The sequence below is a fragment of the Tachypleus tridentatus genome, chromosome 10, assembly GCF_004210375.1.
Source record: "Tachypleus tridentatus isolate NWPU-2018 chromosome 10, ASM421037v1, whole genome shotgun sequence".
Lineage (NCBI taxonomy): Eukaryota > Metazoa > Arthropoda > Merostomata > Xiphosura > Limulidae > Tachypleus > Tachypleus tridentatus.
In genome coordinates this window covers 119,513,559-119,801,916 of record NC_134834.1, presented here as the reverse complement: position 1 = coordinate 119,801,916, position 288,358 = coordinate 119,513,559, and the positions used below count along the sequence as shown (strand labels likewise).

Here is a 288,358-nt window from a genome sequence, read left to right as displayed (position 1 = left end):
TTAATATTAAATGGTTTACATGAAGTATTAACTGGTTTATGAGAAGTATCAGTACTGGTTTAATATTAAATAGTTTACATGAAGTATTAACTGGTTTATGTGAGGTATCAGTACTGATTTAATATTAAATGGTTTACATGAAGTATTAACTGGTTTATGAGAAGTATCAGTACTGGTTTAATATTAAATAGTTTACATGAAGTATTAACTGGTTTATGAGAAGTATCAGTACTGGTTTAATATTAAATGGTTTACGTGAAGTATTAACTGGTTTATGAGAAGTATCAGTACTGGTTTAATATTAAATAGTTTACATGAAGTATTAACTGGTTTATGTGAAGTATCAGTACTGGTTTAATATTAAATAGTTTACATGAAGTATTAACTGGTTTATGAGAAGTATCAGTACTGGTTTAATATTAAATGGTTTACATGAAGTATTAACTGGTTTATGTGAAGTATCAGTACTGGTTTAATATTAAATGGTTTACATGAAGTATTAACTGGTTTATGAGAAGTATCAGTACTGGTTTAATATTAAATGGTTTACATGAAGTATTAACTGGTTTATGAGAAGTATCAGTACTGGTTTAATATTAAATAGTTTACGTGAAGTATTAACTGGTTTATGAGAAGTATCAGTACTGGTTTAATATTAAATGGTTTACGTGAAGTATTAACTGGTTTATGAGAAGTATCAGTACTGGTTTAATATTAAATGGTTTACGTGAAGTATTAACTGGTTTATGAGAAGTATCAGTACTGGTTTAATATTAAATGGTTTACATGAAGTATTAACTGGTTTATGAGAAGTATCAGTACTGGTTTAATATTAAATAGTTTACATGAAGTATTAACTGGTTTATGTGAAGTATCAGTACTGGTTTAATATTAAATGGTTTACGTGAAGTATTAACTGGTTTATGAGAAGTATCAGTACTGGTTTAATATTAAATGGTTTACATGAAGTATTAACTGGTTTATGAGAAGTATCAGTACTGGTTTAATATTAAATGGTTTATGTGAAGTATTAACTGGTTTATGAGAAGTATCAGTACTGGTTTAATATTAAATGGTTTTGTGAAGTATTAACTGGTTTATGTGAAGTATCAGTACTGGTTTAATATTAAATGGTTTATGTGAAGTATTAACTGGTTTATGTGAAGTATCAGTACTGGTTTAATATTAAATAGTTTATGTGAAGTATTAACTGGTTTATGTGAAGTATCAGTACTGGTTTAATATTAAGTAGTTTACATGAAGTATTAACTGGTTTATGAGAAGTATCAGTACTGGTTTAATATTAAAGGGTTCTTGTGAAGTATTAACTGGTTTATGAGAAGTATCAGTACTGGTTTAATATTAAATAGTTTACATGAAGTATTAACTGGTTTATGTGAAGTATCAGTACTGGTTTAATATTAAATAGTTTACATGAAGTATTAACTGGTTTATGAGAAGTATCAGTACTGGTTTAATATTAAATGGTTTACGTGAAGTATTAACTGGTTTATGAGAAGTATCAGTACTGGTTTAATATTAAATGGTTTACGTGAAGTATTAACTGGTTTATGAGAAGTATCAGTACTGGTTTAATATTAAATGGTTTACGTGAAGTGTTAACTGGTTTATGAGAAGTATCAGTACTGGTTTAATATTAAATGGTTCTTGTGAAGTATTAACTGGTTTATGAGAAGTATCAGTACTGGTTTAATATTAAATGGTTTACGTGAAGTATTAACTGGTTTATGAGAAGTATCAGTACTGGTTTAATATTAAATAGTTTACATGAAGTATTAACTGGTTTATGAGAAGTATCAGTACTGGTTTAATATTAAATAGTTTACATGAAGTATTAACTGGTTTATGAGAAGTATCAGTACTGGTTTAATATTAAATAGTTTACATGAAGTATTAACTGGTTTATGAGAAGTATCAGTACTGGTTTAATATTAAATGGTTTACGTGAAGTATTAACTGGTTTATGAGAAGTATCAGTACTGGTTTAATATTAAATGGTTTACGTGAAGTATTAACTGGTTTAATATTAAATGGTTTACGTGAAGTATTAACTGGTTTATGAGAAGTATCAGTACTGGTTTAATATTAAATGGTTTACGTGAAGTATTAACTGGTTTATGAGAAGTATCAGTACTGGTTTAATATTAAATAGTTTACGTGAAGTATTAAATGGTTTATGAGAAGTATCAGTACTGGTTTAATATTAAATAGTTTACGTGAAGTATTAACTGGTTTATGTGAAGTATCAGTACTGGTTTAATATTAAATAGTTTACATGAAGTATTAACTGGTTTATGAGAAGTATCAGTACTGGTTTAATATTAAATAGTTTACATGAAGTATTAACTGGTTTATGAGAAGTATCAGTACTGGTTTAATATTAAATGGTTTACGTGAAGTATTAACTGGTTTATGAGAAGTATCAGTACTGGTTTAATATTAAATAGTTTACATGAAGTTTTAACTGGTTTATGAGAAGTATCAGTACTGGTTTAATATTAAATGGTTTACATGAAGTATTAACTGGTTTATGAGAAGTATCAGTACTGGTTTAATATTAAATGGTTTACGTGAAGTATTAACTGGTTTATGAGAAGTATCAGTACTGGTTTAATATTAAATAGTTTACATGAAGTTTTAACTGGTTTATGAGAAGTATCAGTACTGGTTTAATATTAAATAGTTTACATGAAGTTTTAACTGGTTTATGAGAAGTATCAGTACTGGTTTAATATTAAATAGTTTACGTGAAGTATTAACTGGTTTATGAGAAGTATCAGTACTGGTTTAATATTAAGTAGTTTACGTGAAGTATTAACTGGTTTATGAGAAGTATCAGTACTGGTTTAATATTAAATAGTTTACATGAAGTATTAACTGGTTTATGAGAAGTATCAGTACTGGTTTAATATTAAATAGTTTACATGAAGTTTTAACTGGTTTATGAGAAGTATCAGTACTGGTTTAATATTAAATAGTTTACATGAAGTTTTAACTGGTTTATGAGAAGTATCAGTACTGGTTTAATATTAAATAGTTTACATGAAGTTTTAACTGGTTTAAGAGAAGTATCAGTACTGGTTTAATATTAAATAGTTTACATGAAGTTTTAACTGGTTTATGAGAAGTATCAGTACTGGTTTAATATTAAATGGTTTACATGAAGTATTAACTGGTTTATGAGAAGTATCAGTACTGGTTTAATATTAAATAGTTTACGTGAAGTATTAACTGGTTTATGAGAAGTATCAGTACTGGTTTAATATTAAATAGTTTACATGAAGTATTAACTGGTTTATGAGAAGTATCAGTACTGGTTTAATATTAAATAGTTTACATGAAGTTTTAACTGGTTTATGAGAAGTATCAGTACTGGTTTAATATTAAATAGTTTACATGAAGTTTTAACTGGTTAATGAGAAGTATCAGTACTGGTTTAATATTAAATAGTTTACATGAAGTATTAACTGGTTTATGTGAAGTATCAGTACTGGTTTAATATTAAATAGTTTACATGAAGTTTTAACTGGTTTATGAGAAGTATCAGTACTGGTTTAATATTAAATGGTTTACATGAAGTATTAACTGGTTTATGAGAAGTATCAGTACTGGTTTAATATTAAATGGTTTACGTGAAGTATTAACTGGTTTATGAGAAGTATCAGTACTGGTTTAATATTAAATAGTTTACATGAAGTTTTAACTGGTTTATGTGAAGTATCAGTACTGGTTTAATATTAAATAGTTTACATGAAGTTTTAACTTGTTTATGAGAAGTATCAGTACTGGTTTAATATTAAATAGTTTACGTGAAGTATTAACTGGTTTATGAGAAGTATCAGTACTGGTTTAATATTAAATGGTTTACGTGAAGTATTAACTGGTTTATGAGAAGTATCAGTACTGGTTTAATATTAAATAGTTTACATGAAGTTTTAACTGGTTTATGAGAAGTATCAGTACTGGTTTAATATTAAATGGTTTACATGAAGTATTAACTGGTTTATGAGAAGTATCAGTACTGGTTTAATATTAAATGGTTTACGTGAAGTATTAACTGGTTTATGAGAAGTATCAGTACTGGTTTAATATTAAATAGTTTACATGAAGTTTTAACTGGTTTATGAGAAGTATCAGTACTGGTTTAATATTAAATGGTTTATGTGAAGTATTAACTGGTTTATGAGAAGTATCAGTACTGGTTTAATATTAAATAGTTTATGTGAAGTATTAACTGGTTTATGAGAAGTATCAGTACTGGTTTAATATTAAATGGTTTATGTGAAGTATTAACTGGTTTATGAGAAGTATCAGTACTGGTTTAATATTAAATGGTTTATGTGAAGTATTAACTGGTTTATGTGAAGTATCAGTACTGGTTTAATATTAAATGGTTTATCTGAAGTATTAACTGGTTTATGTGAAGTATCAGTACTGGTTTAATATTAAATAGTTTATGTGAAGTATTAACTGGTTTATGTGAAGTATCAGTACTGGTTTAATATTAAATGGTTTACGTGAAGTATTAACTGGTTTATGAGAAGTATCAGTACTGGTTTAATATTAAATGGTTTACATGAAGTATTAACTGGTTTATGTGAAGTATCAGTACTGGTTTAATATTAAATGGTTTACATGAAGTATTAACTGGTTTATGAGAAGTATCAGTACTGGTTTAATATTAAATGGTTTACATGAAGTATTAACTGGTTTATGAGAAGTATCAGTACTGGTTTAATATTAAGTAGTTTACGTGAAGTATTAACTGGTTTATGAGAAGTATCAGTACTGGTTTAATATTAAATGGTTTACGTGAAGTATTAACTGGTTTATGAGAAGTATCAGTACTGGTTTAATATTAAATGGTTTACATGAAGTATTAACTGGTTTATGAGAAGTATCAGTACTGGTTTAATATTAAATGGTTTACATGAAGTATTAACTGGTTTATGAGAAGTATCAGTACTGGTTTAATATTAAATAGTTTACATGAAGTATTAACTGGTTTATGTGAAGTATCAGTACTGGTTTAATATTAAATGGTTTACGTGAAGTATTAACTGGTTTATGAGAAGTATCAGTACTGGTTTAATATTAAATGGTTTACATGAAGTATTAACTGGTTTATGAGAAGTATCAGTACTGGTTTAATATTAAATGGTTTATGTGAAGTATTAACTGGTTTATGAGAAGTATCAGTACTGGTTTAATATTAAATGGTTTATGTGAAGTATTAACTGGTTTATGTGAAGTATCAGTACTGGTTTAATATTAAATGGTTTATGTGAAGTATTAACTGGTTTATGTGAAGTATCAGTACTGGTTTAATATTAAATAGTTTATGTGAAGTATTAACTGGTTTATGTGAAGTATCAGTACTGGTTTAATATTAAGTAGTTTACATGAAGTATTAACTGGTTTATGAGAAGTATCAGTACTGGTTTAATATTAAATGGTTTTTGTGAAGTATTAACTGGTTTATGAGAAGTATCAGTACTGGTTTAATATTAAATAGTTTACATGAAGTATTAACTGGTTTATGTGAAGTATCAGTACTGGTTTAATATTAAATAGTTTACATGAAGTATTAACTGGTTTATGAGAAGTATCAGTACTGGTTTAATATTAAATGGTTTACATGAAGTATTAACTGGTTTATGAGAAGTATCAGTACTGGTTTAATATTAAATGGTTTACATGAAGTATTAACTGGTTTATGAGAAGTATCAGTACTGGTTTAATATTAAATGGTTTACGTGAAGTATTAACTGGTTTATGAGAAGTATCAGTACTGGTTTAATATTAAATGGTTTTGTGAAGTATTAACTGGTTTATGAGAAGTATCAGTACTGGTTTAATATTAAATGGTTTACATGAAGTATTAACTGGTTTATGAGAAGTATCAGTACTGGTTTAATATTAAATAGTTTACATGAAGTATTAACTGGTTTATGAGAAGTATCAGTACTGGTTTAATATTAAATAGTTTACATGAAGTATTAACTGGTTTATGAGAAGTATCAGTACTGGTTTAATATTAAATAGTTTACATGAAGTATTAACTGGTTTATGAGAAGTATCAGTACTGGTTTAATATTAAATGGTTTACGTGAAGTATTAACTGGTTTATGAGAAGTATCAGTACTGGTTTAATATTAAATGGTTTACATGAAGTATTAACTGGTTTAATATTAAATGGTTTACATGAAGTATTAACTGGTTTATGAGAAGTATCAGTACTGGTTTAATATTAAATGGTTTACATGAAGTATTAACTGGTTTATGAGAAGTATCAGTACTGGTTTAATATTAAATAGTTTACATGAAGTATTAACTGGTTTATGAGAAGTATCAGTACTGGTTTAATATTAAATAGTTTACATGAAGTATTAACTGGTTTATGTGAAGTATCAGTACTGGTTTAATATTAAATAGTTTACATGAAGTATTAACTGGTTTATGAGAAGTATCAGTACTGGTTTAATATTAAATAGTTTACATGAAGTATTAACTGGTTTATGAGAAGTATCAGTACTGGTTTAATATTAAATGGTTTACGTGAAGTATTAACTGGTTTATGAGAAGTATCAGTACTGGTTTAATATTAAATAGTTTACATGAAGTTTTAACTGGTTTATGAGAAGTATCAGTACTGGTTTAATATTAAATGGTTTACATGAAGTATTAACTGGTTTATGAGAAGTATCAGTACTGGTTTAATATTAAATGGTTTACATGAAGTATTAACTGGTTTATGAGAAGTATCAGTACTGGTTTAATATTAAATAGTTTACATGAAGTATTAACTGGTTTATGAGAAGTATCAGTACTGGTTTAATATTAAATAGTTTACATGAAGTATTAACTGGTTTATGAGAAGTATCAGTACTGGTTTAATATTAAATAGTTTACGTGAAGTATTAACTGGTTTATGAGAAGTATCAGTACTGGTTTAATATTAAATAGTTTACGTGAAGTATTAACTGGTTTATGAGAAGTATCAGTACTGGTTTAATATTAAATAGTTTACATGAAGTATTAACTGGTTTATGAGAAGTATCAGTACTGGTTTAATATTAAATAGTTTACATGAAGTATTAACTGGTTTATGAGAAGTATCAGTACTGGTTTAATATTAAATAGTTTACATGAAGTATTAACTGGTTTATGAGAAGTATCAGTACTGGTTTAATATTAAATAGTTTACATGAAGTATTAACTGGTTTATGAGAAGTATCAGTACTGGTTTAATATTAAATAGTTTACATGAAGTATTAACTGGTTTATGAGAAGTATCAGTACTGGTTTAATATTAAATGGTTTACATGAAGTATTAACTGGTTTATGAGAAGTATCAGTACTGGTTTAATATTAAATAGTTTACGTGAAGTATTAACTGGTTTATGAGAAGTATCAGTACTGGTTTAATATTAAATAGTTTACATGAAGTATTAACTGGTTTATGAGAAGTATCAGTACTGGTTTAATATTAAATAGTTTACATGAAGTATTAACTGGTTTATGAGAAGTATCAGTACTGGTTTAATATTAAATAGTTTACATGAAGTATTAACTGGTTTATGAGAAGTATCAGTACTGGTTTAATATTAAATAGTTTACATGAAGTATTAACTGGTTTATGTGAAGTATCAGTACTGGTTTAATATTAAATAGTTTACATGAAGTTTTAACTGGTTTATGTGAAGTATCAGTACTGGTTTAATATTAAATGGTTTACATGAAGTATTAACTGGTTTATGAGAAGTATCAGTACTGGTTTAATATTAAATGGTTTACGTGAAGTATTAACTGGTTTATGAGAAGTATCAGTACTGGTTTAATATTAAATAGTTTACATGAAGTATTAACTGGTTTATGTGAAGTATCAGTACTGGTTTAATATTAAATAGTTTACATGAAGTATTAACTGGTTTATGAGAAGTATCAGTACTGGTTTAATATTAAATAGTTTACGTGAAGTATTAACTGGTTTATGAGAAGTATCAGTACTGGTTTAATATTAAATAGTTTACATGAAGTATTAACTGGTTTATGAGAAGTATCAGTACTGGTTTAATATTAAATAGTTTACATGAAGTATTAACTGGTTTATGAGAAGTATCAGTACTGGTTTAATATTAAATGGTTTACGTGAAGTATTAACTGGTTTATGAGAAGTATCAGTACTGGTTTAATATTAAATGGTTTACGTGAAGTATTAACTGGTTTATGAGAAGTATCAGTACTGGTTTAATATTAAATAGTTTACATGAAGTATTAACTGGTTTATGAGAAGTATCAGTACTGGTTTAATATTAAATGGTTTATGTGAAGTATTAACTGGTTTATGAGAAGTATCAGTACTGGTTTAATATTAAATAGTTTATGTGAAGTATTAACTGGTTTATGAGAAGTATCAGTACTGGTTTAATATTAAATGGTTTATGTGAAGTATTAACTGGTTTATGAGAAGTATCAGTACTGGTTTAATATTAAATGGTTTATGTGAAGTATTAACTGGTTTATGTGAAGTATCAGTACTGGTTTAATATTAAATGGTTTATCTGAAGTATTAACTGGTTTATGTGAAGTATCAGTACTGGTTTAATATTAAATAGTTTATGTGAAGTATTAACTGGTTTATGTGAAGTATCAGTACTGGTTTAATATTAAATGGTTTATGTGAAGTATTAACTGGTTTATGAGAAGTATCAGTACTGGTTTAATATTAAATGGTTTACATGAAGTATTAACTGGTTTATGAGAAGTATCAGTACTGGTTTAATATTAAATGGTTTACATGAAGTATTAACTGGTTTATGAGAAGTATCAGTACTGGTTTAATATTAAATGGTTTACATGAAGTATTAACTGGTTTATGTAAAGTATTACTACTGGTTTAATATTTAGTTATTTGGTTCATAGCAAGCAGCTCAGCAGCTTCTATGGGCCAGGATTCCATGTCCAGTAACACTACCACCCCTTCACCTACATCATCATCCTCTTCACCCAGTCCTGGAACACCCTGTTCTTCATCTTCAACATCAATCTCACCCCATCACTGCCCCAGCCAACAGTCTCGGCTGCTGGGCTTTCCACGTCACAAGCAGTACCAGCACAAGGAAGGATGGCAAACAGCCACCAGAAGGAAAAGAGACACTCTCTCTCAGCTCTCTCCTTTTCTCAGAATTCTCCACAGAGTACAGCTTCATATCGACATTCTATGGAAGTTCTCATTGGTTCAACAACAGACAGTACATTTGGTTCTGACTCTCAAAACAAAGGTCCTGGACCTCAGACTCCCGTCTCAAATGTGCTTGTTCCTCCAACTGTACCAACTCAGGTGAAACTTCAGTAATGTATTTCATACCATTACTTTGATCTGTCTGCATGTTATAATATAACAAAGAAATTCATTACTGCAATATCACTTAGATCTGCATGTTATAATATAACAAAGAAATTAATTACTGTAATATCACTTAGATCTGCATGTTATAATATAACAAAGAAATTCATTACTGTAATATCACTTAGATCTGCATGTTAAAATATAACAAAGAAATTCATTACTGTAATATCACTTAATCTGCATGTTATAATATAACAAAGAAATTCATTACTGTAATATCACTTAGATCTGCATGTTATAATATAACAAAGAAATTCATTACTGTAATTAGAAGTGATAACATTTTTATTATAAAAAATTATTCCAGAAAACTGTTGCAACTGAAAGAACAACATTATAATTTTATGTGTTAATGAATCAGTTAAACTACAGAGAAAAATTTTACTTGACTAGTGTTGTTAAATTACAGAGAAAACTAATACTTGACTATATTAAACTACAGAGAAGTCTATTACTTGACTAGTGTTGTGAAACTCCAGAGAAAAGTATTATTTAATTAGCATTGTTAAACTTCATAGTAAACTATTATTTAATTAGCAGTTAAACTTCACAGTTAACTATTATTTAATTAGCAGTTAAACTACACAGTAAACTATTATTTAATTAGCATTGTTAAACTACACAGTAAACTATTATTTAATTAGCATTGTTAAACTACACAGTGAACTATTATTTAATTAGCATTGTTAAACTACACAGTGAACTATTATTTAATTAGCAGTTAAACTACACAGTAAACTATTATTTAATTAGCAGTTAAACTACACAGTAAACTGTTATTTAATTAGCAGTTAAACTACACTGGAAACTATAATTAGGGTTGTTAAACTACACAGTGAACTATTATTTAATTAGAGTTGTTAAACTACGGAGCAAACTGTTATTTAATTAGTGTTGTTAAATTACATTAGGTATTTTATACAAGAACAGTAGAAAATCTTGAGGTAATACAATGTCATACATTAATAATACTGTGTAATACACTAATAATACAGTGTGATACAAAGTAATACATTAATGTGTAGTGATGAATTGTTTAACCTTTATCTTTTGCAGTGTTTTGATAGAAGCCTTTGTTATGCACTGGACAAGTGACAACATATAATTAGCCTGTGTTATGCATGTGTTACATTAATGGACTAGTTGTTTGTGGTTGTAAAGTGAACACACATTAATTGATTTATTCTTCGTACAACAGTTTAACCAAGACCGTGGTATATGTTGTACATTTATTTTATCTGTAGTGGGCAGAGTCTACTGGTGCTAGAATTGTTAGACATCACAGTGGACGCAGAGAAAGAAATACTGGTAATTCAACTCCCCAGAAAGAGACTAGTGAAACAGAATCGGGAAGCAGTAATGGGATACCTACTTCATCCAGTCATGGTCCTAGCAATACCCATGTTCCTGTTCCCATCTTGTGAGTAGTGTCTTGTGTTTAACTCAAAATGCTTATTATCTTAGCTGCTGTTTGGTTATGGTGATAGAGAGAACCTTTGGTATTACTCTTGTGGGTTTACACACATCAGAGAAACAACTTATAAGAACATTGTATTTATTCTTGTAACATTATATTAGTAAGTTGATGGTTAAAGACTTTATCTTTTAGTTATGTTGCTGTTTACAACTATAAGCCACACAAGGAAGATGAGTTAGAGTTGAAAAAAGGAGAGTTGTACACTGTTTGTGAAAAGTGCCAAGATGGGTGGTTTAAAGGAACATCCTTACGCACAGGACGCAGTGGAGTGTTTCCCGGGAACTACGTCCAGCTTCCAAAGTAAGAAATGTTTTATTTGAATTCATTTTTCTTTATATTTGAGTCCGTTTTGCTGTGTGACTTGTTATTTAGAGCTTCAGAAATTAAGAATGAAAAACGTGATTTGCTGTTTCATAAAAAAATATTTTGAGAAACTGTCAGTTTGTATAAACAATTCTTCATTTTACGTTACATATATCAAAATTGTAGATAACCCATGAAAAACAAATTCAAGTTAAAACTTCTTTTTACAATGCACACCTAATGAGATTTTATTTAATCCTATCTGCATGGGCATCCTTTACTATGCACATCATGAGATACTTAGTGACTTGCATTCAAAATATGATTAAACTACATTTTGTTTATGTTATACCAATTACTATGGCACATGTTATTAAGAAACAAGTTTTTTAGTTCTTGACTTTATAAGATAACATGGAAAAAGATACTGAGTTTTCTCCAGTGTGAGAAATGTGACATTTTTCCTCCAGGTGTTCTCTCTTCTCTAGTTTATCCACCACCTCTCCAGTAAGTACACAGTTTAACATAAATAATATTGTTATCACTCAGACAAAGCATAACTTGTATAGCTTTTAGTTATGTTTGGTTATAGAGCCATCAAATTGAAAATCCAACTTTCTTGCCACACTTACCTGTCACATCTTCTCTTTAAGAATTTGTCAATAGTTCTCTCTTATTTTTAGAAAGCCAAGGTTTTCATCTATCAAATGATGTATTATATTACATTGTTTTATGAACAATAAATTGTCATTTTCTCTTGTAGTATAAGCTTTATTCATACAGGAAACATGATGACTAGCTTTAATGAATTTGTAATGGCTCTTGTCACATAGTTACAAAGCCAAAAAAATATGTGGTCATTTTATTAGCCCTATAAAACAAATAGGGCTAAGTGTCCTAGAGAATTGACAACAAAAACGTAAGTACTTTATTTCTTGTTTTTCATATGTATTATTTATTTATTACTACAAAAGTAACAAAAATGTAACAATAGGAATTGTTTTAGGTTAGTGAAAATTAGATTAGGTAAAATAAATAATAATAACAATATAATATAAATGTTTCACAGCTATACAGGCTAACAAGTCAGTGTAGTTTAGTATACAGGTTGGCAGGTCAGTGTAGTTTAATATGCAGGCTGGCAGGTCAGTGTAGTTTAGTATGCAGACTGGCAGGTCAGTGTAGTTTATGGCTAATGTGTTTTGATACCTTACAAGAGGTTCACATTCCCTAACTGATTTACAACTTATAACAGTGTTAATAGTAGTTAGACACAGTTCAGAGGGCAATAAAATGTAATTATAATTAGATGTACACTGTTACAAGTTTAAAGTTACTTAGGATGAATGAATGTAGTTTCAAGTTACAATTTGAAGTCATTCTAGAATGAAAAAAATATGATTTATTTTGGTGGTTATGAGGTAGGTCAAATTGACCAACCTTGTATAGAATTAGGGTAGAGAAAACAGATAAAGTATATAATTTTACTGAAAACAAACAGTTGAAATGTACTGAGGAGGTTTATAGAAATTAAATTTCAAATTCTTGAAATGAAGAAAGGTATTTCTAATTTCAATATGAAAATTGTTTTGTACTCAGAGTGCTCATGAAAAAGCTTTGATCTATTCTTAGATAAAACTTTTTTATTGTATTAAAAATACTTCAATATAAAACTAATTTTTTGTGTGTGAAAGATTTCTAATGTTTATTGAAAGTCTGCCAAATTTTGTGCAGATATACACACCATTTTGAAAGTTAGTGTCAAAATTATAATGACTTTAAATGAGTACAAAGTGGTTATTTGGTTGGTCAATTCAACCCAGCCTGTATTGAGAGAGTTAAATAAACTAAGAAATCCAAACTGAAGATATATAGAAGAACCAGTAATAAAACAGTATAATTTCAATATCGTACATTTCCTCAGTTCACCTGGATGGTTATTCGTGTTTGGTGCTGCCCTCTATGTGCCATGTGACTCCCTCTGTTCAATTTAACCAAACTTTCAGTTCTTGTAAGGCAGTTGTCAAGTGTAGACATTTCTCTGTTGTGTTCTCATCATATTTTAATTCACTCCATTTATTCTCTGGTAGTTTGCCTAAGTAACTTACCTTTGTTGGTTTCTTTCTCACTTCCAACTTCTCCATAGTTTAAGATCAGTTCAAAAGTTTGTGTTTTATAACTTCTGATATCTTTCCCCAACTTTGAGTGCTATTACAGAGGCTTTGTGTCTGGGGGTCCTGACTCGGGATGTTTTGGGTTTCTTCTGCATCATCCAGACTTTTCATGACGAAGAGCAATTTGATAGTCTTTTCTTTTTTCTTAACTACACCATGCTTCTCCTCTGACATGTTACTTCTGTTCTTAGAAAACATTCTCTGTGATATGTTACTTCTGTTGTTAGAAAACATTCTCTGTGATATGGTATTTCTGTTGTTAGAAAACATTCTCTGTGATATGTTACTTCTGTTATTAGGAAGCATTCTCTGTGATATGTTACTTCTATTGTGAGAAAACATTCTCTGTGGGGTATTACTTCTATGTTTAGAACACACTCTATGTGGGGTATTACTTCTGCTGTTAGAAAACATTCTCTGTGGTGTATTACTTCTATTTTTAGAAAACATTCTCTGTGGTGTATTACTTCTATGTTTAGAACACACTCTATGTGGAGTATTACTTCTATTTTTAGAAAACATTCTCTGTGGTGTATTACTTCTATTTTTAGAAAACATTCTCTGTGGTGTATTACTTCTATTTTTAGAAAACATTCTTTGTGGTGTATTGCTTCTAATTTTAGAAAACATTCTTTGTGGTGTATTGCTTCTAATTTTAGAAAATATTCTTTGTGGTGTATTACTTCTATTTTTTGAAAATATTTTCTGTGGTATATTACTTCTATTTTTAGAAAATATTCTTTGTGGTGTATTACTTCTATTTTTTGAAAATATTTTCTGTGGTATATTATTTCTATTTTTAGAAAATATTCTCTGTGGTATATTATTTCTATTTTTAGAAAATATTCTCTGTATAAAACATTTTCTGTGGTGTATTACTTCTATTTTCTGTGGTGTATTACTTCTATTTTTAGAAAACATTTTTTGTGGTGTATTATTTACTTCTGTTAATATAAAACATTTTCTGTGGTGTATTATTTACTTCTGTTGATATAAAACATTTTCTGTGGTGCATTATTTACTTCTGTTGATATAAAACATTTTCTGTGGTGTATTATTTGCTTCTGTTGATACAAAACATTTTCTGTGGTGTATTATTTACATTTTCTACAAAACATTTTCTGTTGATACAAAACATTTTCTGTGGTGTATTATGTTTACTTCTGTTGATATAAAACATTTTCTGTGGTGTATTATTTGCTTCTGTTGATACAAAACATTTTCTGTGGTGTATTATTTGCTTCTGTTGATACAAAACATTTTCTGTGGTGTATTATTTACTTCTGTTGATACAAAACATTTTCTGTGGTGTATTATTTACTCCTGTTGATACAAAACATTTTCTGTGGTGTATTATTTGCTTCTGTTGATACAAAACATTTTTTGTGGTGTATTATTTACTTCTGTTGATAGAAAACATTTTCTGTGGTGTATTACTTCTATTTTTAGAAAATATTCTTTGTGGTGTGTTACTTCTATTTTTTGAAAATACTTCCTGTGGTATATTACTTCTATTTTTAGAAAACATTCTCTGTGGTGTATTACTTCTATTTTTAGAAAATATTCTTTGTGGTGTATTACTTCTATTTTTTGAAAATATTTTCTGTGGTATATTACTTCTATTTTTAGAAAATATTCTTTGTGGTGTATTACTTCTATTTTTTGAAAATATTTTCTGTGGTGTATTACTTCTATTTTTTGAAAATATTTTCTGTGGTATATTCTTTCTATTTTTAGAAAATATTCTCTGTGGTGTATTACTTCTATTTTTAGAAAACATTTTCTGTGGTGTATTATTTACTTCTGTTGATATAAAACATTTTCTGTGGTGTATTATTTGCTTCTGTTGATACAAAACATTTTCTGTGGTGCATTATTTACTTCTGTTGATATAAAACATTTTCTGTGGTGTATTATTTACTTCTGTTGATACAAAACATTTTCTGTGGTGTATTATTTACTCCTGTTGATACAAAACATTTTCTGTGGTGCATTATTTACTTCTGTTGATACAAAACATTTTCTGTGGTGTATTATTTGCTTCTGTTGATAAAAAACATTTTCTGTGGTGTATTATTTGCTTCTGTTGATACAAAACATTTTCTGTGGTGTATTATTTACTTCTGTTGATATAAAACATTTTCTGTGGTGTATTATTTGCTTCTGTTGATACAAAACATTTTCTGTGGTGTATTATTTACTTCTGTTGATACAAAACATTTTCTGTGGTGTATTATTTACTCCTGTTGATACAAAACATTTTCTGTGGTGTATTATTTACTCCTGTTGACACAAAACATTTTCTGTGGTGTATTATTTGCTTCTGTTGATACAAAACATTTTCTGTGGTGTATTATTTACTCCTGTTGATACAAAACATTTTCTGTGGTGTATTATTTGCTTCTGTTGATACAAAACATTTTCTGTGGTGTATTATTTACTCTTGTTGATACAAAACATTTTCTGTGGTGTATTATTTACTCTTGTTGATACAAAACATTTTCTGTGGTGTATTATTTACTCTTGTTGATACAAAACATTTTCTGTGGTGTATTATTTACTCCTGTTGATACAAAACATTTTCTGTGGTGTATTATTTACTTCTGTTGATACAAAACATTTTCTGTGGTGTATTATTTACTCCTGTTGATACAAAACATTTTCTGTGGTGTATTATTTACTCCTGTTGATACAAAACATTTTCTGTGGTGTATTACTTCTATTTTTTGAAAACATTTTCTGTGGTATATTACTTCTATTTTTAGAAAATATTCTTTGTGGTGTATTACTTCTATTTTTTGAAAATATTTTCTGTGGTATATTATTTCTATTTTTAGAAAATATTCTCTGTGGTGTATTACTTCTATTTTTAGAAAACATTTTCTGTGGTGTATTATTTACTTCTGTTGATATAAAACATTTTCTGTGGTGCATTATTTACTTCTGTTGATATAAAACATTTTCTGTGGTGTATTATTTACTCTGTTGATACAAAACATTTTCTGTGGTGTATTATTTCTTCTGTTGATACAAAACATTTTCTGTGGTGTATTATTTACTTCTGTTGATACAAAACATTTTCTGTGGTGTATTATTTACTTCTGTTGATACAAAACATTTTCTGTGGTGTATTATTTACTTCTGTTGATACAAAACATTTTCTGTGGTGTATTATTTACTTCTGTTGATACAAAACATTTTCTGTGGTGTATTATTTACTTCTGTTGATACAAAACATTTTCTGTGGTGTATTATTTACTTCTGTTGATACAAAACATTTTCTGTGGTGTATTATTTACTCTTGTTGATACAAAACATTTTCTGTGGTGTATTATTTTCTGTTGATACAAAACATTTTCTGTGGTGTATTATTTACTCCTGTTGATACAAAACATTTTCTGTGGTGTATTATTTACTTCTGTTGATACAAAACATTTTCTGTGGTGTATTATTTACTTCTGTTGATATAAAACATTTTCTGTGGTGTATTATTTACTTCTGTTGATACAAAACATTTTCTGTGGTGTATTACTTCTATTTTTTTTATTTTCTGTGGTATATTACTTCTATTTTTAGAAAACTTCTGTTGTATACTATTTTTTTGAAAACATTTTCTGTGGTATGTATTTTATTTAGAAAATATTCTCTGTTGTATTACAAAACATTTTCTGTGGTGTATTATTTACTTCTGTTGATATAAAACATTTTCTGTGGTGCATTATTTACTGTTGATAAAACATTTTCTGTGGTGTATTATTTGCTTCTGTTGATACAAAACATTTTCTGTGGTGTATTATTTACTTCTGTTGATACAAAACATTTTCTGTGGTGTATTATTTACTTCTGTTGATACAAAACATTTTCTGTGGTGTATTATTTACTTCTGTTGATACAAAACATTTTCTGTGGTGTATTATTTACTCTTGTTGATACAAAACATTTTCTGTGGTGTATTATTTACTCCTGTTGATACAAAACATTTTCTGTGGTGTATTATTTACTTCTGTTGATACAAAACATTTTCTGTGGTGTATTATTTACTTCTGTTAATAGAAAACATTTTCTGTTGTATACAAAACATTTTCTGTGTTACTTCTATTTTTTGAAAATACTTCCTGTGGTATATTACTTCTATTTTTAGAAAACATTTTCTGTGGTATATTACTTCTATTTTTAGAAAATATTCTTTGTGGTGTATTACTTCTATTTTTTGAAAATATTTTCTGTGGTATATTATTTCTATTTTTAGAAAATATTCTCTGTGGTGTATTACTTCTATTTTTAGAAAACATTTTCTGTGGTGTATTATTTACTTCTGTTGATATAAAACATTTTCTGTGGTGCATTATTTACTTCTGTTGATATAAAACATTTTCTGTGGTGTATTATTTACTTCTGTTGATACAAAACATTTTCTGTGGTGTATTATTTACTTCTGTTGATACAAAACATTTTCTGTGGTGTATTATTTACTTCTGTTGATACAAAACATTTTCTGTGGTGTATTATTTGCTTCTGTTGATACAAAACATTTTCTGTGGTGTATTATTTGCTTCTGTTGATACAAAACATTTTCTGTGGTGTATTATTTACTTCTGTTGATACAAAACATTTTCTGTGGTGTATTATTTACTTCTGTTGATACAAAACATTTTCTGTGGTGTATTATTTACTCCTGTTGATACAAAACATTTTCTGTGGTGTATTATTTGCTTCTGTTGATACAAAACATTTTCTGTGGTGTATTATTTACTTCTGTTGATACAAAACATTTTCTGTGGTGTATTATTTACTTCTGTTGATAGAAAACATTTTTGTGGTGTATTATTATTTTGCTTCTTTGATACAAAACATTTTCTGTGGGTATTATTACTTCTATTTTTAGAAAACATTCTCTGTGGTGTATTACTTCTATTTTTAGAAAATATTCTTTGTGGTGTATTACTTCTATTTTTTGAAAATATTTTCTGTGGTATATTCTTTCTATTTTTAGAAAATATTCTCTGTGGTGTATTACTTCTATTTTTAGAAAACATTTTCTGTGGTGTATTATTTGCTTCTGTTGATACAAAACATTTTCTGTGGTGCATTATTTACTTCTGTTGATATAAAACATTTTCTGTGGTGTATTATTTACTTCTGTTGATACAAAACATTTTCTGTGGTGTATTATTTGCTTCTGTTGATACAAAACATTTTCTGTGGTGTATTATTTACTTCTGTTGATACAAAACATTTTCTGTGGTGTATTATTTACTTCTGTTGATACAAAACATTTTCTGTGGTGTATTATTTGCTTCTGTTGATACAAAACATTTTCTGTGGTGTATTATTTGCTTCTGTTGATACAAAACATTTTCTGTGGTGTATTATTTACTTCTGTTGATATAAAACATTTTCTGTGGTGTATTATTTACTCCTGTTGATACAAAACATTTTCTGTGGTGTATTATTTGCTCCTGTTGATACAAAACATTTTCTGTGGTGTATTATTTACTTCTGTTGATACAAAACATTTTCTGTGGTGTATTATTTACTCCTGTTGATACAAAACATTTTCTGTGGTGTATTATTTGCTTCTGTTGATACAAAACATTTTCTGTGGTGTATTATTTGCTTCTGTTGATACAAAACATTTTCTGTGGTGTATTATTTACTCCTGTTGATACAAAACATTTTCTGTGGTGTATTATTTACTCCTGTTGATACAAAACATTTTCTGTGGTGTATTATTTACTCCTGTTGATACAAAACATTTTCTGTGGTGTATTATTTGCTTCTGTTGATACAAAACATTTTCTGTGGTGTATTATATACTTCTGTTGATACAAAACATTTTCTGTGGTGTATTATTGCTGTGATAGAAAACAATGTTACCATGATTTTAGTTGTGGTAGATAATGTTATGTGAATGTTATGGATAGTAGTTTATATTACAAGAATTTTTATTTCAAAAGAGACTTGTGTATTTATATGCTGTTTTCCATTTTGTGTTTTCATAAATTACTTTGTTAATGTTCAACTACAAGTCGCAGTATTATGTTAAAATATGAGTCCAAATATCAAGGAATTCACTGAATAATTTTGCTCTTTTTTTCTGACTTTGGAAAACATTTCTTGTTATCATTAAACACTAGGTTGTGACATCGAAACATGGCACAAAAATAAAGCAGCAAACAGAAAGGATTGTAAATGTGTTAACTAGTCAGTGTTTGTTTTTTATACAATTCATATTATTTGGTATGTGGTCAGTTTTATAAGTATCCTCTATTGTGGTTTACTTCATGATATTAACATCTGAAATCAGAAAAGTATTAAGTGAATATATTTTTGATTCTATCCTTGGGATCTGCTTTTAGGTTGTTACAAAACTTCAGAAAATCCTTTACATTTCTTGATAAGCATTTAAACAGGAGAGAATGAGGTGTTTCATCTGTATAATTCTTTGTTATAGAACTTCAGAAAATCCTTTACATTTCTTGATAAACATTTAAACAAGAGAGAATGAGGTGTTTCATCTGTATAATTCTTTGTTACAGAACTTCAGAAAATCCTTTACATTTCTTGATAAACATTTAAACAGGAGAGAATGAGGTGTTTCATCTGTATAATTCTTTGTTACAGAACTTCAGAAAATCCTTTACATTTCTTGATAAACATTTAAACAGGAGAGAATGAGGTATTTCATCTGTATAATTCTTTGTTACAGAACTTCAGAAAATCCTTTACATTTCTTGATAAACATTTAAACAGGAGAGAATGAGGTGTTTCATCTGTAAAATTCTTTGTTACAGAACTTCAGAAAATCCTTTACATTTCTTGATAAACATTTAAACAGGAGAGAATGAGGTGTTTCATCTGTATAATTCTTTGTTACAGAACTTCATCTCTTCAACCACATTTCCCTCAGGGAGTGCCACCTGCTGGCAGCATGAAGTTACCTGCGTCCAAGATTGTCTCAGTGTCATCTCCTCCCATGCCAGTGAGCACTATGACAGCTCAAGCTATGCAGAGTCAGTCTTTTTGTTCATCTGGAAATGGCTCAAAACCTTCTGGTTCATATCTTAACAACCCTCGCTCTAAACATACAGAAAGTCGCTGTGGAATATTGGTAGGACTGCGGGAGTGGACTCAGAGTCTAGCAGGAATAGCACCACCTCCTCAACATCTTCCCAGGCCTCAGCCTTCATCTAGGAACGGCATATCTGCTGTACAAAAGGTACACTGAACAATTTGTTTCTTAAAGCTTTTCACTTATTTCTGTAATGTCATTTACAGAAATTAACAACTCTTAAATCTGAAGATTTAAACATGGAGTTTGATAATCATTTAATGTTTTTCAGCCAGTATTGTAAGTTTATGATTTATAATAAAGTAAAAACTACAAAGTGACATACGTGTAGACTTGTATACAGGGTGTTCGGAAAGTCACTGTGCAGTTTTCTAATCATATTTTATTCGGTCTATTTCAAGCCAGCAAATGATAGCAGTGTTTAGAAACAAAATAAGAAGGATCCAAGCCTGTATTGATGCCAACGGTGGTCACTTTCAACATTGTTTATAACATTCATATTTACCTCCTGTATTCTATATTGAAACATGTCTGTTAATAAATATGTAAGTGCACAGTGACTTTCCAAACACACTGTATATTACATTTACAAAATATTACTGTAGCTGTTCACATGAAACCTAGATTTCACTCATTTGTATTCTACTGACATTTACCCCACAAAGGCAAGTTTCAATTAAAGATTTAAGCTAATCTTATATGTTATATCTTTTCCTATCTTATATCTTATCTCGTACAGATAATTTATTTGTCTTTCATCTGTTTCATTGCAAAACAACTTGCAGTACAGCTCTTTGTGCATCTTTATTTATGCTACTTGGTTAAGCTAATATTAAATGTGTATGAATGCTCTTTAGTTAGGATGATTTAATAACATTTTCCATATAGTTTAGCTATTATAAATCAACCATTTTTTATTTGAATGACAAGAAATGATCCACATTTACTGTTAGGTTGAGCTGCAGTAATAGTTTTAGAATGTTAAGTTGTGTGACATTTTGTGTAGGCATGCTGAAGTATTTTGGTGAAAATCAAATATTTTTTTTAAATAACTTTGCACAGGTGGTTTATATTTACACCAAATCTGACACCTAATCGTAGGTGGTAAAGATCTACCAGTATATCAGATTTTAAAAAATCTAAGAAATAAATATGTTTTTCTGTCAAGTAAAGTTTTTCAACTTTTGGTGTGAAGAAAATAAAAATAGAAAAAAATTAATCAAAATTGGAGATTTTTTAATTTATTAATGGTATATGGAGTAAAGGTCTTGTGAAAATACCTGAGTACCACAGCCTGAGCTATAGGAAAATACCTGAGTACCACAGCCTGAGCTGTAGGAATATCATTGGATTTTCACTTTTGTTAATAACCATGTTTCCTGTAGGTTGTTTTGACTGCTTGACACACTACAGTGTGTTTTGATAGTGTGTACTTTATCTCACTATGTTCCAGTGTGTTTTGATAGTGTGTATTTTATCTCACTATGTTCCAGTGTGTTTTGATAGTGTGTACTTTATCTCACTATGTTCCAGTGTGTTTTGATAGTGTGTACTTTATCTCGCTATGTTCCAGTGTGTTTTGATAGTGTGTACTTTATCTCGCTATGTTCCAGTGTGTTTTGATAGTGTGTACTTTATCTCCCTATGTTCCAGTGTGTTTTGATAGTGTGTACTTTATCTCGCTATGTTCCAGTGTGTTTTGATAGTGTGTACTTTATCTCGCTATGTTCCAGTGTGTTTTGATAGTGTGTACTTTATCTCACTATGTTCCAGTGTGTTTTGATAGTGTGTACTTTATCTCACTATGTTCCAGTGTGTTTTGATAGTGTGTACTTTATCTCACTATGTTCCAGTGTGTTTTGATAGTGTGTACTTTATCTCACTATGTTCCAGTGTGTTTTGATAGTGTGTACTTTATCTCACTATGTTCCAGTGTGTTTTGATAGTGTGTACTTTATCTTGCTATGTTCCAGTGTGTTTTGATAGTGTGTACTTTATCTCACTATGTTCCAGTGTGTTTTGATAGTGTGTACTTTATATCACTATGTTCCAGTGTGTTTTGATAGTGTGTACTTTATCTCACTATGTTCCAGTGTGTTTTGATAGTGTGTACTTTATCTCGCTATGTTCCAGTGTGTTTTGATAGTGTGTACTTTATCTCACTATGTTCCAGTGTGTTTTGATAGTGTGTACTTTATCTCACTATGTTCCAGTGTGTTTTGATAGTGTGTACTTTATCTCACTATGTTCCAGTGTGTTTTGATAGTGTGTACTTTATCTCGCTATGTTCCAGTGTGTTTTGATAGTGTGTACTTTATCTCGCTATGTTCCAGTGTGTTTTGATAGTGTGTACTTTATCTCACTATGTTCCAGTGTGTTTTGATAGTGTGTACTTTATCTCGCTGTGTTCCATTTTTACTGGTATCCTCCATAGACCTTTTATAAACTACACTCAGTAGTTTCAAAATAAGTTTTAGTTAGTATGTTGGCTCCTATGAGAACAAAATTCACCATATGACTTCATTTGTTTTAAGTTACAAGTATACAGGGTAATTACTTCAACAAATTGAAAAATAAATACATCAAGGGGACCCCTTAAAATGAATTAGTTTCATAATTTATTGCCTTTATGTAACAAAACAAAATAAGGAGATATGGATGGATTATGTTAAAAGCACTTGACTCAAGACAGACTTTTGATGTAATAGTTATAAATTAAACTTATAAAGAAAAAAAAATGTGAACTGCAGTACACATCCATGTTTCATATTTATGATTTTGTTAGCTTTGGAATCCGTTAAATAGCAATTACGTAGTCATTTGTATTTTACAGATTTTAACAAAAAGAGTAATAAACAGTAAATATGTAGAAGGACCACAGTTTTGTAGGTGTGTTTTACATGTTTATATCTTCAACAGGAAGTTTAAATATTTCTACTCCCCAAATACAGTTATAGTAAGAAGGAAAAAAGTTATTTTGAGTTGTTGTTTGGGTACTTTTTTAAGTTATCCAAAAGATAAAATGTATAATATAACAATTTTTACACCCCAACATGTTGAATGTGGTTTTATTTTGTAGGTTATGAGAGAGAGATCACACAGAATTTAAAAACTTTACCTCATTTAACCCACTTGCTGGGTAGACCAACACGTCATAACGTGTTAAGAGTTACATTCAAAACTAATTAAAATATTTATTATCATTGTATACAAATAATTCTAGCATCAAAGTGTAGTTAATAAACCAAATGTTATTATACAAGCTCTAAGTTATTATAAAAAAATACAGTAATTCTTTATTCTCTTCTAGTATGAGAATTGTGATAATTAATCTCTAGGTATCCTCTTCTATAATTTATCTACCATCCCTTTGAGAAGTAAACAACTTAACAAAAATTAATATTTATAATATAAATATTACCTAGCCAAAGTGCAATTATCACAGCCAAACCCACTTGTTACAAATTACCAATAGTTCTTTCTGATGTTTAATAATATATTTTTATAACCAATAGGAGTACAGAATTTTAATCTGTTAAATGTTGTGTTATATTACATTGTTTTCAGTACTAAGTATTGTCTGTTTGTTTTGGTAGTTTGTCTTGCAGTGTTCACATCAACAAACTTTACATTTTTAAAGATTAATATGATAGTTATAGAACATTATTTGTTTTATAGATGTTGTTATTTTATATTCTTAAGTGTATTATTTAATTAAATAAAACTTTAATATGCTAGAATTATATTAGCACATATAAAAAAAACAAAGTAGGTTTAACTTACATTGACAGTTGATAGTAAAATAGACACTGGTGAGCATTATAGATATTGTTTTTAATGTATTCTTAGTTTATTATTATAAATGTAACTAAAATGTAAAAATTATAAACATGTTAAATAAGATGATTAATAATAATAATAATTCTTTGTGAGGTATGCTTTCAAGCAGTTCATGTATTGTATAATTTAATAGGGTCACATAGTCCGAGTAACTTACAACTTGTGTAGTAGGGTTCCTAGTTATATAAAGTATATAATTAAGTACAAACAGATGTAGTGTTAGAAATTTGATCTATTTAGGATAAACAGTTGTAGTTCCTTATTACAATGTGCATTCATTGTTGAAAAAAAAGGTAGTTTGGATTAAAGTTATTTATTGTAGTTATGATGTGAAACTTACTGAATACATACAGAATTAGATTAGAGAAAATGATATTTCTTTAGGATGTTTTGCAGATTCTATAAGTGACAATTTGACAATTTTCAGCTGAAGAAATGTATTTTTAATATTAACAAAAATCACTTTGCATTTGGAGCAATCAACACTGACTCCATGTATTCATCGAGAAATTTTATGTAATAATACTTAATTAAAAAATATTATTTTATATATATATAAAAGATTTGTAATGTTTACTTAATGCTTGACAGCTTTTATGGATATACACAAAACATATCAAAGTTATAGTCTGGAAAGTGGTTGTTACTTTGAAGTCACAAGGTTGATGTAATCCAGCAAGTCTGAAGTAAAAGGGTTAAAAACATAGAAGTACTGGTGTAGAAACGAGTAAGGTGCTTGTAGAAGGATTTTGTGGAAATGTCTGTAAAATAAAAGATTATGAAGTGTACTCTTTGTTTTGTGACCTTTAACGACTTTTTCATATGTATTTTTGAAACCAAAATCAAATCTTTGATGGAAGTTATGTTACCACTCCCATAAGTGTGGATGTGTGAGCAAGACATTTTGAAAATGGCTGAAAGGATTCAGACAGAAGTTAGTATACATTTCTTTTATTATCCAGCTTAGAAGGGACTAGTTGTTTGGAGAGTCAAGGTCACAAAAAATTCTCCTCTCTTATCATTGGGACCAGTTTTTCACACTGTTTTTGCTTGAAAACTCTAATGATTGGATTTTTATGAAACTCAAGTGGACATATTTAGAATATTATTTCTTATTGTTCTGCTAAAAACGGTCCATGTCCATTGATTATGATGACCATATGGACACAGTTTCATATTTTTTAAGAGTCAAATATTATTGCATGGCAGAGGTATGCATTCTGTCAAGTGCCCCCTCAGTTTTTCTAACTTGTAGTGTTTATGAAAGTGATTGTCATAGTTTTTGTATTTGAAAGAAAATTAGCTCAAACTAATGTATGTTTTTTTTTACAAAAAATCATTTTTCTGTTGTCAGTTACTGCACATATTTGATAAGAATATAAATTACTTAAAACTGCACAGGTTCCAAATGTCACTCTCACAGAAATCTTATAAAATGTAAACAGTTTTCATTTATAATTTCAGATCAAGACCAGCAACGGCAATGCACCAAAGGCACTGGTTGGAGCCCCAAGGCATACGGAATGGGATGTTGCGGCTGCTCCGATGGCAGCATCTTATCCAGTTTCATCCACAGGCCGCACACAAAGCTTACCGACCAGTGGAAGCATCACCCTTTCGTGGTATAATACAAACCAAAACAATGGTCACCAGAGGTCTACCCCTCTAGTCAGTCTAAGTGCTGCAACTGCTGTTACACCCCCTAATGTGTGTATAGGTGTTCCAGCAGGGGAGAGCAGTGATGGTGCTTCTACAGGAAATACAAGATCTGAGAAGGTGATACTATAGGGACTTGACGATGTAGCCATTTCTTTCTGTGGGGCACAGAAATATTAATTTTTTTTGTCTCCATAAGTGATAGTTGTAAAACTCTATCCTCAGATTGTAGCTGAAACAACGGCCTTTTAGAATTGGTGGTGTCAAAAACTGGCCATTTGTTTTTAATTTAAAACTTTCTGTCCTTTCAAGCTAACAAATTCATAAACATATCCTCTAAAAAGTGTGATAATTTTATTTTGTACACATTATTTCACATGTGACTGTCAGTCTTTCTTTTGTAGAAGTATAACTTGAATCTATCTGAAGACCGTGTTTCTTGTTTGCTGTTCTTAAAAGTAACAAATAAACTGTATTGATTTCCATATCTGTTTATTTCATTTAATTAGTTACTTTGGAAGTTTGTTTTAACTGTGGAAAAATGTTCAAGTTCTACACTTGTGTCCAGGTGAGAATGTAGAATTCTGGTGTTTCTGTGTTCAGGTTCTACACTTGTGTCCAGGTGAGAATGTAGAATTCTGGTGTTTCTGTGTTCAGGTTCTATACTTGTGTTCATGTGAGAATGTAGAATTCTGGTGTTTCTGTGTTCAGGTTCTGTACTTGTGTTCATGTGAGAATGTAGAATTCTGGTGTTTCTGTGTTCAGGTTCTATACTTGTGTCCATGTGAGAATGTAGAATTCTGGTGTTTCTGTGTGTATTTGTAAATATTTGAACTGCCCTTGGAAGTGTTAGGAATAAATGTGGTAAGTTTATATTCCTTAGGTTGTTGGGTCAACATAAAGATGTTGATACTGGTGTTTTTGTGTGTATTTAGTAAGGTTATGTTTCTTTGGTACCATAAGTGTCTCAGTGCTCATGTTTTTAAGTTTTGTTTTGTTTTTTTCTGAAAATAGTGATCAGACACAGTTCTTGTGTCACAGAGGTTAAGCTGACCTCTTTACGAGGTTATTTATTAAATCAAACTAAAGAAAGTTTATTTGTTAACCCGAGTTTTGAACAAATTCGGTTCCACTTTGCATACAGATTGGATGAACCTCCAAGGCTTAAAAGGAGACTAAACTAATTTCATTGTTTTTGTTCTTTTTACCAGATTTACTTGAAGGTGTTCTTAATGTACATTCAACATAATTTTTTAAAATAATTTCATGATATTATTAAAGTAAGTTATTTGCTTTTTTCTCTCCCCTTTTCTTCTCAGGAATTTTTCTGTTTTTCTTGGTCAATGTCACTTGTAAGTATTTTTTATCCTGTCTATTTTGATCAAATACAAGCTAGTTGTTGGAACTTCATTAAAGAAAACAAAATTTTTCTTTGGTCTCTGCATACACTTACCTTCTTCATTTGGTTTTACAAACATTTAAAAAGTTAATGAATAATATGCTGCATTGTTTTGAACTCTCAGAAATATGTTCACAAACAGAATCTGTGTCGATACCCTGTTATGATTAAGATGGAGAGCTAAATGCTGCTTTTCAGTACAACACTAAACTGGTGTTTATGAATTGTCTATTTAGAATACATTGTTACGTAGTGTTGGACTCCTGTTTATTTTTTATTTCTAATTCATAATGGTGTTTTGCTGGAATCATTGTAGAAAATTAAACATGATTTATTATGTAAGTTACTTGGACATAACAGGTCCAGTGTGTCTGCTGGACATTGGATTACCATGAAAATAAAACATCCAAACAGCATACTTTCACTGTACTCTACTCTGGCATATCTATAAATTATAAAACATCCAAACAGCATACTTTCACTGTACTCTACTCTGGCATATCATTATAAAACATCCAAACAGCATACTTTCACTGTACTCTACTCTGGCATATCATTATAAAACATCCAAACAGCATACTTTCACTGTACTCTACTCTGGCATATCATTATAAAACATCCAAACAGCATACTTTCACTGTACTCTACTCTGGCATATCTGTAAGTTATAAAACATCCAACAGCATACTTTCACTGTACTCTACTCTGGCATATCTGTAAATTATAAAACATCCAAACAGCATACTTTCACTGTACTCTACTCTGGCATATCTGTAAATTATAAAACATCCAAACAGCATACTTTCACTGTACTCTACTCTGGCATATCTGTAAATTATAAAACATCCAAACAGCATACTTTCACTGTACTCTACTCTGGCATATCTGTAAGTTATAAAACATCCAAACAGCATACTTTCACTGTACTCTACTCTGGCATATCTGTAAATTATAAAACATCCAAACAGCATACTTTCACTGTACTCTACTCTGGCATATCTGTAAATTATAAAACATCCAAACAGCATACTTCCACTGTACTCTACTCTGGCATATCATTATAAAACATCCAAACAGCATACTTTCACTGTGCTCTGCTCTGGCGTATCTGTAAATTATAAAACATCCAAACAGCATACTTTCACTGTACTCTACTCTGGCATATCTGTAAATTATAAAACATCCAAACAGCATACTTTCACTGTACTCTGCTCTGGCATATCTGTAAATTATAAAACATCCAAACAGCATACTTTCACTGTACTCTACTCTGGCATATCTGTAAATTATAAAACATCCAAACAGCATACTTTCACTGTACTCTACTCTGGCATATCTGTAAATTATAAAACATCCAAACAGCATACTTTCACTGTACTCTACTCTGGCATATCTGTAAATTATAAAACATCCAAGCAGCGTACTTTCACTGTACTCTACTCTGGCATATCTGTAAATTATAAAACATCTAAACAGCATACTTTCACTGTACTCTACTCTGGCATATCTGTAAATTATAAAACATCTAAACAGCATACTTTCACTGTACTCTACTCTGGCATATCTGTAAATTATAAAACATCCAAACAGCATACTTTCACTGCTGCTCTACTCTGTATATCTGTAAATTATAAAACATCCAAACAGCATACTTTCACTATACTCTACTCTGGCATATCTGTAAATTATAAAACATCCAAACAGCGTACTTTCACTGTACTCTACTCTGGCATATCTGTAAATTATAAAACATCTAAACAGCATACTTTCACTGTACTCTACTCTGGCATATCATTATAAAACATCCAAACAGCATACTTTCACTGTACTCTACTCTGGCATATCATTATAAAACATCCAAACAGCATACTTTCACTGTACTCTACTCTGGCATATCGTTATAAAACATCCAAACAGCATACTTTCACTGTACTCTACTCTGGCATATCTGTAAGTTATAAAACATCCAACAGCATACTTTCACTGTACTTTACTCTGGCATATCTGTAAATTATAAAACATCCAAACAGCATACTTTCACTGTACTCTACTCTGGCATATCTGTAAATTATAAAACATCCAAACAGCATACTTTCACTGTACTCTACTCTGGCATATCTGTAAATTATAAAACATCCAAACAGCATACTTTCATTGTACTCTACTCTGGCATATCTGTAAATTATAAAACATCCAAACAGCATACTTTCACTGTACTCTACTCTGGCATATCTGTAAATTATAAAACATCCAAGCAGCATACTTTCACTGTACTCTACTCTGGCATATCTGTAAATTATAAAACATCCAAACAGCATACTTTCACTGTACTCTACTCTGGCATATCTGTAAATTATAAAACATCCAAACAGCATACTTTCACTGTACTCTACTCTGGCATATCTGTAAATTTTGCCACAATATTTTATATATTTGTTAATAATATTAATGAACTTTCTCAATGATGATTCTAAGTGTTTGACAGGTTTAACCATTCAGTTCAGAAGTTTGAATAAATACACCGGTACCATGTAAATTTTTATGTAATTAACTTATCCTTGGTAAAGTCTGGTAAACAAGACTTGCCTATACAAGTGTTTGCAACATTATTTATATATCTTTTTTTCTTTCACTTGATTTTACACAAGTGACACTAATGAATGTTACCTGGATAACAAAGTGATTTTTCTTTGTGTGTAGCAGAAAGAGAAAAAAGAACGTGAGAAAGTGAGCTTGGTAAAGAGACTGACCAGTAAACGAAAGTCCAAGTCTCCACCTCCATCAAACTACTGTGACAACCCCACCTTTGTGGACACACCGCTGACCACCACTGGAGCCACTCAGATTCAGGCTATGCATGTCAGGTAGGTAGATTTAAGTCCAAGTCTCCACTTCCATCAAACTACCGTGACAACCCCACCTTTGTGGACACATCACTGACCACCACTAAAGCCACTCAGATTCAGGCTATGCATGTCAGGTAGGTAGATTTATTTCACTTCTCTGTATAGCCTAATGTTGGACATTAGGAAGGATACCTGACAGCTTACTGTATTATTCTGTCAGATGTAGTGTACTACATAACATGCTTGGTACTTTAATTCATTATTCTATCAGATGAAGACATAATGTGTATATAACTTGTTTCATAAAGTACAAGAGCAGACTTTGCTTTCTAATGTCTATACTTTTTCTACAGTTTTATATAACTTGTTTCATGAATTACAACAGTAGACCTCTGTATCTAATGTCTATACTTTTTCTACAGTTTTATATAACTTGTTTCATGAATTACAACAGTAGACCTCTGTATCTAATGTCTATACTTTTTCTACAGTTTTATATAACTTGTTTCATGAATTACACCAGTCGACCTCTGTATCTAATGTCTATACTTTTTCTACAGTTTTATATAACTTGTTTCATGAATTACACCAGTAGACCTGTGTATCTAATGTCGATACGTTTTCTACAGTTTTATATAACTTGTTTCATGAATTACACCAGTAGACCTCTGTATCTAATGTCTAGACTTTTTATACAGTTTTATATAACTTGTTTCATGAATTACACCAGTAGACCTCTGTATCTGATGTCTATACTTTTTCTACAGTTTTATATAACTTGTTTCATGAATTACACCAGTCGACCTCTGTATCTGATGTCGACTTTTTATACAGTTTTATATAACTTGTTTCATGAATTACACCAGTCGACCTCTGTATCTAATGTCTATACTTTTTATACAGTTTTATATAACTTGTTTCATGAATTACACCAGTAGACCTCTGTATCTAATGTCTGTACTTTTTCTACAGTTTTATATAACTTGTTTCATGAATTACACCAGTAGACCTCTGTATCTAATGTCTAGACTTTTTCTACAGTTTTATATAACTTGTTTCATGAATTACAACAGTAGACCTCTGTATCTAATGTCTGTGCGTTTTCTACAGTTTTATATAACTTGTTTCATGAATTACACCAGTAGACCTCTGTATCTAATGTCTATACTTTTTATACAGTTTTATATAACTTGTTTCATGAATTACACCAGTAGACCTCTGTATCTAATGTCTATACGTTTTTTACAGTTTTATATACCTTGTTAATGAATTACACCAGTAGACCTCTGTATCTAATGTCTATACTTTTTATACAGTTTTATATACCTTGTTAATGAATTACACCAGTAGACCTCTGTATCTAATGTCTAGACTTTTTCTACAGTTTTATACAACTTGTTTCATGAATTACACCAGTAGACCTCTGTATCTAATGTCTATACTTTTTATACAGTTTTATATACCTTGTTAATGAATTACACCAGTAGACCTCTGTATCTAATGTCTAGACTTTTTCTACAGTTTTATACAACTTGTTTCATGAATTACACCAGTAGACCTCTGTATCTAATGTCTATACTTTTTCTACAGTTTTATATAACTTGTTTCATGAATTACACCAGTAGACCTCTGTATCTAATGTCTAGACGTTTTCTACAGTTTTATATAACTTGTTTCATGAATTACACCAGTAGACCTCTGTATCTAATGTCTAGACTTTTTCTACAGTTTTATATAACTTGTTTCATGAATTACACCAGTAGACCTCTGTATCTAATGTCTATACTTTTTCCACAGTTTTATATAACTTGTTTCATGACTTACACCAGTAGACTTCTGTCTCTAATGTCTAGACTTTTTCTACAATTTTGTATAACTTGTTTCATGAAGTACAACAGTAGACCTCTGTATCTAATGTCTATACTTTTTCTACAGTTTTATATAACTTGTTTCATGAATTACACCAGTAGACCTCTGTATCTAATGTCTTGACTTTTTCGGCTGCAGGATGATCAATCATGAAGTGACATAAAATTCCTTCTTCCACGTCAAAATATCTGAGGACACATGAAGGAGGATCCCAGTCCCTGGACATTCTGGAGTGAATGAGAGTGATCCCAGTCCCTGGACTTTCTGGAGTGAATGAAGGGGATTCCAGTCATTGGACATTTTGGGGTGAATGAGGGTGATCCCAGCCCCTGGACATTCTGGGGTGAATGAGGGTGATCCCAGCCCCTGGACATTCTGGAGTGAATGAAGGGGGATTCCAGTCCCTGAACATTCTGGAGTGAATGAAGGGGGATCCCAGTTTCTGATCATTCTGCAGTTAATGAGGGTGATCCCAGTCCCTGATCATTCTGGAGTGAATGAAGAGGTATCCCAGTCCCTGATCATTCTATAGTGAATGAAGGAGGATCCCAGTTTCTGATCATTCTGGAGCGAATGAAGGGGGATCCCAGTCCTTGGACATTCTGCAGTGAATGAAGGGGGATTCCAGTCCTTGGACATTCTGGACTGACTGAAAGGGGATCCCAGTCCCTGGGCATTTTAGAGTGGAATGAAAGGGGATCCCAGTCCCAGGGCATTCTGGAGTGAATGAAAGGGGATCCCAGTCCCTGGACATTTTGGAGTGAATCCTACTTTCCTGTTTTCTTGACATCTGAAACCTACATAAAGGGAAATTTTAAACACAGTTTCTAATTAGCCCTTAAAATCAGTAACTTTATATCAACAAGCTGCATGTTACCTTTATGTAAAGAAAACTACTTTTTTCATATTAAAACAGTTCTGAGACACTAAAGAAGTTGAAAGATTTCATGGTTGGGGATCTGAGATATTGAGCTTACGATCTTTCATGCTAGAAATTTAGTTAATATTTCTGTTGTTGTATTTCCAGATCAGGGTCATGTCCAAGCAAGGCTCTTGGTGGTCATCAAGTGTCACATAAGAAGAGCAACTCTCTTGATGTGAATAATGCTGACCATGCAAAACCATCATCACGTCCCAGACAACCAGCTCCACTAGTCCGTGAAAGGTTGGTTCTTCCTAAACCTTAAGTTTCTGAGGGCATTAATACAATGTCAAGTGTAATGAGGTTGTTTGATTAGTTTGAATTAAAAGTAGCAGTTAGTATAATGTTAGTAAAACCTACTGTGTCCGTATTTACAAGTAATCATATCTGCTGTACATTTCTGTCTAGTTTTACATCATGTGAATCATACATTTATACCTGTTGTTACATCAGGTTTACTGTATATCTCAACCTGTTCTTACATCAAGTATATTGTACATTTCTTTCTAGTCTTACTGTATATTACAGTTTGATTACAAACAGAAGTAAACAAAGTTTCTGTTTGTAAAATAAAAGTTTCTGAGTTGGTGTGTTGGATCATCAGTGGTTTCTATAAGATGATAACAGAAGAAAACAGTTTCTGTTTGTAATATAAAACTTTGTGAGTTGGTGTGTTGGATCATCAGTAGTTTCTATAAGATGATAACAGAAGTAAAGTTTCTGTTTGTAATATAAAAGTTTCTGAGTTGGTGTGTTGGATCATCAGTAGTTTCTATAAGATGATAACAGAAGAAAACAGTTTCTGTTTGTAATATAAAACTTTGTGAGTTGGTGTGTTGGATCATCAGTAGTTTCTATAAGATGATAACAGAAGAAAACAGTTTCTGTTTGTAATATAAAACTTTGTGAGTTGGTGTGTTGGATCATCAGTAGTTTCTATAAGATGATAACAGAAGAAAACAGTTTCTGTTTGTAATATAAAACTTTGTGAGTTGGTGTGTTAGATCATCAGTAGTTTCTATAAGATGATAACAGAAGTAAAGTTTCTGTTTGTAATATAAAACTTTCTGAGTAGGTGTGTTGGATCATCAGTAGTTTCTATAAGATGATAACAGAAGTAAACAGTTTCTGTTTGTAATATAAAAGTTTCTGAGTTGGTGTGTTGGATCATCAGTAGTTTCTATAAGATGATAACAGAAGTAAAGTTTCTGTTTGTAATATAAAAGTTTCTGAGTTGGTGTGTTGGATCATCAGTAGTTTCTATAAGATGATAACAGAAGAAAACAGTTTCTGTTTGTAATATAAAAGTTTCTGAGTTGGTGTGTTGGATCATCAGTAGTTTCTATAAGATGATAACAGAAGTAAAGTTTCTGTTTGTAAAATAAAAGTTTCTGAGTTGGTGTGTTGGATCATCAGTAGTTTCTATAAGATGATAACAGAAGTAAAGTTTCTGTTTGTAAAATAAAAGTTTCTGAGTTGGTGTGTTGGATCATCGGTAGTTTCTATAAGATGATAACAGAAGAAAACAGTTTCTGTTTGTAAAGTAAAACTTTCTGAGTTGGTGTGTTGGATCATCAGTAGTTTCTATAAGATGATAACAGAAGAAAACAGTTTCTGTTTGTAGTATAAAAGTTTCTGAGTTGGTGTGTTGGATCATCAGTAGTTTCTATAAGATGATAACAGAAGAAAACAGTTTCTGTTTGTAATATAAAAGTTTCTGAGTTGGTGTGTTAGATCATCAGTAGTTTCTATAAGATGATAACAGAAGTAAAGTTTCTGTTTGTAATATAAAAGTTTCTGAGTAGATGTGTTGGATCATCGGTAGTTTCTATAAGATGATAACAGAAGTAAAGTTTCTGTTTGTAGTATAAAAGTTTCTCAGTTGGTGTGTTGGATCATCAGTAGTTTCTATAAGATGATAACAGAAGAAAACAGTTTCTGTTTGTAATATAAAAGTTTCTGAGTAGATGTGTTGGATCATCGGTAGTTTCTATAAGATGATAACAGAAGTAAAGTTTCTGTTTGTAGTATAAAAGTTTCTGAGTTGGTGTGTTGGATCATCAGTAGTTTCTATAAGATGATAACAGAAGAAAACAGTTTCTGTTTGTAATATAAAACTTTGTGAGTTGGTGTGTTGGATCATTGGTAGTTTCTATAAGATGATAACAGAAGAAAACAGTTTCTGTTTGTAATATAAAAGTTTCTGAGTTGGTGTGTTGGATCATCAGTAGTTTCTATAAGATGATAACAGAAGAAAACAGTTTCTGTTTGTAATATAAAAGTTTCTGAGTTGGTGTGTTGGATCATCAGTAGTTTCTATAAGATGATAACAGAAGAAAACAGTTTCTGTTTGTAATATAAAAGTTTCTGAGTTGGTGTGTTGGATCATCAGTAGTTTCTATAAGATGATAACAGAAGAAAACAGTTTCTGTTTGTAAAATAAACGTTTCTGAGTTGGTGTGTTGGATCATCAGTAGTTTCTATAAGATAATAACAGAAGAAAACAGTTTCTGTTTGTAAAATAAAAGTTTCTGAGTTGGTGTGTTGGATCATCAGTAGTTTCTATAAGATAATAACAGAAGAAAACAGTTTCTGTTTGTAATATAAAAGTTTCTGAGTTGGTGTGTTGGATCATCAGTAGTTTCTATAAGATGATAACAGAAGAAAACAGTTTCTGTTTGTAATATAAAAGTTTCTGAGTTGGTGTGTTGGATCATCAGTAGTTTCTATAAGATGATAACAGAAGAAAACAGTTTCTGTTTGTAATATAAAAGTTTCTGAGTTGGTGTGTTGGATCATCAGTAGTTTCTATAAGATGATAACAGAAGAAAACAGTTTCTGTTTGTAATATAAAAGTTTCTGAGTTGGTGTGTTGGATCATCAGTAGTTTCTATAAGATGATAACAGAAGTAAAGTTTCTGTTTGTAATATAAAAGTTTCTGAGTTGGTGTGTTGGATCATCAGTAGTTTCTATAAGATGATAACAGAAGAAAACAGTTTCTGTTTGTAATATAAAAGTTTCTGAGTTGGTGTGTTGGATCATCAGTAGTTTCTATAAGATGATAACAGAAGAAAACAGTTTCTGTTTGTAATATAAAAGTTTCTGAGTTGGTGTGTTGGATCATCAGTAGTTTCTATAAGATAATAACAGAAGAAAACAGTTTCTGTTTGTAATATAAAAGTTTCTGAGTTGGTGTGTTGGATCATCAGTAGTTTCTATAAGATGATAACAGAAGAAAACAGTTTCTGTTTGTAATATAAAAGTTTCTGAGTTGGTGTGTTGGATCATCAGTAGTTTCTATAAGATGATAACAGAAGAAAACAGTTTCTGTTTGTAATATAAAAGTTTCTGAGTTGGTGTGTTGGATCATCAGTAGTTTCTATAAGATGATAACAGAAGTAAAGTTTCTGTTTGTAATATAAAAGTTTCTGAGTTGGTGTGTTGGATCATCAGTAGTTTCTATAAGATGATAACAGAAGAAAACAGTTTCTGTTTGTAATATAAAAGTTTCTGAGTTGGTGTGTTGGATCATCAGTAGTTTCTATAAGATGATAACAGAAGAAAACAGTTTCTGTTTGTAATATAAAAGTTTCTGAGTTGGTGTGTTGGATCATCAGTAGTTTCTATAAGATGATAACAGAAGAAAACAGTTTCTGTTTGTAATATAAAAGTTTCTGAGTTGGTGTGTTGGATCATCAGTAGTTTCTATAAGATGATAACAGAAGAAAACAGTTTCTGTTTGTAATATAAAAGTTTCTGAGTTGGTGTGTTGGATCATCAGTAGTTTCTATAAGATGATAACAGAAGAAAACAGTTTCTGTTTGTAATATAAAAGTTTCTGAGTTGGTGTGTTGGATCATCAGTAGTTTCTATAAGATGATAACAGAAGAAAACAGTTTCTGTTTGTAATATAAAAGTTTCTGAGTTGGTGTGTTGGATCATCAGTAGTTTCTATAAGATGATAACAGAAGAAAACAGTTTCTGTTTGTAATATAAAAGTTTCTGAGTTGGTGTGTTGGATCATCAGTAGTTTCTATAAGATGATAACAGAAGAAAACAGTTTCTGTTTGTAATATAAAAGTTTCTGAGTTGGTGTGTTGGATCATCAGTAGTTTCTATAAGATGATAACAGAAGTAAAGTTTCTGTTTGTAATATAAAAGTTTCTGAGTTGGTGTGTTGGATCATCAGTAGTTTCTATAAGATGATAACAGAAGAAAACAGTTTCTGTTTGTAATATAAAAGTTTCTGAGTTGGTGTGTTGGATAATCAGTAGTTTCTATAAGATGATAACAGAAGTAAAGTTTCTGTTTGTAATATAAAAGTTTCTGAGTTGGTTTGTTGGATCATCAGTAGTTTCTATAAGATGATAACAGAAGAAAACAGTTTCTGTTTGTAATATAAAAGTTTCTGAGTTGGTGTGTTGGATCATCAGTAGTTTCTATAAGATGATAACAGAAGAAAACAGTTTCTGTTTGTAATATAAAACTTTGTGAGTTGGTGTGTTGGATCATCAGTAGTTTCTATAAGATGATAACAGAAGTAAAGTTTCTGTTTGTAATATAAAAGTTTCTGAGTTGGTGTGTTGGATCATCAGTAGTTTCTATAAGATGATAACAGAAGAAAACAGTTTCTGTTTGTAATATAAAACTTTGTGAGTTGGTGTGTTGGATCATCAGTAGTTTCTATAAGATGATAACAGAAGTAAAGTTTCTGTTTGTAATATAAAAGTTTCTGAGTTGGTGTGTTGGATCATCAGTAGTTTCTATAAGATGATAACAGAAGAAAACAGTTTCTGTTTGTAATATAAAACTTTCTGAGTTGGTGTGTTGGATCATCAGTAGTTTCTATAAGATGATAACAGAAGAAAACAGTTTCTATTTGTAATATAAAAGTTTCTGAGTTGGTGTGTTGGATCATCAGTAGTTTCTATAAGATGATAACAGAAGTGAAGTTTCTGTTTGTAGTATAAAACTTTGTGAGTTGGTGTGTTGGATCATCAGTAGTTTCTATAAGATGATAACAGAAGTGAAGTTTCTGTTTGTAGTATAAAACTTTGTGAGTTGGTGTGTTGGATCATCACTGGTTATCTTCAGTGGTGTTATTATGTGGTGTTAATAATGATAAGTTTTAGTTATGTTATCAGTATAAAGTTGTTTCTAAGTACTCTGAGAAGGCTTAGGACGAAAAATATGGATTTACACAATTTTTTCTGGATGTGTAAAAAGTTATTTCTTAAAGTTTTATTAATGTTTTTTTTATTATATAAGTTTCCAACTAGAATGTAATGGCTGAGTATGTTAAAATGGTTTTCAGTATACAGGTTAGTAAATTACAACCACATTCGATATAAAATCTCTGTGGAGCAGTTATTAACAGCAGTACGTTTTTTATATAAAATATTCATATAATAAAATCAGGGATTTAGAATTCTGGAAAACAAAGGAACTAGGATCATCGAGAAAGATATGTGAACATGTTATATTCCATCCATGGTAAATAAAGTGTGGGTTCTTTAGAGAATCAACAAACATAGTAGAAGTCATTGGTAGAATTTTCTGTATTCTTCAGCAACAGTGTACAATATAAATTAAGAAAGATTATGTGTACAACTCTCTTCCATAACATATTTGTTCATCTGTCACACACCTCAGGCATTTAATGAAATGGATATTTCTATGGAGACATGGTGTTCAGGCCTCTTGCTGCAACATTAGATCTCTGTTTAACTGGGCTGTGGAAAATTCATCCTCTTACATACTGTAACTGTGCTTCAGGGTTATCTTTTGTTGTGTGGTTGTCAAACAGTGCATGACTGGATATAGTAACATACTGAGGCTTTGGAATTGTTTTAATGGAACTTAATTTAAAATTTCTCAATAACATTTACCTACCAGCTAAATATCTGGTTTTGTAAAGACTATGTATTTTGATGTGAATACCTTGTTTAGAGTTTGTGAGATGATGGTTATCAATTTTTGAGGAATAAATTTGGTTACTAGTGCTGATAGACCCGTATTTCAAAACTTGTAAAACTACTAAAACCTAAAAGTAATTTTCTTTCCCAGATTTCGCTGCATCGTGCCTTACCCACCCAATAGTGAGTTAGAACTCGAACTGAAAGTAGGAGATATAGTGTATGTCCACAAGAAACGAGAGGACGGCTGGTATAAAGGAACTCTTCAGAGAACGGGTAAAACGGGACTTTTTCCTGGCAGCTTTGTAGAGAGTTTCTGACCTCTGTTATTCATTGCTCCAGTGGACTTCAGGTTTATGTTTCACAGACAAAACTATAGATTTTGTTTTCCTTTTTCACCAGCAGAAAGGTGTAATAGCAACCAAGAACCCTCAGTGAGGAACATTGTAATTAAGCACTATTTATGCTTGAATGTTATGTATGTATTTAATATGGGATGGAAAGTTATTTTAAACCTCTAAAGTTTGCGCATTTCACTCAAATAGTAGGTTAGTATGAATTTTGAAATTCATAAAAGATAAGACTGGTCTTAAAAATTGTTTGTTTCTACAGTTTGTCAGAATACTTTTATTGCATCTACTGTTTGTCAGGATACTTTTATTGCATCTACTGTTTGTCAGGATACTTCTGTTGCTTCTACTGTTTGTCAGGATACTTCTGTTTTTGTGCAACTTAGAATTTTGTTGTGACTGATACAAACCTTAATATTATTAGTGATACAGTACTGTTACTGTTCAAACAGTACCCCTAATGACATCCCTTTCTGTTAATTGGCTAATAACAGATAGTTTGCCATGGCTACTTTTCTGTAAACCAATATTAAAATGGAGGTAAAATACTTCTTAGAACAAGTTCATGATGGAAAATAAGTGACTAATTTATCTGCTTGTTAACCTTTCAGGAGTGACTGGTATGCATCATCTATTGCCCAAAGATGCACACAAGTTTATTTAACAAGTATAGTGTAGTGTGGAAGTGTATTTTAAACAGATGGTTACCATTCATGTCTTGTGTTACGTATTACGATTTTGAGAAACTGGAAATTTTAATTGGAATTTAGAAGTTAATTAAATGTCAGTATGTATCAAATTTATCATATTTGTCGACAAGATTGATACACAGTTTTCTTTCTAAAAACAAATATATTTTAATATAAAAAATATATATATATAATTTATAATAACTGTTATCACAAATAATTATTTATATACAAAAATATTACAAACTCGCAAACAATATTAAGTCCTCTGTCTGGTCTGGAACTTAATATTTTATGAAAGATCCACGTTCACGACAAGCAAATTACTTTTATGTCGATACACAGATGTACTTCACTTGACGGGAATGCTCGCTAGCTCTATTCTTGTTTACCCTAATGTGATTTACAAGCTTACTTTTCATAGAAGAAGATAGATGTGTAATGTCCTCAGAGAAATACTAACATCCAAAGTTAATGCTCCAAAGTTGAACAATTCTCAGTGTTTGAAATCTGTAAACACTCCTGGTCAAATTCTGTAGTTTTCCTATTAATAAATGTTAAACACAATTATAGCTTCCGAGGCTTATAGTATACTAACTGTAGCTAACCAAAAATATTCTTTACTGTCTCTTGGCTCGTCGATTTATAAACCTTTAGGCAAGGTTCTAAAAAGTTCAATGGGCAACAGTACTGGCAATTACATTGTTGATTCTTACTCTCAAGAATCTTCTGCAAATTTAGAAGACAGGTGGGACTTGCACAATACACATTTAACAATATAAGTTACATGCATTAAACTGAAACAAACATAGATATTAAAATAAATCTTTAACAGTAAATCTCTTACATTTTTCATTTAACAAGTGGAGTGAGGTATGGAAGTGTGTTTTAAACAGTTGGTTACCATTCATGTAGTTAATGTGTCTTGTTGTATATTTAACAAGTACAGTGAGGTATGGAAGTGTGTTTTAAACAGTTGGTTACCATTCATGTAGTTAAAGTGTCTTGTTGTATATTTAACAAGTGGAGTGAGGTATGGAAGTGTGTTTTAAACAGTTGGTTACCATTCACGTAGTTAGTGTCTTGTTGTATATTTAACAAGTACAGTGAGGTATGGAAGTGTGTTTTAAACAGTTGGTTACCATTCACGTAGTTAAAGTGTCTTGTTGTATATTTAAAAATTACAGTGAGGTATGGAAGTGTGTTTTAAACAGTTGGTTACTATTCATGTAGTTAAAGTGTCTTGTTGTATATTTAACAAGTACAGTGGGGTATGGAAGTGTGTTTTAAACAGTTGGTTACCATTCATGTAGTTAAAGTGTCTTGTTGTATATTTAACAAGTACAGTGGGGTATGGAAGTGTGTTTTAAACAGTTGGTTACCATTCATGTAGTTAAAGTGTCTTGTATATTTAACAAGTACAGTGGGGTATGGAAGTGTGTTTTAAACAGTTGGTTACTATTCATGTAGTTAAAGTGTCTTGTTGTATATTTAACAAGTACAGTGGGGTATGGAAGTGTGTTTTAAACAGTTGGTTACCATTCATGCAGTTAAAGTGTCTTGTTGTATATTTAACAAGTACAGTGGGGTATGGAAGTGTGTTTTAAACAGTTGGTTACCATTCATGTAGTTAAAGTGTCTTGTATATTTAACAAGTACAGTGGGGTATGGAAGTGTGTTTTAAACAGTTGGTTACTATTCATGTAGTTAAAGTGTCTTGTTGTATATTTAACAAGTACAGTGGGGTATGGAAGTGTGTTTTAAACAGTTGGTTACTATTCATGTGGTTAAAGTGTCTTGTTGTATATTTAACAAGTACAGTGGGTATGGAAGTGTGTTTTAAACAGTTGGTCACCATCCATGTAGTTAAAGTGTCTTGTTGTATATTTAACAAGTACAGTGGGGTATGGAAGTGTGTTTTAAACAGTTGGTTACTATTCATGTGGTTAAAGTGTCTTGTTGTATATTTAACAAGTACAGTGGGGTATGGAAGTGTGTTTTAAACAGTTGGTTACTATTCATGTAGTTAAAGTGTCTTGTTGTGTATTTAACAAGTACAGTGGGGTATGGAAGTGTGTTTTAAACAGTTGGTTACTATTCATGTGGTTAAAGTGTCTTGTTGTGTATTTAACAAGTACAGTGGGGTATGGAAGTGTGTTTTAAACAGCTGGTTATATTGTTGCTTGCATGCATGGCTGGTAAGTAGAAGTATACATGTTTGTAACATTCTTTAACCCTGTCCATTTACAGTTCTTTGAGACTGGTCTGAATGGTTGAACCATTTAGAAAATAGTGTCATATAATATTTTAGGCCACAGATTTCCAATCTTAAGGAATTATATTTCTCTATTATGGGTTTTTTAGTTTTATAAATGATTTTGATCCAGCATGGTAAATAAGGTTAATTAATTATTTATTTGTTTTAATTTCATAGTTTTAAAATCAGTTGAATGTTTAAATAATGCATTTCACACATTTTACAAATAGTGTTTTATTTTATATATATACTGTTATTGAAAGTAAACCATAAAAGGGTATAGAGGAGATAAAATTTGTCACTACAGTTTTATGCATGGTAATGGGACACATGAATTTGTTTACACAGTAGTTTTGGGTAAATAAAAGATTATTGAAAAAAATGAAATATTTTAAAATTTTGAAATAAAAGGAACGACTTAATTTATTATTAAACAGAAACTGTACTAAATATATATATATATATATACAAAGCAGTTTTATGGTTCGTAATATGATGAATGCAGAACTGTGTTCTAGTATAATGATAATAAATTAAACACAGATTAACACACATGTGATTCCCTTGTTATGAGTTATGGATTTTAATTTACTTTTAACTTTTCATTCACTCTAAATACCTGGTTTCGTTTCACAAATATACAAACTGTTGAGTGCTTTTTGTTTGTTAGTGTTACATTTAAAATGTATTTAAACATTGCTTGTGGAGTTTAATGGACCATGAAGTGTTTTTGTGAACAAGCGTGAACGTTGTCCTTTTCTATAAGATTTAGCTAGGATCCAGGAGTGTTTTTATAATTGTGTTCATTCCGCAAGGTTCTTTTTATAAAGATCACTAGAAGTTACCATAACTTTTCTATAAAAGTCTTGTAAGAAAAAACTCTGTAATCTATGCTGTCTATGGTCATAGATGTATAGCTCACACATGATCATCTGATATCCAGTCTTTCTGCTGATATAACACTGCATAGATGTATAGCTGACACATGATCATCTGATATCCAGTATTTCTGCTGATATAACACTGCATAGATGTATAGCTGACACATAATCATCTGATATCCAGTATTTCTGCTGGTATAACACTGCATAGATGTATAGCTGACACATGATCATCTGATATCCAGTATTTCTGCTGATATAACACTGCATAGATGTATAGCTGACACATGATCATCTGATATCCAGTATTTCTGCTGGTATAACACTGCATAGATCTATAGCTGACACATGATCATCTGATATCCAGTATTTCTGCTGGTATAACACTGCATAGATCTATAGCTGACACATGATCATCTGATATCCAGTCTTTCTGCTGGTATAACACTGCATAGATGTATAGCTGACACATGATCATCTGATATCCAGTCTTTCTGTTGATATAACACTGCAAGGAAAGGACAGTTGTGAAGAAATTGTAGTCATGTGTTGGAATTAGCGATTAAGTTGAAACTGTGAGGCTGTTATACCACTTTTACGTCCTACAACTGTCAGTATACGACTTTTGTACAACTCGTTTTACAGAGTTCCATTCACCATGGTGTTTTTTATGTTTGATGTCAGTTGTCAGCTGTTCGATTTAACATACACTGCTAATTTAGTTCCTGGCATGGGATAGTACCAGATATACCAAAAACACAATGGACGTAACTTTTTATTTTTCACATCAACACCACCTTACACTCTGACATGTCAGAATCTGACATCATAACTTCACAGACATATTTGAGTACAAATAGTTTTGTAACACACCAAATTTTGTACAGATGTATGAAAATTTGGAATAATATTCAACATTCCTGCTTCCATGGTCATTTGGTTAAGTGCTGTTTGTTCTATGTCTGTAAAAAGCTAATGATATATGTTTGCCTGCCAAGTAAGATATTCTAGTGATCTAGAAATTGGTTTAGGCTTACCAGCATTTAATATTGGATTTTGTTTTATAGGTAAAGTAAGCAAGTGATGTACATATTTACATAAATTATTCAGAGCAAGTAATGGCCTTCATAACATTACTAAAACTACTTTATACATAAATAAAATAATTATGTTAATGTTTTATTATTATGATCACTTATCTATGAATGTTGGTAAGCCTAAATCACTTAAAAATATAAAAAAGACTAAATACAAGTTTAACCTCTATTCAGAGTGTGTCAGTAAAACTTTAATTTTGTGAGTTAAGTTTAAATTTTTTGCTTTTTAGATGCATAATTAAAAAACAGTAGCATTTCCCAGTATCTTTTGGTTTGTTCCATCCTTAAACGTTATTGTTTTATTCTTGGTTGTTTTCCCAGAGGGACACTGCTTGAATTGAATATCTTTATTGTGGGTTATCTTGTATTTCTCTGCACTTGTGCTTCTGAAAGTGAGTAGTGTGGCTCCCTCAGAGGGCAGCATCATTATGTTGGTTTGTATACACAGAACATAGATTTATTGAAGGTTGATTGGGTTGTGTCTGAATTAATTTTTCTCCACAAGGTTTTAAATGTGGAGAAATATGATGCTTTTCCACATACTCTAAATAATGCAAGATCAACAAGTACCCTTTGTCATCACAGAGTAGCTGTTTGGTATCTCTGTATGTCACACACTGGTTTGTAATCTAGAGAATGTAAGGTCAACAAGTACCCTTTGTCATCACAGGGTAGCTGTTTGGTATCTCTGTATGTCACACACTGGTTTGTAATCTAGAGAATGTAAGGTCAACAAGTACCCTTTGTCATCACAGGGTAGCTGTTTGGTATCTCTGTATGTCACACACTGGTTTGTAATCTAGAGAATGTAAGGTCAACAAGTACCCTTTGTCATCACAGAGTAGCTGTTTGGTATCTCTGTATGTCACACACTGGTTTGTAATCTAGAGAATGTAAGGTCGACAAGTACCCTTTGTCATCACAAGGTAGTTGTTTGGTATTTCCGTATGTAACACTCTGATATGTAATCTAGAGAATGTAAGGTCAACAAGTACCCTTTGTCATCACAGGGTAGCTGTTTAGTTTCTCCATATGTGACAGACTACTATGTAATCTAGAGAATGTAAGGTCGACAAGTACCCTTTGTCATCACAAGGTAGTTGTTTGGTATTTCCGTATGTAACACTCTGATATGTAATCTAGAGAATGTAAGGTCAACAAGTACCCTTTGTCATCACAGGGTAGCTGTTTAGTTTCTCCATATGTGACAGACTACTATGTAATCTAGAGAATGTAAGGTCAACAAGTACCCTTTGTCATCACAGGGTAGCTGTTTAGTTTCTCCATATGTGACAGACTACTATGTAATCTAGAGAATGTAAGGTCAACAAGTACCCTTTGTCATCACAGGGTAGCTGTTTAGTATCTCCATATGTGACAGACTACTATGTAATCTAGAGAATGTAAGGTCAACAAGTACCCTTTGTCATCACAGGGTAGCTGTTTGGTATCTCCATATGTGACAGACTACTATGTAATCTAGAGAATGTAAGGTCAACAAGTACCCTTTGTCATCACAGGGTAGCTGTTTGGTATTTCCGTATGTAACACTCTGATATGTAATCTAAAGAATGTAAGATCTACAAGTACCCTTTGTCATTACAGGGTAACTGTTTGGTCCCTCAGTATGTAATGGACTGATATGTGTTATTATGAATGTTATATCTAGTTGTAAAGAGAGTGAGTGTTAATAAGTATCTGCTAGGAACTGAGATATGAAGCTAACCTTCACATTTTAATACCAAAACACTGATAACATATACTAGTTTACGTAAAATCATTTCTGTCCTTGTCCGTATAAAGTTTTTTCCTATTACGTGTAACCAAAGAGACTGGATGTTTTATAAAAACTGAGTTACTAGTGTTTCTCTTGGGTTACGTATGTTTTTCTAACCATGTTCAAGATATGAACAATTGGGTTTTTAAATTTAATTCGTAGAAGAGTGATGGTGTGGTTTATTTATTGTTTGTGAAGTGACACAAGAAATTTACACTGATATAAAGTGTCATTGTGAGACTTTAAGTGGATAAGGAAGCTTTCAGCTGAATCAGAAACCTCTTTAGTACAAGATGTTTATATGAAAGTCTCTGAACCTTTTATTTTGTACAAGAAACAAGTGATGGGTAATTTTTCTGTACCCTATATAATATCTATCAATGTTGTATCGTTGTGATATGATAGAACACTTAACATAGCGTGTTTGTTCAGTGAATTATTATAACCTTTCTAACAATACCTTGTACCTGAAGCTGGTCTACTTAGCAATAAGTTGCTATGGTGACAAACATTTGTCTAGCTCCATCAGTGAACAATGAGTAAAGAATTCTGGCTCTAGTCATACAGAGCTAAATATAAAACAAAAATCAGATCACAGAAATAATAAGATGAGGTTACACACGTCAACATTATGGTGATGTCACATCTTTACAAAATCTGAACATGTGCAGTTTTATAAGCACTGTTGGTTTTTTATTTCATAAATAAAACTGTGTTTGTATAATGCAGTAAAGTACTTTTGTTTAAACTGTAAGTGGATAGTTTTTTGTTGTTGTTTTTTTAAATAAGTACAAGATTTTGATATATTCAAGTAAATAAATATTGACAGCTAAAACAAACCCTGTGCATTAAGAATACATTTCATAATATTAAAACAAAGGTTGAATGGAAACTGTTCTCAGTAGCCATAGACTTCAAATTACCATGAAGTAAGGTTTCTTAATGAGCTGAGAAACACTGTGGAAGGAACAGATACGAAATTTCTTACCTTCACTGATCAGGTCGAGACTAGGTGAACAAAGTGTAGCCACCTCTCTCTAATAGCTCATTTAATTAATGAAGCCATGTGTTATCTCACTAGATATTTATAATATGAGATTATGCAAATTGTTGAAAGTTAACTAAACTTGCTAGAAGAGTGAACCACTTCCTCACTAGACATACCCAGATATACCCTTTCTTACCCGTTCATTAATCCCTGTGGGATTGCTGTAAATATCAGTTTCTATGTATATAATGTTGTGAATTTTTTTCTACTAATCTTGTGCATAGGAATGTAATAATACTACATGGTTTTGTTAATAGATGTAGTACTTTTCAAAAATTATAATGTCACTTCTAACTCGGAGAGTAACTTTGTCTTGTAGGATTTGTTTGCTCTGTACTGTTTGTGGTTATGTGAATAAATTATTTGCCGAGACAGAATACTTCATTTTTCTTTTAATGTCTTAAACACATTACGTGGGAAACCATAGAGTCAAAACTTGTATAGTTTAAATGTTGATGTTTTTACATTGGTATTTGTAGCATGTTTAAGATGTGCACCAGACTTAAAATCCAAAAGGAACATGTACTAGATATATTCATGTTTTAAAGTGTAAACAGGAGAATAGGAAAACACCTATTATTTATATATAACAGGATAAAACAATCTGAACAGGAATAATTATTGATCCCAATATTTGTGATTTCTTGGTTTTAACATCCTTTCAAGATCCAAGGGCTGTCTTTACAATTTGTTAAATGTAGAAAGTGAATTCAATCTTGAAACTTGCAGCGAGGGTGGTTTTGAACATAGATGAGAACTCAAATATGTTACATTTTTTTACTAATTAAATAGATTGTTAAACCTGTTAATGAGAAACATCTCTACACCCTCGTTTTGAATAAAAAATATTCCCTGTACCCAAATGTGAAAGCAGTTCACCATCACTGTATAATCTTCAAGGACAATTGTATGGAAAATCAAGTTAGAAGTGATTTGACGTTGGTAATAGTAAGGACTTGACTTAAAAACACAGATGAAGTTAATGTGAAATAAAAAATTTGGTGACCCATTAACATGAGTTATATGTCTTGCTTCCATCTCTAGGTGTGACCTAGTAATCAGTTTAACTGCTATTCGTAACATCCAAGATGTGCGACGTGCTACTAAACATAGTCACTTTTACAAGTGGTGAGTAAAACAGTCAGTCCCAATATATAATGGAACGAGGCAGGCAAACCTGTTGTGGCCATAACAGTTGTTACTAGTTAGTTATGGACAGCTGAACCATACAGGAGGTCCATAACTCAGTTGTTCCTAGTTAGTTATGGACAGTTGAACCATACAGGAGGTCCATAACAGTCGTTCCTAGTTAGTTATGGACAGCTGAACCATACAGGAGGTCCATAACACAGTTGTTCCTAGTTAGTTATGGACAGCTGAACCATACAGGAGGTCCATAACACAGTTGTTCCTAGTTAGTTATGGACGGTTGAACCATACAGGAGGTCCATAACACAGTTGTTCCTAGTTAGTTATGGACAGCTGAACCATACAGGAGGTCCATAACACAGTTGTTCCTAGTTAGTTATGGACAGCCGAACCATACAGGAGGTCCATAACACAGTTGTTCCTAGTTAGTTATGGACAGCTGAACCATACAGGAGGTCCATAACTTGTACAGCTACAAATTTATTTTTCATTTATATCCAAATTCCATATGTAGCCCTCTAACAAAAATTGGTGTTTTTAAAACTTTTTAGAAGCAGAAAGAGACAATGTTGTACCAGAATGTAAATTTGTTTTAAAATGTTACCAGATATTAATGTAACATAATATGCCTTTTTTTTTTTTTTTTTTGTACAGGTTCATGTTTTAAATGTTACCAGACATTAATGTAACAGAATACATTTCTTCAGTCATGAGACAAAGATTAAGAACTTTATTCTGACTTAACTACAGTGTGTTCGGTTACTGTGCAGTTTTGTAATCGTATACATATATAAGCGCACAGTGACTTTCCGAACACTCTGTATAAGATAATGAACAAAAAGATTAAATCCAAACAACATAAACAACAATATAGTGTGGGAAATTTCTGTATTATGCCATTTTACCAATGTCTGCATAAAATGTTTCCTTTGGTGTTGTGATTTAAAACAATAGTTTAAATCTTATAACAGTAAAAAAATATTCAAATATGAAGTGTTCTAAAAATCACAGAATTACTCCACGTCCATTGGAACTTAAAACCACAACACTGTATTTACATAAAATGAGATTCTTTATTAAAAACTTGTGTGTTCTTACTTGGTTAGTTTCATGCATTATTTTTCTTCACAGCTAGTTTAACTCTTAGATACTAGCTATATTTGCTTCTACCCTAATAATCTTAACTTTGTGTTGACATTTTAACCTATAAACTTTCACGTAAAGATATGCTAGACCTTAAGGACTTCCTCATTTCTTGGACTACTTCCGATTTGAGTTTTTCTAATATTTCACTGAACACAATGTTCTGTTTCAAAGAGTTCTGTGTTAGAGTTTTGTGTTCTTGTGCCTGGAAGTAACGTTGTACCAACTGCATCATCAGTTGCTAAGAGGAAGATACAAGTACATGAAACATCAGTTACTGACACATGATATTCCTTTAAAAAAGATGACAGCCACATTTACCTTATTTGATCAACGTTTGTACAACACAACCTTTTATTTTCAGCCGTAACAAAAATTACACTTGCAGAAGAAAAAAGGTCATAAATTGTAAGAGTTGGAAACACTAAAATCAGATGAACAGAATAACTTTTAAACAGAAGTCACTACACCATTAAAACGTGTAAAGAAATGTTAAACATTTTGTGTGTCTTTAGTACATCTGTAAGTAGAAACCATACCTTGTATTCATCATTAACTGACTGGGAGTTCCTGTCCACTTCACTCTGACCATAACAACATAACTAAGGAAATAATGACATTATGTACAGCTCTGAAAATTAAAGTTTTTATAGAATGAAAATATTAGTTCTATCACATTGAAACTTGTATTATATATAAGATAGTTAAAGTACAAAGAGTACAGTGCCAATAAAAACTAGTATTTTAACAGTAAAGTACCAGATGGGTGTACATACATCCCACTAGGTTTCTTACATTTCACACAACTGTTAATAAATACATCCTCAGTACACAAGAATGAACTTGGAAGATTTTAACACATGAAAACAAATATTTAACATCTTTAGAAAGATGTCTCAGCATTAGCAGCGATTCATAAAGTATAACCTTGTAACCATCAGTGATGTCGAGAAACCCACTTGTTGAGAAATTTATATGCAAAAACGGCTCATTTGGGTTGAGAAAATATTTTACATAGAAGAGCGAACAACGTTTCGACCTTCTTCGGTCATCGTCAGGTTCACAAAGAAAGAGGTAACTGACCGGAAGCTGACCACTAATTTTGTAAAGGTAAAACTTTCAAAAATTTTTTAATACATACACAAACATTATCCAAAATTTACAGAAAAAAACTACTTAAAGCCATGTTGAACACAAAATACAAAGAACTACATGACTTACGAAAACAAAAATTGAACCTAGACCATCAACTGGCATGCTGCATTAAACCAGAGATTTACGGACTTATACAACGAAACATACACCAAATCAATACTAAGAACGACAGAGACAAAAAGATCTGCCACAACAAAAAAAACTAGAAAAACTAAGATGCAAACAACAGAAAAGACACCAAAACGACAAACCGTTGACTAACCTCATAATTAACAGATCCTACCGACAATTAAACACAGACGAGATACATCTACTTAACAAAGGACTCAACTTCGCAATAGCACCCAGGTACATTCCAACCATAGAAATCAAAACATATTTAGAAGACCTAGCCAGGAGACTTGTGATACTTTCTACAGAGAAGAAAAACAAGGAAACAACCAACAGAAAGAAGACAACTTAGATAATTTTATTGACATCCAACAGCCAAACTTCCCAGGAAAAATTACAAATTTATATTTTCCAGAAACACCTAAAACCAAAATCTTAAACGATTTTTTCAAATTTTCTCACAAAACCATCAACATAATTTCACAAAACAGAAAACTAAAAAACAACCTTACAAAAAGAGACATTAATTCCATTAAAAACCTAAAACAATACAAAAACATAAAAATTCTAAAAGCAGATAAAGGTAACGCTATAGTCATAATGAACACGAATGAATACATCCAAAAAATCCTATCAGACACTAAAAAATTTAAACCAATACACACAAATCCAACAAAGACACACGAGACGCAACTGAACAAATTACTACTACAAATGAAAAAAGCCAACACAATTTCACAAACACTTTATTCCTACCTACGTAAAACCGACTCACGCACACCGCAAATATACGGCATCCCCAAACCTCATAAACCAGATTGTCCATTATGACCAATAATGTCCACATATGAATCGTTTAATTACAATCTTGGTAAATACGTAGCATGGGCATTCTCCAAAGATGCAACATTAGCCAGCTCATTCATCAAAGACTCTTTTAATTTCAAGTCTAATCTTAATCAACTTAATCATAAAGCCTTAATGGCTAGTTTCGATGTTATATCCCTCTTTACAGAAGTTCCAACCGCTGAAGCCTGCAAGATAGCCTTAGAACTCTGTATCCGAGACCCTAACCCAACTATAGACATTCCCAGTAACCAGTTAGCAACTCTCATAGAATTCACCACGATGAAGACAAACTTCATGTTCAACAACCAAAGCTATATACAAACAAATGGCCTAAGCATGGGCAACCCAGTATCACCAGTTCTAGCCAATATTTTTATGACACAAGTTGAAACACAAGCAATTAACACAGCATTACATCCACCACTATACTGGTACAGATATGTAGATGACACGGTTGCGGGATTCAAATCTACAGAACACATACTTAATTTTTTCAATCTCATTAACTCTATACACCCCAACATTAACTTCACATGTGAACAGGAAGAAAGCAATCAAATATCATTTCTTAACCTCAAAATTACAAGAACCGACACACAATTCAAAACAGAAATCCACCGAAAAATCACCCATACTGGACGATACATTCCTTGGGACTCAGCACATGAAACAAAACAAAAACTCAACATACTAAGAAACCAAATAAACACAGCCATAAAACTATGCTCACCAGATAAAATTAACGATGAATTAGACAAAATAAAACAATACTTCATCAACATCAATAAGTTTCCTCCACAAACCGTAGAAAACATTATACGCACACACCTAGACAGAAAGCAAAATCAACCAACTAAAGTAAATATATCTCACGAATCAAAAACCACGAAACCATATACTGCTGTATACCATATATTCCTGACATCAGCAAACAAATAACCAACATTTGGCAAAAATTAGTAACAAAATATGACATTCCAGTTAATACCAAATTTATTCAAAAACCAGGCACAAAACTGAGGTCTATACTATGTAAAAACTACACTGACAAACGTGTGTGTGTTTGTGTGTTTTTTTTATAGCAAAGCCACATCGGGCTATCTGCTCAGCACACCGAGGGGAATCGAACCCCTGATTTTAGCGTTGTAAATCCGGAGACATACCGCTGTACTAGCGGGGGGTCACTGACAAACACCACACCAACATTAGTTACAAAATACAATGTGATAACTGCCACGACTTCTATATTGGAGAAACAAGTAGAAAAATGGAAACCAGATTCAGAGAACATAAAAAGTCACCTTCACACGTTTTCGAACACTGCAAGTCAAATAAACACAACATAACCATAGAAAACACTCAAATATTAAATAAAGAAACAAACATAAACAAACGCAAATTTAAAGAAGCCTTACTTATACAACAACTTAAACCCAGAATAAACCAATATAAAGGAACGCCTTTATACCTATATTAATATATATATATATATATACATAAAATAAAATTATATATTCAAACATCTAATACCGCCCTCTACATTCCGACACTCAGTTACACAACCCCTTTCAAACAAGTGGTCAGCTTCTGGTCAGTTACCTCTTTCTTTGTGAACCTGACGATGACCAAAGAAGGTCGAAACGTTGTTCGCTCTTCTATGTAAAATATTTTCTCAACCCAAACGAGCCGTTTTTGCACATAAATATAACCTTGTAATGTTGCAATAAGTTTCTAACATTTGATAACATCTTGTACTTTCTTTTACTCATAATGACCTAAGAAAAAAAAATGAACTTAATAATAAAATCATATTTTTTAGAAGAGTTAACTGCAATAAACATTATTTTGGTAAAATTCTCACAGTGTGTATTTTATGAATGTTACTGATAAACTGAAGATGAAATGAAAGCATAGTTACCAACTGTTTATGACTCACCTACAAGTATAAAACATCAAGGTTCGTTAACTTAATAGTTACTACTAATATTTCAGACGGAACTCATCACAGGATCATAAAATAAAATGTAAAATGTTTTTACTTTCTGTAAGGATGTATTTTTACAATAAACTAAGTAACTTCTAAAATTTATAAACAAGAAGAAAGTTTGATACAGTGGCGGCGCCAGGGGGGGGGGTGGCTTGAGCCCCCCAATATTGTTACCTACATATATTAATAAAATATGGAAAACACAATCGTCATTGTTGCTAAACAATTAACATCAAAGAGACATAGATCTATAGAACTCAACGTCTTCATTAAGACGGAAGTATGTGTCATGCGTCCTATAACAACGTACTGAATGTACTGAAACTCACGCGTTGTATTGCTGCTCCCTGTGTAATACTATTCTATCTTGAGCTTTGACGAAGATTAAACAACCACGTTACAACAGATCATCGGGGATTTTACTTGATAAACCAAAGGTTTCACAGGTATTTATCCATTAATTTCATTTATCTTTCATTGAAAAGTAAAACATAGCATGCATGTATAAGTGTACTGTGTATAGGTCAAAACTATGAAGCATTTCGCCAGTGTTGTGTTCTCTGTGAGATCACTTTGCAATGTTTATCAGCCATCCAAAACTGTACTGATGATTGTGTCATACAGTTAAAATTGTGACTTACAATCCAATTAATGTTATACTTATGATTAGATAATAACCTTACGTGTTAACTGACCAAATAATATTTCTAACCAATTCTAGAATGAATTTTGAAATTGTTATTGGACTATTTAGAAGTGCCTAATATAATGTAATATAGTAGTTACATTATTGTAACAGGTGCTTGTCACAAATATACGCATATTTTCATAAACAGATTATTTCTAATTTGTAATAATGAATTATCAATCAGAGTATGAGTTTCCAATGAAAACTACATTGAAAACGCAGTTCAAAATAGCACACCTTTCTGAAATGTACCTTGGTATTTACATTATTATAATTTACTGTCTATACTTCATATTGATGGCATTTTGGGAAGCCCCTCCACAGTTTACCTCAGCCCCCCTCCTCCAAAGAAAATATCCTGGCGCCGCCACTGGTTTGACAGTTTGTTGATAAGCTCAAATATACACAATAGGCTTTCTTTGTCCTGCCCTCATCAGACACTAGAGGACAAGAAACACACATCTGAATTAAATATGGCCAAGCGTGTTAAGGCGTGCGACTCGTAATCTGAAGGTCGCGGGTTCGCATCCCCGTCGCGCCAAACATGCTCGCCCTTTCAGCCGTGTGGGCGTTATAATGTGCGATCAATCCCACTTTTCTTTGATAAAAGAGTAACTCAAGAGCTGTCGGTGGGTGGTGATGACTAGCTGCCTTCCCTCTAGTCTTACACTGCTAAATTAGGGACGGCTAACACAGATAGTCCTCGAGTAGCTTTGTGCGAAATTAAAAACAAACAAACTGAACTGAATAAAATAAATTAACCTATCTTCAGAAAAATAACAATATTATATACTATAGTTTAATTTGTTCATAACAAGTCTCACTCATTTTTGTAAATAAAAATAACAATATTATATAATATAGTTTAATCTGTTCATAACAAGTCTCACTCATTTCTGTAGATAAAAATAACAATATTATATAATATAGTTTAATCTGTTCATAACAAGTCTCACTCATTTCTGTAGATAAAAATAACAATATTATATAATAGTTTAATTTGTTCATAACAAGTCTCACTCATTTCTGTAGATAAAAATAACAATATTATATAATATAGTTTAATCTGTTCATAACAAGTCTCACTCATTTCTGTAGATAAAAATAACAATATTATATAATAGTTTAATCTGTTCATAACAAGTCTCACTCATTTCTGTAGATAAAAATAACAATATTATATAATAGTTTAATTTGTTCATAACAAGTCTCACTCATTTCTGTAGATAAAAATAACAATATTATATAATATAGTTTAATTTGTTCATAACAAGTCTCACTCATTTCTGTAGATAAAAATTCCAACAATTACAGAAATTTTCATATTCGTAAGAGCAATCAGTTTATTAAAAAAAAGTTATTTTATTACAAATTTAAAAAACTAAACTTTTCATGAGATCAATAGATAAATGCATTATTAAGTACTGATCTTAAATTAGCTGATGGTCACTGAATAATTATTTTTTTGTGAAACTTACATTTATTTCATCATTCTGCCTACGTAAACAATTAATGACATGTTTCCAGGCCTTCACCAAGGCCTGAGAAGATGGAAGCAGGTTTAACGGAGGGGGCACATAACTTCTGTGATCAAAAAAATTTAACCATAAGGTAGATCTTGCAAACTTCCACTCCATGTCAGAATTATTCTGTAAAAAAAAGTTAATCCATTTTAGTCATCTTGCAAACTTCCACTCCATGTCAGAATTATTCTGTAAAAAAAGGTTAATCCATTTTAGTCATCTTGCAAACTTCCACTCCATGTCAGAATTATTCTGTAAAAAAAGGTTAATCCATTTTAGTCATCTTGCAAACTTCCACTCCATGTCAGAATTATTCTGTAAAAAAAGGTTAATCCATTTTAGTCATCTTGCAAACTTCCACTCTATGTCAGAATTATTCTGTAAAAAAAAGTTAATCCATTTTAGTCATCTTGCAAACTTCCACTCCATGTCAGAATTATTCTGTAAAAAAAGGTTAATCCATTTTAGTCATCTTGCAAACTTCCACTCCATGTCAGAATTATTCTGTAAAAAAAGGTTAATCCATTTTAGTCATCTTGCAAACTTCCACTCCATGTCAGAATTATTCTGTAAAAAAAAGTTAATCCATTTTAGTCATCTTGCAAACTTCCACTCCATGTCAGAATTATTCTGTAAAAAAAGGTTAATCCATTTTAGTCATCTTGCAAACTTCCACTCCATGTCAGAATTATTCTGTAAAAAAAAGTTAATCCATTTTAGTCATCTTGCAAACTTCCACTTCATGTCAGAATTATTCTGTAAAAAAAAGTTAATCCATTTTAGTCACCAAATCTAAAAACTCTTACAAACAAAAAAATTATATTTTGTAGGATATGTTTCGTTTTTTTTAGAGAAGTAATTGAAATTGATATATAATATGGAATTAGGCCTGTAATCCGATATTAAATATACTAAACTGTGTGATCTGTAGAACTTTCTGTCAAAAATAATGTTTATCATTAAAGAGTCAGGACTACACATATTATATACATTCAAAACCAAAAGCATCTTTAACACTTTTAGATAGTATTACAAACAACAGGTTTTATTTTATTAAAATAATCGCACTTTGGATACCAATATTGTAAGATGGTCTTTCTTTTGGTGGATATTTTGAATTATTTCGTGAAAATAACATGAAATCAAGCCTACATGATAATGTCACATTTTCTCTAAAATACGTTTAAGGATCATGTTTGCTTTTAGTCTGTTGTAGGCTTAAGTTATGAATGGTGTTTCAATGGAAATACTTCGCTCATGCACACATAAGCAAACATAAATTAAAACACTGAAAACACAGCTTACGATGTTTATATAAATATATTCATAACTAGTAAGCATCATATTTGACCTCAAAGTATCTTTTAGATGTTTATACCAAATTACTATTACGTTATTTAATGTTATCTAAACGTCAATGCATTTGTAGATATTTGTACTGATGTACTGTTATACAGGGTGTTCGGGAAGTCACTGTGCACTTGTATATTTATTAACAGACAAAACTGCACAGTGAGTTTCCGAACACCCTGTATTAACCAACATCACTGTTAATAAAAAAACACTGACTCAGTAATATTGGAAACCTAGTATCACATTTCATATGAAATAACTATATAAACTTTTATATAAGTGAGCTTCAACCAATTACACTACCTGAATTCTCTGGAAGCTATTAGCCATCATGGCTATAAGCATATTTAATAGGATGATCACAATAATCACGTGGTACAAGCTCCACAGAATGTAGCCAACTCCTTCCGTGAAACTGTGGTTCGATGACGTGTGATTCCCAGAAATCACTATATCAGCTTCTGTACTTTCAGAATCTCCAAATATTGCCCAAAACATTGTTTTCAAAGTTTTCTTGATGCTGTGAAGTAGGTATGTTCTTACGTTTTAACTTACAGATTCTATTATGAGAATCGTCCATATTTTTATTACATCTTGTCCATTTATATTTTGCTACAGATATGATGAATAAATATAACTTTACGGTAACAAGTTGTGTACTTAAAGAAAACATTAGAAATACATTTTAATATACTAAAAAAGTTAAATGTCAGTCAGAACTGAACAAATTAAGATGACGTCATTGTACACTGTGTCCACACAACAGCTACTACTAAATAACAACAAATTATTGGCAGTTATTTAGATGAAAAAGTGTTTATTTTGCAATGTTACAATTTCAAACAATTTGACAGCTGGGACACTCGAAGGTTATCAAATCTTCCTTGGCCCTACACAAAACAGTTGGCCTATACAATGGGGAGTGAAATTTCAATTACTGTCGTGAATTGAAATGTTACAGAAAGGTACTGGAAGTGACCTTAAAAGTGAGAGAAGAAATCAGCGAGGCAGATCCAGTGGCGAGAAGATCTTAAGAGAAATTGTCGACAAAGGGACCTTAATAGAGCCCAATCAGAAAATCTTGAGAGTAGATTTGATTTTAAACGTTTAACTAAGGAGCACACGATGGCTGACGGTTCAGTAGCAAGCAGAGAAAAAAATATGGATGACAGCACCAAACCAGCAGGTAAAATTTATTATCCTTCAGGATGGCCCCCCAGTGGCTCAGCGGTATGTCTGCGGACTTACACGCTAAAATTCGGGTTTCGATACCAGTGGTGGGCAGAGCACAGATAGCCCATTGTGTAGCTTTGTGCCTAATTCAAAACAACAACCTTCAGGATGACAAGAGATCTATACATCTATGCCTTCAGTTAGATGTGTATGTGGGATGGGGGGTACTTTCACTGGTGGCGTCTATAATTGCCACCCAGTGTATAGTTAGGTTTAACTGACGATTGGTGAAGAGGGCTGGATGATGTAGAACTCGTGTTTTGTGTTTGAAATCAACGGGTTGTTTGGGTGGAAGAGGAGATCTAATATAAGACGAATCGTCTTCGTCACTGTTCGAGTGGCGACGTTAGAAAGATAACTGATTACAATTGGATTCATCTATTGGCAGTGATTGAGATTCGGCTGAGATATCTACGAAAACGGCAGTGGACGAATTGGATGATGGGCAATAAGTGTGAGGAGACAGAAGAGCGACAATACTGGAGGTGATTGGCAACTTCGTGCTATCTTTAGAAGACTGAGTAGACAGCAAGGCATATGTAGCTTTCCTTCTCTTTTAAGGTTTTATTAGAGCAGACTTAGTGGTTGTAATAATGTCATCAGGTCATTGTGGAGACATCTCATGTGATACTCGGAGGTGGCTGAGTCTGTGCTTACATGTACAAAAGTGGAAGGGTAGAGCAAGCTGGTTGATGATAGGAACCAGAGTTACGAAGGTTTGCAGTGCAGTAAACTTGACCTAGAAGTGGTACAGATGACAAGAGGTGCGTGGGTAAGGATATGGTGGTAACTATCTGGATAATATAAGGATATGGTGGTAACTATCTGGATAATATAGGATGGTTTTCTTCAATTTCTTAAACTAATTCATTGGAGTTTGATTTTAGGGAATGTTCTATTGTTTTCGGATAATATGGGATGGTTTTCTTGAATTTCTTAAACTAATTCATTGGAGTTTGGCTCTAGGAAATGTTCTATTGTTTTCAGATAAAAAGGGATGGTTTTCTTGAATTTCTTAAACTAATTCAATGGAGTTTGGTTTTAGGGAATGTTCTATTGTTTTCGGATAATATGGGATGGGTTTCTTGAATTTCTTAAACAAATTCATTGGAGATTGGTTTCAGTGAATATTCTATTGTTTTCGGATAATATGGGATGGTTTTTTTCAATTTCTTAAACTTATTCATTGAAGTTTGGTTTCAGGGAATGTTATATTGTTTCGGATAATATGGGATGGTTTTCCTGAATTTCTTAAACTAATTCATTGGAGTTTGGTTTTAGGGAATGTTCTATTGTTTTGGATAATATGATATAGTTTTCTTGAATTTCTTAAACTAAATCATTGAAGTTTGGTTTCAGGGAATATTCTATTGTTTTCGGATAATATGGGATAGTTTTCTTGAATTTCTTAAACTAATTCATTGGAGTTTGGTTTTAGGGAATGTTCTATTGTTTTCGGATAATATGGGATGGTTTTCTTGAATTTCTTAAACTAATTCATTGGAGTTTGGCTTTAGGAAATGTTCTATTGTTTTCAGATAAAAAGGGATGGTTTTCTTGAATTTCTTAAACTTATTCATTGAAGTTTGGTTTCAGGGAATGTTATATTGTTTGGGATAATATTGGATGGTTTTCTTGAATTTCTTAAACTAATTCATTGGAGTTTGGTTTTAGGGAATGTTCTATTGTTTTCTGATAATATGGGATAGTTTTCCTGAATTTCTTAAACTAATTCATTGGAGTTTGGCTTTAGGAAATGTTCTATTGTTTTCAGATAAAAAGGGATGGTTTTCTTGAATTTCTTAAACTAATTCATTGGAGTTTGGTTTCAGGGAATATTCTGTTGTTTTCGGATAATATGGGATGGTTTTTTTTTTCAATTTCTTATACTTATTCATTGAAGTTTGGTTTCAGGGAATGTTATATTGTTTCGGATAATATCGGATGGTTTTCTTGAATTTCTTAAACTAATTCATTGGAGATTGGTTTCAGGGAATATTCTATTGTTTTCGGATAATATGGGATGGTTTTTTTCAATTTCTTAAACTTATTCATTGAAGTTTGGTTTTAGGGAATGTTCTATTGTTTTCGGATAATATGGGATGGTTTTCTTGAATTTCTTAAACTAATTCATTGGAGTTTGGCTTTAGGAAATGTTCTATTGTTTTCAGATAAAAAGGGATGGTTTTCTTGAATTTCTTAAACTTATTCATTGAAGTTTGGTTTCAGGGAATGTTATATTGTTTGGGATAATATCGGATGGTTTTCTTGAATTTCTTAAACTAATTCATTGGAGTTTGGTTTTAGGGAATGTTCTATTGTTTTCTGATAATATGGGATAGTTTTCCTGAATTTCTTAAACTAATTCATTGGAGTTTGGCTTTAGGAAATGTTCTATTGTTTTCAGATAAAAAGGGATGGTTTTCTTGAATTTCTTAAACTAATTCATTGAAGTTTGGTTTCAGGGAATGTTATATTGTTTGGGATAATATCGGATGGTTTTCTTGAATTTCTTAAACTAATTCATTGGAGATTGGTTTCAGGAAATATTCTATTGTTTTCGGATAATATGGGATGGTTTTTTTCAATTTCTTAAACTTATTCATTGAAGTTTGGTTTCAGGGAATGTTATATTGTTTCGGATAATATGGGATGGTTTTCCTGAATTTCTTAAACTAATTCATTGGAGTTTGGTTTTAGGGAATGTTCTATTGTTTTCGGATAATATGGGATGGTTTTCTTGAATTTCTTAAACTAATTCATTGGAGATTGGTTTCAGGGAATATTCTATTGTTTTCGGATAATATGGGATGATTTTTTTCAATTTCTTAAACTTATTCATTGAAGTTTGGTTTCAGGGAATGTTATATTGTTTCGGATAATATGGGATGGTTTTCCTGAATTTCTTAAACTAATTCATTGGAGTTTGGTTTTAGGGAATGTCCTATTGTTTTGAGATAATATGGGATAGTTTTCCTAAATTTCTTAAACTAATTCATTGGAGTTTGGGTCTAGGGAATGTTCTATTGTTTTCGGATAATATGGGATAGTTTTGCTAAATTTCTTAAACTAATTCATTGGAGTTTGGTTTCAGGGAATATTCTATTGTTTTAAGATAATATGGGATAGTTTTCTTGAATTTCTTAAACTAATTCATTGGAGATTGGTTTCAGGGAATATTCTATTGTTTTCGGATAATATGGGATGATTTTTTTCAATTTCTTAAACTTATTCATTGAAGTTTGGTTTCAGGAAATGTTATATTGTTTCGGATAATATGGGATGGTTTTCTTGAATTTCTTAAACTAATTCATTGGAGATTGGTTTCAGGGAATATTCTATTGTTTTCGGATAATATGGGATGATTTTTTTCAATTTCTTAAACTTATTCATTGAAGTTTGGTTTCAGGGAATGTTATATTGTTTCGGATAATATGGGATGGTTTTCCTAAATTTCTTAAACTAATTCATTGGAGTTTGGTTTTAGGGAATGTCCTATTGTTTTGAGATAATATGGGATAGTTTTCCTAAATTTCTTAAACTAATTCATTGGAGTTTGGGTCTAGGGAATGTTCTATTGTTTCGGATAATATGGGATGGTTTTCCTGAATTTCTTGAACTAATTCAATGAAGTTTGGTTTTAGGGAATGTCCTATTGTTTTCAGATAATATGGGATAGTTTTCCTAAATTTCTTAAACTAATCCATTGGAGTTTGGTTCTAGGGAATGTTCTATTGTTTTCGGATAATATGGGATGGTTTTCTTGAATTTCTTAAACTAATTCATTGAAGTTTGGTTTTAGGGAATGTTCTATTGTTTTCAGATAATAAGGGATGGTTTTCTTCAATTTCTTAAACTAATTCATTGGAGTTTGGTTTCAGGGAATATTCTATTGTTTTCGGATAATATGGGATAGTTTTCCTGAATTTCTTAAACTAATTCATTGGAGTTTGGTTTCAGGGAATGTTATATTGTTTCGGATAATATGGGATGGTTTTCCTGAATTTCTTAAACTAATTCATTGGAATTTGGTTTTAGGGAATATTCTATTGTTTTCTTGATATTACCGTAACGTATGGAGGGGTCGACACCTCTTTAAAATACAGTATATAGTTGGGACTGGCTATGTGGGGTATTTCAGGATTACCGGTGGTATATAGTACGAAAACTGTGTAAGTTAAGGCATATTTTTATGTAGGCTATAAGAACATCTGAACATTTTGGTTCTGCTGGGGTCTTTTAATGGCCAATGAAATATATTACCACAGACGGTAAGAATGCTAGGAGTAATCAGTCTAGGGTTACGGATGGAGTAAACATGGTCGTCGATTTGCTAGGTGCGGGAGAAAGCATTACAGAATCAATCTACCTAATCTCTAAATTACCAATACTACCAGTCAACAATACCAGTAGGACAAAAAATAAGCAGTATGCTGTATAAATACTTATGAAAATAACTGTATTCCAACTAGCTAATAATAAACCAATTCCTGTTAATCGAAAATTATTTCGTCAAATTATACTCAAAAAGTGCTTGAATCTGTGCTAGCTAACCCTAAAAAGGTCGAAATGCCGTTACCTATTTATTTTAATAAAAGTTTTAGTACCCGTACTAGCCGTCTTGAAATATATTTTTACTTCGAATATCTCGTCATCACAAGAAAAGCAGGCAGTTACTTGTAAATAGGATTGTAATTCAAGTGATATTTAAATAAAGCTTATGATGATTTCAAAATAAGTCACGAAAGTTTCATTACACAACATTTAAAAATAATGGAATTTTAACAGATTTTCACTGAATTATACCAAATATAAATACAAATGTCGATAATGTCAGTACGATAACTTATTTATAGCTTAATAACTTAACGTGTATTAATTCAATGCTTATGTGTCTTATAGATAATAGTCGCTCCACGTCTGATAAATGAAGTTTTACAATCACATTGGGCGTGGAGAGCTTAACGATAGATAAGAGAAAAAATATTCTAATTGCATTACAAAATTAAGGCTTATCTCATAAACTCGAGATTTTAATAATTTCAGTTTTGTCACGATCATTTTTTATAACCAAAGGAAAAATACTTTTTAAAATCTAAAATTACAAATCACACTTTTAAGATCTATTGTTACACAACAGTGTCAGACTTTAAGGCCTAAAGTTACACAACAGTGTCAGATTTTAAAGCCTACAGTTACGCAACAGTGTCACGTTTTAAGCCCTAAGGTTAGACAATAATTTCAGCTTTTAAAGTTTAATGTTACACAAAAGTTTCAGCCTATATCCACTGTTCCAGACAAGGCTTAAGTCCCTTTTAACAGTATAAACTCGTCCATTGTAAAAATTACAGAATGATTATTTTAAAATTGTTTACAGTTGTGTTACAGAACAAAAAACTTACGTTACGAATGCTTTGTGCTCTGTTTTCTTCTCCCCAACTGCCTCATCATTGTCATTGTAGTTCTTGTATATGGAGTTAATAGCAGTTGCAAATGCAAATAATATGATTAGGACAATCAGTAGAAATCTTAACACATCAGAAACCATGTAACGTAACGACACACCCAAAGGTCCAAGTTTGGAGTTTGAATGATACCAAAGAAGAAGCCTGCAGAAAGCTAAAAGTGAACCGAGTGCGTAGAACCCTTCCGCAATAAGAAATGGATGAAAAGAACCCCACTCTTTCCGACTTAAATACACAGAAGTTTGGTTGACTTTGACATAATGTATAAAACAAGCCACAGTGATTCACCAACCACGAATAGACTGAAAGTTAGAAGATCGTAGACTGACCAGAATGATCGGAAAAATACGATTCTCTGAAAGAAGATATCGGAGATTAGTTGCAGTGAATAACCTAATACCCACAAACCCACAGCTACTTCTGACCACGTCACTGGGTGGTAGAGGTCGTGTTGATTGTTATATTGTGATGCAAACAAAAATGTCAAGAACAAAGTATAGGAAACGGCTGAATAGATGAACCGGTTTAAAGGAACTTGGATGTGTTGGGAGAGACAGCCTGTTGGAAATAAGATGTAAAGAAGAATCATGAAGGGGGCTAAAAGAGCATGCGTGAAAACATGAATAGTCTTTCTTTTGTACGACCAACTCCGCCAATCAGGTAACTCGGCTACCCAAAGTGAGCGTATAACCTGCTGACAGTGAGAATGCGACACAAACTAAAAAAAGAAACAAAATAAATACTCTGATAAAATATGTACATATACAAAGTTAATATATTCAATACAAAGAAATTCATATATAATTAACGACAGTTCGCCGACTAATTAATTTTTAAATAACAAAACTTAACAATGAGCCATCTATTAACGAACTAAGGTATTGTTTTCATATCAACAGTCTCGAATGTATTTGGTTTAAAAGTGGTAGTTATGACATACGTTGTGATTCAGTTTAATTGTTGTCGACGTTATCTTACTCGAAGCTTCTAAATTGTTCTCGCTGTGTGCAACATGGTTGTCACTAGAAGGTTAGAAACTTCTGTCCCGTATTTATATACGCACGGATATATATAGAGAAAAGAAAGCAAGTTAAGTGAGAAATAGATAACCAGGCAGATGAAGACTGAGGAATTGCCAGTTTAATCGTGACGGGACATTTTTAAAAAGCAGGGGCGTAGATTTTTTTTACACTCGATGGGAGGGGATGATTTTTGCAACCACTTATGTGGACTGTTCAATTTGCAAATTGGTAATCTCTGATTACGTGAACTTGAAAGCTGTAAACATGCAGTCAGAGAGTAATCTTGTTGCCACGATACTTCAAGGTTTCCTTGTAGGTTTGTATCAGTGAGGTATTGTGAACAGTTTTCAAAATGTTAATAGAATAAAGACAAATGTGTCACAAATTAACTGCCACATGAATTTATTCCTGCACACTGCACAGTATAAAAGATGGCCATTATACTTGACAAGGTTACTAATAACTTTCATTGTATGAATTACGTTTTCAAATATTAATAAAATTAGTAATTACCCTTGATAAGTTTATATCTACTGAAAAACTGTTCATGTTGTTTGATAAAAATAATTAAAATATCTTTGCGAACTCTTGAAAATTACACATCAATACAATGTAGCACATAATTATTCATACTTTTCATTGAAGTAAGATTCATTTAGTCCTCTAGTCTACATGTTCCCAAACGTAGACTTTCTTTGTGATGATCTGTTTATGAATTCTTTCATAAGCTTTTCTATATTTATCTTGTCGACCTCATCTTTGTGAGTGTGACAAACTGCCACATGGTTGAGGCGGTACTGAGACATAGTTGACCTTAACCACGTCTTCAACCATCTTATTGCAGAAAAGCTGCGTTCACATTCGCAGCTGGATACAAGCAAAATTTTCATGAGAAGAAACATTTCACCAAACATCTGCTGGATTGTTTCATGCATTTTACAGTAAGCATCCTTCGCACCTTTCGAAGATACTGCTTTTGTTGTTCCTTTGAACATGGGCAACTGAAACTCGAAACGTTGTGCAGTGATTTCTGGATAGAAGTTTCTAACCGAGTTGTTAATCTTGCCAGATGTAATCATGTTCTCAAGTGCCAGATATTGCCTCAAGTCATTGTTGTCTGCATTGAATCTAGTGGTCAGGTGTTCTAGCTGTTGCAGAATGGTGTGCTGAGCCATCACCTGTGATCCTTCTGGGGGGTCTGCCAACGCGTGGTAGTTCAATAGGCACCAGATCTAGGGAAATTACCTTTTTCTCAGCTTCATCAAATATCTTGTTGTAATTTTCCTCTGTTTGCAATACCCACAATTGCTCAATTGTCACTGCAGATGCTTCAATCATGCCAGATACTGTCACTGATTTTGCTTGGAATGCACAGTTTAGTTCCTCTAATGCAGCTAATGGACGCTGAGCCATCAACAATCCTAAAATTGTCTTTCCTTTGTCAAATCTATCCAGCAGACCTCGTGATTTCACTGCTACATCTGATTTTTCATTTGCTAATTCAAAGAATCAACAATGTCACTGTAGTGATCATTAACACATGTAATTGCAGATAGGTGGCACAACCAGCGTGTTGGATACAGTTGGCGGATGTATTTAACTGGACCATTGTGGCTGTCTAATGATACAATATTTTCAAAGATTGTCTTGTGTTTTCCTAACCTCTATAGCAAGACACCAAGTTCATGTACACACTGGATAGAATCTCGAACACATTCACAAGCTTCAACTTCATGTTGCATTATTAAATTAGTCTTGTGTGCTCCACAGTGAAAAAACAAAGCTGACGGTTGCTTCTCTTTTATTTTTGCCTGGGATCCACTGTACGCATCACTCATGTTAGCGGCTCCATCATAAGTTTGTACTCTTAATCCTGACAATGGTAAATTGAGTCTAGTCAGTACATCAAGTATAGTCGAGGATATTGTTTCACTAGTTGTATTGGAAACACTGTACAAACCAAGAAATGTCTCATGGACGTCAAGGTTCTCATCTACATATCGTACACATATTGCTTCCTGTTCGGCATCTGTAACATCTTGAGTGCCATCAACCATTAATGCAAATATTTTACTTTGCTGCACTTCGTGTGCTATGTTCCTCAGTGTTTGATGGCTAAACATCTCCATTATTTCATTCTGAGCCTGGGGTGATGTGAATGTGGTTTTCTTTGACAAGTAGGACGTCAACTCAGGATCTTCCTCTTCCAGGAGCTTCATTAACTGCAGGAAGTTCCCCTCCGTATCAGTATGTCCATGTAATGCTAAACCTTGACGCAGTAAGAAACGTAAACTTCTGAATATTTCGGCTAGACTTCTTTTGCATTCTTCCTGCTGCTTCTTTTTTCCTTCATGTAGCTGGACAATCACTGGAGTTACATCAAGTGAACCTTCTGGAGATATAGCGAATCTGTGCTGAGAGGAGGATTGGTGTTCGTTGAATTTCTGTTTTACCTTTATCCAGTTGCAAAAACCGGTGGATATGAAGGTATACTCCACTGGTCTCTCCAATTTCCCTGTAAAAAGGCCTCTATTTTCCACCTTGGCACAATGAAAGCATATGACTTTTTGAGTCTGATTGTCGAAGTGCAGCCATGGGAACTCATCAAACCACTTGCCCTGGAAGTTGATATTTTGAGATTTTGCTTTCTGTCGTGGTATTAGTTGTGTGTCCGGATGATATGGCTTTTCACACTGTATATGTGGAGTGTCAGATTTTTCATTACTGCACAAACTTGTTTCACAACACTCTGGTGGTTCATGATGTGCAATAGTTGCACAAGCATTTTCAGACTCGTCCTCTGATGAATATGGTATTTCCTCTGTATGGTAAGTTTCTATTCCTTTGTTTGAGGTTGTTGGATTATCTGCATTTGCATTGTCACTTGTAGTGCTAGTAACTAGCTTGCGGAACTGTCTAATATCGGAAAGTTTCAGACGCTTGCTTGTCATCAGGAGCGTAGATTTTTTACACCCTATGGGGGGATGATTTTTGCAACCACTTATGTAGACTGTTCAGTTTGCAAATTGGTAATCTCTGATTACGTTAACCTGAAAGCTGTAAACGTGCAGTCAGAGTAATCTTGTTGCCACGATACTTGCATGTACACTTAGGCCTACTGACTGATACTTACGAACTATCGCTTAGATCGAAAAGCTTAGAAGCACGCCTATATTAAAGATGCACATTTCGGCTACTGAAAAAGCCTACATCTAAGCCTAATTATGTAATTCGATTGGTAAGAACACGAGAATCACAAGAACAAACACACAATTTGTAGGCCTGTGATGCAATAAAGCAATTCAACAGACCAAACTGTAGGGGAGGATGATTGTATGCACCATACCCCCACCTAAAATGAAGGGGGGATGTATCCCACCCATCCCCTCAGGATCTACGCCCCTGCTAAAAAGAAAAGTTAATACGTGTTGACGAGAAACCCACTTGAAGTAAAAATGTATCTCAAGACGGTTGGTATAGGTATTAAAACTTTAATTAATATAAAGTATAGAACAACAATTAGACCTTCTTAGGTCATCTTCAGGTTACCAAACAAACAAACTCTCTTGCAAGGAAAATTTAAGTTAGTGGAAGTGAAGTTAGACTGTGGAATTGTTAATTTAATCGTAAAGACCTATATCTAAAGAAAGTTTCACAGATAAGGAGAAATAATTTATGTTAAGTGGGTTCTATAGTAATGGAACCAACATATGTAGACTTTTGACAAGAAAATACTCATTCAGAGTTTTAGATAAAACTTACAATTCCTTAGAATGGATCCTATAATGTTAAAACTTACGTACGCTATCCTATAAAAAATGTATCGATACATAAAAAGCCATGTTGGACTCTCTACTGAGTTTGAAAAAGGAAAGAAAGAAGATACTGCTGGAAGTGAACGTTTGTCATGATCCTGCCAATGACCACATAGAAAACTAAACCGTTTCGACTTTACTTAAAGAAAAAAAATCTCTACATCACTGGCTTCCATATTAGGTAATCAAATAGAAACAGAATTTCCAAACGTAACTTGTTATTGTATTGTAAAATAGTCATAAAAGCAGTATTTTAAAGTTAAATTAAAGACATTGTGTAATTTTGTGCTAACTACAAACAAACACATCGGTTTTTTGTAGTGGAAGTGAAGTTAGACTGTGGAATTGTTAATTTAATCGTAAAGGGCTATATCTAAAGAAAGTTTCACAGATAAAGAGAAATAATTTATGTTAAGTGGGTTCTATAGTAATGGAACCAACATATGTAGACTTTTGACAAGAAAATACTTATTCAGAGTTTTAGATAAAACTGATTGTGATATCTTATAGTGTAAAGAATTTTTGTACATATGTTTGACCTGTTTTTAATATATTATTTTAAAGAGAATTGTGTGCTGTACATTTATTGTTCGAATTTATCGCTAACGTTTCACAGACACCTGCTGTAAAAAGAGTTCAGTCCTAAAAAAACTGACAGTGCTAGAGTTTAAAATTTAAATATAATAAAATATTATCCTATGTATCGTTCATACGATATAAATCCCACAACCAAAACAACATCCTGTAATCTTAAATTAATTCCTGGTGAAAATATCGGTTCACTGACCTCCCTCTGGCACAACTGTATTGCAAGGTTTAATCGTGGAAATCGATGTGACCTTTTATCAATGCATCCCGCCCTTTGGTTCAAAAGAATTTCAACCTCGTGCGTGTCTCTACATTGGTCTAGTAAGTCAGCTGCGAAATTAGAGCAGGTATGGGAGAGACTTCTATATTCGTTCTGAAAATATGACAATACAACTAGAATATTTTATGGCATAAAAATGTCAGTTTGTAAATGTGTTCTATCAGTTGTTGTTACGTCATATAGAAAGTCAATACAGGATAATAGATATAAGATCAACTAACGAATTATGCCATAGGCCTAGATGAGTTACGTAATAAGACTGTAACCACTCATTTATTACTATAATGGTGTGATATTTTTCTGTTGTTGAGTGGATTTTTTATTACTGTTTGATAAAGAAAATGAATACGAATCCAATTCATTTAATTACAGCGAAATTTTCCTTTTCTTTCTCTGCTTAGCTTTACTAATGTTCGCTTATATCCCTAAGTTCACAGTACATACTAATACGACAATTTCACTTACTAGTTTCTCTTGTACATACGGTACATTATTATATATCTTACTTCATTCCACCACAACGTGAAATTCACATAACTTACTGACTAGCAAGGTTGAATACGTAGTTTATTCTATATTAAATATTTACGAAAACTCTAAACATATTATGATTAAAGTTATGTAGCTGATCTATTATATAAACATACCCAACGCAATTTTCAATGAAGATTGCCATTAAACCCTAAATATCAATCAAAACAGTGCAAATATCATTATGATTACAAACAACCATCTAATCTTTTGTACAAAAATATGTCCATCGGACATTTGTAGGATCTTTAAAAAAAAAACAATTACAAATTAAAGTTTAGCACTACTCTAACACTTAATATTATGCTGTTTGGTTACAATGTAGGCCTAACATTTGTTGAAGAGCTTTCTTTACTTCTGAAGTTATTCTCTCAGTGAAAAAAATACACAAGAAAAATGTCTAACTTTGTGTTCAGGAAGATCAGACGCCAGTTTTTCCAGTTTAGTACCGAGTTGAAAAGCCCTCAGAATTGGATCATCAGAAGTTAACATAATGTACACTGGGCTTGCAAGAGCATGGTAAGTGTTCTTACGGGTAATGGAATCCCTTAATGTCTCAACATATCTATGGTTTCTTGTACAGATAAAACTTGTGCAGTCACCTGAAAGTAAATAATAAAATCTTATTGAATAATGTTTGAACTAACTTCTTCACATAAGATTATTTTTATTGTTTTTTAACAGAACAACAAGCTGTAGTTAACCTATTATATTAGTTTTGAAATACTGCCTGTATTGTACTTCCATGCCATCATCTGGTGTTTATAATAAAATTGTAATGTTATTCTTTCGTTGGCAGGTTTGTTTGTTAGTAACTTATGTGGTGAAAATAATTAAATATCCAATCCACATAACAATAACAAATTATTTTATTTCCTCCTTTAACGTTTCTACAAGTTTAAAGGTCACGTTTACGGTCATGCTACTCCACTACACTAACGTAAATATAAATTTACTTGTACAATTCCACAGTTGATCGATCAAACAACAGAAGAACAACAACGACGATTCACTAAATCTTATATTTATAATCTAGTAATCTAGTCCTCGATATTTTTACGTGAAGTTTTTGCCACAGCATAGCAGTTTATATAAATAGCTCCGAGTTGTTTTTTAAAGTACAAAGTACCCGTAGCTCATTCATCTCTTGAAGGATTTGAGATCTAATTACAGTTTTTACATTCGAGAGGTAAAACCTTTCGACTGATCTGTTTGATCTCGCCCTAAGAGACCTTGAGGGTATGCTGGTAGAGATCCTGATGAGTAATAAAATTGAATCGTTGCCATATACCGGTGCACAAAAAATATAGCTAATAAAAAGATCTCGCAGATCAATTTACTTTTATCCTGTCTGAAGGTATTTCAACTACTGCAGCTGTTGAGGATTACCTCTGGTTTTATAACGTTCTAGAATCTAGGCCAACATTATTCAACTTTTGCCCTGGCATGGCCTGTTAGTTAAGACACCCGACTCGTAATCTTAGGGTCGTGGGTTGGAATTCCCATCACACCAAACATGCTCGCCCTTTCAACCGTGAGGCGTTATAATGTTCGGTCAATCCCGCTATTCGTTGGTGAAAGAGTAGCGCAAGAGTTGGCGGTAGATAATGATGTCTAGCTGCCTTCCCTCTAGTCTTACACTACTAAATTAGGGACGGCTAGCACAGATAGGCCTCGTGTATCTTTGCGCGAAATTAAAAAAACAACAATTAAATTTTCCGATCTTTACCTCAAACGCCCTCTATCTAGACGTCTAGATTAGAACATAAAACATGCTAATAAAGTTTAACGGTAAAAATTGCTAGTATTTGTATCGAAATTCGTAAACATGTAAATGCTTGTTTTGACTATCGTATAGCAATGTTACTTGTCTAAATAACAAGTTACCGATTCATTCTCAAAAACGAAAGCGTATATATGGTCGAGTTTAACTAATGAAGTCAGAGCAATATTTATCACTATCGTAGATTTTTCCACAAATTTCTCAGTTGTTACTAAATGATCCATCCACTATTTTCTCATCACGTGACCAAAGAATACTGTTTGTGTTCCATCCACTGTCTTCTCATCACGTAACCAAAGAATGCTGTTTGTGTTCCATCCACTGTCTTCTCATCACGTAACCAAAGAATGCTGTTTGTGTTCCATCCACTATCTTCTCATCACGTAACCAAAGAATACTGTTTGTGTTCCATCCACTATCTTCTCATCACGTAACCAAAGAATACTGTTTGTGTTCCATCCACTATCTTCTCATCACGTAACCAAAGAATACTGTTTGTGTTCCATCCACTATCTTCTCATCACGTAACCAAAGAATACTGTTTGTGTTCCATCCACTGTCTTCTCATCACGTAACCAAAGAATGTTGTTTGTGTTCCATCCACTGTCTTCTCATCACGTAACCAAAGAATGCTGTTTGTACTTTTTGTACTTTTGTTATCAATGATCTATTTGTATCTGCTTGTTGTAGAACTTCTTCATTTGTTTTCTAGTCTTTGCAGGAAACCATTCTACGCAGGAATAATATTTCGGTCGCACTAAATGGTGTTTCCATTTGTTTGTTTATTGTCCATAATTCACGATCATACCTCAAGATTGGTTCGATGTTGCAGCTAAGAATGTTTTACATTTAGTTGTAACAAAATGGTTAGGTTATGGTTAATAATCTTCAGAAAGAACTGCTATATTTTGTTAGTTTCAGTCAGTAAGCCCTCCACGAAGATTTTTCTACAATAGTAATACTTTGAACTTTACTTACCCATCTTAGAGTGAGATTTAAATAAATGTCCTTTTCAGTACATTTACATGTTAGTTATTGTAACAGATTAACCGTTATACGTTTATTTTAGTGTCTACATTTGTTTCTGTATAGTTTTCTTATTTTTCCTGTGACTATATTCTTAACTGTGTATTGCGCAAGTCCCGCTCTTCTCAAAACTTGTAGAGAATTCTTAAGTAATGATCAACAATGAACTATATGTGTATATGATATTGGTCACTGGCAGTATTGTTGCGAGCTTTGGTGAAGCTGCCAGAGTCTCGCGTGATTTGTATGAAAAACAGCCAGCCGAGAGACCGAAGTAATAATATTGTTAGTCAGCTACAGTTGGTGTACTATAGGCCTAAGAATCTATAACTGTTTTTAACGGAAAACTACAGAACTTGACCAGGAACGTTTATAGATTTCAAACATTACAAATCGTTCGACTTCAATGAATAACTTCGGACGTTAGTATTTTTACAAATACATTAATATTTTCATCTGTAACAAGTAAACTTGTAGCGGTGTGAGGCCAGTCAAGCCTATCTTAAGCGTTGTGTGACAATATCAGTTCACAATGATTTTGTTCGTTGTGGACCGGGATCGTCGATAAAATATTTATCATATCCTCCCATAAGTGATGTCCAAATATTTAATACAGAAAGTGCATCATAATTTCTGTCTTTGTAGCAGGCTTTAATGACTAAAATATGTACTAGGACGTGTATAAAAATGTTCAGACTTCATCCTTATGAAGATGGATGCGTCCGAGGAGCACATTAGGCATACAATGCTTTACGAGTTTAAAAAAGGCAATAGTGCAACAGAAACTACATAAAACATTCAAGGTGTTTATAGTGTAGAGTCTCTCAATAAAAGAAAATGTCAAAGGTGGTATCAGAAGTTCAGATCAGGTGACTACAGCTTAAGTGATGCGCCACATTCAGGTTGTCCTGTTGAGTTTAATGATAACTTACTGTTGGCTGCACTTGATGAAGATTGTGCTGTAACAGTTGAAGAACTAGCACAGAAGTTTAACTCAACCCATTCAACAGTTCACAGTCACCTACAACAGCTTGGAAAGGTGTCGAAACTTGGAAAACGGGTCCCCCATGAGTTGACAGAAGTCAACCTTAGAGCAAGAGTGGATATTTACACTTCTCTGTATTCTCGTCAACGTAACTCACATTTTTGGGACAGGTTAAAGACTGGAGGTGAAAAATGGATATTTTATAAAAATGTTAAGAGCCGTAGACAATGGCTCAGCGGAGGTAAACTGGCTAAGCACAGCCCATAATGGACCTCCACTCTAGGAACGTCTTGTTAAGCATTTGGTGGGATATTGTTGGCGTGATCCACTTTAAGTTGATATCACTCAATGTAACGATTATGCATGTATCAGACTTCTATTGCAACAGTTAGAGTGCTTGAATGTTTCACTGAAAGAAAAGAGGCCTGCTTTGATCGATCGTAAAGGTGTTATGTATTATCAGGATAATGCAAGGGCCCATACAGCAAAGATCACATCTGCAAAGATTGAAGAGCCAGACTGGGAAAACCTTCCACATCCTCCTTACTCTCCAGACGTTGCCCCATCTGAATATCATCTTTTCCAAAGTTTGCACAACTATCTTGATGGAAAAAAGCTTGGAACACATAAAGATGGCAACACTATCCTCTCTACATTCTTTTCATCCAAACCCTAAGAATTTTATAGACGTGACATTCAGAAGTTTGTGAATTGTTGGCAGGAAGTAATTAATAATAATGAAACATACATTATTGATTAAAAAACATTAAAAGTGTTTGAAATTATTTCTCTTTTTCGGAACCTATAATTGGACATTACTTGTTTTTGAATTTCGCGCAAAGCTACACGAGAGCTTTGTTTGTTTGTTTTTGAATTTCGCGCAAAGGTACTCGAGGGCTATCTGCACTAGCCGTCCCTAATTTAGCAGTGTAAGACAAGAGAGAAGGCAGCTAGTCATCACCACCCACCGCCAACTCTTGGGCTACTCTTTTACCAACGAATAGTAAGATTGACAGTCACATTATAACGCTCCCACAGTTGAAAGGGCGAGCAAGTTTGGCGCGACAGAGATGCGAACCTGCAACCCTCAGATTACGAGTCGCACGCCTTAACCCACCTGGCCATGCCGGGCCTACACGAGAGCTATCTGCGCTAGCCGTCCCTAATCTAGTAGTGTAAGACTAGAGGGAAGAGTGCTAGTTTTCACCACTCACCGCCAACTTTTAGGCTACTCTTTTACCAACGAATAGTGGGATTGACTGTCACATTATAATGCTCCCACAGTTAAAAGGGCAAGCATGTTTAATGGGATAGGGATTCGAACCCTTGACCTTCAGATTACGAGTCGAATGCCTTAACACGCTTGGCCATGCCGGGCGACCTTACTTAAGAGATGACCTGATAGTTCTAGATCGGATATAAGACTGCGTTGTCTGTAAGTTTGTAAAACTTGTATATAAACCGTTATTTATAATAACTATTAGTAATATCTATCTGTATAAGTTATATTGTTTTTGCCTTTATATATTAAAATATTTATGTTAAAAAAGAAAATTTTATGTATCAATTTTAAGACACTGATGACGTAATCACAAGTTGAGACAACGTAAGGTGGCCCAACACCACGCTTTTCAGAAAATACCCCTTGTCATGGCGCCCTAGCAACCCACCATCTGGTGACACTTCGTGTAACTATGACGTCATTTTCTCTATATCTTCCTTCTCACACTGTTGTCTGACTTCCATACAGCAAACCCCAGAAAAGCAGAATCGTTTGGACACAGGGCAAGCTCTATAATTAATAAAGTCAGTAGATTATATTTGTGAACTGTTTAATATCTGTATTTATCTTTCCAAGAGAAACTACTGGGTATTAATGGAGCTAATACCTTGTACATTCTGGACACAGGTTTGTTTGTTTGTTTTTTGGAATTTCACACAAAGCAACTCGAGGGCTATCTGTGCTAGTCGTCCCTAATTTAGCAGTGTAAGACTAGAGGGAAGGCAGCTAGTCATCACAACCCACCGCCAACTCTTGGGCTACTCTTTTACCAACGAATAGTGGGATTGACCGTATCATTATAACGCCCCCACGGCTGAAAGGGTGAGCATGTTTGGCGCGACGGGGATGTGAACCCGCGACCCTCAGATTACGAGTCGCACGCCTTAAAACGCCTGGACACAGGTTCTTCCAATGTTCCAAATATTGTTCTCTTAACATTTAACTTGATTTACAATACAACATTATATCACATGATACTACGAATATTCTATCTTAAAACTAAAATATTATATATTATTCAGCAATTCAAGATTTGTCCGTCGAATTCTTCTGTTTATATTTTTAAATTTTAACTCACTCTTACATGTTTGCTCCCGTGGTTCTTCTATGTAGTACGCCCGATCTAACAGTAAACGTGTGATTCTATAATTTCCACTAATAGCAGCGGCCATGGTAGGAGTTAAGTTACTGGTAGTGTCGTCTGGATGGGGTAAGGTTTTCTTCATCGAATCTGGTAAACTACAAGGAAACAAGATGCATTTTGGGATCAGGTGTTAAAATTATAGTTTTAACTTAGTGAATAAGATAGCCTAGATGGACGAAAATATTTAATGTTTTGTTAAGAAATGATAATTCTAAACAAGAGGGGGGTATAAAACTGCTAACATGGTTTACATCGTACAAAACTAAAATAAATTTCGTTTCATTCACTCCCCCTGTATCATATTTAAATAACTGTTTTCAGAAACTATTTTTTATTAACGTATACGAATGCATAATGACCTGTCCAATAGGGTTTCGAGTATATCTTCTTCATCCTCCAGCACAGCCCGCAAGATGGCAGCATACCGATGGGTATAATGAATCGATTCTGTCCTGGTTTCGGACAACTTCAGAAGTTCACCAACAAGTTCCTTGTCGTGAAGTCGAATGACAATTTCCAAAGCATGTTCGCCTCGGAAGTTACGACAGTTGATCGACAGATTTGGATTGTTCTGAAAGTAAGAATCAGAAGAAAAATATGAGCTATCTCCACTAACGTGACGTCACTGTCTAGCCAATATACAATTACATAATTGTGTAATTAATATTAACCACATTTCAGAGTAAGTGTAGGCTAAAAAATATATTTTAGGTTAGTAAAATTATCTTTCTTACACATTTATCCGCCATTTTCTATTTAAATCCAAAATTACGGATGGTTCCATGATTCATCGAGTTTTTAAAAAGATGTTTTCAAACTATTTATATACCAAACTGTTTGTGGAACCATGACTTGTCAATTACAGGATTTCAAGAACTTATACAAAAATAACATAAATTGTGAAACTAATTTCAGTAATTACTACTTTTAATTCCTATATATCTTACCCAAAAGTTGAATATTTGAACGAACGTTAGTTCTTTCTAGGGTTAGTTCCAAACTCAATTCAAAGCCGTCTCTAATTTTAATCAAGTAGATCAAATGTATGACGGTCAGTCAATGGTCAGTCAATAACTGTTTTTGTCTGATCATTAACTTTACACCAGACGCACGCGACCCGAATTCGATGGGCACGTTTTACCTAAAACAGGACGCGAACAATACAAAGAGGCTCTCAGTTCTTGTGTGTAAACAGCATCGTTTAGGTTAGTAATATTATCTGTGAGTCCTGAACAATAACATTAAATGATTTCACAATAATCAATAAAAGAACACTCAATAAACGAACAGAATGAATATATACCTCTAAAAAATAGCGGATTTCTTCCGTATTTTGGTCTTCAACCTGCCTCAGGAACTTTTCTTCATCACTTATAAATGAAGTCTTTCTTGCCAGAATAGGGAGGGGGGTTCTCTTGTCTCTTAACATTAAGAACATTTAGATTATACATATCTCTTAACATTAAGAACATTTAGATTATACATATCTCTTAACATTTCCATTAAGAACATTTAGATTATACATATCTCTTAACATTAAGAACATTTAGATTATACATATCTCTTAACATTAAGAACATTTAGATTATACATATCTCTTAACATTAAGAACATTTAGATTATACATATCTCTTAACATTAAGAACATTTAGATTATACATATCTCTTAACATTAAGAACATTTAGATTATACATATCTCTTAACATTAAGAACATTTAGATTATACATATCTCTTAACATTAAGAACATTTAGATTATACATATCTCTTAACATTAAGAACATTTAGATTATACATATCTCTTAACATTAAGAACATTTAGATTATACATATCTCTTAACATTAAGAACATTTAGATTATACATATCTCTTAACATTAAGAACATTTAGATTATACATATCTCTTAACATTAAGAACATTTAGATTATACATATCTCTTAACATTAAGAACATTTAGATTATACATATCTCTTAACATTAAGAACATTTAGATTATACATATCTCTTAACATTAAGAACATTTAGATTATACATATCTCTTAACATTAAGAACATTTAGATTATACATATCTCTTAACATTAAGAACATTTAGATTATACATATCTCTTAACATTAAGAACATTTAGATTATACATATCTCTTAACATTAAGAACATTTAGATTATACATATCTCTTAACATTAAGAACATTTAGATTATACATATCTCTTAACATTAAGAACATTTAGATTATACATATCTCTTAACATTAAGAACATTTAGATTATACATATCTCTTAACATTAAGAACATTTAGATTATACATATCTCTTAACAATCCCATTAAGAACATTTAGATTATACATATCTCTTAACAATCCCATTAAGAACATTTAGATTATACATATCTCTTAACAATCCCATTAAGAACATTTAGATTATACATATCTCTTAACATTTCCATTAAGAACATTTAGATTATACATATCTTTTAACATTTCCATTAAGAACATTTAGATTATACATATCTCTTAACATTTCCATTAAGAACATTTAGATTATACATATCTCTTAACATTTCCATTAAGAACATTTAGATTATACATATCTCTTAACATTTCCATTAAGAACATTTAGATTATACATATCTCTTAACATTTCCATTAAGAACATTTAGATTATACATATCTCTTAACATTTCCATTAAGAACATTTAGATTATACATATCTCTTAACATTTCCATTAAGAACATTTAGATTATACATATCTCTTAACAATTCCATTAAGAACATTTAGATTATACATATCTCTTAACATTTCCATTAAGAACATTTAGATTATACATATCTCTTAACAATTCCATTAAGAACATTTAGATTATACATATTGAAATTATTCACAAAACAAACAAAATGAACTAGGATTGCGATCTTAAAACAAATAGAACAACTGAACAATAAAAAAATGAATTAGGCATAAGAAAAACGAATATAACAGCTTAACTGGCTTCATTTATCTTGTTTAAATTAGATGTAAGTTAAAGTTAGTCCTAAATTAGACGTAAAGAATACGCCAAGGTTAAAATTACAGCAAATTTGCTTAGATTTAATTTAAACAAGTTAAAACGATTTCTAAATCAAACGTGTTGAATACTCCAAATGGAAATAGAGGCGAATCACCTTAGACTTAATTTAAATAAATGAATTAGGGTTACTGTTAATTAGGGTTAACAGTTACTGTTATATTAGACTAGAATAGACGGAAAAAAAAATAACAAATTAGATTATTTGCGACTTAGACAAATTTTCGAAGTACATTGTATTGACATGTGCAAAGGGCTGCAAGTTTCTGTTAACGTGAAGATTGATAGTTATATGCGTTTCTTTAGAGTTGCTGTCGATGGAGTACTTTGTAATTACAGTGTGTTTGGGGTTGGTACTGTTCTGACATGTTTATTCGTTGGGCGGTTATTCTAAATTATTTGATTAAAATATTTTCAAAGTCCAGTCCTCGTGAAAGATATTTTAATTTCTTTATACACTTGCACTTGTCATAGGCCTAAATTTATAACTGCTTATTGTAAAGTACGAATTTGAGAATCAACGTGGTTGCACTTCTCTACCGAAAGTCGCGGGTTCGAATCCACGTCGCACTAAACATGCTCGCCCTTTCAGCCGTGGGGGCGTTATAATGTGACGGTCAATCCCAATATTCGTTGATAAAAGAGTAGCCCAAGAGTTGGTGGTGGGTGGTGATGACTAGCTGCCTTCTCCCTAGTCTTACACTGCTAAATTAGGGACGGCTAGCGCAGATAGCCCTCGTGTAGCTTTGCGCGAAATTAAAAAAAAAACATAAAAAACTTCTCCATCGAAATCAAACTGATCAACTAGTTCCCTAAACTGTCTTATCAACTTAGGCGTTCAAGATATTGTATTTATTATTTTTTTATGCAATCAATATAATTTTCCCCAAATTGAAGGAGTCTACAGTTGTTTGGCAGGTTCTAACTTTCTTCTGTTATTTACTTGTTTCTGTATGTGTATTTAAAATATTTACACTATTTGATTGACTCACGATTTTGCAGTAAACAGCAAGCAATTTACTTGGTACACTTGTACGTGTTCCGTACAGTGAAATTGTTTAATAATATTTTAATAACATTTTTATTGAGTGTCAGATAACGTTTATTAATATAATTGAATAAATTATTTATTTTCAGTATTTGTGTCGTCACGTGTATTTCACCAATTCTTTCATGGCTCCTGAAGTTGAGAATTTTGTTTCTATCTCCTACCACCGAAATTAAATGGGAGAAAACCCCTTCTTGGTATCCAGTTGTACAAGTTCTACCCCTTAAGATGGGCTTGCCTCTTCCATGGGATTTCAGAAACAGAGAATACAAATTTCTAACCGTTAATTGGTACCTGACCTTGACGTCTCAACATCCGATTGTCAAAAATATCAAACAACATTAAAAAAAACAAGAATACATGTGACTAATTATATATTCTGAAGTATTTATTTAAGGGTGAAATTCGTGACTATTCCAGTCACTAAAGAAACACAGGAGCATTTAAAAACACACAACTATATCTTTCTACTCTTGACAAACAAAGGGACAACCGTTTCGAAATATATTAACTTCCACAACTAACGATACCTGGACCAATAGACATTGAATATTGTGGCCTGTCCGTCACTTTTAGAGAAGTCGAACCACATGACAAACGTAATTTCTATTAAAATTAAATATTGCAAAGAATATTTTGATTTTATTAAGGAAAAAAAATAAACATGATAAATTAAAAAAAAAACCTAAAATGTCAAATAGAATATACATTTATTAAAGTTTGAATCAAAACAAAACAACAAATATATATAGAAATCAACACTTGTAAAGAAGTTGTGTCGGAATTTTAAAAACTGAAACAAGTGTGGTAGAATACAAATAAAACATCTTAAACAACAAAGTAATATGATTCGAAAAATACGAATGAAACATCAGTTTTAATTCTTACTAAAACCTACATTTTACGATATAAACCTGAAGATTTACGAATATAAGAGTGTAGAGATGGTATACTGAAGATAATTTATAACAAGTTATATTCACGTTTAAATAAAATTGGAAAAATTACTTCTGATTTTTGATTAACTAGTTTGATACGTAAACTAATTTGTCTACATCATTAACTAAGTTATTGTGTTGTTGTTTTTTAATTCTCCTATTTGTATTTATTTGGTTTAGATCTTATGTTGAGGGTTATTATATTGTATATAAAAGTGATACAGTATAAAATACGTTAATGTAGATAGTTTGTTATGATCAGGTGTTGGTTATTATATTGTATATAAAAGTGATACAGTATAAAATACGTTAATGTAGATAGTTTGTTATGATCAGGTGTTGGTTATTATATTGTATATAAAAGTGATACAGTATAAAATACGTTAATGTAGATAGTTTGTTATCATCAGGTGTTTATTATTATATTGTATATAACAGTGATAGCATATAAGATATACTATTGTAAGTAGTTTTGATCGATCTTTATTGGCTAAATAACATATATAAAATACATTAAGATGATAACCAAATTATGATTTAGGTTTTGACTGTTGATTCATTCTTCATGACTAATGAAAGCCATCTTTATCATCATCCACTGATTTGTTCGAGTGTGTTCCAAGGTGATCGATTAGCCAGATCCTGGCTTGAAAATGTGTGGCGCAAGACAACAGAGGACAAACACAGGTGCTTGTTTTCTATTGACTTACGTGCTGCAGTTTGTTCTGGGCTGTCAGGATGCGATGGGTGGTTGGCGTTTGTTGTTTAAAAACCCAGGAAAAAAGTAAAAATAAAAATATTAAAGTACGTAAAAAGGAATTGCGTTGAAACAAAACAAAGCAGGCCTGGCATGGCCGAGCGCGTAAGGCGTGCGACTCGTAATCCGAGGGTCGCGGGTTCGCGCCCGTGTCGCGCTAAACATGCTCGCCCTCCCAGCCGTGGGGGTGTATAATGTGACGGTCAATCCCACTATTCGTTGGTAAAAGAGTAGCCCAAGAGTTGGCGGTGGGTAGTGATGACTAGTTGCCTTCCCTCTAGTCTTACACTGCTAAATTAGGGACGGCTAGCACAGATAGCCCTCGAGTAGCTTTGTACGAAATTCCAAAACAAACCAAAACAAAACAAAGTCCAATTTTTGAATTAACAAATTGAATACAGTAAAAGAGGCCGATGGCCTTTAAACCACAACTGAAGTGGACAGCGTCACCATAGTCATTGTCCAACATCAAGGGTGAACCCACGGTAAAAATTTGTCTAGAATGGTGCCATCGCTCACGGTTGTAACTACGGCACGACAGTAAAATGTGGACTATTGTGACCTCAGTGTTACATAAACCACATATTGGTGCATCAGTCATAGATAAAACGATGAGTTACAAAACTGACCAATACGTAACCTAGCCAGAACAACTTCCTTCTTCACATTCAAAGAGCAACAGAAGGCCTGATCTGAGAAACGCTTGTTATCATGTTGCTCACTCCAAGTCAACTGCCAGAGCCATTTGTTCGTATGAAACACTCGAACGGCACCAGTTTCACTGTGTCGGTATTTGGGTATTGATGTTGTTAAATACCCAGGAGGGTCAGGTTCATTTGACCTCTTCCTCCCTCCCGAACGATTATAGCGTCTGTCTTTAGTTAACGGCACCAGGTGTCACAAAAGTATGCACATTTAAAATAAAGAGCCCGGATCTAAACGGTAGTTGGTCCCGTCAGAAAGATCACTGATAGGGTCTGGCTGAGTTGAGACACAAGTTTACTCAAGGTCAGCGTACGTTACTGACGTTCAATGTTCTAAAATCATTGTAACTAATAATAGTATATTAAATAATCGTGTTTTGATCAAACGTTGACAATATGTAGACAAACATAGCTCAAACTAAAAAAACGTGTTCAGTACAAAGAAGTCTGTGGCGTTAAAATGGTCTACTTAGAATACAGATAATAAATGACATAATGATAATTACGATAAGTTTTAAAGAAACAGAACAAATATAAAATTCATGGGATCTGTATTAATATCAATGATATTGTAGGTAAGTGTTAGATCTTTTAAAAACTAAATTTACTGTTGGCTTTATCAATGTAGATAATCGTAAGTATAGATTATAGAATTTACATTTTAATACAAAATGCTTACACTAAATTCTAACTAGTTTAACCTAATCTTACTAATTATAACGAAGTACTTATTCAACCAGTAATAAATATATTAACTATCAAGAACTTTATTAAAACTCGTTTTCAGTGGCCTGGTAGTTCAAGGTCTTCTGGCGAATAATTTTTTAGTTGGACAGTTTAAAGGTATCAGCGTTTGTAATCGAGTTACTACGCAAAAACAAAATCTACTATAATCAGTCATTTCCGTTGTACGTGTATTATTACTGCCCCATTCGTAAATATTTTTTCTTTACTTTCAGCGTTCGGCTAATATTCTACAAAAAAGTAGATATTAAAAGTACTTATTATTCAATTTATTGTGATTTGAACGTCAGTTATTAATTTCTTAAACTAAACTTTAACGTTGTCCTGTTCAGGAGGACCAACAAGTATAATGTTATATAGTGTTGTTGAATATATATATATAGGAAACGTGTGTGTGTGCATATATATACACGTTTCCTTAAGTTCCTGAAGAAACGTTTTACCTACAAAGTACTATATTTTTAGAAAGTGAAATGGTGAATATTTTTCATTTGAAGGTTAACAAATCAAGTTAAATATAAAACTTACCTGAACATGACTCATGTGTAAATATATTCATGTAATATTTCGTTCACTTTTTATTACTAACTGGAAACTACCACAGGTATACTAGTGTTAACAAACTACCACAGGTATACTAATGTTAACACCGGTTTTTATTATGCTACACTACATTTCGTCACCGAAATTTTCTCTTTTAACCTGTTTCAAAGACTCTTACACGCATGCGCTCTAAAAATACTTTGTCATTAGGAATCTATCAACTTCAACTACTACCGGAACTGTGGCAACCAGTGCAGGAAACGAAAATGTTTAAATAAATATTTGGGATTATTCGTGTATAGTTGATGCAACCAACAAAAGGGACAAACGGACGATAGTTTTCCCACAACGAAACATTTCTAACTTCAGTGATCTGTCACTTCTAATGTTAGAGAATGTTTAACACAAAGTAAACTAATCTATCGGGTGTTAGAGAATATTTAACACAAAGTAAACTAACCAATCGAGTGTTAGAGAATATTTAACACAAAGTAAACTAACCCATCGGGTGTTAGATAATGTTTAACTGAATGTAAATTAACCTGTCGAGTATTAGAGAGTATTATTTAACACAAAGTAAACTGACCTATTAAGTGTCAGAGAGTATTATTTAACACAAAGTAAACTGACCTAAGTGTTAGAGTATTATTTAACACAAAGTAAACTGACCTATTAAGTGTCAGAGAGTATTTAACACAAAGTAAACTAACCCATCATGTGTTAGAGAGTATTTAACACAAAGTAAACTAACCAATCGAGTGTTAGAGAATATTTAACACAAAGTAAACTAACCCATCGGGTGTTAGATAATGTTTAACTGAATGTAAATTAACCTGTCGAGTATTAGAGAGTATTATTTAACACAAAGTAAACTGACCTATTAAGTGTCAGAGAGTATTATTTAACACAAAGTAAACTGACCTATTAAGTGTCAGAGAGTATTATTTAACACAAAGTAAACTGACCTATTAAGTGTCAGAGAGTATTTAACACAAAGTAAACTAACCCATCGGGTGTTAGAGAATGTTTAACTGAATGTAAATTAACCTGTCGAGTATTAGAGAGTATTATTTAACACAAAGTAAACTAACCCATCGGGTGTTAGAGAATGTTTACCACAAAGTAAACTAACCCATCGGGTGTTAGAGAGTATTTAACACAAAGTAAACTAACCCATCGGGTGTTAGAGAGCATTTAACACAAAGTAAACTAACACATCGGGTGTTATAGAGTATTTATCACAAAGTAAACTAACCCATAGAGTATTAGAGAGCATTTAACACAAAGTAAACTAGCACATCGAGTGATAGAGAGTTTTATTTAGTACAAAGTAAAGTAACCTACCGAGTGTAAGAGAGTATTTAACACAGAGTAAACTAACCCTTCGAGTGTTAGAGAGTATTTAACACAAAATAAGTTAATCTATCGGGTGTAAGAGAGTATCTATCACAAATGATCTAACACGTGAAGTGTTAAAAAGTATTTAACACAAAGTAAAATAATCCATCGAGTACTAGAGAGTATTTAACACAAAGTAAACTAAAATATTGAGTGTTAGAGAATATTTAACACAAAGAAAAGTAACCCATAGAGTATTAGAGAGTATTTCACACAAAGTAAACTAGCACATTGAGTGATAGAGAGTTTTATTTAGCACAAAGTAAAGTAACCTGCCGAGTGTAAGAGAGTATTTAACACAGAGTAAACTAATCCTTCGAGTGTTAGAGTATTTAACATAAAATAAACTAATCCATCGAGTGTTAGAGAGTATTTATCAGAAAGTAAACTAACCCATAGAGTGTTAGAGAGTATTTAACGCAGAGTAAACTAACCCATCGAATTTTAGAGAATGTTAAACTGAATGTAAATTAACCTGTCGAGTATTAGAGAGTGTTATTTAACACAAAGTAAACTGACCTATTAAGTGTTAGAGAGTATTTAACACAAAGTAACTTAACCTATCAAGTGTTACAGAGTATTTAACACAAAGTAAACTAAACCGTCTTGTTTTAGAGAATATTTAACACAAAGTTAACTGACTCATCGAGTGTTAGAAAGTATTTAATACAAATCGAATTAACCTCTCAATTATTAGAGAGTATTATTTAACACAAAGTAAACCAACCAATCAAGTATTAGAGAGTATTTAACACAAGGGAAACTAACAAATCGATTGTTAGAAAGTATTTATCAAAAGTAAAGTAACCCATCGAGTGTTAGAGAGTATTTAAAACAAAGTAAATTAAAGACAACAATATACCTATTAGTCCATCTAGTCTTCCGTATCGCAGTGTCAGAATAACGTAATAATAAAGACAACAATAGACCTCTTAGTCCATCTAATCTTCCTTATCCCAGTGTAAGAATAACTTAATACTAAAGAGCGCCATTAAGCCGCCGACCAGTAAACCGCGAAATCGCTTAAGCCGCTGTAGCAAGTCTTGTCCCAAAATTTTTGATGTATTAAATCTACTACCTGGTTTTTTAAAGTTTCTCATACTCTCCTTGTCTTCATAACTTCAAGGAGATATTTAAAAAGGTTTTGCTTTAATTTGGGAAATAAATAAAATATTACAATAGAAATCGACCGTTAATCTACCTTATCCGCTCTCTATGTCAGCTTTATGGAGGCCGCCATTGTTACCGAATCACACCTCTCCATACATTAAAGTTAATCCGCGGTAAATCCGTGAAAAAAGTGATCAATAATTAAAGTATTATTTTTAATTCGATAATCCGATATTTTTATGGAATTGTATAAATATTGGCCACAAACCCAATAGAAATCACTTCAGTTTCTGAATTAATAGTGAGCATATCATATTGACATGGCGGCCCGCATGTAACACGGGAAGACGAAATTTTACAGGGAAAAGCGAACCATCGCAATGCATTGGTCGTTTGTGTTAAAACGGCACTTGTCAATTGTATCTGAATAGTCAATACATTGATATTATAATGATCATGCAATGGCCCGGATGAGGCTCCTCGGCGGAGCTGTTGACGACTTCGGCTTTTCAGTCACAAAGGTTTAAGCCGCGGTTAAGCAGGTTGACCCCCCAAATACCGCGGCTTAACGGCGCTCCGCTGTACTGAAGACAACAATAGACTTAAAAGTCCATGTAGTCTTTCCTATACTAATGTAAAAATAATATTATTCTAAAGACAACAATAGACCTATAAGTCCATCTAGTCTTCCATATCCCAGTGTGAGAATAACATAATATTATAGAGAACAATAGATCTTTCAGTACCTCTAGTCTCCACTATTCCAGTGTAAGAGTAACATGAAACTAAAGACAACATTAGACCTATAAGTCCATCTAGTCATCCCTATCTTCGAGCCAGAATAATATAATACTAAAAACAACAATAGACCTATTAGTCCATCTAGTCTTCCGTATCCCAGTGTCATAGTAACATAATACTAAATACAACAATAGACCTATTAGTCCATCTAGTCTTCCATATTGCAGTGTAAGAATAACATAATACTAAAGACAACAATAGATCTATTAGTCCATGTAGTCTTCCATATCTCTGTGTCAGAATAACATAATTCTAAAAAGAACAATAGACATTTTAGCCCATCTTGTCTTCCCCATCCCAGTGTAAGAATAACATAATACTAAAGACAACAATAGACCTATAAATCATCTAGTCTTCCATATCCCAGTATTTTATTATTCTTACACTGGGATACAAAAGACAAGACGGAGTAATAGGTCTATTGTATCCCAATGTAGGAAAAATAAAATACTTTAAGATAACAATAGACCTATTATTCCATCTCATATGGCTGATCCCAAGGTGAAAATAATGTAATATAACTCCTAAGAACAATAATTTACCTGTTGGTACATCTAGGTTGTCTCATTGTAAGGTCAAAATAACATAATATGCTTTAGGACAACAGTACACATGCTGGCCTATGCAGGATGCCTCATCCCATGATCAGAATAATGCAGCATCACACTTCAGAACAACAATAGAATATTTGGTCCATTTTGGCTGCTCTATTCCAGTCTCAGAATAATGTAAAATTACGCTTAAGGACAACAATACTCATGTTTGCCTATGTAGGCTGCCTGCCTTATCGCAATGTAAGAATAATGTGACATTACACTTAAAGACAATAATAGACTTGTTGGTCCACCTAGTTTTTCCCATCCACTAAAGTAGACTGTTAAAACAACTTCAAACCTGCCTTTATCATTCTGATATTTGTGAAGCTTTTCTTTAAACTCCCTTACATTAACGGCACTTACGACACATGAAGACAAACCAGTATGAATTTATATTTGTGAACCCTAGTCGTACCATTCTCACCCTTAAGTATGAAAATTGATGATGCATCAACGCTATCAATTTCATTAATAACATTAACACTTCAATCACATCTCTTCTAACTCTTTTTATTTTCAAGAGCAAATAATTTCAAATATCTCCGCCTTTTCTCGTATGACAACTTTTAAATATCAGGTGCTATTCTACTAGTTCTTCTCTGAACACTCTCCAACAATTCAATGCTTTTGTATGGTAAAGAGCCCAAGAATATCAAAAGATTGGTAAAGCAATATTTTTCTCTACTGAAACCATACTGACTATCGAACAGTTTTTTGAACTTTGAAAATTATCTTCTATTACATTTTCAAAAAAATTCCCATCCCTGATCTAAAACTAATATATCTATAATTACTAGGGTAATACAGATCACATCTCTTTAAAAGAGGAGTATCATTAGCTAACTTCCAAACTTTTAGTGCTTGTAAACTACTCAGTAAAAACTAAAATAAAACAGTATCAAATGGCTCACATATTCCATCCTTGACCTCCTTCCAAACTTTAAAATAAATTTTATCTGGCCCAGGAACTTTGTCATTCTTTACAATTCTAACTTTTTTTTTGAGAAGCTATGAATTGATGTGATTATCTAGTTCAGTTTTGTTACCACCTAATCACTGTCCAGAATGAAAAATCTTGTTTAAACCTCCACCAGGAAAAACTGAAGGAAAGTTAGTATATAATAACCGAGCCATCTCATGATTATCACGTATCTGAGACTTTTTTATTATTATCAAAGGTTTTTTTATCATTATAATATGTTGCTTACCATTAATATATTTAAATATGGTTGTTATTGAATGACTTGAATTTCGCACAAAGCTACACAAAGGATATCTGCGCTAGCCTTCCATAATTTAGCAGTAAAATACTAGAGGAAAAGCAGCTAGTTATCACCACCTACCGCCAACTCTTGGAGTACTCTTTACCAACATATAATAGGATTGACTGTCATATTTTATGTATAAAGCCACTCCTCACCCCTCTCTATAGGACTTTATCCCTAATAACTCTCTAATAATTTCAAACAATTTCTGTCATTAAAACAGTCTGAAGTTAATCATGTTTCAGTTATTTTCATTATGTCAAAATCCTTCGTCACAACAGTGCTCTAGTAATGTTTCATTTCTTATACTTTTAACATTACAATAGTAACAATTTAGTCCACCCTTAAAATGACAAAACATCTTTTCTCTAAATGCAGAAAAAATAAAGTGTAGTTTATCCTATCCCTTACTACTGGCCCTCCAGTGGCTCAGCGGTATGTCTGCGGACTTACAACGCTAAAACCGGGTTTCGATACCCGTGGTGGGCAGAGCACAGATAGCCCATTGTGTAGCTTTTTGCTTAATTCAAAACACCACAACAACAACCTTACTACTGTTTAATCATAGTTTAAAATTCTCTTACAGCTAAGTTAACAACCCTTGCAAACAAGCCAGTTTTTACCTTAAATGTAAACCATTCTGTTCCAAGAAGCTTCATTTTCTTACCAAACCGATACATAAACTCACCCAGCCAACTTGATCTTCCTTATATATTAAAGTAAGCCTGATACCCATTCCCACTGATTTACTTAATTTTCATTCCAACAGTTAAGTTTGGACAGTATCCGTGAGAGAAGTTACTACCATTATTTTACTGTTTTGCATTCAAAAACTAACTCTTCTGATCTACCTTTTTCTACGTTATTAGCTATGATATGTACCACAAAAACCGTATCGCCGCTAGTACCCTTTGCTATAGAATTGATGCAAATAACGATTTAAAGATACATTCAAATATGTTCACTCAACATTAATATTCAAAGATTTATTTCAAAATTACTGCATTTATGCGCCATGAATCGTTGCTGAACTTGATGATTCAAATAACTTAATGAATTAGATATAATGGTGGATTTCATGGTTTCTAATCGTACAAAAATATATATTTAAACATTTCACAGCAAAATATAAATATAAGTTGAACGTAAGAAACAAACAAACATTACTTTTCGTTGCATATTAAGTGATTTGAGAGAAATATGTGAATAAGAACACATGATAGCTTTATTTTATATTTTAATTTTTAGTATTTAATCAATTTAGTTTCGACAAGGGCACGAGCCAGCGGGAAGTTTAAAGTTCATGTACGGTAAAGGTAAGAACAAGTAATGTATTTATTTTTAATCTGTATACACGAAGTGTTAAGTAGACCGTATTTAGTGCATGTTGAAATTTCTTGAATACGCTTTTATAGCTCAAGCCTATTTGTCTTAAAGAATAAAAGCTAGATGAACACAAGCCACAACGTCATGCTTGTAAGCCTAGTACTATTGCTTCTACGGTTGATAGTATTTCATTATGTTAATTATTTATATAACTTACGAAGTAGTTATAAATCGTAATGACGCTGAACGTGGAAGTATTTTATCCCTACAGAGAAAATTAGTGTACTATATTATTGTTAACATAACTGGAAATTTACTTAAAAACTGAGTTTAAACTTTTACAATAAAACTAAAACTATATTATAATGTTACTACTACTATTGGTAATTACATAAACAGTACAGTAATACTGTTATTCCTAATGACGAGCTAGGTTTAAGTTGTGCTGTATAATTCTGCTATATGATATATATTGTTAATATTCACTTACTTCAAAAAACTCATAAGAAGTTAAAGAGAATATATTACATCTAATTCATATTGATAGTAGCTATTTACTTAATCAATAAATAAAGTTTCAAATCACTGCCCCAGCAGTATATTTCAAAGTCATGGGTAGACAAACTTTGGAACTTGTTTTGTAGAATAAGAAATGGTAAAGTTATAACTTATTTTCAATCTATTCAAAAATATGTAATAAACACAAATAAAAAATGGTATTTAAAAAAAAAATTATGTATACCATTGATGTTTATTTATGGTTACATTTATCTTGCATGATTTTGTCATAATTAAAATAACAATATTAGACATACCCTTCTAGAAGTTAAAAACATTATCCAAAACAGAACACTTCTAGAAACAAATATCTACCTATGATTTTTAAGCTTAAGCTAATAACCTGTAATATTCAAGTTAATATGTCCAGTCTTTTCGTATTAAGAACTTAAATACTATTACTACTATGATAACCTTGTACTGAAATTCATATTTCTGTTGGTAAAATCAAGAATTTTATTAGTTTTTCTTATCATTGCTAAACTTGGAAGAGAGACATTTAAGTTGTTAACAATAGAAGTAAGTCGTACCCGACTTGACGTCAGAAGTCGTACCCAACTTAACGTCAGAAGTAAGACCTACCGAACTTTCCACATCCCAAGTGCATACTATGTAATAGAAAGAAACAGTAATATTAGCTCAATGAAAGCTTATTAGAGTAAATAATATCTGTGAAGCAATAAAGTTTAAAAAACATCAAAATTGTTTAATAGAAACCAAGATCCAGTAAGTGTGTGTGTAAGAATATGGCAGAAATAATGAAGTTAAATATAAGTCACTTAACCTAGTTAAAGGAGAAAACACAGCATTTTATATCTGCAAGCACTCCTGATGGTGACGTGACAAAGATTAAACATGTGAAGTCATAGTTTAAAGACTATGTATTGGCTTAAATTAAAAATGGTTTTAAATGTGTATTGACTTTGATTTTGTTTGGAGAACTATGGTGAAGTACCTTATGCATCTTAGTAGAGACCTTTTAAAATTTCATTTTGATAGTGATGGCTACCAACACTAATGAGGTACACATAAGATCAAGGCCTGCAGCTGAAGACCTTGATTTTTCTGAAGACTCTGACACCAGTCATGGGGTCATCCAGTGCAAGAAGTGTTTGGCAATATTTGGAGACACCACATGTTTGACTGGAACTGATGAAGATTTACTGTTTTTGGCTCTATCAGGTTGCTGTTCTTGTATCTTATTTTAAACTAGCTCTCAACTACTTATCATGGTATAAACACAGTAAACATGTTAACTACAGCTTGATTCTTCAAAACAGCGTATTGTATGTGATGAAGGAATGCGTTCAAACATTTGGCATTTTTAATGCTATTTACTGTTTTTGTGATCCAATTAAAAACTTTAAAAAAATAACATTTAAAATATAACATAATCAATAAAAATACAGAACCACTGAGAGGTATTGGCTGTAAAAGTAACGTGTTGTTGATGTGTTTCAGTTCTGTATTCTCTGTTGTTTATGTCAAAATTAACTTCTTATTCACAAAGACAGTAAGGTTATACTTAATTCTTAATGTAATATATTTTAACATTACTCACACACACACAGTAAGGTTATACCTAATTCTTTATGTAATATATTTTAACCATACTCACACCCAGACAGTAAGGTAATAATTAATTCTTTGTGTAATATATTTTAACCATACTCACACCCAGACAGTAAGGTAATAATTAATTCTTTGTGTAATATATTTTAACCATACTCACCCCAAGACAGTTAGGTAATAATTAATTCTTTGTGTAATATATTTTAACCATACTCACACCCAGACAGTAAGGTAATAATTAATTCTTTGTGTAATATATTTTAACCATACTCACCCCAAGACAGTTAGGTAATAATTAATTCTTTGTGTAATATATTTTAACCATACTCACACCCAGACAGTAAGGTAATAATTAATTCTTTGTGTAATATATTTTAACCATACTCACACCCAGACAGTAAGGTAATAATTAATTCTTTATGTAATATATTCTAACCATACTCACACCCAGACAGTAAGGTAATAATTAATTCTTTATGTAATATATTTTAACCATACTCACACCCATACAGTAAGGTAATAATTAATTCTTTATGTAATATATTCTAACCATACTCACACCCAGACAGTAAGGTAATAATTAATTCTTTATGTAATATATTTTAACCATACTCACACCCAGACAGTAAGGTAATAATTAATTCTTTATGTAATATATTTTAACCATACTCACACCCAGACAGTAAGGTAATAATTAATTCTTTATGTAATATATTTTAACCATACTCACACCCAGACAGTTAGGTAATAATTAATTCTTTGTGTAATATATTTTAACCATACTCACACCCAGACAGTAAGGTAATAATTAATTCTTTATGTAATATATTTTAACCATACTCACACCCAGACAGTAAGGTAATAATTAATTATTTATGTAATATATTTTAACCATACTCACACCCAGACAGTAAGGTAATAATTAATTCTTTATGTAATATATTTTAATCATACTCACACCCAGACAGTTAGGTAATAATTAATTCTTTGTGTAATATATTTTAACCATACTCACACCCAGACAGTAAGGTAATAATTAATTCTTTGTGTAATATACTTTAACCATACTCACACCCAAACAGTAAGGTAATAATTAATTCTTTATGTAATATATTCTAACCATACTCACACCCAGACAGTAAGGTAATAATTAATTCTTTATGTAATATATTTTAACCATACTCACACCCATACAGTAAGGTAATAATTAATTATTTATGTAATATATTTTAACCATACTCACACCCAGACAGTAAGGTAATAATTAATTATTTATGTAATATATTTTAACCATACTCACACCCAGACAGTAAGGTAATAATTAATTCTTTGTGTAATATATTTTAACCATACTCACACCCAGACAGTAAGGTAATAATTAATTCTTTGTGTAATATATTTTAACCATACTCACACCCAGACAGTAAGGTAATAATGAATTCTTTATGTAATATATTTTAACCATACTCACACCCAGACAGTTAGGTAATAATTAATTCTTTGTGTAATATATTTTAACCATACTCACACCCAGACAGTAAGGTAATAATGAATTCTTTATGTAATATATTTCAGTCATACTCACACCCAGACAGTAAGGTAATAATTAATTCTTTGTGTAATATATTTCAGTCATACTCACACCCAGACAGTAAGGTAATAATTAATTCTTTGTGTAATATATTTTAACCATACTCACACTCAGACAGTAAGGTAATAATTAATTCTTTATGTAATATATTTTAAGCATACTCACACCCAGACAGTAAGGTAATAATTAATTCTTTGTATAATATATTTTAACCATACTTGCACCCAGACAGTAAGGTAATAATTAATTCTTTGTATAATATATTTTAACATTTATAATTGTGAAACTATTTTTTAGCTGTTACATCATACGTAGAAGAAAGGGAAGGTCTTTGTTTTTCCAACATGGGCGAGCCTGATGAAGGATGGTATGTTTGTTACTGCCTTTATACTTTTATGTAGTTCATGACTGCTTTTATAATAAAGTAACTGCAGTGTTTATTGTATCACCCCTTGTTGTGGATTCCTGTATGTGGTGAGGAGACCTCCCAGGGAAGGTTTCATTCTTTCAGTTTATCTCATATGGGATATAAACATCCATTCACATGTTTGCCGTGCATGGTGATCTGTGAAAGGGACAAGAGGATCGTGGTGGTTGAGAGTCCAACCCAAACACACCACTTTGTCCTTGAATTCCTGTAGATGGGTAGTCTTGGGGTGGCCCCCAAAGGGTTAATTGACTGGTCCACTTGGGCGAGGGCCAACAAAGTACCTGTGTTGGATGTTCTCAACAGGTATTATGGACATTGTCTGATGCTGGTGTTTGGGTATATTGCTGCAGTGTCTTCGTTTGGCATTGTAGTGTGTCCCCTCATGGGGCTCAATGGAGGAAAGGGTCAGTGGGCACAAAATATTCTTTTTTTTTTATTATGCATCCTCCAAATATAAACTTAAATAAAATAGTGAAAAAACAGTCCATAGGTAAACGACTACATCTTGAAGATTCTGAGCAGCAATCTTCAACATCTGTAACACCTGTTGTACCTCATTTTCTTATACTACATTCTTTTCAAGACAAACCTATAAGACAAATGTCTCCCATTTTCATTCAGAAGGGACTTGCTGACTCTCCCAAGTCAGTAAAGAAGCTTTGATCTGGTGACATATTGGTGGAAACATCCACATCTCAACACAGTGAACTCCTCTTGCATTCAAAGGCAATTAGGGATGTACCTATTGAGGTTATACCTCATGCTACTTTGAATTCATCACGAGGAGTTATTGTTGAGAGGGATTTGAAGAACATACCAGAGTCAGCGATTCTCACTGGTTTCTCCACCCAAAGAGTTTCTGCAGTGAGGCTCTCAACCCAATTTGCCTACATACAAATAAAAATGGCCACCTTGATACAATGGAACTGTCGAGGTTTACGTTATAATCTGGATGACATCAAAACACTGATTGCTTCCCACCATCCTGTATGTCTTTCCTTACAGGAAACATTTCTGAAACCTGCCAATACAGTCACATTTCAGCAGTTTTCTTTGTACAGAAATGACAGGATGTGTGATGGATGAGTGCATGGAGGGGTGACACTGTTGGTTGATCAGCATGTGCCCATCCTGTCTTTGCCACTCAACACACCCTTAGAGGCCTCAGCCATCCGTGTTTTCTTGGGTCATACCATCACTGTTTGTTCTCTCTACTTGTCACCTGGAGAGACCTCTGATTAATCAGACCTTGATGCTCTCATTGAACATTTGCCATCTCCCTTTTTAATCTTAGAGGACTTTAATGGACATCATCCCCTCTGGGGAAGTGCCAATATTGATAGGAGGGGTTGCTCTCTAGAGCGTGTGCTCTCTGATCACAACCTTTCTATTTTCAATGCTGGTTCTTCTACTTATTTTCATGCACCTTGTCAGTACTTCACAGCTGTTCATCTCTCAGTTTGCTCCCCTTCCATATTCTCCCATTTTTCATGGAGGGTTGACAATAATCCACGAGGTTGTGATCATTCTCCCATAATCTTGAGAGAGACTGGCTGTGGTCGATGCAACCCAACCTACATGCTCTGGTGGAAGCTGGATCACACAAACTGGCTCTCTTTCACTGCTCTCACAGAACTTGATTCTGCCATTGTGTGTAAGCCATCAACTGATGATTGTGTGGCAGCAGTAACTGACTGTATTATACAAGCAGCTGCTCAGTGTATTCCTAAAACTTAGACAGGTTGTCCATGATATCCTAGTCTCTGGTGGAATTCTGCCTGCCACATGGCACGGAAAGCTAAAAAATGGGCCTGGGATACTTTTTGTAGGTATCCCACACTCTTGCACCGCATTGCTTTACAGCAGGCCCATGCACATGTTCGGTGGGTAAGACATCAAAGCCAGAAGGAATCTTGGATTAAGTTCACAACCAGTATATCTTCTACCACCAATTCCAAAGTTTATTAAAATTTTTTAATGGGCAGGCGATTCCAAGTTTGTGTGGGTTCGACACTTTCCCGTTCTTTTCTACAGGAACTTGGAGTCCCTCAGGGCTGTGTTTTGAATGTCACACATTTCAGTATAAAGATTAATGCCATCACTGAATAACTCCCTCTTACTGTTGGAAACAAGCTCTATGTTGACGACTTTGACATCTCATGTCAGTTGTCGAACATAAAGTATATTAAGCGGCAGCTACAGACTGCCCTCAACCATTTACTGAAGTGTACCACAACAAACAGCTTTACCTTCTCTCTCTCTAAAACAGTTTGCATGCACTTTTGCCACCAATGTGGTTTTCACCCTGATCCTTAACTCTGTATTGGTGAAGTTGTGCTGCTTGTGGTTCCTGAGACAAAGTTCTTGGGCCTTATTATGTTGACGACTTTGACATCTCATGTCAGTTGTCGAACATAAAGTATATTAAGCGGCAGCTACAGACTGCCCTCAACCATTTACTGAAGTAGACCACAGCAAACGGCTTTACCTTCTCTCTCTCTAAAACAGTTTGCATGCACTTTTGCCACCAATGTGGTTTTCACCCTGATCCTTAACTCTGTATTGGTGAAGTTGTGCTGCTTGTGGTTCCTGAGACAAAGTTCTTGGGCCTTATTTTTGCCTGTAAGGTGACCTTTATATCACACATCAAGCAGCTATGGGTCAAATGTACAAGAGCACTGAATATCCTCTGTGTCCTCTGTTCCACCATTTGGGGGGCAGATCAGTGTTCTGTGCTAAGGATATTTCATGCTCTATTCGATCGAAACTGGACTATGTTTCACTGGTCTTTGGCTCTGCCTGGACCTCGGTCTTGAAGATGTTGGACCCCATTCATCATCAGGGATTTTGGCTCTGCACTGGGAGTTTCCACACTTACCTAGTTCAGAGCTTACACATAGTCTCATGAACCTTCTTTGCACCTCCACTGTTTGCAACTGTCTCTACTATATGCTTCAAGACTTCATTCCTTACCAAAGCATCCCACCTCAAGTGGTTTTCCTTCCTCGGTGGGCCATGCTTTTTCAGAACAGACAATCTGCTATTGCTCCTTTTGGCTGTCATATCCAGATTCAGTTGGATGAATTGGGTCTGTCCTTGGATAACATTGCTGTATCTATTGGTCAGCCCATCCCACCATGGCTTATTACAGACCTCAAATGTGACCTATCTTTAAGTCATCAAAGAAAAGTAGACACTTCTGATTGGAAATACTGTCTGTTATTTGCTGAACATTTTTTGAACTATCCTCCCATTTCTCTTTATACAGATTGTTCAAAATCAGGTGACTATGTGGGTTCTGCCATGGTTTGTTGTGCACAGATCCCATCTACAGCTTCTGTGTTCGCTGCTGAACTGTACACCATTTCTCTTACCCTGGATCACATAGAAACTAAGCAGTACTCAAACTGCACTATTTATACTGACTCACTTAGTTCTCTACTGGCCCTGGAATCACTTCACTTTAGTTCACACTCTGTTCTTGCCGATATTCAAAACTGACTGGCCCATTTCTCTTTAGCATCTACTTCTATCCAGTTTTTCTGGATACCAGACCACATTGGTATTTGAGGAAACAAGCTCGCCAACACCACAGCTAAATTTATCTGCTCTGGCACTATCACAGCTGTGCCTGTTCCATAGGAACAGTCTTTCTGGATACCAGGCCATGTTGGTATTCATGGGAACAAGATCACCGACACCGCAGCTAAATCTATCTGCTTTGACACTATCACTGCTGTGCCTGTTTCATACATGGACTATAGTCCTGTATTCAAGGCTTGGCTCTGTGCCAGCTGGCAGTCGACTTGGAGTGAGCAACATGAAATCAAGCTTTTCCAAATAAAACCCTCTATTGAACTTTAGCCGTCTTGCTTCTGTAAGAATCAGAAAGAGGAAGTAGTCCTAACTTAACTACGCACTGGTCACAGTTTTTTAACTCGTAATTTTCTTTTATCTGGAACTGATGCACCAATGTGTTGTCTGTTTAATATTCCGGTCACAATAAGCCACATTTTACTGTCTTGCCATCGTTACGACTCTCAAGGACGGCACCATTTTAAACATGTTCTGTCCCAAGGTTTGTCCATAATGTTAGAGAATGTTTTTGGTGATGGTAACACTGTCCACCTTGGTAATGTTTTCAGTTTTTTAAAGGCCATTAATCTTTTAAATATCATTTAAAATTTTTAATTTATACATTAGACCTTTTTTTAATGTGATTTCCTTTTAAGAATAAAAGTTCATCTAGTTTGATTTGTAATTAGAAAATGGCCATCACATTAAATAACTCAAAACCAGGACTGGAAAGTCCAACTTCAGGTGACTGGTGGTGGTTTTTATACTTACCTGTTAGTCTTCCTGGCAATTTATGATAATTACAGTTATGCTACAGAAAGTACTTTACAACTTGTATTACTGTAGTTTTTCTCTTACTGCTGTAGACTAGATGTAAACATTGGTTTTAATGTTATGTTTTTAATTCAACAATTAAACTTTGTTTATGAATTTTAATATTTTTACTTTAATAATTTTAACTTTTTACCAGATAGCCTAGTTGCTTTGCACCATAAAACACCAAACAACCAATCATATTATATCAACATTAAACATATAAAGTTTATAAAATGAACTGATATATACTCTTCTATTTCATTTACACCAAAACCAGTACAATTCTGAGTGAAAATGGTTGTCAATTAAAGGTGTTTTGATAAAACAAAACAAAAAACAATTGTATAATTCTGTGTTTCTGTTATTCACTTAATAACTTGTTATTATATGAACCCAATGCTGACAGGATGTTTTTGCGCCCCGTGTAAAGTGATGTTATTATATGAACCCAATGCTGACAGGATGTTTTTGTCCCCGTGTAAGGTGATGTTATTATATGAACCCAATGCTGACAGGATATTGATGTTGTCTGTGAGTCACAACAGCTGTATGCTGTTTAACATTTCTTCATGATGTGTGAAGAAAGAATAAACTGGTCATGGTGAGGTCAATGATACTTTGACCCAGTGTTACAAACTTTTATCAAGAATAAGATACTACCTGGTTGTCGCAATAAAAGATCTGATGTGAATGTTTGTTCACTCCACCATCGATACAGTAAGACATGGGGCTAAAATGGGACATGATATTCTATTATGTTGTCCATTCACTGGTTAGAAGTAGTCCTTGTATATGCATGAATAGTACCAGTGACTTCTGTACTTACACAGCAGCTGATGCTGGTGAATTTGACCTTTCTTTCTGTCAGAACTGTTGTTGTTTATGAGAAGTTGACTCATTAACTGTATTCTGTGGACAAGCAAGTTCCTTCTGCTCTTTGGTTGGTGACCTATTAGTTTTTAGATTAATACTCCCATAGAGTGAAATTAAATGTATATGTAATGGACATTTTGGTATGTCATAAGATGATTCAGTTATTTAATATGGCTTGTGAATTGTTTTTGAATTGAATAATGAGTTGAATCATCTCAAAATATTCAAATCAAATTTTGAATCGAATAATCTCTGTATATGTAGATTATAAGGTGTATAAGGAGAATGTTTATTTATGAAGAGCATTTCTACACACAGAGTATATATATCATTCTTAAAACAAAACATGTAACAAGTGTGCTATTACAAGGAATATAGACTAAATTAAAGGCTAAAGTCTGTCAGAAATGGTGTAGATAAACCCTAGCTAACAAATCAGATCTCAAAGCTTTGCAGGGTCATAAAAAAACACAAAACACACGAAAGCAGCTACAAGGAGTTATTACATACCCAAATGATGGATATTTGGGTTATTTCTAATATTAGAAAAAGATAAACTACACAGAGTTAGGGTATTGTTTTGAAATTCTACGTGCTGTAATGAAATAGAAAAATGTTCCATTAACCTTTCATCTTACACGATAAACCTGTCATGATGTGAATATGTTTATGAAATTTTAACATAGAAAACACAAATGTAATGAAAATAATTCTACATTTGTACTTGTAATTAAGTGTTTGACTGTTCAAATATTTATATGATGTTAATAACATTCTATAAGTTTTGTAGAATATCCCACAAGTTTCATTAAAATCATCTTTTAAATTACTTGTTCTACAGCCTGTTATTGTTATTCTGATTTTTCTTAACATTGATGTTGTTAGGTTCTTTTGTTTTGTATTTTAGTGCCTTCAAGAAACTGTTTTGTGTCCGATGCAAGACAGAAATAGGCAAGAAATATGTGTCCTCAACATCTGTTTTAGAGAAATGGCGAGATTGCTACTGTCTTTCAGCAGAGATCATCACTGCGTGAGTTGTCTTTTGTCAAATTAAGGTTTTGATATGTAACTGTCAGCACTGTTGTTGTTTGTAAAGGATGAACGTTCTGTGGAAAAGCTCTGGTCTGTAGTTTCTATTATTCATGAATGAACGTTCTGTGGAAGAGCTCTGTTGTATAGATTTGATCAATATTCCAACATTCTAAGTAAAGTCCAGTGCTCCAGGTAAGACGTATTCTGGTGTAATTCTTAACCAAAATTCAGTCACTTATGGCCTTAAGGAAATATTTAAAGTTGCTTTGTTGTGGTGAAGAAACAAGGATATCCACTTCAACAGTAGTACAATATTGTAACTTTACTTTCATCTAGTAGAACTGCAAAAATTAACTGTCAGAAACTTTTACTGATCGAATTTCGTGTAGAACAATCTTACAGTTGTAATATTATTATGTGTATTATGACTACAGCTGGATATTTAAATTAATTGTGTGTCAAATTGTTGATAATTACCTCTTATCACATCATGTTACTGCTTCACCATGTAAAATATTTAATTACTGAGAGAGTTCTGGGATTGATTATTTCTTACATTATTCCTTTATGGTATTTGATCAATTCAGGTTTTTCAGTTTAATTAATTAGTGTTTTGACTTTAAAATAACCAACTACCTTCTAATTGTTACTATTTTTGTGCTATTCCAACAAAATATTAGCTATTAAAGGTGTGTTTGTATCACTTTACCTTCAGCATGTATCCTACTTTTACACAACTCATGAAGTTTGCTGTAATATTAATATTCCATTATTGACTCAGAAATAATTAGACATGGACTAAACTGTTAACATGTTTACACAAACCTGACTATTGTTTAATTATAACCAGCTATGAAAAACAGAGTATGGTTTTTGTCATGTACTTCTCAAAGACACTTAGTCTAGTTTCAGTAGGATACCCTTGTGAAAGTGTTAAGGGGAAAACCCATGGAATCTAACCTTTATAAGATACAGCACATGTTACATCATGAAACAGAAGTCAAAATGCATTTACCAAGATATAATAGTTTGATTACTGACTGCTCATTGTAAGTCTTAGTATAATCCTAAAGTAAAGACATAGTGTGGGATCACCTAGGCTACAGCCAAGTCCATATAATTTACCATGAAACTAAAATTATCTATCCAAACCTCTTTAATCAATAAAGAATCTAATTTAATAAATCAACTACTTTTGTTAATGAGAGACATTACATAAAAGCCAGTTGGAATGTGGTGTTACAAAAACAAACTAGCTTTTTGATATATTAGCAGTTGTTAAACTGATTTTTATCAATAATTATTCAAAGAATTCATTTCTTGAATGATCATAACTTTGACTGGCTCACAAAGTAATTTACCAATATTTAAGTGCCTTGAGTGTACTTCTCTGGCTCTTTAAGTTTGATTTCACAAAGTGTGGGGGTACTTCATTTTCAACTGGCTGTGCTCTAGTTGCAGTAGTATTGTGTATAGAAACTATTATACTAATATGAAACAAGCTGAACACAAACATCACATCTAAGCTGTGGATATTTCTTGTACCTCTCTAATCAGACATCTTAAACCTGAAGATTTCATCAGTTTTAAAATGTGTTGCTTCTTCCCTCCCTTGTCATGCTTTAGGTTATTCTGAAGATAAAGTTTGTATTGTTTTACAAGTCCAGTAAACAGGTTTAAAAAGACTGCTGCTACTGGTTACCTGTGAAATGCTCTATAAGAAAGTTATTTTGACAGACACATATTAAGACTGACTGACTGTCAAATCTTTGAGGCGAGTAGTGTACTAATAATTTATCATAGAACTTTTAAAGTGAACATACAACAGGCAATAATTTCTGTAACTGTTTATTTAAGGTATCAGATAGGAAAGCTAAAGCCACAAGTTTGCTTTCGAGACACATCAAATGGTAACCCGTTGGATATTGAATTGAAGCTTGCAGCAGTAAGTGATACACTGTGTATTTTTCATTTAATTTAAAAGTAAATATTAAACCCACTTCGATACTGATTAAATGAGTTACTTGTTGAAAATAGCACTGTTTGTGATGTCAAAATACACACCAAAGTCTATAGTTTTTTTTACAAATTTAAAATCATTTGTCTTTCCTAAATGAGTGGAATCTCACCATGTAGAAATGGTCCCTTACCCACACTTAATTCAAATATTTATATTAAAAAACAACAACAAAAGTTTCATATGCTCCACGTGCAAAATGTCCAGACTGGTCAGTTTTGTTATGGGATTGGGTAACTACTATATTGTTAGCTAGGCACAATAATGTAATGAGAATTAGACTAAACTTCAGTGTTTTCATGCGATGGCACTTCTACCCTTAAACTGACAATTATTTAATTCATAATAACCTGTCATAGGGTTAATACAGCCACAGATATGCAAGATTTTAATGTTAAATTTGCTTGAGCCCTTAACATGTTCAAATCACATTTTAATTTATGGTGAATATTAAATGTTTAAGACTTCTTACAACAACTAAAGTGGAAACTTCAGTAAGTACAAATTATTTTCCCTCTCTAGATTCAGGCCGTGTTAACAGATCTGTCCAATAGGATAGCAGCTGTGGAAGAGAGACTTAATGAGGATGATTGATAATCAACCTGTAACTTTGTACATTTACTAATACTGTATTAATGTCACTAGCTTTTTTTCTAAATAAATATAAACACTTGTGTAGGGGTGTAAATTGGTTTGTGATATGTAAAAAACACACATAATCAATGAGCTAACTTCTGCCGAATAAAAATTTATTTCCACGAAGCAGGCTACATCCATGTCTTTCTGTACAGAACCTAATGAGATCTGTTTGTAAACTGTACAGCTTCCCTTTAAATAAAAGTTTTATACAATTTCATAGCTGGTCGTCAAATAAAACATTCCTCTTTGAAGGTCGTGGTTAAAAACAAAAAGTATCTACAACTCAGGATTCAGAAACAAAGTACTTGTAACATAAATAACTCAATGTACATTTTCTATGTTAAACCATACAGAATCTTTTTATCACACAGAAGGTGCTTACAAGCTTATGGCTTTGTGTACAAATATTACTGATGTAATAGTACAGTATTTTTATACATACTAACTCTGACAAGTGTTGTTGCTGCTATACACATTTTAACATGCAGTGATCATTTGTTGTTTTTATAAATATCAAACAGACCAATAGCAAAAAACATTTACCAACTTATAGAAAGAAGCCCTACAACAGTTATGCAAGGGCTACTTGCCAAACAATGAGATGACTTCTGTCCCCTTTTGAAAGTCCATGATGACACTTCTCTCCCGTACCATCTTCTTCTTCATCCCCATCACCTGAAAAGGGACATCAACACTAAAGTACACGTTTCAAACATTCTAATATGAAATTTGTCATGGACTTGGTGTAAGTTCTACAAGTTATGGTTTTGATATGTCAAAGAGAAATAGTTACCAATGCGAAAATCAATGTAACCCTCTCCTCCTGAGATGACTAGCATGTGTTTAGGCTTTCTTAGCATGTCAGAATTTCCTTTATCCTGTTCAAGACTTGTCCTATTGTCTGCAGGTGTGGAAACACCACTCATACCACCCTGACCTAAAAATTAACAACACAGCTACTAGAAGTTTGCAATTAACACAGGTTATCAACCATATTTATTTCATTACAATATTTACACAGTTTATTCTAAAACTATAATTAATAATAATGAAATCTATGTCTATTTATTAACTACAGAAATTATTCAGCAACTTCTCACTATTGTTATTAATGCACGTATTCCAAACTGTCCACTTCAAATCTGAACAGTGGCATCACTATATGTATCAATCATAAGAACCAATTTTCACATGCTTAAGAGAGTTACACAATAACTTATATAAAACAGTAACAAAGTTATAACCATTTCATTCTTAACTTCACATGATCTGTTCAAAAATAAAATATCAATGACTGATTAATAAATGGCTAACTATAATTATTTTGTTGTTTGGATGTGTTTATCCAAAAAGTAAATTATTACAACATACCTGGTACTGCTACAAAAAACTTGACAGCATCTCTGTGTCCATGGAAGGAGAGCTGAGCTTGAGCCATGGAACAGTAAGGGATGAAGCTTCCAGGGGTGACATTATCCTTGGTGTCACTGTAAACTCTAACCATCCCCCCTGGAGCTTTTCTTCCAGTCCCACTCACTGATGTCTGTTTAGAAGCTGTAAACAAGACAGAAATCTGTACTACTTCCTTATGAAAGAGTTTCTGATCACAAGTATATACAACATTATTTCACTATCTACATACCTTCAGATAAAGGTACAGATATTGTAACTCCATTGCCTGTCCCCATCCAAAGACGATTGCAGGAAACCAGTAGGGCCGTAATGCGGATAAAAGAAAATCCTAGTTTGCCTGTCCCTGAAACAACAAATTTAATGTTTTCAGTACTACAAGGATATATAGAAAATGTACTACTTGAATTTCTTTTCTCAAACATTACCTGGAATGTGTGTTAATTTTCACTGACCTCAAACATTCATGGAAAATAAATGGTTTATTATCTGTTAATTATTTTCAACTTAAAAAGAAAGGCCCCACAATATTGATGTTTACAACACAAGTCCAAGCCCAGAACCTCTAATAACAACATTCATTCCACTGGAGTAGAGGTCTAATACACACATAATATATTACAGTGTTTATTTCCATACTAAACTTTTCACCTCTGATAGTTACTTAGTACTTTTAGCCCAATAAAGGAAACTAATATGAATTAATCTTAACCTACTAAACTTGCAAAATAGTCTGGCCTCATTCTACCCAGATATAGAATCACACACAAAGTGGAGAGGCTGGTAAAAGCATGTTAACATTCAAACTGAGTAATAATACAAAAACAAACACCACCTATGTATTATAGCACTACTTCTGGAGTAGGTATGCTCTTTGCCCAGTAATGAAACTATAATAAAAAGATGGTGAAATGGAAAAGGTAAACATTAATACACTCACAGCATGGAGTCACTAAAGACTGTTGTATAGCTATAACTTGAAACACCAAGGTGTGAACAAACACTGAAGGTCTAAGGTGTAAGTGACAACAGGTCCAAATAAGAATGTATCTCACACCAGTTGGTATGAGTATCAACACTTTTATTGATAAGCAGAGGTTGAAACATCGTACTCTGTTTATCAATAAAAGTGTTAATTAATATCCACGCCAGCCGTTCCAAGATACATTCTTATTTCAAGTGGGTTTTTCATCGTCAAGGCCTAAATAAGTGTGCCAAGGTTTGGGCAGAATAGAATATGTGGTCTAACTGTGTAAATTATCCAGTTTAAGCACCTTATGCAAGATATTGTAATCAACAAGTTTACATCTTCCTAGTTAAAAAGATCCAGAGAAAATACCTTGAATAAGTGGGGTTATGAAAAAAAAGAATTACAGATAAGAGTACAATAATTAGGGATATTAGGATTACCCTGATGTCAACATGTAGCAAGCTGTATTATCTAACAGAGTTACAGTAAGGTACCAGATAAAAATGATGTGAATTTTATAGGAATAGGCCATGTACAGTCCACACATGTAGAAACCTTCAAGGGGAAGCACTCTGAGATACATTGGATTATATCAAGTGCAGTCCACCCAAGGAGAAAAACATCCAGTGGCAGTATCTTGTATAAGATAGAAAAACCAACAGATGAGGTCTGGCCAGGCAAAAATATCCAGGAAAAGCACCTAGGGATATGATGTATTATGCCAAGTGAGGTTGTCCATCCAGACAGAATACATTCTGTTAAAATACCTTACATAAGATATTTGTGATCAACAAATGTAGTCTGCCTGAGCAAGAACATTTGAGGGAAAGTACCTTGGATCCTGAATATTAAGATACTGTATGAACTGTTCAATATATCGATGAGTATCCTGAGTGGCTACACTTAAACCATAAAGTTTGTACCCACTCAGAAGGAACCCTCTTCACACCACCAAAAACTTCCATATTCCACTAGAAGAAAGGTGAAGTGGAGGATATGTGCTGGGGAGTCCAAAAGAATGATACATTGGAAGAAGCACAGAGAGTGTCTGCAATTCCCTACTCTGACTGTAAGAATCATAGGTCAGAAGAGATAGGCAAACTCTCCAAGAGTGATGGTGATTTATATATGATACATTGATGATTATATACACACACATCATTGGATAAGCAGCCAGTGGTCTTACAGAAATACTCCATCTCCACAGTGACATTACAGAAAGATACAGATTTCATGTTAATACAGTATTAAGTATACCTGAATAAGTAACACCTACCACCAGGTGGCATCACAAAAAATAACATATCAACTGAATAAGATAAAAAAAAAAAAACAAGAACATGTTGACTAATGTGAACAGATGTGTGTACAATATCAATACAGCTAGGTCATATAGATAAAGTGTAAATCACCATAGGAGGAAGACATTATCAACCTGATGAAGACAGCTAGGTCATGCAGATAACGTGATCGACCTGTTGAAAACTGATTGATTGACTTAGTGTTTTATGGCACAAAGCAGCTAGGCTATCTGCATCATATGTCCGGTTAAAATAAATTAAATGTAGTAAAATACATAAAAGGGAATGAAGGTGAAACAAAACATCACTGAAAAACAGAAAAAGTATAAAACCAATGTTGACACCTAGTCTACAATGTTAAGAGAGAAAGCAGAGTAAGAGAAGTTGTAAAGGACTTCCTGTAGCAGAATGGTAATGATCATAACCCGCCAGGAAGACTAACAGGTAAGTACAAGAACCACCATCAGTCACCTGAAGTTGGTCTTTCCAGTCCTGGTTCCGGGTTATGTGTCATTATGGCCAGTACGAAAAGGTAAAGTAATAAAAGTGTTAAATGACATGCGGCAAAAGTGTAATAACTTGCCAGGACGACTAATGGGTAGTTCAAAACAGCAGCGTTAGTCACCTGAAGTTGGCCTTTCCAGTCCTGGTGTTGAGTTATTTAATGTTCTGGCCATTTTATAATGTCATATTGAACTAGAGAGATTGAGACTGAAAAGGGAACCACAATTAAAAAGGTGTAATGAATAAATATGCAACACTTAAATGAGATTAAAAAGATTAATGGCCATTAAAAAACTAAAAACTTTATCAAGGTGAACAGTGTCACCAACACCAATAACACTGTCAAATGTTACAGACAAACTCTGGGACAAAACATGTTTAAAATAGTGCCGTCGTTGAGAGTCGTAACGATGGCAGGAAAGTAAAATGTGGCTTACAGTGATTTGAGTGTTACACAAACTACACACTGGTGCATCAGTTCCAGATAAAAGAAAACGATGAGTTAAAAAACTGTGACCAATGTGTAGTCTAGTTAGAACAACTTTCTCCTTCCAAATATTATAGAAGCTAGACAGCCAAAGCCCAATATAGGGTTTTATTTGAAAAAGCTTGATGTCACGTTGCTCACTTCAAGTGGACTGCCAGCTGGCATGGAGCCGAGCCTTGAATACAGGACCATAATCCATGTACGGAATAGGCACAGTGGTAATAGTGCCAGAGCAGATAGATTTAGCTGCCATATCTGCAAACGCATTCCCGCGAATACCAACATGGCCTGGTATCCAGAAAAACTGGATAGAAGTAGATGTTAATGAGAAATGGGCCAGTCGATTTTGAATATCAGTGAGAACAGGATGTGAACCAACGTGTAGTGATTCCAAGGCCAGCAGAGAGCTAAAAGAGTCAGTATAAATAGTGCAGTCGGAGTACTGCTCAGCTTCAATATGATCCAGGGCAAGAGATATGGTGTACAGTTCAGCAGTGAACACAGAAGCTGTAGAGGGGATTCTGCGCGCAACCACCAAACTGAAACAAACCATGACAGAGCCCACAGAATTACCCAATATGGAATCATCCGTATAAATTGGAATAGAAAGGTTGTTCGAAAGATGTTCAGTAAATAAAAGATGGTACTTCCAATCAGGAGTATATGCCTTTTTCAGATGACTTAAAGAAAGGTCACATTTGGGGGCTGTAATAAGCCATGGGAGGATGGGCTGACCAGTGGATTCTGCAATGTTTTCAAAGGACAGACCCAATTCATCCAATTGCGCCTGGATGCGAAGGCCAAAAGGAGCAATGGTAGATCGTTTGTTTTGAAAAAGTTAGGCCCACTGAGGAAGAAAAACACATCCCCAGGTGGGATGCTTTGGTAAGGAACAAAGTTTTGAAGAATATAGTAAAGACAGTTGCAAACGGCGAAGGTGCAGAGAAGGTTCGTGAGATTCCACATATAAGCTCTGAACCTGGAAGGTGCGAAAAGCCCCAGTGCAAAGTCAAAGTCCTTGATGATGAACGGGGTCCAGCATCTTTAAGGCCAAGGGTCTGGCAGAGCCAGAAACCATTGATCCATAATCGAGTTTTGAACGAATAAGAGCATGATATATCTTTAACATAGAACATCAATCCGCTCTCCAACTGGCAGTAGAGAGGACACAGAGGATGTTCAGTGCTCTTATGTATTTGACCTGTAGCTGCTTTAAGTGTTGTATACAGGTCAGCTTACGGTCAAAGATAAGCCCCAAGAACTTGGTCTTAGGGACCACTGGCAGCGAAACTTCACCGATACGGAGTTCAGGATCAGGGTAGGTACCCTGGTGGTGGCAAAATTGCATGCAAACGGTTTAAGAGAGTGAAAAATTAAAGCCATTCGCCATAGTCCACTTCAGTAAACGATTTAGGGCAGTTTGTAGTTGCCACTCAATATATCTCATGTTCAACGATTGACACGAGATGTGAAAGTCATCAACATAGAGCCTGTTTGCAACAGTGAGAGGAAGTTGTTCAGTGATAGCATTTATCTTTACACTGAAAAGTGTGACACTCAAAACACAGCCCTGATGGACCCCAAGTTCCAGTACAAAAGAACGGGAAAGTGTCGAACCCACATGAACTTGGAATGTCCTGTCCATTAAAAATTTTTCAATAAACAGTTAAATGGCCACGTAACCCATATATATGGAGGTCTCACAAAATGCCATACCTCCATGTTGTGTAATAAGCCTTCTCAATGTCAAAGAATATTGAAACCAGATGTTGGCGTGTGAGAAAGGCTTCTTTGATTGATGTTTCAAGTCTAAGGTCTTACAGAGACAGCTCGACAAAGCAATTGGACGCCAGTGTGAAGGAATCTTGGGATCTTTCCCAGGTTTAGAGAAAGGTAAGATAATAGCCGGGTGCCAGGCATCAGGAAAAACATTCTCCTGCCAGATCTGGTTAAAAACAATTAGAAGAATATCAAGAAAAGCAGGAGAGAGATAGTGCAGCATGTCATAGTGTACATCATCAGGTCCAACAGATGTACTGCCAGACCGATGAAGGGCCATTTTCAGTTCCACTAGTGTAAAGGGATAATTATAGTAAAAAAGACAGTCAGTTCGAAAGGAAAGAGGTGAATGCTCTGCCTGAGGCCTGATGGCTAAGAAGGTGGAGGAACAAGCAGAAGTGCTAGATACCAGGCAAAAGATTTCACCTAGAGTATCGGCGATGCTCTGGACATCAGCTACCTCTTGGCCATCAAAGAGTAAGATGGAGAGGGGGACAGAATTGTAGTGCCCACTGACCTTTCGAATCCTGTCCCATATGGCCTTGGAACTGGTGGTAGAAGATATGCTAGTTGTGAACTTAATTAAAGATTCCTTCTGGCTTTGATGTCTTACCCACCTAGCATGTGCACGGGCCCATTGGAAGGCGATGCAGTTCGAAAGTGTGGGATATCTATGGAAAGTATCCCAGGCCTGTTTTTTGAGCCTCTCTGGCCAAGCAGGATTCCACCACGGACAAGGATATCGTGGAAAACGTGTTGAGGTTTTAGGAATACACTGAGCAGCTGCTTGTATAATACAGTCAGTTACTGCTGCCACACAGTCATCTATTGATGGCTGATTCATGATGGCAGGATCAAGTTCTGCGAGAGCAGTGAAAGTGGACCAGTCTGCCTGATCTAGCTTCCACCGGGGCATGCGGGTAGGGTGGCATTGACCATGGCCAGTTTCTCTCAAAAGTATAGGAAAATGATCACTGTCTAGTGGATTATTGTCAACCCTCCATGAAAAATGGGAAAATAATGAAGGGGAGCAAACCGAGAGATCAATAGCGGTAAAGGACTGACTAGGTGCATGAAAATAAGTGGAAGAAGCAGTACTGAAAAGAGAAAAATTGTGATCAGAGAGCATACACTCTACAGAGCAACCCCTCCTATCAATAACAGTACTTCCCCAGAGGGGATGATGTCCATTAAAGTCCCCCAGAATTAGAAATGGCAACTGTTCAACGAGAGCACCAAGGTATGATTGATCATATGTCTCTCCAGGGGACAGGTAGAGAGAACAAACAGTGATGGTATGACCCAAGGAAACACGGATAGCTACGGCCTTCAAGGGTGTATTGAGTGGGCACATGCTGATCAACCAATAGTGCCACCCCTCCATGTACTCATCCATCACACAGCCTGTCATTTCTGTACAGAGAAAACTGCTGAATGGTGACTGTATCAGTAGGTTTTAGAAATGTTTCTTGTAAGGAAAGACATACAGGATGGTAGAAAGCAATCAGTGTTTTGATGTCATCCAGATTAGAATGTAAACCTCGACAGTTCCATTGTATCAAGATGGCCATTTTTATTTATGCGTAGGCAAAGTGGCTGGAGAACCTTTCTGTTTACGACCACGTCTTTTTTCCTTACTGTCCTTAGTCGGAGGAGGTCTATTGACCTCCATGGATCCTGCCCTGGGTTGATTGGGCAAGTCTTTGATGTTGGAAGGGGATTCCAGTGACTCAGGATGCGAACGAATGATTGTTTTGCATCGTGAGGTCAGAGAAAAAGATGTATCAGAAGAAATGCCTGTATTTGAAACTGAAGGAATGTGGATCTTGAAAGTTGTTGGACTGTATGGGAGGAACAGAGATTGGTGTAGAAGTCGATTCATCAACCTTTTTAACCATGGAGGTGAAAAGGCTTTTAATTTTTTTGAAAATGATTCTCTTGGAGGTACAAAGAGATCTCTCTGCACTCCCATTGTAGTTGTGGAACGAAGTGCAGCAGCATATGTTTAAGAGGGAGTGGTGGACAGCAATTTCCGAGCCTCAGGATAACTAATGTTACCTAAGGTTATGGGTTGTTTTCAAACGCTGCACCTCTTTTTCCTCCAACCATTTTGGGCAAGAACGAAAGTAGGAAGGGTGGGAACCATTGCAGTTGACACAATGTGGGTCGGTGTGACACTCATAGGCATCTTGGTCCTTGCCACCACAACGCAGCACGTCAGGGAACCACAACAGGACGTCTTTGAGTGACCAAACCTCTGACATTGAAAACAATGAAGAGGGTTTGGAATGTACAGTCGTACCCTGCAAATTAGATAACCTACCTTGATGGTGGCAGGTGCACGTGGTGATGTAAATGTCAAAACGAGGATATTTGTCAGCAGTGTAACTCCATCTTTGCGAGTGGAGATGCACCTCACTGCAGAAACTCCTTGAGTGGAGAGACCAACGAGAATCTCTGACTTGGGAACGTTCCTCAAGTCCCTCTCAACAATAACTCCTCGTGATGAATTCAAGGTAGCATGAGGGGTAACCTCAATAGGTATATCCCCAATTGCTTTTGAATTCAAGAGGAGTTCACTGTGTTGGGATGTGGATGTTTCAACCAATATGTCTCCAGATCGAAGTATCTTTACTGATTTTGGAAAGCCAGCAAGTCCCTCTAGTCTCTTCTGAATAAAAAAGGGGGACATTTGCCCTAAAGGTTTTCTGAAAGAGAATGTAAGATAAGAAAATGAGGTACGTGTGTTACAGATGTTGAAGATTGCTGCTCAAGAGTCTTCAAGACTTGGTCGTTTACCTATTGACTATTTTCACTATTTCATTTAAATTTTTTGTTGGAGGATCCATAAGGGAAAAGGAGAATTTCGGTACTCACTGACCCCACCCACCATGGAGCCCTACGAGGGGGCGCACTACTATGTCATGCAAGGACATTGCAGCAATGCCAGGGTTTCGCGAGCACTATACCCAAACATCAGCATTAGACACAATGTCCACAACACCCATTGAAAACTTCCAACTCTGGTACTTGGTTGACTCTAGCCCAAGTGGACCAGCCGATGGACCCAAGGGGTTCCCACCCAAAGGCTGCCCGTCTACAGGAATTCAAGGCCAAAGTGGTGTGTTAGGGTTGGACCCCTCAACCACCTGGATCCTCTCCTCCCCTTCACAGGTCACCATGCACGGCAAACACGTGGGTGGATGTTTAGATCCTAGAGGAGGTAAACTGAAAGAACAGAACCTTCCCTGGGAGGTCCCCTCACCACGTACAGAAATTCACACCGAGGGGTTGACGAAGACAGCGAGATCATACAGATAATGTGATTGACCTAATGAAGATACAGCTATGAAATGCAGATAACATGACAAATGTATCAGAAGTTGTCCACATATCAGCTCAAACAATTTGGCAATTTCAAGAAGTTATAGATAGATAGGTGATGAATGTGGTATGAAGAAACATTATGTGGATTGTGAACTTCCATGGACAAGACAGAATATATCAGTCACACGAGTTGACAAATCCAGCCAATGAGTGTATTAGCTGATAGATCATGGGGAAGAGAGCAAGAACCACAAAAGTAAGTGGTACAAGTTAAATAATATAGCTGGGAATAAAGTGAACACTGTAGCTAAGCAGGAGTACAAGTGGGAAATGAAAGGGAAGGTAAACAACTTTCCTGGACAGCCAATGTCCTGGGAAGAAAGGACCAATTTTGGATAGAAAATAATATATACGATGAGGTAAAGGATACAGAAGACATTAAGGACATAAATATATGAATGATGACTGCAGACCAGGAGGATGAAGAAATACGTTTTAAGGAAAAGATGATACAATGGCAAACAAAATGAGGTAGGCAGACCAAACAAAAGGAATGTAAAGAAGTAGCTCCAGAGGAGAAGGCCTTCAGGATTGGAATTTGTTCAAAAAGGCAGCCATGCAAGCAACAATTACAATGAACAAACCATGATCAAGTAACCAGAATGAGTAACTGGAAACAGTAAGGAAAAGAAGGATAAAGTTATTGGAAGCCAATGCAAATGAACCAAGGTCTGGTGTAGGTCTAATGCTTGTGGCAACTGATATGGATAAGGAAACATGTTACATGGTGGTTGAGTTCCTGTGCTGAGGAACAGAATCAGACAAAGCCAAGCATGAAGATGAAGTTTTGCAATATTAAAATGAAATACAGAAAGTGGACAAAAAATGTGTCCCACGAAAGTTAATTAGTTATATCTTTTGGTAGATAACAGAAAAAATATATAAAACTATATATTTTTAGAATCCACTTGACAAGATCTGTTCAAATATGATCTCAAATCCTAATTTTGACACTGACTTTTGTAAATATCTGAACTTTTCATGATTTTAAATTACATTTTCTCATAAAAATTGTTGTACACCTGCTACAGTTTCTGAGATCTTATTCCATTTAGCCTACAAAATGATCAAACACATTTATCTATAACAGTGGAGATGTTAAAAGATAGCTTAGAAATAAGAGGATTGATGTTGGAGAATGGTCAGGTCAATCACCTGATATCAATCTGATTGAAAATATATTGGATGAGTTAAACCAGTTAACAAAAGATCATGTGAGACTGATGTAAGATTGACTTTCTGAAGTACTTAAAGAAGGATGACAGTCAATCAATCTGTACAAACTTACTGAAAGCATGCCACATTGATGTGAAGCAGAACTGAAATCTAAAGGAATGACAACTTAACATTAACTTGTGAAACTGGTTTATGTTATTTTGAGTTTCATTTTTTATGTCTGATTATTTCAAAGAAACTTCCTTGTTAATTTTATAAGCTAATTTGAATAAGAAAATTTAATAAACTACAGCAGCTACACAACACTTTTTATAAATAAAATGTAACTAAAATCATAAAAACTTCATGTATTTACAAAAGCCAGTAATAAAATTAGGATTTGAGATCATATTTAAACAGATAAGGGGATGGGGGTTGTCAAATTCAAGTAATTCAGGTGTTAAAAATTATAAAAATCTATCTTACCAAATACTAAGCAAAGAAGACATGAAAGACCAAAATTATTGCCACCCACACAAACTCGCATAACTCAACACAGGTATATCTTACTGTGAGTGAGGAATACCTGTAGAAAACTTACCACAGATCTCATGGTAAAAAGAGCCATACTAATCCCAGTTATTACACGGAGGTGCACTAACAGGTAGAATGTGTTGCAGAAAAATGTTTCCACTCAGTAGTTATATTGTACCACCTTAGAAAAAATTATAACCTGAGAGAAAGAAACTGTTAACTAATTGTAACAAATGAACAAAATCAGATATCTGAGACCTGGTGACTTGTGTCAGAACCACTGTCTACTACTGTACAAAATTAACCATCTGCCAAATTAAATCTCAAATTCATATGAAAATTGGAATTTGGGATTCAGAAATATTTATAGAAGAAACAAGGAAGCAAAGAGAAGATTGAAACTGATATCAATTATCAATAAAGAATGAACAAACTTTTGTAATAACATGGAGGGAAAAGTTAAAACATTCATACATCAGAATACCAACTGAGAAAGTATTATTCTAGAACAGTAGAGGGAGCAAGCTGCATTATTATGGATGACCTTAGGGTTACAGAATATAAGACCATTTTGTAATTTTACCTTACAGTATATCTAATCAATAGATAGTAAAACACACTGAATAACACCATATGGAGTGGAGTGACACTTGTGTAACATCTTGCTGACGTATGGTTCAATGTCTACATCTTGTATAACACTATGTGGAATAGGAATGACTCTTACCTAACATCTTGCTGACGTATGGTTCAATGTCTACATCTTGTAAATGCTGGTAAGTGTGAGCATGGTACATCCTCAAGGTGCTGTCAAGCCTGATAGATATCCACACACCATCCCCAATCCACGCCATCTGTCGTACCTGGCTCTCCTTCCTGGGGTGAGCATCAAAGGATTTCTGAAAACAATTACAGAAAACATTAATAACAGCTAACCCTAATAAACACCTACAAAGTATTCGTTCAGTATATAAATAATACAGATATACTTACTTATCACAACTAGTACCAGAAATACATCACGTACAACATCTGGTTTTTTACAATTTACTATTTTCTTCAATTTAAATAACTTGTTACTCAATAAAAACCTCAATGGGATATCACAGAACAGAAACTTAATATTGTTTTTATTTATTACTTTTTATAATGCCTGTTAATATGAACCTATTACCTCGATCCTTTTATAAACTTTCATCCTCATTAACAGTATTATGACAGCTATCTATTACTGACCACATCAGAAAGTTTTTTGGGATTTACGTTAAAAATGTTATTGAACTACTTTACGTTATACCAATTCATAAAACACAAAGGTTCAGTTAATGATACATATTTAAATAGTATACACCTTTTAAATTCTTAATTTTACAAGCCTATTTTTAAACAAAATCCTGAATTTACCCTAGTGTGACATTTTCTACAGACATCTTCTCTATTTTATCCAACAAGTACAACATTTAAGATAAATTATTCACTATAAAATCGTCACTGCCCAGGCAAACCATACATTTTATAGCCTTCAACTGTGTTTGTCATCAAATAGAAAATAAGACCCTTCTTGCCACAACCACCTGTCACAGAATTTGTGAATATTTCTCTGGTACATTTAATTATATATTATCTATAACCAATAGAAATCAAAGGTTTTCATCTATCAAATGATGTGCAATATAACACTGTTTTCTGAATGAAGAATTGTCAGTTCCATTATTACTAGAAGCTTCATTCCAACATGAGAGGTAATGACCAATTCAGATGATTCTGTAATGGTTCTTGTCATATAGGTAGACAGCCAGAAAAATTGTGAAAGTTAAAGAAAGTTTTCTAGTTACGTGTTATTATTCTATATTCTTTGGTGCATTAATAAATTAAATAAAAATGATCTTTAGGTTAGTTAGACTGGGTAAAATATAGAATATAATCACAGTAGTTAGTGTTACACACTAATCAACCACAGTACCTACTGTCATGCTCAACACTCACAGTACTTGTCATTACACATACATATATATAACATTCACAGTACTTGTCATTACACACACAACATTCACAGTACTTGTCATTACACACACATATAACATTCACAGTACTTGTCATTACACACACAACATTCACAGTACTTGTCATTACACATATATAACATTCACAGTACTTGTCATTACACACATATAACATTCACAGCACTTGTCATTACACACATATAACATTCACAGTACTTGTCATTACATATATATAACATTCACAGTACTTGTCATTACACACATATAACATTCACAGTACTTGTCATTACACACACAACATTCACAGTACTTGTCATTACACACACATAACATTCACAGTACTTGTCATTACACATACATAACATTCACAGTACTTGTCATTACACATACATATAACACTCACAGTACTTGTCATTACACATACATATAACATTCACAGTACTTGTCATTACACACATATATAACATTCACAGTACTTGTCATTACACATACATATAACATTCACAGTACTTGTCATTACACACATATAACATTCACAGTACTTGTCATTACACATACATAACATTCACAGTACTTGTCATTACACATACATATAACACTCACAGTACTTGTCATTACACATACATATAACATTCACAGTACTTGTCATTACACACATATAACATTCACAGTACTTGTCATTACACATACATATAACATTCACAGTACTTGTCATTACACACATATAACATTCACAGTACTTGTCATTACACATACATAACATTCACAGTACTTGTCATTACACATACATATAACACTCACAGTACTTGTCATTACACATACATATAACATTCACAGTACTTGTCATTACACATACACAATACTTGTCATCACACATTGAACAATCACTTGTAAAAAGAACCAGGATGGTAAGAGGCTTTACACATTTCTTAATAACAGAAACAACAGTTTAACCCATCAATCAAATTAGCTGAAATGTTTTTAGTGTATAGTTAAATTATTAATTATATTTGTTTAAATTAGTGGTGGTAAAATGACAAGCCTTCACACAGTACAAATATACACATTAATTATTAACTGATATACACATAGATGTCTAAGGAAGACACAAGGGCCCACAGTGAAGAAAAGATGGCCATGTCTCAACAATGACCTATTCAATTATATAACTCCTCTGGTGTTCAAAGAACCAACCATGTCTGAAAGATCATAAGAACAGTGCAGGAGAACATAGGAGTTCAGATCTAAATTTCAAGATTAGCTGAGGTTGATCAAAGTGTCAAGGTATGAAAAGCAGACAAAAGATGACCTCACAATGAGACACATGGCATGTTGGACCAAACACCAATTGCCCAATAACACAACATGGGATGCTTTAAGAGTGAATGTCACAATTGTTTGAGATTTGTTAAAATTTGTAGATGTGACACTACTGGTTTGTATATAAAGTTGTTTATAAGCATCATAACTGATATTACATTTATTTAGAAAAGACAACACAATTAATTAGTTGTTTTTTTTACACCAATAACAAATAACTTCCATGGTTATAAAAACAAAGGCATTATTTACTCTCTACTGGTAAAATTAATAAGTAAACTTACCACAACTGACAGGGACTTTGGATCCACAACATGTATTCTGTTACGATACCCACACCAGATCTTCCCAAACACAACAGCCATGCAGCGAACCGAATGGTGAGGATGACCAAGATCTAACAGATGATAATTAGACAAGTCCCACTGTCCATCTGAAGGAAGAAAAGTTATTTTATCTAATAAATCATCCAGTGTTACACATTAAATAAAAACACACCAAGTCTAATTCATTTAATAAAAGTGAATATACCAGCTTGAATTTTCTATGATAACTCTGAAGATAATTTATACATTTATTCAATCCATGCCTACACTAACAGCTGTTTATTTAGTGAGACTTATTTGATTTTGGAAAATGTTTCAAGTTGCTAACTCAGATCTTCACCTGAGTTAAGATCACAGCTAACACCTTAGGACATTGTTCAATAAAGCCTCAAATATAATATCAGTTTTCTCTGCCTAGAGCTCCTCTCAAACAAAAAGAGTGTAACTTATTACCAGTGACTGTTTATAGACATTAACTTAATAATTAAATTTCTTTCTGAAGATTCACCCAGCAGCATCTCACTTTTAGGTTTTATAAAGTTGGAATCCTATTTTATCAACAGTATTTAAACAATACCAATGTCTTTGAAACATTTTTATTAAAATTTCATTTACAGTTGTATAGGGCAAGAGAAAGAAGTGACTATCATTTTTAATACTGTGAAGAGATTCATTGATCATGTGAATACATAGTGTATACAGTGAAGACATTAATTCATCATGTGATTACACACTGCATGCACTGTGAAGACATTCATTCATCATGCGATTACACACTATGTACTGTGAAGACATTCACTCATGTGATTACACACTTATGTACTGTGAAGACATCCATTCATAATGTGATTACACACTTATGTACTGTGAAGACATTCATTCATCATGCAATTACACACTGCATGCACTGTGAAGACATTCATTCATCATGCGATTACACACTGCATGCACTGTGAAGACATTCATTCATCATGCGATTACACACTGCATGCACTGTGAAGACATTCATTCATCATGCGATTGCACACTATGTACTGTGAAGACATTCATTCATCATGCGATTACACACTATGTACTGTGAAGACATTCACGCATCATGCGATTACACACTGCATGCACTGTGAAGACATTCATTCATCATGTGATTACACACTATGTACTGTGAAGACATTCATTAATCATTTAATTACACATTGTGTATATTGTACATGTAAAACAGCTGGTTTGGGTTGGGAAATTTTCTTTTATGTAGAGGAACGAACAATGTTTCGATCGAAGAAGGTCAAAATGTTGTTCGCTCCTCTACATAAAAAAAATGTTCTCAACCCAAACCAGCTGTTTTTACATATATATTTTTCTATACAAGTGGGTTTTCTCGTCATCACTGACATTGTGTGTACTGTGAAGACATTCATTCATCGTGTGATTACACACTATGTACTGTGAAGGCATCACTCATCATGTGATTACACACTGTACTGTGAAGACATTCATTCATTGTGTGATTACACACTGTACTGTGAAGACATTCATTCATTGTGTGATTACACACTATGTACTGTGAAGACATTCATTCATTGTGTGATTACACACTATGTACTGTGAAGGCATCACTCATCATGTGATTACACACTGTGTGTACTGTGAAGGCATCACTCATCATGTGATTACACACTGTGTGTACTGTGAAGGCATCACTCATCATGTGATTACACACTGTGTGTACTGTGAAGAAATCACTCATCATGTGATTACACACTGTGTGTACTGTGAAGGAATCACTCATCATGTGATTACACACAGTGTGTACCGTGAAGACACTGATCATGTGATTACACACTGTATGTTTTGTGTGCATAAAACTGTGATAAAGCTTATCAAATATTAATAATGCTATAACAGCACTTATAAGAAACATTACCTTCAGCTCTGTGGAATACTGCAACTGTTCCATCTGCTAATGCAACAAACACTCTTCCTTTGATGTGACTGAAAAGTGTAATACAACACTGAATATTGTTTCACATGAACATCATTATTCAAACAACTTCCCAGTAACTTTACTACCTAATAATGCTTAATTAGGACTAACCACATATTTCCTCTCTGCATGACTACCTTGTATTACCTAAACATATAATAATCATAACTTATCTTCTTGGTGATTAAAAACTCACTTTAAATAAAAATGTACCTCAGAACGGCTGGTATGGGTATTAACACTTTACTGATAAGCAGAGAACAACATTTCAACCTTCCTATGTCATCTACAGGTTAACAAGGAGTTTGCAACTGATCATTGCTGGGCACGTGTCAGAAACAAGAGTACAAACGGGCATGGAACTGTATGGGCGTTGAAGTGGGGTGCTGTGCTATTAATTAATATAGGTACAAAAGTATTAGTTTATATTGGTTTAATTTTGGTTTTAGTTGTTGAATTGATTGCTTCAGATTCAATCTGTGTCATGAATATGTTGGCTAGAACTGATGACACAGGATTCTCCATACTTATGCCAATAATCAAAACTACCAACAAACAAGTGGCCTACATATTAGGAATCCAATGTTACCAGTTCTAGCCAACACTTTCATGACACACACTGAATCTGAAGCAATGAATTCACTCTTACACCCATCACTATACTGGTACAAGTATGTTGATGATACAATTGCTGGATTCACATCTACGGAACACACACTCAATTTTTTCAACCATGCTAACTCGATACACACCAACCTTAGTTATGTTTACATGTGATCAGAAAAAAAACTAACCAAACAGCATTTCTTAACCTCAAGATAACTAGAACCGATATACAATTCAAAACAGAAATCCACAGAAAAATCAACCATACTGGATTATACATTCCCTGGAAAACAGCACATGAAACAAAACAAAAACTCAACATATTAAGAAAGCAAATAAACACAGCCATAAAACTCTACTCACTAGATAAAATTAATGATGAAATCAACAAAATAAAACAACACTTCATCAATATCAACAAATTTCCTCAAAACACTGTGGAAAACATTATTTGCACACACCAAGACCAACAACAATAAATCACAAGACACAACAAGCTACAAAACCTTATACTGCTGCATACCAAATGTTTCAGACATCAGTGAAAAAATAACCAATCTTTGGAAAATTTCCAGTAAACAACAAATTTATTCAAAAACCAGTACAAACTATATGTAAAATTTACACTGACAAAATTTATAAAATACAATGCAACAACTGCCATGATTTCTGTGTTGAAGAAACAAGCAGAAAAATGAATACTAGATTCAAGGAACACAAAAAATACCTACACATGTTTTTGAACACTGCAAATCAAATAAATACAATGTAACCATAAAAAACACCCAGACATTAAGTATGGAAACAAATATAAACAAATGCAAAATCAAAGAAGCTCTAGTTATATAGAAACTAAAACCAAAATTAAACCAATATGAAGGAACACCTTTATACCTATATTAATTAACAACATAACATTCTGCAGATATAAAACATCTATCAACTGCTGTGTTAAACACATCTAGACATGACAAATTAGTTAATCCTTATTGTAGATATAGAACATCTATCATCTGCTGTGTTAAACATATCTAGACATGACAAATTAGTTAATCCTTATTGTAGATATAGAACATCTATCATCTGCTGTGTTAAACATATCTAGACATGACAAATTAGTTAATTATTACACTAGATATAGAACATCTATCATCTGCTGTGTTAAACACATCTAGACATGACAAATTAGTTAATCCTTATTGTAGATATAGAACATCTATCATCTGCAGTGTTAAACATATCTAGACATGACAAATTAGTTAATCCTTATTGTAGATATAGAACATCTATCATCTGCTGTGTTAAACACATCTAGACATGACAAATTAGTTAATCCTTATTGTAGATATAGAACATCTATCATCTGCTGTGTTAAACATATCTAGACATGACAAATTAGTTAATCCTTATTGTAGATATAGAACATCTATCATCTGCTGTGTTAAACACATCTAGACATGACAAATTAGTTAATCCTTATTGTAGATATAGAACATCTATCATCTGCTGTGTTAAACATATCTAGACATGACAAATTAGTTAATCCTTATTGTAGATATAGAACATCTATCATCTGCTGTGTTAAACACATCTAGACATGACAAATTAGTTAATCCTTATTGTAGATATAGAACATCTATCATCTGCTGTGTTAAACATATCTAGACATAACAAATTAGTTAATTCTTATTGTAGATATAGAACATCTATCATCTGCTGTGTTAAACACATCTACACATGACAAATTAGTTAATTATTATGGTAGATATAAAACATCTATCATCTGCTGTGTTAAACACATCTACACATGACAAATTAGTTAATTATTATGGTAGATATAGAACATCTATCATCTGCTGTGTTAAACACATCTAGACATAACAAATTAGTTAATTTTTATGGTAGATATAAAACATCTATAATCTGCTGTGTTAAACACATCTAGAGATGATGAATTAGTCAATTCTTACACTAGATATAAAACATCTACATCTGCTGTGTTAAACACTTCTAGAGATGACAAATTAGTTAATTATTACACTAGATATAGAACATCTATCATCTGGTGTGTTAAAACACATCTAGACATAACAAATTAGTTAATTCTTATTGTAGATATAGAACATCTATCATCTGCTGTGTTAAACACATCTACACATGACAAATTAGTTAATTATTATGGTAGATATAAAACATCTATCATCTGCTGTGTTAAACACATCTACACATGACAAATTAGTTAATTTTTATGGTAGATATAAAACATCTATAATCTGCTGTGTTAAACACATCTAGAGATGATGAATTAGTCAATTCTTACACTAGATATAAAACATCTACATCTGCTGTGTTAAACACTTCTAGAGATGACAAATTAGTTAATTATTACACTAGATATAGAACATCTATCATCTGGTGTGTTAAAACACATCTAGACATGACAAATTAGTTAATCCTTATTGTAGATATAGAACATCTATCATCTGCTGTGTTAAACATATCTAGACATGACAAATTAGTTAATCCTTATTGTAGATATAGAACATCTATCATCTGCTGTGTTAAACATATCTAGACATGACAAATTAGTTAATCCTTATTGTAGATATAGAACGTCTATCATCTGCTGTGTTAAACACATCTAGAGATGACAAACTGCTCTGGAATAATTGTTTTGATTTGGATATTGGCATTAAATAATATCCATTTCAACATGTTACCATTCCTTATAATTCTAAGCTTTTTCTAGTTCTCAAGAAATATTTAAACACATTTATAAAAAAGTGTGATTTGTTACAAAAAACACCACAAATTGTATGCCACAGTGTTAACCACAATATTTAAATCTTTCTCTAATGAATCGATGTTTGGATTAAATTAAAATTATTTACCTGTGTCCTTTCACTCATTTATGTGTCTACTGAAAATCTATACAGTGTTATGACTTGTTTTGATTTTCAGGTAAAATGTGTTCTTACACTCCCTAAGAGGAGCTGTCAAGAAGACAAGGTGACTTATGCTACAGGAAACACCTAATTATCAATGAACTTGTTAACTAAAATCATCAGTATTGTTAATACTGACTTATTGCTCTAGGTATGATTTATGAACAGAAATGTTTTAACCAACTTACACTTTCTATTTCGCAGCTTATTTTAACAGGTTATATGAAATTTGGATGTCATTGCTTATGGATTCTCTATAATTTTTCTTGTGGTTCACAAATACTAATTTTGGGTTCCATGTTAATAACTTTACATAGAGTGAAGAAAGGTCAGTTTAAGTGAATAAAAGTATAAGAGGAACAAGAAACTGAACAGATTAATGCAAGAATACTTACACGATACTCAACACTGAATCTTTCAGATGGACAGAGTGAATACATCTTTTCCACTGTGCCATGGAGGAATGAACAAATATACTGAAACACAAGTTAAATAAAACATATAACAACAGAAATTACTTTTTATTTATTTAAACTACTTTTTGTTTCAACATTAGGTTCTAAACATATCTATGAAGGTATACAGTTATGCTGAAATGTCTTTATGTCTTTCTGAATATTGTGTGATACCAGCCTTTTAAAAAGGAAAACAACACTGCCAGTCACAGTGACCATTTAATAATTTTAGTCACTTCTATAACAACAGATAAAATATCGATAATAATAGGGATGGATCCGTGTATGTGAATGCCACAGCTCCAAGAGGAAAGAACCAAGAAACCTGAAATTTTGGACCAACACTAAATGTGTGCACACATCCATGTGCACATTATTTTTTTAATGAGACAAGCTTGGGCAAAACTACATAGAAAATAAGTGTTAACTTATACAACAACTTCTAATATATAGAAAAGCCAATATGTGTCACTAAAATTGCATTTCAAAAATGGATTGTATGTCATGTTACTTCACAATAAGAATATAACTTAATATTACTTTTAGTCTATTTGCTGAAAGCATAAAATGAAATGAATACAAACTACAAAATTGAAAAAAAATATTTGTAGCTTTCTAATTTAGAAACACTGTTGATCAAAAGGTGTGAACCCTGAGGGGTGCACCTGGGTTATATTACTTATGTGCATGCATGTTTTTTTACGAAGCAAGCTAGTAAAACACAATATAGTAAAGAAGTGATTTCATATATTACAAATAGAAATTACAGACAAACATGTTTTTTATTATTTGATGAGGCAAGTAGTATTACCCCATAATACACCCTGCAGTATATCAGATTAGCAGCTCCTAATATACAGAAAAGCCAGTAACAAAAGTATGACCTGATACTGTTGTTAGTATAAAACAAAATGTATAAACAATAAAATTGGAATAATATTTGTTGATTTATTAATGTAGTTTCCACTGATTAAAGAGAGGTTTTATTAAAAATGTTGATTATGTAACAGAAAATAGGTTAATTCAGAAAAGTTTTATGTTTAAAACTGGATCGATATTTTTACTTTCACGATAACCCTTATGCACTTGTTAAAGTATATCAAACTAATAAATCACATGAAGTTGAGTATTTTCACAAGTTTATATATATAAACAAAGCTCTGGTTAATTTTGTTAGATTAAATAAAATACATACCCAATAAACAAAGGTCTGCCATAGTTACTGTATACTGAAGATCTCCAACACTCAAAAAAAAACTTTAGACATTCTTTTGTAAACACTGTTGTGTGTCAGAAGTTTGTGTCCAAAAAGTATTCATTCAGCTTTTAAACATGCAAAATAAATGAATATCCCAAACCTACTACAGTTTATCTCGTTTTATAAAGTAAGCTATCTAGAGGATAAAAAAAAACATGTTCTTTCAATAAATAATTCTGCCAACAGTTTATAGCACTAAAAAATAAAGAGCTTGTAAGATTTATGTAGAGAGGACTCTGTTCTTTCTATTAGATATAATCAGACATGTACCATACCACTAACAGGTTTAATAAATTAATAGATATAATGAAGGTAATAAGATTATTGTTATTATCTAGAGTTAGAAACTACAGAACATGGTATTGTAGCAGCCATTGTTAATGTTACCAAATGTTCAGTAAAGAACCTGAATATCTGAAGCATCATGTAACAGAAAATTGGACTTAATACAGTTGTGCTATGACTGCTGTCCTTTACATAGGTTTGACAGTCTCTCAGATTGACCGGTGATGCATCTGTCAGGTACTTAACATTCAACAAAAACAGTGACACACACACTCTACAGTTCTACTTTATCCAAACAAACAATGACTTTTTTTTTCCAAACAGTTACTAAAAGGCAGATATTAAATATTAACTGGAGGATAAATACAGAACATTCACCTGCCATCTTGAGATCCAAGCCACATTGTTGGTAACACACTCGACATTCTTTCAATCTGATCATAAGCTAGCTGGTTATCTCTAGAGACTTCTGATAAGCCATCCTTCACTAGATCCGATTCTGAGCCCAAAAGCCACTGTTGCCTCGTTTCCTCCACTCTTCCATTCCTATCCTTCTGTTGAGTGGCCCCCGAAGGATCTGTGTGAGCTTCTTCTACGGCTGCAATGTTAGTTTACATATTAGTTGACAACAAACATAAAATTAATTTATACTAGAAAGACAGCCAGAGAAATGTTTTCAGTGATAATAACCAGAAGAATTACTGAATACTTTGTTAATTACTAGCTTTCACACCTCCCTTAAAACATTTAATGTTTCATGTAAATAATTAAATCAAAACCAAAATCAACTGGAAAGCTGGTTAAAATTGTACAGATCCAATTTTACTGTTTAAATAACATTCATCTATGTATTATAAATATACAAAAGTAAGGTCTGTAAAGCAAAACAGGTAAAAGTTGTAATATTTTATGAAGAACAGTAACAATTGAACTACAACACTGTTAGAAGAAAGGAAATAGAAAGAAAAGAATATAAAAGTACAACATCATTGGAAGAAAAGTAGTAGAAAGAAATGACTAAAACTACAACACTGTCAGTAAAAAGGAAACAGAACGAAATGACTGTAAAACTACAACAGTGTCAGAAGAAAGGAAACAGAACGAAATGACTGTAAAACTACAACAGTGTCAGAAGAAAGGAAACAGAACAAAATGACTGTAAAACTACAACACTGTTAGAAGAAAGGAAACAGAATGAAATGACTGTAAAACTACAACACTGTTAGAAGAAAGGAAACAGAATGAAATGACTAAAGCTACAACACTGTTAGAAGAAAGGAAACAGAACGAAATGACTAAAGCTACAACACTGTTAGAAGAAAGGAAACAGAATGAAATGACTGTAAAACTACAACACTGTTAGAAGAAAGGAAACAGAATGAAATGACTGTAAAACTACAACACTGTTAGAAGAAAGGAAACAGAATGAAATGACTGTGAAACTACAACACTGTTAGAAGAAAGGAAACAGAACGAAATGACTGTAAAACTACAACACTGTAAGAAGAAAGGAAACAGAATGAAATGACTGTAAAACTACAACACTGTTAGAAGAAAGGAAACAGAACGAAATGACTAAAGCTACAACACTGTAAGAAGAAAGGAAACAGAACAAAATGACTGTAAAACTACAACACTGTTAGAAGAAAGGAAACAGAACGAAATGACTGTAAAACTACAACACTGTAAGAAGAAAGGAAACAGAAAAGATTGTAAAACTACATCACTGTTAGAAGAAAGGAAACAGAATGAAATGATTGCAAAACTACAACACTGTAAGAAGAAAGGAAACAGAATGAAATGACTAAAGCTACAACACTGTAAGAAGAAAGGAAACAGAATGAAAAGATTGTAAAACTACACTATTGTTAGAAGAAATGTTGCAAAGATAAAACCACGTCATCTTTAAAATGTTACACAAGGAAGGCCGTAAAGCTAAAACATCTTTAGAAGATGGTTTTAAAAACACCATTAAATGCGAGTTAATAGGGAGATATGGCTGTAAAGCTACAAGAAATATTTATAAGAAAGAGTGCTGATCAAAAGTATTACGTAAATTGAAAGAAGGATAAAACAAGACAGAACCTTCCTCAGCTTCTACTGCTACTTGTTCAATAGTTAGTCCTCCTTGCTGAACACCTGAGTATAAAAATAACAGGTTTATGCTAGATTAAGGCAGTTATAAGATGAAGTCCTTCCACAATGTTGAGTTGATATGATTCATATAATACTTATATATGACCATTAACATTGACTTTGCTAATGTTTTTTAAGCGTGATAAAGTGACTTGTATTTATAACACTAAACAAATCTGTCCTGTTAACCATACAGCTGTGAAGATTACCTTACTTCATAGGAAGAAAGAAATGAGTATTCATAATCAGCCAAGTCAGTGCATGTAGCCATTAAAGTTCTCATTCAAACAAAACAAGAAACACTTTCCCCATAGTGATGTCACTACCCAGGAAGCAACAGAATGAAGTTTGCAAGTTAGTGCCACTAAAGGAGATAAGAAGTAACTCAACAGGTTAATAAATGTGTAATAAAGATTCATAGTGGCATGCAACTAATGGCAGGAATAGCAGACCTCTCAATAAACACAACTTACATTCTCTCTTACTACTGTATGCCATGTAATGTCTTATATTCTCAAGAATGCCTTTAATATCTTCTTCATCATAACAGCTCTGATCATTTTGATCTGGGAGCCATTTACACTCATCATTTGGTAAGGAGTTTCCTAAAAACCATATGGAAACAAAAACACATCATGGTTGAAATTGTAACCATGAGAATTTTTTTTTTTTTTTTAAGTTTTATACCTCTATCATGCTTTTCAAACATATCTCTTGTAAATAAATCCAAATAGCAAATGGCAGATAAGGTACGGCATTTCTAATACATGCAATACTGCAACACTGGAAGCAAAGCACAAAGATATACATCAAACAGTAGGATACATTAAAAAATACATTCATATTCAACATCTATCACCACATGTAACTAATATTACCTAACAATGATACGTATGCAAAGTGTTTAATGCCAAATATCCCAAGATACTTAAAGTTACATCTTTCAACAATATCCTATAAGACTCAACATTATATGGTTCAAAAGGTATCACCCTAGTAAATCTACCAATGTCATACAAGACTCAACGATGAATCTATCAATATCCTTTCATACTTAAAACAGAATCTACCAACACCACACTATATAGAAATTACTGTCCAACTAATTCTTCCAACTATCTACAATGTGTACATGGTACTGTCCCACTAACCCTTTGACCATTCTACACTGTGTACACGGTACTATTCCACTAACTGTACCACCATTCTATAATGCATATATGGTACTGTCCCACTAACTCATCCAACATTCTGCACTGTGTATATGGTATTGTCCCACTAACTCTTCCAACATTCTGCACTGTATATATGGTATTGTCCCACTAACTCTTCCAACATTCTGCACTGTATATATGGTATTGTCCCACTATCTCTTCCAACATTCTGCATTGTGTACATAGTACTGTCCCTCTAACTGTACCAACATTCTACACTATATAAATGGTACTGTCCCCCTAACTGTACCAACATTGTACACTGTACACATGGTACTGTACAATTAACTGCACCAACATTCTACACTGCATACATGGTACTGTCCCACTAACTCCTCCAATATTCTACACTGTGTACATGCTACTGTCTCCCTAACTGTACCAACATTCAACACTGTAGACATGGTACTGTGCCATTATCTGTACCAACATTCTACACTGCATACATGATACTGTCCCACTAACTCCTCCAACATTCTACACTGTGTACATGGTATTGTCCCACTAACTGTACCAACAATCTACACTGTGTACATGGTATTGTCCCACTAACTGTACCAACAATCTACACTGTATACATGATAAAACTAGGATGAATCTTTCTGCACCTTTTGTTTAAAGGTCTGAATTATGAAGTTCACTGTTTAAAGCAAGTGTGAAATATTAAAAAAAAATATGTGATAGAATACTGGTACAAGTCTAAAAAATACATAAACAGAGATGTTAGAAAAGCAGTTACAGATGTAAATTTAAATACCTTAAATGTATTTTTGATATTTATATGTTTAATCTGAACTAATTACAGACATATCATTAAAAACACCATTAATATCTGTTGGTTATACTTTTAATATACCAACAGCTGCTATTACAATAAACGTAACAGTAACCTGAGCCATCACTTCCTTGATTTCTTAAGAAACACTGTTTATTTTCATTTAATGAACTAGTTAAACATTACACTTGAAACAGAAATCAAACAGTTAAAGAGAATTTTAAAAAATATATCAGCATGATTACTACTAACCAATAATGATTTCAGTTGTTTACTAATAATCCATCTAAATGTCTTAAATTAGTAATAATATTTCATAACACATTTTTTATTATTTTTAATAATTCATTCAGAATAGTAAAACCCTTTGAGAGGTCACCTTCAATCACAAGATTGTGTCTTGATGCATATATGACATTATTACAAAAAATTTTTTAACATACTTTAGTCACAAATCTATTTCAATCTAAACTAACATATCTACAAAAATGTTCATCAAATTAAAATGGCTAACTTTAAAATGCAACAGGAATTTTATATCTTAATTAAAGTAACAGTTTGACATTAACTTCAAGTGTGTTAACAGAAAAATACCTGAAAGTTCACTTGTTTGTTTTCTCACCACAGGTTTCTTTTCTGTAAAGCAACAACATTTTATAACAGTGGCTTTAGCTTATAATAGAAACAATTACTTATAAAAACACAACATGACATTAATGACTTGTTAAATATACCAAAATGTCTAAATAAACTTGTCATAAAACCACACATCCTATCACTTTTATACACTCACACAACTAAATAAGCTTATTACAAACCACACGTTCCATCATTTTTATACACTCACACAACTAAGTAAGCTTATTACAAACCACATGTTCCATCATTTTTATACACTCACACAACTAAATAAGCTTATTACAAACCACATGTTCCATCATTTTTATACACTCACACAACTAAATAAGCTTATTACAAACCACACGTTCCATCATTTTTATACACTCACACAACTAAGTAAGCTTATCACAAACCACATGTTCCATCGTTTTTATACATTTACACAACTAAGTAAGCTTATCACAAACCACACGTTCCATCATTTTTATACACTCACACAACTAAGTAAGCTTATCACAAACCACATGTTCCATCGTTTTTATACACTCATACAACTAAGTAAGCTTATCACAAACCACACGTTCCATCATTTTTATACACTCATACAACTAAATAAGCTTATTACAAACCACACGTTCCATCATTTTTATACACTCACACAACTAAGTAAGCTTATCACAAACCACATGTTCCATCATTTTTATACACTCACACAACTAAGTAAGCTTATCACAAACCACACGTTCCATCATTTTTATACACTCACACAACTAAGTAAGCTTATCACAAACCACATGTTCCATCGTTTTTATACACTCATACAACTAAGTAAGCTTATCACAAACCACACGTTCCATCATTTTTATACACTCATACAACTAAATAAGCTTATTACAAACCACACATTCCATCATTTTTATACACTCATACAACTAAATAAGCTTATTACAAACCACACGTTCCATCATTTTTATACACTCACACAACTAAGTAAGCTTATCACAAACCACACGTTCCATCATTTTTATACACTCACACAACTAAGTAAGCTTATTACAAACCACACGTTCCATCATTTTTATACACTCACACAACTAAGTAAGCTTATCACAAACCACATGTTCCATCATTTTTATACACTCATACAACTAAGTAAGCTTATCACAAACCAGATTTTCCATCATTTTTATACACTCACACAACTAAGTAAGCTTATCACAAACCAGATTTTCCATCATTTTTATACACTCACACAACTAAGTAAGCTTATCACAAACCACATGTTCCATCGTTTTTATACACTCATACAACTAAGTAAGCTTATCACAAACCACATGTTCCATCGTTTTTATACACTCATACAACTAAGTAAGCTTATTACAAACCACATGTTCCATCATTTTTATACACTCACACAACTAAATAAGCTTATTACAAACCACATGTTCCATCATTTTTATACACTCACACAACTAAATAAGCTTATTACAAACCACACGTTCCATCATTTTTATACACTCACACAACTAAGTAAGCTTATCACAAACCACATGTTCCATCGTTTTTATACATTTACACAACTAAGTAAGCTTATCACAAACCACACGTTCCATCATTTTTATACACTCACACAACTAAGTAAGCTTATCACAAACCACATGTTCCATCGTTTTTATACACTCATACAACTAAGTAAGCTTATCACAAACCACATGTTCCATCATTTTTATACACTCATACAACTAAGTAAGCTTATCACAAACCACATGTTCCATCATTTTTATACACTCATACAACTAAGTAAGCTTATCACAAACCAGATTTTCCATCATTTTTATACACTCACACAACTAAGTAAGCTTATCACAAACCACACGTTCCATCATTTTTATACACTCACACAACTAAGTAAGCTAATCACAAACCACACGTTCCATCATTTTTATACACTCATACAACTAAGTAAGCTTATCACAAACCACACGTTCCATCATTTTTATACACTCACACAACTAAGTAAGCTAATCACAAACCACACGTTCCATCATTTTTATACACTCATACAACTAAGTAAGCTTATCACAAACCACACGTTCCATCATTTTTATACACTCACACAACTAAGTAAGCTTATCACAAACCAGATTTTCCATCATTTTTATACACTCACACAACTATGTAAGCTTATCACAAACCAGATTTTCCATCATTTTTATACACTCACACAACTAAGTAAGCTTATTACAAACCACATGTTCCATCGATTTTATACACTCATACAACTAAGTAAGCTTATCACAAACCACACGTTCCATCATTTTTATACACTCATACAACTAAATAAGCTTATTACAAACCACACGCTCCATCATTTTATACACTCACACAACTAAGTAAGCTTATCACAAACCACATCGCTCCATCATTTTATACACTCGCACAACTAAGTAAGCTAATCACAAACCACACGCTCCATCATTTTATACACTCGCACAACTAAGTAAGTTAATCACAAACCACATCGCTCCATCATTTTTATACACTCACACAACTAAGTAAGCTTATCACAAACCACACATTCCATCATTTTTATACACTCACACAACTAAGTAAGCTTATCACAAACCACACGTTCCATCATTTTTATACACTCACACAACTAAGTAAGCTAATCACAAACCACACGTTCCATCATTTTTATACACTCACACAACTAAGTAAGCTAATCACAAACCACATCGCTCCATCATTTTTTATACACTCACACAACTAAGTAAGCTTATCACAAACCACATCGCTCCATCATTTTTATACACTCACACAACTAAGTAAGCTTATCACAAACCACATGTTCCATCATTTTTATACACTCGTACAACTAAGTAAGCTTATCACAAACCACATGTTCCATCATTTTTATACACTCACACAACTAAGGAAGCTTATCACAAACCACACGTTCCATCATTTTTATACACTCACACAACTATGTAAGCTTATCACAAACCACACGTTCCATCATTTTTATACACTCACACAACTAAGTAAGCTTATCACAAACCACATGTTCCATCGTTTTTATACACTCACACAACTAAGCTTATCACAAACCACACGTTCCATCATTTTTATACACTCACACAACTAAGTAAGCTTATTACAAACCAGATTTTCCATCATTTTTATACACTCACACAACTAAGTAAGCTTATCACAAACCAGATTTTCCATCATTTTTATACACTCACACAACTAAGTAAGCTTACCACAAACCACACGTTCCATCGTTTTTATACACTCACACAACTAAGTAAGCTTATTACAAACCAGATTTTCCATCATTTTTATACACTCACACAACAAAGTAAGCTTATCACAAACCAGATTTTCCATCATTTTTATACACTCACAAAACTATGTAAGCTTATCACAAACCAGATTTTCCATCATTTTTATACACTCACACAACTATGTAAGCTTATCACAAACCAGATTTTCCATCATTTTTATACACTCACACAACTATGTAAGCTTATCACAAACCAGATTTTCCATCATTTTTATACACTCACACAACTATGTAAGCTTATCACAAACCAGATTTTCCATCATTTTTATACACTCACACAACTAAGTAAGCTTATCACAAACCAGATTTTCCATCATTTTTATACACTCACACAACTAAGTAAGCTTACCACAAACCACACGTTCCATCGTTTTTATACACTCACACAACAAAGTAAGCTTATCACAAACCAGATTTTCCATCATTTTTATACACTCACACAACTATGTAAGCTTACCACAAACCACACATCTCATCATCATTACTGTTCCACTACCATGCTTCATGCTAATATTAAATGATCAGAAGAGCTTAAAGTTCTTAGGATATTACAGTTCCTTTGGTTACTGTGTGTTCAAATAACAGTGCTATATACAACACTTTTTTACTGAACAATACTAGATTACTTCATTTTAACTTTCTTAAATATTATAGTGACTTACCAAACATATTTGGCTTAAGAGAGCCAATGTTCAAGGTTTATGTTACAAGGCTGTTAATACAATGTTTAAACCAAGATTAACTGTAAATACTGACACACTGGTCAACAGACCCAATATTTACCATACAAGTCTGTATATACAGTCTTTAAAGCTCTGGTTAATTTTAAAGCTATAATTTTCCTCTGCTGATCATGTATTTTCACTAGATTCTTCTATCCACTCACCTGATTAGCTATTCCTGTTCATTACTGCCCACTAGGTTCAAACTTTTATTGCACATGCCTTCCTTCTCCCTGTTGGAATCAAATAGTTCTAGTGTATTTATTAGGTAAATGAAAGTGCATCACTTCACCTCCAGTATGAGCACTGTACATTTACGTGACACGTATACCATTCGTTCTATGTGCTTTTACTGAACCATCACTTCAAAGTTTTGTAGATTACAGATACACCAGAAGTAAGTGGGGTGGAATAGTACTTCCTTGTTATTATAATATTGGCTAGAATTCCACAATGATTAGGAGGAAGGACTAGTGCAAAGGAAGAAAAGATGATCCCCTGAAAGTATCCAAAGGATACCTTCGTAGATGAGAAAATCAGACCCATAGAAGGGAACTGCACAAATTTTGGTCCAGGTATTTTTTTTGCCCAAAAGTGTAATGTGTAAGAAAACAAGGTAAAAAATGAGAGAGGCATATGTGAGTGTGAGAGAATGCATTAGGAAAGTGACCCTAACTGGAGGAAGATTTAGTTACTCAATCTCACCAGAAGAAAAGTGGGTAAAAATAAGGATGCATCCTGTGATTTACAGTGTCAAACCATACTTGGTAAGTCAACAACATCCAGAACTTCCTCATGGTGTACTGATGCCCACTCAGAGGTAGGACAAGGTCTTCCATCTGTAGGGTTGAACTGCATTTTCAATGGCACAACTCCAGTGTTTGTGTAAATGGTATCAGGAAAGCAAGTCATCCAGCAAGGTCCAACTCCTCTGAAGGTCACGTCTTGTTTACATTGACAGAACATACAACCCTACTCTTCAGCTATATGGTTATAGCAAATATTTTTTGGTGGAACCCATTCAGGAGAATACCTTCATGTCTAACCACCCCAACAGCTTGGAACTGGTTATTAAGTAAGAACTCCCTTACTTCAGTAGAAGAAGAAAGAGATGAAAATGCATTAGAGAGACTGGGGGAACATCATTACCTGAGGCAGTGCGATGGGTTATTATGAAATACTATTTTGAAAATCAGACCACACTGATTTATTTAATCGAGGCACGGCAGGGACGAAGAGCAATCTCATTCTGTTTTACCCATGAAGTTAATGGGTGTTATAGTCTGGACAAACACATTTATAAAGTAAAATATTGCAAAACTCTCCCTCTCAATGGTGAGTGTGTGAAGCTCCCAAAAAGAAAGGTATACTGTGCAAACTTAGTGTTAAAGAATACTCAGTCAAGCACAACTTGCCACAGAATGGGATCCATGTAATGAAGGTAAGAAGCATGGGTCCCTGAAAGAAGAGAATTAGTAAAAATTTACCTAGCATCAGAGTTGCTCCGAAGTCTGAAACATAGGCACAGGTGGAAGGTGAAAACCCAATAAAAGAGGTGAAAAGAAAAAGTTACCCTTATGAACTGCCAAGGTTTACAGAGGTAATGAATTATCTTGATAAAAAAAAGATTAGTGCAGTGGTAGAGCATGGATGTAATGCTGATGGCAAACAAATAAAACCACTGATGTCCTCAGGCTTAGAGGAGAAGGAAATATGCCTTAAGGGATGGGTGAAAAAAAGAACACATGGAAATAGGTTCAAACAGATGAAAAAGAGAGTGGAGTACCACATTAACATCCGAATCTGGGAAAGTAAGTTGTCTACGTGGTTCAGGAATCTGGGAAAAAGACATTAACATGGTAAGGACAGGTGAGAGGAAAACCCTGCAGTAATAAGAGAGATAGAAGATATGTTATAAAATTTGCCACAAAACCATGTGAGAAACTAGCAATGGTAACATGAGAAGCAAAAGTCCCCAAGCTAGGAGCCATGTGATAGAAGCCTTCACTTGCACTTAAACATGCTCATGGAAGAAGGACACATGAAGTGAGCCAAATGAAAAATTACAAAATGAGAGAAAATGGATATCCTCTCCAAGAAAAAGGACAAAATACAGGCACAAAGACAGAGGATATGAAGTGCAAGATGTAGAACTGGCAATCAAGGTTGGAAAAGGAGGTCATGTAACAAAGGAAGTGCTACAGGATGAAATGACTGGAGTCAGAATAAATGAGAAAATCACAGTTGAACCACCCAGTAAGGAATGATATTGATAATTGAAACTACCTGATGAAGCAACTGAATAAGAGGATGAACATATAGGAATTTGTGGGACCAATTCCTGCTGAAGGCATTTATGGCTAAGACTTTAAGATGTTATACTGTGTATTAACAAGAGGAAAACCACACATATTGCAAAGCCATAATGAGAGGATGAAGGGACCACAATGTCAAACAAACAAACAGACAGACAGGAGTTCGAGGATGTTGATAAGTAAAAAAGACTGCTCGACAACATAACAATGACCCACATATCCTAACCCTAAAGAGACACATCCATGAACAGATGTAAGCCTCGACAAGGAGAAGAAAACAGAAAGATTGCCAACCTATGTGTGAGTTTTGTCCAATTACCAAATGAGTTTGTCTACAAGAAAGGAATGTTAATGGGAGAATCCAAAGGAACCCATGCAAGGTTCCACTGATCTAGCACAATCCACTCAAGGCCAAATGGGACGAGAGGTGTCACTGAAAGCCATGTCCACAAAAGCAACAGAATCTCGTGTGCAGAAAGTGAGGGAGAAGACAAGGCACAGTGAACTGACAATTCCACAGAAAAGAGTCAGAGAGGAAGAGGATAGACCCAACTGAGGTGAGTGTTGAAAAAGACACCCATATGCACAAAGTACTGGACAGGACACAGGAAGGTCTTGATTTTAATCACCCAGCCATCCACACACAGCTTTGAAAAGGAGCTAGCAAATATGCCTGGTTGACTCCTGTTTGGAATGGGCTAGAAGTACCCAATTGTCATGTAAAAATGGAAACACAGCCTCAGGACATGAATGTGAAGAGAAAAAACTCTCATCAACTGAAAACAAACACCATAAGAAAGGTAGGGTACAAAACTGGTACACACTCCTCAATAGATGAACCAAAGATATGGATGAGCCTGTACTGAGATGGTAATAAATAAACCCATAAGCATTAGTGGCATTTATCTTGGTCATATGTAAACCCAGAGAAAATGTTCACAACAGAGTGAGGCAACATTCCATGGTGAAATGTAAGAAGTGAACAAAACGACTGAAGTGGGACAGATCAATGTCGGGCTTCAAAACCCCAGTCTTCCTGGGAACTACAAAAAATGAGAGTAAAATCCTGGAAAAGAATGTGGAATATATTCAACAGACTGTTGGGTGAGGAGGTCCTGTACCACCTCTGAGAGATGATGGCAAGTTATGGGATCCTGAGCATAAAGGAAGGAAACAGATACCTTGAACAAGGGAGGGGGAGCAAGAAATGGAATTCTGTGTCTTTTTGACAAAACTGGAATAACCCAAACATCAACTGTGAAAAGACTTTACCATAAACAAAGGCAGCAATTTGAGCTTCCACTAGGCCTGATACCGACAGGTAGTCATCAGAACTGTTAGTAGCGTATAATGCATCATCAAGGAAAAGGATTAATCGTGGCACGGCACATCAAAAAAGAAGAACAGGTAAGAGTTGGGAAAGGACAGGAAATTGGAATTGGTGCCACATTCAGCTCTAACTGAGATAAACAGGCAACCAAATATAAAAAAGTAGACTGTTATTGGGTGAATGCCACCTGTGACTCCAAGGGCTCCAGGACTGTATCAAAGACAAAATGTCCTTAAAAGCAAAGCCACATGCAAATCCTGGAGAGAAGAAGCAGGTAAACAGGTTCAAGATAAGACAGTACCATGATATTAAAGTTCCAACAACAGATAAACCACATTTGAAAAGCCAGAGCCAAAGACCACAAATGAGCCAATGTGGAGGTAAAAAAAAGAGGATATCCCCCAAAAAAATCCCTCAGGATTCCTGTCAAGAGCCTCAGACAGGAGATGGATAGTGGATGGTTAAAATGGAACTCAACAGTTGTTAGATGAGATGTCGGCAGTCAGCCCTATGACATGCATAAAATAACAAAGGATGCAGGTTATACAACACTAAAACTAAGGGACACAATTTCACAAATCTGAGGAAAAAAAAGTCTGAAAAACAATGGAACAGCAAACAGAATTCTCAAAAAAGGGCAAGAGAAGGTGCAGCAAACTGAGGAGATAGAAACAGGCAATCAAACTCCTTGTCAGCCTTCCCGGAAGAAAATGGGACATGTTTGTGAGATAAAGGCTGACCTATTTATTGTTCAATCTCCCTGCAAATAAAGAACGACAAATGTCCTGATGGGTCACCAGCACCTGAAGCCTGTGTTAAAGTTCCTGTTGAATGTGATACACCCAAAGTGGTGACATTAACTTTCATATTCATGAGGTAACAGTTGAAAAACATGACTGAAGTAAATTCAAGCAAAATAAGGAAAAATGAACTGGACTGCTGTCAAATTTCTTGAATATATTAAAATGAAACCACTTTAAAAAATTAAATCTAATGTACTAGTCAAGACAAAAAGAAAGATGGCCAAGTGCAAGTGCTGGTAAACAAGAAGAGATAGTTTGGTCAAGGTGCACAGAGGGAGTCACGTGAGTGACAATAATTCTATTGGTGAAGAAGTGTTGCATGGTGATTTTACAAGAAACATGTTGGAACTATTTGATTCCAACAGCAAGGTGAAGAAGGCTTGTGGCATAAGTTCATATATAGAAGGCAGCACCAACCAGGAATAGCTTATCTTGAGAAGAGGAAATAAGATGTTACAAGAACTAACAAACAAAGGTTTGATGACTTCACTACAATAAGTGGCAAATTTACACACACCTTTAGGAGAAAACTCTGAAATGTTGTTGTTGTTATTCATAGCTGTTCCTGTGGCACAACTGATAAATGTAATGTTGCCAATTATAGCAGTTCCATTATTTAGTACTTTGTCATTCAGAAGTTCAAGAGAAGTATCTTCTTTTGTATCTTCTGTGTCATTTTTCTCTTGTCCTAGCTTATTAAACTTGTCATCTACAGGATAATCAGTTTCTTTGGCCCCTACATTAAAATAACAAAATATTATAATATTGTTCTTTATGTTTTCTTTTCACTACTAGACATTTTACAAACAAAAGTGCGATTAACATTAAAATACAATCATCATGTACTAAATATAACTTACAACAAGACTATAACTTCACCATTTGACATGGATTAATCTGAAGTTACCAACCAAATCTGAACCAGAACACGATCAAGGTAAATGACAGTAGATTTGAGATCTGAACCAACACACATTCTAGGTGAGTGGCAGCAGTGTTTAGATCTGAATCAACACATGATCAAGGAGAGTGAGAGCAGTGTTTACGTCTGACCCAGCACATGATCAAGGTGAGTGAGAGCAGTGTTTACATCTGACCCAGCACATGATCAAAGTGAGTGAGAGCAGTGTTTACGTCTGACCCAGCACATGATCAAGGTGAGTGGTGGCAGTGATGAGATCTGAACCAGCACATGATCAAGGCGAGTGAAAGCAGCATTTACATCTGAACCAACACACGATCAAGGTGAGTGAAAGCAGCATTTACATCTGAACCAACACACGTTCTAGGTGAGTGGCTGCAGTGTTGAGATCTGAACCAGCACATGATCAGAGTGAGTGACAGCAATGTTTAGATCTGAATGTTCTAGGTGAGTGACAACGGCATTTACATCCGACCTGGCACATAATCAAGGTGAGTGGCAGCAGTGTTAAGATCAGAAACATGAAATCAAGGTTGTGTTTAACCCAATGTGAATGGTCGTATTTCTGTGTAGGTACAAACAATTTTGAATTTAGTTAATATATCCTAATAAAAATGTATAAGTTCAGTATGCTGTAAAACTGTATTAGATTCTGTTTGTAGTAAAGAAACACGAGATAAAAGTGAACTAATAGCTTTATAATAACACTGAAATTTTGTTTCATAACTTATACATTTCATTAACTGGCACATTAAGAGGTTTTGGAGAGAAACATTAGTGAAAACAAACTTGGTCCTAAATCTAACATGAACAATTCTGTTACTAGAAATGAGAATAAAGGTATACTTTGAATGTAGAAAATATAAATAATATCATACTAAATATATTTCTAATTTTATGTGAAAAATAATGTGTGTACCAGGAACACTTGCTATACAAAGAAGATGAGAAGAACAAACGTGGAAAGAATCCAGTATATCAGCTGGATTGTTCGCATCAATGACAGTAACTTTACTACTCGAATGTGTAGAGGTACATATCCAAACTAGTGATGTGAGATTCTGTTCCAATTGTTCACTTTCACGACGGTCTTTCTCAGATTCCTGAAACATACAGAAACAAAGACTTTTTAAATACATATTATTTCTATGTTATGAAAGTTCCTGTCTACAGAACAGCAACACACTGTGTAAGAATACTATCACTATATCACAAACAAGTGTTAATGAGTATGTCAACTTTGAAACTGTTTCACAAAATTATTTGACAGCCACAAAAAAGTTATTCATGTAATCCACTACCTTTAGTTCATTATCCAGTTTGTCCACTTCTGTGAGAACTGTCTCTTCTTTGGGTAGGTCCACCTTTTCAGATGGAGAAGAGTAAAATATGCTGGCACCAACAACTGAACCTCCATCCGCTGTTCTTCCTCCTGTCAGGTTAACACCTGAAGCACACCAGATCTGGAAACACACAACCATAATTTATGTTATTTTTGTATTAACTCTTGTTTAAAGAAAAACAATTCTTTAATTTTATTACATATTTCCTTGGTATCCTGAAATTACTAATAAAAACTACAAAACAAATCACATTTTACTGTTTCATTTTGTTAATTATAAACCAAGTGATTACACAAGAACTATATGTTTCCCAGTCTATAGACTTTTCATTTTATTTAATACTGCACACCTTCATTCCTGGTTCAATTTTAACTACAAAACACCATGTGTTACATAGTCTACAAACTATCTATTGCTTGACATGTCACACCTTCATTCCTGGTTCAATTTTAACTACAAAACACCATGTGTTACACAGTCTACAAACTAGCTATTGCTTGACATGTCACACATTCATTCCTGATTCAATATTAACTACAAAACACCATGTGTTACATAGTCTACAAACTCTATCTATTGCTTGACATGTCACACCTTCATTCCTGGTTCAATTTTAACTACAAAACACCATGTGTTACATAGTCTACAAACTCTATCTATTGCTTGACATGTCACACCTTCATTCCTGGTTCAATATTAACTACAAAACACCATGTGTTACACAGTCTACAAACTCTATCTATTGCTTGACATGTCACACCTTCATTCCTGGTTCCTTTTCGAGCAAAGGACGGCAATATATAGGAACAGGCACCCGAACATGGGAGGAACTAGTCTTCAAAGTATTGGCAACACCATCATCTGGTGGGGGTTTTGGCCCAGAAATAACTGCTTTAGTAGGTAGACTCCAGCCATAAGCCTGCATTCGTCCATCGTCCTTCCTGACGTGAGCACGAACCTGTTTATATTGTTCTTTTCTTTCCTTTGCCCTCTGCTCCTGAAGTCTTTCAGAAGCCCTAAGATAAAACATTATTACAGGTTTAAAAATATATGTTATATAGAAGGAAATTCTGACCTATAGTTTAAAACAGGTGACAATACTTCTACATACATTATACAGAAGGAAGTTCTGACCTGTAGTTTCAAACAGGTGATAATACTTCTACATACATTATACAGAAGGAAGTTCTGACCTGTAGTTTCAAACAGGTGATAATACTTCTACATACATTATACAGAAGGAAGTTCTGACCTGTAGTTTCAAACAGGTGACAATACTTCTATATATGTTATACAGAAGGAAATTCTGACCTATAGTTTGAAACAGGTGACAATACTTCCCAGAAAGTAGTCTAACACAGCTAACAATATTACCTACCAAATATAACAGCTGACAACACTACCTGCCAAATAACTTAACACATGTGACATTACTTCCTGTTAAATAAGTTATCACAGCTGGCACTACAAGCTGTAAAGCAGTCTGACACAAATGACATTACTTCCTGTCAGACAGCTTAACATCGGTGACTATTACTTCCTGTCAGACAGCTCAACACAGGTGACTATGCTTCCTGTCAGACAGCTCAACACAGGTGACTATGCTTCCTGTCAGACAGCTCAACACAGGTGACTATGCTTCCTGTCAGACAGCTCAACACAGGTGACTATGCTTCCTGTCAGACAGCTCAACACAGGTGACTATGCTTCCTGTCAGACAGCTCAACACAGGTGACTATGCTTCCTGTCAGACAGCTCAACACAGGTGACTATGCTTCCTGTCAGACAGCTCAACACAGGTGACTATACTTCCTGTCAGACAGCTCAACACAGGTGACTATACTTCCTGTCAGACAGCTCAACACAGGTGACTATACTTCCTGTCAGACAGCTCAACACAGGTGACTATACTTCCTGTCAGACAGCTCAACACAGGTGACTATACTTCCTGTCAGACAGCTCAACACAGGTGACTATACTTCCTGTCAGGCAGCTCAACACAGGTGACTATACTTCCTGTCAGGCAGCTCAACACAGGTGACTACACTTCCTGTCAGGCAGCTTAACACAGGTGACACTATACTTTCTTCACAGTAACACAACTAGCAATACTTTCTCCCCTACAGCTCAGAACAGTTGACAATATTTCCTTAAATCATTATGTATATTCAAATCCAGAAAATCATGAATTATAATTGTTTATCAAAACGATCTTTATGTTCACCTTTTACAGAGACATTGTCAACCATTAAAATCTATTTCAAATCAAAAACCAACATTTCAAACTTGAAAACAATTTCTTTTTTTTGGAAAATGAAAAAAAAAAGTAATGCCCTTAATAATATTAAAATATTAGTTTTTCAACTGAACTATTTTTGACAGTGCACTTACAGATCAGTGTCAAGAAAGTCGAGACCTCTGTGACGGTCACCAAGCTTCTTTTTTCTCATAGTATCAAGTGCAGGAGTCACGTGGGAAGTGGGAGCATTATAGTGAACATTAACATATGGGTTGCTCTTCCTTTGTGGCCTCTCTGATGCATTAAACAAATTGCTGAAGCTGATAATTATATTGAAAAAAACAACAAAAAAAACTTAGAATGTTTCCAAGTTAAAACAAACAACATGTATGTACAAAAATTTAACACTTTATTTTACAAATTCCATTAAATTGTAATTCTTTTGAACATTTTCTAACTATAATTTCTCTAGTCATATTATAAGAACAACTTCTTTAAAGAGCACATTTGGGTTATTAAAAAGATAAATTGAGTCCTCACAACTTCCATATGGAAGATTTGTTTTTCTTGCTGCACTCTGTTGGATCATTCCGTGATGCTCTAATCATCTCAGTCCACCTAACGGCTTCTTGGAGCTCCATCAGCCGTTCCTTGTACTGGTTACGTTCCATCAAAACCCTAGCCATCTCCACTCGTGTAAATCGTTTCCTTTGGGCCATAGGTACATCCTCCTAATACATAATACATCATTAAAATGTTCATAATGCAAACAGCTGTATGCATTCACAAATTTGGATTATGAACACAAATAAACTTGGACAATTAAACACCTACACAAAAATACAGCAGATATTTTAAACACAATAATATATGAAAGCTATGAAATAGTTCCAATAAAATAAAGAATTGTTACAGCTCACAGTGCCTCACTTTGGTTTATTTTTAAACAGATCTGTGTACTTATGAAGACCAAGTCTGAATTCTACAATAACTAATGACTGACAGACAGAGAGCACACATTAAATCTTCTGATTTCTCAAAGATACCTAAAAGAATATAAAATACAGAGTTCTTTGATGGACAAGAAACAAATCCCACTTGTAAATTACTTACTATTAGCATATTCAAACATTAACATGAAACCAGTTATCTTTGTATAGTTCTTTAAAAATCATGATGGAAACACTGGCTGAATCACTGATAAGAAAAATATTTACTTAGTTGCAACTTGTATTTTATGTGAAAAGACACACGGTAAAACCTGAAGTTTTTACTGTATGTAAGTCTGGTGGTGTCTGTGGTTAAAAACTTATATCTAAGTGATATGGTGTCTGTAGTAAAACCTGAAGTTTTTACCATACTTAAGTCAGGTGGTGCCTGTAGTAAGGCTTGAAGTTTTCACCATATGTAAGTGGGATGGTGCCTGTAGTAAGGCTTGAAGTTTTTACCATACTTTAGTTAGGTGGTGCCTGTAGTGAGGCTTGAAGTTTTTACCATACTTAAGTCAGATGGTGCCTCTAGAAAGGCTTGAAGTTTTTACTACATTTAGATACCTTTTGTGTGCATACATAAAAGACAATATGTAATACTGTATAAAAACCTTACTACATACATGAAACACGTTGCAGCTACACACCTCATCATCAGATTTGTTAGTTTTGTTCTTCTCAGCTTCTCTGAGTTTCTTGACTTCTTCCTCTAGTTCGTTTACCCTCTGTTTGAGTCTTTCCTTCACAGAATCAAGAGATTTAATCTCCTCTCTCAGAATCTCGTGTTCTCTATGGTTTCAGAAATAAATATTAGTGATCTAATCACATACTGTACTTCATGTAATATCTCAACACATGAGCATTTGTGTTAGATACTTTACACAAACAAGTCTTGAATAAAATACTTAGTAGTAGTTACTTTGAAAAATTGTTTTGTATTTTATATACAGCTGGTACAATTACTAAGATTTTACTTAAAATACAGTACAGAACAAAGTTTCAACCTTCTTAGGTCATCTTCAAGTTAACAAAGAGAGTTAGCAATTGGCCAATGCTGGGCACATTTTATGGACAAGATGGTGAATGGATAAAAGTTATAGATGGTGTTACAGTTGCATGTTAGGTAAATAATGAATATAGGTACAAAGGTTCTGTACTTTATTTTTTGAATTAAGAATTTTAATATCCATACCAGCTGTCTTTAGAACACATTTTTACTTCAGGTGGGTTTCTTGGCATTGTGAAAAATGGTTTTGGAATATCATCCAATAAATGATAACACAAACATGAAAATGTTTTTTTCTTTTTCAAATCTTTTAATACTTTGTTCCATTCAACCTAATGCCTCTTGTATGGTACATTTCATTAGATACAGTAGACATATCAGGACAAAATCTGGTTCAGTGTACATTTCTTTCATGTTACTTATCTTGCTTTTCACTTATCAAGGTGAGAATATATAATATTATTAATCATGTGATAAGCATATAAAATGCCACCTGGATGTACCGTGTTCACTACTGAAACACACAAATGTATAAAAAACTGCTTCCACAAGTCCAACTTTGGCAAACTGATTAGAGTAAAATATTCGGACATAACCAAAGGAAATACTTATTGACATGAGAAAACTGAATGTCCTGGTAAGGAGGTTACTAAAGCTACCTGTCAGTTTACGAAGTCAGGACCTTATACATTTTAAATTCATTTGCTACAAGGTCAGTTGAACTGACCAACCTCATAACCACTTTATACTTTCCATACTAATTTTCAGTATACTATGTGTATTTCCAAAACACTGTACACAAAAATATTAGATTTTTCAATGATAAGTATGTCCATGTACATACACACTATTACTTTATGCCATTCCAAGGTTACAAATATATTTTTCTTTTTATAAAGTTTCATTTGTACAATCTCTAAATCATGATAATTTCAAATCTTTCTTCAATAAAACTTAACATTTTGTATTTACTCTCAGTCTATACAAGGTTGAATTGAACGATCTCTTAATCACCACAAAAAACACAAATATAAATAGCCTGCACTTTTTTTTTTTTTCTGGAATGACTTCAAATTGTAACATGAAACTACATTTGTTTATCCTAAGTAACATTAAACTTGTAACAGTATACATCTATTTATAATTATGTTCATCCTAAGTAACATTAAACTTGTAACAGTATACATCTATTTATAATTATGTTCATCCTAAGTAACATTAAACTTGTAACAGTATACATCTATTTGTAATTATATTTATCCTAAATAACATTAAACTTGTAACAGTATACATCTATTTGTAATTATATTTATCCTAAATAACATTAAACTTGTAACAGTATACATCTATTTGTAATTATATTTATCCTAAGTAACATTAAACTTGTAACAGTATACATCTATGTATAATTATATTTATCCTAAGTAACATTAAACTTGTAACAGTATACATCTATTTATAATTATATTTATCCCAAGTAACATTAAACTTGTAACAGTATACATCTTTTTATAATTATATTTATCCTAACATTAAACTTGTAACAGTATACATCTTTTTATAATTATATTTATCCTAACATTAAACTTGTAACAGTGTACATCTATTTATAATTATATTTATCCCAAGTAACATTAAACTTGTAACAGTATATATCTATTTATAATTATATTTATCCCAAGTAACAAACTTGTAACAGTGTACATCTATTTATAATTATATTTATCCCAAGTAACATTAAACTTGTAACAGTATATATCTATTTATAATTATATTTATCCCAAGTAACATTAAACTTGTAACAGTGCACATCTATTTATAATTATATTCATCCTAAGTAACATTAAACTTGTAACAGTATACATCTATTTATAATTATATTCATCCTAAGTAACATTAAACTTGTAACAGTGTACATCTATTTATAATTATATTTATCCTAAGTAACATTAAACTTGTAACAGTATGCATCTATTTATAATTATATTCATCCAAAGTAACATTAAACTTGTAACAGTGTACATCTATTTATAATTATATTTATCCCAAGTAACATTAAACTTGTAACAGTATACATCTATTTATAATTATATTTATCCCAAGTAACATTAAACTTGTAACAGTATACATCTATTGATAATTATATTTATCCTAACATTAAACTTGTAACAGTGTACATCTATTTATAATTATATTTATCCTAACATTAAACTTGTAACAGTATACATCTATTTATAATTATATTCATCCAAAGTAACATTAAACTTGTAACAGTGTACATCTATTTATAATTATATTTATCCCAAGTAACATTAAACTTGTAACAGTATACATCTATTTATAATTATATTTATCCCAAGTAACATTAAACTTGTAACAGTATACATCTATTTATAATTATATTCATCCTAAGTAACATTAAACTTGTAACAGTATGCATCTATTGATAATTATATTCATCCTAAGTAACATTAAACTTGTAACAGTATACATCTATTTGTAATTATATTTATCCTAACATTAAACTTGTAACAGTATACATCTATTTGTAATTATATTTATCCTAACATTAAACTTGTAACAGTATACATCTATTTATAATTATATGTCATTGCCCTCTAAACCATTTTTACGTACTATTCTTGTCATTACAAGTTATCACTTGGCAAACTGGATTTACATTACACTCTTGAATTGCACTACCTCATGAAAAATTATATTACTGTTACTTATTTTACATAATAATAAAAGAAATACATAAAAAAACAAGAAATAACGTACTCATAAGAACCTTTTATATACCATCAACTGTCAATATCACGTAACCATACTTTTTTATACTAATTATATTACTATATTAAATAAAATTTTATTTAATTAAATAATGCACCAAAGAAGAGAGTAATAATGGGCAAAAAAAGCAGACAATGCCCCATAACTATTACACATTTTCTGGCTTTCTAGCTACATAAAGAGACATTACAAATTTATGTAAGCTAGTTGATGTGTTTCCCTGTGAGAATAAAGTGTGAACTGAGAGATAAATTGACAATTTTCTGTACAGGAAATAACATAATACATCATTTGATAGATTAAAACCCTGGCTTTCTATTGGTTATAAGCAATATAGCACTGAATTATGATTTGCCTGAATGATGACAACATTATCATGCATAAGTAATGTTAAATTTTCTACTTGGAGGGATGGTAAATAAACTGGAAGAGACAGGATGTCTAAAGAGAAAATGCAATGCTTACCATTCCCATACTGTGGGAATATGAGTTTTTTTTTAAAAAAGATTGTCTTAAAACATCAAGGACTTAAAACTTAACTACTAAGATGTGGCTTATTAGCAACAATTTTATGCTATATCTATTGATACACCCGAAAGAAAAGTAATTACATTTTCATTGTAGTTCACTAAAACCTCATTACATGTGCAAAATACAGAAAGAAAAGTAATTACATTTTCATTGTAGTTCACTAAAACCTCATTACATGTGCAAAATACAGAAAGAAAAGTAATTACATTTTCATTGTAGTTCACTAAAACCTCATTACATGTGCAAAATACAGAAAGAAAAGTAATTACATTTTCATTGTAGTTCACTAAAACCTCATTACATGTGCAAAATACAGAAAGAAAAGATTCCCATGAAAAGAGGGTTAAATAGGCAATAAGCCACTTAATAATTTCCAAAACTCAAGAAGGTCTCAACTGTTTCTTGAATAATAAGCAGTTTGAAGTTTACAGGACTGTCACAGAAGTTCAAATGTAATTAGTTCTCCAAAACAATCTAAAAGAACCACTGGAGGGTAAGCTAGCACCAAATCTATCTAGTAAAGTCTAGTTAAGAATATCTTCTAATAACACAGCAATGGGATCAAATTAATTGGCAGGATCAAATAACTTGCATTGGCAACGATACAAGTATGGGACAAACTTCACAGATCTCTTCACAGTTATGCAATTCTACACTACCATTACATGACAATAAAAGAAACAAAAATAACTGACTGCTTTATGGGAACCAAACAAGTATAAACAATAAAAAATTATGATTATTTAACTTCAATAACTAATTTAGATGACAACTATATCTAACAATACTCAAGATATTTCTTGACATATTAAATGCAGTGTTACAATCACATAAATTTATCTTCATTAACAAGCCATCAGCTACGCGTTGTATATTACTCATATCTAGCTTCTCCATCAAACATAATTAACTTAATTAATAATTGCAAGTTAGCTCAATCACTTGGTACACTTTCATTTCTTTACACAGCTCAGAACATTCAGTACATGCACATCTGAATTTCAAAAATACCTTCTACATAGGATCTTCTGATTTTAACAACTACAGCATTTCAACCCAAACTACCAAATGATCATCACATACAAGTTGTATTTAATAAAACAGCTTGAATCTCAGACAATGTTACAGACTCACGATGTTAGGACAAAGTTTATAGGTAGCATTAAACTAGCTCTTTAGTAAATAGAGGTGAATAAAATATTAATATAGATAATGGTGAGGGTCCTACATATTTAATGTTACCTCCAAGTCATTTAACAATGGTAACAGAGTTGGCTTCTTCAAGATGTTCAAAGACATCTAAGGGTCACCATTCATAGCTCTTGTATATATACTCCTCATGTTTGAAACAGACACGTAAAGATCACATTCAGAATCCTTGTATATATACTCCTCATGTTTGAAACAGACATGTAAAGATCACATTCAGAATCCTTGTTTATGTACTCGCCATGTTTGAAACAAACATTACCTGAACAAACAAGCCAGTACTGGAACAAACAACACTAAATTTACTGGGAATTATAGCTTTCTATGTGAACATATTAAGAATTAAAAGAGAATCTAGTTTTCTATTAGCAGCACCAACTCATGCAATTATAAAGGTTAATCACAGCTCTTAATGTTACTTACCCAGTCAATTCATCAACTTTTGCTATTAGATCATCCTTTACAATGTTCAAGGCATTCCTGTGAGTAGACAAGATGGCTGTTAAGTTTTACACACCAAGCACACTACAAACCACTCATTACTATCACAGGCCAAAGGCTTCTGCAAAAAAGCAAACTTCTATGACTGTACAGTGAATTATTCATAATATTTAAAAGATGGACTATTGTGATTTTTATCTGTTTGTTACAGGTAATAATTTACTTTGGGTAATTCATATGATAGTAGGAAATATGAGCATTGGAAAAATGGACACCTTTAGAGCATGCTAACAATAAATATGGCACCTGATAACTCACAGGTATTACATTTTATTAGGAACATATACAAATCAACAGAAAGAATGATTGTATAGGAATATATTAAAAACATCTTACTTTGTAGCTAAGAGCTCATTGTTTTCCAATATCAGGTTTTCCACTTCCTTTCCCATACCTGATTTGTAAAGAAAGTAAATCATTTACTACTAAGTTTATATTACACTACCAAAGAAAAAAATGGATTAAAATTACACATGATACTGCAGTTAACTCACATACATACATGACCTCAAACACAGAGTGACTTGAAATACACAAAATTTCTTTTATTAAAGTATATTACTTGATACTTTGATACAAGTTATTTGTTCAAGATGAGCACAAAGAATCCATAACATAAATCACAACAACATGAGCATCAAACTTCATAAAGACTCTTCCTACAGAAAATAAATACTTCACAAGAAATGTGAAATTAATGTAAAGTTCCTTGTAAAATACAAAACATCTGTAACTTGTTCTTGTGAATTAATATACAAATAATGTTTAATAACTTCTCCAATGTTCATATTTTAGGATTAATGTTAAAGCAAACTTTTTTTTTTGTATTTTAATAAAGGTAAAAGCCTATCCATAAATAACAACTGTAAAACAGACAAACATGTGATAATTGTCATGAAGTCCTGGTTTACAGTTTTACAAATATGTGACAATTACCATGAAGTCCTGGATTATAGTTGCACAAATATATAACTGTCATAAAGTCCTGGTCTATAGTTACATAAATATATAGTAACTGTTGTAAAGTCTTGGTTTATAGTTACACAAACATATGACAACTGTTGCAAAGTCCTGGTCTATAGTTACACAAACATGTGACAACTGTTGCAAAGTCCTGGTCTATAGTTACACAAACATGTGACAACTGTCAGTCCTGGTTTATAGTCACACAAACATGTGACAACTGTCACGAAGTCCTGGTCTATAGTTACACAAACATGTGACAACTGTCACAAAGTTCTGGTTTATAGTCACACAAACATGTCCTGATCTATAGTTACACAAACATGTGACAACTGTGACAACTGTCACAAAGTCCTGGTTTATAGTCCTGCAAACCTATAGTTACACAAACATGTGACAACTGTCTGGTTTATAGTCACACAAAAGTCCTGAGTCCTGGTTTATAGTTACACAAACATGTGACAACAATTGCTGTCAAAAAGTCCTGGTTTATAGTCACACAAACATGTGACAACTGTCACAAAGTCCTGGTTTATAGTCACACAAACATGTGACAACTGCTGTGAAGTCCTGATTTATGGGTAATTCAGATAGTCCTTTTATAGTCACACAAACATGTGCTGGTTTATAGTCACACAAACATGTAATGAAACAAAATGTAGTCCTGGTTTATTGCACACAAACATTGACTACAGTCCTGGTTTATAGTCACACAAACATGTGACAACTGCAGCAAAGTCCTGGTTTATAGTTACACAAACATGTGACAACTGCAGCAAAGTCCTGGTTTATAGTTACACAAACATGTGAGAACTGCTTGAAACTTATGGGTAATTCAGATATCTTTTATTCTACTGAAACAAAATATTTACACTTTAATTTCCCCTCGAACTTTATCGTTTTATTATAGTGTTGAAACACAGACATTTTTTATTCTACTGCTAAACTATACACTTAATGTCTATATTTTCTACTGATGAATTACAGATTTAGTGTTGTCTTCTGCCATTGAACTCACATGTACTATTTTGTTGCTGAACTATAGACTTACGGTTATTTTCTATTTGGGACCACATATTTACCATTCTATTGTGGAACTATACATTCAATGTTTTGTGTTTTCAAACCATAAAAATGCAAAACAAAATATCTTTGAACTGATAAATATTTGTTAACAATGCAATACTAATATACTATGTACAATCTCTTACTTTAGTTTCACTCTTTGCATACTTGTTCTAAAATTTAATAACTCAGTCAACATATTTAATCATATTATCTCCATAAAAACTGTAATTATGAAAATAAACTTGACATTACAAACTTTTCTAGATCTGTTGAAAAATAAAAGAATCATGAAAGAAGTAAACATAATTCAGTTCTATTATTTGAAGTTAAGTAATGCAAATTCTGTTGTGGTTCCTTCAGTTTTCTATTAACATTATGTTTTCACGTTTCAACTTGTAACTTGAGATTGAAATATAAACTGAATTAATGCATGTTTGAAAGGACACTTATTAGTAAGATAAAGAGCTAATATTTAATTAAATGAAACCTGAAGAAGCATGCTTACCAAAGAAGTTGTCAGAAACTATTTTGGTTGGACGAAGGGTAAGAAAGAAAAAATGAAAATAAGTGTTAGTGAAAATATTATGAGGAAATAATGTATCAACATTAATAATTAACTTTATGAATGGCAGATGTTAACCTGCAAGTTATTATACAGTTCTGTAATATACAAAGTTTGGATATAACACATAATAACTGTAAACAAATGGTATATGAAGAAGTTATTAACATTTTCTAAAACTTACACTGACATTTCTAAATATAAATGTATTTATGACCAAAATTCAACAATTTTCCATAGTATTCCTGATAGTGATAAATTTGTCTTCTGATTGACTTATTTACTAATTATGACCATGTTTAATACAAATCTTGTAGCTCCTAACAATAAGTCTTCACATTACAAGTTACTCCAATACCAATTAATTCCTTTTTGTATAGATAATTTTGTTGTTGTTATGGAGGAAAACACCAACAAAAGCAGTCAGTTATTTTGTAATACTTTAACCAGGAAATTATTAACGTCCATGCTATAATTAATCATATACTACTAACTGTAAATTTTCCAAGAAGACAATATTGTATTACAACAGTAATTTTTGATACAAGCTGTGTCAACAATTCCCCATGAACAAAAATGGAACAACATAAACAAAACAAATGAAACCAAAACCTATTTATAGTATTAGGCTAGCTATAGCAGAAGTGAACATATGAAATGCATGCGACTTAATTACTATCTTTAGTTTCAACCAATCACATCCGTATACACTTAACCAGAAACAAAATAACAAGTGTAAACTTTGCTCCTTGACTTAGAAAGGCCTACAAAAATGTACAGCTATCACAGTATTTCTAAAACTAGAAAATTCTAGTTCTGATTCAATAGTTCTATTTCAGTAACAAAGAGTAATACTAAAATATGTTTCTATTATTCCACGATTCTATTTTTAGACACACACCACTAACAAAATATTCAATACATAAATGACTGGAAATATGTATTTTAATAATTCTATTTTTAGAGACATCACTAACAAAATATTCAATATATAAGTTACCTGAAATATAATGAAATCCCTTTTCTTAAATATTATACATGTAACAGCTTTTTTTTTTTCCATTGAAAGTAAAAAACTATGATACAAAGATGCTGTAGCAGGACTAGTACTTGAAACTAACTTTCTTAGCCTGCAGTAAATGCTCTCCTAAAATTTAATAAAAAAAATGGGAAACACGACTAACATGTTTTACAAATATAGCCAACCTTGGTAGATCTAAGAATTCCTTGGAAAACTTGAGATAATCTGGCTAACATGTTTTACAAATACTGCCAACATTAGCAGAGCCAAGACAAATTTTTATGTCAAACAGATAAAGTGAAGCAACTCAAACAGTATTAAAATGTGGATAACAAACAATTTCCAACATTTTATCTTCCAGCAACAGTGAATCTCTAAATGAGGAAATAAACTTCTGTACACTACTACTCTATCATACACTAATTGTAATGATCAAATTTCTAGCACCTTACATTCAAGGTTTTATGAAACTAATTTTTAAGTTACACCAATTAAAATAACAAAAAATCTTAGCTAATGATTCATATTTTGACCGTATATACATTTTACATTTCTAATTCTACGGAGTAAATATTACACAAGGTTCCTAATATCCTCTAGTGTGACACGAGACATTTTTCTCTAGGTATCTTGTCTTCTCAATTTTTCCCACCACCTCTTGAAAAAAAAATTAACCTTTAAACAGCAGACATGTTGTAGGTAGCAGCATCAATTGTTGATGGCCACTGTCTAAGGGTTAAATGTAAATTACTTATTATAAAATTGTCATTGCTCGGACAAACTATAATTTCTATATTTTCAATTTTGTTTGGCTGTGGAACTATCATTAGAAAATCAGACCCATTGTGCCCTATTAAGCTGTTACATCCTCTCTTTCATGTTATGTTTATAGTTCTCTCTTATTTTTAAATGTATATTATATATAAGCATTAAAAAGCCAGATCTTCAGTTATCAAAAGATGTACTGCATATTGTTGTGTTTTAAAAAGGTTATAGTAAATTTTACTAATAGTACAAGCAACATTCCAGTGAGAAACTTAATGGACAGGTTTGATGAAATTGTAATGGCTCTTGTCACACAGTTAAAAAGCCAGAACAACTGTGACAGTTATGGGAAATTGTCCACTTTTTGCATATTATTAGTTTATGCTCTTTGGTGCATTATTTAATTAAATAAAAATTATTCTGTGCATCATATTCATTAGAATAAAAAGTAGGTGACAATTGATGGCAAGAAAAAGGAAGACTGGGCAAGTACTTTATTCCTTTTTTTCATGTTTATTCTTTTATTATTATTATAATAAAATTAACTAAAATGTAAAATTATTTATCTGTTTAGGTTGGTTAAAAGAAAAACTAAAGTTACACACACTCAAGCACAAGGTGGGTAATGTGATTCAATAATGTACTGTCAGATGAACACTTCCTGAACGATTTACAACTTACAATGGCAAAGACAGGAGTTAGTCACAGTTCAAGAGGCAACACAACTGAATTATAAGTTTAATGCTACCTTGAATAAACAAATTAGTTGTATGTTGCACTTTGAAGTCATTCCAAAAGAAAAGGGTAATTTAAATTTATCATTACTTCTTTTGGTGGTTACAAGGTCAGTCAAATTGACCAATCTTGTTTAGAGTTAGGATATAGAAAATAGTAGATAAAATATAGTTTTATTAAAAGAAAAAAAAGTTTGTAATGTATTTAAGAGGTTTTAGGGATTACACAATTTGAGACTTTTGAAAAGTATTTTTAATCTTAACATGAAAATCCCTATTCACACAGACTATTTAAAACAAATACTCCATACATTCATGGACATCTCTTTTAGTTTATCAAAAATACTTCATGTGAAAGACGACCAAATTTTATAAATATATACACACTATATTAAATCTCAATAAGTAATAAATCTGTAAAGAGGAGTACAAAGTGGTCACATGGTCAGTCAAATTGACCAAGTCTGTGTTGAGAGATTTAACCAGCTACCTGTATACTCTAAATACTAACTTTTGTGAAAGAAGAAAATGACTCTCAAAGAAATGTCTTTAAATTACTCACAGAATTAAAAATACACACTTATCCTTGTTTCTTTATGTAGATATCTTTTATGAAACTTACGACTTGATAGTTTGCACATAACAATGCTATTGTTTCAGAAACTAAAGATTGAATTCAATTGTGAAGAAATAAAGGTAACTTATATAACAAGCACTGTATGACTACAATAAAGAAAAATTCACAAAACTACTTGTTTCTTTTATGTAAAATAATTTTTCTGATATAAAAACAAAAAATGGCCAAAGTTACTAAAACAGAAAACAAAACATCACTTAATTTCTCTTTGAGATAATTGATACAGTTCTCACCCTTTGAAAAGTGTTCATTTTCTGTTTCACTGTCACTGTCTACAATGTTTGGTTAGGTCAGGAAAAAGTTACATGCAGAGCACAGGATCAATAACGCAAGAAAAAAGAAATAAGAAAGTGTGTCAGAAACTACTGGTGTTTCATGCAACATGGTCCAAAAGATGTATCAACAAATTACTAACTGTTTAGTTATTCACACCACTCATTTATCTTGAGAAAGTTTGGAAATTATCACTGGCAACAAATCACTGTTGTTACTAACAAACTAAGGTACCTGTATGTACTTAAGAATACAATAAAACTTATTATCAAATTCAAGAATGATAAATATCACACTGATAAAAACATGTCCTTATATCAAACTTAATGTTGATATATACCACAATGATAAAAATGTCCTTATTTTACACTTAATGTTGACAGATACCACACTGGTAAAAACATGTCTTCATTTTACACTCAATGCAGATAGATACCACACTGATAAAAATATGTTCTTATACTAAACTTAATGCTGACAGATACCACACTGGTAAAAGCATGTTCTTATACTAAACATAATGCTGACAGATACCACACTGATAAAAATATGTTCTTATACTAAACTTAATGCTGACAGATACCACACTGGTAAAAGCATGTCCTTATATTAATGTTGATAGATGCCATACCAATAATTTTTAGGTTACTGCCACTAAGTGACAATCACAGTTCAAAGTGTGTAAAGCTACTAATGTCTACTCAATCTTTTCATTAGATGACATCACTGAACATTTCATTCTACTTAATAGAGTGAAAAAAACAACAACAACACAGGCCAGTAAGGTACTTTACCAGCTTAAAACAATTACTATCTATACATGTCTAGTGGAGAATTATACTTAATATAGTGAAAAACACAGAAAAGAAACAACTTTAACACATAACAATTACTATCTATACAAGTCTAGTAAAGCATTGTACTTAATACAGTGTAAAAAAAAGAGAAAAAAAAACAATTATTATCTATACAAGTCCAGTAAAACATTCCACTTAATAGTGTAAAAACAGAAAAGAAACCTTAACACATAACAATTACTGTCCATACAAGTCCAGTAAAGCATTGTACTTAATACAGTGTAAAAACAAAGAAAAGAAACAACTTTAACACATAACAATTACTATCTATACAAGTTCAGTAAAGCATTGTACTTAATACAGTGTAAAAACAAAGAAAAGAAACAACATTAACACATAATTATTATCTATACAAATCCAGTAAAGCATTGTACTTAATACAGTGTAAAAACAAAGAAAAGAAACAACTTTAACACATAATTATTATCTATACAAATCCAGTAAAGCATTGTACTTAATACAGTGTAAAAACAAAGAAAAGAAACAACTTTAACACATAACAATTACTATCTATACGTGTCTAGTAAAGCATTGTACTTAATACAGTGTAAAAAAAGATAAAAGAAACAACCTTAAAACAATTATTATCTGTACAAGTCCAGTAAAACATTCCACTTAATAGTGTAAAAACAGAAAAGAAACCTCAACACATAACAATTACTATCTATACAAGTCCAGTAAAGCATTGTACTTAATACAGTGTAAAAAAATAGAAAAGAAACAACTTTAACACATAACAATTACTATCTACACAAGTCCAGGAAAGCATTGTACTTAATACAGTGTAAAAACAAAGAAAAGAAACAACTTTAACACATAACAATTACTATCTACACAAGTCCAGGAAAGCATTGTACTTAATACAGTGTAAAAAAATAGAAAAGAAACAACTTTAACACATAACAATTACTATCTACACAAGTCCAGTAAAGCATTGTACTTAATACAGTGTAAAAAAAGAGAAAAGAAACAACTTTAACACATAATTATTATCTATACAAGTCCAGGAAAGCATTGTACTTAATACAGTGTAAAAACAAAGAAAAGAAACAATCTTAAAACCATAATTATCTATACAAATCCAGTAAAGCATTGTACTTAATACAGTGTAAAAACAAAGAAAAGAAACAACTTTAACACATAATTATTATCTATACAAGTCCAGGAAAGCATTGTACTTAATACAGTGTAAAAACAAAGAAAAGAAACAACTTTAACACATAACAATTACTATCTATACATGTCTAGTAAAGCATTGTACTTAATACAGTGTAAAAACAAAGAAAAGAAACAACTTTAACACATAACAATTACTATCTACACAAGTCCAGGAAAGCATTGTACTTAATACAGTGTAAAAAAATAGAAAAGAAACAACTTTAACACATAACAATTACTATCTACACAAGTCCAGTAAAGCATTGTACTTAATACAGTGTAAAAAAAGAGAAAAGAAACAACTTTAACACATAATTATTATCTGTACAAGTCCAGGAAAGCATTGTACTTAATACAGTGTAAAAACAAAGAAAAGAAACAATCTTAAAACCATAATTATCTATACAAATCCAGTAAAGCATTGTACTTAATACAGTGTAAAAACAAAGAAAAGAAACAACTTTAACACATAATTATTATCTATACAAGTCCAGTAAAGCATTGTACTTAATACAGTATAAAAACAAAGAAAAGAAACAACTTTAACACATAACAATTACTATCTATACGTGTCTAGTAAAGCATTGTACTTAATACAGTGTAAAAACAAAGAAAAGAAACAACTTTAACACATAACAATTACTATCTATACGTGTCTAGTAAAGCATTGTACTTAATAGTGTAAAAAAAGAGAAAAGAAACAACCTTAAAACAATTATTATCTATACAAGTCCAGTAAAACATTCCACTTAATAGTGTAAAAACAGAAAAGAAACCTTAACACATAACAATTACTATCTATACAAGTCCAGTAAAGCATTGTACTTAATACAGTGTAAAAAAATAGAAAAGAAACAACCTTAAAACAATTATTATCTATACAAGTCCAGTAAAACATTCCACTTAATAGTGTAAAAACAGAAAAGAAACCTTAACACATAACAATTACTATCTATACAAGTCCAGTAAAGCATTGTACTTAATACAGTGTAAAAACAAAGAAAAGAAACAACATTAACACATAATTATTATCTATACAAATCCAGTAAAGCATTGTACTTAATACAGTGTAAAAACAAAGAAAAGAAACAACTTTAACACATAATTATTATCTATACAAATCCAGTAAAGCATTGTACTTAATACAGTGTAAAAACAAAGAAAAGAAACAATCTTAAAACCATTATTATCTATACAAGTCCAGTAAAGCATTGTACTTAATACAGTGTAAAAACAAAGAAAAGAAACAACTTTAACACATAACAATTACTATCTATACGTGTCTAGTAAAGCATTGTACTTAATACAGTGTAAAAAAGAGAAATGAAACAACCTTAAAACAAAGCAATTACTATCTACACAAGTCTAATAAGGCATTCTACTTAATACAGTGTAAAAACAGAGAAATGAAACAACCTTAAAACAAAGCAATTACTATCTACACAAGTCTAATAAGGCATTCTGCTTAATACAGTGTAAAAACAGAGAAAAGAAACAACCTTAAAACAAAGCAATTACTATCTACACAAGTCTAATAAGGCATTCTACTTAATACAGTGTAAAAACAGAGAAAAGAAACAACCTTAAAACAAAGCAATTACTATCTACACAAGTCTAATAAGGCATTCTACTTAATACAGTGTAAAAACAGAGAAAAGAAACAATCTTAAAACAAAGCAATTACTATCTACACAAGTCTAATAAGCCATTCTACTTAGTACAGTGGAAAACACAAAAATGAAACAACCTTAAAACAAAACAATTACTATCTATGCAAATCTAGTAAAGCATTGTAATTAACACAGTGGAAAAACACAGAAAAAAAAGAACCTTAAAACAAAACCATCAATATCTATACATGCCTAGTAGATCATTGTACATAACACAGTAGAAAAATACAGTAAGAATAGAACCTTAAAACAAAACCATTAATATCTATACATGCTTAGTAGATCATTGTACTTAATACAGTGGAAAACACAGAAAAGAAACATCCTTTGCCAGCTTAAAACTAGAAAATTACTATTTATACAATTCTAGAAAAGCATTGTACTTAATGTAGTGACAAAGGAATAAATAACAATATTTTACTTCTGTGTAGAAGTCTTGAAGTCTTTTATACTTAACTCAGGAGAGTAAGAAAAACTGAATACACAGACAAACAAAGCAGCTACCTTGTACTCAAATCTAGCACACCTTCTTACTCATTACAAGAGTGGAACTCAGAAACAAAGGTGTCCGTATTTATTATTGATTCAAGAGACACTGTTATATTTTGCACATTAAATGTGTATAGTTTCAGTTTCATTATTCAGTACAATGTGAAGCTGTATCTAAAAGCCATTACAATGAATTACATTCACATAATATACCAGCTCAATCTGTGCACAAACAAACAAAGAGTTCTAGAAAATATTAGTTAAGAAACTAATACACTTTTAAAATGGAAGACATAAAATGCTACAACACATATTAGCTTTAGCATAATGAGTTAATTTTCTAAGTTACTAACCAGATGATGCAAACTCTCCCGGATGAACGTATCCACCTCAAGGAAGCAGTAAAGAAATGTAGTTTATATGAGATTAAAAGAAATCTACTTACATAATTCCTAGCTTCTGAAATATTTGTGTTCTCCATAAGAGAGTTGTAATAATATTTTTAGAAAAATTGTTTAAGATACAAACAGAAGAATAATTTATATAAGGAAGATCCTCCATCCCCCAAAAACAAATGTTACATATCTTGTTCCTTTATCACAGTGTGTCTTCAGTATCATGACTGACACAAATGTTTCTAAAGGCATTTAAAAATAATATTTAATAGATCAATATAACACAAGAAATATTTTATATATTAGTAACAATTATGTAAAAAACATAAACATCTCTAACTATTAACACTTTTATATACCCGAGATATCAGCCCCTTCATCCACTTCTCCCAGAGCATCAGTGTCGTGAAAACTGAGTTCTTGATATAAAGTGTTTGGCCGTCTCTGTTCCCTAATAAAAGTAGAAAATTTTCATGGGCTGAAAACTATTGCTTACTACTGTAAGCATTTTAAATACTACAAGTAATTTTAGCTACTACTGTAAAGATTTTCACGCACTATTAAAATCATTTTTGCACTCTTGTTTAAGGCTCAGTATATTACATTTTCTAAACATGAACCTTAACAGGTTTCCTGTATTTCATAAAATTTTTCAAGTTTCTAGTAAACGTTAAAAGTTTTGTAGACATAAAATCAGAATTTTGTATGGAGTATTTTTACAATAAGATTGTCTGTAAATATATGGAGTCAGAATGTTGACTGGTCCAAGTGTTCAGTCATGTGATGATTAAAAATACTTTTTCATGTGAAAATGTTCAAATTTCATTCATATAATCTATGAAACCTCATAACTAAATATCTGTTACTTTTCAGAGCACACAGAGTTTCATCTGTTATATTCTCTACCCTAAATATCTATACAGGGTTGGTGAATTTGACCATCCTTGTAACTACCATAAAAAATGTGAAATAAATATAAATAAAACTTTTTTCTTTATAAAATAACTGCAAACTGTAACAGGAAATCACAAATGCTCATCTTTAACTTCACCATTTTACTACCCTTTAAGCCATGTCTAACAAGTAATCCTGAACCATAAACTGTAAATCACTCAGCCTGTGAACAACATTACCACATCAAATTATCTAAACCTCTTTTTCTGCTGTGCACTGCTAATGAAATTTAAACCTACTGTTTTACTAATGGTACTACTACACTAAATAATTTTTATTTCATTAAATATTGCACCTAAGAACATAGAATAATAACATACTCAAAGTAAGTAATGTCCTGTATTTATCATTATTTTTCTAACTATGGGATAAGACTCTTCAAAAGTTCAGCTAAACTTTTCAATACGATTCCCACGAGAATAAAGACAAACTGTAGGGTAAAGTGGAGACTTGTTTAAATGCTTTCTTATGAAATTAACAAGTTAAAACTTACATAATATGAACTTTGACTTATTAACTATGTTTTGATGCCAAATTTATTTGTGTACAATATCAATAATTCTTAAATAACAGGTATCAGTTTGTGTGCATGTCAGGAAGTTTTAGTGAGTTACATTCATAATTAAAAATAAAGAAACGTGCATAAAAACATAGCTAACAATCCAAAGGTTGATTTGGTGTTTTATGACACAAAGCAGCTAGGCTGTCTGCAACAAATATCCAGTAAAAAGTTAAAAGTAAATTAAGTAAAATTCATAAAATAAAATTATGATAAAACAAAACAAAGTTTAAAAAAACAACATAAACAACATAAAACCAATGTTTACATCTAGTCTACAATATTAAGAGAAAAACTAGAGTAATACAAGTTGTAAAGGGCTTTCTTTAGCATAACTGTAGTTATCATAACTCACCAGGAAGACTAACAGGTAAGTACAAAAACCACTGTCAGTCACCTGACATTTGTCTTTCCATTCCTGGTTCCAAGTTATCTGACGTTATGGCTATTTTCAAAAAGTAAAGTAAAAAGTTTTAAACAACTTGTAGTAAAAGTTATTATTAAACTCACCGGGATGACTAACAGGCAGTTCAAATAGCAACATTAGTCACCTGAAGTTGGCCTTTCCAGTCCTGGTTTCAAGTTACTTAACATTACAGCCATTTTCTACTCTCAAATTGAACTAGATAAACTTTGATTCTTAAAAGGGAATCAGATTAAAGAAAGGTCTAATGTATAAATTAAAAAACTTAAATGGCATTAAAAAAGATTAATGGCCTTTAAAAAATTAAAAACATTACCAAAGTGGACAATGTCACCATCACCAATAACGTATTGTGACCTGGTGCATCAGTTCCAAATAAAAGAAAATGATGAATTAAAAACTGTGACCAATGCATAGTCTACTTAGAACAACTTCCTCTTTCCAATCCTTACAGACGCAAGACAGCCAAAGTCCAATATAGAGTTTTATTTGGAAAAGCTTATTTTTGCATTGCTCACTCCAAGTCAACTGCCAGCTGGCACAGAGCTGAGCCTTGATTACAGGACCATATTCCATTCCTATGGAACAGGCACAGCTGTGATAGTGCCAGAGCAGACAGATTTAGCTGTGGTGTTGGCGAGCTTGCTTCCGCAAATACCAATGTGGTCTGGTATCCAGAAAAACTTGATTGAAGTGGATGTTAAAGAGAAATGGGCCAGTCGGTTTTGAATATCAGCGAGAACAGGGTGTGAATTAACATCAAGCGATTCCAGGACCAGTAGAGAACTAAGCGAGTCAGTATAAATAATGCAGTTTGAGTACTGCTTAGCTTTATGTAATCCAGGACAAGAGAAATAACATACAGTTCAGCAGTAAACACAGAAGCTGTAGAGAGGATTCTGCACTCAACCACTGAATCACAACAAACCATGGCAGAGTCCACACTGGGTTGGCAAGACGAGATTTAAGGAACCAAAAAAAAGATGAGCATTAACCATCCTCTCTTAGGTCTTACAGATACAGGTAGTCAAAGTAACTGGACAGTAGTTTGAAGGAATCTTAGGATCCTACCCAGACTGAGAGAAAGGTAGGACAATAGCCTGGCACCAGGCATCAGGAAAAACATTCTCCTGCCAGATCCGGTTAAAACAATCAGAAGAATAGCAAGAGAAGCAGGAGATAGATGGCACATCATTTCATAGTGTATATCATCAGATCCAACTGATGTATTGCCAGACCAATGAAGGGGCTATTTGAGTTCCACCAGCATAACGGGACGATTATAGTCAGAGACAATCAGCTCGAAAGGAAAGAGGTGATCTCTCTGCCCGAGTCTTGATAGCTAAGAAGGTGGAGGAAGAAGCAGAAGTGCTAGATACTTGGCAAAAGTTTTCACCCAGAATATCGGCAATGCTCCAGGTATCAGCTACTTCCTGGCCATCAGAGAGCAAGATCAAGAGGGGGACAGAATTATATTGCCCACTGACCTTTTGAATCTTGTCCCATATGACTATAGAACTGGTGATAGAAGATATGCTGATTGTGAACTTAATCCAAGATTCCTTCACACTTTGATGTCTTATCCACCTAGCATGTGCATGGGTCTGCTGGAAAGTGATGAGGTTCAAGAGTGTGGGATATCTACGGAAAGTATCCCAGGCCTGTTTTTGAGCCTTCCATGCCATGTGGCAGGCAGGATTCCACCACAGACTAGGATACCATGGAAAACCTGTGGAGGTTTTAGGAATACACTGAGCAGCTGCTTGTATAATACAGTCAGTTACTGCTGCCACACAGTCATCTACTGATGGCTTACACACAATGGCAGAATCAAGTTCTGTGAGAGCAGTGAAAGAGAGCCAGTTTGTGTGATCCAGCTTCCACCAGAGCACGTAGGTTGGGTGGCATCGACCACAGTCAGTCTCTCTCAAGATTATGGGAGAATGATCACTACCTCGTGGACTATTGTCAACCCTCCATGAAAAATGGGAGAATATGGAAGGGGAGCAAACTGAGAGATGAACAGCTGTGAAGTACTGACAAGGTGCATGAAAATAAGTAGAAGAACCAGCATTGAAAATAGAAAGGTTGTGATCAGAGAGCACACGCTCTAGAGAGCAACCCCTCCTATAAATATCAGCACTCCCCCAAAGGAAATAATGTCCATTAAAGTCCCCCCAGGATTAAAAAGGGAGACGGTAACTGTTCAATGACAGCATCAAAGTCCGATTGATCATATGTCTCTCCAGGCAACATGTAGAGGGAACAAACAGTGATGCTATGACTCAAGGAAACACAGATGGCTACTGCCTCCAAGAGTGTGTTGAGTGGCAAAGACAGTGCAGGCACATGCTGATCAACCAACAGTGCCACCCCTCCAAGCACTCATCTCTCACACAACCTGTCATTTCTGTACAAAGAAACCACTGAAAGGTGACTGTATCGGCAGGTGTCAGAAATGTTTCCTGTAAGGAAAGACATACAAGATGGTAGGAAGCAATCTATGTTTTGATGTCATCCAGATTAGAACGTAAACCTCGACAGTTCATTGTATCAAGATTGCCATTCCATTTCTACTTGTATGTAAACAAATTGGGTGAAGAACCCTTCTGTTTACAAGCATGTCTTTTTTTCTTTACTGTCTTTATTTGAGGGAGGTCTATCGACCTCCATGGATCCTGCCCTGGGTTGATTGGGGAGGTCTTTGCTGTTGGAAGAGGATTCCAGTGACTGAGGACATGAACGAATGATTGTTTTGTATCTTGGGGTGGGAAAAGAAGATGCATCTTAAAAAATGCCTGTACCCAGAACCAAAGGATGTGGATCTTGGGATTTGTTGGAATGTATGTAAAGGACAGAGATGGGTGTTGAAGTTGATACATCAACTTTTTTAAACATGGAGGTCAAAACTTTTTATTTGTTTTGAGAATGATTCTTTTGGAGGCACAGAGAGATCTGTCTGAACACCCACTGTAGTAGTAGAACAGAGTGCAGCAGCATACGTCCAAAATGAAAAGGTAGACAGCAACTTTCGAACCTCAAGATAAGTAATGTTATGAATCATTTACAAAGGATGCACCTCTTTTTCTTCCAACCATTTTGGGTGAGAACAAAAGTAAGATGGGTGAGAGTCACTGCAATTGATGCAATGAGTGTGCGTTGCACACTCCCAGGCATAGTAGTCTTTGCCACCGCAACAAGCACACATCAAGAAACCACATGAGGTCTTTGAGTGATTGAAATGTTGACACTAGAAACATCGGAGAGGGTTTTGAATGTATGGCTGTACCCTGCAGTTAAGATAACCTGCCTTGATGGTGGCAGGTGGACATAGTGATGTAAATGTCAGAATAAGGATACTGGCCAGCATTGTAATTCCATCTTTGTGAGTGGAGAAATGCCTCATTGCAGAAACTCCTTGAGTGAGGAAACCAGCAAGAATCTCTGACTCAGGGATGTTCTTCAAATACTTCTCAACTATAACTTCTCGTGATGAATTCAAAGTAGCATGAGGTGTAACCTCAATAGGTATATCCCTAATTGCCTTTGAATGCAAGAGGAGTTCACTGTGTTGAGATGTGGATGTTTCCACCAATATGTCACCAGATCGAATCTTCTTTACCGACTTTGGAGAGCCAGCAAGTCCCTCTAGCCCCTTCTGAATGAAAAAGGGAGACATTTGCTCTAAAGGTTTGTCTGAAAGAGAATGCAGGATAAGAAAAATGACGTACAACAGGTGTTACAGATGTTGAAGATTGCTGCTCAGAATCTTCAAGATGTGGTCATTTACCTATGGACTGTTTTTTCACTATTTTATTTAAGTTTTTATTTGGAGAATCCATAATAATAAAAAAGGAAACTTTTTATTACGAGAGGACACACTACAGTGTCAAACAAGGACACTGCAACAACGCCAGGGTTTCATTAGCACGATACCCAAACACCAGCATCAGATGCAATGTCCACAGCAACATATGTTGAGAACATCCAACACTGATACTTGGTTGACCCTAGCCCAAGTGGACCAGCTGATTGACCCTAGGGGCCACCCCAAAGCTGCCCGTCTACAGGAATTCAAGGCCAAAATGGTGCATTAGGGTTGGACCCCTCAAACACCAGGATCCTCTCCTCCCCTTTGCGGGTTGCCACGCATGGCAAACACGTGAGTGGATGTTTAGATCCCAGAGGAGGTAGAATGAAAGAATGCAACCTTCCCTAGGAGGTCCCCTCACCACATACAGGAATCAACGCTGAGAGGCAATCCAAAGGTCAGTACAAGTTCTTAATTTTATAACACGTTATTAAAATTTAAAAATTATATTTTCTCTTTAAACATCCCCTCTTCTCTAATTTACTTACCACATCTTCAAAAAGTGGGAAAATTAATGTAAATTACTCATTATAATTTTTCATCACTCAAGCAAATCATAATTTTTATAACCTTCCATGTTCAGTTCCAAAGCCAATAAACAGAAAATCAGAACCCTCTTCCACACCCACCAGCCACATCTTCTCTTTATGAAACTTACAACAGTTCTCTATAATATTTAATACTATATTGTTCATATCTAACAGAAAATCAAGTTTTATTCTAACAAATGATGTTCTTTGTGATGCTGATTTCTGTCCACAGGATTGCATATTTCCCTTTCAATTCAAACTTTATTATTAAAGTAACTAAAATGTAAAAATATGAAACTTTTTAGGTTAGGTGAAGTAAAGAATAATGATATTAAAAGTTTTTCACAAGGTATACTTGACAGTTATCTGTGCATTATGTAACTTGATATGGTAATGACAACTCTATGTTTGCCAACTTGTTTACAAATTTTATGGAAGGTATATTAGTTCAGACACAGATCAAAGGGTGATAAAACAATAAATTTTAAGATGTACACTGTTATCAGTTTAAAACTATCTAGGATAAATATGTAGTTTCACATTACCAACTAAACTCATTCTAAAAAGGAAAAAAACAGTGATTTTGATTCATTTCAAAACTTTTTTTTTTGGTGGTTACAAGGTCAAACAATTTGACCAACCTCATTTATATAAAATTAGGATGGAGCAAAGATAAATGATAAAGATATATTAAACTAACTTATATTTATTAAGGAGGATTTAGAGATTACACAATGAAAATCGAAAATATTCACATGAATAAAAGTATTTTTAATCTTAACAGTAATATCACTTTGCATCTGGAACAATAAACAAAACTACTAGTTATATTCACAAACATGTTTTATTAAAAATACTTAATAAAAATCTAATAATTAGTCTTGTAATGTTCACTGATAATGGTGTGAAGATATAATACTATATTGAAAGTTATAGTATGGAAACTAAATTGTTGCAAACTCTGTCAACTGGATTGAACCCATGTGGAAAGTGATGAACAAATTACATTAAATTTTGTATCTAACTCTAAACATTCATGACATACTCACACAGGCCTGCCCATAGTTAGAGAGTCTAATACCTAATACTTTTAGCACATTTTAGCTATTACTGAAAACACCTAAATACTAATTAAAGCACAGGTTAACTACAACTGTAAGCACATTTCAACTACTGTAAACATAATTAATTACTACTGTACTACTTGGCACTAAAACACACTATATACTTTTTATACAAAGAAACACTAAAAACCTAGTGCTGAACCTTACAGTTTTTTCCATACATACAAAAAGTACTAATAACTTGGTATTGAAACTTCTCAAATAAACACTAACTTTAACACACAGCTCTTTCCACACAAACAAACATAACTAATAACTTGATAGTGAAATATACAGCCCTTTCCATAAAAACAAACACTAACGATAACATGGTACTGAAACTCACTACTGTACATAAGATATGTACAAACACTACTACGAACATGATATTAAAACATAACAGTTCTTTCTATACATAAAAACACTGAACTTACCTTTTTAATGAAACTTTATCAATCCCTATACTACTGTCTTGAGAAATATCTTCAATGTCTTCCAGTTCTGGAGTGGTACTGATAACATCTGATAACTCAGCTCCAAATCCATCAACCCACCCATCTCCTAAACATATAAAGTTTATATTATAATCTCAGTTGTCCATTATGTTTAACTGGATACAAAGCTGAGCAGTACATTAACACCTTCATATTTTCAGTTTTACATAATTATAAAGAAACAACAGACTCATGGGTGGAGAAGCTCTAAACTCAGAAAATAATTCATGTAGAGTGAGGCTGACCCTTTACTTTACAAGCACTATATACACTCAAGTCAGAAAGTAAATAAAGAGGTTGATTCTTGTTTTTACACTCACATGTCCTGAATACAGATTCACACCAAGTTACTCTATTGATGAACTGACTATCTGGGATAACAATAATTTGTTTTTGTGACAGTGAGTGTTGGTGACCCTGACTGGCCACACAAATTCTAAATATTGCTTTAAAAAGGAAATCAACACACATACATACATACCCAAAGGTTTATTTTCTCTTCTTTTAATGTCTGTAAAGATAACTCCATTAACTTTGTCACGTTTTTAACAAAGTTCTAATTTTCAAAAGCAAGTTGCTACAGGCTAACCCTCTAAACTTTTATCTCTCATTTCTGCTAACCCAAAGTTTTTCTCACTTTCAAACAGGCACATTATAACATACCACTTCAGTGTGACAAACAACATAACTTATCAAAAACATGCATCATGGTAATATACCCTTTAGTGTTAGAACCAGATATAATCATGGTAATGTGCCTTACAGCATGACAAACACAATAAACACCTAGTCACAAGCAGATACCATTATGATAATGTGCCTTACAGCATGACAAAAAATATAAACACCTCATCAGAATCAGACACTGTTATGATAATATACCTCACAGCATGACAAACAACATAAGCACCTCAACACAAACAGACACCATTATGATAATATACCTTTTAGTATTAGAATCCAGATACTATCATGGTAATGTACCTTACAGCATGACAAACAACATAAATACCTTGTCAAAAACAGACACCATTTTGGTAATATACCTTACAGCATGACAAATAGAAAAAACAGCTCATCAATCATGATAATATACAATTTAGTTTTATAAGAAACCACAGACAAGATATGACAGTACAACTCACTCAAGTGTGGCACACAAATCAAACAGTTCTTCACAAACAAACTAATCATGACAGTACAACTCACTCAAGTGTGACAAACACAACAAACAGTTCTTCACAAACAAACAAATCATGAAAGCACAACTCACTCAAGAGTAATTGATGACAATGAGAAACCCACTTGAATTAAAAACTGATAAAACTAATAATAAAATCAACAAAATAAAACACTTCATCAAAATCAACAAATTTCCTACAAAAATCATTGAAAAAATTATACGCACAAATATACACTGTGAATAACACAGTCAACAACAGACAAATAATAATAAACTCCAAGAAACAACAAACTACAAAACTCTACACTGCTGCATACCATATATTACCAATATCAGTGAAAAAAACAACCAACATTTGGAAAAAAACATAATGAAACAGAATATTCCAGTAAACAAATTTATTCAAAAACCAGGCATAAAACTAAAGTCTATGCTATGTAAAAACTACAGTGACAAACATAACATCAACATAATTTATAAAATACAATGCAACAACTGCCACAACTTCTGTATTGGAGGAACAAGCAGAAAAATGGAAACCAGATTCAAAGAACACAAAAAAAACAAAACACCTTTACACATTTTTGAACACTGCAAATCAAATAAACACAACATAACCATAAAAAACAACCAGATACTGAGTAGGGAAACATAAACATATGCAAAATCAAAGAAACCCTACTTATATAACAACTAAAACTAAAAGTAAACCATTATAAAGAAAAATCCTTTATACCAATAATAACCTAAGATATACTGCAACGCCACCTACAATCTGGTACCTATTTACAATCTCGTCCCTAAGATGTCCATACATGGTTAGTTGCAAAGTCTCTTTGTTAACCTGAAGATGACCTAAGAAAGTCGATACGTTGTTCTCTAATTTAGTAGAAGTTTTAATATCCATACCAGCTGTCTTGAGATAAATTTTTATGTGAGAGTAACACATCGAATAAATATTTCTTTACAAAAGGCTAGGAATGACATAAGACTCAAATGTCACAATCAACTGAATGTCACAAACAGATGTGATACCTCTTACCAAACAAACAAGTCATGACAACAGAACTCAATATCACAAATATATGTGTGATATCTCTCAACAAACAAGTCTCATGACACAATCAACTCCGTCACAAAAATGTCATGATAATACAACCCATTCTAACCTTACATGAAAATATCTATTCAGAAATAGACCTGCATAACTTTGTGAACTACTCAAGAGCTGCAAACATAAAAGATACTTCCAGTTTCATAGCAAAAAATACTACAAGTGATGTACATTACTACATGTAGTCCAACCTATTCTTGGGGTAATACAATAATCACCAATTATTAATATTTTATCCAGTATGAAAAATGGTATCAGAAAGTCCTATGTGTGTTTTTAACAAAGCCACGGTTATATGTTTGTGCCAAAATATCACATTATAAAAAAGTTCAAGAGAAGCAGTAAAAAAAACAAAAAAACATTATTTACATCACAATACAATAATAAACACTGGAAACATTACTGAGAGAATTAATCTACCAAAGTGTTGCCAAGGTAACAAATTCTCTATAATTAATAATTACTACTTGAAAGTGTCAATATTTGGTAAATTACAGAATTGAAAAGGGTAATAATTGTGAAACATACAGTTTGTTTTACACAATTCTGTAAATAAATTCGTCAAACATCAATGACGATGTTTTATATACAATGATTGGAATAATTTAGAAATCAGAGAAATTCTCTCAATGAACTACCAAGACTAGCAGTCAGAACATGAAAAATTAAAGTGAAAACTATAAGTTGAACTTAAAAACAAAACCAGGCCTAATACAATGGATGCACAATTGAGAATACTGAGCTAGTTACCAAGCCAACTGAAAGAGTACAAAATCAAGTTTCAATAATGGAAACAGATAGGAGGTTTAGTGTGCAGTTTTTGTTAGTATGACTGCTGAATAAACTAATGATAAGACATTCATATAACAAAGGATTTTACCTTGCTTATTTTCAACAAACATCCTCATTGCATTACAAGTAAACATGGAAACCATTTTAACGTTAAACAGTTGCAATATCATTTACACACTGTTCAATACATAAAACCTAACCTATACTATAAAACAGTAGAGTGAACAGTTCATTATGTATGTCCATGTAAGATAAAAACTAATTCCACTGAGTGAAAGTATACCATAAAATTCAGCATATATCTATGAAAACCGTCACTGAAATAACTACAGAATAAAGACACTTAACTTTTATTCACTTCTAATAGTCCATTTAAACACAAAGTATCTTTAAAACTCTTGTTGCATTTTCACTAATTTAGAACAACAAATCCTACGTGTGGCTGTGCCTCTGTCATTTTGAAGTATTTGCTCAGTCAGTTGACTCTTGTCTGACATTTCTTTACTGGAGAAGTCTAGTGTGGATCTTGAACTGGTTCCTGGTGCATGATTTGTTGGAGATGTTATTGTTGAGGGAGACTGAATATCCTGAAGAAGTTCACAGAAAATATTAGTTGAAATTTATATACAAAAAAAGGTTTAAAACAATGATTAGTAAGTTGTATCACAAAGGTTGTGGGTTCTAAACTGACTCACAACTAGCCACTGTGTCCTTGAACAAAACACTATCTCATAGAAACTTCAGGCTATCCAGTTGTGTGATGAATTACGGATCATAGGGAAAGGTTAAGCTGTAATGGGATGTAATATATCATCATTATCGCTCACTTCTGTAACAGTAATGGGAGCAAAATCTCATTCCTATATCCCTCTAAGCATGTGAGATCAGTAGCATTGTGTTCATTGGATATTTTAGTCTTGAGAAGCAAAGATCCCCTTAACCTACACTGTTTTAAAGTCATATTAGCTGAACTTATCTAGATAACAGCCTATTCAATCTTCAAGACAAGAAAGATCCACTAAATACTTTATTAGTGGTATAATATGAGGTCATATGTCCAAAATACAGAAAGGACTATATTAGATCAGCCACTAGAAGGCTGTGCAGTAGAGCAAAACAACACTGTGATGATAACCTACAACATCAGTAGTATTACCAAATGATGTCTAAACAAATGTCATGATGTGCCCACATCATCCTCCACTCCTGGGAAGAATTAAAACTTGAATACTAGAATCTCTAGCCATTAAGCTATTAAAAAACAAAAAAAAAACATAGGATGAGCACACTGGTGCTACATCTACAACTGTGAAAACACAAAGAACATTAACTTTGATATTATTACTGGGTGTAAATAAAATTGTTAGCTTCTGTAAATGTTAAAAGTTCCCAATTACAATTAGCAATGGTTACTTTAGAACCATCAAAAACTGTATGCCACAACATGGCTAGTTTTTATAAAAAAATGTATGCTACAATATAGCTACCTTTTATTAGTAGTAAAGTTTATACAACTAACAATGGTTATCTTCTGTAAACAATACAGGTGTTTAAAAGCTGCTACTAACAACTTTTGTAAACACTAACATTTGGAGGAAAAAAACAACAAAGTAATAGAAGTCACAAGTTAAAGTCACAAATGTGTATACAGCACACTACACCAATTAGATCTGGTGTCTAAGAAGCCTTCCACCCCATACCAGGGCTCATTCAGGACACACCACCATTAATTCCAACTATGGACAGTTTCCTTCAACATGACTGAGAAACTCACAACTCTTATTTTAGCATTCCCAAATTGTTAATAATAAATAATGGAATTCATTCATTTGAAAGATGGTATGAACAAGTTGGCCTTCAACAAGACAAAAATTCACATTATTTGAATGATATATAAAAACACAACTGGACTGAAACAAGTAGGCTTAATATCCATGATAGAATAATGTGACATGATCTTAATTATACTATTGCAAATTGCAAATAAAAAAATGTTTTAAAAATCACACACGACTTTATGTTACCCACAGGTCAGAGCCCAAGAGACTTTTTATTTTACAGTAGATCTTATCAAAAGGGTTTGGAAAGTGAGATTTACATTACAAATATATGCACTCTGTGGCTTTACAATGATTCCTTACCTTCTGGCATTCAATATTAAAACTTCATGTGGTTAATTATTTCAAGGATATAAAACATTTAAAACAATTTAGATATTTACCTGAACAAACAAAGTGGACCATTAAATGTCTCAGCTATAATTCAAAAAAACTTAACCATATTCTACAGACAAGATCTATTGATGTGTTTCATCTCAATCTCTTCTTAAACAAATAAGAACCATAAAAACAAATAAAAAAAATACTTGCATGGAGCTCGCTTTTGAGACTGGTATTAGAATCTGTACTGGGAGAAACGATACTTGGGAAGTCCAATGGACTGTTAAGAGGTTTTACAAAGGAATCCCCAGAGTTCATATTAAAGAGTGTTCCTCCTGACTTCAAGTGGGACAAATGATATCCAGTCCTGCTTAAAGAAATTACAATCAGACTGCCTTTCTAGCTCAAATTTCTTTATAAAAAATAAAATCACTGATAATATAATACATGTTTTAAACAAATAAAACTGAAATACTCAAATATTATTCTGAATAACAATCTTTATACAAATAATTGGTTTGAAAATGTAAATTTAAACAAAATGTTGAAGGTGTGATCTATTTAAATACATGCACTAACAATTAAAAACATGATGCTCGTTTAGTTACAAAACTCAAGAAATTACATCAAAATGTTTACCTATCTTAATCACAGAAAACATAACTCATACCTGACCTTAACCTATCATTTATCAACTAGTTCCAGGTGATGATGTACATGGATCCAACTTTAATCTGTCACTAATGACAAGTCCCATACTATTGGTATAAATATATTTTTCCCATTTTAACCTGCTATTAATGACTGGTTCAAAATTATCGTATAGATGACATAAATTTTTAATCTGTCATTTAACAAGCAGATCCAGATGATGATATAGATGGATTGCACTTTAACCTAGCCTTACAACCCAGTTACAGGTAATAATATAGACTGATCCCATTTTAGCTTGTCTTTACTGACCAGTTTGAGGTAATGATACAAGCACAATTGTTTAAAAACATGTATTATTCTAACATTCCAAAAAAAAAGAATAAAGACAATGTATTTTTAGATTATCTGAAAAGTTTCTAAAATATTGTTAATGAATGTTTCTTTTAATTGTATATAGTATATGTCACAAGAATGTCCAACACAATCCAGTCTACAACAGCACCTCAGGTAAGGTTAGTTTTCCCGTGAATAACAAACTTCCCTGGATTGTTAAAACTTAATAGATCAGATATTTAAATGCCTTATTCAAATACTTTAAGTTACCAATGTGACTTTTTAAATATCCTTTAAAACAATTAGTCTCTACCAAACAACTCACAGGTCACATCAAGCTTATGAAATCCTGATTTATGGTCCTTATAATGATTAGATATTGCAAAAATCTTGGAGAATGATGTATTCTCCAACAGCTAAGACAAAGTCCTTCATCTAACAATGACTGAGAACAATTGTTTCAAGCTACATAGTGTGGCTTGGAAGGCACTACTCGAGTAAAAGTATCCACGAAACAAAATTATTGGGACTGAAGTCTTACCAAACATATGAAAATAAAAAAACAATATATAAAACAATTAAAAGAAATATTAATTTAAAAATGAAGTAATCAATCAATAATAATAAAATTAACTTTGTTTTCTAGTTTTATAAATAAAAACTCTAATTATAATAATTTTAACTTCAGCATTGTACATTGATCATCTATAAAATTCAAAAATTTACTCAACAGCAGCTAATACAATAAAAGTCGAAAGGATCAACGGTACTAGCACAATAAGAGTGGAAGGAATCAAGGGTACTAGCACAATAAGAGTGGAAAGAATCAAGGGTACTAGCACAATAAGAGTGGAAAGAATCAAGGGTACTAGCACAATAAGAGTGGAAGGAATCAAGGGTACTAGCACAATATGAGTGTAAGAAATCAAGGGTATTAGCACAATATGAGTGGAAGGAATTAAGGGTACTAGCACGATAAGAGTGGAAGGAATCAAGGGTACTAGCACGATAAGAGTGGAAGGAATCAAGGGTACTAGCACAATAAGAGTGGAAGGAATCAAGGGTACTAGCACAATAAGAGTGGAAGGAATCAAGGGTACTAGCACAATAAGAGTGTAAGAAATCAAGGGTATTAGCACAATAAGAGTGGAAGGAATCAAGGGTACTAGCACAATATGAGTGTAAGAAATCAAGGGCACTAGCACGATAAGAGTGTAAGAAATCAAGGGCACTAGCACGATAAGAGTGTAAGAAATCAAGGGCACTAGCACGATAAGAGTGTAAGAAATCAAGGGCACTAGCACGATAAGAGTGTAAGAAATCAAGGGCACTAGCACGATAAGAGTGTAAGAAATCAAGGGTATTAGCACGATAAGAGTGTAAGAAATCAAGGGTATTAGCACGATAAGAGTGGAAGGAATCAAGGGTACTAGCACGATAAGAGTGGAAGGAATCAAGGGTACTAGCACAATAAGAGTGGAAGAAATCAAGGGTACTAGCACAATAAGAGTGGAAGAAATCAAGGGTACTAGCACAATAAGAGTGGAAGGAATCAAGGGTACTAGCACAATAAGAGTGGAAGAAATCAAGGGTACTAGCACGATAAGAGTGGAAGGAATCAAGGGTACTAGCACAATAAGAGTGGAAGGAATCATGGGTACTAGCACGATAAGAGTGGAAGGAATCAAGGGTACTAGCACAATAAGAGTGGAAGGAATCAAGGGTACTAGCACAATAAGAGTGGAAGGGATCAACAGTACTAGCACAATAAGAGTGGAAGGAATCAAGGGTACTAGCACAATAAGAGTGGAAGGAATCAAGGGTACTAGCACAATAAGAGTGGAAGGAATCAAGGGTACTAGCACAATAAGAGTGGAAGGGATCAACAGCACTAGCACAATAAGAGTGGAACGGATGAATGGTTCTAGCACAATAAGAATTGAAGTGATGAATGGTACTAGCACAATAAGAATTGAAGGGATGAATTGTACTAAGTTATAACTTAGCTGTCATTTAGAGATATTCAACTTCAACATTCTGATATTTAACCATATTTCAACATTAAAGATAATGCACTGTTTTCCAACTAGTTCTGATACTTTCAATTATAAGCTATTACTTTGTTAACATGTAGTAATTGATATTAATGCATCAGAAAATAGGGTTTTTAATATTTCAACTAGAAATCTACAATAAAAAGCTTACTTTTGTTTGTTGGATAGATTTTCTAGTCTGTCAGTTCCAAATAAAATCTTTGTCCTTTCCATGTAATCCATGTGGGTTTTGAACAACTGGAAAATCAAAATTACGTCATTCTTTCACAATGTAACTTTCCAAAAATTAAAAATTACTTCAATTTATGGATAAACAATGCATAGTGTTTTCAACATGGTTCTCATGAGACAAGAAGTAGTTGTTTTACCTTTATCTTACATACTGTTATTTAACGATACATTACATTGAACAACTTGGACAAAATCTTTCTTGTACACCTATTCACAATTGTCTTCTTTAAATCTTGCTACTTTCTATGTTAGTTGAATCTATCATATAAATGGTACTTTGAAACTGAAATATACCACAATAATGGTATATTTGTAAATTTGTTTAAATAAAATAATACAATTCATGAACTCAAATGATCACCATAAAAGAACTTTAACAGAAATAGGTCTAGAATGACAATACCAAGAAAACCAATAAAGCCTAAAGACAGAGACAATTATATGCAAAAATGGCTCGTTTTGGTTGAGAAAAATATTCAAAAAAGTGTTTACTTAATTTAGTTGTGTATTGTTGATGACCTAGGTCACATGGTGTATTATACTCTAATACTCCGTTGTTTGCTTATATAGATTTACACGTTATATCTGATACATTTAAGTAGCTGAAGGTACTGGCCTTTATAACATTTATAACTAATGAAGTGTCACATATTGAACTATGATGCAGTAGGCCTAGTTTTTACTTTCTGCAGAGTAGCTGCTGGTGCAAGTAATTAATAATATAATTATTATTGTACATTAACACCAATCCTTTAACAATAGCTAATAATATTAGAAGGCAATTCTTTTAATGTGTACATTTTATTACTTAATGTGTTGTTAATGTAAATACATTAATTATTCACACACAACACTGTCATTATCCAAACAATATTTCAGGTTAGCATAATCTATTTACGTTATAACTAGCAAACATTACTCACTATAAACATCAAATCTATAGTTTAAAAAAAGAAGGTTACCAGAATTTTATTTACTAGTTACCACCAACGTTTGGTTAGTGGGATGCATCTGGTCAGCGCACGAAAGATGATCCATGACCAGATGAAAAGTACCATGCATAGGACATGTAATAATGCAAATATGAGGTGAGTGGCCCCAGCTGAAAAGATCTAATGACCAAAACATTGGTCTCTGAACCTGCTGCCCCCATGCTGGGTGATGTGTGTCACTGCCATAGAATTTGCAGAAAGAATCAACCCCAGACAATGTTGGGCAAGGAAAAGGAAACAACATAATGACCAATATATGAACAGAAGTTACGAAACAGCCATATGTAAAGTACTGAAATTTTCAGACAACTGGTCAGAAACATTGTCATGATTGACCCATACTTGCCATGCCCAAAGGGAAGTGTCCTTGAAAAGACAGATTGGGACAGGAAAATTGAAGCAGAATATATGTCAATGTACGGCTATTGCCCACCACCAATGCAGTTGATTATGCACAGAAGGAGGAATGGAAATCTGGGTGAAAAGTGCATACCAATCAAGGTTCTATCATTTGTGAAATGTCCTCTGAAGGCATCATTTATGGAATGACTGAGGGGAACCAAATCTCATTGAGCAATAGAACCTTGCAAGCAATAAGTGATTAAGCCAAGACAGCATGATGAATTGAAATTCCATAAAACTTCTTTGTGAATGAGAAGGCAGAGCTCAACAGACATTCGAGTCAAAAAAACCTCCAACTGGACAAGAGAGTAAGTGGGTTAATGGAAGGACATCTGCATGCTGACCAACCAGCCCATCCAAGCTGCCAAGTAAAATTGTTTGATTCCAGTTTAGAAGGAGCCAAGAGATAGCTAGCTATATAATACTGAAATCTCAGTCCCTGAGCATGAATATAATGTGCAAAATGCCCTAAAATTTGATTAAATACTCAAGATGTCAAAGCAAGTCCAAAGTGAAGAGTTGGAATTGATTAACCAGTCTGAGAGGAACAAACTGAAAAAAAGAATTAAAAAGAGGTGACATACGAGGTAAGTGTAGCATACCTCCATGGAAGATATCCACAACCTAGGAAAAATAAACTACCTCAGGTAAAGAAGGGCTTCAAGATAAATTTAGATATTGATATAAAGAACTTGAAACACTCAATTACTGGCTGCTAATCCACAGTTATCATGGGGACAATGAAAAGACAAGAACAAAAACCCCAAAAAAAGATAATGAATAGGTTTGACTGCCCAATGCCAGAGCAATTACTGATCTACCTCTGACAAATGCTGGTTGATCATAAAAGTATGAAAGGAAATCAGAGGCAGTGAATTCCTTTTTTGGGAGGATGGGGTGAGGAGGAGACAAATGGCAACAATATCTGTTAGACTGGAATTCCAGTGAGCTGATTGTATCTGAGGCCCAATAATTTCTAAGACTGTATCAAAGACACCTAAAGGAGGTATTACTGAAAACCTTAAGATAAATCAAGGTTAAATGGGCCCAAATCAATATAGCATCACAACCTCTAATGTCCCAACAACATAGAAACCACACATGTAAACTAAGAGGGATACATAATTCAAGAGTCATCTCCAGATATGTTAAAAGAAACCTAAGAACTACTGATATATAATTGATAGGCAGCCTGATGGAAGGAAAGGACGAAATATACCAAATTTCTCATAAGTTGCAGCATGCTAATCCCTCCCATGTAACAGCAAAGCTAAATGATCAGTATAAGCCCAAATATCAGGGAAGGGAAGAAAGCAAAGTAATATGGAAGATGTAAGTAAAAAATATTTAAGTGACAAAGAGGAAACATCAGAAACCTGAAACATAACTTTGTGTAAACTGAATTAGACCCAGGAGACATCACAAGACAGGTATGGCAAAGACTGACAAATTCTGATGACAAAAAACGAGAGACAAATTCTTCGTCAACAGCAAAGGCTCAGATGCATCAGTGAGAGCCTTGGAGAAGCCTGGGAATAATGGATGGACCATGCAAAGTTCAATCTCCTGATGCATAAAACAAATAAAGCTGTCATCAGGTTGCCCATATGAGGCCTGTAACCCCCCAAATGGCAATGTGAACTCTGGAATTGGTAGCATGGAAAGTTCATATCAAACATGAGTACAGAAACAGAAGTAACTTAAATGAATGGGTGAAAACACAGAATCAAGTTGAATAAATCAAATTAAGTTGAAAATTAACCATTTTGGGAGGAAAACCAATCAAACGTGAAGCAAAGAAGAAACAAAAGGCCACATCTAGATTCAAATTCTGCAAAATAAAAAGTGAAGGTTTAATAGTGGAGTGTAGAGGGAATCACGTGAGCATGTCATACTCCTACTGGTTAAGAGATGAAGCATGACGATTTGTATATGTTGGAAACACCCAGTTTCAACAAGTGTTGTACATGTAAAGAAAAAGTTTGTGTATAGAGGGCAGCACTGAATAGGAACAGCTAATTTTGTGCAATTTTACTTCATAGTTTTAAAAATTTTGTCAGTATAAGAACTTATGAGGTATGAATTTAAAGCTATTCTTACTTCAGTAAAAAGTTGATACAAAAGATTTTACTTTGTAGTTATAAGACATTTAGCTATTCTTACCTCGGTGTATCTTTCATGTAATTTTGAGTATTCTTTTTTCATATCACTTTCTTTTTCTTCTAATCTAGAAGCTATAAAAGAACATTACATATTAACATCTTATATACGTCCATAATAACAATGGATCATTCAAATGGACAGAAACAACAGATTTTTTCACATCCAGGTCATATCATACCCATAAAACATACTCTGAGAGAGAACAGTTACAAGAACGAAATTCTCACCTTTTACATTTTTAATACATAACATTTCTTAACTTTAATCAATGGAATAATTTTAGGTGCTGAATATTCTGAATTACACCAAGCATAACTTACTCAATCAGAAAATTTTTTTTAGATAAATGTATCAATTTCTGAATTAATATCACAAAAAGTTTACTGTAGTATCAAGGAAAACCAAATATGGTATGGAAACTTAATGTAAAACTACTGGTGGTTTGCATGCAAACACTTAATACAAATAATAAAATGTTCTTGTTTCCTTTAGAAAATAATATGCTTGAATTATGATTTCAAAAAAAATTTCTGTAAATGGGCCATAAAGCTATTATCAGGACAACTAACCTCAACACAATATCAAGTTAATTATAGACAAACACGATAACAACGAAGCTAAAAATGATTTAATTAATTAGCCTAACACAACAAGACAATTACAAAGAAACAAGAAATATATAACAGTGAAACTATATGAACATCACAACAATTAACCTCAGCACATGATAATTACAAACAAGATTAATACAGGGTGTTTGGAAAGTCACTGTGAACTTGTATATTTCTTAACAGACATGTTTCAATATAGAATACAGGAGTTAAATATGAATGACAATTTTGTTTATAAACACCGCTATCAGTTGCTGGCTTGAAATAGACTGAATAAAATATGATTACAAAACTGCACAGTGACTTTCCGAACACCTTGTATAATAGTGAAACTATAAGATTAAAAACACAAGTCTGAGCACAAGATAATTATAGACAAACAAGGTTAATATAATACTGAAACAATAAGATTAGAAACACTAGCCTGAGCACAAGATAATTACAGACAAACAAACTAGGTTAATGTAAGTGTAACTATAAGAAGATTAGACATACTAGTCTGAGTACAAGATAATTACACACAAACAAGGTTAATATAATACTGAAACTATAAAATCAGAAACACTAGTCTGAGCACAAGATAATTACAGACAAACAAACTAGGTTAATATAAGTGTAACTATAAGAAGATTAGACATACTAGTCTGAGTACAAGATAATTACACACAAACAAAGTTAATGTAATACTGAAACTATAAGATTAGAAACACCAGCCTTAGCACAAGATAATTACAGACAAACAAACTAGGTTAAGGTAACTAACTATAAGAAGATTAGATATACACGTCTGACTACATTAATTATAGAGCAGCTAAGTGATTCTGACATCTTAACCTTAATTCATGCTGGTAAACTTATTTCCCAAGAAACATTATAAAGTGAAGACCAAAGTCAGTACTTCAGAAAAAAATTATTCTTTTTATAATATATTTATAGGCCAGTTAAAAATACCACATAAATTATACTAATTCTGTTTTACTGTTTGTTTTAAAATATGTAATTGAAAGCTACATTAACCATTTTTGAATAATCAGTTTAGTGCAAAAAGTGTAAGGTTAATGAACACAAGCTTTTAGAAGCAAAAGGCCCTAATCCTGAAGTATTTATTTGTATGTATACCTTTTATTTATTGAAATAAAGTTAAAAAAAGCAGTGCATGAGGGACATAATTGTTTAGACATGATGTGATGAACACTGAACTTTTATTTACCATAAACTCTCCGCATTTCTAGTGGATAATTTATTACCCTTAGCAGTAGTCAGAAACAGTTCAAAGAACAATAAATCAATAGAATTAGATGAAGATGAATGTCAAATGTTACAGGATGTTTATAATTAATAATTATAAATTTTTGTTACAATCTATAGTTATTCTAAAAATAAAGGGATAATTTAGATTTATTTTGTATATTTATGTGGAGGTCACAAGATTGGTCATATGTACAGGGTCCATATAGTGTTATGGTATAGTAAACAGATAAAATTAAAACCCATGCTGAAAAACACTTTTAATATTCATTTACGAAGTTCTAGAGATTATGGAAATGAAATATGAAAACTGTAAGATTAAATATTTTTTATTCTAAATATGAAAATTACCTTGTACTTAGACTAGTCACAATCTGAGTCAAACAGAGTAAATTTACAAACAAATATTTAGTAAAACTACTTCATCAAAAATACCAATTTTTTGTGCACAAAATTCTTGTAATGTTTAATAATAGATTACTAAATTTCATAAAGATATATTGCAAATTCAGAATTATGGTAAACATGTTTTTCAGCACATGCTCTGTTCAGTGGCTAAATAATAATTGAAATTAGTCATAATTGTAAATAATAACTTTGACTAGTTGATTAACTTAGTGAATTACCACAATAATCTATTAACCTTAACAACCACAAATTAATCAAAATTAATAATCAGCTTTTTAATAAACATTTGTCTATGAATATAGGGACACCGAATGTTGACTGCTCTGAATGGAAAATGGTTTTCATGGTAAGTATAAAATACTTTTCTTCCCCTGAATATTTCAGTATTTCATCTGTTATTCTATAAAACCTCTTAAATAAATAATAAATGTTTTGGCCTTGTAAAAATGCATATTTTATCAACTCTAAATACATTCAGCCAAGTGGACCAACTTTGTAACAACCACAAAATATTAAGTGAAAATTTTCCTATACTGAAAATGTATTTCCAACACTTACCTCCCTCCTCTCACAAGATTAGCTATTCCTATTTGGTGATACCCTCTATACGTGAACTTTTTTGTTATGTCTGCCATAAGCCTTCTGTACTCTCTTTTGGAATCATACGATTCCAGTAAATCACAACGTACTGCTTCACCACCAACATATTACACTCATACAACACACGTGACTCCCTGTATGTGCCTCTACTGAACTATTACTTTTAAGTTTGACAAATCACAGGAAGCACTGGAATTGAGTGGGGAGGAAAGGTGGGAAGTGTGAGAAGAGTGAAGTAAAGAGAATACATTTCCATCACAGAAAAATTATAACTTCTAATATGATACTTCCCTCATCTCACAAGGTTAGCTAGAATCCCACATTGTACAAGAGGTGGGAATGAAGCAAGGAAAGAACACATCTCCCAAATGCATCTGAAGTGTATCTGTATATGAACGTGTCAGGTCCAAAGATCTGAAGAGGGGAACTGCTCCACTTTTGATCCATGTGTACTCTTCATGCAAATGCAAGAAAAGAGAGCAGAAAAACAGAAGAGTGTGTCCAGATGGGATAGAACATGGTAGTGATTTTAACTGAAAAAAGACATATTAACTCAATCCCATGATACAAAAGTGGGTAAATAGGGATGTCCTATTTATCTGGAGTAGCTAGGGTGTGGTAGACCATACTCAGTAAATGAACTACATTCAAATCCTCCTCATGGGATAATGACACCCATGAAAACAAGTCAGTCTACCAACATCAAGAGACCAAAAAGCAGAAAATAGGTTTCAAGGGATATGTGAAACAAAAAAAAGAAACAGGCTGTAACATAGGTAAAGGAATGGAGTACCATAATAACATTCCAATCTTGAATAGCAGGTTGTCTAAAAGGTTGATGAATCCTGAAGGAATGGATGAACAAGGGAAGGACAGGTGAGACAATACCCTGTGGTAATGGGAAAGATGGAATGTACGTAGTAAGGCTGCCTGATAACCTGAAATTGAGGAGATCAAAGAACTCTGGTTGAGAAGCCATATGAGAAATTCTGAGATACCAGTAACAGTAGGATGAGTAACAGTAAATACAGTAAATCCCCAAGTCAGGATCCACGAAAAAAGATTTTTCCATCCATGATGATATATGACCATGGATAAAGCACAGATGAAGCAAGCCAAATGAAAGGCAACATGACGGGAGAAAATGGATCTCCTCACCTTAGGTCAGACAAAAACCAGGCGCGAAGACAGAGGAAGCAAAGCGCAGGATAAATAACTGGTGATTGGGGGTGACAAAGAAGGTCAGATAATAAATAAGGAAACCATGGTTTAGTCGACAGTCAGGATTGATCAGAAGGACCCAACATAGGGTGATATGGATAAGAGAATTTGCAAAGCTACCTAAAAATGAGAGGATGAAGGAACAACTCTGATGGGCAAACTGTACAAGGTTGAATATAAGTCACGATCATTGAAGTGTTGAAATAAATCATCACCAGACAGTGTCTGGCAACCAAAAGAAAGTGATATAAAACTAAAGAATTATCTAGGAGCTTGAGAATATTGAAATGTAAATAAAGACTGTATGTTAACAGACCAATAGCCAAAAGCTCTGTGGGGGTCAACACATGCAACCCTAGCTCTGAAGGGATGCATCTATAAATTGAAGTAAGTCTGGACAAGAAGGAGAAAGCAAAAAACCTGCAAATGATTGAAAGTCTTGTCTAAGCACCAAAGAATATTGTTCACCAGAAAAGGAGGAAAGGTAATGGAAACAGCCAAGAAATCCTAAGCAAGGTTCCACTGATCTTGTAGGACACACTAAAAGGAACACATGTGCACAGACAATGAGGGTGAGAGATGTTATAGAAGAAAGCATTCTTAAACACAATGGAACTTTGCATACAGAAAGTAAGAGAGGGCAGATATGGTGTGGCAACTGGATAATTCTCTAGAACAGAGTCAAAGAAGGTTGGACCTGCTGTCTGAAATAAGTACTGAAAAAGATACCTAAATGCTCAAGGTATTGAGTAGGACATAGGAAGGGCTTTCCCAATACAATCACCCAACCCACCCAATAAGCTTGGAGAAGAGGCTGATGAATACAACTTAGAGTTCTGTTCAGAACAGATCAAAATTAGCCAGTCATCCATGTAAAAATAAAAATGCAGCCCTGGGACATGAAGATGAAAAGCAATTGTTCTCACTACCCAACAAAAAACATAAGGAACAGAAGTTAGCCCAAAAGACAGGGGACAAAATTGAAACACTGCTTCTAGATGGACAAACTGAAGGTAAGGACAAGACTGTATCAAAATGGTAATAAAGAATAAAAATGGTATTAAAAAATGTTCATCTTGGTCATTCATAGACCTGGAGAAATTGACCACCAAAGAGTGAGGTAAGATTCAATGGCAAAATGTTGAAGGTGAACAAAATGACAGAAATGTAACAGACTGATGATAGGCCTCTAGTCAATGGTCTTCTTGGAAACAACAAACAAACAAGAGTAAAATCCTAAAGAAGGATGTGGAATAGGTTCAATAGCCTGTTGCACGAGGAAGTCTTGTATTGCTTCTGAGAGATGTTGGCAAATTACGGGACCCAGAGGAAAAGGGAAGGAAACAGGAAATGAGGCAAGAAATGGTATTTTGAGTCCCTCTAATAAAACCTGAAGAACCCAAAGATCAGTAATGAGAGGACAACAGTAAGCTCTAACTGAGATAAACAAGTAATCAGAAGAGAAAGGGTACAATGATGTTAGGCAGATGCCACCAAACACCCCAAGGATTTTGGGACCATATCAAAGATAAAACACCATAAAAACAAATACATACATAAATTCCAGGAATAAGGAATGGGTAAACAGTTTTGAGATAAGATATCATGGACCTAAAAATCCCAACAACAGATAAACCACACTTGCAAAGCTAGAGCTGAAGACAACAAACTTGGCAATGTGGAAGTAAGGAGGGAGAGGATGTCCCCATAAAATCTCTCAGAAGAGCAACAGACAAGAGATAAATAGTGGAAAAGTACTGAAATTAAATGGAGGCAGGAAAAAGGGGTATGGTGAGATGAACAAGGTAATAGAGACTCACCACAAAATAGGTAAAACAGGTCCTAACATTTGTCGGTCAAGATATTGACAGCCCTATGGTAAGTGAGTGTATACTAAACAGAAGCCTGCAAAAGATGAGGCATAAAAACACCACTGCCCAACTGAGAGGCAAATTGGATGGCATGAACCCAAATATTGGAGTTTGGGAAGTATAATAATCCAATAATAAAGAATGTGGGTCATAAATACAGGAGCAAGAAACAGAATTTCACATACCTGAGAAATAAAGTAAAAAAAAAATGTGGAAGACCAAACAGAATCCTCAGGAAGGGCATGGGAAAAGACAGAAAGTTTGGAAAGTGTAAACTGGCAATTAAACTCCTTGTCAGCCTGCCCAGGTTCCACGTTCAGGAGTAACTGGTGCAAGTTCTGGACACCTATAGCATTCATTCTCCCAATTAAACTCCTTGTCAGCCTGCCCAGGTTCCACGTTCAGGAGTAACTGGTGCAAGTTCTGGACACCTATAGCATTCATTCTCCCAATTAAACTCCTTGTCAGCCTGCCCAGGTTCCACGTTCAGGAGTAACTGGTGCAAGTTCTGGACACCTATAGCATTCATTCTCCCAATTAAACTCCTTGTCAGCCTGCCCAGGTTCCACGTTCAGGAGTAACTGGTGCAAGTTCTGGACACCTATAGCATTCATTCTCCCAATTAAACTCCTTGTCAGCCTGCCCAGGTTCCACGTTCAGGAGTAACTGGTGCAAGTTCTGGACACCTATAGCATTCATTCTCCCAATTAAACTCCTTGTCAGCCTGCCCAGGTTCCACGTTCAGGAGTAAGTGGTGCAAGTTCTGGACATCTATAGCATTCATTCTCCCAATTAAACTCCTTGTCAGCCTGCCCAGGTTCCACGTTCAGGAGTAACTGGTGCAAGTTCTGGACACCTACAGCATTCATTCTCCCAATTAAACTCCTTGTCAGCCTGCCCAGGTTCCACGTTCAGGAGTAACTGGTGCAAGTTCTGGACACCTACAGCATTCATTCTCCCAATTAAACTCCTTGTCAGCCTGCCCAGGTTCCACGTTCAGGAGTAACTGGTGCAAGTTCTGGACATCTATAGCATTCATTCTCCCAATTAAACTCCTTGTCAGCCTGCCCAGGTTCCACGCTCAGGAGTAACTGGTGCAAGTTCTGGACACCTATAGCATTCATTCTCCCAATTAAACTCCTTGTCAGCCTGCCCAGGTTCCACGTTCAGGAGTAACTGGTGCAAGTTCTGGACACCTATAGCATTCATTCTCCCAATTAAACTCCTTGTCAGCCTGCCCAGGTTCCACGTTCAGGAGTAACTGGTGCAAGTTCTGGACACCTATAGCATTCATTCTCCCAATTAAACTCCTTGTCAGCCTGCCCAGGTTCCACGTTCAGGAGTAACTGGTGCAAGTTCTGGACACCTATAGCATTCATTCTCCCAATTAAACTCCTTGTCAGCCTGCCCAGGTTCCACGCTCAGGAGTAACTGGTGCAAGTTCTGGACACCTATAGCATTCATTCTCCCAATTAAACTCCTTGTCAGCCTGCCCAGGTTCCACGTTCAGGAGTAACTGGTGCAAGTTCTGGACACCTACAGCATTCATTCTCCCAATTAAACTCCTTGTCAGCCTGCCCAGGTTCCACGTTCAGGAGTAAGTGGTGCAAGTTCTGGACACCTACAGCATTCATTCTCCCAATTAAACTCCTTGTCAGCCTGCCCAGGTTCCACGTTCAGGAGTAAGTGGTGCAAGTTCTGGACACCTATAGCATTCATTCTCCCAATTAAACTCCTTGTCAGCCTGCCCAGGTTCCACGTTCAGGAGTAACTGGTGCAAGTTCTGGACACCTACAGCATTCATTCTCCCAATTAAACTCCTTGTCAGCCTGCCCAGGTTCCACGTTCAGGAGTAACTGGTGCAAGTTCTGGACACCTATAGCATTCATTCTCCCAATTAAACTCCTTGTCAGCCTGCCCAGGTTCCACGCTCAGGAGTAACTGGTGCAAGTTCTGGACACCTACAGCATTCATTCTCCCAATTAAACTCCTTGTCAGCCTGCCCAGGTTCCACGCTCAGGAGTAACTGGTGCAAGTTCTGGACACCTATAGCATTCATTCTCCCAATTAAACTCCTTGTCAGCCTGCCCAGGTTCCACGCTCAGGAGTAACTGGTGCAAGTTCTGGACACCTATAGCATTCATTCTCCCAATTAAACTCCTTGTCAGCCTGTCCAGGTTCCACGCTCAGGAGTAACTGGTGCAAGTTCTGGACACCTATAGCATTCATTCTCCCAATTAAACTCCTTGTCAGCCTGCCCAGGTTCCACGCTCAGGAGTAACTGGTGCAAGTTCTGGACATCTATAGCATTCATTCTCCCAATTAAACTCCTTGTCAGCCTGTCCAGGTTCCACGTTCAGGAGTAACTGGTGCAAGTTCTGGACATCTATAGCATTCATTCTCCCAATTAAACTCCTTGTCAGCCTGCCCAGGTTCCACGTTCAGGAGTAACTGGTGCAAGTTCTGGACACCTATAGCATTCATTCTCCCAATTAAACTCCTTGTCAGCCTGCCCAGGTTCCACGTTCAGGAGTAAGTGGTGCAAGTTCTGGACACCTATAGCATTCATTCTCCCAATTAAACTCCTTGTCAGCCTGCCCAGGTTCCACGCTCAGGAGTAACTGGTGCAAGTTCTGGACACCTATAGCATTCATTCTCCCAATTAAACTCCTTGTCAGCCTGCCCAGGTTCCACGTTCAGGAGTAAGTGGTGCAAGTTCTGGACACCTATAGCATTCATTCTCCCAATTAAACTCCTTGTCAGCCTGCCCAGGTTCCACGTTCAGGAGTAAGTGGTGCAAGTTCTGGACACCTACAGCATTCATTCTCCCAATTAAACTCCTTGTCAGCCTGCCCAGGTTCCACGTTCAGGAGTAACTGGTGCAAGTTCTGGACACCTACAGCATTCATTCTCCCAATTAAACTCCTTGTCAGCCTGCCCAGGTTCCACGTTCAGGAGTAACTGGTGCAAGTTCTGGACACCTACAGCATTCATTCTCCCAATTAAACTCCTTGTCAGCCTGCCCAGGTTCCACGCTCAGGAGTAACTGGTGCAAGTTCTGGACACCTACAGCATTCATTCTCCCAATTAAACTCCTTGTCAGCCTGCCCAGGTTCCACGTTCAGGAGTAACTGGTGCAAGTTCTGGACACCTACAGCATTCATTCTCCCCTCAAATAAATACTGACAAATCTCCTGACAGGTCACCAGCACTGGAAGCAAGTGTTAAAGTGCCTGTCAATTGTCAGACATTACAAGTGGTGACGTTAACTTCAGAATTCAAGTTGTCATAGTTGAAAAAAGTGTTCTGAAGTGAAAATAAGTGCAATCAGAATAAATATAAATGCACTGGACTGCTGCCATATTTCTTGACTATATTAAATTGAAACCACTTTAATAATTAAGTCAATCTAAAGCACTTATTAACACAAAAAAAGAAAGACGCAAATAATGTCAAATTGAAGAGATAGTTCAGTAGAAGCACACAGAGGGAGTCAGGTGCATCACAAGTGCACTAAGCTCCTACTGGTGGAAAAGTTATGCGTTGTGATTTAAATGAGACACGTGTTGGAATAACCTGATTCCAATATGGGGTTGAGAAAGCTTGTGGAATGTGTAATAAAAATGTTTGCAAATGGGAAGAGCTAATTTTGTGAGTGGAAGGAAGTACCCTATAGGAATGTTCATCTGCAAAATAAATGGCTGTATGCATGAAGGACAATAATAAATCTGAAAAGGTATGCATGTTTTACGCTTATATTTTTGAGATGTTAGTAGTACAATTAAAAGTACATTATATATGAGACCCTACTAATTAACTCTCTCACCATGAGCTTTATCCATGGGACTGACCTCATAACCATTTCTACTCATTGTACTTTACATAACAATATCTTTTAATATATTAAGTCTATCTTTACAAACTTTGATAGACTTTTAGTAAACATTACAAGGCACAAAAAATCAAATCTTTTAATGAAGTTTTTTATCAATATTTGCATGAGACAATATAGATTCTTCACTTTGAGATTAAAAATACTTTTCTTTGTCTCAAAAATCTCAAATTTCATTTATGTAACCTCTGAAACCTCTTAACTATATAACTTTTTCTCAGTAAAACTATATTTTGTCTGTTATTATGTTTATTACTTGATTCTTTAGCCTGTAGACAACTCATCAAATACAATGGGAAGAAAACTTGTAAAATCAGAAATAAAATGAGCAGCTCTGTCACTTATTCTTCATTTTTAATCATGAGGTTTCAAGGTACGTACCCTGAGAGTTTCAACTCTTCAATGTATCCCATAGATTTTCTGCATTTATTTTACCTTCAACACCAAAACTTGAAACTCACCACAAATAAAGCTTGTATCACTTACTGTCGTTGCTTGTGCTAACCATAATACGATATCCATGAAAACAAGGCATGTGCAAAACAAGAAAGTGTCATACATGCCCACGCTCCAAGAACACAATATTGGACTAAGTGGCTTATGTTTCCTATAACACTTACAAAGGAATTTTCTATAGTAATAAAATTGCAATTAGAATGTGTGTACACATTTATTATATGATCCAGACCTGTGCTGGTCCAATAAACATCATAATTTCCAAGCCTCACTACCCCTCCCCCCTTGCTTTAAAGTTGTCAAGTTTTTAATGTAGTTTTAAATTTACTTCAATTTAGACAATTAAAATAACACAAACACATTAGGTATAACTATGTATAGGCCTACAAAAGTATACACTTTTAGCTACCATACATTACATGTGTACAAGTATACATGTTACTATTTACTCAAAGAGAAAATCAAAGAGGTGAGAGATTCTTACTTTACATTTAGCTTGTCAATATATATCTATATATGGATACTTGTATGTGTATGATGAACAACTATTAAAACAGACTTGAACAATAAGACAACTGGATGTTACATGACACAAAAACTAATACCTGACATTTTTTTTATTTACACTTCTTTTTAAATTAAGAAATTAAAACATTTATCAAAATTTAAATTATAAACTATGTTTGGATGCCAATCTTATTGACATAAACAGTAAAAATATTATTTAATAACATTTTGAAAATAATGCTTTAAAATGTCATGACGTGCACTTTAACCTAACAAAACAAAACACAATGCTTCAAAATGTCATGACATGTGCACTTTAACCTAACAAAACAAAAAATAATGCTTCAACATGTCATGACATGTGCACTTTAACCTAACAAAACAAAACACAATGCTTCAAAATGTCATGACATGTGCACTTTAACCTAACAAAACAAAAAATAATGCTTCAACATGTCATGACATGTGAACTTTAACCTAACAAAACAAAAAGGTTAAGACCTTACCATGATCACCAACATTTTTAGCCTTCAATTCTAACATTCTAACAATAGATTCTAAACTTTCAATTTTTCCCATTTGTTCCTGACGATCATCATCTATTGCACACTCATACTCCAAAAGTTTCTGGAAAAAACCCAAAAAACTCATAAAACTATATATCAACCATAAATTAACTCCATCAGAATATAATATAAAAATAATAAATTTCACATGGTACACCCTTAAATAAAGTTCAAAACACTATGAAACCATAAGGCTTGGCTACAGAGCACCTGTACACAATGAAGGATTTGATCGACTACACAAAAACATTAGAATCCACAGGAACATTCTCAATCAACCACCACAATACCTTTCAGTAAATCACTGGGTGATGACCAGTTAATATATATCGTTAATTTTACTTTATCAACTATTAACGTCACATTGTGTCTTAAAACCACTTCATTGTAAATTTAAAAAATGTTAGATGGCTTATCTCTAATGCCAATGCCAGCATTACATTCACCAAGACATTTTTATTCACTGCTGCAGAAAAAGTGACACACAGAAATACATTCATCAGGGACTAAAGCTCAGCACTTCACTAACTGAATAATTACTAGGCTCATTAATCAAGTTAAAGAAAAACAAGTTACACCCTAGAAATCAAGTTTCAATACCTGTGGTGAGCAGAACATAGATGGTTCACCATTTAGCTGTGCTTAACAAACACAATGGTAATACTTTGATTACTTGAATCAAAAATAGTCGTAATCAGAAAATCTAACTTCATTTAAATATTTATTTTTATAAGTCTGGACGTTAAGCCATTCTATCATGTGTAAAATTAAAACATTAATTACAGTTAAGGTAATATCATTATTTCTTCATAATATTTCCACTTTATATATCAATATAACATTTGGTGACTTGTTTAAAGCATACTTCAAAATTATGTAAATATTCAAAAGTTGAGGAGAAAAAATTAAAAATTTGAAGATTAGAAACTTTTTAACCCTTTCACCATGGGTCATGGTTCAAAGGCCATGTCATCATGCTTGATGACTTGCATTCAAAATTTTATTAAACTACTATTTTATAAATTTGTATCAATAAGATTTGAAATCAAATGATTGATTATAATTCAAACTATTATATATAAGTTAATTTCTTAATTTAAAAGTACTAAAATAACATCTAAATATATATTTTAGTGAGTCATGTGGTACGTTGAATGCAGCACAGGTTAAGATTAGATGTTTGTGTTGTCAGTATTAAAATAATACATCTAAATATATATTTCAATGAGTCATGTAATATGTTGAACTTGGCACTATTTAAGATTAGATGTTTGAAATGTATTTAGGAGGTTTGATAGATTATGCAAATGATATTTGAGATTTTTAGGAGAAAGAAGTTTTTTAATCATAACAGGATACCCCTTTGTACTCAGGCTAGTAATGAAACACTGTTTTCATAAACAAATCTTCAGTAAAAATATTTCATTAAGAAATCTGATTTTTTTAAATACAAAATACTTGTATTTTTTATTAAAAGCCTACCAAATTTTGTGAAGATATGCTTTCTGTATTAAAAGTTATACGATAAATACGTAATGTGTTCAAATGTGTAGACAAACTTGTGTATATTATACCAAGTCTGTAGAGAAAGGGTTAACTTGGTCTTACAAGTTTTTCAACGTGTGTCTAGATGGACAATTTCAGTGGTCTTGGATGCCATATTTTGATATAAATGCACAAACATGCATGTATCACACATATTCATTCACATATGTCCTTAAGTCTTCACTAAGTTTTGTTAAAGTAAAGCTATTCTTCATTGGAAAAACTGATTTTATCATATCTTGACTGTTTTCTCCATTTTCAATAAGGATCTTTTTAAACCAAATTTCTAAACGCTTGTATATCTTGACAGATAGATTATATCATTTGTAATGTTTTTATAAAAATTCAGCTTCCATTGATTAAATGGATAACATACTATCACTGGTCTTTTTTCTTTATTTTGGGTGCTAAATAGTAAATGTGCAATCAACAGAAATTTTTGGTTCATTATAACAATTCGTGGAAAAGAACAGAACAAATTATCTTTCTGTTGGATCATTAAAACCCAATGAGGGTTTAACTGTCACTAAGCTGCCACAGACAGTAACACTAACAATACACTTCAACAATATTTTAATAACATCTTATGTGCCTTTTGTTTTTCGTGTACCACTACTAACCAAATTCTTACCTGTTCAGAGCTTTTTCTTAGCTGTTTTTCCCTTTCATACTGTGTCACCAACTGTTCATTATCTTCTCTCAGTAATTCTAATTCAACTTCATGTTCTTGAATGTCCATATATGCTAAATCCAAACTTTCAAGAACATTAACTACGAGTGGCATTAACTCTTTAACAACATCTTCATCATATCTGGCAATCATTTTTTGAAATTCTTGATATATGCTTCCAGCAAGGTTTTGAACCTTTTCAGACATAACTACATGATTTTCATCATTACTAGTCCCATATACTGTTTCTTGCATTGGAGATGTTGGACTTGACTCCATTTCCTTTGAGTTGAGAGGTTTGTATTTTTGTAGGGTACCTAGCTATTATTCGCGAATTCGTAAGTAAAATCTCATTTATTCAAAATCTCGTAAAATGAACATATTATCAAAGATCAAAAACAGACGAGTATGAATAAAAAACTACACTCACTAATGACTAACAAAGATATTTTCTCTGAATTTTAGTTTATACTACGTAGAGATGAATTCTAGTTTGCCTTACAGTGTAACTTTAGCCAGTAGGCCTAAGTTAACTTCTTATGTTGCAGCAATGGTCTTTCACTATGCTGGTAGTTATTGGGTTACTATGCAAACACAGCAAATTTTCGAAATAGGCCTAAACGATTAACCACAGGTGGCTTAATTAATCAAATAGCGATTAACTTTAACTTAAGCCTAACACACGAACGTTAACATTTATGATGTTTTATTTCCCAAAATACTATAATGGCAAGTATATATAGAGAGAAATGGAAATATTTCAAAAACATAATTTTCGTCGACTTAATTATAAGGTAGAGTTATACTATTAAAGAACATACTATGCTAAATAAAACACACAATGAATATACAGGAACCATCAGCAGACAGATATCGATCTCATTCGGATATTTCCGTTCTCAGTCATATGATATTACGCTTTTGCACATGCGCATTAATGCTTGTAGTAGAGAGTGTGAAGCGAAATGAATTTCTTGATAACTAATATACACGTAATTTTCAAGCAGTTAATTCATATTAATCTCGTTGACCAATAATTTTATAACCTGTAAAACACTTATAGATTGTGACAGCGTCACAAATAAACCTGTTCAAAAATCCAGAATGAGTTCTTTCGCAAAGTTTGTTGGTAAACAGGTTAGAATAGGATGTGCTAGTGGATTTTGGGGTGACACAGCAACTGCAGGTTGGTGATAAACAAATCACGTTTACACTTTTTTTTTCTTGCCAAGTATGACTTCCCGTGTAAAGTCTAACCTTCTTTAAGTTTACTTTAACGCAAGTATCTTTTTTTTACAAAAGAAGTGGACATCTAATTTATAAAAATTAAAAGTATAATTTAAACTGACAGTTAAAATATCCAGCAAATAAAATAACATATAAATATAATTCATTATTCAGTGTCCCTGTAGTTTATTTGTTAAGAATTCAAAAGATGTGGCCACTTTATAAATGTTTCTCTGTTACCCAGAACTTAGCCATACAACTTAACAAAAAGAAGATTACTGTTACCTTATGTAAAACCAGCAAAGCCATGTTTCAAACCTCATTTATGATGTTTGACCTCTTTCCACAAGGGGTGTATTAACAGTTAGAATACCTTGCCTGATAGTGTATTTATACTTTTAAACATTTCTTGATTCAATCTATATTAATTTCAAAATGGTTTATAATTATATAACTTCATAAAATTTTCAAGGAACTTATTAGCACATCAAGGATATTTCTTCCAGCTCCCAGCTATAACTTCCTCTTAATACTTATGAATTTATCTAATCATTTTACTTGAACTTGGTTAAATTTTTCTGGTTCCACTACCACTGAAGGTAATTCATTCCAAAAGCCAGCCATCCAGCACACTTCTTTTCCAGTCAGTTTCACATAATTTTAAATTTTTTATATACATGTGCATCTGATGAAGTGGATTATACAAATAACTTCAAGAATTCTTTCAAGCTTTTGATGATGAAGGAAAGAGAATTATCATTGTTCTAATGAAACCTGTTAGAAAACAATACAGAATTGAAAAGCTTAAGAGCTATGGTTCGATATGATTGGGCATTAGGAAAAACAGATGAATAGAAAACTTATTTATAGACTTCTTAAGAAGTACAATTATATTGTTTTAAATGACTAATAAAGTGAACTTGATTTCTGTGTGTGGAGTTAGGTAAATTGAATGCATGGCTATAACCCAATTGTTACTTTATGATAGAAGTAATGTTCTTTCACTTTATTTACAGTGCCCCAGTTAGTTCACCATGGGAAATTGGATTTCTTGGTCTTTGATTATTTGTCAGAGATCACAATGTCTTTATTAGCAGCTGCCAAACAAAAGTCACCCGTAAGTTTTTATGTTCCATAGAAAAGAAATATACAGTGAGAATTTGTAAAGGTGTTTTAATTAAATATACAGGTATTGGTGAATAGATTGATAACTGAAAATGAAGACAAGTGCTGTCCTCTATTTTCAAAATTTTTTTCATACAACATAAGCCTTTTAATACCACATACCCATCAATTCACATGGTTTAACTCATTCTCACATACAGATTATCAATAGGCAAACCTCCGCCAATAGCAGTGCCACACACCCATGTGACTCCCTTTCTACCATTATTATTAGGTTATTGTTAGGTTAAAGTATTTAAATTGGAGCTTAGTCATATACTTTATCCTGCAGAGTTCAGTTAGGCTTAAGAAGTGTGTTATTTTCAGTTAACTTGTAGCTCATCTTATAAGTAAATTGATAATTAGATTAAAAATTTTGTTTTTCAACAATAAAATCTTACACAGATGTTTTTTACCCAACACACTTTCTGAAGTTTACATTATATCAACTAATTCATTTTTATAATTCTTTATAATTTATAGTTTTTATGATTTATCTTGTTTGTGAGAACCCCTGGGAGCTATAGTCCACCTTACTTTCTTCCAGTATTGCTTACCTTGCTTTTGGATTGTAGTTGACTTCCCAATGGTATGATCCTCATCTTACCCCTGCATGGATGATGGCTCCCAAAGGTTAAGTTTTGGATGCAGTTATCTTACTGTTTATGGCCCTTCATACTCTAGCCACTCTACATCTTGTGGCACATTTTGTTCATCAGGGAACTGAAATTACAATATATTGTGGTTATGGTCACTGTTTAGTTGTTTTCCTCTTTTCTGAGATGAACTTCTCTCAATCTTCCATCCAAGTCTGTCACACCATTTCCACATTTGGGTGAAGAGTATACCTGGTACAAAAGCAGTGCTGTCTTTCACGTATAAGCCTCTTTCAGACATTTTTTAAGCATACTTCAACTTTCTCCCTCACACCAGTATTCTAACTATTCAATGTGAGAAGGATGTGTGCAGAAGGAAGGTACCTTGTCAGAAGTTATAAATTTTTTATATATGCTTAAAATATATTTTGGAAAGGTTACTTACTTCTGCTCACACTTTCCACCCTTCTTCCTGCTGTCCACCTATGTTTAGGTTTCTGCCTAAACTTGATGTGATAGCTAGGTAGAATAACACTGAAGTAGTCACATAAGTCATGTGGGTGTGCTGTGGTACTACTATTAGTGAAGGTTTGTTGTATAATAATTATCATGTTAGGGTTGCATGGAAGTAAAACACATGTAGCATGCAAAACATTATTTGTAAATAGAGAGGGCTACACAGAAACAGAAATAAGTACCTGTCAAAATACATTTTCAGTGTAGGAAACTTCAGGGAGAGAGTTTATAGGGTGTGATAGTTGGCACCTGTAACTGATTAAAGTGTGAGAATAGTGAGATTGATTGTAACTCAAGGAAGCTTGGATATAGTATGTTACACTGTCAAAGCTTGATTGCTTGGAAATAAGTTAGAAATAGCTTTTGGGAAGTTTGTACTAGGAACAGAAATTAAGATGTTAAAGGGAGAAAACAGTGGGTTATCAGTAGAAACAAAGATATTAGAAGGAGAAAAGAGTGGATTAGAAATGAAATTAAGATTTAGAAAGATAAAACAGAAGATTATGAGTAGAAAGTAGAATATTGAAGGAGAAAACATTAGATTAGAAGTAGGAATTATGATATTAGAAAGTGAAAACAGAAGATTATGAGTAGAAAGTAGGATATCGAAGGAGGAAACAGTAGATTAGAAGTAGGAATTAAGATATTAGAAAGTAAAAACAGTAGATTAGAAGTAGAAATTAAGATATTAGAAAGTGAAAACAGAAGATTATGAGTAGAAATTAGGATATCGAAGGAGAAAACACTAGATTAGAAGTAGAAATTAAGATATTAGAATGATAAAACAGTAGATTATGAGTAGAAATTTTAACACTCCTACGAAAAGTGGGGCCTAATAGGCCCCAGAGCAACTTGAAAGGTTATTAATATTAGGCTAATAATTTTGTATTTAAATGAAATTGCCATTTAAATCCATTAATGAATGGATTAACGAGATTCCCACTGTCCCTATCTACTATCTAGCGAAACCACAGCCAGGGGAACGGGCTTGGAGAAATCAGGACTAGAAACGTCTTTTCGTAGGAGTGTTAAAATATTAGAAAGATAAAACACTAGATTATGAGTAGAAATTAAGATATTAAAAGGAGAAACAGTAGATTAATAGTAGAAACAAAGATATTAGGATAAACTGAATAAAAGCAAGACAGGAAATGGGTAAAGTCAGAATAAAAGTCGTCTTGAGTTTAGGAGGGTGAACACTAGTAATTAATACAGGTTCAGCTCTCAGGTGCCAACTGCTTGCAGTAAGAAATGAGATTGTGAAATAATCAAGAGATTTACATTGTGACGTTCTCTCTCATTAAGTATTCTGATGATTTTTCTTGTTTTATAGTGAGAATTGGAGGGAATAGAAAAACTAGAACTAGAATTTGCTTTGTGATATAGCATATTATAGAGCAAGTTGACAGTTCTATATTTATATATTTATGTTTTTTTGAGAATTGTATAAATGTTGCATTCAAACTCATTAACTGAAAACTGTTGATTTAAAGTTCATTAGTTTTAACTTTGAGGATGTTTTGTACCTCTTAATAAATGTTTAAAATAATTAAATTATTTTAAAAGTCACTAGAAATTAAGCCATACATTATATCTACTGTATCTTGTAGTATGGAATGTTCGTAAGCATTTTCTCCCCTTTTGATCAAGAACAAACATTAAGTACTTTTATTGAAATAACCAAAGTTTAGTCTCAGCCCTTTTCCAGGATCTTGGATTTACCCCTGATTTTGTACACTCTGCACTCAAACCAAATATTAATGAAATTAAAAGACGAGGAATTCGAGTTGTCAGTAATGCTGGAGGAATTAACCCTTTTAGCTGTGCTTCAGCCCTTCAGCAAGTGATCAAGAAGGCAGGAGTGGATCTAAAGGTTGCTGTGATTACTGGAGATGACTTAATGGACAAGGTTTGTGGGAAAATATTTTTTATTACCTTAAAATAATAGGATTTTATAATAGGAAAGGAAAAAGTAACAAACTATGTATTAAGTGAAATTCTATTTTATGTAAAGCTGCATGTATGAGCACTTCTAAAGAATCAAACAAACCAATCAAAGAATTAAAAAGAAAGGTGAGAATAGCTCACTAAACTGTGACAAAAACTGAAACATTAGTTCGTAATCAAAACACTTCAGTAGTTTGAATTGTTCGAAAGTCCAGGTATAAAGTTGTTTGAATTTGATAAGTATGTGTGTGCAAAGCACTATATTTTTAATGTTATTCTCAGGTTGGGTGGATGTTATGCTGGGGGAAGGGGTTAACCACACTGAGATACATGACTTTCTCTTACTTTACTTTTTCTTGTTTAATTTCACGGTAAAGAGCCTTTGAAAAGTAGTTCAGGTTCATGTCATGAATTGTATTTTCTTATACATGATAAACATTAAACATGTACTGTTATTTAGAATAACTGTTGCAGTAAGTTTGTTTTATACATGAACTGCTACTGTTATCATTATGCAGAAAGAAGAACTGCTAAGAGAAGGAATTACCGAGATAAGTGAAGAAATCCCACTTCCAAAAAATCTTCACAGTATGAATGCCTACTTGGGGTAATTATTTGTTCAGTGTTTCAACATGACTGTATCTGTTTAGTTCCCAGAAAAAAGGAAAACTTTACCAAATATATCTCAAATTAAACTTTGTAAAAATATATTCATGTAGTGTGTATATTTTAATGAATTTATTCCAGTCATAGATAGTGTAAAAATCTTGTTAGAAATGAAAAACATACTTTTAGTCCAACAGTGAGAAATAACTAACATTTGCTTTGTCCATCAATAAGAAATGTGTCACATTTGTTGATACAACAGTTAAAATCATGTAACATTTGTTTAATTCAACAGTAAAAATTGTGCAAAATCTGATTGGGCTAACAGTGAAAAATGTGTCACAAATGACACAATAATTTCCACTTAATTTTCTTTTGGATTAACTTTAACTGTTTTAGTAAGAGAAGTAAGGAAAACCAGATGTAACCATGTTCAGAATTTATAGAATGTTACAAGAAATTAAACATTACATGTAATGTGAAGTGAAGGTTTATCCAATCCATTAAAAACAGCTGTTTAAAAGCTTCTGTGTACTTTTATAAGTTTTTATATTTATGTGTATGAATTATTTTTGTCACTTTACCATACTATTGTGTTGAGCTATTATGTTACATTTCAGTGCTGGACCTGTAGCCCAAGCTTTGGAACATGGGGCAGACATTGTGATAACTGGGAGGTGTGTGGACAGTGCCTTAGCTCTTGGACCTTTAATGCACTCAGTCAGTTAGTTTTCATGGTTTAGTTTTCATGTTAATGTGATTGTGAAAGGAGGGACACTTTGTTAAGATGGATCATAATCCAGTTATCAGACGTTTTAATTTATCTGTCATGTGAACGAAGTGCTAAACATGTCGACTGCTTTGTTGGGTTTGTATAGGTGTTTTCTGTGTAGCTGCAGCTTTACAGATACTTCTACCTCAACAGGGTTATAGTGTCTAAATTCAGTTTAAAGAAACTGTTAACATGAAAAACTGAATACAGAAAACTTCACATACATTAATAAAGAAATACAGATTCCCTTGAGAAACTGTTTACATTTTCCCCAAGCCATTGTTTTATTGTGTTACAAACAAAATATAGAAATTAGTTTTCGAACACCCAATAGTACAAAACATTCAGCTTACTATGTTACCATTCAGTTTGTGTAAACATTTTTTGTTTTTATGTTCGTGTTTGTAGTTGATATTCAAGTTCACTGTTCTTAGCATTAATGATGTCTCTACTCATAATCATTCGTGAATTAAGAGCCACCATTAATGAACCTTAGTTTAAAGTTTAGTATGTATTACTCCAATCAGGATACTGTAATAATGAACCTTAATTTAAAGTTTAGTATGTGTTCCTCTAATCAGGGTTCAGGATTATGAACCCTAATTTAAAGTTTAAAATGTGTTGTTACAGAAAATTGAAGGACGTGTAAAGAATTGACAACTAAACATGTCAACAATTCTTTTTTGATCATTGTTTCTTAACACCTTTATCTATGTTTTTCTGTTTCAGTTCAAGTGGAAGTCTAATGAATTAAATGCTTTAGCTTCAGGAAGGTAAGTTTACTAAATTAGTTCACAACTAAAAGTTTATCAATATATGATAAAGTATAAAACTGTACACTATTCAGATTTACACGTTGATAGATTTGTGACATTTTGTTTGATCAAATAGTCATGAATTATTCTATCAATTAACCCTTTTTGCAATGAGTTGGATCAAAAGCCGTGTCATCTTGTTTGTTGACTTGCATTCAAAAATTTTATTGAACTACCATTTTATGAATTTGCTGATAAGTTTGGAATTAAATTATAGATTATAATTTAAACTTTAATATTCCATGTGAGTTAATTTCTTAATTCAAAAGTAAGTATTGAAATAACACATCTAAATATACATTTTAGTGAGTCATGTGGTATGTTGAATGCAGCACTGTTTAAGATCAAAAGTTTGTGTTGTCAAAATGCCAAGTTTATAGTTTCCTAAAAGTCAGGAACTCAGATTACTTATACTGACAAGCTGGAATATAAAATAAGAACCTCATATTTTTATTTTGCTGACATATGTCTTATGTGCTGAATCAAACACTGTGACCCTGTTTTACTCTTTTCATTTCTTGAAATGGCCCTTTATACACTCTTACTATAGTATAGGTCATATGAATAACCCATCAACACTCTTACTATAGTATAGGTCATATGAATAACCAATCAACACTCTTACTATAGTATAGGTCATATGAATAACCAATCAACAGCTTAGAATGCCAAGACTGATTTTCTTAGCCATTTTGTTTAATCTGAAAAATTTACCACATTCTTTCAATCCAATATTTCAAGGACATAGGTTGTGTCTTTAGTTTGCTTGAAGTTTCATATTTTTTAATATCTAAATACATCTTAGTTACTAAGTTTAATAAATTACAGTGTAATTCTATGGTGTCATTGTAGTTATTTATGATGTTTTTGGTTATTCAACTGTATATATAAGACCGATTTTTTTTTTTTTGATATCCTTCATGTGCAAAATTTTAAAAGACTTAGCAATCTATGTCCAGCAGCATCTGAGTAAAGATGAGAAGAGATAATTGTTTGCTTTACTTCTTGATTTATTGATCTATATTTTAAGAAAAATAAGTTTAATAATTTACTTCTAAATAGTAATAATCTATATTCATATATATAATGTATAATAATTGAAATATAACCGTATATTACAAAATACTAGTCCACTAAAACACAGCCAAGATAGGGAAGACTAAAGGTCAGTTTTATATTACTGGATACATAACATGAGTGCACATGCACCATGTTAGTGCAAGCTATGCAATCTTAGGTAGACATGACTGAAAGGTCAATATAATAAAAAAATAATAAATATATAGTGTTATAAGACTTAAGATACTTAGATTAAACATTTGTATTTTTGTGTTATAATGTGTGGTCGTTCTAGTGTGAACAAAACATAATTTATACTTATTTTCTAATTTTGTTACGATAGTTATAAGGTTGGTCAAGTGACAGACCCAACATAGAGAAAATGACATAAAATATAACTTCAATGAGGAAACAAACGTGAAATGTATTGAGGAGGATTGAGAGACTACACAAATAGTATTTTAAATTGTATGGACAAAAATTGATTTTCAATTATTATCACTTTGCACTCAGACTAGTAATGAAACACTATCTTCACAAAGAAATCTTCAGTAAAAATATTTCATTAAGAAATCTGATTTTTTTAAATACAAAATACTTGTAATCTTTACTAAAAGTCTACCAAATTTTGTGAAGATGTTCTATCAAAAGTTATAGGATAAATATTTAATGTGTTCAAATGTGTAGACAAACTTGTGTATGTTATGTCAAGCCTGTAGAGAAAGGTTAATTAGATAGGAAAACCATTCTTGCATCAAAAACTCTTGATTTTCTCAAACTTTATGCAAAAATCCATAGATGCATAATGAACTCTGATTTTGATTGTCTTTTAAACAAAATTGATACATATCTTGTGAAGCTAAAATACAAGCATATTAATGCTTTTGTCGTAAACTTCAGGTTTGACATGACAATCACAGTTATGAATTATCTAAAAACTGTAACCTTATGATGTTGCTGGTTTTCAACAGTGAAAGTAATCCATTATGCTATTTAAATATGCCAAAAACTGAGGAGTATATAGTGTGTTCTTGAAACTAGCAAAATTTTATCCATACCCTTATGATAACAAAACAATTCTAAAAAGACGGTATTCAATCTTTGAACGACTGTTTTACTTGAAAATGAAGAAGAAGATTAGCTGAATTTATCTACAGCTCCATCATTGATCTAATCATGAAATAAAAAACGTTCTTTCTGGATTACAGTATTTACTAACTTGAAAAATACACATCTTAGATTATGTAACTCATTTGAATTGTTAACAATTAGTTCAGCATTAGACTATATTGTTTAATATTAAAATATTAAAACTGATGCATAAACACAACTAAATTTTTAATTTCATCCTTCTAAATAACCTGCTCTTGCTCTACTGTAACTTCTGATTACTTCTTGATGGTCAAATTGCCGAATAATGTGTCTGAGATAAAAAAAAGTTATGTTTCTTTAATGTCTTTTTAAGATGTTAATTAAATTTGATAAGTTTATTTCATGCATTCAAATACTCCATTTTATCCAAATAACAACGATGTTCCATTTACTAGGCATAGGAAATGCATACATTGTTTTTAACTTTTACTGATGTTTAGGGACTGATAGTCAAAGTTATGAAAAGATGCATTTTTTTTCACCATTCCTGAACTAAACTTGAATTATGATAATGTGTGACTTTAACAATAGTTTGAAATAAATAATAATTTTAACAGAGCTATTAACCATGTATGATAAAGTTAAACAATCTTGTTCTTTAACTGTAAAATGTCTATACAAAAGCTGTGGGTAACTTAAGCCAAAGTATAAAGAGATGATACAGATCAATCAAGTTGATTCACCAGGTAAATTTCTGCTTATCTTGTAGTTGTAAATTTTGTCTACTTACAAATGTTCTTATGTATTCATTAGTGATGTATACACACTTTTGTAATTAGATTTCTTTTCAATATTTTTTGACAGCCTTGCTGGTCACTTGATAGAATGTGGTGCTCAAGTTACAGGAGGGATCTTTACTGACTGGGAAGAAGTGCCTGGATGGTAATAAAGTACCTTCTACAGTTATCAAAATAGTTTAACAAGAATGACAAAGTGTTTTAGTTTTTGACCATGTCTTGTTTTCTGAGAGATGGAAATATTTAAAGAATTGACACAAGTTGTTTGGATTATAAAGAACAAATATATTTATGGTAATTTTGTTTTACAGTGGCTAATTGTTTCTATTATACCAACATCTACAAGCGTTTACTGTTTGAAACCCAATACATTCTATTGTATTGAACCATGTTAAATCAGATTAAAAATGGTCTAATAGTTAGTATGCCTAGACAGTGAATACAAATGTTTGTGGTTTCCATTCTGTTATTGCAAAAACATCCTTCAGTATTTGGGGTTATGGGTGTGCTGTGAGAATAATGGCCAAATTTCATGATTTAGTCAGACAAAAGTGGTCCAAGAGTAGGTGGTTTGAACTGTTGACTAACTTTTATTTTTCTAGTCTTCTTAATTGAGAATTAGGAACAGCTATGTACATTTATTTCTTGTTATAGCTCTGCACAAAAACTTAAACCTTATCAAACTTGTAAATTTTAACAATCAAAGCATGCTTTATGAATTAACAAATAAGTTGGACATTAATAATTAATTGCAAATACAAATAATTGTACAATGAAACAAGACTACAAGTTTCAGTGTTCTGACTTCATTCTCAGTGGTAAAGAGTTGAGCATGACTTCATATAACTACATCAATAATTTATGTCATTTAGCACCATCTAGATATTCCTCTCTACTGTACTTTTACTTAACTTGTTATGTACTCATGCTTTGTTTGGCTGCCATCTATGGGATTCCTTTCTCCCTGGTATCCTGGACTGATATTATATGCCTTCATGATGTGAGAGAAACACTTAGGTTCAAGAAGTTTTGATAGAAATGAAATAAAAAACCCACAATCTGAGCTCTTTCGAAAAGGTGGACCTTTTCTTCTTCAGGGGCAAACTGACAAACCAATTCCAGTTTGATCCTGAAGAAAAAATATTCACCTTTCAAAAGTGCTTAGGTTGTAAGATTTTTATTTCATTCCATTATATGGCTTCTGTCTTCATTATTTTCCCAGTTTTGTTTTCCTTATGTTGCAACCTTACCTTTTATTACTACCTTTTATTTTTCATCTTGAGCTGTCTACTCTTATCCTCCCCATTCTGGATTACAGACCTTTTTATCCTCATTTTCCCTCTACTGGACTCTTATTGTCAGTAATTTCCACACACTCCAATTCTGTGGCTACCCAATTTTCTTTATTTTCTGTGGCTACTCACTTGAAGGGGTCACTTATGCTAGGATCTTAGTCCTTTCTCATGTCTTCTCTTCTTAACCTGCATGCTATAACATATCTGGTCACCAGATGTCAAATACACATCATGAAGAGGAACATGAACAAAGCTGCCATCAATACCTTGACCAATAACAGACTCACCAGTAGCAGAACTTGAATATAAAGGTTATATACCTTCTAACAGCAATGATTGGGTCACCCCAGTATCACACTGAACATACATGGTTATGGAATTGGTAGCATCATTTGTTAAAGACACAAAAGATTTAAATTCTTCCCTGACTACTTTAGCCTTTATACCAGTGGCTGAATCAACAATATCAGGTAACTGGATGAAACTACGTCCATATATGGACAAGAACACAATAGGTGTTGCCTCCTTTTCTTTTTTCCCTTTTCAAAATCCAACAGTTAAACATAACATGACCAGGTTTTTTACAAAAATGGCAGACAGACACAAGTGTCTGATTTAAATTCTATGAAGTTGAATGAACTTCATTATTCAAAACTTGTAAACATTCCTGGCCACATATTCAAAACACCTGATTCAGAAGTGTTGTATCAGTCAAAGGCATAGCTTCCAACGTTGATAATGTTATGAAATTATATTTCAGTAGCTTGTGATACTTCACGAGTAGAACATCTGGCTCAACTTATAATTCTAAAGGTATGTTAGGCATTCCAAACATATTGTATTCTTTAATATTATAAGTCAACAATAGAGAAAACCTAGTAGTGACTGACAACACTTCTGAATGGCTATTATTTACATTACACCATAATTTGGTATGAAAATGCTACTGTCAGTAGGCCCTCTGGATAATTTTTGTTTAATAAAATTATTTTAATTCATTTAATAAGAAACGTCTTTTTTGGTTATTATCTAAAGAACCATATAAAACAATTAAAATATGAACATATAGGTATTAATGATTCATACATTCCAGAATTTTCTTATGGAATTAACATACAATTCAAAATATAGATTCAGTATAACCACAGCATCGGTTATGTTAGTTTCTAAATAGAGATTTAACCTCAACAAACACTACCATTAAAAACTGGGTACTTGACACACCACTTTCTTTGTTTATCAATGATTGTAGCAGGTCCTTCTGCAACTCTTTTTTCATACTGTAAACCACCTCTCTGTCCTTTTTTACCTGACTGTTCATCAATAGCTTTTCAGTCTGTGGTTTTACTAAATGTCAGAAGGTATTATCTGTGGTATGAGACATTCATTGCTGCCTCAAACTGTTCCTTCCTCTGTCCTTTTCACTCAACTTTTATATCTAACTGAGACCTTATTGAAGCTTTCCAGAATTTTTTACTTCTCCCATTTGAACCATTGATTTCCTGCCTTTTGTACCAACTAGTTCTGCTGTTTTTTTCCTCCTCCTTCTTGAGTGTGATTACTGTTGATTGGATGTTCATCTTCCACTGTACTTCTATTCCTGGACTAATCTTTCCTTTCTCAGCCACTGCTCACATGAGAGGTTTACTCTCTTCATTCTTCATATAGCCTTATTAGATTGTTCAGACCTGTTTCAGCTCTTGTATCCCATTGGACTGTTCAGTAGCCTTTTCATATGCTTCTGTTGAGATCCCTGTCTTGACCTGTCCTTACCTTGCTGCTCATCTTTTTTCAAGGACCTATCTCCTTCTACCATTACTAGGTGGGTGTATTGCCTTCATTACTAGGACAAACTCCACCTGGTGAGTGTGTCGACACACTCCACACAGTTATCTTCTCTTTTGATAATAATACATAAAGACTATTTTTTAGATTTTCTTTTTCATTTCATAGGAACCCACCAGGTGGTTAGTGTTGCCTTCCAGAGTACATTCTTCCAAAACCGTCATTGAACCAGAATAAGGGAAAGCACTATTACCATCTAGTCACTGTGAGATAAAGTGGCAAAGTATCTGTGTTGAACATATGTGCGTGTACATATTTACTCAATTGTCTGATCCTGGCTGAACCTATCCCACAGACTCTCATGAAACGATTCAGCACCAGGGAGGTGTTCTGTCCCTTTTCTGACTTTTAAAAATAGACTTTCACAGTCACCCATTGCACTGGTCAGAGTAAAAATCTTTTCTGGACTGATGGGTATCCAGGCATTTTCTCTGAGTCTACTTTATGTGAATTCACCCCTCCATCAAGTGGAGCATGAGAGACCCTTGACACTTATCAGTTTTAGTTCTGAATCTTGGAGAAACTTTTTGTTGGGGCCACACTAGGGAGTACCAGTATAGTGAAAATTGTGGCAGTAGTGATAATGTTAGTTTGGTGTGAGTCACTGGTGCAGTAGTAACACTGTTAGTGTAGTGCTGTACACTGGGGCAGTAGTAACACTGTTAGTGTAGTGCTGTACACTGGGGCAGTAGTAACACTGTTAGTGTAGTGCTGTACACTGGGGCAGTAGTAACACTGTTAGTGTAGTGCTGTACACTGGGGCAGTAGTAACACTATTAGTGTAGTGCTGTACACTGGGGCAGTAGTAACACTGTTAGTGTAGTGCTGTTCACTGGGGCAGTAGTAACACTGTTAGTGTGTTGCTGTACACTGGGGCAGTAGTGACACTGTCAGTGTAGTGCTGTACACTGGGGCAGTAGTAACACTGTCAGTGTAGTGTTGTACACTGGGGCAGTAGTAACACTGTTAGTGTAGTGTTGGGCAGTAGCAGTAGTAACACAGTAGTAACACAGTGTAGTGTAGTTGTACACTGGGGCAGTAGTAACACTGTTAGTGTAGTGTTGTACACTGGGACAATAGTAACACTGTTAGTGTAGTGTTGTACACTGGGGCAGTAGTAACACTGTTAGTGTAGTGTTGTACACTGGGGCAGTAGTAACACTGTTAGTGTAGTGTTGTACACTGGGACAATAGTAACACTGTTAGTGTAGTGTTGTACACTGGGGCAGTAGTAACACTGTTAGTGTAGTGTCAGTCACTGGGGCAGTAATGACAATTTAGTGTTGGTTACTGGGGCAGTGGTGATGTTGTTTTTAGATTTCAGTTATTTAATTTATTCAGTGCAATCAGAAAGCTACAATCTTAAAATATATTAAAACATATAACCAGTTTAAAAAGGCTTTCATCAGATGTAATTCTTTGTTGAAAGGTACATAATGCTGCTTTTTAAAAATTTTTATGTTTTTTTCTCACATAATTTTTGTGTTTTGCAGATGTAAATACAACAATAAAGATGTACACATTTCATTATTTTAATGTATTGAGTTCTATCACTAGACCTTTTAGGATTTTTGTATATTATAGATATATTAGCCATGTAAATACAATAAAGATGTGCATATCTTCATTTTTTGTTGTGTTGAGTTCTATCATCAGGCCTTTTAGGTTGTAAGGCAACAAAGTAGTTTAAGAGAATTTTGTTTGGTCATTATAGTGGTAGAACCTGATATAAGCAGTTAACAATGCATAACATAAAAAACTCATTTACTTTAATGTTTAATTAACATTCTATTTTCCAGGGAAAACATGGGATTTCCAATTGTTGATTGTAGTGAAGATGGAAGGTTTATTGTTACCAAGCCTCCTGGTACTGGTGGACTGGTTACAACAGCAACTGTTGCTGAGCAACTTGTGTATGAGATCGGAGATGCAAGACGGTACCAGTTACCTGATGTTATATGTGACTTCTCAAATGTCCAGTTGAAGCAAGTGGGTGGTAAGTTCACCCATTGTACTTATTTTCAATGGGTGTGTCACAAAACTGTTTTTTAAAAGTGCTATAATTCTGTCTAATGAACATAATTACACAGATTCAGAAAGTTATAAAGTAAAAAGTAGTAAAAGTCTGCATCCATTTAAGTAAAAGTTACATAAACGAAGTGTTGCCTCTTTATAAACAAATTCATTTTTTCTCATTTTATGTTAAAAGTTGATGACTTGTGAGAAATTTATAATAGATATGATGATTTTTCAAATATTTTTAATCTTTTGTTACCATCAGTAATATTATAAGACTCTATTGGTTTGTTTGGTCTTATTGTAAGAGTTTATTTCAGTATTATAGTAAAAAAGTTTATTGTTACTACCCGTCATATTAGGTTATTTTATTGTTACAATCTATCATGTTGCATTAGTTTATTGTTACTACATGTCATACTAGGTTAGTTTATTTTTACTATATGTCATGTTGCATTAGTTTACTGTTACTACCTATCATGTTGCATTAGTTTATTGTTACTACATGTCATGCTAGGTTAGTTTATTTTTACTATATGTTATGTTGCATTAGTTTACTGTTACTACATATCATAGTAGGTTAGTTTGTTGTTACTGCATGTCATGTTGCATTAGTTTACTGTTACTACATATCATAGTAGGTTAGTTTGTTGTTGCTGCATATCATGTTGCATTGGTTTATTGTTACTACATGTCATATTAGGTTAGTTTATTGTTACTACATGTCATGTTGCATTAGTTTATTGTTACTACATGTCATTTTAGAAGAGCTGTAATAGTGTGAATACCTTTTGCTAGCTGGAGAAGCATGATTATTATTAATTATATTTGCTGTAAGATATTGTGTTAGGGTTATATTTTTTAATGCTCTGTTCCTAATCTAGTCCCTTGAGGATTTGCAAGTATTAGGAGAGTGTATAATGGTATTTCAACCTGACAAACTATGAATTGAAGGAAAATCATAGTCAATAACAGATGTGATTAATATAGTGTGGTTGAAATATTGTTATTATACATTTTTCTAATTCTTGAATATCTCTAAAGAACTAGATTAAGAATGTAAGGTTAAAAAATATAATGGGCCTAATGTAATGTCAAATATAATTAATTTTAGAAGAATTCAATGTCAGTCATTTTAGCATCAGATAAAATATTTATAGTTATTTTTTAGCTTATTTGTATAAATGTTTTATTGTAAGACCAAAAATATGTAATTAATCTGAGTTCTCTGATTTAACAAAAATATGTAATTAATCTGAGTTCTCTGGTTTTATTTTAATGAATTCTTTACTCTATTAACATTTCTGTTTGTAGAAAATGAAGTTCTAGTTGAAGGAGCAAAAGGACGACCTGCATCACCTTTCTACAAGGTATTAGTTGAGAATGTACTTTCTACAAGGTATTAGTTGAGAATGTACTTTCTACAAGGTATGAGTTGAGAATGTACTTTCTACAAGGTATTAGTTGAGAATGTACTTTCTACAAGGTATTAGTTGAGAATGTACTTTCTACAAGGTATTAGTTGAGAATGTACTTTCTACAAGGTATTAGTTGAGAATGTACTTTCTACAAGGTATTAGTTGAGAATGTACTTTCTACAAGGTATTAGTTGAGAATGTACTTTCTACAAGGTATTAGTTGAGAATGTACTTTCTACAAGGTATTATTTGAGAATGTACTTTCTACAAGGTATTAGTTGAGAATGTACTTTCTACAAGGTATGAGTTGAGAATGTACTTTCTACAAGGTATTAGTTGAGAATGTACTTTCTACAAGGTATGAGTTGAGAATGTACTTTCTACAAGGTATGAGTTGAGAATGTACTTTCTACAAGGTATTAGTTGAGAATGTACTTTCTACAAGGTATTAGTTGAGAATGTACTTTCTACAAGGTATTACTTGAGAATGTACTTTCTACAAGGTATTACTTGAGAATGTACTTTCTACAAGGTATTATTTGAGAATGTACTTTCTACAAGGTATTAGTTGAGAATGTACTTTCTACAAGGTATTAGTTGAGAATGTACTTTCTACAAGATATGAGTTGAGAATGTACTTTCTTTTCCAAATATTTAATGATGATGTATAGTGAAATCCACAGAAACTAATACAATATATTCTATTCTTGATGACAAGAAACCCACTTGAAATAAAAATGTATCTCAGAATGGCTGGTACAGGTATTAACACTTTTATTGATAAACAGAGAACAACATTTCAACCTTCCTAGATTATCTTTAGGTTAACCTAGGAAAGTCAAAACGTTGTTCTCTACTTATCAATAAAAATGTTAATACCCATACCAGTCGTTCTGAGATACATCAATATATTCTATTGATTAGCCATTGTAAAATTTCTTCATTCTGAGACCTATATGAATTTTTAAGTAGTGTTAAAAATAAATGTTGGATAATAGTAATGTCAGTTTTTTTTATTTTTTAATAATTCTGTTCTTAAGTTTCTTATAATTTTATTTATATTATTAACTTTGAAGAAAAATATTGATAAGTGGTTCTCAAAATTGGGTCTAGAAATCACTGTCAGCTGGTCTGAATTAGAAATCACTAATGTCAAATTCCACAGCTAGGACAGTATGAGAGAACAGAACAGGAAGGGTAGGACCAGTTGGTAATTCTTGAGGTCTTCTGTTCTACCAAAGTAGTTTATAGACCAAAACATTTTGAAAAACACTGACATAGATAACTTAAAATAGTTCTATCCTTCATTGTAAAATATTAAAGGTTGAAGAATTAAAACATTTTAGTCTTAACAAGAGTGATCAAAACAGTGCTTGAGAGATCTACAAATCATGAGAAGTTGAGAAAAGTAAAACATTATCTCAAAGTGAAGAAAATTCAGCAAAATTTATGTTCCACCCCCCTTTGTTTTTAAATCTTGTACCTTACTTTTGGTAAGAACAGTAAAACTAGGGGACCCAAGTTTTGATAGCATGACAGTCTTTAAATAAGTTAGTTTTATTTTTGTAATGAGGTAGGCTGCCTCCATATATAGTAAATTTAATGGAAGGCTTAAATAAGTATTTGAATGAAATGGATTGACTCTGTGTACATAAGGTTTGTAATGGGATATTTTATCCTAGTGAAACCATATTGACTAATATCAAATGTTGGAAATAAATCTAAATATTTGTAAGTCTGTGGACACCAGGAAGTGAGAAATGTTGAAATAATAGTGAGTCTGTGGAGACCAGGAAGTGAGAAATGTTGAAATATTAGTGAGTCTGTGGAGACCAGGAAGTGAGAAATGTTGAAATATTAGTGAGACTGTGTAGACCAGGAAGTGAGAAATGTTGAAATATTAGTGAGTCTGTGGAGACCAGGAAGTGAGAAATGTTGAAATAATAGTGAGTCTGTGGAGACCAGGAAGTGAGAAATGTTGAAATAATAGTGAGTCTGTGGAGACCAGGAAGTGAGAAATGTTGAAATATTAGTGAGTCTGTGGAGACTAGGAAGTGAGAAATGTTGAAATATTAGTGAGTCTGTAGAACCAGGAAGTGAGAAATGTTGAAATATTAGTGAGTCTGTGGAGAACCAGGAAGTGAGAAATGTTAAAATATTAGTGAGTCTGTGAGAACCAGGAAGTGAAAATGTTGAAATATTAGTGAGTCTGTGGAGAACCAGGAAGTGAAAATGTTGAAATAATAGTGAGTCTGTAAGAGACCAGGAAGTGAAAATGTTGAAATATTAGTGAGTCTGTGAAGACCAGGAAGTGAGAAATGTTGAAATATTAGTGAGTTTGTGTAGACCAGGAAGTGAAATGCTGAAATAATAGTGAGTCTGTGGGAACCAGGAAGTGAAAATGTTGAAATATTAGTGAGTCTGTGGAGAACCAGGAAGTGAGAAAATGCTGAAATAATAGTGAGTCTGTGGAACCAGGAAGTGAGAAATGTTGAAATATTAGTGAGTCTGTGAAGACCAGGAAGTGAAATGTTGAAATATTAGTGAGTCTGTAGAACCAGGAAGTGAAAATGTTGAAATATTAGTGAGTCTGTAGAGAACCAGGAAGTGAAAATGCTGAAATAATAGTGAGTCTGTAGAACCAGGAAGTGAGAAATGTTGAAATATTAGTGAGTCTGTGAAGACCAGGAAGTGAAAATGTTGAAATAGTAGTGAGTTTGTGTAGACCAGGAAGTGAGAAATGCTGAAATAATAGTGAGTCTGTGGAGACCAGGAAGTGAGAAATGTTGAAATATTAGTGAGTTTGTGTAGACCAGGAAGTGAGAAATGCTGAAATAATAGTGAGTCTGTGGAGACCAGGAAGTGAGAAATGTTGAAATATTAGTGAGTCTGTGGAGACCAGGAAGTGAGAAATGCTGAAATAATAGTGAGTCTGTGGAGACCAGGAAGTGAGAAATGTTGAAATATTAGTGAGTCTGTGAAGACCAGGAAGTGAGAAATGTTGAAATATTAGTGAGTCTGTGGAGACCAGGAAGTGAGAAATGTTGAAATATTAGTGAGTCTGTGTAGACCAGGAAGTGAGAAATGTTGAAATATTAGTGAGTTTGTGTAGACCAGGAAGTGAGAAATGCTGAAATAATAGTGAGTCTGTGGAGACCAGGAAGTGAGAAATGCTGAAATATTAGTGAGTCTGTGGAGACCAGGAAGTGAGAAATGCTGAAATATTAGTGAGTCTGTGGAGACCAGGAAGTGAGAAATGTTGAAATAATAGTGAGTCTGTGGAGACCAGGAAGTGAGAAAACAATATTGTGAATGTCCCCATAGTCATACTAATTAATCGATTACAAAATTTTATCAGATACTTGTGTTAAAATAGCTCCACAGATACATCTGTTTTCAGTAAAAACTTATTACACTATATAACACAAATTTTGTTCCTGGATAGTATGTGTTATTTCTTAATTGCTTATGTTGTAAAAGTACAGAAAACGGTCATTATTCCCTTCAAACTTTGCTTTTGTGACCTGGATAATGAAATTTAGAAATTAATCTATTTTCTATATAAAAACAGGCAAATTTGCACATTTTCATTTACATAAGGTCTGAATAAAACAACATGTGAATCAAAATTTACATGTATTTATACTAAAATTATACAAAAATGTTTAGAAGTGAATAGTTTTTCAAGATTTGGAACTGTAATGTAAATCATTTTCACATATCAGCCTCCAAATATAGTCTCCTATTATGTTTTTGTTATACACTCCTAGGTCACAAAAGCAAAGTTTGAAGAGAAAAATAGGTCTTTTCCATGTAATTTAGGCATAAGCAATTGGGAAACAACACATTCTGTCCAGGAACAAGAAAAAGTAAACATTTTGTTACATAGTGTAGTAATTATGTTACATAATGTAATAATTATGTTACATAGTGTTATGAAGGAGATGTATGATTAAATGCCAGAACTTGGTAACATTTTTTGTTGGTTATTTTAATTTAGCTTCTGACTTCATTCATACTTACCATAGACTTGTTCACATAATAAATTATAGAATATTTAAACTACAGTTAAAGTGACACATAAGATCTGAACTTAGATATTAATAAAGTCTGGCATGTATTAAGTCCTTCAGAAACTCTTTCTAAATCTACTTTAATGTATTGCACATTCTACATTCTATTTATTCTGCTAAGTTGTGTGCATTGTTATTACTAAAATGCCACGTCTCCTGATATTACCTCTTGACTTACATTAATTGATTACGTGTTATAAATTCTTATCAATATCTTGAATATTTAACCTTTGATTAGGTTTGTGCCACATATAGTGATGGGTTTCGAGCCACTGCAGTCTGTCCAGTTAAAGGCCCTCGCTCCATCCAAAAAGCACAGAAAACTGCTGAGGCTATTCTGAAAAGGTAACAGTTCATTCAGAGAGTGAGCAGTAATAGTAGACTGTGTGAAGTTGTTAAGTAGAAAATAGTAGTAATGAGCTTTGTAACAGGTGTTTGGTGGTAAGTAGAAAATAGTAGCAATGAGCTTTGTAACAGGTGTTTGGTGGTAAGTAGAAAATAGTAGCAATAGACTTTGTAACAGGTGTTTGGTGTTAAGTAGAAAATAGTAACAATGAGCTTTGTAACAGGTGTTTGGTGTTAAGTAGAAAATAGTAACAATGAGCTTTGTAACAGGTGTTTGGTGTTAAGTAGAAAATAGTAACAATGAGCTTTGTAACAGGTGTTTGGTGGTAAGTAGAAAATAGTAACAATGAGCTTTGTAACAGGTGTTTGGTGTTAAGTAGAAAATAGTAGCAATGAGCTTTGTAACAGGTGTTTGGTGTTAAGTAGAAAATAGTAGTAATGAGCTTTGTAACAGGTGTTTGTTGTTAAGTAGAAAATAGTAACAATGAGCTTTGTAACAGGTGTTTGGTGTTAAGTAGAAAATAGTAGCAATGAGCTTTGTAACAGGTGTTTGGTGTTAAGTAGAAAATAGTAACAATGAGCTTTGTAACAGGTGTTTGGTGTTAAGTAGAAAATAGTAACAATGAGCTTTGTAACAGGTGTTTGGTGTTAAGTAGAAAATAGTAGTAATGAGCTTTGTAACAGGTGTTTGTTGTTAAGTAGAAAATAGTAGTAATGAGCTTTGTAACAGGTGTTTGGTGGTAAGTAGAAAATAGTAGTAATAGACTTTGTAACAGGTGTTTGGTGGTAAGTAGAAAATAGTAGTAATAGACTTTGTAACAGGTGTTTGGTGGTAAGTAGAAAATAGTAGTAATAGACTTTGTAACAGGTGTTTGGTGGTAAGTAGAAAATAGTAGCAATGAGCTTTGTAACAGGTGTTTGGTGTTAAGTAGAAAATAGTAGTAATAGACTTTGTAACAGGTGTTTGGTGGTAAGTAGAAAATAGTAGTAATAGACTTTGTAACAGGTGTTTGGTGTTAAGTAGAAAATAGTAGTAATGAGCTTTGTAACAGGTGTTTGGTGTTAAGTAGAAAATAGTAGCAATGAGCTTTGTAACAGGTGTTTGGTGTTAAATAGAAAATAGTAACAATGAGCTTTGTAACAGGTGTTTGGTGGTAAGTAGAAAATAGTAACAATGAGCTTTGTAACAGGTGTTTGGTGGTAAGTAGAAAATAGTAACAATGAGCTTTGTAACAGGTGTTTGGTGGTAAGTAGAAAATAGTAGCAATGAGCTTTGTAACAGGTGTTTGGTGTTAAGTAGAAAATAGTAGCAATGAGCTTTGTAACAGGTGTTTGGTGTTAAGTAGAAAATAGTAACAATGAGCTTTGTAACAGGTGTTTGGTGTTAAGTAGAAAATAGTAACAATGAGCTTTGTAACAGGTGTTTGGTGTTAAGTAGAAAATAGTAGCAATGAGCTTTGTAACAGGTGTTTGGTGTTAAGTAGAAAATAGTAGTAATAGACTTTGTAACAGGTGTTTGGTGGTAAGTAGAAAATAGTAGTAATAGACTTTGTAACAGGTGTTTGGTGTTAAGTAGAAAATAGTAGTAATGAGCTTTGTAACAGGTGTTTGGTGTTAAGTAGAAAATAGTAGCAATGAGCTTTGTAACAGGTGTTTGGTGTTAAGTAGAAAATAGTAACAATGAGCTTTGTAACAGGTGTTTGGTGGTAAGTAGAAAATAGTAACAATGAGCTTTGTAACAGGTGTTTGGTGGTAAGTAGAAAATAGTAACAATGAGCTTTGTAACAGGTGTTTGGTGTTAAGTAGAAAATAGTAGCAATGAGCTTTGTAACAGGTGTTTGGTGTTAAGTAGAAAATAGTAGCAATGAGCTTTGTAACAGGTGTTTGGTGTTAAGTAGAAAATAGTAACAATGAGCTTTGTAACAGGTGTTTGGTGTTAAGTAGAAAATAGTAACAATGAGCTTTGTAACAGGTGTTTGGTGTTAAGTAGAAAATAGTAGCAATGAGCTTTGTAACAGGTGTTTGGTGTTAAGTAGAAAATAGTAGTAATAGACTTTGTAACAGGTGTTTGGTGTTAAGTAGAAAATAGTAACAATGAACTTTGTAACAGGTGTTTGGTGTTAAGTAGAAAATAGTAGTAATAGACTTTGTAACAGGTGTTTGGTGTTAAGTAGAAAATAGTAACAATGAACTTTGTAACAGGTGTTTGGTGTTAAGTAGAAAATAGTAACAATGAGCTTTGTAACAGGTGTTTGGTGTTAAGTAGAAAATAGTAACAATGAGCTTTGTAACAGGTGTTTGGTGTTAAGTAGAAAATAGTAACAATGAGCTTTGTAACAGGTGTTTGGTGTTAAGTAGAAAATAGTAACAATGAGCTTTGTAACAGGTGTTTGGTGTTAAGTAGAAAATAGTAGCAATGAGCTTTGTAACAGGTGTTTGGTGTTAAGTAGAAAATAGTAGCAATGAGCTTTGTAACAGGTGTTTGGTGTTAAGTAGAAAATAGTAGCAATGAGCTTTGTAACAGGTGTTTGGTGTTAAGTAGAAAATAGTAACAATGAGCTTTGTAACAGGTGTTTGGTGTTAAGTAGAAAATAGTAACAATAGACTTTGTAACAGGTGTTTGGTGTTAAGTAGAAAATAGTAACAATGAGCTTTGTAACAGGTGTTTGGTGTTAAGTAGAAAATAGTAGCAATGAGCTTTGTAACAGGTGTTTGGTGTTAAGTAGAAAATAAGTAGCAATGAGCTTTGTAACAGGTGTTTGGTGTTAAGTAGAAAATAGTAACAATGAGCTTTGTAACAGGTGTTTGGTGTTAAGTAGAAAATAGTAACAATGAGCTTTGTAACAGGTGTTTGGTGTTAAGTAGAAAATAGTAACAATGAGCTTTGTAACAGGTGTTTGGTGTTAAGTAGAAAATAGTAACAATGAGCTTTGTAACAGGTGTTTTGTTAAGTAGAAAATGTTAAAGTAGAAAATGGTGTTAAGTAGTAACAATGAGCTTTGTAACAGGTGTTTGGTGTTAAGTAGAAAATAGTAACAATAGCTTTGTAACAGGTGTTTGGTGTTAAGTAGAAAATAGTAGTAATAGACTTTGTAACAGGTGTTTGGTGTTAAGTAGAAAATAATAGTAATAGACTTTGTAACAGTAAGTAGAAAATAGAGCTTTGTAACAGGTGTTTGGTGTTAAGTAGAAAATAGTAGCAATAGAGCTTTGTAACAGGTGTTTGGTGTTAAGTAGAAAATAGTAACAATGAGCTTTGTAACAGGTGTTTGGTGTTAAGTAGAAAATAGTAACAATGAGCTTTGTAACAGGTGTTTGGTGTTAAGTAGAAAATAGTAACAATGAGCTTTGTAACAGGTGTTTGGTGTTAAGTAGAAAATAGTAGCAATGAGCTTTGTAACAGGTGTTTGGTGTTAAGTAGAAAATAGTAGCAATGAGCTTTGTAACAGGTGTTTGGTGTTAAGTAGAAAATAGTAACAATGAGCTTTGTAACAGGTGTTTGGTGGTAAGTAGAAAATAGTAACAATGAGCTTTGTAACAGGTGTTTGGTGGTAAGTAGAAAATAGTAACAATGAGCTTTGTAACAGGTGTTTGGTGGTAAGTAGAAAATAGTAGCAATGAGCTTTGTAACAGGTGTTTGGTGGTAAGTAGAAAATAGTAACAATGAGCTTTGTAACAGGTGTTTGGTGGTAAGTAGAAAATAAGTAACAATGAGCTTTGTAACAGGTGTTTGGTGTTAAGTAGAAAATAGTAGCAATGAGCTTTGTAACAGGTGTTTGGTGTTAAGTAGAAAATAGTAGCAATGAGCTTTGTAACAGGTGTTTGGTGTTAAGTAGAAAATAGTAACAATGAGCTTTGTAACAGGTGTTTGGTGTTAAGTAGAAAATAGTAGCAATGAGCTTTGTAACAGGTGTTTGGTGTTAAGTAGAAAATAGTAGTAATGAGCTTTGTAACAGGTGTTTGGTGTTAAGTAGAAAATAAGTAGCAATGAGCTTTGTAACAGGTGTTTGGTGTTAAGTAGAAAATAGTAACAATGAGCTTTGTAACAGGTGTTTGGTGTTAAGTAGAAAATAGTAACAATGAGCTTTGTAACAGGTGTTTGGTGTTAAGTAGAAAATAGTAACAATAGAAAATAGAAAATAGTAACAATGAGCTTTGTAACAGGTGTTTGGTGTTAAGTAGAAAATAGTAGCAATGAGCTTTGTAACAGGTGTTTGGTGTTAAGTAGAAAATAGTAACAATGAGCTTTGTAACAGGTGTTTGGTGTTAAGTAGAAAATAGTAACAATGAGCTTTGTAACAGGTGTTTGGTGTTAAGTAGAAAATAGTAACAATGAGCTTTGTAACAGGTGTTTGGTGTTAAGTAGAAAATAGTAGCAATGAGCTTTGTAACAGGTGTTTGGTGTTAAGTAGAAAATAGTAGCAATGAGCTTTGTAACAGGTGTTTGGTGTTAAGTAGAAAATAGTAACAATGAGCTTTGTAACAGGTGTTTGGTGTTAAGTAGAAAATAGTAACAATGAGCTTTGTAACAGGTGTTTGGTGTTAAGTAGAAAATAGTAGCAATGAGCTTTGTAACAGGTGTTTGGTGTTAAGTAGAAAATAGTAGCAATGAGCTTTGTAACAGGTGTTTGGTGTTAAGTAGAAAATAGTAACAATGAGCTTTGTAACAGGTGTTTGGTGTTAAGTAGAAAATAGTAGCAATGAGCTTTGTAACAGGTGTTTGGTGTAGAAAATAAGTAACAATAAGTAACAGAAAATAATAGAAAATAGTAACAATGAGCTTTGTAACAGGTGTTTGGTGTTAAGTAGAAAATAAGTAGCAATGAGCTTTGTAACAGGTGTTTGGTGTTAAGTAGAAAATAGTAACAATGAGCTTTGTAACAGGTGTTTGGTGTTAAGTAGAAAATAGTAGCAATGAGCTTTGTAACAGGTGTTTGGTGTTAAGTAGAAAATAGTAACAATGAGCTTTGTAACAGGTGTTTGGTGTTAAGTAGAAAATAGTAACAATGAGCTTTGTAACAGGTGTTTGGTGTTAAGTAGAAAATAGTAACAATGAGCTTTGTAACAGGTGTTTGGTGTTAAGTAGAAAATAGTAGCAATGAGCTTTGTAACAGGTGTTTGGTGTTAAGTAGAAAATAGTAACAATGAGCTTTGTAACAGGTGTTTGGTGTTAAGTAGAAAATAGTAACAATGAGCTTTGTAACAGGTGTTTGGTGTTAAGTAGAAAATAGTAGTAATGAGCTTTGTAACAGGTGTTTGGTGTTAAGTAGAAAATAGTAGCAATGAGCTTTGTAACAGGTGTTTGGTGTTAAGTAGAAAATAGTAACAATGAGCTTTGTAACAGGTGTTTGGTGGTAAGTAGAAAATAGTAGTAATAGACTTTGTAACAGGTGTTTGGTGGTAAGTAGAAAATAGTAGCAATGAGCTTTGTAACAGGTGTTTGGTGTTAAGTAGAAAATAGTAACAATGAGCTTTGTAACAGGTGTTTGGTGTTAAGTAGAAAATAGTAGTAATAGAGCTTTGTAACAGGTGTTTGGTGTTAAGTAGAAAATAGTAGTAATAGACTTTGTAACAGGTGTTTGGTGTTAAGTAGAAAATAGTAACAATGAGCTTTGTAACAGGTGTTTGGTGTTAAGTAGAAAATAGTAGCAATGAGCTTTGTAACAGGTGTTTGGTGTTAAGTAGAAAATAGTAGTAATAGACTTTGTAACAGGTGTTTGGTGTTAAGTAGAAAATAGTAACAATGAGCTTTGTAACAGGTGTTTGGTGTTAAGTAGAAAATAGTAACAATGAGCTTTGTAACAGGTGTTTGGTGTTAAGTAGAAAATAGTAGTAATAGACTTTGTAACAGGTGTTTGGTGTTAAGTAGAAAATAGTAACAATGAGCTTTGTAACAGGTGTTTGGTGTTAAGTAGAAAATAGTAGTAATAGACTTTGTAACAGGTGTTTGGTGTGTAAGTAGAAAATAGTAGTAATAGAGCTTTGTAACAGGTGTTTGGTGTTAAGTAGAAAATAAGTAATAGTAACAAAGTAGTAGAAAATAGTAATAGAGCTTTGTAACAGGTGTTTGGTGTTAAGTAGAAAATAGTAGTAATAGACTTTGTAACAGGTGTTTGGTGGTAAGTGTTTGGTGTTAAAGTAGAAGTAGAAAATAGTAACAAGAGCTTTGTAACAGGTGTTTGGTGGTAAGTAGAAAATAGTAGTAATAGACTTTGTAACAGGTGTTTGGTGGTAAGTAGAAAATAAGTAGTAATAGACTTTGTAACAGGTGTTTGGTGGTAAGTAGAAAATAGTAGTAATAGACTTTGTAACAGGTGTTTGGTGTTAAGTAGAAAATAGTAGTAATAGACTTTGTAACAGGTGTTTGGTGGTAAGTAGAAAATAGTAGTAATAGACTTTGTAACAGGTGTTTGGTGGTAAGTAGAAAATAGTAGTAATAAAAATAAGTAGAAAAAGTAGTAATAGACTTTGTAACAGGTGTTTGGTGTTAAGTAGAAAATAGTAGTAATGAGCTTTGTAACAGGTGTTTGGTGTTAAGTAGAAAATAGTAGTAATGAGCTTTGTAACAGGTGTTTGGTGTTAAGTAGAAAATAGTAGTAATGAGCTTTGTAACAGGTGTTTGGTGTTAAGTAGAAAATAGTAACAATGAGCTTTGTAACAGGTGTTTGGTGTTAAGTAGAAAATAGTAGTAATGAGCTTTGTAACAGGTGTTTGGTGTTAAGTAGAAAATAGTAGTAATAGACTTTGTAACAGGTGTTTGGTGTTAAGTAGAAAATAGTAGCAATAGACTTTGTAACAGGTGTTTGGTGGTAAGTAGAAAATAGTAGTAATGAGCTTTGTAACAGGTGTTTGGTGTTAAGTAGAAAATAGAAAATAGTAGTAATGAGACTTTGTAACAGGTGTTTGGTGGTAAGTAGAAAATAGTAGTAATAGACTTTGTAACAGGTGTTTGGTGGTAAGTAGAAAATAGTAGCAATGAGCTTTGTAACAGGTGTTTGGTGGTAAGTAGAAAATAGTAGTAATAGACTTTGTAACAGGTGTTTGGTGTTAAGTAGAAAATAGTAGTAATGAGCTTTGTAACAGGTGTTTGGTGGTAAGTAGAAAATAGTAGTAATAGACTTTGTAACAGGTGTTTGGTGGTAAGTAGAAAATAGTAGCAATGAGCTTTTAACAGGTGTTTGGTGTGGTAAGTAGAAAATAGTAGCAATAGACTTTGTAACAGGTGTTTGGTGGTAAGTAGAAAATAGTAGTAATAGACTTTGTAACAGGTGTTTGGTGTTAAGTAGAAAATAGTAGTAATAGACTTTGTAACAGGTGTTTGGTGGTAAGTAGAAAATAGTAGTAATAGACTTTGTAACAGGTGTTTGGTGTTAAGTAGAAAATAGTAGCAATGAGCTTTGTAACAGGTGTTTGGTGGTAAGTAGAAAATAGTAGTAATAGACTTTGTAACAGGTGTTTGGTGGTAAGTAGAAAATAGTAGTAATAGACTTTGTAACAGGTGTTTGGTGGTAAGTAGAAAATAGTAGTAATAGACTTTGTAACAGGTGTTTGGTGTTAAGTAGAAAATAGTAGTAATAGACTTTGTAACAGGTGTTTGGTGGTAAGTAGAAAATAGTAGTAATAGACTTTGTAACAGGTGTTTGGTGGTAAGTAGAAAATAGTAGCAATGAGCTTTGTAACAGGTGTTTGGTGTTAAGTAGAAAATAGTAACAATGACTTTGTAACAGGTGTTTGGTGGTAAGTAGAAAATAGTAGTAATAGACTTTGTAACAGGTGTTTGGTGTTAAGTAGAAAATAGTAGTAATAGACTTTGTAACAGGTGTTTGGTGGTAAGTAGAAAATAGTAGTAATAGACTTTGTAACAGGTGTTTGGTGGTAAGTAGAAAATAGTAGTAATAGACTTTGTAACAGGTGTTTGGTGGTAAGTAGTAAGTAGAAAATAGTAGTAATAGACTTTGTAACAGGTGTTTGGTGTTAAGTAGAAAATAGTAGTAATAGACTTTGTAACAGGTGTTTGGTGGTAAGTAGAAAATAGTAGTAATAGACTTTGTAACAGGTGTTTGGTGGTAAGTAGAAAATAGTAGTAATAGACTTTGTAACAGGTGTTTGGTGTTAAGTAGAAAATAGTATCAATGAGCTTTGTAACAGGTGTTTGGTGTTAAGTAGAAAATAGTAGTAATGAGCTTTGTAACAGGTGTTTGGTGGTAAGTAGAAAATAGTAGTAATAGACTTTATAACAGGTGTTTGGTGTTAAGTAGAAAATAGTAGCAATAGACTTTGTAACAGGTGTTTGGTGTTAAGTAGAAAATAGTAGTAATAGACTTTGTAACAGGTGTTTGGTGGTAAGTAGAAAATAGTAGTAATAGACTTTGTAACAGGTGTTTGGTGTTAAGTAGAAAATAGTAGTAATGAGCTTTGTAACAGGTGTTTGGTGTTAAGTAGAAAATAGTAGTAATGAGCTTTGTAACAGGTGTTTGGTGTTAAGTAGAAAATAGTAGTAATAGACTTTGTAACAGGTGTTTGGTGTTAAGTAGAAAATAGTAGTAATGAGCTTTGTAACAGGTGTTTGGTGTTAAGTAGAAAATAGTAGTAATAGACTTTGTAACAGGTGTTTGGTGTTAAGTAGAAAATAGTAGTAATAGACTTTGTAACAGGTGTTTGGTGTTAAGTAGAAAATAGTAGTAATAGACTTTGTAACAGGTGTTTGGTGTTAAGTAGAAAATAGTAGTAATAGACTTTGTAACAGGTGTTTGGTGTTAAGTAGAAAATAGTAGTAATAGACTTTGTAACAGGTGTTTGGTGTTAAGTAGAAAATAGTAGTAATGAGCTTTGTAACAGGTGTTTGGTGGTAAGTAGAAAATAGTAGTAATAGACTTTGTAACAGGTGTTTGGTGTTAAGTAGAAAATAGTAGTAATGAGCTTTGTAACAGGTGTTTGGTGTTAAGTAGAAAATAGTAGTAATGAGCTTTGTAACAGGTGTTTGGTGTTAAGTAGAAAATAGTAGTAATGAGCTTTGTAACAGGTGTTTGGTGGTAAGTAGAAAATAGTAGTAATAGACTTTGTAACAGGTGTTTGGTGGTAAGTAGAAAATAGTAGTAATGAGCTTTGTAACAGGTGTTTGGTGGTAAGTAGAAAATAGTAGTAATAGACTTTGTAACAGGTGTTTGGTGGTAAGTAGAAAATAGTAGTAATAGACTTTGTAACAGGTGTTTGGTGTTAAGTAGAAAATAGTAGTAATAGACTTTGTAACAGGTGTTTGGTGGTAAGTAGAAAATAGTAGTAATAGACTTTGTAACAGGTGTTTGGTGTTAAGTAGAAAATAGTAGTAATAGACTTTGTAACAGGTGTTTGGTGGTAAGTAGAAAATAGTAGTAATAGACTTTGTAACAGGTGTTTGGTGTTAAGTAGAAAATAGTAGTAATAGACTTTGTAACTTTGTAACAGGTGTTTAACAGGTGTTTGTTAAGTAGAAAATAGTAGTAATAGACTTTGTAACAGGTGTTTGGTGTTAAGTAGAAAATAGTAGTAATAGACTTTGTAACAGGTGTTTGGTGTTAAGTAGAAAATAGTAGTAATAGACTTTGTAACAGGTGTTTGGTGTTAAGTAGAAAAAGTAGTAGAAAATAGTAGTAATGGTGAGACTTTGTAACAGGTGTTTGGTGGTAAGTAGAAAATAGTAGTAATAGACTTTGTAACAGGTGTTTGGTGTTAAGTAGAAAATAGTAGTAATGAGCTTTGTAACAGGTGTTTGGTGGTAAGTAGAAAATAGTAGTAATGAGCTTTGTAACAGGTGTTTGGTGGTAAGTAGAAAATAGTAGTAATAGACTTTGTAACAGGTGTTTGGTGGTAAGTAGAAAATAGTAGTAATAGACTTTGTAACAGGTGTTTGGTGGTAAGTAGAAAATAGTAGTAATGAGCTTTGTAACAGGTGTTTGGTGGTAAGTAGAAAATAGTAGTAATAGACTTTGTAACAGGTGTTTGGTGGTAAGTAGAAAAAAATAGTAATAATAGAGCTTTGTAACAGGTGTTTGGTGGTAAGTAGAAAATAGTAGTAATAGACTTTGTAACAGGTGTTTGGTGGTAAGTAGAAAATAGTAGTAATAGACTTTGTAACAGGTGTTTGGTGGTGGTAGTAGAAAATAAGTAGTAATAGAGCTTTGTAACAGGTGTTTGGTGGTAAGTAGAAAATAGTAGTAATAGACTTTGTAACAGGTGTTTGGTGGTAAGTAGAAAATAGTAGTAATAGACTTTGTAACAGGTGTTTGGTGGTAAGTAGAAAATAGTAGTAATAGACTTTGTAACAGGTGTTTGGTGGTAAGTAGAAAATAGTAGTAATAGACTTTGTAACAGGTGTTTGGTGGTAAGTAGAAAATAGTAGTAATAGACTTTGTAACAGGTGTTTGGTGAAGTAAGTAGTAAAAAATAGTAGTAATAGAGCTTTGTAACAGGTGTTTGGTGGTAAGTAGAAAAAAGTAGTAATAGACTTTGTAACAGGTGTTTGGTGGTAAGTAGAAAATAGTAGCAATAGAGCTGGAGTAACAGGTGTTTTGGTGGTAAGTAGAAAATAGTAGCAATGAGCTTTGTAACAGGTGTTTAATGGTGGTAAGTAGAAAATAGTAGTAATAGACTTTGTAACAGGTGTTTGGTGTTAAGTAGAAAATAGTAGTAATAGACTTTGTAACAGGTGGTGTTTGAAAATAGTAAATAGAAAATAGTAGTAAGTAGAAATAGTAGGTAACAGGTGTTTGGTGGTAAGTAGAAAATAGTAGTAATAGACTTTTGTAACAGGTGTTTGGTGGTAAGTAGAAAATAGTAGTAATAGACTTTGTAACAGGTGTTTGGTGTTAAGTAGAAAATAGTAGTAATAGACTTTGTAACAGGTGTTTGGTGTTAAGTAGAAAATAGTAGTAATAGACTTTGTAACAGGTGTTTGGTGGTAAGTAGAAAATAGTAGTAATAGACTTTGTAACAGGTGTTTGGTGGTAAGTAGAAAATAGTAGCAATGAGCTTTGTAGCTGGTCAGTAGTAGTACGTGTAGTCTTTGGGAAATTGGACAGTATTTCTTTTCTTTCACTTCTTCTAATGTTACCAGAAATTAAATGCATATTTACAGGTGAAATTTAGTGTTAAGAATTTACCTGTTTGTATTTAAGTGATATATATTTAAAGTACTGTTTCACATAAACAGTTGTTCACTGTTTTAATCTTTGGTTGTATTTCAGGTGCTCACAAATATTTAAAAAGCTTGGCCTTGAAGGCTTTAGAAGAACTCATATAGATATATTGGGGTCTGAACAAAGTTATGGAGCACAAGCCAGACCAGTTGATCAGGTGGGTTGTGGTGCAAGTTGGTTAATTTTCTTTCAATAAAAATGCTGTCTCATAATAAACTAAGGCTGGTAATTTTTTCTCAGGCACACTGTGATACTGTGTTAAGAGTGAGAGATTTTTATTTCTTTGATGCAATTATGAATTGTAGTTTCAGGGTTAGTATGTGGTGTTTGATACTAACCCTGATGATGACCATTTTACTCAAATTACTGAGCTGTAGCTATTAATAAATATTTTAACTTTTTTCATTGTGCAAAAAAATGTCAAATTTTGTGTTTTTTACTTCTGATATAATAACACTGAATGAAGAAATTTTTTTGACTTTGAAATAAGTTTGTTTTCTGATAGTTATAAAATTAATGACAGACTTATTCTATATTAAAGGATTAACAATATATCGTTTAATAATGGGATAGAGCAGCAATGTTTCATGAGAACTGGATCAGTTATCTTGAAGAGTGGGACAAAATACCACAGTTTTACAAGGAAGAGGCTACACTGAATAATACATATCAGATACGAGCGTAATATCTTTTGTTATCACCGTATAGTGACTTACAGTTTCTAGTGATGATTCTGTAGATTATGAAGTATATAGATTTAAATGGTTATTAAGTCTTTATATTTTTAGGCTCCAAGAGAGGCAGTGTTATGGATAGCTGTACATCACAATGAAAAACAAGCTTTGGAGATTTTTGGCATGGAGATTGCAGCATCAGCTACGGGAGCTGGTACGTTTTAGTTTTAGCAGCATCAGCTACGGGAGCTGGTACGTTTTAGTTTTAGCAGCATCAGCTACGGGAGCTGGCACGCTTTAGTTTTAGCAGCATCAGCCACGGAGCTGGCACGCTTTAGTTTTAGCAGCATCAGCCACGGAGCTGGCACGCTTTAGTTTTAGCAGCATCAGCCACGGAGCTGGCACGCTTTAGTTTTAGCAGCATCAGCTACGGAGCTGGCACGTTTTAGTTTTAGCAGCATCAGCCACGGAGCTGGCACGCTTTAGTTTTAGCAGCATCAGCTACCGGAGCTGGCACGTTTTAGTTTTAGCAGCATCAGCTACGGGAGCTGGTACGTTTTAGTTTTAGCAGCATCAGCTACGGGAGCTGGTACGTTTTAGTTTTAGCAGCATCAGCTACGGGAGCTGGTACGTTTTAGTTTTAGCAGCATCAGCTACGGGAGCTGGTACGTTTTAGTTTTAGCAGCATCAGCTACGGGAGCTGGTACGTTTTAGTTTTATCAAGCTTTTTGTCAGGATCGTAGTAAGCAACTATGTAGATATAAATACAGTCAACAGTCTGTAGACAGTTTAATGTGAATAAACAAAGAACAAGATTTATCAACATTTCACTGTTTCTAGTCAGTATGTCCTTACAGTCCAATGTTTAAAATCCATGTTTCTGTGCAGCTCATTTTTATTTCTTTATGGGACTGTGTTGCTCTTCTACGTTCTTTTATTGTTCAGTTTTTAATATTCGATATTTATTTACACTGTTAGTGTTTACTAGCTAATAATTACAATATTGTTGTTTCCATGGTAACCAGTATAGTGTTGCTGTTTTAATTTGTCTTTACAAGGTTCTCTGAAGTTTACAAAGAAGTTCTTTATGTAATAGCTTTTCCTTCCTGACAAAAGTAATGCTTTCTTTATTTCTTGCAGCTCCAGGACTAACTACTCTTGTAGGTGGGCGTCCCAAACCGTAAGTTTGTTTGCCAATCCTACTTATATTTTTTATGTGAGTTCAGATTTGCTTAGGAAATTTGTTCCTTAATTTCACTTCATATTATCTTCCTTTACTGTAGAGTTCCTGTACTGAAGTTATTTTCTTTCTTGCACCCCAAGGACAGACTTGAAGTAAGTTTTATATTAACTTCATTACAGTGACTCAAGAGGTGTTTTACTACGTAAATTGTGTCCACAGAGTAACACCCAAGTTTCAGTTCATTTAGTAGCTAACTTATTAGATTGTGCTTTCAACCATTCATAGGTGTAAGGAAATATTCTAATGTTGAATCATTTGATAGTTAACCATACTTTTTGTGAGGCATTTTAGAAAAAATATCTTTTCAGTGTGGGATGTGTTCTCCACTTTATTACAGATAAAGATTCACACAGACGACCACACAGAAACATTCCAGCCATCAGATAAGAATGAAGAAACATTTTCAGATGAACTGCAAGTTGAATCTGTAGAAGATTCCGTCCATCCTGAAGGACAATTTACATACAGACTAGAAGAGCTGGCTTATACCCGCAGTGGTGACAAGGGCGATACCTGTAACATTGGTAATATTAGCTTATATACATCTGTATATTTGAATGACACTGTTTTGCTTCTTTTGTGTTGGTTTAAGCTAGTTGATCTATTGGTTTTCCTTTGCATGCAGTTCCAGTTCTCTGTTTGCTGTTGCTACAATCTGAAATTGAAATGAACGTTAAGACTGTATATATCTGTCAGGTACGAGAATCCCACACCTACCTTGAAAACTAACATATTACATGAATGAAAACGTTTTGTAGGTTATACCAGATCCAGGTGGTTAACAAGTGCACATACAAAAACAGGTTTTTCAACATGAACATCATGTTCAAGTATTAATAAATGTGTGTATTGAACCGATAAACAACAGTAATGGAATGCATTAAGACAGAATGAATAAAATGGTATGGTTGATTCTCTGAGTGTTAGCAGTATGTTACTGTGATATTTATCCATAAAGTTTATATAGATATATGTTGTGCATGTGTGTTTATTTTGCAGGTGAACATAGCTCATAAACAATTTAAAACTTTTCAAAGCTCCAGCTAATCAAATAAAGATAAAGCATGGAGGGCTGCAAGGCTTCAGGTGATGCACTCTGACTTGTTAATGTAACTTATGACCATATCTGCTTTACTAAGTGGGTTGTCAAGTACCCAGCTTCTTCCACAATAAACCTACTTTCTCATTGACATAACTGTATCCAGTTCCATTTGTTCTGCAGTCTGTTGTTAACTTTTTTCCGTTCTTTAAGTGATAACTATAATGTAGCCATTTCAGTTTCAGATAACACCCTTCAGAAGTGGATGGTGGCAGGTTAATACATGTTGTCATTCATTAATGTCTCAACAATTATTGCTTTGTGTCCCATAAAGTAAGTTTATAGAACAATATTAGAAATGACACCATCAGATGTCAGGAATAAGTAGGTGATGACTTTGACACCAAACTAAATAAAAACACATGCAAAATTCACAACCCTGACACAGCAATGAAAGAGAATTTTATCTCTAAAGACTGGTGTCTAGGATAAATAATAGAAGATGATGGTATTCAAAATTGTTAAACAGTGAAAAATACCTAAAACTAAAATTATAATTTTAAGTTTCTTTTCTGTGGAGCAGTGACTAAAGTATGTAAGGAAATTCAGAGGTCTTGTTTCAACCAATTAAAAGTAAAATAACCTGGTCACAACATTTGTTGTATGATACTTTTACCAAGAGGAGAAAGGGCTGAAACATTGTTCAAGTTGATATAGTCTGCAGTTGAGGAAGAACTGAACAAAGTTTAACTTTTGTTTTAGTGGGACTACCAAGGATGAGGTGAAACAGTTTTCCAGATGTTGATCTGATGATGTATTTATTTACTCCTGCAGGTGTGATTGCTCGTCATCCTGCATATTACCCGTACTTGTGTAATGCTTTGACACCAAAGAAGATAAAGGAGTATTTCAACCATTTATTTGATCAAGACTCCACAAATAAAGAAAGCACAGTGCAAAGGTAAAAATTTGGTTAAAATAGTGTGACTTTACACACACAGACTACTGAAGTAAAACACAAACCTTCCACTTACTTAGAGATAAGTCAAGAAATTGTTTCATCACTACATATTTTAATTATAAAACAAGTACACAAAAGGTTGTTTAGTTTCATATTTATTACTGATGGTGAACAGCTTGTGTTCCAGTTTGCTTCACCAGCACTCACTAAATGCAGGTCTTGTGGAATCAAGAAATTAAACATAAGACCAGTGTTATCCTGGCTGGAAGATAATTCATGACTATTATAAAGAACCATAGCCACACCCTGACCATGTGGGATAATCCAAACTAGACACCTGCTTATTGTGGTCAGAGATGATGCTAAAATGTATTGTAATAATAACCATATGTCTTTGTTGTATTTCAGATACCTCCTTCCAGGAATCCATGGCATGAACTTTGTGCTGAAGAGATCATTAGGTGGAGGAGGAATAGCATCTCTCAGGAGTGACCCCCAGGTTAACTTTACTTACTGAATGTGTAAATGGTCTTAAGTGGAGTACTTGCAAAAAACTAATGTGGTTCACTGTTTTTCCTTCAAGTATGGCAGGGTTGAATTTCAAAAATAAATATAATATCTCTAAATGTATTATGTTGATTAGTTATCTACTCATTTGTAATAATGTCATGTTAACTAGGGTAATCAATAGAATATTGTACATTCCCAATTCCTGCTACCATACATGGAAGTTTCCAGTACAAGTTAACAATAAAACCTGCTTGTAGAAACACAAGTATAGAATGTGTGTTATGATAGGTCTCCACAGATTACTATAAAGGCATACAACACTATTCTCTCCACTTGTGTTTCTACAATAGATAGTTGCCATCAATTAATTTCACTGTGAATACCCTTCCTAAAAGAACAGATAAGTTAACACTAACTTGTGGTTTTTGCCTTAGTTAAGAAAACTTTACCATACTTTAATATTATCAATGAATAGACTTTAGTTACTTTAAACATTACACCTTTTTTAAAACTTTTGATAAGTTAATGTTATTCTAAAACGTAAATACAAAAATTATTGTAATTACTAACCTTGTTTTGTCTACTTTACATTTCAAAGAGAAAGTTTAGTTACCAGTATAATAACATTCACCAACAACAGGTTAACTTGAATTTGGTTCATGAACAAGTGTATGCAAAGTCATTTAGAATACAAGTTAATTTACATTTTAAAAGGTTTCTTGGTGTAGTAAGTTTTTCATTTAAAAATTAAGTCTAGAAACATTACCATTAATGAGGATATATTCTTCAATCAGCCACTTATCCTTTTATGACTTATGTTTTGATATGAAATTACTTAACTTACAGAAATCTATAGTGTTTAGTCATCCTCACTATTAACATAGAAAAGTAGTTTCCACACAGTACTTTCTGATTAAGTGAATCACCTTTCATTTCTACTTCTAGGGAAAGGCACTGGGCCAAATCCTGTTAGACTTAAAACTGGAAAACTTCCCAAGTCTGAAAGATATGAAAAGTTAAAACAACAGCAGTGGCTACTGGTTATCTTCTGAATATAGTAATTGGATAAGTCTGCCCAATAGAAATATAATTAGTAGTAAAATTAACTTTTTTTAAATAATTATGACAGTTTATACATGGTCTAGTGATTAGGTAGACAAAAATTACATATTTTGCTGTTGGCGACATGTTAGATTTCTATCATTGATTTAGGGGAACAACTAATGATAATAAAGTATCTACCTAAACTTTGTATGTTGGGGAATGTGTTATGTAAAAAATATCTTTCCATTATTTCTGAAACTGAAAAAGTTTCCTTCTGAATTTTGGTTGTAAGAGCAAACTTGTATACAATGTCCTGGTGAAACCATGATCTTCACAATTCATTCAAAAGTAACTTAGAGTAAAGTCTTTAATATTCCTTTCAAATATTTATTGGATGGGAAGATTTGAAATTTACATGTTTTAACTATAGTGAAATAAAAGACATGATTCTGGTTTACTAATAAAACAGTTCTCAGTAATACACTTCTATGAAGGTAATTATACTTATGTTTTTATTTCCATTTTCTAAGAAATACTTTAATGTTTTACCCACGTTATCCTTATTTGTACAATGAAAGAAGTAAAGACTGTCACTCCACAGAACACGTTTTGCTCAAGAAAGTATACAACATAACATTAACAGTTAATTCCTGGAGTTTATTTAAATTATGAGAGGAGTGAGTGTTATTGTTGGAATTATCATAGAACAAAATGTAGTGTGTTTGTTTCAACCTGAAACTTAGGAGTATTATGTAGGGTAATAAAACAGACAACTTGTGCATGCAAGACATTTAATAAAAAATGACTGCTCCAACCATTACTAATTTTATCATTAATAAAATAATTCTATATAAATGTATTAAAAGTAACAGAGAACAAAACTAAGTATAATTTTTTTATATATTCTGAGAGATTAAGAAATCAAAATTCAAAGCCATACAAACAACTAAATCTCATTTGTTATGAAGAAACTGTTCCTTGGAGAGACTAATCTATATTTCTAAGGAAACATTTATCAAACAAAGTATTTAAACATCTTATCAAATATGTATAATGAATACTATAAACAAAAATAAACATATCTGAATAACTAATAAAACATTCTGTATTATCAACAACTTTTAGCCAATAGGAATATTATTTAGAACAACTATGAGTACTATTGTGCTTGTAAAAAATAAAATATTGAAACCACATTAAAGAATGACTACTTTCACTGACACAATTGATCAAAGTGATTTACACAGGTACATGTAGTAATGAGTATATTAACTTATGAACTAGGAACAATAACAAAATCATTACCAAGAACACATGGAGTAACAATGTAAATTACTGAAGTACCAGACAGCTATCTGACCTTACAAACTGGAAAACATTAGTAAAACCAGTGTAACATTATCAGTAGTGCATTACATATGATGAATTATCTTTGGCATTGTTCTATAGTTTGTACTAAAATATTCAGGAGAATGCTAGGGAGACATAATAGCATATTTAATTGGATCATGTAATATTTAAAACATTAACTTTTGTATAAGTAGATGGATGTCTATATTTTAACATGTTTAAAGTTTCTGTTATCACAATCACTCAGTTAAAATTGTGGTAAACAAAAGGAGATAAAATACAATAATCTTTTAAAGAGCTAAAAAACCTTTAATAACAGTTCTTTATGAAAAATAAAACTTAGTTTTAATAGTGAATTTAAATGTTATTTTATCAGTTGTTAACTATAGTTTTTTTTGTAATAACGTATTTTATGAATAAATTTAAATTTACAAGCAATATTACACTGATGTGAACAGATATTCAAATATTTCTATCAAAGTCTCAATATGAAATATCTACCGGTTATCTTTAAAATGTTTGTGTTCTGAGTAGCATTTAGAAAGTCAATTAAAATAAACAAACGTGATCCATCAATCAGTCCTTGTTCAAAACACCTAAATGTTTAGAGTGATGCAAGTTATCTTCTAAAGGTAGCTCGTATGGATATTAAAACAAACATTATATATAAAATACAATGTAACAACTGCTAAAATTTTTTTATATAGGATAAACAAGCTATAAAATAGAAACCAGTTTCAAAAAAGCACCTTTGCACATATTTAACACTGCACAAGGTAACCGTAAGAAAAGACATTAACATACTGAGGAAACAAAGGCAAAGAAGCCCTACTTATACAAGAACTGAAATGAAAACTAAACAAATATACCTTTATACCTAAATTAATAACCTAACATTTAAACTGCAACGCCCCCTATAATCTCGTACTTGTTCACACTTTCCTTTCAGAGACTTTTTACCAGCAAAAGACAGTTTCAAACTACGTTAACCTGAAGATCACCTAAGACAGTCAGAACTTTCTGTATTTTATGTTAATGTTTTAATACCCATACCAACTGTCTGTCTTTAGAATACATTTTTACTTTAAGTGGATTTCTCATCATCATGATTTACACTGTATTTCTCATCATCATGATTTACACTGTATTTCTCATCATCATGAGTTACACTGTCTATTTGCCACAATAAACAAAACTAATCCATCTTCAATCCTGGTTTAAAACAAACTTAAATGTTTACAGAGGTACGAGTTGTACACAGGCCACAACAAACAGGTCTTAATCCATCTTCAGCCCTGTTCTACTAACGAGTTGTACACAGGCCACAACAAACAGGTCTTAATCCATCTTCAGCCCTGTTCTACTAACGAGTTGTACACAGGCCACAACAAACAGGTCTTAATCCATCTTCAGCCCTGTTCTACTAACGAAGTTGTACACAGGCCACAACAAACAGGTCTTAATCCATCTTCAGCCCTGTTCTACTAACGAAGTTGTACACAGGCCACAACAAACAGGTCTTAATCCATCTTCAGCCCTGTTCTACTAACGAGTTGTACACAGGCCACAACAAACAGGTCTTAATCCATCTTCAGCCCTGTTCTACTAACGAGTTGTACATAGGCCACAACAAACAGGTCTTAATCCATCTTCAGCCCTGTTCTACTAACGAGTTGTACACAGGCCACAACAAACAGGTCTTATTCCACCTTCAGCCCTGTTCTACTAAGAATTTTTCATTGTTTACACTAACAGTACAAACTGATTCTTGAGACCACAAATTTCTGTAATTACAGAAATGAGGAAAACAATCTTATGTTTCACAGACATCTTCACTTATTTTCTCAAGGGTTATGCCAGTACGGGTATCACCTGGTACAAACGATATCACGGTAAGAATGACTTAATAGTTCAATTGTTTTCCTCTGTTCTGTAATAAACTAGTTTAGAAGCAAGATTATCGAGACAAATTTAATTTGTTTATAGCAATGATATATTTGCAGTAAGTTTAGACTTGAAACTACACAGTATTCTTATCTAAGGAGAAAAGAACAACATCCCCAGACCTTGTTAACATAAGTTCTGTAAATCATTCCAGTCATTTCTTTACTTTCTTAGAAAAGTATCCACCAGGTTTATATAACTTGAACATCAGGTGTTAGAAACATTTAAAAAGTGGCACATTTTAGAAAACAAACACTTGTAACAAATTTTACAGATGAAGTAGAATAAAGTTTGGAGTTTAGCAAAGATTTCCGTTTCTAAAAATCAATACGAGATCTCGTGCTTCCTGAAACACATTGAAATTATAAACAGGTAATGCTGTATAAATATTTCTTCTGGTGAGACACATAAAACACTTAAAAATAATGCTCTACTGGTACATAGCACTAGGATAATAAAAACAATGACAGTATTATATAGAAGTAAAACAACATCTTTGAATATAATGATAAAGCAGATGAGTGGGTTAAACCAAGCAATGTTTATATATATAGTGATGAAAGTTGAATAGAAGTAAAACAACATCTTTGAATATAATGATAAAGCAGATGAGTGGGTTAAACCAAGCAATGTTTATATATAGTGATGAAAGTTGGAATGACAACCAGGGAAAATGGTGTGGGAAATTAGGTTACTCATTCTCTAAAAAAATGGCTAAATCGAAGACAGCAGAAAGTTATAAATGTGCTAAGTTGAGTTGTTTTCATGTTACAGATAGAGTACCTCAGAACTCAATGATGAAGAAAATGATCAGTAAGCTGGTCAAGTTTGTTGACGATATTGGGTATTACTAGTTGAGTTGGTCAAATAAATGGCACATGGTCTTTAATGATAATAACAGCAAGTAAATGCATGTGGGGTACTGTACATTTAATGTACAAGTTCAATGGTTAGAACCTTTACAGTGTTAAGAAAGAAAAGGATCTAGGTGTAATGTTTGAAGCGAGCAAGTTGTTGTTAGTGGTAGAGTAAATAGGATTTTAGGTTGTATTAACAGAAATATACAAGTAAAAGGTTATAATTTCATTGCATGTCACTGGTTAGGACATACTTGAAGTAATGTATTCATCCTTGGGCTCAGGGGCTACGACGACAATAACTGAAGTGGACAGGTTAAAACGGTTTTCTCTTGAAAAAAGAAGAGTTAGAGGAGATCTGGTTGAGGTGTTTATATTTGTAAAGGGAATTAATAGTGTTGATGTATCATCTTTTATTCATATTTAACACTGATACCAGTTGGACTAGCGAACACAAATATAAATTTTGGCAGGACAGGAGTGAGTTATCTTCTAAGACAGAAAACAAAAAAACTTTCTCCAACAGGGCAATTGGATTTTGAAATCTGTTGTCTTCAGATGTGGTAGAAGTAAATTTAAGAGAACAAGGAAGGGTTTGATATCTATATGATAAGGGCTGGCTTTGGGATATCTTTTAAAGTTTAGTTTGGTGGACAAGATGTCCTGGTTGGATTAATGTACATATTAACCTAATTCTGACCACAACAAAATCATGTATAACTTGAATTCAAACTTGTTGTCTTAACTAAAAAATACATGTGGTTGTTTAAGTATGTCACGTTCAACAGAACACAAACTATTGACAGACAACTAGATGTGTTCAATATAGGTCTTTCATATAATTTTAAGACTTCTGTTCTTACTACAAACTTTATCTAAAAAACTAAGTGAACAACACCAAAATGAATAATATCTAAATCTTTCAGGATGTATTTAAAGTATAGATTGCAACTATAACCTGGTATACAATAGACTTGCACACCATAATCAAAACTGTGAGAAAAAATCCCAACTTTAACCCAATATAGTACAGTCCAGAACACATACTAACTTCAGCAAAAAACACAGCAAAACAGATTATACTCACAGCAAAAAAATACAACAAAACATATTCAAACTACAACCAAATACACTGCATGATATCTTTCAAATACAAATTAAAATGTACAAGAAATATTTAAGGGTAGGCTTAAACCACAACCAAATCCTAGCAATAATCAAAGCTTATGTGGGACAGATCTCTATCACAACTAAAGATGATACATATTTTCCAACTATTACCAAACTTGGGTAAATGTGAACAGCAGGACATACCCTAATAACAATAATGAATTATCTGTTTTGAATGCTATTTTCATTGAAGGCCCCAAGGTACATGCTTGCAAATGACGAAATTCTTCTGTGTAGTAAAAACGTAATGGTAATCCCTTACACTATAGAATCAACCAACCAGGTTTACTGCACTTCTAAACAAAAGCTTGAAAGTTGTCATTAAGACTACAAAAAATGTTCTACTTTTTTAGAACTTCATTAGAGAGTGGAAGCTTCTAAAACAATTAGATGTGACAGTAGACCCTCTAGAACGTCTTGGGAAGACCGAGAAAAACCCAATGATTTGTTTCACCAAGCACAGCAGTAGGAAACTACTCTACAGTAGGTTTGTCAGAAAATTAAAAATACTGAAACATTGAGTTAACTCTTTCAATACTAGTGTAAAAATTGGAAAAAATCGTTAACTTTCATGACAAATATAAAAGTATAAAAAGTTAATTTTTACATTTTAAAAACCAAAAACATTTTCTACAATTTTACGTTTTCTTGTTGTAATACTACAAGATAAAATCCTTATTCATACAGATACTCTAACTACACAGCATTGGAATCAATTCAAAGGACGTGCAAAAACAGTTACATTGGCACGTGCCTGAATAGGTATGTAACACTTTCACCGTTGTGAGTGCGGCGAATAGCTTCTGCCAAGATTGTTGACACATCAATGCACTGCAAAGATACAAAAAAAACAATAAATCTGCAAAAGTAATCCTGTTAACAACTTCAATTACAAGATTTAAATGTTACTATGGTCATGCAAAATTGAGAGTAACAAATATTCTTTAAGTGTTAATTTATTAGATAATTTTGGTTAATTCCTAACATCTAAAATCATGTTTACTCACATGGAAGCTAAACAAAAATTTCCCTATTAACCACATACTGTATTGTATAAAGTATGTTCTAAATAAGTAAGAGGTGAAAGCTTCAGAGTGGTAAGGAACAAATGGCTAGACTGGAAGAGAAAAGCAAAGGGAAGAGCAAGAATTGTCAACAAGTATTTATATTTTGAAATAAATACCTTATCCACAGAGCTATGTATACAATGCTGGCCAAAATCGTAAGGCCAATGAACATAAATAAACATATGCATCTTGCATTGTTAGACTCAACCACCTATTTGAGTAGAGTTTCGAAAGGTAAAAATAAGAAAAGAGAAAATAAAAACTTTTTTAGCATTTAACAGGGAAAATGTGAACACTATGAAATTAGCCTAAATACTAGCTGGTCACAAGTTTAAGACCATACTGAAACGAAGTGTTAATCGATAAACATGTAACGAAATTTAGTGACTTGTGTTCATGCATTAGCATTGTCAACATCTCCCACGTTACATTGGGTACAAACATGGCAAAGGCTAAAAAGTTGACAGTTTGAATATGGCAGAATTGTCGAGCTGCAAAAGCAAGGTCTCTCTCAACGTGCCATTGCTGGCGAGATTGGGAGTAGTTAAACTGCTGTTGCAAATTTCTTAAAAGATCCTGAGGGGTATGGAACAAGAATTTCAAGTGGTCAGACCAAGAAAATTTCGCCAGGTTGTCCAACAAGACACCAGACGATGGTCGAACCAGATTAAGGACCTTATGGATGCAGATCAAGAACAATAAGACTGCATCTACGAGAGAAAGGCTTTAAATACAGAAAATTTCTTCAAAGGCGACACCACGAAACAGCTCGGTTAAACTTTGCTGAGAAGCACCAAACATGGGATGTAAAAAAGTGGACAAAGGTTGTGTTCTCTGATGAGAAAAAATTTAACCTGGATGGTCCAGATAGCTCCCAACGTTACTGGCACGATAAGGATATCCCACCGGAGACATTTTCTTTACATGACACAGTGGAGGAAGATCCATCATGATCTGGGGTGTTTTCTTCTTCCACGGAACAATGGAGCTTCAGGTTATACAGGGGCATCAAACATCAGCTGGCTACATTGGCATGTTGGAGAGAGCATCCTTATTGACTGAAGGCCCTTACTTTTGTGAAAATGACTGGATCTTTCAGCAGGACAACGCTACAATCCACAATTCCTGCAGGACAAAAGACTTTTTCATGGCAAATAATGTGATTCTTTTGGACCATCCAGCATGTTTGCCCGAACTGAACCCCATTGAAAATGTTTGGGGATGGATGGCAAGGGAAGTCAATAGAAATGCATGTTAATTCCAAACAGTACATGATCTTTGTGAAATCATCTTCACTACTTGGAATAACGTTCCAACTAGCAAAAGCTTATATCAACCATGCCAAAGCAACTGTTTGAAATTATTCGCAATGACGGCCGTGCAACTTACTACTGAGACCTCTTGCTGGGCATTTCCTACCCTGTTTAGGACTTCTTTTTGGTATGGTCTTAAACTTTTGACCAGCTAGTATTTAGGCTAATTTCATAGTGTTCACATCTTCCCTATTTAATGCTAAAACATTTTATTTTTATTTTCCCTTTTCTTATTTTCATCTTTCGAAGCTCTACTGAAATAAGTGGTTGAGTCTAACAACGCAAAATGCATATTTTGTGTTTATGTTCATTGGCCTTGAGATTTTGGCCAGCAGTGTATATTATAGGGCTGTTATGGGCTTACACAGAAACTAGAAAGGTCAGTCAATCAACCTAGCTATATTAGGTTGTAAGGTCTTGCACAGAAATGGAGAAGGTTACAGGTTAACCAAACACTAATAAATTTATGGTAACACAATATTGTTTAATACAAGTAAAAAAAATACTAGTGATTAACATTGTTTTCCTTTGTATTTTCTGTGATGTATTGCTCTAATGATAAACTGAACATTTAGTTAAAATGACTCACTTTTTATAAGACTTACATGTGCATTTCCATAATTAATACTGTATATACTAGATCTTGGATATAATTTTCAGACCTTTCTACCTGACAAAACAGATTTTTGTTTTAAAACCTTTAAGTTTATTTATTTTGTTAATTACAAAGCTACAGAATTACTTTTCCGTGCTTTACCCACAACAGTGATCTACCCAAAATCAAAGTGTGTTGTACTGATGTTGGTTTAACCCTAAAAACCTTGAGAATCAAACACCTGAATCTTAGGGGATTCTTTCATGTGTTGGTCTTGAGGTATTGTATTGGTGACAACAACAGCCTCGAAGCAAGCGTTGTTAATTCGAGAGATGGCGGGTCCAGAGAAAATCCCATGAGTAAGAATCGCATAAACTTTACTTGCCCCTGCTTCCATTAGCCTGTGAAAAAAAATGAAACAGAAGTAAAAATATCTGCAAACTTGTATTTATTAAGTTCCTAAAGGAAAAAATGTGGTTTTAGGCCTAATAATGATTTGTGTAATTAAATATTCTCTTTACTATAAGCTTAAATGACTGATTATTTACAAAAGTTAATGGAAGTTACAGAATTGAGTTCATAAGCTGTGTTATATTTATCCATTTGTGCTTATGCAAAGTAGAGTTTTGTGTATATAACAAAAGTATAGAAACATGCAAACACTTTATAATTGTTTAAGAACCTCAAAGTAACATTAACAATTCTAAAACACTATTTTACAACATACTGCATTAACATTTCAGTAGAGCAAAAAGAGGTCACAGGAACATAAGACTTCTATTATTTGTGTACCGTTGTAAATTATTCTTTAACATTGTAATTTGTTTATTCAATAGGGGACAAATAATTAAAGGTAGGCTTACAAAGTTAAGATTTGACATCAATGTTTTAGAACATTGAGGGCAGATTAAGGTTGGACTATTTGTGGTGTAGGCTCATGTCAGGACTAAATAAAAACAAAAGATCTGTTATGAGGTGTCAGTTTTTTAAACCTTAATTTTAAGTTTAAATCATGATAAGACCTACAGAAACATTTATTAAATGACATCTGACCCCAGAGAGACTGTAAGTAAAGGTTCAGAGAAACTAGGTAAGACAACAGTTTGCAACTCAACTGGTGCATTTTCATTTCAAACAAAAGTTGTATAAATAAATTAATTTTAGCATTAGTACTATTACTTTCAATAAATTTGAAGGACACTTGGAACATGGACCCACAATAAATTTCCAACCCTGAATAAGCAAAAGGAGGAAATAAGAATTTGTGAATAATACATGGACAAAAAAAAATAAGAATTTGTGAATAATACATGGACTCGCCCTGGAAACATCTTTGATTATCATTCATAAGAGCCTGGAGAGAAAAACCAGTACTTTTACATTGACATGATTAATTTCAAGATTTATAACTAATTTAATAGAAAATTCTAGAACATGCAAACACTAAATACACTTTAGAAATAAAAAACCTCTTTACACAAGTATTCAAAAACAACAATTGAAGCAATAATACAAGAATTTAAAAAACTGTTGTAACATTTACTCACTTCTCAGCTGCATGACAAATTGTACCACACGTATCAGCCATGTCATCAACCAAAATGGCAATTTTGTCTTTTACATCTCCAACCAAAACCATGGAAGCCACCTCATTTGCTTTCTTTCTCTCCTTGTGTATAAGAGCAAAGTCCACATTCAGACGGTCAGCAATGGCAGTCACCCTTAGAACGTAACAAGTTAATGAAACTCTTGCTTGAAGCTATCTTGACAATGTCTTACACCAAACAAAAGTACTGTTGTATTTTCTTAATATTTAAATGATTCTTTACATGATATAATAATGGTGCAAAGTTCAAAACTTTTTATTAAAGTTAAACCTCTAACAATACATAGAATATCAGAATACAAAAATACCAAACTGAAGTTAAATTAATCAGTCAGTTCAATGTTAAGAGTTTGTATGTCAGACAGTAAGAGTTACTAAGTCTTTCTTATCCATGATCAAAGGTGTTAGTTAATCAGCATATTAAACAGAAGATTCAAAAACAGAAAGCATGTGCAAGTAAAGGGCCAAAGTTGACAAATGTGCCAATGTGGAGGTAATCAGGGAGAGGATACCCAGTGAAAAGCATGTGTGGGATAGATGATCAAGGTTCACACCACACATAGGGCACTGATGAGAATCATTTAACAACAGGCTAAAATAAACTAATTCAAAGCCCACTGAGGGCAAGTGCTCTCACACACCTGAGATAGAAATTACTCCTCTGCATAAATCCTAATACCTAGGAAGGGGAAAAAACAAAATAAGAAAAAGATGAGAAATTTATAAAACAGAAACAAGTTGCATCACGTGAAGTGAAGGAAAACACAGCAAATTCAGATGGATGAAAAACCTGTCAATTTCCTCATTATCCTATAGGTTTGGCATGTTAGGGCAGACTCCTAATGATCAATATATCTTTTCAAATGACAGCAAAGCTCTTCCACCTGCAGCCTGCAAACATTACTTACAAAATGCTAATTTCAAATTCATCATTAAAGATTAAAGGTCAAGTTACCAAAACACAACAGTGTTAATGCAAACAAATGAAAAACTAAAAAATTTATCCTTAGATCTGCAAATGTTTGAAGATAAGAATAAACTATAAAACACCAACACTGAAAACAATTTTGAATTTATTAAGTTTCAAAATAAAAACACTGAAGAGCACAATGAGAAACGAGAGGCAATAGTTCAGTGGAATTGCATATAGGGTTTGGCATTTTTATGGTGCAAAGCAACTAGGATATCTGCACATCAATATTTCATTTGGTTTGTTCTGAATTTCGTGCACAACTACATGAGGGCTACCTGTACTGGCCATTCCTAATTTAGGGGTGTAAGATTAGAGGGAAGGCAGCTAGTCATCCCCACCCACTGCCAACTCTTCAGCTACTTTTTTACCAATAAATAGTGGGATTGAACATCACATTATAAACACCCACAGCTGAAATGGCATGTTCGATGTGACAGGGATTCAAACCCATGACCCTCAGATTACAAGCTGATTGCTTTAACCACCTGGCCATGCCAGACCTGTATATAGAGAGTAACATGTCAGAAGGGTGTATCATATTCCTACTGGTAGAGGGCTGTTGCATAGTAATTTACATGCAAAATGTAGTTGAACAACATCAATCATTGGGTATATGGGAGCTCAAGGTGTGTGGCTTGCAAACAAATTTTTGCATGAAGAGGGTAGGATTTAATGAAAATGCTACCTCTGTGAGATGAGGCAAGGTTCCATATCAGGAAATGAACTGGCTAATGCAAATTTCCAACCACCCACACCTCTTTCTGCATCAACCCATTTACAATTAAATATGGAATAGGAGAATATTTGGTCTACACCTACTACCAATACTGCAAAATCATATCGTGGACAACTTCAGCCATGTAACACCCACAGAATAATGATGAGACAACAATTTTTAACCATTTGACTGACAAATCATTAGTATATCTTGATTTGTTAACTTTATTGAGTATTTATTTATTCAGTAAAAAGAGAGAAACAAACTTAAACTCAATATCATTACTGAATAGTCCATCATAATTAACACCTTTTTGCTCCTCCAGCATCAGGAGACACTATAACACAACTTCTCCAGTCTGATAGGTTTTCTTTAATCCACTTTAACACTGCTGGTTCAGCAAAAAGATTGTCAACAGCAATATCAAAAAAACCCTGCAACAGAAAATTTGGTTTCCATGTGTACACACATTTAAAATAATGTTACTTTTAACAATTTAATACAAATACCACTCATTATATTGCATACACAAAGACCAACGTGCCATTAAATATTTAGAATTATTAGAATTGTATAACATTTTTAAAAACTATTGTGTGCATAATCACTGGCAACTTTAACAAGAAAAACTCTTATAAAATTAATTGATAAGATGGGTAATAACAATCCTTCAAAACAATAATACAATAAAATAACTAAAGAATATTTACAGACTATTTTCATGACATTAATTATTACGTTATGAAAACTAACAAATCTTAATTATTTGCGAGGTAGGTTGGTTGATTGATTTGGTGTTTTATGGCACAAAGCAGCTGCGCGATCTGCACTAAACATCTGGTAAAAAGGAAGAAGTATAGTAAATGTAGTAAAATTCATAAAAGAAATTAAGGTAAAACAAAACAGCATTTAAAAACAAATAGCATAAAACCAATGGTGACATCTAGTCTACAATGTTAAGAGAGAAACTATGGTAAGAGAAGTTGTAAAGAACTTTCTGTAGCAAAATAGTAATTATCATAACCTGCCAGAAAGACTAACAGGTAAGTACAAAATTCACCATCAGTCACTTAAAGTTGGCCTTTCCAGTCCTGGTTCCAAGTTATGTCATCATGACCATTGTCAAAAAGTAATTAAAGTTTTAAAAGACGTGTAGCAAACGTTTAATAATAACTTGCCAAGATGACTAACGGGAAGTTCAAACACCAGCGTCAGTCACCTAAAGTTAACCTTTCCAGTACTGGTGTCGAGTTATTTAATGTTATGGCCATTTTCTAATTTCAAATCAAACTAGATGAACTGTGATTCTTAAAAAGGAACCACATTAAAAAAGGTCTAATGTATAAATTAAAAAACTTAAATAGCATTAAAAAGAATAATGGCCTTTAAAAAAACTAAAAACATTATCAAGGTGGACAGTGTTACCATCACCAATAACATTATCTAACGTTATGGACAAACCTTGGGACCGTACACATTTAAAATGGTGCTGTCGTTGAGAGTCATAACAATGGCAAGAAAGTAAAGTGTGGCTTATTGTGACTTGAGTGTTACACAAACTACACTCTGGTGCATCAGCCAGTCTCTCTCAAGATTATATGAAAATGATCACTGCTTTATGGATTATTGTGAACCATGAAAAATGGGAGAATAGTGAAGGGGAGCATACAGAGATCAATAGCAGTAAAGAACTGACTAGGTGCATGAAAATAAGTAGAAGAACCAGTATTGCAGAGAGAAAGGTTGTGATCAGAAAACATATGCTCTACAGAGCAACCCCTCCCATTAATACCAGCACTTCCCCAGAGGGGATGTGGTCCATTAAAGTCCCCCAGGATTAGAAAGGGAGACACCAACTGTTCAACGAGAGCATCAAGGTCTGATTGATCATATGTCTCTCCAGGTGACAGGTAGAGAAAACAAACAGTGATGGTATGACCCAAGAAAACACAGACAGCTACGGCCTCCAAGAGTGTGTTGAATGACAAAGATAGGGTGGGCACATGCTGATCAACCAACAGTGCCACCCCTCCATGCACTCGTCCATCACACAGCCTGTCAGTTCTGTACAAAGAAAATTGCCCAAAAATAGTATGTTTCAGATATGTTTCCTGTAAGGAAAGACATACAGGATAGTAAGATGCAATCAGTGTTTTGATGTCATCTAGATTAGAACGACATCTAGATCGACAGTTCCATTGTATCAAGGTGGCCATTTTTAATGACATGTAGGGGAATTGGCCAGAGAACCCTTCCGTTTACGACCACGTCTTCTTTACTTACTTGTCTTTATGCGGGGAGGTTTATTGACCTCCATGGATCCTGCCCTGGGTCAATTGGACAGGTCTTTGTTGTTGGAATGGGAATCCAGTGACTGAGGACGTGAATGAATGAATGATTGTTTTGCATCTTGGGGTTGGAGATGCAGATATATCCAAAGAAATGCCTGTACCTGGAATCAAAGGGTGTGGATCTTGAGGTTTATTGAAATGTATGGAAGAGACAGAGATGGGTGTAGAAGTTGATTCAAACTTTTTTAATCATGGAGGTCAAAAGACTTCATTTGTTTTGAGAATGATCACTTGGAGGCACAGAGAGATCTGTCTGCACTCCCACTGTAGTTGTGGAATGAAGTGCAGCAGCATAAGTCCGAGATGAAGTGGTGGACAGCAATTTGAGCCTCAGGATAAGTAATATTATGAATCAATTTCAAACGTTGCACCTCTTTTTCCTCCAACCATTTAGGGCAAGAACAAAAGTAGGATGTGGGTCCATTTCACACTCGTAGGCATTGTGGTCCATGCCACCTTAAAGAGCACATGTCAAGGAACCACGACATGACGTCTTTGAGTGACCAAACCTCTGATACTGGAAACATCAGAGGGGTTTGGAATGTACAGCTATACCCTGCAATTAAGATAACCTGCCTTGATGTTGGCAGGTGGACATAGTGATGTAAATGTCAGAACAAGGATACTGGTCAACATTGTAATTCCATCTTTCCAAGTAGAGATATGCCTCACTGCAGAAACTTCTGAGTAGAGAAATCAATGAGAATCTCCAACTCTGGGATGTTCTTCAAATTCCTCTCAACAATAAATCCTTGTGACAAATTCAAAGTTGCATGAGGTGTAACCTCAATGGGTATACCCAATTGCCAATATTGTTTCCACCAATATGTCACCAGATCAAAGCTTCTTTACTGATTTTGGAGAGCTAGCAAGTCCCTCTAGTACCTTCTGCATAAAAAAATAGGGGGACATTTGACCTAAACATTTCTCTGAAAGAGAATGTAGGATAAGAAAATGAGGTACAGCTGGTGGTACAGATGTTGAAGATTGCTACTCAGAAACTTCAAGATGTGGTAGTTTACCTATGGACTGTTTTTCACTATTTTATTTAAATTTGTATTTGGGGAATATAAAGGAAAAAAAAATTTTGGTGCCCACTGACCCCACCCACCATGGAGCCCTACAAGGGGACACACTACAATGTCAAGCAAGGACACTGCAGCAACGCCAGGGTTTCGTGAGCACCATACCCAAACACCAGCCTCAGACAAAATGTCCACAACACCTGTTGAGAACGTCCAACACTTGGTTGACCCTATCCCAAATGGACCAGCAGATTGACCCAAGGGGCTACCCAAAGGCTGCCTGTCTATAGAAATTGAAGGCCATAGTGGTGTGTTATGGTTGGACCCCTCAACCACCAGGATCCTCTTCTCCCCTTTATGGGTCACCATGCACAGCAACCACGTGGGTGGATGTTTAAATCCCAGAGGAGGTAAACTGAAAGAACAGAACCTTCCCTGGGAGGTCGCCTCACCACTACAGGAATCCACACTGAGGGGTTGAACTACCTAACTTTGTAAACAATATTAGAATTTACATCTCAAAAACAAAACAAAACACAATGAAATGTACATTCAAAACTTTCTGGAAGGTTGTCTACAATTCATTTTGTTTCTTTACTTCCATCTTTCTTTTAGCTTCAAGAACACTTTGGTTCTCATAAAACCATATTTCTTGTCATTCTTAGATCCATTATTTCTGATAATCATGTGTATAAATACAACCAGTCTAGTTGAGGGAGAACCCCCCCCCCCAATTCCAAAAAAACTGTAACACTGAGGGATTCATTCAATACTTATGTTGAAGGATGTCCAAATAATGAAAGAGTTTTTACCAAGTTAACCCTGTATTTGATTATAATATTCAAAATATTATCAAGTACAACAGAAATCTTTAATTAACAGTGCAGGAAATAAAGGAGTCATTCCCTTAGATTTTAGTGGTCACTTGACTTCAATAATACCATCACACCCAACAATGACATCTTTGTAAGTGTTCATTCTCTATATCCACAAATAGGCTGCATTCCTTTATTTGATTTCCAGTTTTAGTATAGTAATCATTTCTTTTGTTTCTTTCACCATACTTTACAGCAGAAAGAACTGTATAAAATTATTTTCACTTTGGAGCTGCACGGCATAGAGCCCCTCGTCTTGTAAATTTGTCCAATGTGAGAAACCACAAGTCATTGTTTTCTTTGTTCCCTTGAATAGTTATTCCACTAAAGTTGTTTCTTTTTTATATTTTATTTTGTAAATTGTAGTTTTTTTCCAGTTCTATGAACCCTGAATTTGGGAGATAAGGCTTTTCTGACTCAGGCCCATAATTCTTCTTTCCATTGTCATCCAAAGTACAAGTTTCTTCAATATACAGCAATTCTTCTTTGCCTCAGGAACTTAAATATTTTGCCAACCTTCATCCTTTGATTCCGAGTTTTAGTTGTACATTTCTTGAAGAGTGCAGATGGACATGTGGTGCTGGATTTTTAGGCCACACTATGCCATGTTGAGCCAAGTTGAAGTGCTAAACCTGCAGCATATGCTCTTGTATTGTAAGATTATTGTTTTCATCTACAGATCTGTTCACCACTGATAAACCATTTCACAAGGTGCATACAAGTCTCTGGTAAGTTGACTGTTGAATTACTTATCAGATGGCATGTCTGACCAATGCATCAACAGCAGTCTCTTTATTCTGCTTATGGTTTCACAAGGTATGTTATTCAAGTAGTTTGTTTTGATCTCAGTTAGTTTTTGTGGGAACAGTAATAGGATTTGCATTTGCTATAATCACTAAATATATTGTATGGTGGCATTCTGTAAATCTTCCTTCAGTTCCTCTACAGAATTACCAATTTGTGCATTATGCCAAATAGCTCCACAAACACTGTTTTTAACCTCAACATTCTGTCACTGCTCATCTGTTTGCAGTTTTTTTGTACTTTCTCCTGCTATTTGGAATAACAGTTTTGTGTACAGTCTTACAGTGTAGTTAACACATTATGTTGTCTACATTACTGCCGTAAAACACTCCATAAATATTTTATGTACAGATGAATCATCACCAATCATTCTTACATCAGAGCTTATGCAGCTCTGAATTTTGAAATCCTTTTAAAATTATGTCAGATTCCACTGCACTAGAAGACATGTTACAGAAACTTACAACTAAGAACAGTGTCTTTTGGCCAGTAATAACTACTATTCCTCAGTTGACCGTATTTGTGTCTTTTGGCCAGTAATAACTACTATTCCTCAGTTGACTGTATTTGTGTCAACAGCTTCTACTACTCCATTCTCCATCAACTATTACAGCAATATATGGAACTCCATCCATGTCCACATCACCAGTTTCTATAGCAAGATGTCTTTCTTCACAAGAAGTTGTTTATGAAGCAGTGCTTCCATTTCTAAGCCAAAAAACAAAGCTTGCATTGTACAACCAACTTCATCAAATCAATATGGAAGTTACACTGTTTGTCTTATGGACAAATTAATATAAACAAGAGTTATAAGTATTGAAATATAGCTTCTATGGTTTGACATGCACACTCTTACACGGCAAGTGTTCAACACATGCACACTCTTACACGGCAAGTGTTCAACACATGCGCACTCTTACACGGCAAGTGTTCAACACATGCACACTCTTACACGGCAAGTGTTCAACACATGCACACTCTTACACGGCAAGTGTTCGACACATGCACACTCTTACACGGCAAGTGTTCGACACATGCACACTCTTACACGGCAAGTGTTCAACACATGCACACTCTTACACGGCAAGTGTTCAACACATGCACACTCTTACACGGCAAGTGTTCGACACATGCACACTCTTACACGGCAAGTGTTCAACACATGCACACTCTTACACGGCAAGTGTTCGACACATGCACACTCTTACACGGCAAGTGTTCGACACATGCACACTCTTACACGGCAAGTGTTCAACACATGCACACTCTTACACGACAAGTGTTCGACACATGCACACTCTTACACGACAAGTGTTCGACACATGCACACTCTTACACGACAAGTGTTCAACACATGCACACTCTTACACGACAAGTGTTCAACACTCATGCACACTCTTACACAAGTGTTCGACACATGCACACTCTTACACGACAAGTGTTCAACACATGCACACTCTTACACGACAAGTGTTCAACACATGCACACTCTTACACGACAAGTGTTCAACACATGCACACTCTTACACTTACACAAGTGTTCGACACATGCACACTCTTACACGACAAGTGTTCAACACATGCACACTCTTACACGACAAGTGTTCAACACATGCACACTCTTACACGACAAGTGTTCGACACATGCACACTCTTACACGACAAGTGTTCAACACATGCACACTCTTACACGACAAGTGTTCAACACATGCACACTCTTACACGACAAGTGTTTACCTTGCCAACTTATTTTCACACTTCAGAAGAGTTGAAGCTCAAACAGGAAACATTCATGATGGAACACTTCTTCCAGCACTTGTGGTAGTAAAACAACAAACAGCAGAAACATTGACATGTGAGAAAGGTACAAACCATCATAATGAAATGTCTTTACCTGCAGGTAACATACAAAGCTGGGGTTAAGTGACCACCGTGTTGTCTCAGTTACTGTTTCATTAGTCAATAGGTTGATGCATTGTCTTTTTCCCAAACCAACACTGAACGATACATGGTATTCACAAGCAGTACAGCAAATATAAGAAAATATTAATCAGCTGTCTTTAAAAATAAAGCTCTAAGTAGCAATTGTTATATTTCATTGATGCAAGATCACAATATGACAACAGAATATTTGAAAAGAAATGGCAGTCAGTTTAATTTGTACCTAAATAACAAACAGTCTTTACAACAGAAACAACCATGGTTTGTGTAAACAGCCACAAGTTCAAGGAATAAACAATGGTTAGAAAATAGGAAGTGTAGTACAACAGGAAAAGTACAATAGGCACGTTTAGTTTCTTTTATCTGTTTGTTGAAACTAGTTATACAAAAAGGAAATAATGAACTTGACAACAAAATAACTGTCACATTTTGAATCACTTTTCATAAACTCAGATTTGATGAGCCCTCACATCAAAAAAATTCATGAAGAATTTTAATAAAGTAATTAGCATTTTTAGACCTAGGATGCTGCAAAATTTGACAGATTTTTTATTTCATAGGTATTCTATAAATGACTGATTACAGAGATCTGTAAAATATAGATTAAACAAATTTTACATAAATTGGTTTGTTTTGAATTTCATGCAAAGCTACATGAAGGCTATCTGCACTAGCCATCTTTAATTTAGCAGTGTAAGACCAGAGGGAAGGCAGCTAGTCATTACCACCCACTGCCAACTCTTGGGCTACTATTTTACCCACAACTAGTGGGACTGACCTTCACATTATAACACCCTCATGGCTGAAAGGGCAAACATGTTTGGTGCAATAGGGATTCGAACTCGCAACCCACAGATAACGAGTCGAGTGCCTCAACCACCTGGCTATGCTAAGCCATTTATATAAATACAAGCTTTAAAGTTTATAGCAACATGAAAATTTATAAAAGGAATAAACAAGAAATGTTTAGGAAAAGGTTCTGTGCATGTGTAATAACGAATGGAAAAAACCATGACAGAAGATAATAAAAACCTGAGCACTTTTGAAAGCTGAACCTTTCTTCTGGAAGAGCAACCAGGAACAAGTTATTTATCCCTGGAATGCTAATGTGTAAAAGTACAGAACTCTTTGTAAGTGAATAGATTAAACCTGATCAATGCAACTGACAACAAACTAAAGTTAGAGCTCACTTCCACCTATGAAGTTTTACGTGAACTAAGTCTCAATGTATTTTCTAAATGACATTTTACAATTCATCTTTCTTACAAAAAAATATTACTTAGAGATTTATCATTTCAAGATTAAATTAAACATATTTGAAGTGGTTAATCTTGTAGATGAGAGTAATTATTTTTATTTAACATCTTAAAAATTACCAAACAAATTGCATGTTCAAGTTTAAAAAACATTACATTGTAAAACCAAAAAATCAAAAAGTAACCACTTGTATATGATGGTGAGTAACGAAGTTAAAACAAAAATTGGACAAACCACAATTTTTATACAGCAACTAAATTTCATGTTAAGAAAATAACTTAAGAACTCACTTGATAAAAACTGTTCAGTAAGTGGCTAATTTCAACCTATAATTAAATCTAATGTATTGAATTTTTCAAGAAATTCAATTTGTAGAACCTGTTGTTGTTTTTTTTGGGTTGTTTTCACTGATCTCAAGAAACATGTTGAACATCCTTTAAATACCTGAATAAAGATGAGGGAAAACACCATACAAACCTGAATCTGTGATGCATGAAGATCCATGGTGATTATGTGATCTGCTCCTGACACTGACAACATATTTGCCACCAGCTTAGCAGAAATTGGAGCTCGACTCTTAATGAGAAGGTACATATCAATAGCTAATTACATGCATAGAAAATATTTAATCTATTTCCAAAGTACTTCATTTTAACTATGTACTAGATAAATTCAAGGAGAACACTAAACTCAACACACTACATTAAAGTCACTATCACCATCTACAAGTCCAGTTGTATACACTACACAACTATTCTCATTATAATAAAATGGAATATCTGTAGCAGAATGATTTTAATTACTTTATAAAGCACAGTGTAAATATATTGAATGCTGTTTTACAAACCAGAGTTACAAAAGAAAAAAAACTTGTAACCACAGCACGTCAAAAATTAAATTTACTGTTTAGTGCCTTTAAATGATATATAGCATTTGCCATTCCATCCAATGTTTGAATCTAGTAGACACTGCTTTAAATAATTTTATAAATAACTAATACTACACTTTTTAGTGAATCTAGTTCACTCACACAGACATCTATCTATTTGAATTTACACAAAGCACAGTCAATTTCACACTAATTTTGTTATTAAGGTTATCTTTGCTTTGCAAGCCCTCAATATTTTATTTTACTTTTATTTTTTACATTAGACCTCTTTTGTTCCACTTCTACTTCATATCATCTGAAAGAAAAGTCTCTCACAAATACCAGGAAGAACAAAGTTCTAAGTAGATGTTCAGCATATGATTACAGTGTTCAAGGACATTGTAATTATGACAGCAGCTTTAGAAGATCAATCCCCTGGTGGTCATTATCCCTTCCTGCTCACTGACATGCAAGTCAAATCACTTTAACAAAACACTTACATTGGCCAGCATTCTTATTCAATCTACCATTCATACAAGTCATTTGCAGTATCACAAATATTAACACAAAGATATATACCAGTACAGAAACAGTCCAGTCATGAAATACAACCCACAAAATAAAGACAATATGATTATTTAAGAACACTGATTTTAACCCACACAAAATGATACTTTTCAAACAAACTGTTTAAATCAAAATGTCACTATTTTAAAATTACTCAACTAACAAATGTTACAAATTTTCTTTGATGTAATGGCTTACATGAACCACAAGTGTACTTTTAACTATTCACTTTCCACCCTTTTACTGTAAACTCATATTTATTATTACACAACAACTGAATACATGTACCAGCTACACAAACAACCTACTGTTTAGCATGAAAGTCCATGACAAAAAATGTGTCACACTCTTGTACTATTTTGGTTAAAAAGTACAGATATGAACACTCAATAAAAATCAATTCCAAAAAACAGACAGAATTCCAAAATTTTTTTGCTTATTGTTATTACCACATCATCCACACACACACACACACACACACACACATCAATCATTACTTTAAGAGTAATTTACCTTTAGTGTCCATATACCTTATATATTATAAATATAATTAACTGCAGAATGTTAGTTATCATTTGTTCCACACACCTCATAGATACAATTAATTACAGAATGTTTACTATTAGTTCAATATAACCTACAAAACATGACTTATTAGTTTAAAATTTTTTATTGCTCTTGGTTTTCTTGTACTTATGTAACAAATTCTAGAACTAAATCACACCTTAAAACAATCACTTTCATACACTACTCACCTTATCTTTCTTATCTTGCCTAGCATAGGGAAAGCAAGGAATGACAGCATTAACACGAGATGCAGAAGCTATTTTGCAAGTATTTATCATGATTAACAGTTCCATGAGGTTATCATTAACTTCACCACATCCACTCTGAATGATGTAAACATCTTCTCCTCTCACAGATTCTCCAACCTCTACACTAAACATACACGTATGATAATCGAAAATACAAGTGGCATAACATGCATTTCAAATTTGGATTTATTTATTTAAAAAGTATACATGTTATCTAAAAAGTTAAAAACTGAAGATGATTTTATTCTGTAATAAATAGCATATTTAACTTCAAGAGAAAATGTAGCATCTTCACAGAATTGTTATTATACATTAAAAAGGTCATATTACAAAACTTCAAAATATTAACTCATTCTTATTATTTCGATTAAAACTATTGTAATTTATAAATTAAAAGTATAGTATTGCAAGCATTTGTAGTCAAATTAAAGGTACATTTTATTACGTTTTAACATGGTTTTGTAATACTATTACAATACGCGTCAATTTTATTTACTTGTGTGATTAATACTAATAACAGTATCTAACAGAAATATCTTTAATTCATATAAACTAATACATATAGCGTTAACATCTTAAATATACAAGTAATATGTTATAGTGTTTGTACACCAACGGAATTGTCTGCAATTTGACTCGAAAGCTCTCTTCATAATTACTAAATTACGGAAATAAGATGGCAACATAATATTTAGTGTATAATCTCATGGAGTCCGTAAATATAACACTAATTGTAATAATAAAAGCAGACGGTCCACGACCAACACAAAAGTTTGAGACATACTGTTAACGGCCATAAATACCTGGTTTCTTGATTGCTGAATTTCTTCAGAACAACTTTTCCTAATCCGATCCCTAATCGATCAACTATTTTCTGAGCCAAATCTGGGTGCGATGATCCACTAAAAACCTTGATATTCGGCATTTCCTAACTAAAATGATATTCCACTTTCTGAAAGTTCGAGACAATTACTTTCTTTTTCTTACCTTTTATAAAAGTTATCAAAGTTCCGATTTCATTACAACGTATTCGTTCTACATGCCTGATGTTTTGATGCTTTTAAGTTAAAAGATCACGAGTACCAGACTTTATAGTCTTTTAAAAGATGGCGCCTCTATCGGGACCAGTCACCAGTACAGAAATTATCTTTTATACATATAATTTATAAAAACACTCAGTTTCTACCTGTTATGCAAAATGCGCGCGCAAGTTGTTTCAGTGAATGTAAACAAAAGATGGATATAAATATACTTTGGTGAATATTTTGTATCATAGCGTTTTAAAAGCTTATTAAAAAGGTTTAACGTTAGGTCGTAAAATAACATTGTAAGTTTGCTAGCTGATGTACCCATCCTTTGACAGGTGAAATAAAAATTCGTTCGTAACAAAGGATAGGAAATTGAACTTTACATTTTTTGAACATAATAAACAATAAAAGTGCAATAAAAATTCATAAAAATACCAATAATGTTTTCAAAAATTCTATCAATATAAAATTAGATAGGGAGACCAACCCCACCTCTTACAGCTTTTCTCTTGTATAATTGCTAATTTATCGAGAAATGTGGAAACGTCTATTTATATAGATTTATTGACAATATTATGTTCGTGAATGAGAATTGTTCAGCAAAACGTGGGGAAAGAACTTGGATAAATGATAATAAATAATAAGGTGACACGTCTAAACAAAAACATTTTCACGATTATTTTATGCGACGTTTGAGTAAATGTCCTTGTAATTTAGATCTGTCGGTTTATTATTTATCATCATATAATCAGATATCAAGTACAGTAACGTTTAGCTCTAATTGAAGTAGAGCAAAAATATATACACAAATTCTAACGTTAGTTCATTTCTACTGTACATAAGACGTATAAAACTTAACTAACATTAGGTATAAAACAGGTGGACATGTATATTTCGGTTTCTGCGATTAAAATTATTTTGCATTATTTTAGAAATTCCGTATTTAGTGACGCACTGTTATATGATACTAATCTGTCTGCAAATATTTTTCTTGTCTGCTAGTTACGATATATAAAGTCCAGCAGTACGTTTTCATTCTTGATGATGAGAAACCTACTTGAAATAAAAATGTATCTCAGAACGGCTGGTATGGGTATTAACACTTTCACTGATAAGCAGAGAACAACGTTTTGATCTTCAGGTTAACAAAGAAAGAGTTTGCAACTGACCGTTTTTTTCTGCTTATCAATAAAAGTGTTAATACTCATGCCAGTCGTTCTGAGATACAATACGTTTTCATATTGTTGTAAACCATAGTTTCGATGTTTTAATTTAGATATGGGATAGAAGACGCATTATGTTAAGATAAAGTGAATTAATAAAAGTAGTTCTATATATGGCAGTACTTTTCAACTGGGTTAAAATCAGGCCCGCAGGGGATTTTGTTTTTCTTTATCGACAAGACCATCCACAATATTTCTTTTTGAAGATAACTGATTCTCATTCAGTCCATAAAAAGTCACAGAGTAATAAGACATCATCTGTAGCATCTTCGTTTTCTGGTTAAATTATGAAAGAAGATAGACCGTAAAGAATATTTTGATGATTTTCATCGAAACTAAATTGCATTTACTCTTTAAAATCTTTAAAAGTTGGAAGGAAGATGTCGTCACACGAAACAATCTCGCCCTTTCAGCCGTGAGGACGTTATAATGTAACGGTCAATTCCACTATTCTTTGGTAAAAGAGTAGCACAAGAATTGGCGGTAGGTGGTGATGACTAGCTGCTTTCCTTCTAGTCTTACACTGCTAAATTAGGGACGACTAGTGCAGATATCTCTCGAGTAGCTTTGCAATAAATTCAAACCAAAACAAACTATACTTCTTCCCTATTCTTTCGATATTTTCTTTCCTTTTTTCGTTTTCCTCTCATTTTTTCTTTTCCTTTGTTTCCAATCACCCTCCGAAAGCGAATGGTTTTCTCCAAAGTGGGGTATCAAACGATCCTTTGACCCCCCAGTTTAAACATCATGGTGAATTACTATTATCAATTATACTTTAACTCGGGGTCCTTTCTATATTATTATTTATATCATACATAGTAATACATTTTGCCTTGTCCTTATTCTTAAAACGAGCCTTCAACATGTGCTTGGGTTTGTTATCATAATACCATGATGTGAAAACGTTTGGTACGAAATCATTTAGTGAAATAAGCTTGTCTAATAGTTAATGATATGGAAACCTCTTTCGAATATTATGTGAACTATTGATGTTGTTTTGTTTTGTTTTTTTTTAATTTCGTGCAAAGCTACACGAGGGCTATCTGCGCTAGCCATCCCTAATTTATCAGTGTAAAACTAGAGGGAAGGCAGCTAGTCATCACCACCCACCGCCACCTCTTGGGCTACTCTTTTACCAACGAATAGTGGGATTGACCGTAACATTATAACACCCCCACGGCTGAAAGGGAAAACACGTTCAGTGAGACGGGGATCCGAACCCGTGACCCTCAGATTACTAGTCGAACGCCTTAATCCACCTGACCATGCCGGGCCTGTGAACTACTAAATATTTCTTCTTGATTTTCTTGAGTTCCAATTTCTCTGAGAAAGAGCATTGTTCATTTTATTTGCAGAGCCATTTCTTATCGTTTTCGAAACTCGGGTTTTCAGCCCTCATGGAAACCACGTCTAAGAAGCAGGCTACTCTCCTGATCTCGATCCACTGATATGGAGAGCTCTTGAAACGTCCATCAGCCCTTACTACTATGGAGCTGCACAGCAAATTTAGTCGTAGTTTGATAAAAACATTTGATTTTGTTTATGTTGTATATTCTGGTTGTAGTTTGATATACTTTAAAGTCATATTAAAGAATGATTGCATTTTAAATTAATATTTTTGTCTTTTATATAATAAAGTGAGTAGTTGTTGTGTAAACCTTATAGATGCCATTGAAAAAGGTTGATAAGCACTGTAAAATCTAAAATATCTAGAATGTTTGTAGCTATTAGTGATCCAGAGACTTAGCGTTGTATTTAAAACAACGTTTTATTATATTACAAATACGAAAAGCAATGAACAATTCCGTCAGTATTCACCTGGTAGACTGAAGACATTTATAAAAGCTGCCAGTGCATCTCATCACAGTGGCACAACCTTATTGAATAGGGAGGGTTCTTCTAATCCACTAATGATGTTTGTGCTGCAGCTAATGAATAGTGTGCTTCTGTTAGGATGTCAGTCAAAAAAGAGCGACCAATGTAACTGCTATAGGTGCAAAGTAGCTTTAATGTAAGTTGTCTGTGCTTTACCATTCAGCAAAACAGATGAAGATTCCAGTTTTAACCGACTGTAAATTGGTGATTGAAGATATGTGGTTTACCGTAACTGTCGTAACTTCAACTTTAGGAACTTAAGAGACCTAAGTTAGGTTTATCCAGAGAATGGAGCAGTGCAGTAGGCAGCTTTGACCCAAAGGGTTTGTGGTCACCACAGCTTATTCAAGGCCTAATGGCTTTTGAAACGTATCTGTGAAGATACAAATATAAGATATAGAATTTGCGGTTGATACAGGAGCTGCAAGAATAGCGATTTATATCACCATATTGTCATGAATTCCAAACAAAGTCAGCATTCCAGTCAATTAACACTGGCTGAGTTCTAACAGGCGGTTATAAATAATATATGAATTAAAAGACATGTATTTGACTAAGTCTAGATAGTGTCAGCAACAGAATCAAGGTAGTCATATCCAGTCTTGATTTTTGCATTTGTATCCTTGAAATGGAAATGCTGCTGAAATTACTTATTGATGTTGGCTGTGCAACATGAGTGATAGGAGTGTGAGCTTACTCTCTCATGTCATCACGACGTAATTGATCGAAAAGGTGTGAAATAGCTCTAAGTGTTGGTCAAGATGTGACGACGAGTTCATGATAATTAAAAGAAAAATGTTTTTAGAGCCTATTTGCAAATTGTGTTTTCCAACAAGTGTGGCATACGTACATATATATTACTTTCAACTCTTTCTAAAAAAATCACAATCTGGCATATTTTTCAATGTTAAGGTTTGAAACTTTACTATACTGGCATAAATAAAAACAACATGCATTCTGTTACTATAAATAATACTTCACAAACCAGTAATTATATTTATCTTTTTAACTCGAGGTCTTAACATTTATATCAAATTATCATAGAAATGTTGCATTTTGTTTATGTTATTAATAACTTATTCACTTTGGGTTATATAACTCATTCAGTCACATTATTTTGATATCTTTGTGAGTTATAGTGACGATTGTTTCATGGATTTAGTACACTTGTCGCCAATCCATTTCTTTCTCAAAGCCATTCAATTGAAGAGAACTTAAAGCTACTCCAAATCGCTCCTTGCCAAATTTTTCGTTATGTAAGAAACTTATTGAACTTGTTCAGGAAATCAGTTTACCTGAAAATACTACACGGCTAAGGTAAGAAGTTATGTTGCTTACTTGAGGCACTTCCCTGTCCAAATTAAATTCAAAGGAAATATAATTTCCCCAAACCTCCACGTTAAAAGAAATGTACTTAAACTATACAATGAGCAATTTCCAATCTTCACAAATATTACTGTTGTTAAAATTATTTCTATATTATTCCTGAACAAGATGGTCATTATATATGAAATTTGTTTATTTACACATCTGTTACGGTGAGAACACAGGCCCAGTCTGTGTCATAGTGATACTAGACACGACTCTAAGATGCATCCATACTCCCATTTTCCTATCTACAAACACCTAATTGTGCCTTATGCCCTATGTTACCGGATAAAAGCTTGATCTTCCTGTATCTGAACACTCAGGACTTATTAATGAAGCTATTAACTTTGTGAACTGTCTGACAGACTATTGCACTCATTCAGAAGACATATCTAGACACGTGAGCAGCCCACATCCGTTGCAATCCAGTGTTTATAAACATTGTTTGTTATGATTACATGAATCACGTATAAATTAGGGACGGCTAGCACAGATAGGTCCTGTGTAGCTTTGTGCGAAATTAAAAATCAAAAAAGAAGTAATCAATGGTTTCTAGCCGTTGTAGTGAATAAGTCTTCATTTTTTAGCGACGTCTGTGAATCCGTGTTTGCTATGCGCACCATTGAGTTACTTTGTACAAAAAAAGTTGATTTTCACATTACTTAAGTGCGGTATGAGTCATTATCTTGTTCAAGCTTGCAAAAGAATTAAAGAAAAATTAAACTAATTTGTTGTGGCTAAAATGGAGTGAACTTTGAAGTATTTTAACCTCTTAATTTAAAACATTCCATCAACGAAGTAGCTGTTACATTTAGTATTTTCTTTTCTTAGTTTTAATTTTGATTTTGTATATTCTATATCTAAATGTAGTGTAGTTTATTGATTTATATAATTGAGCTTTGTTATGACTTAATTACGATTTTGTTCATTTTGCCTCTTGTTTTGTAAATTTTGATTGTATTTATTCATTCAGCTATGGAATCATTTGACATATTTTTGTAATCTTTGTGTAGATGCAATTCTGGATCGTAAATACGTATTAATTATATTCTGAGTGAAAGATTTACATAAGACAAAGGCTATTCAATAGTAACTTATTTGACCTTGTGTCTTTGTCCACTTCCGCAAAAGGGCAGGATATTATCGAGGATTGACACAGATAGAAATATGAATTAGGATTTTGTCCCTTGAATATGTTTTGAATTAGTCATTAATGTAGGAAATTTATATATTATGGGACACTGCACTAGAAATTTCTTTTTCTGACTTGAAAGTGCTGTATAGCATTTTTGTTTTCCTGATTACAAGAAACCTACTTGCAGTAAAAATGTTTCTCAGGACGGCTGGTATGAATATTAACATTTCTACTAATAAAGCAGAAACAAGGCTTCGACCTTCTTAACAAAAGTATACATACGTATACCCATACCAGCCATCCTGAGATACATTATATTTACAATGCTAAAACACAAAGCTCGATTCATCACGGTGGAGAATGCAGATAGCCCACTGGGTAGCTTTGAGCTGAAAATAACAATAACCTGTTGAGACTGTCGGTTGGCCCGGCATGGCCAAGCGTGTTAGGCCTGCGACTCGTAATCTGAGGGTCGCGGGTTCGCACCCCCGTCGCGCCAAACATGCTCGCCCTTTCAGGCGTGGGGCATTATAAAGTGACGGTCAAAGAGGTAAAAGAATTGGTAAAAGAGTAGTCCAAGAGTTGGCGGTGGGTGGTGATGACTAGCTGCCTTCCCTCTAGTCTTACACTGCTAAATTAGGGACGGCTAGCACAGACAGCCCTCAAGTAGCTTTGTGCGAATTTCGAAAACAAACAAACTGTCGGTCATAAATATAACTGAATATCATAACAACGTTGTTCTATATAGAGATGTGTATTATTCTTTGCTGTTTAATAGTATGGCAATATTTGTAAACATAGGTAGTGAATGAACCTTTTCACTTAGATATGTAGGAAACATAAGTGGTAAAACAATTTTTGTAGCAATCCAATAGGGCAGCGGTATGTCTGCAGACTCACATCGATAAAAATCTGGTTACGATACCCGTGGTGGACAAAGCATATATAGCTCATTGTGTGGCATTTTGCTTAATTAAAAACAAACAAATTTTATTATTTACTATTTAAACATTTTGAGGACAAACATTCATAATTACTTTATTTATTAGTTATATTAATAATAAATGCTAATTTTTACTACCAAACTATATCAAATTTTATTTTATTATTCTTTTATACGAATGGAAATTCCCGGGTTGGTGGTTATATCCACAGAAAACACTTTTACACACATTTTCCTTGAGCCGTGATCCCAGACTTGTTACTTTTACTTCCGTGATATTAAAACTATAGTAAATAATAGCGTTTCGGATTTTTAGGCTGGAGTTCAACAGTAGAATCGTATGTTATTCGGAATTGGAATATGTTTAGTAATGTTAATAGGATTTATAAATTAGAAAATGTGAAGTTTATGTTGAGTTAGTATATTAAAACCACCAACTTGAAGAAAAGTTCCTAAATTGTAGTACTAATAATTGTAAATACTAACAGTAATTTGAAGTTTTAAAAAATATTGTATAAATATAAAGTTATAAGTAATGCTTAAATATTCAAATTTCTAACATTTTAATTTGGATGTGTAATTGGTGGTAAGTATTGGACAAACTGCAAAATTGCGCTGTTATTTTTTTTTTTAGCATCTTGCAAAATTACAGTTGTAACTTGAATCAGGGCCTGGATTGTACCAAATGTGAGCTGGTAGTACCAATAATCAGAACGTTTTACTGCTAAAGTTTTGGTTTATTTTGTAGTTATGACATTTGGAAATATTAGTACCTGCCCTATCGGGTTCTAAGGTATCTGTAGCACGTGTTTCTGCTGTATTGCTTTGGGACCAAATAAATTGTTAATCCTTGGGGTGCAGCCACACTTGAGATTCATTTTGATAGTGAAACAACTTTATACAGACTTGTACTGAGATTTTAGTATTAATCACAGTTTGAGTTATTTTTCTGTTTTATGCCAGTTTTGGTAATTTTGTTTACCATGTTACCATGTTATAAAGTTGTTAAATTACTTTTTTGACTCATTTGGTTTATCTACTCTTGACCATTTTATCAGATATTAAGTTACTATGTTTGTTGTACTTGTGACATATTCATTTTATAACATAATTTTGAGATGAATGAAAATGTAAGTTTGGTTTTGTGTTGGCCTGAGATGAAATTGTGAAATTTATATTGTTGAGATTAGAATTTTTGTAAAGGTTCTGTGTTTAACTGGCTGTTGTCACATGATTTTAATGATTCATAATTCACAGTGAATTTATTTTTAAGTATTCGTGGTTAGATTTGAAATGTAGATATATTTGGAATATAGAAGCATATATTTTTGGTATTGTTTATTCATCAAGTGACATTTCTGTTTGTGGGTGTGGGTGAAAATCAGGGTTCTGTTTGTAAAGTAATATTTCTTATTTGGGTTCTGGATATGGATAGTTAGAAGAACAAAGCTGTGGAACCAAACGTAAGACTCAGTGTCACCAACAAATCCAATGTCTTTTAACCTAAATGTTATTTTAATAAATCTATTTTAGTTAGGCATCTAGCATATTTCTTTAAGAAAATAAAACATTGTCATCCACTCAAAAATAATAATAAAAAAAGGGGAATAGATAATTATTTAATTGTACAGATGACTATTTATGCTCTATTTGGAATGCTGTGTACAGTTTGTCACCTTAAAAAGGATATCAGTTTATTATAAAGAGTTCATACATTAAAGAACAACAAAGCACCATTTTTGTCCACGTAAGCCAACAGTGTTTTCAAAATGTGCTAACATTCTTGCTGTGTGACAAAAGAAAAATTAACTGTGTTTTATAGATGTAGAAAGGTAGAAAAATACACTATCATATTTTCAGTTATTTATTGATAGAATTAATTACATTTAAAGAAATAGGTGGTAGAAGTACCATTTTACCACATGTGGCCAACATTTATTGTTTAAATATTTATCAGATGTTCCTTAAACTTCCATAAATTAGCTGCATCTACCACATCATATTCCTAAAACTAACAGAAGTAAAGATGTCTAAACTGTATTTACCATCCATTCTAAAAATACAAATGTGAAACACATCACCAAAATGCATCCCACCTCTGTATGTTAGCATAGATGGATGTAGAAATTGTTACCTCATTTATATTTGTGTAGTAAATCCAGCAACAGCAGTTTAATAAAAATAGTAATGTTGTATTAGTCTTCCATAAACATAATCTTTTATTAAAATGTGATATTACATTAAGAAGTACAAGTATACATAATGAGTTGAATCAAAATGATCTTTTTCTGTGAAATCCTTCGTGTACATCTCACCATGTCCCCAATTACCTATTCTTATAAATATTACATTAAGAAGTACAAGTATACATAATGAGTTGAATCAAAATGATCTTTTTCTGTGAAATCCTTCGTGTACATCTCACCATGTCCCCAATTACCCATTCTTATAAATATACCATTAAGAAGTACAAGTATACATAATGAGTTGAATCAAAATGATCTTTTTCTGTGAAATCCTTCGTGTACATCTCACCATGTCCCCAATTACCCATTCTTATAAATATACCATTAAGAAGTACAAGTATACATAATGAGTCGAATCAAAATGATCTTTTCTGTGAAATCCTTTGTACATCTCACCATGTCCCCAATTACCCATTCTTATAAATATACCATTAAGAAGTACAAGTATACATAATGAGTTGAATCAAAATGATCTTTTCTGTGAAATCCTTCTGTACATCTCACCATGTCCCCAATTACCCATTCTTATAAATATACCATTAAGAAGTACAAGTATACATAATGAGTCGAATCAAAATGATCTTTTTCTGTGAAATCCTTCGTGTACATCTCACCATGTCCCCAATTACCCATTCTTATAAATATACCCCTAATTATCATTTGCATGTCTAGCTTTGTAACTTATCAGTCATTTAAACCTAAAACTGTCACCACTTGTACCATTTGAATGTGTGTTGTACAGTTAGAGATACATGCCTGTTATGTAATCCCACTTTCAAGGACTTGCAGGAAAATGGGTTGATTTGGGTATGACCAAATCAAATTATACACTTCTCTGATTGATTTTTAGTCTCTAATCTTATTTTTATTTACTCAAAAATTTGTAATTATTTTCTTGAAAATAATCAAATGTAAAGGAGGACATATGAATCTGATGTCATGTTGTTTTTTACATTTTTATAAATATAAATATGTAAAAGTAATGTGACAGTTAACTAATAACACATTTTCAAAACATAAATGTTTACTAATTAATCACAATAAAGGCTTGTATCATACTTACAATTGTGTTTTTGTTGTTTTGAAATTAATTTTTTTTCTGTTGTCAGAATGCTAGTCTTAACACCTCACTGTTGTATATTTCCTTGGTTTGCTGGAAAAACTTAAACTCAGCATTTATATATGCTTGGAAAGCCCTATTCATCATCTGTCATTTATAAATTATAATATGTTTATGTAAGGTATGTACTTAGAGACATTTATTCCAGAACACTGGTGAAATCAAATCAGACAATTTTTCATGAGAAAACAATTTCAGAGGTCTTAACCTATTCTTGTAAAACAGCCTTTCCATTCTAGTAGCCCTTCCCAATAATTCAATGTTCCAAGCTTTTGGATAGGTTAAGATATCTTTTACTGTTGAGAAAAGAAGAGTAGAACATAAGATTATTTATGTATCCACAAGATAGACATAATTAATTTGTGTTGTTTTATGAGGATGTGTTTAAGATTTAAAACTGGGCTTTTGTTGTTAAGTAAAGTCATTGCTGTCAGCAGTAGTAACAGTTATTCCTTAACAAGAGTTAAGTTTATATTCCTTTTGGCAAAAAACAACTGTATGTAGCCTGCTTTGAGCCTCGTGTGTGTGTTTGTTGTTGTTTATTTGTCTCTGATTATTATAACTAGAATTCCATTATATGATTGGTTAAAAGTTCAAGTACAAAGTTATATAAGATAAAAATGCTTAGGTGTGTATACTCTAATTACTGTGTTTAGTTGATAAAAATAATTAATTATTGTGTATTGTTGTTTGTATGTTATTTTTTTGTTTTTTCTATAGTTACTTGTTTATTATGGTGGTATTAAAAACATTCGTGAAACATTAAACATGGGTTTAAGATATTGTGATAGGATATAAACCACTGTCATGTTTAGTTCTATACAAGATCACCAAAGATTATTAATTATTAAAACATTATAAATTGTAAAGATAAAATAGACCTTTCACATCCACCTGTTTGATAAAACCTCAAGTTAGTCTAGTGTGAAGAACAGCAATGCTTCTTGAAAGTACTCAGTATCCCAGTCAAACAAGTATGGTTTGTATCAAGAGGACCAGGGATTGAAACTCGACAATTACCAACACAGGAAAAAAGTCCTTTGCAGGCCTACCATGAATAAGGCAGTACATAAGCAGCCAAGTATCTGTTTAGTATGGAAAATAAAATTAGTTATTACTCATTAATAATTATACTGTGCATGCTCTATGACAGTTAAACCTGTGTTTGTTTTCAGAAATTACAAGATTTTGTAAACTGGAGACATCAAGTGGTTTTTATCATTTCTTGTCTTGAATGTAGTTCATATCTTAAAGTAAGCATTATATCAAAATCTTGTTGATATTACTAAGTGTTCTAAACTATGTTTAGGTGCGGTGTATTAAACAGTAGTCTGTATGCTCTCTTATTTGTTTCTAGAGTTGAAAGATAAACTCTGAAGTCGTGAAATTGTATTTTTTGTAGGGTTTCTTCAGTTAGACATGACCCTAGTGCACAGTTATAAAATGACATAAGATAAGAAAGGATGGCTTCCATTTTATCAAGAGGTTTCAGGGTTTACCATTTCTTATACCAAGCCTGTTTCCACCGACCTGTATGGAGTTTTTATGGTGAAGTATGTTTGACAAGAATCGCCATGGTTACCAGACACTTAAAATCAGACTCGAATGTGTGTGAAACAAATAAAGTGTATTTTAGAGTATCGTCTCCATTTAATAGAAGTTTAAATTCAGAACATGGAGTGTTTTTTCCAGTTTTTAAGTCTAGTCATCACAGTTTTAACAGTAAGAGACAGACTCATGATGGAGTTTCTACGTCACGAGTGTATCCAAAGACTCTTTCTGAATCTCTAGTCCACAGTATGCCTGTAAATATTCAACCCTATCTAAAACTTATGAGAATTGATAGACCAATAGGTAAGGATGTTTTTAAGTGCAGTTTATTTAGTTGTATTCAAAGGACACTCTAGTATGTTAATGCAGTATTTTATAGTTAATAAAATGTTATGTTGACAAAGTTCAAAGGACACTTGTATGTTGATAAAGTATTTTAGTTAATAAAATGTTTGTGGCCTGGGAGAGTTCAAATAATTTAAATAGTTTTCAACTTGAGTTTATAGAAATTATTATTTATATGTAAGAATAAAGCTGTTGTTAATTCATTGTGTCTTACTAAGTTTTTTTAATAACAAGTGAAGAGAAACAATATTGAGATGATAGAAAAAATTGACATGTTTAAATGAAAACACTTAAGGTGTTTAGGCTTTGTGGTTGAATGGTTATGTTATTCTGAATGAAAATCAATTTAGTTTTTATTTTTTGTGCAGATATGCACTATAGTGTTGCAGAAACATTATTTTGTGGCAAAACCAGAACTACTGGATTAATGTATACATAATGTTTAAAACCAGAACTACTGGATTAATGTATACATAATGTTTAAAACCAGAACCACTGGATTAATGTATACATAATGTTTAAAACCAGAACCACTGGATTAATGTATACATAATGTTTAAAACCAGAACTACTGGATTAATGTATACATAATGTTTAAAACCAGAACTACTGGATTAATGTATACATAATGTTTAAAACCAGAACCACTGGATTAATGTATACATAATGTTTAAAGCCAGAACCACTGGATTAATGTATACATAATGTTTAAAACCAGAACCACTGGATTAATGTATACATAATGTTTAAAACCAGAACCACTGGATTAATGTATACATAATGTTTAAAACCAGAACCACTGGATTAATGTATACATAATGTTTAAAACCAGAACTACTGGATTAATGTATACATAATGTTTAAAACCAGAACTACTGGATTAATGTATACATAATGTTTAAAACCAGAACCACTGGATTAATGTATACATAATGTTTAAAACCAGTACTACTGGATTAATGTATACATGATCTCCCGTGTGGGCACAGCACAGACAGTCCATTAAGTAGCTTCATGTTAACAATCATAGTAGCAAAGTTTAGATTACTTGGAAGGTTGAAATAATCAAAAACAGTAATAATTAGAAACTATGCTTTCAGTTCCTTGATTATTTCTGAGTCATGAAAGTTATCAGTTATCCCCTGAACAAACTTGAATGAACTATGTATACACTGAATATATTTGATATCCTCTGAACAGACTTGAATGAACTTTGTATACACTGAATATATTTGATATCCCCTGAACAGACTTGAATGAACACTGTATACACTGAATATATTTGATATCTCCTGAACAGGCTTGAATGAACTCTGTATACACTGAATCCATTTGATATCCCCTGAACAGGCTTGAATGAACTCTGTATACACTGAATATATTTGACTGATCTTATGACCATTAAAACACTGAACTTACTAAATGTATTTTCACAGAATTGGAAGCTTTTAGTACATTATTCATGTTTGATGTACACAAAAATATCTTTAATGAAGTATTTTTTCCAAAGATTTTCAAGTTAAATAACTTCAATTTATAGTTTTCATATTTCCTTTGTATAACCTCTAGAATATCTGTAAATGAATATCAAATGCTATTTTGTATTCTCACAACTTGTGTTATTTTCTCTATCCTGACACTAAGTGTAGTGAAGTGAAAAGTTTAAAATTATGAAAATGTTTTGATTATTCAAGAAGTTTATGTAATAGCTAATCACTTGGTCTGAGTTAATATTTAATTTTATATGTGGACACTGGCACAGTGCACTGGCATATGTTGACACACACTCATACAGTGTGCTGGTGTAAGTTAGAGACCTAGAACTTTATAATTTTATACATTTGAGTTACTTTTATGAACAAAAATGTACAATGAAAACATTAAGTTATGAAGCCTGTGTTGAGATTATTGTACTTGGACCCAGTAGTTCAGTAACCCTACTTTTTTGAGGTTGTTGTACTTGGACCCAGTAATTCCGTAACACTATTGTTTTGAGGTTGTTCTTGGACCCAGTAATTTGGTAACCCTACTTTTTTGAGGTTGTTGTACTTGGACCCAGTAGCTCAGCAACCCTACTTTTTTGAGATTGTTGTACTTGGACCCAGTAATTCGGTAACCCTATTGTTTTGAGGTTGTTGTACTTGGACCCAGTAATTGTTTTGAGGTTGTTGTACTTGGACCCAGTAGCTCAGCAACCCTACTTTTTTGAGGTTGTTGTACTTGGACCCAGTAGTTCAGTAACCCTACTTTTTTGAGGTTGTTGTACTTGGACCCAGTAATTCAGTAACCCTACTTTTTTGAGGTTGTTGTACTTGGACCCAGTAGTTCAGTAACCCTACTTTTTTCTCATTGGGTTGGTTGTACAAAAACTAATTCATGGAGTTTTCAGATTTGTATTTTAGAACAAAGAATGTATTAGGTACTAGAACAGAATGTTTCAAAACCAATTTATTTGGTTTCACAATTGTGCTATAAATAAGTTAAAACTTGTTGCTGTGTGAAGCAGTAAAGTTACTCAAATCAATCATTTCTTGTCAATTACTATCTGTCAGTGCAGTGATCCAACAATTACAATATGTCCATTCTGTTGGTTACAAACATGTCTGTTACACAAACGCAAGGGTAAATAATTGGCTTGAAGTACATGAAAAGATGGAGTTTAGTAGGTTTGACAAATTTATTGACCTCTCAACAATTCAAGAAGGTTGGTAGGTTCATTTTTTTGCTTGTAGTTATATTTCTAATTGGTGGTAAACCTAACTAGCCTCTTTTTTTATGTTAGAAAATTCTGAAGGAGAGAAATGTATTTCAGTTTGTGATGCAGAAGGGTTAAGGTTATTTTGATTTTATTTTTAATTAATAAATTAAAGTTTAGTTAGTATTGAAAGTTGAACTGCAAAATCTGTTTTAATGTTGATTTTGTTGATGTGAATTAATAATGAGGTTGTCAAATCAAATTTTGGTTGGAACTGTAAATTGTAACACTGACCTGTCCCGAGGGTTAATGGAAAATAAGAAAATACTGAGGAATTGTAAAGATAGTATTTCAGTTGCTGAATACTTGGAATAATTGAAAACAATAATAATCAAAAACTTGTGTTGAATATTACCATGGTACTTAATTGACTTAATTTTTATTTTAATGACTGCATAGTTAATTAATTGGAAACTATAGTCAAATCTAATTAACAGTTCTCTCTCATAGATAGTTTTAATTAATTAAATTAATCATCCAGCCATAATCAGTTATAGAACTGGTTTTGATTAATATTCTGGTTATATGAGGAGAGAGAGAGAGAAAACATTGAAATATTTTTATATTAGAAAGGATTCTCAAGGGAGATATTGTGAAGAGATGTCTATTTTAAAGTCAAAACATTCCAACAGAAAGATGAGTACTGGATATTGTGTCTTTGATGTATTTTTAACAGGAACGTGGCTACTTCTTTGGCCTTGTGCTTGGAGTGTTGGACTGGCTACACCAGCAAGCCACTTACCTGATCCATACTATTTAGCATTGTTTGCAACTGGGGCATTTCTGATGAGAGGAGCTGGCTGTACTGTTAATGACATGTGGGATAAAGACATAGATAAGCAGGTCTGTGAAATGTTAAATAAAATACATGACCATTTAAAATGTAAGCTTGCTGGCAGTGTTTTGGTGGTGAACATTTTTACAAATGTGTGAAATGTCTAATTTGCAATAGGTAGTTATGGATAAAAACAGTTCACATAGTTATTAATCATATGTGTACAGTATATCTGAGTCACAGTTGTATGTAATTCTAAGGTATAAAAATCACTCAGAAAATGTTTGTGTATTAACCAGTAAAAATCTTTATAATTTTTTAACAGTATCATCAACTTGCGTGATTATTCTTGTGGTTCTGGTTTTGTTTCATGAATTTTCAGTTGTAAACAAGGTCGTGATTGATAATTGTCCATCTCAAGTAGCTTTACGCCGTCTCTCGTGTGAAGTGTACGGCTTCAGTGTCAGGAAAGATAAACATCCTGTTTGTTTTTATTATTATCATCAGATAAAAGTCAGTGAAACGTATTCTGTTTTATTTTCTTGATATATTAAGAGGTAACGTAACTGCATAGTTTTTATTTCTTTACTTCAGGAAAGATAACAGAGGGCTGAATTAGACTGTTATGGCATAACTTGAAATTTGAAGAAGCAGTAATTTGATTAAGTGTTTGAGATAATAAGAATTAGAATGGTCAGTTTAAACTGTTAGGTTAAACTCTTGAATACTACATGTAGGCTGTTAATCAAATGATTTCTCTGTTAAAGTTATAAGCCCGTGTGATGTTTTCATTTATGAGGTGGTGTGAACTTCAAACTGTCATGAGTTTCTTGTGATCTAATAGGTTACGTTTCATTTTTTTGGGTGTTTTGATGGGTGGAGGGGTGAGACCTGTTGTGTTACCTTCTAGGAGGTTAAGTTTGATGGAATTTCTTTCCACAGGTTACCAGAACTAAGGATCGTCCTTTAGCCAGTGGTCAGTTGAAGATGATAGATGCATGGGTTTTTCTTGGAGGTCAGCTAAGCTTAGCCCTTTTTGTGCTGTTACAGTTAAACTGGTACAGGTATAGAATATTTAAATATGTACAACTTCTAGTCCTAAAGGAAATTTTAATGTTAGTAAAATAAAACAAAGAAGGTAACATCATGGATGAAGTAGTAACAAGCTCCAGTTGAATATGTTTTTCAAGATAAGTTCAAGACAAAGCACGTAAATCGTGAAGAGAAAAAAAGCATATTGATCAAAACCAGTTAAGAGCCATGCTGTTTTGTTTGAATATTAGTTAATGTCATAACATCAACAAGAGTACAAAGATGTGTTACATACATGCCATTAGATGCCACTACTGAAAAAAACGTTTGGAAAGTTTAATTTACTTAGCTCAAAAAACATTTCGTTTCTTAGTTTTATCTGTTTACTGTTAGAAAGTTTCAATGATTAGTGTAAAACTAATGCACTTTTATTTTTCAGCATTATACTTGGAGCAAGTTCTTTAGGGCTAGTGGCAATCTATCCACTCATGAAACGTTACACCTACTGGCCACAGGTGATGTTAGGTAAATGTAACCAGAATCAGTAAGCCTTATTTTAATACATGCAGTGCTCTGGTTAGTTGTACATAAAGTACTAGAATATCTCATGTTATTTATAGATATTGTTATCTTAGTTAACGTCATGAAATCTGGACTTGTTTCATTATACATCAAACTCCTAATCTTTCTTCATAACATACAGATGTCATTATCTTAACTCCATCACTAGAACATTTATCATCTTTAGTTGTTTACAAGAGGGAATGTTATTAATATTATGTCGGTTCCAGCACTTTTAAAAACCCTTTGATATTTTTAACAAATGATGTTTAGAGTAGAACTTAACATAACTGTGCTTGAAAAATTATAAACAAACCTTTGTCCTATATATGGAATCATCTTTCAAAAACAGTTCATTTTATATGTATAATGTTTGTACATCATGGCTCTGAACAATTACTGAAGTATGTAATATATATATGCTTAATTTGGTTGTAGTCTGACCTATAGAATCCATGCCCCATTCTTTTGACAGGAAATGTAGTTCGACATGAGTTTTTTAGGGGGAACTTGGTTGAATAATTTTTATTTGACGGATGAATATGGTTCGACATATTCTTTATATTAACATCGATCTCACTGCTGGTTTCAAATACTATTGTTTTTGTTATTATTCTGTTTGGTTATTTATGTTGAATAGTATAATGTGACAGGAAGTATATATTAGGTTGTGTATGTAGGCTGTCAAAATTATGGACAGTGATGTGACAGGGAGTGTGTAATTTTAGGTTAAATGTGTAGTGTGTCAAAATTATGGACAGTGATGTGACTGGAGGTGTATAATATTAGGTTATATATATAGTCTGTCATAATGTGGTTTATGGACAGTGATGTGACAGAAAGTGTATAATATTAGGTTATATGTGTAGTATGTCATAATGTGGTATACAGACAGTGATGTGACAGGACGTATATAATATTAGGTTATATGTGTAGCTTGTCATAATGTGGTATACAGACAGTGACGTAACAGGAAGTGTATAATATTAGGTTATATAGCAGCCAGTCATAATGTGGTATTCAGACAGTGACGTAACAGGAAGTGTATAATATTAGGTTATATAGCAGCCAGTCATAATGTGGTATACAGACAGTGACATAACAGGAAGTGTATAATATTAGGTTATATAGTAGCCAGTCATAATGTGGTTTATGGACAGAGATGTGACAGGTAGTATATAATATTAGGTTATATGTGTAGTATGTCATAATGTGGTTTATGGACAGTGATGTGACAGGACGTATATAATATTAGGTTATATGTGTAGCTTGTCATAATGTGGTATACAGACAGTGATGTGACAGGAAGTGTATAATATTAGGTTATATAGTAGCCAGTCATAATGTGGTTTGTGGACAGTGATGTGACAGGTAGTATATAATATTAGGTTATATGTGTAGCTTGTCATAATGTGGTATACAGACAGTGACATAACAGGAAGTGTATAATATTAGGTTATATAGTAGCCAGTCATAATGTGGTTTATGGACAGTGATGTGACAGGTAGTATATAATATTAGGTTATATATGTAGCTTGTCATAATGTGGTATACAGACAGTGACATAACAGGAAGTGTATAATATTAGGTTATATAGTAGCCAGTCATAATGTGGTTTATGGACAGTGATGTGACAGGTAGTATATAATATTAGGTTATATGTGTAGTATGTCATAATGTGGTTTATGGACAGTGATGTGACAGGACGTATATAATATTAGGTTATATGTGTAGCTTGTCATAATGTGGTATTCAGACAGTGACGTAACAGGAAGTGTATGATATTAGGTTATATAGTAGCCAGTCATAATGTGGTTTATGGACAGTGATGTGACAGGTAGTATATAATATTAGGTTATATGTGTAGTATGTCATAATGTGGTTTGTAGACAGTGATGTGACAGGTAGTATATAATATTAGGTTATATATGCAGCTTGTCATAATGTGGTATACAGACAGTGACATAACAGGAAGTGTATAATATTAGGTTATATAGCAGCCAGTCATAATGTGGTTTATGGACAGTGATGTGACAGGTAGTATATAATATTAGGTTATATGTGTAGCTTGTCATAATGTGGTATACAGACAGTGACGTAACAGGAAGTGTATAATATTAGGTTATATAGCAGCCAGTCATAATGTGGTTTATGGACAGTGATGTGACAGGTAGTACATAATATTAGGTTATATATGTAGCTTGTCATAATGTGGTATACAGACAGTGATGTGACAGGTAGTATATAATATTAGGTTATATAGTAGCCAGTCATAATGTGGTTTATGGACAGTGATGTGACAGGTAGTACATAATATTAGGTTATATATGTAGCTTGTCATAATGTGGTATACAGACAGTGATGTGACAGGATGTGTATAATATTAGGTTATATAGTAGCCAGTCATAATGTGGTTTATGGACAGTGATGTGACAGGTAGTATATAATATTAGGTTATATGTGTAGTATGTCATAATGTGGTTTATGGACAGTGATGTGACAGGAAGTGTATAATATTAGGTTATATATGTAGTATGTCATAATGTGGTATACAGACAGTGATGTGACAGGTAGTACATAATATTAGGTTATATATGTAGCTTGTCATAATGTGGTATACAGACAGTGATGTGACAGGATGTGTATAATATTAGGTTATATAGTAGCCAGTCATAATGTGGTTTGTGGACAGTGATGTGACAGGAAGTGTATAATATTAGGTTATATATGTAGTATGTCATAATGTGGTATACAGACAGTGATGTGACAGGTAGTACATAATATTAGGTTATATGTGTAGTATGTCATAATGTGGTATACAGACAGTGATGTGACAGGAAGTGTATAATATTAGGTTATATGTGTAGTATGTCATAATGTGGTATACAGACAGTGATGTGACAGGTAGTATATAATATTAGGTTATATATGTAGCTTGTCATAATGTGGTATACAGACAGTGACATAACAGGAAGTGTATAATATTAGGTTATATAGTAGCCAGTCATAATGTGGTTTATGGACAGTGATGTGACAGGAAGTGTATAATATTAGGTTATATATGTAGTATGTCATAATGTGGTATACAGACAGTGACATAACAGGAAGTGTATAATATTAGGTTATATAGTAGCCAGTCATAATGTGGTTTATGGACAGTGATGTGACAGGAAGTGTATAATATTAGGTTATATATGTAGCTTGTCATAATGTGGTATACAGACAGTGATGTGACAGGATGTGTATAATATTAGGTTATATAGTAGCCAGTCATAATGTGGTTTATGGACAGTGATGTGACAGGAAGTGTATAATATTAGGTTATATATGTAGTATGTCATAATGTGGTATACAGACAGTGATGTGACAGGATGTATATAATATCATATAAAGTACCTCATTGATTGTAATTTATGTTATTTACTTTGACTCTCGTAATATCATTGTCATTTTCTTACATAATTGAATTTTTATGTTTGTGTGTATTAGATCATTTGATGCCACAGTAAAAAGAGTTTTAAGTTAATTGTATATTCCCCGATAGTGAATTCCTGTATAAAATGTTTTATGTATTCCTCACTCATTTTCTTTTAGGTTTAACGTTTAACTGGGGAGCTTTCCTTGGATGGTCGTCCATTTGTGGGTCCTGTAACTGGACTGTAGTGCTGCCTCTTTACTCTGCTTGTACTTTCTGGACTTTGATATATGATACAATCTATGCACATCAGGTGATCAGATTATTACACTTTACACTTCTGATGTGTAACCTAATACAACAACACTGTGTATATCTATATTCTTGGTAGTGTAATGGAGACATGACTGAAGTGCAGGTAGATTTTCCTGTGTTACTTCAGCCTTCTGGTTTTTATTGTTAAATTGAATTTGTTAATTCAGGTATAAGTACATAACAAAACTGATAATGTTCACATTTTACTAACCACCACATCTCATGTTCTGTGTGTTAACCAGAATGATAGGTTGTTTTACAGTTCCCCTTCAAGTAGACTATGCTAACCAGAATATGTTTAACAGTTCCCCTGTAGTAGAATATATTAAACAAGATTGTTTAGCAGTTACCCTTCTAGTAGAATGTGTTAACCAGAACTATAGGTTGTTTAACAGTTCCACTATAGTAGAATGTGTTAACTGGAACAGTATGTCACTTAACAGTATGCCCATTGGTGGGCTCATGGAGTTTGTGGAAATCAAATCATGAATTTCACTTGTGTTAACTCTAAGATTTCTTAAGATATTGTCTCAAGAACTGGTACGATTTTGTTAAAGATCGTAACTTGTACACAAATAATGACAGTTGTGTATAATAAAGTATGTTTACTGAAAATGTTATTTTTCTATTGTATTTACTTCCATTCAAACTATTAACAAATCAAGTCCAAGGTGATTTTCATTTTAAGTATAAAAATACTTTTCTTTGTCTTAGTTTTAATATTTCATTTGTATAATGTTTACAACCTCCTAAAAGGATATCAGTAGTTCTTGAGATAAATCTTTATTTTTGTTCTCTTACCCCAACCACATAACTAACTGTAGATATTATTATCAACATCCAGTGTATTGAAATGTTTGTAATAAAGAAATATAAACATGTTTGAATATTTAAATTTTTGTAGAATATTTTTAATTACCTTGTGATTATATTAATAATTTCGGGTCTTTACATATAGTTAGTTTTTAATGTTTTATGTTCCTTTCTTCTTTCTTACTATATATTATTCACCTCCACACAAGTCAGTGGTGCTCTCAAGACATATTACAGATTATTTGAAAAACATACACAACCCTCTGACAAAATATTTGTTCACTAATAAGTTGTGAATGGACACAAAATATGATGTTCATTTAAATAAAGTTTAAACCTTTTACTTGTACATTTTAAAATATTAATAACATAATTAACTACAATATAATACTAAGACCTAAATACAATTTAAACTGTATCTTGAACTATAGGTTAAAAACTACCATACGTCCTGAAGTCCATCAAGTAGCCAGACATACCATAGTCAATTTATATAACCCATGACAACAGCTGCATGCTACTTTTAATGTAACCACTGTTAGATTATAGTGTAAAATGATCTCTTTCTAATGACAGTATACATGTGTGTGTTAACATCTATATGTGGGCTATAAAGCTCAAACAAATCTGTTGAAAGTGGGTGTGGCAACTGTCACAGGTTGAAAAGAACTGTAGTACTTGTTTCAGTTATATTCATTCAGAGTACTTTGAAATGTGCAAGTCAAGAGGTTATGTAAGTAACTTAGTGTCTAGATGTACTTCTATTCAATTACCACTGTATTGTTAATGATACTAAGAGCCATAGTAGAAAATTTTCATAGCTCATTGGTTATGTGACAAAACATCTGAAGTTTTAACCCTTTTGCCATGGGTCATGGTTCAAGGGCCATGTTATCATGCTTAATTATTTGCATTCAAACTTTTATTAAACTATTTTACAAATTGATGTCAATAAGTTTGGAATTAAATTATAGATTATTTCAAACTTTAATATCATATATGAGTGAATTTCTTAATTTAAAAGTATTGAAAGAACACAACTAAATATATATTTTAGACAGTCATGTTGTATGTTGAATGCAGCACTGTTTAAAATTAGATGTTTGTGTTGTCAAAATACCAAGTCTATAGTTTCATAGAAATTGGATATTCAAATTACTAATATTAACAAGCTAGAAATAAGGACCTTGTATCTTTTTATGTTGATGAAATATGGCTTATGTGCTGAATTTAACACAACGAACCCTGTTTCATCTCTTTATATTTTTAGAAATGGGCAATCTATGTCCAACAACAATAACATAGTTCAAACGTCATAGCTGGAAGAGATAATTGTTTGCTTTACTTCTTTATTTATTTTCTGTATTTTAAGAAAAATGAGTTTCATAACTTATTTCTAAATAGTAATAATATATGATGTATAATAATTGAAATCTGACTATATATTACAAAATACTAATTCTACTAAAGATCAGTTTATATTATTGGATACGGTAACAAGAATGCATGTGCACTACATCAGTGCAAGTTACGTAATATTACTCAGGCACGATTGGAAGGTCAGTCTAATAATAATAATAATAATAATAAAATGTTATGAGACTTAAGCTTCCTGGACTAAACATCATTATTTTTGTGTTGTAATCTGTAGTTATTCTAGCACAAAGAAAAGTATAGTTTATATTTATTTCCTAACATTTTTATTATGGTTACGAGGTCAGTGAAATTGACAGACCGTACATAGTTAGAATGGAGAATATAACAGACAAAATATCGTCTTACTGAAATCAAACATTTAAAAAATATTTAGGAGATGTTAAAGATTACATAGTTTATTTAATCATTACATGAAATCACTTTGCACTCATACTAGCAATAGAAAAGATACTCAGTATTTTCACAAACAAACATTTAATAAATATACTTCATAAAAAAAAACCCTGATATTTTTGTGTACAAAATACATGCAATATGTACAAAAAGTGTATCAAATTTTGTGAAGATACACATACAGTACAAATATTTAACATGCACAAATGTGTTTACAAGCCTGTGCATATTATACTGAACTTGTTGGAAAGATGTCAAGTAGTAGTTGTTTTTAAGATTTATTTAGAAATAGAGGATGTAAAACTTGGATAAAATTTCAAATCATAACATACATTATGATATTTCATTCACATACGTAGACAGCAACCTGTACAGAAAAGTGTTTAAAGGGGTACTCATTGCAAATGAGTTCAAAGAATTCTTGTAGAATGTATTAAGCAGAAAGATAGATCAACTCAGAGTAAAGAAGTGCATTAGGTTTAATGTGTTAAGTATTCTACCATAGTACATGCAGAGGGTTGAGGAAATGTTATATTGAAGTAGGTTAAGTGTATGAAATGTTCTACTGTATTGAATGTAGTAGGTTAAGTGTATGAAATGTTCTACTGTATTGAATGTAGTAGGTTAAGTGTATGAAATGTTCTACTGTATTGAATGTAGTAGGTTAAGTGTATGAAATGTTCTACTGTATTGAATGTAGTAGGTTAAGTGTATGAAATGTTCTACTGTATTGAATGTAGTAGGTTAAGTATGTGAAATGTTCTACTGTATTGAATGTAGTAGGTTAAGTGTATGAAATGTTCTACTGTATTGAATGTAGTAGGTTAAGTGTATGAAATGTTCTACTGTATTGAATGTAGTAGGTTAAGTGTATGAAATGTTCTACTGTATTGAATGTAGTAGGTTGAGTGTATGAAATGTTCTACTGTATTGAATGTAGTAGGTTAAGTGTATGAAATGTTCTACTGTATTGAATGTAGTAGGTTAAGTGTATGAAATGTTCTACTGTATTGAATGTAGTAGGTTAAGTGTATGAAATGTTCTACTGTATTGAATGTAGTAGGTTAAGTATGTGGAATGTTCTACTGTATTGAATGTAGTAGGTTAAGTATGTGTATGAAATGTTCTACTGTATTGAATGTAGTAGGTTAAGTGTATGAAATGTTCTACTGTATTGAATGTAGTAGGTTAAGTGTATGAAATGTTCTACTGTATTGAATGTAGTAGGTTAAGTGTATGAAATGTTCTACTGTATTGAATGTAGTAGGTTAAGTGTATGAAATGTTCTACTGTATTGAATGTAGTAGGTTAAGTGTATAAAATGTTCTACTGTATTGAATGTAGTAGGTTAAGCGTATGAAATGTTCTACTGTATTGAATGTAGTAGGTTAAGCGTATGAAATGTTCTACTGTATTGAATGTAGTAGGTTAAGTGTATGAAATGTTCTACTGTATTGAATGTAGTAGGTTAAGTGTATGAAATGTTCTACTGTATTGAATGTAGTAGGTTAAGTGTATGAAATGTTCTACTGTATTGAATGTAGTAGGTTAAGTGTATGAAATGTTCTACTGTATTGAATGTAGTAGGTTAAGTGTATGAAATGTTCTACTGTATTGAATGTAGTAGGTTAAGTGTATGAAATGTTCTACTGTATTGAATGTAGTAGGTTAAGTGTATGAAATGTTACTGTATTGAATGTAGTAGGTTGTACTGTTGAATGTAGTAGGTTAAGTGTATGAAATGTTCTACTGTATTGAATGTAGTAGGTTAAGTGTATGAAATGTTCTACTGTATTGAATGTAGTAGGTTAAGTGTATGAAATGTTCTACTGTATTGAATGTAGTAGGTTAAGTGTATGAAATGTTCTACTGTATTGAATGTAGTAGGTTAAGTGTATGAAATGTTCTACTGTATTGAATGTAGTAGGTTAAGTGTATGAAATGTTCTACTGTATTGAATGTAGTAGGTTAAGTGTATGAAATGTTCTACTGTATTGAATGTAGTAGGTTAAGTTAATGTGGAATGTTCTACTGTATTGAATGTAGTAGGAAATGAATGTTCTACTGTATTGAATGTAGTAGGTTAAGTGTATGAAATGTTCTACTGTATTGAATGTAGTAGGTTAAGTGTATGAAATGTTCTACTGTATTGAATGTAGTAGGTTAAGTGTATAAAATGTTCTACTGTATTGAATGTAGTAGGTTAAGCATGTGAAATGTTCTACTGTATTGAATGTAGTAGGTTAAGTGTATAAAATGTTCTACTGTATTGAATGTAGTAGGTTAAGTGTATAAAATGTTCTACTGTATTGAATGTAGTAGGTTAAGTGTATAAAATGTTCTACTGTATTGAATGTAGTAGGTTAAGCATGTGAAATGTTCTACTGTATTGAATGTAGTAGGTTAAGTGTATAAAATGTTCTACTGTATTGAATGTAGTAGGTTAAGTGTATAAAATGTTCTACTGTATTGAATGTAGTAGGTTAAGTGTATAAAATGTTCTACTGTATTGAATGTAGTAGAAATGTATAAAATGTTCTACTGTATTGAATGTAGTAGGTTAAGTGTATGAAATGTTCTACTGTATTGAATGTAGTAGGTTAAGTGTATAAAATGTTCTACTGTATTGAATGTAGTAGGTTAAGTATGTGAAATGTTCTACTGTATTGAATGTAGTAGGTTAAGTATGTGGAATGTTCTACCGTAGCTGAACAGAGTTGGTTAAGTATGTGGAGTGTTCTACCATAGCCGAACGGAGTTGGTTAGTAATGTGGAATGTGAGTGCAGTAGGTTAAGTATTGGAGGTGTCTCACCCCTCAAGTTTTTCTGTTTAAGTTGAATATTATTTTATATTTTGAATGAATTTTTAACTTTTCAATGTTAGTGCTCATATACCAGATAAGCTCCATATGGATAATAAATATTGTTATTGTAACTTATAAAAAAAATCCTAGAGTAACAGTGATTTCCACGTTTGTTTCATATATAGGACAAGATAGATGATGTAATTGTTGGAGCAAAGTCAACAGCCATTAAGTTTGGTGAGGAGACAAAGTTCTGGTTGTCATGCTTTGCTTGTGGGATGCTCGGTTCCCTCATCTTGACAGGAGTGGCATCTCAGCAAACGTGGCCATACTACACAGCAGTGGGAGTGACTGCTGTCCACCTAGCCTCTCAGGTATTGCTTTGTGAGAAGCATAATAATAAATAAAACAATTACCTTCACTCATTACTTGAAGACAATTTAAATGTTAGTCTCTTTTTAGTTTGGCTACTTTAAAACTTTATTTCATTCTTTATGAAGATGTATTGACAGAATGATGGGAAGTTGGAAACAGGTGACAAAATTAATACCTTTTTTGTTGGGTTGTTTTAACTCTTTTATAGTTTGTGAGAAGACAAATTTAGTTTCTTTAAATTACAGGTTACCACTTTGAACATCCATGACCCAGAGAACTGCCTTAGGAGATTCAAGTCAAACAAAAACCTTGGATATATAATATTTCTAGGGATTGTAGTGGGAACACTGGTAAAACAACAACATGAGGAGCATGGAGAAGAGAATTCATCTGTCACAAGCACGAAACACGTGTAAATATTTCATGAACGATATTCTTACTTTAAGCTAAGGTTTACAGAATGAGTATCATTGTAAACACCTTGTTTGAACATAGTTCTAAAGGAGTACTACTGGGAAACCAAAGAGGTAAAAGATTTTGAACATTCTGTAGAATGACCTCATTAAATATGTAAATTTACTTTGAATTAAAGTCAGAATTGTGCATTAGACAGAGTGTAGTGTTTGAGTCAGTGAGTTCCTGGAATAAAATGGATCTGTCTCTTGTGGTCTCAAATATTGTTTTCTTCAGTTTCACCACCATTTCCCTTACCTGTCAGAAAGATACTGGTGTGTGGTTTGGAATCTGTTTTTACCTCCAAGTTTTAAATATCATTATCACAGACTATAGAGCATAAAGCAATAACAAGGAGAGGATTCATTGTTTTGACATATTATTAATGTTAGAACGTTTAGTGCAACCAGGCATGGGAATTATTTTAAGCCACTTCAATGTTAGGACATTTCTTTAAGTATTTCATATTTTAAATAGGATAATTTATATTAAAAATGTCTGGAACAATATTAAATTAGGGCTATGTTTGATGTTCACCTGTGTGTAGGAAAGGAAAATTTGGAAAAGATTTCAAATTTTATAATTTCTTATGGTTTCTCTACTTTTCATTCATTGATATAAATGTCCATTTTGGCATGTGCTAAATTTGAGGATGCTCATACTCACACGGGTGTTTAAGGTAATAAATAGCCCTCACTGTAGCTCTAGAGGGTCAAAGTTCCATATATAGATAATTAAGAACCTTTATAGTTCTGAATTTTTGTACTGTAACTTTCATTAACAGAATTTCTTTTTCATTACGAAGTCCGCAACACTGACGTTGAAGTCCGCAACACTGACGTTGAAGTCCGCAACACTGACGTTGAAGTCCGCAACACTGAACCACTCAAGCTACACAGCCTTTTTTTTTAATCACTTTATTTTTCTCTAAATAAATTTCTTTTTACAGTCTGTCTACTATTTTGGAAGACAGGAACTGTGCCAGTTAATAAAGTAGTTAAACACAGATTATAACAAAATAAAACCTTTGATTTGTTGAAGTTATGAAACAATTAAAAGTATTAGAATTTTTGTTAGGATTGATCTATTAACTATAAACAAATATGGAGAATATTTTACACTATTTGTTAACCTTAGATTTTTAGAGCATTTTCATTAACAAAAAATACATGCCTCTTATATTTATCTAAATAAATACTGTAATATATATGGTTGTATATATTACTTTTAAAAGCAGTGTCTTCAATAACTATACAAAATTTAATCTTATCTACAGTTTCTATTAAACACTTGTTCAAATTTTCTATACAAGATAATGTAAATAACTAGTTTTCATTCGTTATGAAAGTGTCATCACTTCATTCACAGTGTTATTTTGTATTTAAAATACTCAACATTTGTAAGTACACACTTTAAGTACTTCTGGAAGGTCATAACAAACTTAAACTTTCCCATTGTTACATGTTATAGAAGTTTTTATTTAATCACTAATAAGGTTTAAAACATCTAAAATCCCACACCTACTACAACTTGTTAATTAAGATTGTGTAACTATCTTCAAATTAAACAATAAAACGTTAATTTCAAACAAAACTTTCTGAAAATGTACCCTACAAACAAGAGAACAAAATATATCGTCAAACTTGTATCAGTCCCAGACCCTGCGTATTGAAAGAAATGTATAATTGTTTTAACCACACCACGCATGTTGTGGAGTTAAATCAACAAGATACTTATGAAACATTGTGTTTTTTAATGTTAACATTATACGTTTCCTATTTATATAAAAATCTCTTTGGTTTATTAGGACCACTAGATAATCTTAGGTGTTGTCCAAAACTTCAAATATTTGTTTTGAGAGATGGACTACACTACCACAGAACTCTCTGTTGATGGAAGCACAACCTGTTTAACTATAAACAACTTAATTGTCCAGAGAAATGTTTGTTCTAAAGTTTGCATTATTAAAATTATGATATTGTTTCTGTACTACAGTGAGACAAAATTCTCAAGTGCACCTAACTTGTGTGTATGAACTATCTAGGTGCAAAGGTAATAAGGTCAGCTGTTGGGTTTAAAATCTCATTATGTTACTTACATCAAACATTCAAAATGTAATAATTTCTACCAGTCTTAGTGGGTTGTACACACGTTAAGACTAACATGGTTTATAAAGTACTATACAATAAAATGTGATTATAACACCAATAATCTCAAAACTTATAATTCATTCAGATGGTGAGAATTATTGGTGTGACATGTCAAGTTAAATATTCTGAATAATCAAAAGTCGAGTTACTTGACTTTTTGGGCTTTTCATCTTACTTTGGAATCAGTAAAAGAAACTTAATCGAACACGATTTGAACAAAAATAAGTGAACGATAGACGTTGTAGTACTCCTGCTGTTTTTTACAACTGTGGAAATAATGTAGAAAATAAAGTATCCAGTAATTATCTGTTGTGAATTATATGGATGAGTTATACGAAGATACCAGTTGTATAAGGAAAATGTAAAAGTATTCCAGGTACACAGATTCCTTGTAGATAAAAAATGGTAACCACACATTAAAAAAAAACAGATTGGTTCACAAAAAGTTTAAAAAAATTACAGTAAATACATTTGAGAAAATTTAAAGTGGCTTGTACGAGAGAATACTTGAAAGATTATAGAATATTAAATTTGGTGAAACAGAAAATAAGGACACAAACTGTTAGCTGAAACTGTAAAAATTAGCATTAGGGATTTCTTTAAATACATTAATGGTATTCAAACTATTAGAAAAGCATGGTCAGTAGCCTTGAAGGATGTTATATAATGGCTAGTATCTGGTGATTACATGCTGGCTGGGTTGTTAAATTTTGCTTTTTCTTCTAATGATTTAAGCAGCACATCTTGAACAGTTTATAAACAACATGAGTTCATCTCAGAATAAGAGAAGACAGAAGTTTAAAGAATGAAACATTTCCCTAAGGGTAAATAGGAGGTTCAGAATTGGATATGTGATCAACTTGCTCCAATTTGTTTTTAAGACCATAAACAGTGGACAAGTATCAACACATTGAAATTGGTTAATGTACTCCTCTTGTCAAGGAAGGTAACAGAAGTTGTTTCAGCAATTATAGACCCATTAGTCTTATGTCAGTTGTGGGAAGTCTACTAAAAGATACTTTACAAAGTAATTTAACAAAAAAATTTCACTGGATAACCAACCTGGTTTCACTGAGGGAATATCTTGCCTTACGACATGCTCTGAAAAGGTCACTGTTTGTGAATGAGGGTAAGGGTGTAGATTTGGTGTATCTGGATGCATCTGACAAAGTAACGCATGAAAGGTGTTGGGAATAAGTTAACTAATTGGATAGAGAAGTGAAGAGTAGCTTGATAGAAGAAAGCAGAGGCTTGTTATCAATAGAGTTCAGTCAAACTGAATATCACAAGTGGTGTACCTCAGAGCTTAGTCTTAGGACCATTGCTTTGTTTATTTACACCTATAAGATAAAATAATGGTCAATAAATTATTTAAATTTACTGATGATATTAATGTCTTGGGTGTGAAGAGGATGCTATTGATTTACAAAAGGATTTAGATCATTTAGGGAGTTGGGTAAATATGTGGCAGATGGGTTTTAATTATAATAAATGCAATGTAGTGTATGTGGGATATCATAATTGAAAACTATATAATTTATGGTGGAATAACCTTAACAGCATTATGAAAGAGAGATCTCTTGGTGCAATAGTTAATCAGTCTCTAATGCCATCCAAACTGTGTTCTGGTGCTAGTGGTAGGACGAACATGACATTACATCTACACAAATATGGAATACAAGTCTAAAGCGATTATAATTTCATTGTTTAGATCACTGGTTAGGTGAGAGTTGGAGTCTTTGCTCCTTACCTACCTACATTCAATTGTTGGAAAGGGTTGAGAGGAAGGTTACTAGAATGATACCTTGGATGGAGCAGAGGCTGAAATTTATCAAATTATTTTCTATTGAAAAAGAGTTAGAGGAAATCTGATTGAGATGTTTAATATTGTAAAGGAAACTGATAGTGTTGGTGCATCATCTGTTATCATATTTAACAGTGATAATAGTTAGGACTAGGGGAAATAAATATAAATTTTGGCAGGGTAAGAGTCACCTTCAGTTAACATAGTTTTATTTTTCTAACAGGGAGATTGGCCTCAGGTGGTATACAGGCAGTAATTTCAGATGAGTTTAAGAAAAAAACTTGATAAGTATGTTGAGGGATGAATTTAAGATTTTAAAAATTATTTTAATTTAGAGGATGGACCAATAGGCCCTCATATTGTCCCAATACGTACAAGAGAATGAAAACACACAACAACCTTGTTACCTGACAAACACATTACAAATGTTTGTGAAATAAATGGATGCTAAAATGTTGAGTGAACTAATTTAAGAAAACAAACTCTAAGACTATCAAATGATTTCCATATGAAAACTGGCATTTAAAATACAAGTCCTCACTGTAAAGGAAGTGTTACACTACAGGTCCTCACTGTAAAGGAAGTGTTACACTACAAGTCTTCACTGTAAAGGAAGTGTTACACTACAAGTCCTCACTGTAAAGGAAATGTTACACTACAAGTCCCAATTATAAATAATAGTTCTTTTATGCTTTCATGAGTATTAAATCAATTCAGTGGTTCCAAATTTCACCAAGTGAAGAATAATTAAGAACACAAAATACAAAAAAACATTATTGCATTTGTCAGCAAGGGTGTCGAGCAAATCGAGTGGGTAGGTAGGGTGTTGTCAGCTAATAACATTTTGATACCTCTAGTCTCATCATGTTAAACTGTCTCTACATATTACAAGTCATGTT

At 33.0% G+C, this 288,358-nt stretch overlaps 7 protein-coding genes across 40 annotated transcripts; 4 read left to right on the top strand and 3 right to left on the bottom strand.

Annotated features, from left to right (window-relative positions):
• Nucleotides 1-8,999: 8,999 nt before the first annotated feature.
• On the top strand, nt 9,000-39,362 carry LOC143230183 (E3 ubiquitin-protein ligase SH3RF3-like). Its single transcript, XM_076463303.1, has 8 exons — nt 9,000-9,364; nt 10,678-10,853; nt 11,043-11,210; nt 20,267-20,606; nt 25,764-26,075; nt 30,055-30,218; nt 33,097-33,234; nt 39,059-39,362. The coding sequence occupies exons 1-8, from the start codon at nt 9,149-9,151 to the stop codon at nt 39,225-39,227; spliced, it is 1,683 nt and encodes a 560-aa protein (XP_076319418.1). The 5' UTR covers nt 9,000-9,148; the 3' UTR covers nt 39,228-39,362.
• Nucleotides 39,363-49,208: 9,846 nt separating this feature from the next.
• LOC143230182 (short transient receptor potential channel 5-like) lies at nt 49,209-84,054 on the bottom strand. Its single transcript, XM_076463302.1, is given in 12 exon segments — nt 49,209-49,539; nt 49,838-49,900; nt 55,567-55,737; nt 57,268-57,484; nt 63,600-63,921; nt 63,924-64,380; nt 69,287-69,460; nt 70,304-70,500; nt 76,053-76,213; nt 76,478-76,689; nt 77,422-77,539; nt 83,902-84,054. Coding segments are annotated over 12 exon segments (2,280 nt in total). The 5' UTR covers nt 83,910-84,054; the 3' UTR covers nt 49,209-49,359.
• A 6,098-nt stretch (nt 84,055-90,152) lies between these two features.
• LOC143230181 (protein Mis18-alpha-like) lies at nt 90,153-103,553 on the top strand. 2 transcript variants are annotated; one of them, XM_076463300.1, is made up of 6 exons: nt 90,153-90,402; nt 91,970-92,152; nt 94,431-94,500; nt 100,736-100,858; nt 102,718-102,805; nt 103,400-103,553. In XM_076463300.1, exons 1-6 carry the CDS (start codon nt 90,390-90,392, stop codon nt 103,469-103,471), a joined length of 549 nt encoding a protein of 182 aa, XP_076319415.1. In that variant the 5' UTR covers nt 90,153-90,389; the 3' UTR covers nt 103,472-103,553. The 2 variants fall into 2 exon arrangements, with proteins under 2 accessions (XP_076319415.1, XP_076319416.1); XM_076463301.1 differs by lacking the exon at nt 90,153-90,402 and adding an exon at nt 90,426-90,562.
• Nucleotides 103,554-103,605: 52 nt separating this feature from the next.
• Nucleotides 103,606-196,163, bottom strand: LOC143230176 (C-Jun-amino-terminal kinase-interacting protein 4-like). 30 transcript variants are annotated; one of them, XM_076463263.1, is made up of 33 exons: nt 196,041-196,163; nt 195,181-195,540; nt 192,945-193,065; nt 181,625-181,695; nt 177,988-178,073; nt 175,006-175,162; nt 173,073-173,223; nt 169,488-169,614; nt 161,972-162,063; nt 161,571-161,606; nt 157,004-157,042; nt 153,557-153,574; nt 151,357-151,414; nt 150,943-150,999; nt 145,628-145,769; nt 144,532-144,722; nt 144,144-144,311; nt 142,513-142,768; nt 141,711-141,872; nt 141,329-141,512; nt 140,005-140,223; nt 130,942-130,983; nt 128,832-128,963; nt 128,275-128,361; nt 126,601-126,820; nt 124,620-124,700; nt 120,614-120,681; nt 118,651-118,799; nt 115,771-115,942; nt 105,159-105,272; nt 104,888-105,070; nt 104,310-104,453; nt 103,606-104,191 (listed from the first exon to the last, which is right to left on the bottom strand). In XM_076463263.1, the coding sequence occupies exons 1-33, from the start codon at nt 196,077-196,079 to the stop codon at nt 104,088-104,090; spliced, it is 4,230 nt and encodes a 1,409-aa protein (XP_076319378.1). In that variant the 5' UTR covers nt 196,080-196,163; the 3' UTR covers nt 103,606-104,087. The 30 variants fall into 30 exon arrangements, with proteins under 30 accessions (XP_076319378.1, XP_076319380.1, XP_076319385.1 ...); XM_076463265.1 differs by having other exon boundaries at nt 128,308-128,361; nt 196,041-196,162; XM_076463270.1 differs by lacking the exon at nt 150,943-150,999.
• Nucleotides 196,145-233,690, top strand: LOC143230179 (uncharacterized). Its single transcript, XM_076463296.1, has 18 exons — nt 196,145-196,405; nt 197,463-197,563; nt 200,431-200,631; nt 201,188-201,276; nt 201,896-201,995; nt 202,777-202,820; nt 205,878-205,955; nt 210,750-210,946; nt 212,281-212,336; nt 216,696-216,802; nt 228,025-228,133; nt 228,765-228,864; nt 229,791-229,830; nt 229,934-229,985; nt 230,231-230,417; nt 231,767-231,893; nt 232,302-232,392; nt 233,349-233,690. Exons 1-18 carry the CDS (start codon nt 196,324-196,326, stop codon nt 233,421-233,423), a joined length of 1,836 nt encoding a protein of 611 aa, XP_076319411.1. The 5' UTR covers nt 196,145-196,323; the 3' UTR covers nt 233,424-233,690.
• A 3,896-nt stretch (nt 233,691-237,586) lies between these two features.
• LOC143230180 (ribose-phosphate pyrophosphokinase 1-like) lies at nt 237,587-256,627 on the bottom strand. 2 transcript variants are annotated; one of them, XM_076463297.1, is made up of 7 exons: nt 256,347-256,627; nt 255,484-255,667; nt 253,771-253,869; nt 245,350-245,474; nt 243,291-243,464; nt 241,985-242,144; nt 237,587-239,599 (listed from the first exon to the last, which is right to left on the bottom strand). In XM_076463297.1, the coding sequence occupies exons 1-7, from the start codon at nt 256,466-256,468 to the stop codon at nt 239,507-239,509; spliced, it is 957 nt and encodes a 318-aa protein (XP_076319412.1). In that variant the 5' UTR covers nt 256,469-256,627; the 3' UTR covers nt 237,587-239,506. The 2 variants fall into 2 exon arrangements, with proteins under 2 accessions (XP_076319412.1, XP_076319414.1); XM_076463299.1 differs by lacking the exon at nt 253,771-253,869.
• Nucleotides 256,628-263,086: 6,459 nt separating this feature from the next.
• On the top strand, nt 263,087-285,098 carry Coq2 (ubiquinone biosynthesis protein COQ2, mitochondrial). Of its 3 annotated transcripts, none has more exons than XM_076463260.1 (9): nt 263,087-263,453; nt 267,884-268,335; nt 271,809-271,975; nt 272,850-272,971; nt 273,379-273,464; nt 277,095-277,228; nt 282,863-283,051; nt 283,298-283,464; nt 284,311-284,738. In XM_076463260.1, the coding sequence occupies exons 2-9, from the start codon at nt 267,945-267,947 to the stop codon at nt 284,321-284,323; spliced, it is 1,269 nt and encodes a 422-aa protein (XP_076319375.1). In that variant the 5' UTR covers nt 263,087-263,453; nt 267,884-267,944; the 3' UTR covers nt 284,324-284,738. The 3 variants fall into 3 exon arrangements, with proteins under 3 accessions (XP_076319375.1, XP_076319377.1, XP_076319376.1); XM_076463261.1 differs by having other exon boundaries at nt 263,316-263,701; XM_076463262.1 differs by lacking the exon at nt 283,298-283,464 and having other exon boundaries at nt 284,311-285,098.
• The last annotated feature ends 3,260 nt before the right edge of the window (nt 285,099-288,358 follow it).

Bases quoted from the DNA above. Each gene is read 5' to 3' on its own strand.
- LOC143230183 (XM_076463303.1), top strand. From the start codon at position 9,149: ATGGCAAACAGCCACCAGAAGGAAAAGAGACACTCTCTCTCAGCTCTC. The intron at 9,365-10,677 runs GTGAAACTTCAG...TTTTATCTGTAG, and splicing joins CTCCAACTGTACCAACTCAG to TGGGCAGAGTCTACTGGTGC. The intron at 10,854-11,042 runs GTGAGTAGTGTC...TTTATCTTTTAG, and splicing joins CATGTTCCTGTTCCCATCTT to TTATGTTGCTGTTTACAACT.
- LOC143230181 (XM_076463300.1), top strand. The intron at 94,501-100,735 runs GTATGTTTGTTA...TTTGTATTTTAG, and splicing joins GGCGAGCCTGATGAAGGATG to TGCCTTCAAGAAACTGTTTT. The intron at 100,859-102,717 runs GTGAGTTGTCTT...TGTTTATTTAAG, and splicing joins TCAGCAGAGATCATCACTGC to GTATCAGATAGGAAAGCTAA.
- LOC143230176 (XM_076463263.1), bottom strand. From the start codon at position 196,079: ATGGTTCCTGTATATTCATTGTGTGTTTTATTTAGCATA. The intron at 141,873-142,512 runs GTGTGACATGTC...GTGTGTTTCCAG, and splicing joins AAAAGGAACCAGGAATGAAG to ATCTGGTGTGCTTCAGGTGT. The intron at 140,224-141,328 runs GTACACACATTA...ATTTTAATGTAG, and splicing joins TTGTATAGCAAGTGTTCCTG to GGGCCAAAGAAACTGATTAT.
- LOC143230179 (XM_076463296.1), top strand. From the start codon at position 196,324: ATGAGTTCTTTCGCAAAGTTTGTTGGTAAACAGGTTAGAATAGGATGT. The intron at 228,134-228,764 runs GTGGGTTGTGGT...TTATATTTTTAG, and splicing joins AAGCCAGACCAGTTGATCAG to GCTCCAAGAGAGGCAGTGTT. The intron at 229,831-229,933 runs GTAAGTTTGTTT...CCTTTACTGTAG, and splicing joins GTAGGTGGGCGTCCCAAACC to AGTTCCTGTACTGAAGTTAT.
- LOC143230180 (XM_076463297.1), bottom strand. From the start codon at position 256,468: ATGCCGAATATCAAGGTTTTTAGTGGATCATCGCACCCAGATTTGGCT. The intron at 255,668-256,346 runs GTATTTATGGCC...GTGTATGTTTAG, and splicing joins TTCAGCAATCAAGAAACCAG to TGTAGAGGTTGGAGAATCTG. The intron at 253,870-255,483 runs GTGAGTAGTGTA...CTTCTCATTAAG, and splicing joins GGCAAGATAAGAAAGATAAG to AGTCGAGCTCCAATTTCTGC.
- Coq2 (XM_076463260.1), top strand. From the start codon at position 267,945: ATGGCTTCCATTTTATCAAGAGGTTTCAGGGTTTACCATTTCTTATAC. The intron at 272,972-273,378 runs GTATAGAATATT...TTTATTTTTCAG, and splicing joins TTACAGTTAAACTGGTACAG to CATTATACTTGGAGCAAGTT. The intron at 277,229-282,862 runs GTGATCAGATTA...TTTCATATATAG, and splicing joins ATACAATCTATGCACATCAG to GACAAGATAGATGATGTAAT.